We start from the raw sequence: 288,358 nt of genomic DNA, 5'->3' as shown, positions 1-288,358 counted from the left end.
ACCTCTTTCTTCTTTTCAAATTATATCTGATAAACTAAAAATTGATGTAAGAAAACACATGTGAAACATATTAGAATTAGGTGGTGGAAGTCACAAGTAATAACATGAAAGAATACTTATGAAGGACAAAAACCCCCACTCAGTTACTAAAAATGTAGCAAAACAGAAAAAAAATCTGAGTATCAAAATTATAAACAAGAACACGGCTAGGACCTGATAAATTTCCATCTTCACTAAACACAGAGAGAATCCATAGTACTTAATGGAAAAGTGATATTACTTTCCAAATTTGAGGAACGCAACACAACGTAGAGAGGAACGCTCTTAAGATGTTCCAATAGAAAAAACGACAAATCTAACAGGCTATTGCCATTCAGCTCAAGAGGTACTATTATAATTCATTTCTCATAGGCTTCTTATAGGTCTTCAAACAGATTTAATCCATAAACAAGATATCTGATAGTATGCCTTCACATCTTGCCACAGACATTCATCAGCAGAACATAGTTTATACAAAGTTTTGCATTAATAAGTACATTGTTTCCATCTGTCTCTTCCTTGTTCCAGCTTCTCTCTCACCCCTTCGAGTCTTCCATTGCTCGTCTTTCCTAGCCATACCTTTTTGCAATAAATTTGCACATATTTTAAAGAAAAAACCCTTTTCCTCCTAGGTTCCGCATTTGTACTTCATATTAGTTCTTGTCAAATATATTTCTAAAGCTTGTGCCTGCCTAATACGCTGTACAAATATTGTCATTTTATCCAAATAAAGACCTACTCTGCATCAAGAAAATAGCTGTTTTATGCCTTTTATACAGCAGGTCCAAGGCTCTCTTGCGAATAGTCTGCCTACAATAATTTCCAACTGACCTAGGTGCATATATCTGACTAAAGTACTTCCTAATTTATCTGCCAGCACACTGCCAAAAATCCCTCCACCACCTTTCGTTCATTAAATAGATCTATATCATAAGCAGTTAGTCAAGCTCTCTCCTTTTTGGCTATTATAAAAATTCTTCCTTCCTTCCCAGAGAGGAGGTCTCCTCCCTAAATGATCATAACAGATAAATCTGTCAATGCTAGTAGTTCAAATTCCTTTCAGTGTCCTGTAAAATGAGGATACAGGGATACCAAGGTATTCTACCTTATTTATCTTAAGATCCTTTCACAAGCATCCAGCAGTACTCTATGATGTAACTAAGAAATTTTTCTTGCATTTGTCAATGAGTGGACAGATACTTAAGGTACTTTCATTATTTTAACCATTGTTTTGGTTTCTGTATATCTCTGGAGCACATAATTCATAAACGTCTGCAAAATTATGTTACCTCTTATGAAATAATTACTAGCTGTCTTGCTAGAAATTTTTTATCAATAATTTCTGTCTTAAAATTTCTTGCTAGAAGTCTGTCTGTACTAATATACTACTATAACTTTGTATATTTTTAGTCAATGTATAAGCTCTATTACATGCATTTACTATTTACCCATTTACATCAATGCTTATGTCGTATTTGCATTGAAGTTCTCAGTTACATATACAACCCTTCAAAAGGCACTTTGTCGGCGCACATACACATAACTTTTCAGATAAACAGTAGTTTTTTCTGCATTACCATTTTGGAAAGCGATAGTTTTAATTTCTTTTTAAAAAGAAAAAGAAAGAAGAGAAAAAGAAAAAGAAACTCTGCTTACTTTTTAATTCCTGGAATGATAGGGCATACAAGATAAGCCACCTGCAGTTTTTAGAGGGTTTTTAATTTGTTCTGGTTTTGTCCTTTTATGAGGGGAAGCATCACCAATAAAATTACCTATAATTACAGTCTGCCGATACTCCACAGGGTATCTTTCCCTGAGATAAAATGGTAACAGTCAAATTGGTAGTCACAATATTCTACTCAGTCCTTGGGGGTATTGCTGGGTTGCCCTAGTCCCATATCCTATAGTCCCAAACCCTGAATGTGTCCTGGTTTTATGTCTCTCAACCTTTTCTGCTTTCCCCAAATATATGCATATATGTATATATAATTGAGTATAAGCTCACCTCCACCCTGCTTGGTGCTATCGCCTTTGCCCGATGAGCCCCTTAGGGCTGCCCCTAAAAAAGCCAGGCAACTGCACTGCCGCTGCAATATCCCATAGACCAGGCTCTCGAGCGACACACAAAGACTCTCCCCCACATCGTTTCCTATCCCATCCCCTCCCCACACACTTTATTCCTTCTCTTAACTTCTATAAACTCCTTCCTGCTTCCTTCAGAATGCCATCATCATTATCATCACATCAAGTAACATTTTATCTTCCTCTCGTAATTCTCTTCATTTTTCTTCCTTGCATATTACAGTTCAGAGCAGCACAAATCTTTAATAACTTTAATATTGATATTTTTCTTATCTCCCGTCTCCCTTGTCTTTTGGATCGTTCTGCTCTTAACAGTTTAACAATCTGTACCTCAGTGTGTTCACACTTTCTCTGTTGAAGGAAAACTGAATCTTTCATACTCTTCCACTAGACGCAATTTCTCAAGGATTTAATCCTGCCTTCCCTATTCCTTATGATATACTGCTGTTCTTGATGTGTTTAAAAGGAAAAGAAATCCTACTTTATATTTTCTGTTTCAAGACAGGCCGTAATCTTCCTCAGGTCTTTATTCCTCAGTGCAGCTTGTGACAGGTTTTGAAACCCCAGTACCGTATGTTCTCCTAGTGTAAGATCAGAAAGCTCTCTAGCTTGGTTTTGTTTGTTTTTTGCTTTTAAAGACTCTTCTTTCCACTCAAAATGGTGCAGTGTTAAAATTGTATTACCATATTACCTGAATTGAGAATAAGAAGAGCGGTAAAGATCAAGAACTCTATGCCCCCCTCTATGAGACTTGCAATTATTTGTTATTTCAGAAAGGCACGAGTCTTGCCTTAATATTTAGCACACATTCCTCCTCCCGAAAAAAATCCTCAAATATGTATTTTTTCCAGTTTTCTACAGCCTTTTCAAAGTCTTTTCCTTTCTTTGTAGTAATATTGACTTATTTTGTAAAGCTATTATATTTACAGATCTTTATTCATATTTATCTTACAGATAAATATTTTATTTTTGCCTCCAATTTTTAACCTCCTGTTCATTCCTCTCAAACTTCACCTGCTACAAACTTGAGAGCTTTGACAAAAACGGACCCCTCAAAACCCTGTCCAGCAGCAGGGACTATTCTGTCTGTCTTCTCAGCACCCACCACTCCCTCCTGCAGCGGACATTTTTGAGCTCCATGGAAGTTTCTTGAGTAACAATCCCCAGATACAAGCATCCATTAGTTCCATAAACAAAGATGGACTTTTCAGAGGTTTAGCATTTAAAAAAAAAAAAAAAAAAAAAAAAAAAAAGAGAGAGAGAGAGAGAAAAGGCATTTGGATTGTCCCATTGTCCAGCATTCCATCCTCTTTTCCTCTGTCTCAGAGCACCAAGACCAAATCACCATGAGCGGTGACAAGCCTGCCCAGCTACCCTAGATCTGCACGGGTTTAGGACCCAACTAGGGTTTAGTGTAATAGGTGCTCAGGGACAACAGTAGAAAAAAAAGCAAAAACACGTAAAAGAGTTGGCCTTAGGGTCAGCATAAAGACTTCTTATTCCATCTCTCATTTTGCATGTACTGTGTTTTCAGAAACCTATTAACATTAACTCCTCCATACTAGTAGGCGTGATATGCTTATACATTACATGCATTAACAAGGACATATTCATGTTAGCAGTAGTAATTCACTGCCTATCCCGAGTACCAGACGCTTAACATACACAGCTCTGGACTCTAAGCGGCTAAGCACAAATGGGGAAGATCCTTCACACATCCCAGCAGAAGGCTGCCTCTCCAATTCTTGCCCGGATTTGACTAGCTGCACTCCTTGAACCTAAGTTTATCAGTACTTCAACATACTTCACAGATGGTAATTTGGAAAAGTTCAGTGACTGGGTCTCTTCAGGAATAAAACATCACGGGCTTTACCAAGCTTATGAAAAAACTATCTTCATAATGACAAATTAAAATCTCTGATTTTCAATTTGCTGTAAAAGCTTTAACCCTGCATTAAATTTAGCACAGAATTTTATTTGCTCTGCTAATAGACCTGAAGCCATTCAGAATAAGATCTTTTCTTATTAAAAGCTAGAAGGAAAGTTCAGACCGTTCACCTTTAATTAGAGAGACCTATAAAGTACTTTCGCTGCTGTCTTAACTGACAGATGTTCTTCCCTGAACACCACCTGGGATCAAAACCATCCTGTTCTCCCAGGGACTGCTGTACTGATACACATGACAGTTTGGCAAAGCACAGGCAGATGTCAAACCTGTGAAGACGTACATAATGTCAAACTTCTGCAGCTACATTTGGCTCCCCTTCGACATCGCCAGGCTTCGCACCAGTCCACTTTGTGCACATCTCACCGAAAGATCAGTGCGAGCTGAGCGAGTATAGATACACCGAGCTCCTGCAAGGGAGAACAACATGGAAACACCAGACCTGGCACAAACCTGTGTCAGGGCTGGGTGGTCCATGAAACCTCTGCAGAGCACAAGTCAGTGCTCAAGCTGCCGGCTCAGGTGCAGAAGCACGGTCGGCAGCCCACGCTGCTGTCGGTGGCAGCCAACTACCCTGCATGTGTGCTGCCGGCATCACCCACGACAGTATTGCCACGGTGGGGAAAAGCACAGGCAGAGCCACCTTGCATCCAGCACAGGCTGAAAAGTAGAAAGGAACTAGAAACAGATCCTGATTGGAGATACTGCGGGATGAAGAGAGTGGGGTAGAGCGGTGGATGAGCAATAATGCTTGAAAAACTAAGGGCAAAACTTGCCATCCTTTTTGAAACTCAGTAACCGCCTTTATCCCTTTTCTCTCAGTTCCTTACTCTCCTCCAGCAAAGTTCTTGCAAATATAAAGAGTTCTGTCCATTTTGTCTCAAAGAAAATACCACAGCCCTTTAAACATGAGAGCAACATAACCAGCCATCAGCCAAGGCACCTCATGAACTCCCATGAATTGCAGTCTTGGAGAACCTGGGAAAGAAAATGGGTTCCTCCTTCCCAGCTCTGAGCTCAACACAAATGTCATGTTTGGCAAAACGACACCTTCAGCCCCTTCAGATAAATCACTTCGGCTTTACAGTGTCTCCTTGGTATTTCAGGATCCCAGACTCCCTATTACTGTAACACATTTGCAGGCTGTGGCAATAGAAAAGGGTATTTGTAACCCCAACACAGACAGCATTTTGGTAACATTTAGTGCCACCACAATGAAAAATAATTGTTCACCACTAGCTATAAATTAAGTATGTTTATTTTGCCAAGGGCAACATTTACTAGAAATAGTAAATAGCAAGCAAGTCAGAAATCACGTAAATCATGATCCTAGCTAATTAAATTCTGCATCTAATGAACTAAAATTTATTGACAGCTCAACTAAAATGAATTAAGAAATGCAGTAACTGCATTTGTTGAAAGTAATAAAGTGTGGTTGGGGTTTTATTTGGTTTGTTTCTAGGGGGGTGTCAGGGTTGGTTTTTTTGCAGGCACTTAGAAGGTTATTATAAAATTGCTCTGGGCCACACCGTTAACATACCGCAGCCAATTACTGTTCTTTAATGAGAGAAGACATTCCTATTTATTGGAAAATAACTTACTTTGGCTATTGTTTCCAATTTTTATTCCTGCTTAAGAAATTGGACACTTACTGAATATTGAAATCTAGGAAGGCAATAGAAAGATGTTAGTAAGGCTCATGTGCCAGCTTACTTTCTAATAACTTTCTTCAGTCATTTCAGTATTTCCATCCTGTAATTTGGAATGACTTAATGCAAACATCTTTGTTATTCAACTAACTAACAGTCTTCACAGTGGGAGAATGCATGTGTTCAGACCTGTGCTGAGATTTGCCATATGGTTGGCTGATCATATTTTATCTTTATCTGCAACACACACTAACTTCTGACCAACCCATTCATTGACTGGTTTAAGTGTTAAGCCCTGGAACAGAAACCACAGAAAATAGATATTCTGGCAACCAAAGGAATATAAAGGAGAAGCCTGAAGGAGACGGCACATTAATGAAATCAGAAGAAGAAATTCCACTGTTCTGTGGTGAAGGATAACAATGCAGGCAAGGATTAAATAGCAAATGGAAAAAAACATAAAAAGACGGTTAAGGGAAGAAAAATGTGTATCTGACTCAACAGGGCAACATGTTATTGACTGCTATATTGGGACAACAACATTGGTATTTTATGGCACACACAAAAGAGCATTATTAAAATAGCTAGGATGCTAAATGCAGGAACTGGAAATAACTAGATGTGTAACAATGGAGAGCATATGAGGGGGGAAAAGCAGCTGGAAATTCCCAAGGAAACAAGAAGATGTTTCTGAGGTTAACAACAAGTGAAGAAAAATGAGATCTATCACTAGTATCCGTGCTAATTAGTAAGCTGAGGGTATGTATAGAGCTTTCAGAGATGGCCTCCACCTCAACCGCAAAATAGCCAACAGACTAATAGCTAATTATCTGAATAGACTTTTATATTAACAGTGATGGTCAGCACAGGAATTGTGTATATAGACCTTTAACAAAGCTATACCATTGTATAACAGCCTGCCCCTCAGTCTCACACATTTCCTGCACAGTAGGATAGTAAATTCGCTGGAAATGTTTTTTTACTGTGTGTGCCTGCAAATGCTGAGCATGACTGATTTCTTTGCTCAGCTGTATTTTTTTATTTCAGCACACTTGCCTCCATTTGATATGATTTTTAGATCACATTTAAACTGCTTGGTACTTTTCTGTAAAAGCGATCATCAGACAGTTTAATTCATTGACAGTGTTTATCTTCATTAGTCCAAATTGAGGGTATAAGTCTAAGACATTGCCTTTAACAGCGTATGATGCCACACTTCTCTTTCTGGTCTGCCTCCTAAATGTTGAGCTCCACCGGAAAAATGTTTTATATTTCATTATTCTTGCATGCATTCATAGCCACTTCTTTACTAAATTACTTCTTTAATGAAGATGTTTCTCTGATAACATCTCAAATGAGTATGCCTCCAGTCCTGAAAGCAGAAACACTTCATGTCACCTTAAAGCTCTTCCCTGAGAACCCTTTTCCAATACTCGGCAAGGAGAAACACCAAGGGTGGAAGAGGAAGCCGAGAGCTGGGCTCCACGGAACCCAGCAGCAGAGACTGTGGCCTCAGCCCAGAGCTGTGTGACAGCCAGCAGGCACCTCACTACCAGAGCACACATCTGCAGTCACCAGCCACTATCACTTACAGACATGAACAAAAAAACCCACAAAAACACCAACCCCCCCCAAAAAAGTATAATAAAACATTTATGATTCCTAAGTCCCCCAGTGCCTTTTTTCTGTTCATATTCTGTTATCCCACCAAACATCAGCAGAAAAATGCAATTCAGTTGACAAAAAGCTTCCCAATGACTACTTTAACCTATTACATGGTTCTTTTGACAAAAACAAAGGAGAATCCTAAAGAAACCTATGGGTTAAGCAACATAGCCATTCTCTTCAGACCCCCAACAAGTGAGAAAACAGTTACAGTATTTGGGACACTGAAAGTCCGGCTTTAAATCATTGTTGATCAAATCAGAGAAACTGAACTTCAACTCCTTTCTTGAACACTCCTGCACTGCAAGTAGGCTTGAGCAGCTGGCTTGTGGATGAAGTATAACTGCTTTTAATTCTCCTGCTTGAGACAGACCAAATGAAAGTATTGACCTAACTACAGCAAAAGGGTTTTTTTTAACTGCAACATATTAAAAAGTTAACACTGCAGCCTGACAAAAACAGTAAGGGGTGTCATCTCACTCTACACTGATTATCAGAGCCAGTATCGCACACCTTAACTATCCATCTTCCACACCAATTATATACTTCGTAAAGTAATGTCAGTATTCAAGAACCATACAAAATCTTAAGTAAATTTAAGATAAAGACATTTAGATCATTGATGTTTCTTTTAAAAGCCATACATAACATGTAAAAATTAGGGAAGTTGCTTACCAAACTAGATTTTCTAGGAAATCATTTGCATTTTAGATGAATGTACTGAATCTGCAGTGCCCTGCTTCAGAGTGCAGAGAGCAGTGCCTAGGGAATGCACAGAAGCTTTTTTGGATGGTGTTCTAGAGGTTTCTTAAACACCTTCTTCAAGCAAACTTACCCTTCTATCACTCCATGAGAAGGAAAAAAAAAAAAAAAAAAAAAACCAACCAGAAAGTGAATGAAAGAGATTGAGAGAACACACAATCTTTAACTCATTCTTGTAATTCCCAATGAAACCATCATATACACAATACTGAAGTATACAGCAGGAGCTATAACATGCGTTTTGATTTGTAAATATTAGAAATTTGACTAAGGAAGCACTGGAGAAAAAAAGCCAGTTAAGTGTAACACAAATTCACTTCTTTCTGTAATAATTTATCACTTAATCTTTCATTCATACATAACAAATTTTCTCCCAGCTATAGGTCCTGCGTGGATATATACTACATATAAAACCAGAATCACAAGCTGTTCTATATAGGAATACACTGCATGCAAGCAAAAAAATTAATTCAAAACATGCACACATTGAAAATTGAGACTTTTACAGCTTGGATTAGAGAAGCTGCAACTTTTACTATCAAATACCATCTATAAGGATGCTTTATCTCCACTTACAGATATTGGGTAAGACACAGCTGCCGCACATGTTCTTTCACCCTGATGCAGCAGCATGACAAGGCATTTGGCAAGCCACAAGCAGAGGACAGCAGTGGCTAAGTGCAGGTGGCAAAGGGCTACAAAGTCTGACAGATAATGTGTCATGCAGGTGGCAATAGCAACAGCAGATGAACAAACTCAACATGGTTAGAAAATAGCTACAAATGCTTAACTATTTATAGGCTGGAAATATCCATACACACCACCACAGGACATAAGCAAGACCCAGGGAATAAATACACACACACACACACACACTGTATAGATGTGATGATTTTTAAATAGAAAAATCTGTAATTCCAAACCCTAGATCCCAGAAGAATTACACAGCTCTAGGTCATTTTCAGCTTCCTCAACATTTCAAGGGGAAAAAAAAAAAAAAAAAGTCGTCGTAAAGTTCAAGGGGGAACAGGTAGAGAAACTGGAGAACATATTTTACTTACTGGTACCACAGTTGATAGTTAAGTCAAACATGGCCAAATGGATCAGCTTGAAATTCTGAATCATTCAAAATCCTCAGCCTGTAGAGGACTTTTCTTGGAGAAAAATCAGAAAGAAATCAGATTAACTTATCAAATTCTTAAAAACACATGCATTTCCTTTGACCTATTTAACTCCAGAAAAGGCCTGGCACTTCATACAATGCCTTAGGCAAGATCTTCTCTTTCAAAATTAAAAATAAGACATTCTTCTCTTATTAGTTATTATTATAAATGTATCATGCATTACCCAGATAAAGAGTGTTTTTTGTTCACACTGGTTAACTAAGCAGATGCTAACACATTATTCTCAAAAGCATACACAAAGATTGGAAATTTGCAAAGATACTGAATTACTCAGATGCTCAAATCCCACTCCATTAAATGGGAGTTTTGCACCCAGTTCCTCTAGAATGTTTTGAAAAGTCTATGTTGAACAACTCCTAATAATAAAGATAAGATCTATTTTTAAAACAAGTGGTACAGAAGCATTTTATAAACAGAAGAGAATTTAGACGGGTTCATCTCAAACAATTCCACAACCTCAACTCTGCACACCCTATAAATAAAAGACAAGATCAGACTTTTCAAATGCCTTAACATATGGTATACCTTTCCTTGACAAATCAAAGAGATCAATTTTCTAAGCCCTTGTATCTTTGCTGTACAGCATAGTCCCCTGGGTTACAGAAACTTCTGTCACCGAGTTTTCCATCATTTACATATTTAGCAAGATACAAGTTATCCTAGCCATTACAGCTTTCAAAAAAAATTATGATTACTCTAACTGAATTCTATGTTTGCAAATAATAAAAGAAACTTTAAGGCAATACTTAGAGAAGACAGGTGAATTTGATTTTTTAATTTCTGAACTTTGTCTCTGAAAGGATGTTGTTTAAAATATTCAGAGAGCTTCACAGTAATTTCCAGTCCCCACAGAAACAAGAATTCTTAGTGGAGCCTTCAATTCATTTTTCATGCAAAGCTGTTTGATTTTATTATCAAAATATAAAAAATTAAAGACATTAAGAACATCTGATTTAAATAATCATTTGGCATATATGATTGATCTTCTAGATTTAATTTCAAAATTATTTCATACAGCAACATGCAAAACAGATTAAAATGATGGGATATGTCACTTAAAAAGATATTAGTAACCATTTATAATGCCAGAGGTTTCCTCCATACTGCTGTCAAACATTAAAGGTGGTTAAATCCTTTTTTAGTAAGCTGAACATAGTAGGAAGCTTCCCTGCAAGACCCCCGCACGCTTACCCTGCAAAACCATGGACAGAAACACTCTGCTCCTGCAGCTGGATCCCAAAGGCACTCCAGACTCATCTGTGGCCAACTCAAACATCAACTTCCGTGAAACTGGGGAAGGAATGCCCATCACGGACATGGAGCAACAGCAGGGGAGGAATAGGAGCTTCACGGGATTACTGGACTACAGCAGGGACCTCGGTCTCAGATCTTACCTACTATTCACACCTTTGTAAGGAGACTCTAAAATACCATCAATAGATTTCACTGGCATGTAAAAATCCACTTTATGCAGTTGTGACTACCACCCAGCAGAAGTCTTGGGAGCTGTTAAACTATGATTTTTAAACTTCTAATTATTATTCCACAGCAATCTTAATAAAAAATTTATAACAACTCTCACATTACATTATTTGCAATTTAAAACAGTTTCTATGCATTATCACCTGAAAAGTAACACTGAAAGTAGGTAAAAGAACTACAGGGGAACTTTTTGCCTAAGCAGGTACAACAGTCACTGTTTTGGGCTTACAATTATTTGATGGCACGCCTGCAGCTCATATCCCTGTGCTGGTTTTGACATTCTGCACTTCTGGGCAGATGTTCCATGCTGCAGGGAGCGGCCAGCAGCCAGCAGCAGCTAGAACTGACTGTATACACACACAAGATCCCCAGCAGAGTACTGGACCACAATGGACTGTGCTTTCTGATCATAGAGGCTCCCCAGAAGGTTTAGCACATCTGGTTGGTCCACGAGCTCATGGATGGCGTGAGCAGCTGGAACATTGCTGATACTGCTCTAGCAAAACAACCTCCAAACAATATTGTTTTATGCCGGCACTTTGAGATAGATTAGCGAGCAAAACTGCAAGCCTCTCAGGTAGAATTGATTTCTTTTACGTAAAATATACCTAATTATATTTGATAATATCTATCGTCTAGAAGCCACTACCTAGCTGGTAATAGTACACAAAGGTTGGGGTAATCCTTATAGCTTCATTTAAGGGGTTATTACACATTTTCCATCGGTATCTGGCACATTAAAGTAGAGCTCTGCTGTTCGGTTTTCTTCTACCTTGCCGCTCACTCTTTCACTTACACTTCTAGCAGTCCTAGGACAGAGACCAAGCCTTCATCAGAAACATGCAATTAGTCTTCTGCAGCCTAATCACCCTGCCTCAAACTCCAGTTAGTTTTCACATTGCTAAATATTGTAGCAAACATGCTGTAAAATACAGCCCAGACAAACAGCTCCAGTAAAAGAAGTTCCGAGGGAACAGGCAGAATTTAGGAGCTTGACCAACTGATGAATGACACAATATCCCCAATTGAAAAGACCTCCACAACAGCCTATCAGAAAAAATAAAATAAAAAAAAAAACCACCAAAAAACCACCACAAAAAAGACTATCACAGTGATAAGCTTTTTACATCTCACACAAGCAAGTTTGCAAAGAATTAAATAAGCTGAAGGACCACCAAAGAAACAGTGTGTGAGGTTTTACATTTTACCGAAAACACCTAAAATCAGTCTTGTCATGATTCACTATGTTCTCAGGCACGCAATACTTTCTCCAGCGGCAATGTACTGCTAACAGAGTCATCATCAAACCACCTTTTAGTACACTTCTCTGACCCTCTGAGGGAGGAGAGAAGTATCTTTACCTGGCACTCAAATATTCCAAGTTATGTCAAACTGTTATCAGTTCTGCCCATGCAAGTAGAATCATTTTCCTTAGAAGCTATCAACCTCAGGTTCAGGTCCTTTTTGGATTTTGAGCTGCACAGTTGTACACTAGCTCAATAAAAACAGCTGAAAAAAAATAACAATTCCTGTCACTTCTAAAATTATAAAAAATACAACCACCCACTATTGCAATTCTGTTTGCCCTCTTTAAAACGTAAGTATAAATAGCAGCAGAAAGGGGGAATGCTCAGTTGCTCCAAAGTTAGAGGATGGGGTAGAAAGCAATTCACAGACTTCTGAGAAAACCCAAAATTCTTCCCACATGCCATCCTGTTCAATGAATTTGAACAGGCAGATCACTGTCACTCCGCAGGCAATACAGTCTCAACTTTCCACAAAAACATGTTCCCCAGACCTGGCTTTCATCTTCTCTCTGCATTTTTGTGTGCAAAGGAGATGCTGTCAAAGCTACTAACTACATCTTTCAGTCCTCATTTCCTAAATGCAGAACCTTCTCCACTCGGAATGAGATCCCCAAACGGTCAATACTATGAAGCGGTCAGGATCTCCTTTATTTCTTCTTCCTCCTGGGAACAAAAAGGAGCATGGTTCAGACTTTGAAAGGATGGGAACATCTGTTCCCATCTGAACCACCATGGTGCAGCTATTTGTTCTCCGAGATCAGAGAACAAGAAGTACTTTTTAAAACTTCAACCAGTAGTTCTCTGGAGAGAACAGACTGCTTTCTGAAGAATAAATTAAGCATTCAATTAAACTCTACAACAGGTAAGTACTTTCTTATCCTTTGGGGGAAATATGTTCAATGCTATTATTACAATTCCTGCAAATAACTCCAGTAAGTGACATCGAACCGAGAAGTTCTCTTCCCAGCTCAAGCAAAATGTTCAATATAAATAACAAAGATTTAAGAAGTGAGGAAAAGGGAAAAAAAAAAAAAAAAAAACCACAAACAAGTACTTCAGTTATTTTGCAGAATATTAAGAGATGAAAAATATCGGCACTATACCAGACCTTGTTCCACAACTGCAGGACTAGATCAGCGGACACTTCCATTTCCTTCAAGATTCACATCAGGGCTTCCCATCCCATTTCTGATGCTCAACTTCTCAGAATTACAGATGCATATATATGAATACTGAGGTGTTTCTAAACACAAATTAATGCTATAGAAATATGGCATTAAAGAATTGATTTGTCTCCATTGATGGAGCATCTCATTTAGGTTGAATGACTATGTTTATGAAAAAGCTTCAGGATTTATTGTTTTTAGCATGATAACTCATCAACTACAGTTTAGCTTGCAGGAATTTAAGAAGAGAAGTTAATTAACAATAATTTTCCAAGTACCAAAAGCTGTTTTAGGTTCAGTAAGTATTCTATATACATACGATCACGATGTAAATAAATAAATAAAAAGATATTCTTTCCAGACCACTGAGCATATTACTAAAATTGAGCAATATTGGCATGGATATTTTAATCATATGGAATAGTTAAAAGCAACTGTAGCCTCTGAAGATACAAATATTCCTTTTATTCTCTATTAAAACACTGACCACAGTGATTAAATTAAGCAGCACATGCATCTCTAGCTTCAATGCATTTTAAGTAAATATTACGCTGGACAGAAGCTAACACATTGAAAGGAGTTCTCCAAGCTTGACAAGGTAAAACCAAATGAACTGAAACAATGAACCAATTTTTAAGGTTTTAACCTTATTTATAGTAAAACTGTATTTGGACAACCTACTAAGGATGGAAGAAAAAGAAAAAACAGCAAAAAATGTATCTGAGCATAATTCAGAAAAAATATTTCATATATTAATAGGGAAAAAAGTTTATCACGATACCATGAAATAAACTTTCAACTCGTTAGCAACAATGGCTGTAAGTTTTCACCGATCATTTACTTTTTAATCGCTGTGTATTTCAGACTATTTTTCTTTGCTTCTAAACCTAAATATGCTGTGGCCCTTAACACTATAAATCACCTTACTAGGTTCCAAGCCCTCTTGAACTGTAACGCTCTTTTAATAAGATCTTATGAAACATTTTCACGCAAGCAAATCATTATTACAGGCACGATCCTTTCTCATACTAAGACCCTTTTCACTGGTAAAGACTTGCCATGAAGAACAGATGCAGAGTAACCAACAAATAATTTAAAGTCAGTTACTTTGAATGAAAGCAAACATCATTTCAGAATAGCAAGCAAACAACAAACAAGAAAGTGTAGCCGCTTGGGCAGGGTTCTCGGAGTAAGTAAACACTACTTGTGCAAGCATTACAAGACTGTATCTATAATGCACATTTATTATCAGTCTATATTTAACAGGGCAGACGTGATGGAAAGAAAAAGATGCGTGCGTGTATATGTATAATGTACACTTAATGAGTATACAACACACGTGTTTTTTATAGATAGAGCCCCTGCTTTCTTGACCTACCAGTGTGCTATGATCAATCTAACAGGAGAGTGCACTGCTGAAACAGTATCTTAAATCACAATCACAGCATTATTTTCCTAGTTGCAGCTACCAGCATCTTCGAAATGTGAAAAAAACCTGCAAAACAAAGACATGCAATAGCAGGTGAGAACAGCTTCCAGCTTAGCAGAGCTCTTGAAGCAGTGCTACCAGATTTGCCGATGGGATGTTGGTAATTGGTTGATCCTGCAGGAGCCTCTCCGAGTTGTTCTCTGTTGGAAATCACTTACATCCAGTACCAGGATGGGAAGTATTGCTAATTGGCTAGGTCTATTCAGACAATCTAAGCTGGAGGTGGCAGCCAGAGTAACTGGCAACAATAATATTGTTAGCTTCAACACTTCATAAGCTTTCTGTCCAGGAAACATTACAGAAGAAGGTATGTGAGTATAATTTCAGGATTATCAGAACACGTTTTTTACTTCCACAGCCAGCGAAAAAGATGTCATGCCAGTTTTCCACAAGCCATTTGGCATCACCAGAGTTTCTTGTGGTTTCTTCCAGTGTAAATCCATCCCTCGGACCTTTTTTTTCTGCAAACAATAAGCTGAAGGACAAGCTGTGACATCCCTTGGCTAAGTTTTTTGCCCTTCGAGTGCCTAAAGCTCCGTTGCCCGACGGGTGCACAGGAAACCTCGGCTCGTACTTCTGCACAGAGCTGTGTGCCTGCACAGGTGGCTGCAGCGCCCGCAGCCCGAGCCAGACAGACATGGTGCAGAAGCCACATCCCTACAGATTGCTGCAGAAGCCACAACCCTTCTCAGCAGACTTAGCTTGGGCGCCCTGTCTTGGTAAAGACCCCTGCACAGTTTCTGGAACTTTTTCTTTTTTTCCTGGAGGAAACGCACATGTATATGAACCCACTCACATGACTGTAACTTAGGGTGGAGAAGGAGTGACAAATGGTTACAAAATGAGAAGGATGTGATCAGGAAGAAAGCGCTTTCTTGAGATACAGGTTCTCAGGCAGAACTGCTGAGGCAGAATAGAAGGTATGAATAATTTTAAACTATCTTTGCCTCCCAGGAGGCTGGGTTTATGCAGCAGATATGCCTGTGGTACAAAGGTGTGACTGCCACAGCTGAAGTGCTTCACTTAATATAGTTAACTCAGACACCAAAACCTCTGAATCCACATCAGCTTGGAGTTCAGCGCAGACCAGTGCATGTATGAAAGAGCTGTAGAGCCATGCAAGGACCCCATAACTGCCGCTTCTCTGGGCTGGGAAATGCAGTACAAACACAGTTTAAGGCCAAAGCAGAATTGTGAGGTTTGCTTTAAATTATACCCAGCCACAAGAGCATCCTGACCTCCATTGTGCACATCCCCAGCACCCTACCTGCTCCCCTGGCCAGTTCTCTGTCCCTGGACAGCTGCAGCCACTTGCCACCACCAAAAGTCATGCAAAAGCTTGATTAGCAGCAAGAACCTGACCACAGAAGCTGCATTTAAGATGTCAAGATTAAGGTGATTTCCGTGGGAGCCTACTGAAATAGTGAATTTAATCACAACGATTAAGCCAGTAAAATTACATGTCAGTAGGTGTAATAAATGCTGGGGGGGGGAAGCATAGATAAAAATTACAGGTTGTGTGTTCTGCTACAATAATAAAAATACGTGGAACGGAACTGAGAAATAAGCTCCAAAGATGACCTGGGTGAAGAGAAATGTATACATAAAACAAAGTAATTCCATGTGACTTCAAGACCTGGCAGCTTCTTTTCAAGGATCAATAAATTACCTTGAGCAATATTTTTGGTTTTAGTTTGTTGGTATTTTGGGTGGGGGGGTTTTAATTCTTATTAAGAAGTAATATTGCGGTAGTGGTTAGTAACTCACAAGATTCTTCCACATTTACATAGAAAGTACTCCAGTTATACTTCAGCCTTTCAGTGTGAAGCTTCTTAGATAAGTACAGCCAGATAAACAGGTTGCGGGCATCTGCCCAGTTCATACTTGTAATGCTACAGCACATATTCATTTAGAAAGTGTCCTTCAGATGTAAGGTACATTGACACAGGCTGCAATGTTTGAAAGCAAGCTATTCAGAAGACCTTTTATATGGTCACGGATGTTTAGAAAGGGATAAACATTTAAAAATATAAATACATATATTGGATTCACAGACGGCACAATAGCCTCTTTGGATCAGAAAAAAAAATAATCAGCATTGGTAATGGGCATTGCAACTCCTTTCATGCTGTGCAAGCCTTCAAAGTTCCTACACACCCAACACACCCACATCTTTAGAAACAGTCTCAATCTTCTGAATGCTGGAGCATAGCTGAAAGCTCTATATGGAGAAGCCTTTGTATGTGTGTGAGATTACATAAAGATGATAAACAGTTAGAAGAAAAAAAGAATGCCAATGTGAAAAGCAGGTATACAAAATAAAAAGATAAAACACTTTCTGGTGTTTGCCATATTCAAAAATGAACAGAAACCAAAAATTCATGTCCTATGCCTATATTGCTTAACCTGTGAAAACAAGAGCAAGTTAGATAGCCAGACTTATTTATTTATTTATTTTTAAAACTTGGGGGTGGGTGCGTGTGTGTGTGTTCGGGTTTGGTTTGGGTTTTTGCGGCTTTGGATTTTTTTCCCCCAACTACAGAGGCAAATGCCTAGGTCCATTCTGCTTGCTTATTGTTTCTGTGATTCCTGCATTTGTTGCTATATAGACACATACTCGGGGCTAAACCTGGATGCAGAAAACAGTTGAAACATCGTGACCAAAAGTATAAACTTTCCAAGTAGCCTAACTGCTAGCTTCTTTGTCAAAGGGCACTAGAAGTATAAGTAGTTATAGTCTTTTTTTTTTTTTTTCCCCATTCTAAAAAAAATAATTAAAAACCAGGCTCAAACTCTAATCCAGAGAAAAACCTAATTCAAACCCCCAGGCTCACAGAGGACACAGGGTTTAAGGCTGCACTCTACACCTCACATTTAGGCAGCTTATAATTCAGGGCAGAGTTTTTGCATTACCACACAATTGCACCCAACGAAGCACTCATGTTCTGCTCCTGGAAACACTGCCAAAACCAAGACACTCTCCAGAAATTTAACCCAGTCACATAAATATTGGCACGTTACTTTATAAGAGAGGAAATGAGGCACCCCAGGTAATTGCTAGTATATCACACATCTATAGGCCTGCCAGTAAAAAAACCAGACAGCACCAACCTTTTGCTTCATGTTTGATAGCTAATCTCTTTTGCTGGTTGGAATTATGAAAGTCAAAAAATATTTCTGTGGTTAATACTTGAACCTCTTATTCAAGTTTCTGCCCTGGCAGGGGGCTGCAGCCTGCCGATACCCAAGGACGTGGAACCACAGGTATCCCATCAGCTGCCTCGCTACAGTGCGAGATCGTCTGTCCCTGCACAATCCCGCTACAAGGACAAACGAGTTCACTAAAACAGCTCCAGCTCTTATTCTAAGCTCAAACAGAAACCTTCCAGCAGGCAACTGTTTTACCCACTTGGGGGCAGGAGGCGGAGAAAGGGTTCAGACCTCTCTTCCACTTCACTCACAACTTTCTATCAGACATGCCATCAAGAAGACTTGTCCAATCGACAGAAAATCCCAGAAAAATCAAATATTTCAAGTGTCTATTATTTTTGTTGCAGTTCATACCTCCCAACCATAACTGCACAAAATGTAAATCGCTATTTCATGTATCCACAGCTGCTCTTGTATGTCATGATCAGCCCAATGATCCTCTATAATAACACTTGCTAACTCTAAACAGTCTGGGAGAAAAACAAAAGAGGGTGTAGCAATGCATTTTACCCAATGCCACTATGCAGACACTTGGATCCTCCCATCCCTCAATTAAATGACATGGGCTACTTCCAAGTAAAGACACTTGATTTAGCCTAGAGTCAAAAACCTTGATGTGTACCTGTATCTTTAAAATCCAGAAAGGAGTTGTTTTTTTATAAAAGAAAAAAAAAAAAAAAAGAGACCATAATAGTGCTGATTAATTTCCTAATCGTTATTAGAGAATGACAGTTGTAAAAGGTGCCACAAGGACTGCTGATCTGAAGAAACGAAAACAAGAGGCTGTGGAAGATGGGGAAAGAGGGAAAGGCAGATAAAAGTGAGTTCCAGCAGGAGAAAAAAAAAAAAAAAAAATGAAGGGTGGGCAGAAGAAAAATGAGAAAAGCTGCAAACAGGATGCATTGGTAGAGGAGGGATGATGAGAAGGATATGCATTTGGGCAAGGGTCTGCAACGTACGTGCTCTTATGCGGCAACTGCCATAGCATCCCAGACAAGTGATCTTCAGGTTTGTTTGCTTTTAGTAAAAGTGAATTAAAAACATCAGCAACATGCTTGTATTATTTAAGAGGTTCTTTCAGCTCCTTCTTGCCTTGTTCCCTAAAGTCCAAATATGGGATAAATTAAATCTTCTGAAGAATATTTCAGTTCTCAAGCATGCTGTCATCTGTTCCCTGGTGGGAATTAGACTTCATTAGCAGACCTGGAGGGCATGCTGTAAGGCACTTCCATTTTTACAGCCTGTTACACAGAGTGGGGATTTGATCAAGGTGAGACCAGCATATGGGAAAACAGGTTAATGTTGCTGAATGGTTGAGTTCTGTCTCTCCCTGTAATTTGTTTCAGCAATAATGAAGCTCTGGAAAACAGTTCTGTATAAGTGAATCACAGACACTTATCCTGCTGAAACATCTCTGTAGATCTGAAGAGGACATTTTGTGCAAGCTTCAAAAAACTGCTGGAATGTACAAGCCATGGATCAGGCTTTATATGAAAGTATAGAACTATGGACAGATGAAAAAATGGAAATATGAAGTCCAGCAAATTAACAAATTATCTTATTTTTTACCTGTGAGATCAATGCCCAGAGAGCAAGACACAACTTTAGCATGACTTATCAGGATGACATTAGCTACTGAATAGTTGTTCATCAGCTGTTGGCATGAAGAGTTTTCTTTTTTAGTAAACTATCAAAGTTCAGCAAAACTTTACACTCAAAAGCAACCAATCTGCGTTGCTCAGAACAACAGTTATTACTATGCTATTACATTCAAAATGGGATTTAAAAGCAGAAGCATCACTGGTATCATATGGTGTGCATAGCTTGCTTGCATCCACTTTGCTTTCCTAAAACTAAACAAAACTAGAAGGAGAACACCCAGTTTATCCCACCAGCATGAGAAGAGGCAAGCATTCAAAGACAAAGCACTAGCGTGAGCATGCACACATACTCAAGTTTGGGCTTGAAAATGGAAGGTCACAGCCTTCACCTACAGAGGGGTTTATTAATACATTGGCCCCATTTCTAGTTTTAAATTTCTTGCTTCATGTGTGTCATTTCCAGGACCACCATGCCCCAGGCTTAAGAATCGATCAATTACATGTTTGCACCTTCACAAAGATAGCAAGAAGCTGGAAGAAGTTTTGGTTCTTTCCTCCTTACACACCTTTATAAATCTGGATACCCAAGTATTAGTTTCTCAAAGCAGCTCCCATTTGTATTATGTAGAGAACTACGTCCAGCAAGCTAACCAAATCCTGCCCAAAGAAACAGGTGTGATTATTCACAACAGTAAAAAGATTTGACTTGGACTTTTAAGAATTTCACACACACACGCACTTGACCTAGGCTTAAAATGCATTGGGAACACTTTCATTCTAATTCTAATGCTTGCTACGAACCTGCAACTCATTCTCCTCCAGGGAGTACTTACAGAATCCACCAAATCATGTACCTTATATCCAAAGCTATGATACTGAGCAGTCATCCTCAACCGCTGGCCAATTGCAAACATGCCTACATTTCTCAAATTGTGTCTTAAATTCTCCAGGTGTCTAAAACTCCATTCATTCAAATGTCCAGAGCTGTCAGAGATGGGGCAGTACCGTACAGCCTAACATCTTTTTTGATGTTGCTTTTAAATTATTTAGACCTTGTCCCGGTTTCAGATAGAGTTATTTTTCTTCCTAGTAGCTGGTACAGTGCTGTGCCTTGGATTTAGTAGGAGTATAATGTCGATAACACACCGATGGTTTAGTTGTTGCTAAGCAGTGCTTACCCTAAGGCCAGGGCTTGCCCGTTTCCCATGCTGTGCCAGCGAGGAGGGGCACAAGAAGCCGGGAGGGAGCAGAGCCAGGACAGCCGACCCGAACTAGCCAAAGGGATATTCCATACCAGAGAGTACCGTGCTCGGTATATAGACTGGGGGAAGTTGGCTGGGGGCTGCTGATCACTCCTGGGGTTCTGGCTGGACATCAGCCAGCGGCTGGTGAGCAACTGTCCTGTGCATCACTTGTCAGGTTTTTGTTTTTCCTTCGGTTTTATTCCTCTCTCCCCCTCTACCTCTTCATTACGATTATTATTACTGTTGTTGTTGTTATTATTGTCAATTATTAAACTGTTCTTATCTGAACCCACAGGTTTTACCTTTTTCTGATTCTCCTCCCCATCCTTCTGGGGAGGAGTAGGAAGGGGGGAAGAGCAAGCAAGCAGCAGTATGATGCTTAGTTGCTGGCTGGGGTTAAACCATGACACCTCTTAATGTAGCAGAGCACTGGCAGTAAGTTTCTGACAACCAGATTTTAAAAAAATGCCCCTATTCACTGGCCAAAACATGTGCAACATTAAAAATATATTTGATAGAAATGAACCAATGAGAACTTTTTGCTAATATTTTGTTTTACAGAACATTTTACTCATTTTTCATTTAATTTGTACCTGCTCAGGGGGTTTAATCAGCTGAAGAGCCATAACCAGGCAAAATGAAAATGTAAGATTCATGTTTAAACTTCAATTTCTAGAGAAAAGATAAGTATGTCTTCAACAGTTTCTATCATTTAGAGAGAAGACTGTGCAACCAGACCAGACCAGACAAAAACAGAAATGTTATCACAGAAAAAAAGGAAGTTTAAGTGAAAAAAGGTTTAGGAAAAAACACAATCACATTTTTAAAAGCCGTGCTTCTATCCTGAAAATGAACAGAAGAACACCACAGAGATACATTGTTTATTGTGTCTAATAAAGCAGCTTGAAGTTTAAGAACAGCACAACCTGACAGTCCCACAAAATGCCCCTGGATTCCAGAAGTCAAAATATCTTTGATCTAGTTGGTGTTTCATCACCACCACCGAGCCCGACACAGTCCATTTCCATGGCTATATGGTGCTCCCTAGGTCCTTCTGGGTTTTGTGTTGTTTATTAAGACTGAATGTTTTATTAAGCCACCAAACAGTAAGCAATTAGCCAGAGACAATATGAATAGAACAGAAGAAAAAACCTCTTTTATACGTCAACGCTTCAAGTAGACATATTATGGCTCTTGGGACATTGCTTTGAAAAATTTAATTATCATAAGTCTAGATTCACATGTTTCTTTCTAGAATAGAGATCATTCAAAGGTCACTTGTAAAATCATGATGGAGCATATATCTCATTGCAGTCTGTGACACAAGTTGTACTTTCCCAGTAAACCTGGGGAAAAGAAAATATACCCCAAAGAACTGCAAGGTAATAAAATCTGACAGTCCGACAATAAGAGAAAATTTATCATAAAAAAAAAATCTAATAATGCCTCCTAGCACTTTTTAATCACAGACACTGAAGTGTTGCATCCTGAGGAACATGGCTTGTTTTAATTATTTATTGGGAGTTGATGGTTTATTTGGAAGAAAGTGCAATTATATCCTGACACTTTAATCACTATCAGTTTGGTTTGTTCACCTGCTACCGCTAAGAGGAAGGTTACCTTCCTATGGAAATTCTGACATTTCTGTAATTGGTTTTGCAACTCTTCCAAAACACTGAAAGTATTCATATTATTAAATTTGTGCAAAAATTGTGGAGTTAAAATATTATTAAGATTGATGGCAAACACCACCAATAAACTAAGCCTCAAATACATTAAATTTCTTTTCTCACTTTGTTAGACATGTTATATATAGTCTTTGGGAAGTAAACTCTCCACTGACATCAAAGATGGAAATCAAGCACAGACCCTCAAAGATCAATTCACATAGCTCCAATATTCAGAAAAAATATTTTAAAAAAAAATAAAAAAAAAATATCAAAGACTAGCAAATCAAAGGCTCATAGGATGGATAAAGACTCTGTTCCACTGAAGTCAAAGGGAATTTTGCAAAATTTAGCCTTCAAGTTAGAGGTTGGATCTTACCAATTGATCAAAACCGGGAAAAATAAATGACATGCTCAAAAATGCTGTGGAAAGCTTTGGCTACTTTCAGTATTCAGAGTACTTCAGAACATCCAGTAAAATATTCACACAGCTGTAAGCAGCTGAATTAAATGTTTAGCTTCAGGATCAAGTTAACTCATTCACAGCAGAGATTCTAATGTTGTTTATATGTGCCCGTGTGATGAACCTGCTAACGGAGCACTAGACAGGTCGCTGTACACACAGAAGGGCAGAGGAAAAGGCAAGCACCATAAGCAGCAGGAGCAGATCATAACAATATCATTTAGGCTGACTTCAGCATCCCTGCAACGGCACTTTCATCCTTCTATTGTACTGTCCAGGGACTTCTAGTGCACACTAAATTATTCTCCAAATTAAAGGCAGTCCTGGTTATCAGGTCACTTCTAAGCGACCTGAACATGGCTTGGCCATCACCGAGCCCAAGCTTCACGCCACAATTTTCAGCAGGACTGATGCTCTGGCTTTGTGCCGAGCGAGTGGTTACACAGCTCCCGGCCAGCACGGGACAAGCTCAGGCCTCTCCAGTCCTGGAGAGGTCCTTTCCATGCTCTCCGAAGAGCACAAAAAACTTGCAGGGGCAAGCAAAGCAGCTATCAAGTGCCAGGCACTTAGACACCACACCTAACATCCGGGACATACATTTATTTATTTTCCCCGCGGAGTCTCACCCCATCATTGCATAGTTGAAGTAAACATGAAAGCACCTAACCGCTTATCTCTACCAAACCCATGCTCTGTAGCCTTAAAGGCTTACCTATGTCAACCAACAAGGTAAAGAGTAATCCGGGGTAAGCAGGAGATTGGATGGTCCAGATGCTCAAACAAAGCCTAGCTTCCTAAAAGCAGACAGTGTTTGGACAGTCAATAGTTATGTCAAATCTAGCAAAATGGAAAGTGATTTTAAGTTCCCTATGTAGGATTTGGAGATAACAGAGGAAAACACATGCTGGTGAATCTGTCGACTAGAGAGCCCCCCACGCCAACCCAAACAGTGTGAACCATTCAAAGAGAACTGATTTAAAACACACTTATCTAGTATTAAAGCAGCAATAGGTAATTTGAAGAGAAAGATATACTTGTTCAAATTATCCCCCATGGCTCATAACTACCTCACATTGTGCCCTTGGAGTTTATCAGTGTTGTAGAAAATATTTATTGACTTTTATTTTCCCCTCTATTGCCAAAGCACACCAGGTTTAATGCAGTTACTCAGCACCTCTGATGTAGCCAGGAGAACATTTGACTTTAACACACACACACTTGAACAAAGCAAGTATCAAATTGCTTAAGGAAACAGTGACTGGAATTGTTTTCAAAGCGGCACAGTCAGTAAATGACAGTGACAACTCTGCTCTTTACTTCCTGTAAGGGCAAACTCAGACAAGGAGCTGAGCATCTGTAGAATCCAAATAAGCTCAGTCACAGGATTAGACAATACCCCACAAAAAGCCGTCAAAAAGTTGCTGAAGCGGGATCTCACCAAGTTGATAAATAGTGATTAATGGGTCCTTTTATTGAGAAAAAGCCCTCCTCGGCTTGCCATGTGAAGTCCTTCAACAATTTTTCTTTTTTCTCTGGGTCACATTTGAGATCTGAACCAGAGGGACCTTTGCATTCCGTCCCTACGCTGCATGAGACTGGGGAAGAACAAGAAAAAGAATCCAAACCACCAACCAAAAAACCCAAATCAAGATTAAAAAAAATAAACAACAAAAAACACCAAACAAAAAACCCACTACACAAAGGAAAGCAATTCCTTTAACCAAACCTGGCACCTTTTTCAATATTATTTGTACCATATGCCTAATTTAGGAAGTCAATCCCCACTTCACAGTCCAGAAAGCATGCACACTTTCCCACAAGAGGATCTCATGCACTGACATACACTTGTCTGTCTGCCACCCGAGACCTGATTCACTTGCACACAGCTTTTTCAGGTGAATTAGAGGATTCCAGTCACTAATTTTCTAGTCTTCATGCAAATAAAATGCATCAGGTTTTCTTAACACACGCACTATGAACATTGTAAACATGAACAACTGTAAACTTCATTAATTACAAAGTTATTCTTAAAAACTAAATTAGCCAAGGGGTAGATGGCTTTCCTCCAAAGTTTAACAGTTGACTCTTGTGAGTGAAAAAAAAAAAAAAAAAAAAAAAGAGAGAGTAGAAAAAAAACACCAAAAAACCCCACTTCTTCAGTACAAATCACAGTCACTCCTTGCACTTGAAAACATGATGTTGGAATATATGTGAAATATACTACAGGTCTTCATGGAAAACCCAGGTAAAGGGAGCAGGAAATCCAGTTGTGATCTGTTCTGGTTTATCGCACTTACTCAGTCACATAAATCTTGTGCCATCCGACTTATGTAAATCCATTATAAGACTTGCTTTATCTTTTACACTCATTTTTTTTCATTCCAGCTTTTCATTTTTGAAAATAACTCTATAATCTACTTTATTACTGCTCTTATTAGACAAGAAGATTGTATTCCTGGGTGCAGGCAATTTCTTACAATCTGCTTTTAGTACTTCCAGGCCACCAGTTCCTCGTGCAATACAGTCAGCTCAGCAAACAGACATAGAATGTAGTTAAACAAAATTGCCTGACATTGCAAAGACACATTTTCTAACCTATATATTGTCATGGTACTACGCCTAGTGTAAACCACTTCAGATAACTCCAGCCAATACTGATACATATCCATTTGCCAGATTTAAATGAAATATTCTCATAGAATCTTATTCCCTTTGTTTGCTAATGCACTAAAACACAAAAAATATTTAAGCTCATTCCCACCTGAAGAATGTGGAATATCTAAGTCATTCACCTGCATGTTATTCCTTAATTATCTAGCTCTTGGTGCTCCTGCTGAAAGAATACATTCCATTATGAACCAAGAAGTGAACTGCTACGGTAGCATACACTGATGAACTCCAGCAAAAAGGTTTTCCAATCCAATTCAAGCTTTAATTTAAAAGTGAGATCAGAGTAACAGAGGTCAACACAGGATGGGCCAAATCTATATTCTACAATATGACACTATTTACAGATGGTGACATGTAGTCTCAGTCTAAATACTCTCATACTATAAAGTATGCCATTAAGTTATGACTTTCACCAATGATTTTTTATATGTAGTACCTTTGAATACCTAATTAGCATAGATGAACATAATTACAGTACAAAATGATCAAATGGTTACTGAATGCAAAGTGTAAGAGAAGAAGCTAAACAAAGGGTACATAAACAGCGAACTGACAAGAAGGTGTTTATTTGTACAACTCTAAGTATTTTAGATGTCTACTACACCACCACCAAGCTTCTATGAACCGATCTGTTCCAAAACCTCAGAAGCTCAGATGAGAAAAAAATTCCCACTCAAGCCTTTTTGCATCCATTTTTTTTTAACATGACACCACTCACATCTGTGAAGCCATACTATCGTATAATAAGCAAAAGAATAATCAAGATACTAATTACTACCAGAAATGGAACACAGTCAGAAACTTAAATCCTGCCATTAATCTCCTGAAATGTGAAGTTTGCTCCTGAACTCTTTGATCCCAAGCTGTTCCTGAAACATTTTTGGTGCAGTTCAAAGTCAAAGAAGAATAAGACCTATTTTCTAGATGTACTTCAAAGTTAGCCCAGGCTGGTTGAAATCTCAAGAGATCAGTGCTTCTTTTCCTTTTCCCTTTTTAATCAGTATGATAATTTTAGTCCCTCATGTTTAACAGATTATTTCACTCCAGTTCTCAGCCACTTTTTTTTTTTAAAAAAAAAAAAAAAAAAAAGTCTCCTCACATGGAGCAAACCTTTGTTTTACCTTCCTTGAATTCAACAGGTCCAGAACATTTAAAGTGCACATGTGTTTTCACCTTGAATTTGCCTTCATATTAACACATCTGTATTTTGCAGTATTAAACACCTCAGACAACTACAGATAGCCATTCAAAAATGTGGTAGTCCATATGGCAGAGCAAATGCCAGGAAAAAAAATAATCCCATTACTGCCATTTATTTTCACTTGTAGTTAAGTGAGAAAATAGCAAAAGGTGTTTCTATAGCCAGCAGCCTGACTTGCTGACATTGGGTAGCTCCAAGCCAGAAAACGCAAGAACAGCCATCTTCTTGGCCTAATCACCTTATATTGATAAAGGGCAACAAAAATATTATTCTGTTGAAAGATAGGATGCACAACCGAGCCCAGTAATTACTATTACAAGCCATATTTTTTAAAGACACTAAAATCTAAACTACAAAATATACTTAACAAAAGACAACTACCATTAGGCCTGTATTACACAAGGACAAGCATGCACAGGTCTGAAATAAACCTTATGTATTTTACAGTGAACACATTATTTAAATCTCAGGGGGCAGTAAGCAAGGGTGGGAGCACAGGTCTTCCCACTTGCAAATAAGCATCCTTACAACCAGCCACGTTTCCTCCTAGGCTGGGGCATTCTTTACTTATAACAGTCAATTCTGCTCCGAGAATACATTTCACCTCGGTAAAAATCTTACTTGCACTACATGAGCATCACATGGTTTAATTGATATACCAAAGCAAACATCCCCGTTATCACTATTTACTTAACTCAGTGAAGTAGTAGGTTACACTGAAAGAATATAACACTGAATTGCCTTTATTTTTAATTCATAATTATTCGGAGGCACTATATTTAACCCAACGTGCACAAAAATCAGTTTTGTTCACAACTGTAAGTTACAGGTACATAGTATATTATATCACTGTAACGTCCTACGTACAGACTAGAGAAAAACATTTTACTGAGAGTGGTAATCGAGAGACAGGTAAGCAGCTCATAGACACTAGACTTCTCCATTGTGAGATTTGCTACGTAAAAGTTACAGCTACAACAGATCTGGCTAAATTCTCTGGGTAAGGAGACATGGTGAGAAAGTATCAGACAGCCCTGAACAAAGAGCTACATAACGCACACCACCATAGGAACTCCCGTGCTCAGAAACATCCTCAAGGCGTAATTCTGTCACTAGTCCCTTTATGAGAGGGGATTAAGAAGAAGCTGCTGATATACCTTGGTTCAAGACGACTATCTTTTCCGAGCTAGTTTCCCTACAGTGCTCAGAGCAGGGACAGGGAACCAGGGGGAATCACATCACGAGATGGAACTTTCCCCTGCTCAGAAAGACCCAATGGCAAATACATAGGAGTCACCTGAGCTCTAGATAGTTCCCTGTAGGTCATGAACAAAGGAGAAGGGCAAAGGCAGGTTCCCCTACTACAATCATGGCAATCAAATTCCCATTTCAACTTAAAATAGCAAGAATTTAGTGTCTCTTTATTGACTGTCAAGACCTGACTAGACAGCGAAGTTTCATCTCGATCTCCCCTCAAGTTTGACTGTGACTTGCTGTAAATATTTTCCTGCATCAGGCAAGTACTGGTAAAAAAATACAATGCTACTACTCAGCTACTACACTTCTCACAGTATGCTTCTAAGAGATATTTGTGCCATTGGCATAGCTTCATTCCTCACTAGAGGCAACTGCACACATTATCTAATGGAAGCAAAAGTTTTAATGTTTATGGTATTTTATGCAAGACATTTGATAGGTTGCAAGAATGCAATCAGTAGGCTTTCCTTAAAAGGCTTTATAAACATTGTATATGCCTCAGCAGAAATCATGCTTTATCTCGTGTCACGTTTTTATGTAACATTACGGCAACAACTGTTTAATAGCCCTGGGGGGAAAAAAAAAAAAAAGCCAAACCCCCGAATATCTTCAAGAACTGCCAAACACCTAAATATCTTTAAGCACTATTTAAAAGTTAACTCTTCCAATACTAAGGAAGAAATGTTTGGTTCTTGAACTGTACAGATAAAAAAGTAGCTGATTTTTCAGCAGATTCCCCAAATGACATTTTGAACAAGATGAAAGCATAAATCTTCATTGGATTACTTCTATCACTGACCTTTCAACCTTCCCACACTACTTTGTGGGTTTATTAAAGGAGGGGTTTTTTTCCCCAGCTTCAACTACAGACTTAACAAGGTGTGGCTTTAATTGAAATTCTGGTGTGCAGCCTCCAGCTAGCCACCTTACCGATTCGTTTATCAGTCTCACCCTCCTGCTGAACCCAAGCAAGCCCACCCATTCAGAACTATCGGTGGGGCATAGGAAATCAAAGCAAAGTCGGGAACAAATCCTCTTTCTTTGAACAAGTGTTCAAGGAAAAAAGCTCCACGTGCTGAGTCAGTACCAGTGCTTTGCTTCAGGAAGGCAGCGGCTGATCTATAGAAGGTTTCCATCACCAGGAGCTACAGATCTGCTCCCAGCTGCATTTTGCTTTCACTTTTTCAAATTGCCCCCTCTGCGTCTCACCTCTCTCACAGGCTTACCAAGGCACGACCGACCAAGCTCATCCTTCCTAAGAACCCCATTAGAGACCTATGACAGACAGGCCCGGGTTCATCTGCCCAAAATCAGAAGATAACTGAAAGCAAATCTGGAACCACAAGCAACTAGAAGGCCCTGCACCGTGATAAGGGGCTGCCATCGATGGGCAGTGCCGAGTCCAGAGCATCGTTCATAAGGCAATGGGGCCAGCTGAAAATCAGCTCTGTTTCCTCACAATTTAAGTCAGGTCATCCTCAAGCAAGCAGCCTGAAAGTCATGGTAGGTGCCTAATCAAGCCAGAAATTGCTTCCCTGGTGTCAGCTCAGATGGAAAAAGGAACCTGCATGTCATCGCCCCAAATAGCTAGCTGGAGTTATATTTCTGCACAACGGCAACTTTAAAGTATTACACAAACAGAACAGCATGGGTCCAAAAATTTTACCCTGTAGGATTTCTCAGAGGACTTTGACTACACTAGGAGAAAATCCCATCCGTAAAATTATGTTTACTGCATGAAATAAAGTTAGTATGAGATACTTCATGCATCCTCCAGATACCAAAAAGCGCACTGACAACAACTTTGCTGAAGAAATAAAAGAAAACCAATTGTAGTGAAGGAGATGTTATACACTAGCATTTACACGTGAATCATTAACACATTAAAGACACACTGAGCTCTGGAACGTCTGAATCCCAAATGAAACACTTTTGAAACTATTGTAATACTGTTCAATGTACTGTAACGGTAAAAAAAGTAACACATTGCTATTTTACATAAGAAAGGGAACAGGATAAGGTGAAAGATAGTATAAAGTCATCGCAGAAATCAAATTTATACTCAAGTGGTATATTTTGTTCACTTCAAGATTCTTCTTTTCCAAAGGAACAGGTGATAGCTGATTAATTCAGACAGCTGATAGATGTGATTAGTAGTGCTAAGACTCTATACCCAAGTGATAGGGCAAGGAAGAGATTCTCGAAGAAAAACAATAAGCTGACAGAATATATCATTTATTATTTTCTGTTCATCTTTTCTTGCAAGAGACGACCACTCCGACAAGTAAAAAAAGGAAAATTCAAAACTCCTATTTATCACCCCTTCTTCCCTACACAGGGCAATTCATCTGTGGAATTCGCTGCAGCTACAAGGTTTTGACCTAAATGACAACAGCAGAATATGTAAATGTTTAAAGTAAATTTCTGTAATCAGTCAGGAATAATGACAAACAGAAACGAACCAGTGACTAGCTAGGTCAGCCTTGCCAGTTCATGAGTGCAGGGAAAAAGAGTTTCTTCCATCTTCTGGAGGAATGGGTTTGAGCCCTCTCTTCTATTTAATTTTTGGTTTTCTTTCTCTCTCTTTTTTAAGCCAGTATTCGAGAGGACATACTCAAAACACACAGCTTTCAGTTAAGCAGCCCAATAAAGGTTGCTCTTAAGTTTACTGTCTTCCCAGACACTTTTTTTAACACATATACACACACGCTGGATTTAATTATGAGACTTACCACCAGATTTCACCAGTATAAAGTTTATGGGGAGGAGGCAGGATATCTTCTTACAGAGATCATTTCATTTACCACACAATTATAATTTTACAGTGGGCACTGCATGTAAGGGAGAAGATTTTATTTTGTGATGAGGCATACCTTACTATAAACACACGCTTTTTGCGCATACCTCCTTTCCCCCAGGGATAATAATTTCTTTAAGCATCACTTTAAAGCAGAGATCCATCCCTGGATAGAAGCCATTCTGTTATGAAATGGCATCTAGGAAACAGAGCAATGAAACTGAAATTTTTAAGAGAAGAGAAACTGAAGAAAAGATTTCATTCACACCTATTCAGCTGTTTAGTCTTGAACACATCTTGCTCTCTCTTCAGAGAAGCATGCTCCACTTCATCTCACTACAACGTATTATCAAATTATCCATCTTTTTTCAGTTCAACTGTTCTTCAATTGGAAGTGATTATCTACATTTCCCTTCATTTTGATTTTTTTTTTTTTTTCTTCTTCTTCTTCTTCTTCCCTGGATGGTTCATTATTCCCATAGCTTGCATATGAAATCAGTCTTCCTTTTAAACTGGGAATTATCTCTACTTCCCAGAGAGGACAGAGTGCTCAGCCTGTAATGAACTTCATCAAAACTACACAGAATAAGACCATACAATATGGAGCAGCAGGCTTTAAAACATAAATATATCTACATACATTACTGGAGGTCAAAAGCAACAGAAGTATTAACAACTGTGACGTGAAACTGAATAATCTTCTGCTAAGAAAACAGCCAATCTGACAGCACAAACACGTTTGGATTATGCTGATCACATCGAAGTATCTTCTGAAAGTTCTGGAAGTTAGCAGGGTGGGTGAGCAATTCACTGGTGCTCCTGCCTGCCTGTTTTTTCCACTAGGCTACTCTGCTGCCCAGCAGTGAGCAGAACAAAACAAAAGCCACAAAGCAAGCCTCAAAGCAGTGTTTTCACACACACCTTAAAATGTCACAACCCTGTAGTTGTCCCTCCCAACCTAAAAGCAGAATTGGTCAAGATGAAGCAGGTACTGCCAGAGTTGAACATCGTGCGTTGCCTGCATAAAACCAAGAAGGTAACTGGACACCTTGTTTCCCCATTTAACTTCTAAATACACTGGGTAGCAAAGGTTATGTCTTTGGGCACACTCAAAACCAGCAAGATCTAACCAGCTTCTGTGGAAGATAGATTAAAACCTAAAGACGAGGCAGAGGAAGTTCAGTGCCTGCCCTCTGGATGCACAGCGCACACCTAAAGGATGGCGCCCACCAGATCGCAGCAAGGCTGCGCCCTGCCCTCAGCACCCACAGCAGCCAGACCAGCCGCAGGGCACAGATGATGGACTGCCACTTCTAGAGCGACAAGACCCAAGCATGATGTATTTCAGCTCAGGGCTATGGGTGGAGGCCACTAGGGACCTGACACCCATTTCAGAGAGCCATGCCTTCCTCTACACCTGCATTACACTTCCCTTTCTCCACAGCAGCAGGTCCTCAAGAACCAGCTTGCACCCGGGACAGCCCTCCTTGAGAACTGCCTCACCCTATCCACGCACCCTTCCCCACCAGCACCCAGCGCTCTGTGCCCGGCTGGGGCAGTGCAGGATGCCACGGTCGGGTGCAGGGAAATGCTGTCATGTGCCGAAAGGGCTATGGTGATCACCACTGAATAAACAAAATCAAAGAACACACGCAAGCCTACCTAGAACAAACTAGAACCTGAGACACATTTTCTCAGCTTTCCTACCTGCAAGGCTATGGACTTGGGCTTCTTCTTGACTATGACCGAACGACACTATAGCAGATCGGGGCAGGTAGGCAGACTCTGCTCACTGTACCATCAAGGCGACTTTTTAGTTGCTACCAAGTCCAACCAAAAAAATATGACTATCATTTGTTATGTCCAAATACACCACTTTGCTTACGATCAACATGACCAAGTACTTCTGTTTTCCCTCCCTCTCCCAAAGATGTACCATTGCCTTGGTTATTTTTGTTTACAGACTTTCTCCACTAGTTAATTTCTTTTTCTTCCACTTCATTGGTATGATTTCTGATCTCCAAGTACATTTTGAGCCCTATCTATTACTATCTTCCATCCATTTAACAGACACTAGCTGACTGCACATTTGCTTATTTTCTTAGCTGAAATGCCAGATGGTGGCAAGTCAAATGCTCTAAATACTTCCATTGCATTAATAACACTACAGTTACAAACCAAACATGTTATCTCGTCAGAAGAGATAAAGTGAGTTTAAGAAAATCTATTGTCTATAAATGCATGCCAATAGGCATTATCTTATAACTTCTCTTAATTTTGTATTAATTGAGTCTTGTATCAGGCTCTTCATTATCTTGCCTGGAATAATATGGGTCTGACAAGCCTATAATTATCTTGGTCGCTGACTTTACACGTATTAAATACAGCACAGTATTATCTTATTTGCAATCCTCTGGAACCTACCTAATATTCTGAGACTTCTTGAAAATCAAAATTCTATTTATTTCTCCCTCATGTATTCTGGTAGGTATTAACCATTCAACTTGTAAGTCATTAATTCTTTGTTCTAATAGATATAAGTATTTATAAAACCCCACACACACCTTAAATATTTATTCCAGCAAGATGCTGTGTGTCATCTGCCCACCCACCACACACACCACCCCACGACCCCACATTTTAATAGTTTCTAGTTTCATTTTCTCTATTATTTTCATTGTTCTCACATAAATGTTTAACTTACTACTTTGGTCACTTCTTTTCAATGAAGATCACATGCTACTGTCTTTATCTGTTTTTATCATAAAATAGCAAAACCCTTCAGTTTACACACTGTTTCAATCACATAATGCAAGAAATCATTCATTTTCTTTTCAAGAACTTTAAGTATATTTCAAGTGAAAAAAAAAAAAAAAATCAGTTCTTTAGTTATAAACTTGTTTCCTTGAAACTAATCACATGTAATGGGGTTTTGGTATATCAAGAAGTTTCACCTGCCATCTGTACAAAAAAACTGTAAGAAAAAAAAAAAGGGCCAAAACATTTCCTTTCAAATTCTCACAGAAACTTTTTTGGCACTCCTTCTCAACAAGAGATAAAGGTCTTTCATTAGCCAGATCGGATCAAGAACTGCTTAAAGTGTTTGTTGAAATTCAGATATAAAACTGAATACGTCTCCTAATTGCTTTGACTGTAAGTGTTAACAAATAACCATATTCCATTCTTCAGCAGAAGAAAAAAAAATAAATAAAAAAAAAGGAAATTGTTTAAGAAATACTCCAACATTATCCTACAGGTTTTCAAGCTAGCTACAGTCAGGAACCAAGATTTTTGTCTAGTTTAAGCTCAGTTAGGAATCGATCTGAATTATCAGGATAGTAACCTAATTACATCAGCAAGCATTTACTAAAAGACATCTTTCTGCCTTTGCAATCAAAGTTACAAATAACAAAGAGAACTCGTTTTGAGAGAAGAGAACAAAGCAGCGAAAAACTTCTGGATTTTTCCCAATTAAAACATGAACTTTACTGCCAAATGCATCAAATTCATGAACTGGAAACCAAAGGCTAGTACATCTTTAAATACAGTTTCCCATTTACCTAGTATAAACAATTCCACACGTTGCAGCATAAACCCTAGATCTCTGTTTTATGGTACTTTGTCTTCCTTTCTCTGACCTCCATTTGATATGGCAGAGTTCACTTATTTAGGAGGCAGTTCACATTTCTTCTGTTCTTGCTACGTCCTCTTTATAGGGTCGCTTAGAGACTGACTGTTGTCTAACAATAACTCTTCTCAATACCCCAGAAGCCCAGGCTCTCCGCTGCAAAACACTGTTTACAAAATATTTTTGGCACTCTGAAAGAATTAGAGGTTCTCATTTAAATTTTATGACACAGAAGCCAGAAGCAGCATTAAAATTCTTAGGTCTAGAAGGGACATCCAAATGCCATCACAAATTCTAATCATATGCTGCTGGGACATCTAGTCTTGTAAGCGTAAGTGTCTTTGGGCAAGGAGAAAATCCTCTGAGTAAACATCACAACCTTGTTTTCACAACTGGCATTTCCAATTGGAGGGTCACATTTCAGCTCCTCTTACTTTCTTGCTTACCTCTACTTAAGTACTGTAAAAAATGTGGATACACCTTTGCCTCCTGACCACGCAACAGAACACTGAGAACAAAAACACAAATACAGGCCGATCAGAGATGACATCCATATTTTTAGCCAGCTCGGATAATTTTAATATGAAGCGCACACCAGATGGAACTTAAAAGTTACCTCTGCATCCTGGTGTAGGGAAGCACGTAAGCAAATGCTTAACACCAGCCTCATCTCAGAACACTTTTATTTCAGCCTCGTGGTAACACGTCCAAACCTCACAGCAGCACACCCCACCATACACACCTCACTGCCCAGTCATCTAGCAAAACAAATTTAAATTCAGCACGTGGGCTAACACTTCCAATACGATTAGACACGTGCACATTACCCAAGCAATCAACAGGCATCTGCATCTTCAGGACCTCCCAGCTCAGGTGCAGGTTTCTGCTGGTGCATTTCCCTTGTGTGTCAGAATTAGAGGACCAGGAGCACCATTCAACACCCAGGTCAAGGACCAGCGCTTTAGTACTACCACTAAGTCCCTTCTGGACTTCCTTCCCTTGCAAAGAGTTTTTCAATGCTGTTCAGCTAGCATCACCAACGTACAACAAACAAGTATTCATATTTCACTGCTACTTGTAGCTGAAATGAGATCAGCCTTCAGCTTCAAGTGTTTAAAAAAAAAAAAAAGTCAAGTCATCTGAACAACATGGAAAGGTTTTCTTCTCCAACATGAATCAGAGCCAATATTAGCCGTCATCATTTCCTTCAGTATCCTGAACTCGTTTCTTCCTGGGTTTTAACTTAACACTTGCATTAAAAACTTCTGCCAGTTTTCTGCTAATATTAAAATGCTCATCGTATATTTCTCGAGTATGGCAAGAATCAAACATGCATTTTGCTTATTTCTCTGAAGCTCTTACAATAGCAACTATTCCAAGTACTCCCTGTAAGACAAAAAACAAACCCTAAATGCAGCATTGTTAACACTCTTTTTTTTTAATCCCACACCTTAGTCTCCTATGTTTTTGTCAAATCCTCAGGTCCTAACCTCATGTGATTACACAAATTCAAGCTAATTGCCTTTTTTCAAATATATTTACTGTTCTGTGAATGCTGAAAAAAGTTTTCAAAATTCAGTTCAGATGCTTCCAAACACTCAACTATGCACATACAACCTTTCAAATTATCCGTTTCAATCACCTGAAAAATATTGGAGTGAATTTCACAACAGAAGAACCTTGAAAGAAAGAACAGGAGTTTGTCTAGCTGTAATTCCTTAAGCACAGCAACAAGACCCAAAGTTTGATTTCATCTAGTCAAGGACAGTAGATATACACACAGTGACTCAATGTTTAAGAGGAACCAAGAGCTGATCACCTTTTAAACACTGAACTTAAATATTTGGGTTTGCCTGCTGGTAACAGGCTGCAGAACAGAAGCTATTACACAGCTCCACGTGTGACACGGATATCTTCCACAGCATTGCACTGTGAAAGGCAGGCAGGATTTCACCTTTCTGCCCAATGTGTTTATGGTCTTCTCAGAAGAAAGAAAGAAAGAAAAAGGAAGGTGTTTTCTCCTTCTTTCAGGAATAAAATGATAATAAAATAACCAGGTGCAAGAAAAATGTATACATATTCCAATTCTTGGTTAATATATACTATAACTTCATTTCACAATGTATTTACAGAGTTCCTCCTATCCAAAAATTGCTTTTCTTCCTGTAGTTGATGTCAGATTCATTGCAGCTAATTTTGTTACACATTCCAGTGATTAAAGCTGGAGTCACAAGGTGCTGCTTCAATTTCATTAATGCCAAAGTGCCTCAGGGTTTTGTTCAGCACCAGTACTACTAGATTTGCCAGGAGCTTAATGGTCAAAAACATTTTCCAGGATAGGCCAGGGACCTCATATCAAGAATACTCCATGAGGTGAACTCGTTCTTGGTTCTCATTTAGGTCTAGCAGCAATTATAAAGCCATAAAACTAGAATGTCTTTTTTTTTTTTTTTCCCCTAATATTTAAGTGACTGGGAAAAAGAAGAGAGGAGTGTAAAAACATGAAGGAAAACAAAATCCTTGTTTGATTTTCTTGCATTACCTGTTTTGGTATGCAGGGAAGTCCCTCAGCATGCATCTCTGAAAATATTAACTATACCTTCAAAAAAATACAGTTCCCCTAAACAGAATTTTGAGGGAAGAAGGTTAAGTGGCTTAACATCCACTTAGCTTGGGTACAGCTCTCAGCACAGCAAGCATTCCACCTTAAAAAGAAGCATGCAGGGAGAGAAGTAAAACAGCATGACCAAGAGTGCATATTTTGTTGCTTGAATAATGGTGGGGAGCCTCATTAATAAAAAGAAATATGTGCAATTAAGAAGAAAGATACCAGTATTGCTTCTAGGTTAAGTGATATTGCCACAAAGCCTTCTGAAATAGATGTTAAAGCTTTCACTAGGGTGAAGGTAGCTCATATTTTTGCTGAAATGTGAGCCTGCACAAAGAAAAGGAAATTGAAGATATTCATTGAAAATGCACTTGAAAAAAATATTACTGAGAATCACAGTGCTATAAAGCCATTTTTTCATCAAGTGCTACATTTACTTGAGCACATTTTGAAACCACACAGAAAGCTATTGTGTGGAAAGCTTTGGTTTCCGCAGCAAGCATGGGGACAATGCCTAAACATAATATAAAACACTTGATAATTTGACCGCCCTGATGGATGACGGTGCTTCCATCACCCCACCTATAAAAAAAATTCTGCCATAAGCACACACCATCTTGACAGAGTCACACTAGACCCAGTGTGTTCTCATATGCACAAAGATACACCATGACTTTAAAACTGCTGTGCACGATCAGTGGCATGGTGAGTGACCTGCATACGCAGATATCAAAAGTGTGACTGTGCCTCAAAGCTTGTTAGCCTGCTGATTTGTACGAGTGTAGCTCTACAGTCAACAGAGCACTGCCAACTGACAAAAGCTGGAGAACGAGCCCCAAATCTGCAGTCTTCCTTGCCCCTTCACAGCAACCTGCAGCCTTTATTTCTGTAAGCAGTAATGACAACTGGAGGCATTCAATCCCACGTCATTTTGAGACCATTTATTCCAAGTCTACTAGCCTGCTGTATCTGCCAAATCAAAACTGAAATGAGTTTTAAAAAAAGAGTTTAATTTAGGTACATTCGTGTGAAAGAAAAAAAAACCTCAACTGTATTGGGTGAAATATATACATATATACACACACAACAGTATTTTAAAAGTACCAAGAGAAGTAGAATTAAATTTAGAGCTAGGGCCATAAGGATTAAAGCCCAGTTTACAGCAGGCAAAGTGTTTGTTGCAGAAGCGTTCCTTACGGAACAGTAGTCTGAGCACAAAGACACGGACACCACTGACCTTGACTATTAGCTTCAGTAGCACATTTCTGTAACAGGTGGGGGTTTTGCAGTATACAGAAAATATGGTCAGTCTATATACGCAAGAGTGAAGTGACAGCCTTCAGCACAGTGTGCTAAGTTACTGTCAAGCTTAGCAGCACAGAAGGATAATACATTGAGTTTCAATCTTTCGGTGACATTTGATCATTCTTTACTAATTATTTGCTTGGTACTAAAATAATTTCAAGGAGAAATAAGAAACACGGATGGAGAAACAGAGTACGTGACTTGTATATCTTTTCCACCTCCCTTATTATCTCTCCCCCATTTTTCCCCTTTTTGAAACAAAAGAAAAAGGGCTCCTCTTATACTGAATTAGAATGAAACCGACATCAAAAAGTCCCCATTCTGGCTCATTAGGTCTTAGTACTGCAAGTATTTTTCATATGATTATAGTGGGTCGATTAAGAGTTTTCAGTCAACATCCATACCAACAGGACCAGGGAAGTGCAAATCACAAAACTTCCCAGAGCCATATATTTTTACTATTAAAAAAAAAAAGCTGCCAATAGACACATTGGTTTCAACATTTTGGTCTTTGAATCAGTTGGGGAAAGATTTGCAGGAATATGCTTTATTTATGGACTTTTCTCCACAGAAACCACTTTGGGCACATGCTATTTAATCTGGCCAACAAATACATAATGAGCGACTTCAAACCTCAGCTTGCAAGAGGGTGCATTGGTGCTAGTGTGAATCTTCACTGAAACAGCTACTTACTGGCTGTTTCTGAAACTCAAAAAAAAAAAAGCGCCAGTATTTTCATACAAAAATTCTATTAGTTATAGTTGTTTAAGAATGAGTCTCTGACATGACCGGGAGATGGATTTTCTGTTATTGTCTGCAATAGGAGCTCAGACCAAGAACAGAAATCCTAGTACTTCCACACACTTTCTCCCTGCACCTTCAACGCAGATTGAGTTAGGGAGGTTGTTGATTTTACTCCAAGTAGAAAAGCTGTTCCAGAATTCAGCTGATTTCAGCCTTTTCTCTGCAGATTGCACCTGGGGAGCTGGCACAGATTAAACAATTTGCCAATGTCTTGAAAGGAAAAGAGGATCCCATCCAGGCCAGGCAACTGTGCCAGATCTCTCCAGACCTACTTCAGTACCCATCTTGCCAGGCAAGCTTTTTCTACCCAATCAATAAAGCCAGTCACATAACCCATAGAAGGAAAACGTTCACTGAAAGGAGCGTGCTGAAGCGAGACAGACATGCAGTTCCTTCATGTAATTGGTAAGGACCAGAGCCCCCAGCATGGACCACTTACAGGAGCAATCTGGGAGGACTGACAGATTGGCTCAGGTACAGCCCTGACAGATATTTTGCATCCCTGCAGACCGCATTTGCTGTAACGTCTCAGCCCAAAGTCAGACCTTTCCTCTACTGATTGCTGCTGGAAAGCCTTGCCTTCCGTTTCACGTACCCAGCTCTGAAAGAGTTGCTCAAACTCAGATCTCTAGAAATGTTTACATTAGACTAAACACACTAATGTGATCAGCCAGACCTCCTGTTCAGTCCTACTGAAGAATTAACCGCTCTTGATATGTGCCACCAAGTCATTTAGACCAGAATTAATAGAAAGATCCACCACATCTAATATTGATCTGCATAGTTCCTAAGTGACCTGTCATTTATGCCCCCTATGAATCAATAACTTTTATCCTTCTGCTTTCTATCCTTAAAGCACTTGAGCCGTTCCAACATTCTTTTGCTCGTATCAAATGTCAAAACGAATAGTGATTTAGTTCAAAGACTTTTCCAAACTTTGTAGGCTCGCTCTTCTTCTTTGTGACCTTTCACTCCTTTTTTCACTCCTATTTCTTCCCAATACATGTAAAATTAACATCAATAATTTCCCTGCAGTACAGATAATCTCCTGCTTTCTTACTCAGTATGCCCATTGCTCCCTCTCTCTATATAAAAATCTGAAAAAATATTTATATAATATATATTGACAGACTTTTAAACATGGGCTTGAAATTGTATGTAATAGGTAATAGTTAATGTATACTGCCATGCATATAGAAAAAATCATATATACCTATATTATAGCCCATCCATAGATTAGAACCTACTTTATACTTCAAGCTATTACAACTGCTGTTCAGTACCTAGTGCTCTGAAATATTACCCGTTCTGTAACTATCACCATCCCCCAAAACCTATTCTATTTCCTTTAGTACCTCACTATTTAAGGAACACGAGCCGCTTAAAACATTAGGTCAGAAAACCTACTCCAACAGCACGTGTATTAAAACATCTTTAAAAAATACACAACAAAATAACCCTATTATTTGCCTGTATCAGCCAGTTTGGTCCCCAAAATGCTGAATTACAATCTCTAAATTCCATACTGAGTCAGAGAACACGTTCAGAACCACTGCAGTGTTCTCTTTTTGCAGTCCTTGTACACCGAACTTCTTCAGCATTCCTCTCTCATGCATGTGGTTGTGTTTAAAACGTAGGGGAAATTGCAGATTAGTATCACCCTAGTTAGTTATGACTCAATAGACTCAACTAGGGCGTTAGACGCTGCGGAGAGGAACGGCTCCCAGAGAGCACGCCCTGGGTTTGCACGCAGGGACAGGCTCACCAGCCACCGACAGCCGTCGGAAACACCTTTGACAACAAAGCGCAGCAATGAATTGAACACAGTGCCCCAGAGGGGCAGGAGGAACAGAGCTGTGAGAAAGCCAGGAGAGCCTCCTGCCAGGGGACAGGTAAGTTTTTAAACCAAAGTCAATCGCTTTCAGGTCAGTTAAATTGTATGTGTTTGGGTCCTTTGGATAAGGAGTGTCAACAGCACCAGCCTTCACCACCAAATTCTCCACACAAAGGAAACAACCTGGAACGAGCATGAATATCACAAATTTCTCAGACTGATTAATGTTATAGGACGTAAGACAGCTGAAAACCACATTTGCTTTCAGATTCTTCCCTCATCCACGTTTCCACACACAAACTATGAAATAAAGCTAATGTTTCTAAGACCAAATTGAACAGATCAAGTACATTACTTTGATTCCGACATATATTAGACAACTTAAGTCTTATAAACAGTCTGAGAGCTGATCATACAATGAAGTCACAAAAGCAAAACTGGGTCCTTCACCTGAAGTACTAACGGTGGGGGATCAATACACACAAAATACCTACAGAAGTATAGGTACAAATGTTTCACACCTATTTAAATGAGAATAAAAATATAAGGTACGAATATTTAAAAATATTTCCAGAGAAGTTAATGAGCTGTAGTATTTACTCTTTTCTTATTGAAGATACCAATTGGTTTTGTAAGCCCAAGTGATTAGTTTGAAGCAAATGGCACGATCAATTTAAACAGTCTTTACAGTAAGAACTCTCTGACACATTTTTTTCCCCCCTTCGAGGTAAGAAAAAGAATAAACCTCCAAGCTGTCTGTAGGTCTTTAAGGAGTTTGCATGCTTAAACCTTTAGCAAGAGTATCCTAAGAAAGACGTCACCATATTTCAAAATAAGAATGCTTTAGTGGCAGTTTTGTAGCAAAGGTATTATATCAAGGCAGTTATCAAAAAATAGAATATGGACAGAAACTCGTCCTGAAGCAAAGCATCCTTTTCTCCAACTGAAACCACACTAACAGGGTAAATCAAGTCTCTTTTTCCACGAAGGACCCCAGTAACACAGAGCTGGCATAGCCTGGGCTTACAGCAGGCGCAGCTGTAACACACCACAGCCCAGGAACCCTTACCTTGTGGATCCACCACCATTAGCAGCTACACTCAATTATGCTGATGGCTCGTGGGCTGCAGGCATCTCGTTTCCTACTCAGCCTCAGGTAGGGATAGCTCTTTCACATTCACCGATATAAAAATAATTGATTGCTTTGTAAACAGTAGGTTAACAAAATGCACGATTTACAATAGCCAAAAGAAGTTTTAAGCACCCAGATCTTGACATAAAGTATTTTGAGAAATTCATGCAGGTTCAGAGCTGAAAGCAACCAAAAAAAAAAAAAAAAAAGACTAGATCACTTCATAAACAAAGGTAGACCTTTCAGAAAGATTCATTGTTGTTTCTGAACAAAAATCCTATTTTAAAATGATTTTTCAAAACTACAGTTTCTCAAAAAAAGTAATATAGGACAACTTAGAAATGGCTTTAGGAGAAGGCTTGAAACTTAACAGCATTTTCAATAAATCCAGATGCAATTTCCTGATCAAATATTTTCTAACCAGACGATTGCAATTTTATCAAATCCTACATCTACTTAGCATATAATAATGAAGTGTAAGTGACTAGTTTGCTAACGACAAATCAAAGTGTCAAAGGATAGGGGGTCCTGAAAGTTAAGAACATTGTTCAACGTTATTTTCAAATCATCACGTTGTCTTCTGTTCAGGTTAACATTCTTCAGCTCCTACTCGAAGCATGAAGTTCTCACATGAGAAATTAACATTTAAATTAATCAGCTATTGGGATTTACCTCTTAAAAAGGAGAGGGTTGTGACATACATTGGCAAAGCTCACCAATTTTGACTACAAAAGTGATATATACTAGATATTACCATAATATATACCACGTATAGGGTCATGCTATCAAAGCAGTTAATAAAAAAAGAAGTCATTTTGAAGTGTTTCTTCCTGGCAGAAAACCAAGTTACCCATTGAAGCCCAAGAATTCATACAAATCAAAATAATTCACATGAAGAATTGACCTTAGGCAACAAAGCACAGTTAATTAATACATTGCTGGATTAGTGCTTATTGGTGATAATCAATTATTCATTTTAAAGTAATTAACACACTCTTTCTTGTGAAGTTAAAAATTATGGGAAAAAGCTACTGCTCGTCTTCTGGGAGTTCTTTTTGAGTGGTGGCGCTGAGGGGAGGCGCTTTGGGTTTGGTTTGGTTTGGTTGGGGGGGGGGGGTATTTAATCTTAGCTGACGGTGCCCATTCTTCCTTCAGATGCTGCTACGAGACCCTGCAAGTGAGAGGCAGTGCAGCTTGCTTTCTTTAAACTGTAGGAGCAAGCAAACTTTGCGCGAAACAAGCAAGTTACATGATCCCTTGATCTGCTTTTCAATGCTACGCAATTCTCCAACTACTCAAATATACCCAATCTATAGGGAGCAAAAGTTTTCTTTTACACAGGAAGTGACATGAACATCGCAGTCTGCAAACAGAACAAGCGGGAGGTCTGGTGCTACTACAAATAAATCAGTATTAACAGTAACCACTATTCCTATAGTCCCAAGGACAAAGAAAAGAGAAAAAGGAAGAAGAGAGAGAGAGAGACCGAGCTTTTCAAAATGATTTACATTAAACTCAGGGAATCAACCCTCTGGGCAGCTTTGCAAAGTGAAGCCTAAAAATTCTTTTTATCTTAATCTTTCTTTAAAATTCTAGCCAGAGGAGGAAATTCAAGGGTACCTTTTCTGTGGAATAATGCCATCATTTATCATCCAGGCTGATACGCAAAGTGACTTAGGATATGGAAAAATGTCTTTAGAAAATATTGGGGTAAAATCCTGGACTCCTTGAAGTTTCTAACAAAATTTGCATGACCATTCATTGGACAAAGTCTTATTTCTGAACACCATGATTACAACCCTTTAGTTTGCAAGGAAGTCTGCTAAAATATGAATGTGTAATTCTTGCAGCTGTTTTTACATGTATTCTTTCTAAGAATCAATTTCTAGAGCACAGATTTTATTATTATCACTTATCCCTCCAATTGAAATAGTCAAGATTTATATTTTTCAGCACGCACACATCTTCTAATGTTAGACTGACATAGTCGGTAATTATAAAGCTAAGTTTGGTCAGGTGAAAATAGAATCAGTGGTGTATAGTACTGTAAAAATTATAATGGTAACGATGAACCGAGTAGATCTTTGATCAAATTCCAAAAGCAAATGAGAAGTGCACTCCTAGTGCAGACAGGACAAGACAGATACGCATAGGGAACAACCTGGGAGAAGGACAATGAAGTCTTACAAGAACTCCTAAAAAAAAGACACAGAAGATAAGTGACTTGTCAAAAGAGGATTTAGAAAGAGAAACTGAGAGCTTAATTATCGTATCATAGGAATAGGCTACTCATGCAAGATAAATAGAGGTAAGATGGATGATAAGAAAGATTTCAGCCTGGAACGTTAGATGCAGGGCTGAGCCTCAGAGACCATTAGTTCTAAGTGGATGTACCAAGCTGGCCAGAGATGCATATGAAGTACAGCATGACAAAGTTGGCAGAGCTGTGCTCTGCTTGCTTTGTAAAGAATGATCTACAGGCAGTACTACCATCTGCCAAAGTTGGAGAACATAAGAGGAAAGTTTCATAATATTTTTACACTTTTTATTCTTCACGAATCATACACTATAAAACTGGTTAGAGTATGACAAAATATTTCACTAGATATATAAGAAAGGATTTCATTAGATGGGAATTGAAAAAATCTTGTCCATAAAAAAACATGTACGTAATAGCAATTTTTTTCCCCTCATGCTTTAGGATGTCATGATGATGACCTAATTACAGAACTATGAAAGACAGTAGTTGGCCAACACCAAAAATTTAGTTCTTTCCCCAAAAACTCCAGTAGGCATCTCCCAAGTACTGATTTCGGTGACAGCATTCTGAATTCACCCAATTACTGTCCCACATGGCTGCAACGCCAGCGAAGTAGTTCCCAGATTGTCAGATCCCACGTGAAAGAAACAAGAGTTCATCAACTACGAAACCACTTATCAAAACACTTGTCGAGACAGTCCATTATTTCGCAAAACATAATTTTCTGGCTCTACAGTTAGAGCTTTGGGATCAGTACTGTTCAATAGCTTTACTAATGACACCGTGGGATCAGGTGCACCCTCAGCACGTTGGCAGATGACACCGAGCCGAGGGGTGCAGTTGATAGCTAGAGGGAAGGGATGGCATCCAGAGGGGCCTCGACAGGCTTAAGGAGTGGATCTGTGCAAGCCTCAGGTAGTCCAGCAAGGCCAAGTGCAAGGGCCTGCACCTGGGTCAGAGCAATCCTCTGTATTGATGCAGACCGGGGGGATGAACGGATTGAGAGCAGCCCTGCAGAGAAGGGCATGGGGGTACAGCTGGATGGAAAATTGGACACTAGTCAGCAATGTGCACCTGCAGCCCAAAAAGCAAATCGTATCCTGGACTGCATAAAAAGAAGCGTGGCCAGCAGATCAAGGGAGGCAAGTTTGGGTACATGATAAGCAAAATATTACTTTGTACATGGTAGAGCATGATCTGAGTTAATCCCATTTTTTGAGTGAAATTCCCTGAAGAATGCCACCATTCTAGGCATCCTTGAGCAGCTGCAGGATCTGAGCAGGACTTCCCTGCATTTTGAATCTTCTGGGCTGCCGTGGGCCACAAGGTCTCTCTGAGACGGCCCTTCTCATGAAGATAACAGCAGAACAGAGGAATCAGTCCAATGAGACAAGACCTAAACATTAACCACAGGAGTGCATGAATAGAATGGAATAAGAGAATAAAATGCAGCAAATGGAAGTTAATAAATTAAACAAAACAAGGACTGACTTAGCAAAGAGACTGAAGCTCAAAGCAGTTGGCAGTAGCCACGGGAAACAGGGACCTGCCTGCCCAGAAGACTAAGTCAGTAGTCAAAAAGGGAGGTGGGACAGGTTACTAGCATCTACGTGATGAAAAAACTGACATGCACCAGCTTGGAGGGCATGGATACTTCATTTGAGACATATGATAGTGTTTTTTATTACTAGAAATTTATATGGTGATAAGTATAGTCAAAAGAAAAAACAACGAGCATATGACTGATCAGTCTGGTGGAGGAAGAAAGTTCTTGAATTTCAACGGTAAATAATGCTTCACAGACACAGATATTCCTGTGAAATATGTATTATATGAAATAATCTAATATGAAATCAATAGCTCTATTGTGAATAAAGGCTTTCATTTTACCGGGAGAAAGAAAACATGCCAAACAGATAAAGCCATATGACTATTTACAACGCACATCCAGCCCAACTCAGCATTTAGACAGCAATCAAAACACCTCAAGTCTGCACTGAAATCATGGCAGAGAATGCTAGAAGCTGCTAGCTGAAAATAGCAATACAAATTCTTTCCTCCTTTCACTCTTCTCTTTAGCAGTGTGGCACTCATGAAACTGCCATTTGCTCCATTAGGATTCATTATTATGTACACAGAGCCTCCCACACAACGCTATTGCTATTTGCCACCTCAAAGTAAGCTAATAGCATTTTCAAAATGCAATTAGAACCTTTCAGGAGAAAGCTCAAGCTGTGTTTGGATAATATGAAGTTAACTCTCTACTACATTTCACAAATAGGCACACCAAAGCTAATAAATTCTTCTCATGTCTTCAGATTATTAACACACCTACTGGCAATGTCAAGATGTTAGTTTAAAGAATTTCAAATATGAAACAGTTCAATAATCTGGTTTACGACAGCTGACTGACAAAGCTAATTAACTGCCTGGAGAAGATTCTTTATAAATGAAGCAACTTCTGTCTGAACAAATTTCCAAGAAAAACAAAATGTTCATTTAGTCTTTCTCTTCTCCCTCATACGCTTTCCCTTCTAGCCTTCTCCATCCCATCTAACCTTTGATAAAAGGTTTCTTGATGGCATTTATATATTGCTCTTCCTTTAAGTTGGTGGCTTCTTATTTTCTGTGCCCTTCGTAGCTTCCTGCTGGACGTTTCTCCTCTCCTCCAGATCTTTTTGTTAAAACTATCTTTTCAGGCACTCTACACAGAGCGCTTTCACATTTCCCCTTGTATCCTGAAGGAATTTCGTGTTTGACTACCTACAAGCCTTCCCCAGCTGCGAGGTTGCCGTTTCACAACATCCACCTGCTTCAGTTATTTGTCTCATTTACAGACCTTCCACCACACATCACCTCCAAAAAAGAAGGGTTTCTGCCTGCATCCAATTCTAGTTACGCAGAAAGAAAACAGCACTTCTGTGAGTCAAGTGGGGGAAAAACCCCTGAATGTTACAATTTGGGGGGAAATTTTACGCTGAGGAAGCCGACGCTGATAGCTGTAGTTATTACTAGCCTTTATTGTAAGCAGACATTATGCAAGCACAGTATGTAAGCTCTGCCAACATATCTCAGTCTTGGCCTGAAAGACATCATTAGATGGTCTCTCCTTAGTGAGAGCCACCTATTATACCAGATAATATACCAGTTTTATGAAAAGGACATACAGTAGAGCCAAAGAAATTACCTATTGCATAATATTAGTTACAAATTAAGGGCACTGACAGTACCGACATTAGAAAATACCTGCAAAATCCAGATAAAACCACCTGCAACAAGAGGAAGAGTTGGTTTATGAAGATGAACAACATCAGACTTTTATTCCCATCAGAACCCAACTCTGAATGCTACATTTGAGCATTACAGGCAGAGTAATAGCAGCAGGACTGGAAATGCTTATTTTTAGGCTGATGCTAAATGGTGCCTGTGACACAGGCCAGCAGCAGATTAATTTTATCTGCAATTTTACTTTTGTCATCGCAAGTTCATGAAAAACTATAGATATTCTTCATACAAAGCAATTTATTGCCCTAGTATTTTTCTGACACAAACAGAGCACCCTGAAGATACTAGCGCGCATCATCGTAAACACCAAAACAATGAGATACAAGAAGATTACCTGCAAGACTTGCGGAAGCATTTGCGCAAATTCTAGTTTCAGGTGTCTGATCCTGCTCAATCCTCTCAAAACAGGGGAAACCCAGCCAGAGTCAATGGAGAGAAGATGTCTGTCCTTTGACTGCCACATCATTTGCACCCTGCCCTTTCTCTTTCTGATCCTACATTCAGAAAAAGTCTCAACTTTTCACCCTGAATCCCCACTTCAGACAAATGAGTGGCATTATGCCAACATTGCATAACATCTTTGAGGAAGAGTGGTGTGACCGTCCCTTGCCCATTCTCCTCTCATCTTGATCATTTCTCTGTAAGAGGAATAACAGTTGATCCTTCCTAGCTTTGTTCTGGAAAACGTATTTGCCATCTTCAAAATGCCTACAATTCCCACCATTCAAAATAGAGGAGGAACAAATATTAGTAATTTATGGGAAGCTAAACGAGACATGGAAGCAGACTTGTACTGCTGCAAAACTGAAATCTGAGTGATTACCGTTGTCCTTCCCCATTCCGTACTCTCCAAAAGTCAGAGGTATTCACATTTGAAGCCCTGCTTAGACTCAAAACTGAAGTTCATGGAATGTTATCAATTAGAAGAATCAAACATTTTGCACAGTTTTAATCAAACTTGCCTTTCTGTTGTCACATAAATCAGACCTCAGGACACTTTGTAACAGACCAGCTGGGCACTAGATTTTGGGGAAATAAAACACATGAACATGTGTTTAAGTATGCATATATTATTAAAGGATAATTGGTAAATAATCTTTACTAATGAGTACATCAGGCTTGAGTCAGAAAGTCCAGCCACAGATGAGTCATTTTTTCCCATCTCTCTTTAAAACTCACTGATTGTGCTTTGCTTTTAAAGGTCTACGTAAGCTAATTAGGGAATTTCAGTAATCTATTTTTAATATGTATCATCTTCTGTACTTTTTAGTGCAGCCTTAAGATAGACTTTTATCTTTACTGCTGTGCACAGATCATCTGAAAATATAAGTTCTCTACTACATGACAACTCATAATGAGCCTTAATGAAGCTTGGGAACAGCTGTTAAAAACTCCAGTTGAATAGGTTTGCCCAAGCAGCAGTAGCTTAGGATGCTTTTTCTCTTATAGCACTGTTGAGTCATCTGCTCACCACACATATAATGAGAAAAATCAAAAATGAAACACTAAAGCAGCTTAATCCTTTTTCCTTAGACATTTTATTTTAATCAGAGCTTTAATAAGTACATTATGAACCATCATCTTTTAAGCCTTTCACCTTTTTAATTATATTCCTGCTCTCAACATCGACAAAAGCAAATGTTATTATGCAAATTTTGCTCCGAATTCGTGTCCTTACCAAAAGCATGAGAAAGAGTTCGAACTCCATTTTTAATTATACTACAGATAAATGAGCAGCAAATTATTAGAAATTACAATAAGCTCTCACAATTTTACATGTTACCTAAGCTAAAAGTCAAAAGATTATGTATTTTTGGTAGGATAAAGGACTTCAAGAACTATGAAGGTTAAACATGATTGAAACAAACAAATTCCATTACTTCATATTGTTTGTCTTCTCTTAGTGACCTTTCATTGCTTAGACACTAAGCTATATGGGACACTCAGGGACTTTGTACTGCTTTTCTGATTACAAGGATGTATAGGTTCCCTCCAGCCCTCCAATTATTTTTTTTTAACATAATTTGCCAATCATTCAATCAGAACACATGGGAGCAGTTTGATACGCTTTCATGTATCAACTTTCACATGATACACTTTCATGTATCAACTGCAAAACACTTCATGGAACATCAGAATTTTTTTTCTCCAGTATCCACACTATCTGGTTTTGTTCCAGTAACACCTATAGGTCTAATTCCCACTCCACTAAGCACAGTACAGCTGCAGCAAAGAGATAGTATAGTTCAAAAGCACATAGCTTAAGTCTAGAGCCAATGGATGAAGAACTCAGATGACAGGAGATAGGAGAACGAGATAGATGATCGCACTGAAGCCGATAAGCAGAATCCACAGAACATCTGATAAACTTTTTCTCTTCTCCTTCCCTCAATCAATGTTTCCCAATAAAACTTTCCAAAAGTCAACACTGCTTGCTATTGCCAACATTTTCAATGATTTACATCAACCTAATCGAGCCAAAACCTACCCATAGGCATTGGGCTTCAGATCTTTAGTTAATTTAATGTTTTGGAGCTTTGAATGTTTCATTATGAAATTTTTCAGTTGTTCTGTAGGGAAATGCCAAGAAATAAAAGATCCTTAATAGATCTGTGTATGCTGAGCAACAGGAAGTCTGCCAGTGCCCTGGTCCAGTGAAGTTTTACCATCAACTGCAATGGCACCGGAATTAATTCTTTTCTTCCCCAATTTTGAACTCCAGTATGATTTGACTGCCTTGCACAAAGACTTGGAACTGCTTGCTTGCGAAAGACTGTTATTTGCTGAGTTTTTCGAAGTTCCAGTCTCATGGTTCATTATGTTAATGACACCAACACTTCATTTTCATCACTGTTTGCTTTGGAGGATACCACACAATTGCCACACCACCACTGACAAATAACAAATATGTAACTGGAGAAATGGATCTGCACAACTTAGACCTGGAGTTGGCAGCTTATACACCGGCTTCCTTTCTAAATTGTGACTGTCCTAGCAACACTGCTATTCTAAGGTCACTGAAAACAAATAAAACAATGCACCGTATTATATCAGCGAGAGCAGCCCTGAGGAGAAAGACTTGGGGGTGTTGGTGGATAAAAGTTCAACACGGCCCGGCAATGTGCTCTTACAGCGCAGAAAGGCAGTTGAATCCTGGGCTGCATCAAAAGCAGTGTGGTCAGCAGGTCAAAGGAGGTGATTCTCCCCCTCTACTCTACTCTCTTGATGCCTCACCTGGAGTCCTGTATCCAGCTCTGGGGCCCCCAACATAAGGACACGGAACTGTTGGAGCGAGTCCAGAGGAGGCCACAAAGACGACCAGAGGGCTGAAGCACCTCTCTGATGAACACAGGCTGAGAGCTGGGGTTGTTCAGCCTGGAGAAGAGAAGGCTCTGCAGAGACCTTATTGTGGCTTTCCAATACCTAAAGGGGGCTTACAAGAAGGCTGGGGAGAGACTTCTGACAAAGGCACGTAGCAATAGGACTAGGGTCAATGGTTTTAAACTAAAAGAGGGTAGATTTAGATATTAGGAAGAAATTTTTTGCCGTGAGAGTGGTGAGACACTGGCACAGGTTGCCCAGAGCAGCTGTGGGTGCCCCATCCCTGGCAGTGTTCCAGGCCAGGCTGGATGGAGCTTGGAGCAACCTGGTCTGTTGGAGGTGTCCCTGTCCATAGTGAGAGGGATTGAAACTAGATGATCTTTAAGGCCCCTTCCAGCCCAAACCATTCTATGATTCTCTATCTAATAACTCTCAAACAGAAAAATAGAGACCAAGTCCATGGTTCTTGGTTACAGGGACCTTATCTGAAATAGTTGCACTGAAAAGTGTAAAGCACCCTAGCAAGAATCCGATTCAACACATTTGCAAGTTTCTGTAGTGTACAGTGTCAAATACAGAGTCTTCTACATAAAGCAGAAATCTAAAGCTGCTTGAACTCCTTTATTTTCAGAAGGGAAGAGTAAAAATAGACTAAGGGTGTGAATTTTGAAGCAGCCACTTTCTCTGAAGCGGCCTTCCTAGCTGACATTATCTGCATTTGGTTAGTGAATTCACTCACAAGGGTCACAGAATAAAGGGAGGATGAGGGCAATGCTGTATAATTCAAAAAGTTCTAATAGGTAAAATTAGCAAACGTTGTAAGTAGTAATGGAAACTATACATGTGAAAAATAGCACAGTGACAGTGAAATTTCAGAACAGCGAAAAGAAGGGACATAAAGTCCCAGAGTCATTGACCAATAGGTCTTTCCATGCATGAAAAATGCCTATGAAAAATACTCTGCACAATTTGGAGAAAAATCTTTACATACTATAACAGGACAGGAGTCCCCCCAGAAATGGAATTAAGTGTCCAGAAGCTGTTTCAGGAAAAAGGAAAACCAAACTTCCCAATCTGACCTGGAAATATACTTAGTCTCAAAGCAAGGTGGTTTTATCAGGTCTGTCAGGCCACTAATCTAAGATGACACTTGGTGACTTTAAGCATTATTGCCTAAGAAAATATTCAGTCACTCTAAAGAAAATTCACCCTTTTACATCAACATAATAATTTAAAAAAACAAAAAACACACACACAACAGAGCAGAAACCTACTGGTTCACAGTCTATTTTGCACAACTGCTCTCTTTTTCCTTGACATATGTAGGAAAGAGTTTGGATATCCTGATATACACATCGGTTATTGGGGAGGAAAGGAAGGTGGGGAAGGCTGGAAGAGAACAAGGGAGCCAAGAAACAATTTTTCTGTCAGATTAGACATCGCCTTACCTGGAGGGCAGGGGGAGACCATCTTCCAATAGTTCAGGGACAACTCCTTACACAAAACTGCAGAAGTTGTATTCTGGCAGATTCCCAGACAAACTGACCATTCAGCACAGTCAAGTTCATGACTCAAGAGGAAACATCTCCTCTAAGAAAGATGTTAAATAAATAGCCCTCTTCCCTCTTCCTGTAGCTTACTTATTTTAGAAGAGAAGGCAAAGGGATCTCAGCACAACACGGGTAGGATGACATAAACAGCATCCTAGAGCCAGTCTTCATGTATACAGATTACCACACTGACAACATACAGTAGAAAAGCTAATGAAATTGCATCAGAGCTGCAGCCCATTCCTGAAATCCTGCCTCTGTGTAGTGCCCGGCCAAGGTGCTATTTATGCTAAAAAAACTGAAGCAATAAGCAACTGCAGATACATAAGATATTTTTTCCCCACAAACACATAGCTCTTCATCTTCTTTCTCAAGGGGTTTAAATTCTCAGCTATCGTAGACATAAAATGCCATGAAACGTGAAGTCAAACAGGGAGAACGGAAGCGTCTAGTTCTAGCAATTGAGGCTCCCTAATGAAATTACTGTGTGAAAAAACACTCTCAGGGATGCGCGTTCCTTTTTTTTTTTTTCCTCCTTTAAACATGAATAGCCAAGTTCAGCCTTCAGAGCAGACAAAACACAATTTAGCAAAGGAAGGTAGAAGCTGTCTTTTGAAAAAAATAATCAAAACTCAGTGGCAGGCAATCATTTGCTGAAAGAGATCCTTTCCACTTGCCAATAGTTTTATTAAAGTAGATTTTAAGCCTGGTCTTTTGCAGGAAGCAAAGGTAGCATGCTATCCCAATTGTCAACAAGTTCAGAACCTGTAAGTTAAATCTGGCTGAAATATGGAAACAGGGTAATAGTCCCAGGCATAGAATACTCCATGCTACATGAAAGTCAGTTGCTGAACCAAGAACAGATTCCCCAGTTACCACCTCCGCTAAGGGTACTGTGTCTTTCATAGGCAGCAGCCAACCAGCCAGTGTCCAGCTGGTCAACTCGGCACATGGACAGCTTCCAACCAGCAAGCTTCGGCAACAGCACCCACCTCAGCCACGTCAGTAAGGGACACAGAAGGGAGAACTGGCATAGCTAACCAGAGAGAGATAGTATTATTGAAGACAGAGGCATGCATTTAGGGGCTCAGAAGACACAAAGCAAATTACAATCGATAGAAAACTATTTTGTTACTGGTCAAATTGTTTTAAGTTAAACTTTTCATTCAAAACTGTTCTACAAGCAGTTAAATCCAGTCTGAGTAGTTTAGGGGAGACTGGTGTTATAACAGACGGAGAAGAGTCAAAAATGGTTTAGGTATGCTGCACACCCTTCTCGATCAGATGTCTATACTAGCACTGGTCACAAATATTCACCTACATTCACCTTTGTGCCACTAGCTGGTTTAGTCATACAGAATGGCTTCAACTAAATGGCTCAATAGAATTCAGATAAACAGAAACAATGCAGAGAACATCTCAGAAAGTCTCAAAGCACTTAAAGGGCTTTAATGATCTACCTTGTTACCACAAATGGGTCATCAGGGTTGAAGGACCTTCTTAGAAATTTAATACCATATTTAGATGACTTTGGGTACATCTACATGGTCAGATAAGTTAGCTATGTAGTTAACGCTCAAATCCCCTGATGGTCTCTGTAATATGCATGTTATTTCAGACCTGGGCTCCCTTCTGGTGTGAACCACTCCTCCACAAAAACAAACAAAGCCAAAGCTTGATCATGGTTCTACAGATCATTTGCTCCAGGAATGGCTCTTGTAAGTCAACACAGGTGAAACCACATTAGGCTTGGCTTTCTGCACTCAACCAGGCCTCCAACACGATCCCAGCTCGCACTGTGCTCTCACATTTCCCCCAGATGTTCGTGTCACACACCGCCACTCTGGTAGACTGCAATGTATTGTTTCACATACTTTAAAATTGAGGAGAAAAAAAAAAAGCGCACATGTATTTTATGACCCAGAACAGACCTGGGTAAAAGCTATGCACTGTGGATAGAAGCAGTCCACCCTGCACCACTTCAGAATCAGAGATCAGTCCTGCAGCAGCAGCTTTAGGAGTGCAACAAGCCTGCTTGACTACACAGAGAACCGCAAACATCCACGTCCCTGCTCCACATACACTGAAGACTCCAAACAGCAAAGCACCGACACACTTGTAGCTTGCACAAAGAGAGAAAGCGTTACCATAAATTAAAGCTTTGCACTTCTATTCTAGATCCGTAAAAGACAAAATTTAGAAAGACATCCTGTACACCAGAGGTAACATCCTGCCCCAGGAAGTCCATGGAAGTTTTGCCGTTAATTTCCCAGGGGACAGGGCTTCTCTCACTCTTTTATCCAGTTTTTTATCAATGATCATTAATAGTGCATTTAAACAGGTTACTCCAAGGAAAGCAGGAACACATTTCGGAGAAACATAACTCATTTTTCTAGTCCTTGATCAGGAAGCAAGCGACAATAACTGGCTACTAAATCAAACCTTAGACTTACAGAAAAAGAGCAAGGATAAAGTATAAGTTTACAGCAAACAGGAAAATTTAGTGTTTAAGTGGTAATATAAAAGTAATCATGTAATTCTTCAGTACATCACCTGATCCAATCCATGAACAGCTTTGCAGCTTGTGTCAGATAATGTTGGGCAAGAGTTACCCATCCTTAAAAATGCAATGATGACTGCCAAATGGAAATAGGCTCTAAGTATCAGTCATCTAATCGAAAGTCTCCTCCAGCCCCCCAAACATGACAGTCTTGCTTGAAAAACTGTAAACTTGAGCTACTGCACCAAGGAATAATACAATCTTCTTTTTCATTATGTATATCAGTTCACACTGAGGACAGGGAAAATGAATATTATAGGCAAGTACTTGGCCTACTCAGATTCCTATTTCTTTGGTCTAAACTGTACCTAATGAAATCTAACTGGTCTAAAAATTTAGCACTGATATTCCATTAGTATCAGAAAAACATAGTTATCGCACTTCTAGCCATCACAAAAGCAGAAATTGCTTGAATCTTAATGAAGGTATAGAAGATTAAAAAAAAAAGAAATAAAATATTTTTAATGGTAATAAAAAACTAAAGTGTACTGGTAAGGCCGTGAAGCATCAAAACTAAACAGTACCAGTTTTCACAACAGCAGTATGCTTTAGTGAATCCCTGGAGCTACTGTTTCAACTGTTAGTAGTTTTTTGTGGTTTTTTTATGATAACTACTTAAATGGGGCTATACTTCTAGCACTTTTTTTTTCTATTATACCTAGGTTTTGCTAAGCATAACCAATTCATTCCAGCATTCCACTGATGTTCTATAAATGACATAGATTCAACTAACATATTAAAACCAGTAGAGAAAATGACTAGCACCTCCTCTTCCCATTCACACTTTCTTCACTTCTGCATATACTTGACTTGCACGTTTCTACTTCTTTCCTGTTCCTCCCAATCTCCTCTAGAATTAAAAGCAAAAACTTGTGTTTTCAAAACTACCATCTTTGTTTCATAAATTCCTCCTACTGTACTAGGTTCTCTAATCAATGTTCTTCCAAGTCAGAATATTTAGAAATATATAATAATATACATTCTAATAAAACAATGGGATTATATTAACCAATAGTTTTTTTCTTTTCATTTCCTTTCTCATTAAGCTATTCTTATTTATACGCTTAGCTATTCTAAAACCTTCTCTCTTCCCACCCCCAACACGCACTAAAGGGCATTTCCTTATTTTCTCTAATTGGATGCCCTAACATCATTTAATGTTTTGCTGTTGTTGTTGGGTTTGGGGTTTTGGTTTTTTTGTTGTTTTGTTTTCCTCATGATTCTAATGGCTTGCTTTATGGATGATTTCAACTGGCTGCATAACAGACTACAGCAGGAGATCAGTGCACGTAATGACATTCTCCACAATATCTGCTTATTAACAAAGCAAGCCTTATAAATTCATTTATGTCAGACTAAGAAAACTTTATAAACACACCTAGTAATGCTGACATCCAAATGCTAGTTTCTACAATAATTTTTATGCCTTCATGAGTCCTAGCAGCATAATCAAGGCAGCTACAGCATCAAATTATAGAGGCCATAACCCTGACACCAGCCATAGAGGGAAGCAGGGTACCACTAGACACATTCAACAGCAAAAATTCTGAACTAGTAGGACTGCCTTTAGTCTGAGCTGGTATGATTTTGTGCGCCTGCAACTAGTAAAACAAGTACTGCTTTCAGACTGTGGCAACAGCAACTACCAAAAAACACTGCTAACAAGATACATGTAGTTGATATCATGGTTAAATTTTCAGAGACAGAGCACAGAAGTCTGAAGACATATTATTTCCACTCCTTTGCTAGCACTGCTTTTATGGATGTTAGACAAGTCTGCAGCACAGCCCTTGAAGAGTGTTCTGAAGTGACATTGAAGGGATGAGACGCCAGCACATCAGCAGCAAAATCAAGCACAGTACTGTTTTCACATATACTAGAGTAATTAAAGGAAAGAAAGGTATCTGAAACAGACGCGTCCACAAATATCTGGAAACTCTGCTGTTATCACCCATCACTTCCCTAGAGATTGCCACAAAACATGTTAGCATCCTGCTAACTGCCCTTGAAAATTCAGAATATTTTTCAAAATCTGAATTTTCAGTTGACAGTCACACTGGCAACACGAAGAACAAAAACGTTTTCAAGACCTTCTAACAATTCTTCCTAGTGGAACATATATAGTACTACAAGTTTTCACAGCCTGTATTTTACATCTGCTCATCATTTGTAAATATTACAAGCATTTTATCCACATAAAACAATTAAAAGGTTTTATATTTCTTTAATATCTTTGCTACCTATTTAGTAAGCCATTTCAGCATGCCTATAGACACTGTAGAACTAGCTTTGCATCATAGGCGCTTTTCAAACAGGAACAGTGTCATAGCAAACACTGCTATTACTTTTGCAGTGCTTCTACAAAAGTTATTCTATATCCTGTGGTCAGTGAAATCCTAGCAACAAGATAGTATAGCCATGTTAAATCTCCATAATGGTTAGTTATAAAATAATCCATTAATAGGGAATGTTTCCTAAATTTGTCACTACTAATTTAGAAAGAGAAGGACGGAAGCATATGTTTTACAGCAGAAATTATCTTAAAAACCTTAATATCCTGGAATTTTGTGTCAACTACATATGTTGTCTCCTGCTTAGGTTTTTTTATTTATTTGGGTTTTTTTCCTTTTCCTCTTCACAGATCAACAGTAAGCATTTGATATTGCCAACCTAGACCCTGATGTGGAAAAATGCCTACTGCTGCTTTTCATACTGAAAAATGTACCATGCATTCCTTCTCTGATGATGTTTTGTAGTTTTTTCAATATACAAAAAGATCTTGTCTTGCACAGTACGATGAGTTATCTAAACAGCCACTTAGAAATGAATTGCCAAAATCCTTCTACAAGTACAAAAAAATATAATGAACATCCACTGCTGAATATTTATCAATGTATCCAAAGACAGATGAAAGAGATAGTATTTTGCTTAAGAAATTTACTAGGTTTACTTTATCATCTTCTTTTATGGAGGGTTGTTCTGTTGGGGTTTGGGGGGGGGGGGGGAGGGGTTAGACATTTTTCTTTATAGGAGACTACTTCCTCTTAATGTATTCTCAGTGCCTTTTTTTAAAAAAAATATTAAAAAATTAACAATCTGTCCTTCCTGCAGCTTGAAAACTGAACCGAATGACAGGTTAAGTATCTAGCAGACTGGCCAATTCATACCCGTGTTCCCGTACAGCTTTTGGATGCTTAGCATCTGTGCAAGCTGACCTAAGTGCTCCATAACGTACTGATCCTGGAGGATGTAGTGCTCACCTTAGCACCTGGGAAAAGCCCAGTGGGGCCACATGCAAATAAACAAGCATAGGCTACCTTATCAGCATATGTCTGAAGATCTAAGGAAATAGAAATAGCTAGTACTTCAAAATAAAAATGTATTTGCAACATATTTCTTTCAGAGTGAGATAAATATGTCCCTAAAGAAACAGACACTGACTGCGTTTTTCATCTCAACATATCCCTGTACTATATCCATTCACCTTCCAGAATCACTGACCACAGTTTTGCGGGTTACACACCCATAGTTAAAAATAATTGGGTTATTTACAGCCGTTAACATCTTCAGCTACTTCTCACAGCTATGTATGAGTACTGACACAAATTCCAAAAGAAAGAAAAAAATCTCATTACAGGAGATACAGGTCTACATCTTCTTTAAGAATCAAGACTTTAGGAAAGAAAACTGAAATTACTGCAGGAGTAACCTTATTGCTCCTATTGATGGTCAGCTATCTATTGGAAGGGTACGAAGAAGGTGGAGGTAAGACTTTCCTCAGAGGCATGCAGTGAAAGGAAAAGAGGCAATGGGAAAAGTTTCAACAAGGAAAATTTTGACGGCAGAAAAAGAATGTCTAGCAGAAGAGTAATGAAAAACCGGAGCAGGTTGTCCAGAGAAGCTGTGGAGAGCCCCACAGATATTCAAAGGCCAACCTCTTCTCAGTTGACCCTGGGGGGTGGGGGGCAGGAGGGGCATGCCTGTGTTAGAGCAAATAACCTCCAGATATTGCTTTAAAGGCAAATTACAGAGATTCAGATTGTAATGCAAGAATTCTGCATACAGGTAAGCCCACACACAGGCTTGCTATCCCTGCTTTCCAGACCTTTTCTTAGCTTTTCAGCAGGTATGGGCAAACACACAAACATCTCAGCCTTTTGTAATGTCTCTGCTGTAGGGTTGCACAATTTCAGGATTACAAAAAACCTGAAAATACATGAGTGACAGTTTTATTGTTCTACCTACACACATCAGAATCACACACACACACAAAAACTTCACAGAAAGAACTATTGTTTTTCAGTGTGAAATAAAGCTTCCCCTCCCTCCTCCACATTAGCATCGGTGAGACTTGTTTTTAACACATATACTATATTTTTGTAAAGTCTGAGGTGCTTTACAGAGGAGTAAAACATCGTTTGCAGCTAACCCCCTGCCTGCACTTTCTGGTTTTGAAGGGAATGGCTTTGAACCCAGAACTGCCCACTGTTCTGTGGTTGCAACCTAGCAAAATTTAACCTGAACGTAAATTAGAAAAAAAAAAAAACAAAAAACCAAACCACACTGTTGAAAATTAGAATATATATAATTTTTTGTTATTTTCATGGTGAATATCTGAGAAGTAGAATAGAGTCTGGAGCATTCAAAGGTTTCCTCTACAGGTGGGGATTTTTATTATTTTTATTTTTATTTTTTTTTTAGATTTGGAGGGGGTTTAGTGGGTTGGGTGGGTTTTCGGATTGTGGGTGTTAGGTTTTTTTGTTTGGGTTTGTTGATATTTTGGAGTTTAAGTAATTTAGGAAACTATTGTTAGTATATTCTTGGGCTGACATCACTCCTTTCTTATAATACTTAACAAAAGAGCATTATTATTAGAACTAGTACTATCAACCAAAACACTGTATGGAAACATCTCCCTTTACTGAACAAATTGTCTAAACATGGATATGGTCATTTTTCTCTCTTAACTCAGGAGATGTCAATGAAATAATCAGAGCTAGCCCCCTGCAAGTTCCTTTTATTAATGTATTATATGCAATTACCAGAAAAACAGCTATTTTAATCTACCATCTTTTACAAAACGTGTCTTTCATACCATCAAATCACATAAATACTGAAGTCACAAACAGCCATTAATAAAGGAAAGATGATTAGGAGTCAATTAAACATGTACTCCCAAGACCTCAGCACACTATATGTAGGCATCCCCTATCTTCCTATAAATGCTTAGTTAGGGTGCACACTTGCAGTGGCTTCTCAGACAATTGCAGTGTCATTAAACACCATTTCGTTGTTATTATTTCTTTATTTTTCAGTTCTGTTCACATAAGGCAAGGACCATTAGCCACAGACAGAATTTATTTCAATTGAGAGTGTAACTCATGAAATGTCCCAGCACAAGTCAGCAGAATACTTGCAGAGTGACAAACAGTTCTTTTTCCTCACCCATCACCACAGTGGTATAGAAGAAATTTTAAAAGTTACCATTACTCATTTCTCGATGCAATTCGATCCGATTTCAAAACAGTTTAACAAAAAAACAAACAAACAACAAAATCACCTCTCTCAAACCATGTCTACCTGTAACGTGGTTTTGGTGGCCCTGATAAAAATAATGGCAATGCTCTAAAATATGGTTGTTCAAGGAACATATTATTTAAGGCGACCAAGACAGTTATATTGTCATTTAATACAAAACAACTTGGAATTATTTAATCATACTGGGAATTAGCACCGAAGAACTAATACAGTATCCATCTCATTTTATATAATGGTATTACTTACTTTGAACCTAAATGTGTTTACATGAAACGGGTTACAGTCAAAGAAGCCAAAGCCTATTGACACCACGCTCTTAATCACCTTGCAGCCTGACAAGGTACCATAAAACACAGGCTATGGTTACCAAACACATCTATATCCTTTCCCACTGTTCTGGTTTCAGCTAGGATAGAGTTAAATTTCTTCCTAGTAGCTGGTACAGTGTTGTGTTTTGGATTTAGTTATGAGAATAATGTTGAGAACTGATGGTTTAGCTGTTGCTAAATCAAGGACTTTTCATTTTCTCATGCTCTGCCAGTGAGGAGGGGCACAAGAAGCTGGGGGGAGCAGAGCCAGGACAGCCGACCCGAACTAGCCAAAGGGATAATCCATACCATAGACCAGCATGCTCAGTATATAAACTGGGATGAGTTGGCTGGGAGCCACCATTTGCTGCTGTGGGACTGGCTGGGCATCAGTAGCAAGTCGTGAGCAATTTTATTGTGCATCACTTGGTTTTTTGGGTTTTATTTCTTTCTCTCTCTTTTTGTCGTCTCCCTTTTCATTACTATTACTATATTTCATTGTATTTTAATTATTAAACTGTTCTTAACTCAATTAATGGGTTTTGCCCTCTTTCTGATTCTACTGCCCATCCGACGGGGCGGGGCAGAGACGTTGAACAAGTGGTTCCATGGCACTTAATTGTAAACCACCACACACACAAAGAACAGTTTAATTTTAGGAACGGTATCAAAGGCTGAGACACCTCTCAAAACTAACAGGATATTGATAAAAATCAATCTGAACACTGTTGGGGTGCCCAGGATTTCCTCAAATAAAACAGTTTGGCTTTAAACTTCCAACACATTTAACAAGTTTTCCCCAGGGGAATAATAAAAAAAAGAAAAAAAAAAGTCTTGGCAACTGAACCCGGTGCTATGTCATTCATTAACTGTGGGGTTGCATGCCCCAAAACCCTAATGATGCCCTCAATGCAAATAATGCAGTTTTGCCTTAAAATAATGAGCCAACTTAAATCTGGGTGCACTTCCAGGGAAACAATTACAGCTAAGCCAATGCTATAATATGACCCACTGTACACCACTGACTTAAAACATGCTATTTTTTGTGCAATAGCTGCTGATTTTATGCTGATGCTTTGCCAAGCAATCAACTTGGCAAAAATTGAAATGGTCTTTAATCACAGTTTCAGTTAAATTACATTCCATAGTCATGACAAACAATAAACTGACAGACACTAGCCTCACAAATTCAAGGTACAGCTACTCAAACACAGCCATTACCAAATAAGTAAACTAATCTGAATAAAAAAATATGGCCCAATAATGAACCCTTTCCTTGAGTGGATGCATGCTGCCATATGCAGACATAAGATATAAAGTTACATCACTTTTTTAGAACAAGTCTTTTCTTCCAACCATAAAGAAATTGAATTTAACAGAATGCATTTTATAACTAAGTTTCAGAAATTTGTATTGTGAAGGAGAACATTCAGTCAAAAATTCCCAACTAATTCTCTTTGCAAGCTGTTAAGTCTTAAAGTACTATTAAAAGCAACAGTATGGGGATAAGGAGATCAGCAGAGATCAAAAAACTGATCTCACTTTATTACTTTAAGTAAAAGAGATACTAAAAAGGGATGAAAAAGAGCTGATACTTTGGGCCTGTGCCACCAAAGGATACTAGAAAACACTTGCTTAATTATATCACTAGCTTAGTAGAGATCAACAGGATTGCACAAGTGCTGAAAGCTAAGTATCCACGGAGTGACTTTATGATAGGTGTTTATAAGCACATTCCAATGGTCTTTTAAATATAATTTTTCTTTCAATCATATTAATGAATGACTCTAGTCATGGATATGTTAAGCACAGAAATCCAAATATTTTCACTTTGCCATGTCAACTTTCAGAAACTTTACAAGAAGCAAAAACTTTTCACTTTTACTCACCTGTTAACCAGCAGATACAAGGTAGGTCTCTGAAGCGTGATTACAACTTAATTTCTCCAGGTAGCACACACTTAATAAGAACAATATCTGCTTAAAGAAATCCTATTCAAGGGACAGAGAATCAATCCTATTCAAGGGACAGAGAATCCTATCTTTGAGCAGCGACATGGAATATCCACTTTTTAAAAAAGAAAGTTGTCTTGCAGCTGGACGCTTTACTTTGTCAGCATTCATTTCTAAGGCTTCAGTTGTCAGGCATCCTTCTATTCCTCAAATTCTTAAGACACTATGAGGTAAAATTTCCAAAATAACAGGTAGAGAATAAGGCCTTAAATTCTGGTAGCAGTAATGAGACCAAGGCAAGACATTCCCTACTGTACTGCTGTGAAAGCATGTTTCAATAAGTTGCTGCATGTTGTTATTAGAGCTCTCCTAATAAATGTCATCAGTAGAGATACAAAAGTGGTAAGTTATTTGATTTAAAATTCTCTTTCAGGTCATTTATTTTATTCGTTGTTATTGGCTTTTATCTATAACAGTGACAGACAAAATAGCCATTTATGTGATTTAGACACCTAGCCATCTCATTTTCGCAATACGTGCTCCAAGAAAAGGCAAAGAATTACATGCAACGTTGACAATTTATACGCAGCAGAGCCACTGTGTGACATCTCAATCTTTTGAGATATATCATACAATTACCACTGTAGGCCACTTTAAAATTATCCTACTTTCTTCCATAACACCACGTAGGGAGGGAGACATGCTGGCTTCTTTTGAAGTTCTTGCACCTCCTCGCTCTAAAGCCCTCTGCTGAGTAAAAATACCTGTCAGTCTGCAGATTTCATTGTCATCTGCTTTCAGCATACTGATTTCCCCAGAGATATAATTGATTATTTTTTTAAGCTACCTTATACTTTGAGATGCTAAAGTAGCAGCAAAACTGAACACTTTCAACCTGCTATCTATCAATCATATGTAAAACTTTCTACATAGTTCTGTTTCCTTCATGCGAACTGAACAGGCTTCTCTCTTTTTCCAAAAGAGTCTTTAACACATTAGACTATACCTTTCTTCGGAATGTGTTACAGTAAGTTGATGGAAACCAAAGACTGACCTTAGATAACCAGACCTGTCAACCAGACTTGTAGTAGAATGGCTGATTTTTCCTAACATTAAAAACTGGCTGTGAATATTCTTCAGTTTCCCAAAATTTTCTTCCCTTTTAATTTAACACACACAATCAACTATCAACTAGGCAATATTAAGGTAACTCGAGTAACATGCCATTCACTCAGAAATTAAGGGGCATCTTTCTTAGTCCATCATGGTTACCTTATGTCCTCTTAACACACCCAGAATTAAAGTAAGACCTCAACATACAGTTTTTAAAGTGAAAAAATTAAGTCTTGTAGAAAAAGGTAATTTTAGAAAAAAAAAAAACATAGATCAATATACTAGTCTATTTCAAGGAAATGCTGTGAGGTTTTGAAGTTTCATAAGCAGATACAAATGAACAATTAGCAGAATTATAAGGGGAAGTTTTTAGCTACTTACCTCCCTTTATAATTCTGCTAACTGTTCTTTTTTTTTTAGCTTTTTTTTTTTTTTTTAGCTTCCTTTTGGTGTGTTTGTTAATAAATGCTTTGAGTTCAGGAAATCAAAACAAAAGGGGAACTGTATTTTTAAAAAATACATATATTCAGATTAAAATTTGGCAGGAAAAAACCTTGACCAACCACCACATTTTCATATTCTGATGAATTAGTTTGTGACTCCACTAGAAACACATGAAAGATCATACTTAGTTTGACGGTACCTTCCAGAGCAAGACATGTTAACCCATCTTGGGATTATGACTTCACTAGTAGAAGTTTTGAAAACACTATTAAGCACTATCAAACATCCCTAAGCGAAAGAGAGTTGACAGAAGACAGCATGGGCATGTGTTAACCATATTCTCAGTATTCAAAAGCTGGCTGATTTCTAACATTTCTGTAGGAATACAGCTGGGCACTGAGGGCCTCAATACTACTTAAGGAGTCAAGTAGCCAAGAGCTGTCAGATTGCCAAAAAAGTGTCATTTTGGGCAGCAGCTGCCAACAAGTACTTTCACACAATACAGTTAACTAATGGCAAGGATATTTTTTGGCTTTGTTATTAACAGATTACTGCAGGGGATGTATGAATGGGAGCACATTCTTCTAGGACAACTGGAAGAGAAAAGCATGACAATAATTAAAAAGTAAAGTTAGGTAATATACTTCGTGCTATTGAAAAGCCACTGTGCTGCAAAACAGATATTCAGAATCCAGTTTCTACATTGCAGAAAGAAATCAGTTAATAGCATAGTTTTACAATTGGGGATTATTAAAAGATCAATATGTACAGTACAATTTACTATCAGCACAACTGTTCATCTTTTCAGTCACAAAAGACTGTTAGGTAGCATTGAAGTAAATACATCATTTACAATTCAGTAGACAGCTACAGCGATAGAAGTCCAGGACAATAGATTGTAGCACCAAGAATTCACCAACAGTTACTGACCCTTCCTCATTTACTATTTGCATGATCTGAAATTCACAAACCCTTAACAACTGTTTTAACTACTGATCACAATATTTTATCTCCAGAAAGTTACTATGGCATGTGTAGAAATGAGATTCATAAGAATCCTTACTCTCTTGGCAGAGAAATTAATTTAGTGATTGTACTGCATATTTAAAAAAAAAAAAGAACATCTAAACAAAGCATAGTTAAAATTTCAAGGAAGTGGATCGATACAAGTAATCATCATCCATATTCAGAACAGCATGAAAGACTTTTTCCTGAAGATAAAAGAAAGTTCCATGAATGCATTTGCAGCCTGCCATACATATTCATTTTGGCATATTGCACCACAAATTATTCCTTTATAATCTCTACTAAGATCATTTGTCACTCATTTACGTCTCAAGCCTTCTGAAAGTGAGTTGTTTAAGCTGTTTTATATCTACACCACAAAGCAAGAAGATTGCTTCACTGAGTAAGTTGTTAAATTTGGGTTCATGTTTCAAATATTTCCCAGTCTTCTTGTCTTCACTCAAGACATCATTAACTACTAACATCATGATTTGAATCTAGTCTTCCATAACATCATAAACCAACAAAGAACAGATATCTTCAAGTAGTTACACACACATATCTGAGTTCACAAAATCAGCTCACTCCTCAGTATAAAATATGGAAAGCATTAAGACTTCCTATGAGATATTTTGAGTCATAAAAATAACATCCTTGCCCAAAAATCTCTCTTCATTTACTTGACTTATCTATATGACAGCCACAATAGTCATGGCTAACTCCTGATTTCACTCAAAGTCTTCACAGGTAGTGGAGTCTTTCCTGGAAGCCAGGAGAGTCAGAGAACCTGCACACATTCACCCCATTAGAAGTTCAACGGCACACAGCACTGTGACAGGGAAATACTAGAAAGCTGAAGTCCTAGTAAGTTCCCAGACCAACATCTTAAGCAAGCTTTAGATACACTATCAAAGACACTAGATCCTCATTCAGCAAGCAATTGCTACATTACCAGTTCTGTTCTACTATGGGAAACCTCACAGCCATCATCACTGAAATCTTAAAGAAAAGAGAAGCAGGAGAAAAAAAGAAAAGGACTAAAATTGGTCTGTGAAGCAACACTGTTTTAATGGAATAACAATTAGTACTTACGCTTCACGAATTTTAAGACAGTTGTCTGTTGCATTACAGTGACTAAAAGGCTCTCAATGTTAAAAAAAAAAAAGATTTAGGATTTTTTCTTACTGAATCAACCCCTACATAAGTAAATGACAAAAGTTTTTGAAGTATTTTAAAGTAAGCAGCGCACTAAACAATTCAAGCAGAAGAGGGCAACACTTTCCAGTAACAAGCTTGTTTAGAAGACTGGTCATTTTTAAGGAAAAAAATATATATTATTTACAGTACTATGAGACTGTCTCCACTAGCAATACTCAGCTAGTCATCACAGCATTATTTTGGACACTGCACAATTGCCAAAGACTGGAAATTCAAGTTGCTCACCACACCACTTCTTAAGCAAGACTGGGAAATCTCTAAATCAACAGTGATAAGAGGAACCAGCACTAACATTTACTGTCCCGTAGGCAGCTGCCCAGCTCCACACCCAGAGAAAATGTAGCTTCACCATCAGATGGTCTAGGGCTCAACAAGTCCTGCAGCATTTTTCCATGTGAGAACTACTAAAAGAGCTCCCTTGCCCAGAACGCCCTTCTGTCTCTGCAAGAACAAACATACCTCCTTCCTCCAGAGACAAAAACAAAACCTCCAGGCACAGAAGAGGAAAGAAGAAAACAAAAGAAACTTCCAACCTTTCTTCCTCATATACAATCATTGATAGCACCTGGCAGTCCCTCTTTTTATCAGAAACACTCATTAGTTTCACCTGAAGGCTATTTCTGTCCCACCAGAGCACTAAGCTATTAATTGCTGGGCGAAACAAGTCATTTGCTTGAAACTAGGATGTAGCCTATTCTTTTCTTGCTAAGTTTAGTGTGTAGAATATGTTTCTACCAAAGACAAACACTTAAAGGCTGCATTTATCTCATAAGATAATGTTCAAAGTATGAAAAAGAATGGTGGTTTTCTGGTTAATAAAAATAAAAGCATTGTTAACTATGTAGTGCAGGTTCTCAGGAAGCTCTTTCCCTTACTTATTTCTTTCCGTATCAGGCAAGCATACGACTGCTGCACGGTATTTAATGTTACTGAGCTGGGATTGTTACCTGCTGTAGCCAATAGCATTTCTTGGAATAACAGCCTTTCTTATTCCATGTGAAGTACACAAGCCAAGTGCCTCGGTCTCCTTTCAGCATTATTCATTAGACTTAAATGAAAAATGCATATGATAGCCTCCAAGATCTTTCCCCTTTTTATATTTGTTATGTTCTTTCCTTCTTTTAGGAGTCACAGTACCCAAGCATGTACCCTTTTTCCTGCTGCTGTCATTAAACTTTACATCTTAGTCCCTGAATGCAGCAAAGCTGTAAGCATGCCCCGCACTCGCTTTAGGCAAACAATGTAATCAATGAGGTATTATAGCACTGCTAACCAGCGTACCACAGGAGTAAGTATCCCATAATATGCTCCGCATAAACAGAAGCTCACCCTCAACTGCCATGATTTCATCTGAAAGAAATTATTTGGCAAATTTTCTAAGATTTAAACTTGAAGCACACCTATATGGTTTATTCAGTGTTCCATCATGATGATGCCCGTAGACTACATCGTGACATACCAAGCTTGCTTTAAACAGCAATCAACAGAGTAAAACACATAGATGAACTCCTGACCAAAGTCCTAACATTAATATTACTGTGATTTTAACTGTGCAACCCTCATACTGCGTTAAAAGATTATGGCGATTGCCTTTGCCGTTTCCCCCTTCTTCGGGCAAGCACCAGTGCACGTTTCAAAGAGCCCACAGTAAGCTGAATGAACCTTCCAAATAGATGTATCTAGAGACTGTCGGTTTTAACAGCTTCCATAAGGCTTTCGACAGCCCAGTCAGCACATACAGGGGAACGCATGATGGCTGAGCCCTCACTCTCCCAAGGAAATACCATCTCACAAGTATGAGGGCAGCTCGCTTGTCTGATTGATAAGTATACAATGCCCAGAGAACTGATAAACTCCAAACGGATTATTTAATTGCAAGCAGTAGTGAAGACACCAGTGCGGAATACTTCTGCTAGAGTAAGCAGACATTCTGCAACTCATTTTGCTGTTATCCTCAGGGACATCTCCAAAAAAAGCCATTAAAACAATCCACTCTGAAAACAGTGAATTGACATGGAAGAGTTCCGAGAAAGCTACCTTCTTTTTTGCATTTTCCTTTCTCTCACGCTTTACCAGCATTTTATAAGTCCTTAAAGAAGTCCCTAGAACTTTATTAAACAGAACTCTGCGGATTTAATCCATTACGTATTGCGCAGGACTTCTTTCACAGAGGTGAAGCTGAAAATTGAGGCACTTAGACCTAGCTTTACAAAGAGCTCCCTGCAGAGTGACTCCTGCAGTCACCCAGGAGCCCTCATAGAAGAGAACTCTAATTAAGGGCCTAACTACATGGTTAGATATCTAACCTGAGACATATGCTTCGAAAAAGACCATCCCCCTAAGAGCTTGGTTTGGAAACCTGCTCAGAGAAATCTGCTTTAAATTTGTCCTTAAAAAACACATCCAGCCTCTTCTGTAGTGGGAAAGAGGTCACTAAGAAGGACTGTTATTAATCATTCTCCTCCACGAGACACTGCCAACATCACTAATGCTATTCATTTGCTCAGAAATTTCACACTCATTACAGAACTTTTAGATTTTTATTCTTCAGTATAGCTAGGAAAGAGATGATTCTGCCCAAGATCAGTGTAATTACTGAGGACCTGGAAGGTACGGTATCCACAGTCATTAGCCTCAAGTTGGACAATCATGATTTGGCAATGTAATATCGGCAAAACTCACCTTTACACTGGCCTGGTAGAGCTCCTGCAACTGGGCACTTACCAGATTGCTGAGTTTGCGCACTCCAACAACTAGCCTAATTTCTGCAGGCTACAGTGCCAGCTCTTTCCTTGGCTTGCCCAGTACACTTCTCGCGCACAAGCCACCTCTGCCTGCCATCTGTTTGTGTAAATGAGATTTTGCAGCACAACCCCCCCAACGCTGCATGTTCAGACCTGATCTTCCAGACTCATTAACAAGGACATCCTCTTCTGGTGCTGTGCTTTGGGTCATCAATTAATCATTTCAAAGACACATGACAGCTGAATCAAACAGTACACAAACCTTGTAATGGTTTCCAAAAAAAATACAGCGTGCTTTAGATAATACAAGATACAAATAAGCAAAGCAATAAAACACTTCCACACATCTCTTATTTAATATGTGCTGGTAACTAATGTGAAATCTAACAGTAACACATCCAGAAGGCATTTAGCTACCTACCTCCCAGGATTTAGGTACATACAGATTTAGGTACATATGTGAATTTGAGATAGCAAACTTATACTAAGGCATCTATTTTTTTTTTTTTTTTCAAATTGACTTTAAGTCACCTAAAAAATGGGACTTAGGTACATTGGACAATATATGCAGTGAAACCTGTAAGGAAAGTTAAGTCAAACCTACAAAGGCATTTTTAGGCACCTGATTCCCACTGAGCCGATGAGAGTTAGGAGCCTATATGGTTTAGCACGTGAGAACCTAAGAATATTTTAAATACATGCTTTTTTGGAAGTTATTAAATAGAAATTTGCCATTTGAGGAGCTTTGACAGTTCATTAGAATAAATTATATCTGAGAGCCTTGATGCAACAGGAAATGCCCAATTTGTTTCATGGCAGTGCAGACTCACCTTTAGGTGTTACAAAAGAAAGCAAGCAAGACTGTGATGCATCTCATTAAGTATCTTACACTGTGTGTTTTGTCTGGAGTTTTTGCAGCTCAAGACATTAGTTGTACTGAGAGCCTGAATATGTAAAGCATACCGGTTAGACTAATATTAAAAAAAAACTGTTTTAAAAGCTTAAAAACTCACCTTCACCATTTTACAGAAGTTGAAAGCCACAGTATTATCTGCACTTTGGAAATTGTTTCAGTAATTCTTAAGATTACTGGAAATGAGAATTTGAAAGGTGTAAGAATTGTGCACCATTCTGTAGAATACATGAAGATGAAAATTGTTGCAACACAGGGTAGCGCTTTCATCAGAAAGTTGTATTTAATGGACTCACATCTGAAATATTGAAATCATATCAGATATCCTACTTTCATATTATTTCATGGCATCAGACCTAATCACTTCCTTTGACTTGATGAATCTTATAGAATTACTGTCAAGCTATATTTGGCTGAGATCTGTTTATACGAAGCTGATTCATAGTTTTGCTGCTAAGTGAAAAGATAAATCCATCTGCTGTCTTTCATCTCACCTTTTTATGAAAGCCTGCAAGATGAAGCCTGTAGCAATTTTTTTTTCAAAATCTTTCTTTGGCTGTTCCATTTTCAAATATCAAACGAGGATTTTTCAGCACAACTCACTGAAGCTTCTTTCCACTGAGGTTATAAAACATCACTAATTCTTAGCTCTAAAACCTACACATGCAAGATGGTCACATATTCAAATGTTCATCAGCCTCCTGCTTCAAACAAAGGTTGAGGTGTGAGAAATGTCATGAGCAGGTCCCTGCCATACTAAGTGAGTTACTTTAACTTCACTCCAAAAAGCCTATTACTTAGAGCCAAAGTAGAAAAGCAGGATATTTCATTTCCTTAACACTCAATATTTTGAGTCTGTTTAATATTTAGGGGCCTGGCTTCCTCTGTTGACACACTATTTATAAATTCTAGATTGGCAAACCTTCAAGGTTAAACACATTCCACCGTAAGCAGTGCCCGTGTTGTTTTTGTACAGCACAGAGCCACCTGTGGGAAAATGAAAAGGGGCTCTAATGAAATGCTTAAAGTCATCCTCCTCTGCAGCAGCTCATGGTTTCTTAAAAAACAGTTTCACATTAAGGACTAAAATAAAACTAAACCTGAAACATCCATCTGAGTAGAGGACAACACCCTTGCCTGGCACAGGAACAGGCACACTGAAGCTGCTCAGAACCCAGCTCTGCTAAGTACTTGGTTGCTCCATCTTACAAAAGTCTAGCTAGCATTTATGGATCAACAAAACATCATTGCTCACGGATGCTCCATCTTCCCATACCAATCATCTAGTGCCACCTGTGCAGACAACACTAACTAGAAATTCCACCTTTGCTGTTCATGAAGAAGACACTAGCACTGACACAGTGACAGATTTTTTGTGAAATTTGGCTTTACATCACAGGATCAAATTTACAATAATATCTGGCAATAGGTTGTAGTTTAGAATTTACATTTCACTCAGAGATGTACAGACAATTTGGGCACGAAGCCATAAATTCAGAACAGTCCTAAATAGTGTCACTAAATACTAAATTTTGGAGTAAAAAAATGCACATCTTGCGTGATAAAGTGAAAGATTGCAACAGTAAAGCACGAGTCATCACCTGTTGACATTTAACAGAACAAGAATGCTTATAATGCTGAAAGCTGATATCAAAGGAACAGAGAATTTGAAAATTTATTCAGACAAAGATACAGTCAAACAGGAAAAAAAATAATTATGGTGAGTCCAGTGCAAAGAAGTGACAGCATACAACTACGACAGTACTCAATAATATATTAGAAGGGATGTATCAACAGGGCTACTCCACTAATTCACAACTTTGTGCCTGTGGTGGGCTGACCCTGGCCGGACACCAGGTGCCCACCGGAGCCGCCTGTCCCTGCCCTCCTCAGCCGGGCAGAGGGGACACAGAGCGGAACGCTCGTGGGTCGGGGTAAGGGCAGGGAGAGCGCCCACCAGTTACCGCACGGGCAGAACCGACTCCGCTTGGGGAAATTAGCGTAATGGATTGCCAGCCAAATCAGAGGAGGGTAATGAGAAAATAGAAACAAATCTAAGAACACCTCCACCCTCACCCTCCCTTCTTCCCAGGCTCAGCTTCACTGCCGATGTCCCTCCCGCCTCCCCCGCACAGCGCAGGGGACAGGGATGGGGGGTCAGTCCCGCACACGCGGCCTCTGCCGCTCCTGCCCCCTCACCCCTGCCCTGCCCCAGCCTGTGGCCCCCCCACGGGAGACAGTTCCCCAGGAACTTCTCTGACGTGCACCCTTCCCAGGAGCTGCAGCCTTGACCAGTGGTGGGCCCATCTCGCAGCTGGCTGGCATTGGCTTTCTTGGACGGGGGGGAGGCTTCTGGCATCTTATCACAGAAGCCACCCCTGTAGCCCCCCCCTACCAAAACCTTGCCATGCAAACTCATTACAGTGAGCCAAGACACATGCTGTCTGGGGAGGGACAGGCAGCCCTTTTGGCCTCTAGAAGTAAAGGGGATAGAAGTCACTGTTCTGCCCAAAAAGGCCTTGGAGAGGCAACATTCTGAGGCTGGACAGAACAGTTGCCATAAATCCCCTTCACTTCTGGAGGCAGTTGGTTAAGACACCGTACTGTCTCAATACAAAGACTAGCCCTCTCTGACAACAACAAGGCAGATCTCCAGTGACACATGAAACCTGGAAGTCCTAGTGACCTCAGAAGGCACTTAAAAAGTGACATTTTGCAAATTTGCTTCAGTCTGGTTAAAACGTGCTCATAATGCTATGCCCTATACATGTTGGCTGTTTCTTGTTATGTTGGTTAACATTAACTTGGAAGGGAGGTGTAGAAAATGTACCATGAAGAAGCATGCTTTGTGACACTGAAAAGCATCTTATAAAACACAAAACACATAACTAAAACAGAAACAATGAATGAAACACATCTTTGCCAAGCATCTCACCTTGGAGAGATTTCTTAAAATTATAGAGAAGACTCAAAATTCATATTTTTTTTCTCACTCCTCTGAATGGATGACAGGTGTTGAAGCAGCAGTTCCTTCACAGAATATCCTTAATGCATTTCTTTTTCTGTTTATTGATCATAAAATATTCAGCAAGACCACAGTGCCACCTGAAAAGAGGGAAAGCAGGCTATGGATCTCCCTACTATAAAATTCAAGAGGCAGAAATTTTTAAACAGAGGGGAGGGGCTAAAGAAGGAGTCTTTTGTGATGATCCTAAAGTACTACAGAAACATATTTTAGAGAGAACCAGGAGATCATGCATTCACAGACCATTCCTAAGATGTTCCTCCATTCATAGCTTCTAGCTGCAGTTACAGGGTGTACACCACTTGGGAGTGGAACAGGAGATAAGACTTATGTGCTTCAAGTACTTCCAAATGCAGCAACCAGACTGTTAACACGGGGGATGCTCAGTTATCATTTCAGTTTTCTTGTTGGTAAACTGACTTGCAGACAAATAAAAGCCTCTATGTAAAATGTAGATGTTGAGCTTTATAATTCTCAAGGACTGTATCCCTGACTATTTTCAAGCTTTTGCTCCTATCATGAACAGCTGCTTCTGAGATTTCTGTAATTTGTAAAAGCAATGAGACTGTCACGGGGCAAGTTAAGTTCACTAGTCTAGAAACTGCTGGTTCCTCACTTTAGGAAGTAACTTTTTTCCTCAAGCACAAAATAATGATCAAAAACCTTTCACATTTCAGAAGAAAAAAAAAAAAATGGAAATCATTCCTCCCACTCCTTTTGCCAGAATCTTCACAGTGCACAATTTCTAAACAAAAAAAGTTCTATGCAGTTCTTCAGGATAACACAGCTACAGTATAACCAGATAGATGACTGAAGTGCTTACAATAAAAAAGGCAACCAGAAGATTGCATGGGCTCTTATCTTGACCTCTGCTAAACTGAGCAGGGCCTCGACTGGACACATTACCTCCAAGATGCTTACTCCCATTATTTTCCACTCTGCATTTCCAATTGTAGCTAAAATAATCAATTCTTGACAAGGATCACTGGCAATATGGATTACGGTACTAAGAAGGACCATGGTGAATATACCAAAGACTGAAACTACATCATCTGTCAATCTAGAACTGTACTACAACGCACATACTTGTCCATGGACTACAAGAGCACTATTAATGTCTTGTCGGTCTCCAGCATAGTGAAAATTATATTTGCCATTCCAATCTCTTTCCTAAAATAAACCAGGACATCTGATGCTCTCTTACACAATATAGTTCTGGGCTTTTTTGACTTACTAGCTCAACAGATTGGTCTTTACATGTGATGCTCTCATTTGATCCTTCCCTTGTCTGTATGGCACGATTTATACAGAACCTACATTAAGAACCACATTTACTTGTGTTCATTCCTTGGTTTTCCAAGTGATAGGTTTATTGGCCATGTTAGTGATGTCACAGATTTTCTTTGTATTTCAGTCATCTGGAGTGGCATTTGGAAAGGGCATTTTCCACCTAAAATCAATAGCTTCTCTAGCTGCTGCGATATTTCTTCTTACTTAGAAATATTACTCAGAATATAAAAGCAATTGATTGCAGGCAGAAAATATACTTGCCAGTTACTGACAGAGAGGGAAAGAATACAAAGTGCCCTCTAGCTTAAATAGTTCCAGCTGGTGACACACCAGTACTAATCAGCACGTGTTCCAGAGGCACCAGAGCCTTCTCAAGCAAATGCCTGGTTTTCCTTCTTATCCTTCTTACAAGTTAAAATCCAAAGTGTGTTTTTTCCCCAATGAAAACATGAACCCAGATTTCTAATCCTGGACTTCTCAGAGACCTACTTTCACCGTAACTGAATTAGAATATCCTGTTCTTGAATTAAGGTGGTGAAAGTGTGAGTTAACTTTGATTATTTTTTATGTAAGCCTTCCAGTAACCTTAAGAGAATCTGAACAGATGAAGAGATCATTGGAACAAAATTAAAATATCGGCAATTTGTCCTTTCTTCTTTGGACTGAAGCTAAAGTAAATAGTAAGTTACATACTTGATTATGACAGGTTCTGATTACCTAAGAACGGTGATACTAATTTCTATACAGTAGAACATCAGCATAGCTTTGGTTTGGCACACTGCCAGAAAAATTTCTGGTTCTACAGTCCAGCCTGATAGCCACAGCTTTGAAAGTGGAACAGACACATACACACTGGCCTCATTTCATAACTTGCGTTACAGACAATTGCACCCAACAAATTGCTTCAAACACCACAGTTCTTCCCTGTTGTCTTACCTCCAAACCTGCTGCAGTCACTGCAGCACGCATTTTTCTCCGTTGTAACTGGCTGCAAGGAAGTCTCACAGATCTATTTAGTACCTCTGGCCACACACTGCTTGTTCTCATGTTCCCCAGCCATGCACAGCATATGCATCAGATGTTAACAGTAAAGCTGGAAGAAAAAAGGCCGAAAAAGAAGTTACACAGTTTCAACAAGCTTAACATAAGCAACAGCCAAATGGCCAAATCCATGAAGATGTTGGTTTGAGCAAGTTTTCTCAATGAAATTCTGATATCTCACTTGTTTATGTCCATGTCAAAGAATGTTTGTAAGAGCTATTTTAAAGGTCATATTTTCACATGTACCTTGGTGAGACTGAAGTACAAGTTCTGGTGACGCTGGATCGGAGCACCTAACTCCAACTTTCTGAAAGAACAGATACGAGCACTTGTTAGCACAAAATCAGTTTGACTGTTGTTTTCCATGCAGTTTTCAGAGAGAGATTAATGCAAGTATACTTTTCTGGGCAAGTGATGCCATTAGACCCTGCTGTAGAGTGAATTCTGGATTCATCATCCAGAAATGCTACCTTTAACATATTTCTCCAAGACATGAAATTCAGATACCAGTGCAACACCTAATTAAGGTGTGAATCTTCTGTTTCTTACATATGTCAAATAAACCCTTTCATTAGAAGTAAGCCCTGACTTTCATAGGTGTCCCAATAGCATCTGTAAGTTAAATCACCTAGTAATAAATATGATAATTTCAAAAATTATATCCTTCTATACTTACACCGTTTAGTTATTTCAGGATCTAAACCAAATCCTTTGATAAATGTGAGTCCTCCTTGATATATGTTGAGACCTAGAACCCAATTTTAAGTCTCTTCTGTATGGGGTTTTTTCCTTCTGAATTTCTATATGCTACCACTTTATATACATCCCATTTACTTAAACTGGGTCTCAAAACGTGCTTTAGTTGTTTCTAGTATCAGCAAAAAGATTCTGAAAAAAATATTTTATTCAGGAACTATTGTAAGCCACAGATAAGAGATGACATGATTTGTTAAAGCAAAAAAACCTCTAAAACCAGGAAATGCTTTGGCCAGCTTCTCTTCACAACTAATTCCCTCTTCCTTGCCCTGATGTATATGGTCATTAAAGAAGGCAAAGCTTTCAGTTAGCACATTTAGTAGGTTACTTCCATTTTAAAAGGATGTTTTGGAACATGCTCAATTCCAAGCAAGCATTACACAAAATTGGGCATAAATGAACTCCATTTGACATGCTGCTTCAACAAACACCAATGCTTCATACAAAGAATGACAACTAGGTCAAAAGAGAATATGTTAACAAAGAGCCTACAGCTTCATACTTCCAAAACATTTTCTGCTATCAGAGTAAGTTTTTAACCCTTCACATGCACTGCTAAAGTGATAAAGAAACAAGGAAAACCAATAAAATACCCCACCTCACCCCCCCAAGAAAGCAAACAAACAAAAAAAAACCCAAAAAAACCCAAACAACCAAAAAAAACCCCAAACAACCAAGCCCTGCTTGAAGCACAAAATTTTAGTTTCAAAACTACGTGCATATGAATCTAAGTATTACTGTATCAGACAGACTAATAGACCTCTAAATGACAAATTTCCAGGACGTGTTTTTGGTTCAGGATGATTTTTAGTATGATTAAGCTTGAAATATCGAGCTTCCCCTTCATTGGGAAATTTAATGGTGTTTCAGTTTGGCTGTTAAGAAGTAAGTTAAAAGACGTAATGCTGCTCACATCCAACTGACCCATGAAAATAACAATGAGTTGTGTTCAAAATTTATCATCCACTCAGGGATAAACCTGCTCTTGTCTAACTTTTTAAGCAGAATGAGAAGAACTTATCTGTTCCCTGTATTAACTGGTTTCTCAAAACCTTATGCAATTCTAAATAAATCTAAATATTAAAATATATGCTACGACATAATAGACTTCTAACATGGCAAATGTTGTGCATAGAGAGAAGAAAGAGCTAGGAAGAGCACACAGATTCATTTGGGCAGGTGGAAAATGAAGAGAACATTGTCATGGAAAGGCTCAATCAGTCACTTCACACTTCACCAATTTTTAGGTAGGTCTACTTTACTCATATGGCAACCTACCAAAACGTGGTTTGCCCAAAACTCATTTTACACCACTTTGGTCTGTTGCCCGGCAAAGAACTTAATAAACCTTATCAAAGTGAAGAATTAAATGGACTGCCACCTTTAGGCATCCCTTGTATCTCAGTCTCTTTCTCTCAGTCATCACACTTACCTGCTCTGCAGTGCATAACCACTGGTCCAACTAGATAAGTGCTGTGATCAGCAGCTTTGCACTTGATCCAGTTTGAATCTACCATACTGTTGCAGTTGAAAAGTCACCGTCATTTCTGCTCAGCCCAATATAAAATATTCGTTGTTGTTTCTGTTCTGATATGCTTTTGTTCTGACTCCTAGCCATACCCAGAAGTGTAAGCAGAAAAACTGATTGTTCCACAGTTTCCTTGTCTGAGTTATGTGGAAAGAGGAACTATCAGTAACCCTTGAATAATTCTCACTTCCAAAATTTCACCTTTATTTTTGAGAATCAAGTGCTTTAATGATTTGAGGATTCACATAAAGCCAGCTGATTTTGCACAAGCTCAATGTATTCAAAAGGTGAAGATCATCCTCAGGGACAGCACTTGTGCTGCTAGTTAGGATTTCTTCTGACACACCACTTACTCAAAAGAATTTTCCATGCTGTCATTGCCCTAAAGATTCTTTTCACGGTTTCAGTAACAGTGGCATCTGCAGAGGGGAGCTCCAGCCACTTGAAACTCATTAAAACATACTTGAGATTGACAATGAGTTGAAAACATCTGTCAGACTTGGCCAAGATTTCAATCAAGTGTGATGTTGCCGTGTTACTCTGCTACATTGACTTAATAAATGACTTGGCTGCTGTCAATGCAAGGAAAGTTGGGTTCTAATTACTAGCCTGATTTTTTTTCTGTATCTGAAATGTACTTCACTTAAAAGTTCATACTCTACGTGACATGCATGAAAATTAATATGCTGAATCTAGAAGCTGAGATGAAGTAATACAGACTTGTTTTCTAACATGCTATATTAGGCATCAGCTGATGTGTAACATGGCATACATATAGAGTCTCCAATCAAAATTAAATCATATGCTTCTCCCAAACAGCCTAAGAGCAGCAAACGAGTGACTACCTGATACTTTCAGCCTCTTTTTTTTTTTTTTTTTAATTAACATCAACAAGTTCCAAACAACTCTTAAGCAAAAAGCTTCTAAGAACCTAGTGTTGTTTTTAAGAATAATGTCCAGGAAAACCTCTGAGTTACACAAGTCATTTTTCAAAGAAGCTAAAAAATTGTCAAAGAGTGTCTACCTAACTGAAGCTATGCCAAAGTAAAAAAATCAAAGAGCTGTATTACTATTTCAAATGGAATGGGAAAGAAGTAGTACACAGTTAATTCTTACCTCAAAAAAAGACGTTTTCTTTGAGAGGTAAGTGAAGGGAATCCAGTCTCGGGACGGATGCATTTCATCTTCTCTCTCTACTTTTTTTCAGTATCCATTCATTATCCATTTCATCCAAAAATGAAGTGATTTCTTGAGCTCTCCCTTCTTGGGAACGGTCCCATAAACAGGATAGTTTAGAAAAACAAACAGTTTTAAACAAAGTAAGGCCCTTAAGGCTCTCAACGACATCAACAGCTTGGACTTTAGAAAGCTGTTATAATATGATTTAGATTATAGGAAACTATTACATGGGATGAGTATGCTACATAGTAAACCTGTAGATGCAGGCAGACCGTGTCAATGAAACGTTACTATTGATATAACGCTGCACCACTTTTATTTTACCATTCTGATATGTGCAAAGTATTCTGGTAACTATATTGCTATAGGGATTATTTTAGAAAAATTGACTTCCAATAAGCAGGTTTATTTTATTTGGCCAGATTTCAGCTTTTTTTGTTTAAATGTAAAATGAGAGAGCAAGTGTAAAAAGTAGTCAGACTTACTAAGTGTTCTGGGAAGCTTCTGCTTCCACTAAATCCACTGTAAAGATCTGCCTGAAACCACCAGACCACATGATGGCCAATAAAAAGTGCTTTAAAATATCCTACCAATTTGAAAGTCTTAATTCAAGGTTACATGTGTGGCTAGAAAGAATGAAAAGTTAACACAGTTCCTGTTCTTCAGGAGTTAATCTGTCATTCCTTCTTGCAAGTACTGACATGTTCAGATCGCGTGCGCACCAAAACTGCCGCTCCAAAGAGTACCTTCTTTGTTTGCTTGTTGCTGGTTGTTTTTTTCTGAAACTACTCCAGTTCTCTGAAATGATGGCTATTACCTGAGGAAACAACAGAGGTTTTATTATCTATTATTTTACGTATAAATTATTCCCAAGTGGAATAAAGATAATTTAGATAAATATAATGAAAATCTTAAGTTTTGAACAGATGTGAAATTTCATATATTCATAGAAAAGCTCTTTTCCTTTGCTTGCTGTGCAGGAGTTTTAAGAAAGTAGAAAAATATTAATCTTTGGGTTATCACCTGTGGCCAAATCAAGACATCCTTTTCCCTAACTGTAGTTTGAAATTACACATAAATGCAAAAAAAACCAAACATTTTTTTCAAAAGATGGAATAGTTTGTTGTCTTATGTTTTGTTTTACAGTATGGAGCCCTGTCACATGCATGGTTCCTCTGCGAGAGATTGGCAGACAGTCTAATAGACTGTCTTCTTAGGCAGCTGTATTCTTATTTTTTAAAATAAAATTCTTTATGCAGTCAAAAAGTGCCTTTCCTAAAAAAATTTTGTGTCAGAGGTCCACCTCTACTTACACTAAGATATTACAACACAGAATAATATAATACACTCACATATTCTTTACATGCATATTGAGCATTTTAAGTAATCTTTTGAAATACACAGTATTATTGCAATGATTTCTCTTTTTTCCTTGGCTTAATGACCACAATAGATGTGTCCACAACATGCTACTTTGACAATGCAAGGTGCTTTGCTTCAGAAATTTGCACTTCTTTTTCTTTATGATCTAAAGCTAGATGAAAAACTGCAATTTCTTGGGCAGGGGGAAGGGGTGAGGGTCAAGGGCCAAGCTCAGACTATAGTAATAAGGTATGTTTAACCTAAGGGCTACTACGCGTACTTCAGAGACTCTCACTCTGTGAGCAAACTAAGAAATCAAAAGATTACACACAGAGTAAGGTGAAATCCAGTTCAGGTAAAGATGACAAAAACCTAATCTTCATAAAACTGTAACAAGGTTCTTTGAGGCTTTTTGGTCCCTAGGATTTAATAATAATATCCATTGACAGCTTAGTCATTGAAGTCCTTGGTGGTATACCAGGCACTTCAACAGTCATCCAGAGAATACGTCTGTTTCTGCCAATTCATAAATGCAAATTCATTTTAGACAAGGCATGGAAAACCCACTCATTCATCCTCAAGCACAATCAGATGAAAATATAAGCGTTGACCAACCAGCTATATGTTATTATTTGTTATGGATCTGTTATATCTTTCATCCATTTCTACCCCTTTTCAGAAGAGGGACAGACAATGTGATTAAATAGGCAGTGTAAATCTTGAGATTACAGTCAGGAAACATAGCTTCATTGCAAGAAGTTCTCTAGAAGCCCCTATAAACACATACGGTCTCATGGACTCTAACAACATGTTATTGATGTTCACTTCTCAAAAACTGCCACTTGAAAATACAAGGTTAGGTTGTGATTTCTAGCTGATCTGCCGTCTTTCTCATATCAATACAAGAGAACTCAGTGGGTGAAATAGAACAGAAAGTCATTCTTACACCTCCAGCCTCCAGGCTAGTAGAGACTATCAATGGTATGCTTCTATTATAATGAACATTCACTAAACCTTTTGTTGAACCAGTTTCTGTAATTTCCTTATCTGGGCCTGAAATAATATGCTTAACTCTGTTTTCTTAATAACACTGTATTGACACTTGCAAATCTATTTGCTCTATACTCTATGTTCAGCATGCTGCAAAATGCAGCTCTGCTGTAAATCTGTAGCCTCACAAATGAAATGTGTTATACATTACTAGTTACCATATTCCAGCTGTGCTTTTGCATCATTTTTAATAAAGTTTACATCAATATGTAATTTTGCATAATTTTTATTAAATATCTAAAGCAAGAAAATTAGTCTAACATTCGTTTAGCAGCAACATATATGTACCAAAGCATATAGTTGCAATAAAAATAAGTACATCTTCACAGGCAGCTAAAGACTGCAGCAAATTTTGTCCCTTTTCAAAGCTAACTTCAGGAAAGCCAACTCAGTCCTGGCTTAGAGATATCAAAACGACAATGTCCTTGAGCTAACAGCACCCTTTTTTAAGAATTCACACTATCTTCCCTATCTTCTCATATCATGCCTTGTCTTTTATTGACAAAATGTTCATCTCCTAGAAACTACACCATTTTATATCACCTAGCAATGACTCCTCTGAAAAAAACAAGTGATCCTAACAGGTATAGGAGAAATCCAACCCTGTCCTTTAGAGAAGTTAAAAAAAAAACAAAACAAAAAACACCAAAAAAAAAAAACCAACCACCAGCATGATGTACAATTTTTAGAAAGAAAAAAATACAGGAACGTTGGAAAAACACTGCAAAAAATAGTTCATTATTTAGGAATACCTGTTGTATTTTAATAAGTATGAGTAATGCACATTGCCACATCACCTCAAAAAATGAGATAAAGAGTCCCAAAATTATGTCTGTACAGGATGAAGCTCTCCTAAACGAATACAGACCTCCTAGTTTAATGACTATCAAGTTTTAAATTTATAAAAGAACCACAAACTATAGAACTCCTTGTGTCTGCTCTAGAATTATTTTTACTTATTAAAAAAACTTCATGAACACTTCAAAATCATCCCTTGTACTTGTTTTAATCTCAAAAATGAAAGATTTTTCTTTTGGAAATCAAAGTCTTTCTGCATGGCCTGTTTGTGCTTCAGTACCTCTTACCACTGCTGTGTAACTAGCACCCTTAGTCTCACACAGAAATAAATTTAGCATCCTACGGCATTCCTATGAATAAAAGGAACATCACAGTATGAGCCAGTGAATCACTTTCAAGGCAAACACAAGCCCATTTTCATGTCGTTGTATTCTATTGAAGTTTGTCAATGTCAAGTCAACCCTCCCTAAAGACAACACATCTTCAATTAGAGATGTAAAAAACAGTTTGCATGCAATTTAAATCCTGGAAACTGGCAATCTTCTCATGAAAATCACAATTATTTCCTTTCTCATGCATCAGTACTTCTAATTTACCATCATTTTTCTGTTACTTGAATTGATCCTTATTTTCCAAGACAGGGAAAAAGGCAGCATTTTTGACGAGAGTTAGTGATTTGCCATTTAGTCACTGCATAGTCAAGCTTACGCTGCCAGCAGTTTAAGCTACATGATCAAATAATATTCTTCTCTGCTAAATTCTTAAGGTACCTCATGGATTCCCACTCCATCCTCATCAAGAAAAGTTGGTCTGTTCTCATCTTCCCCACTGAAACAATATAAAACTGGCTTATCAGCGCTTGAAGCTTGCAAGCTTTGTTGTGCTGAATGCCCATCAAGTATGTTACTGTACAGCAGTTACTGGAGGTATGTATTTTAAACCATTAGAATACCAGAAAAGGCACTGAATTTTGATTTAAATATAGAAGGTTGTGCTCGTGTGAGGCCAGACCTTCAGCTGGTTAAATCATTACATCTCCTCTGCCTTCAGGGAAACTACACCTGATCAGATCCCAAATCCGCCCAGCACTGCAGTCCCTCTAAGTCAGTCGGTCTATATGCAAAGTTCAACAGCAGCGTAAGGACACAGTTAATACCAGCGGACTGTGGGCTCACAGTTTTATTGTGATCAGAATATTAACCTTGCCTTTTAGGTTACCAAAAGAGTGAGTGCTCAGAGACACACCCAAAACTGAAAACGAATGAATGGGGAAATGTCACAATTCAAAAGGAGCTGACACCTGTCAATGTGCTTTTAAAAAAGAAATTGTCTTTTTAGCAAAACTGGTAGAATACTGATCTGTTCTGATGAGTACTCATTCAAAATTAGGACTCTATTCATTAAAACATCTCTTGCCTTTATTTTTTTTTTTTTGGTGGAAAATTGGAACTTTTTCAGTTCCATTTTACAAACAACATTTTTACAACAACAACAAAATGTTCCATTTTAAAAAACAGTACTTGCAAAACAGTCCAAAAAGGTAGCATTTTAATTTGCCATATCTTCGGTTTAGGTCTCAGAACACGTAACTCCCCTTTCCCACTCTCAACCCTATTGCATTTTGATTGATTTTACTCTCCCACTTTTGTTTAAGACCTCAGCTTTTTTTAATGTAATTTCACTATCCCCTTTTCCTGCAGGATTCTCTCATTTTTGAGTCTCCAGAGCCCTGGAAGTCTGAAGTTTTTTGGAAGATATTGAAGTTGCTCTGTGGTTTGCAGTGTATGCTGTGACTGACTGGAAGTGGAGAAAGCATGTACGGAACCATCTTCCGCCACTATTATTGTACTCAGCACACCAGCTGGCCTTAAAGCCCTGTGTGCCCCTGTTTATGGGGTATTAAGCACATGCTCCCAGACATTAAGTTGATTTCTAACATAAAACGTGTAAGCAAAATGCAATTTCAATTCATTTACTTTTAGAATATTTTGTTTTAAATTCAAAATGGCAAATTTCTGTGAAACATGTTGATTTAGATGAAAGTGCCATTTGCAGAAGGAAAATACCATAATAGTGAGCATTTGGAGGCAAGTCTGCTTTGGAGAAAAAAAAAAATAGTTCCTTATTATTTTACTTTTTTTAAAAATATCTTTCTTTTAGACAGACAAGTGAACTAGCTTCACAACAAGCAGATTTCTTCATGGGAAATACTTCCAAAAGGGAAATTTTCAAAGCATGACATACCCCCTCATCGCCCTGTGCTGCTTGGTGTGGGTAGAGAAAGTGAAGAAGTGAGGGCAAGCTTGGGAGAGGGTGGCAGGACAGGCATTGGTTTAATGTTTGTCTTTGGGTTTCACTACTCTTATCTATTTTAATTGATAATAAATTAGTCTTCCTCAAGTTGAGTCTGTTTAGCCTGCAACAGCAACTTCTAAGTGGCCTCCCTGTCTTCAGTTTAACCCAGAAGCTTTCCCACCCTATTTGTTTTCTCCCCCCATCCTGCTGAGGAGGAGTAGTGAGAGAGCGGCTGGGTGGGTGTTAGCCTTAGCCAAGGTTAACTCACCTCACTGCATTGGACTAGATTTTTCACAGAGGACTGGGAACTTGCAACTCCATTGAACAACTTCAGAAATCCTAGCAATGACTCTGCTTCTGCAACTCTTTGTGTCCACAAAAAGACACAGGCCTGCGCAGAGCCCTGTTGATTTCAATGTACCTGCCTGCAAGTGCAACTTCAATATGCAGAAGACCTAGCTGGAGTCAGCGAGGCTCCACCAGAGCACAAAGCTCCACCTGCCTCAACTCAACTGCATGATCAAGACCATGAATTTCTCAAAACCTGAACCTGAAGCAAACACAACTTTCAAAGGCATATGAACCAAACCCAGAAAATTTCTTCACAGTTACCCTGCAACCACCTAGCTATATGGTCATCAAAATACTAAAGAAAAAACTTGTTGCCAATATAGTCAGGGCTCTCTTAATTTCATGCACTGTGACTTCAACAATTTCTTCGTTTCTCATTTTATTTCTCTAAAAGTGGCTTCATTTAAAAGCAGGGAAACCACATTTCATGCTCTTCAGTTTCATTAAAGATATACAAAAGCCCTTACCAAAAGAAGACTACTCTAATTAAACCATTGTAGCAGAAGAAAATATTGAAATGATGAATCTGGAAGGATTCTGACACACTCTATATCCTCTTGTACATCATTCCTTATGGTATTAAAGAACAAAAACAAAAACAAAAAAATACCTCCTCCCTTAAAAAAAAAAGGTTTAGAATCGCGTGATAAAACATGTAACAGTCAACACAAAGTAACACAAATGGACTATCTCACAGATTTTCTAAAGTGTGTCAAGAAAGAAGATCACTGATCACTTCTTCAGCAGTGTGAGAACATAATGTTACACTCTCAGAAAATCAAACTGTATCTGCTTGACAAGGAAGGTATCACTAAATCCCCTGCTTAAAACTCATTCCAGAGGAAATGTGATAGAAATACCATAGGAATTACACAGGAGTAATTCAGCATCATTCAATATGTGCTGCTTAATTGGCATTTGAATTAAACCATTGCTGAAAATAAAAAAGTAAAACCAGAGTATTACTCCTTCCCTCAGGAATGGCAAAATAAGATATTTTTTTTTTAATTATATCTTTCCAGGAGCAAGAAGAATGGCAATGACTGTTCTGAGTCTGGCACTAGGAACAGAATGAGGTGGGCTTTTATTTCACTTTTGAAGCACACGAAACTAGGGCTATGTTAAAAGGTTAGCTCACAGAGTATTCAATTTTGTGATTAATTAATCTATTGCTCCAAATTCCAACAGTATTTTAGGGATCTCTTGTTATAGGATGAATACATGCATCAAGAGTTTGTATCCACATGGGTAAGCAACCATTTCTGGGGCTGGCTTGAACCAAAGCAGCAGCTTATATGTATTCAAATCCTATTTTATACCGGATAAGGATCTTGAGCACCCCTTTAGCATTCAAATCCTGTACAGATAAGCATTGTCTGTTGGCTGTTGCATCAGATGAGTCTGACAAACTATTTCATTTAAATTCCCCATTGGTGAAGATCTCTATCACAGCCTTTCCCCCTCTCCTTTTCAGGTTGGTCTGCAAAACAGCTTAAAAAGAAAAGTGGGGGGTGGGGGGGAAGCCTCTCCTTCCTTTCTTGTAGGTCTATCCAAGGAAAAGAGGCTACCCTGAGCTTTCTAGCAGGGAGCCTCCTCCACAAACACACCTGCCACCTTCAATTCATGCTGTTCTCTACCTCCTCCCTCAAAGCTGTACTGCTCAGACTCTGGTAGCTACAGCTTCCTGAGGAACCATCCTTCAGGGTCTTTCTACATGAAAAGCAAAGCAAAGACTGGAAATGTCTATGAATATTCCCAGCCCTGACAAAGCCTGTGCAGCCCATAACATATGCTTCCGTGTGGTTTCTGATACTGTAAGACTTCCTTCTAGCTCCAAGATGACAGAGAAATAGCATTGAGACAGGCAATTAGACTTCCTTATCCTCATGCCATGGTTTTGTCATTGCAGAAACACCTTCACAGACCTTTTGAATTATCACCTTAGCTACACAAAAGATGAGTGAAACAGATATTAATTCTGTGCTTTTTTTTTTTTTTTTTTTTTTTAATTCCTGTTGACCTTGTAACATTAGCCCAGGGTCTAACAAAAAGACCTGGAAAAATCTGTTCCAATAATCCAAACCCTATTTATAACAGGCAAGAGGCACAAAAGAGCAGATTCCCAGGAAGTTAAGAAACCAAAATGTTGTTTCTTTCATAGCCTAAATGAAAATGAAAGACATGTCTTCCAGCCAGAAGAGCAGATGAATTCACGAGCCTTGTCAATCTCACAAAAAAACTCCCTATCAAATTAAGGGCCATGAAATATTAATTCTGTTAATTTAACTTCACTTTGGTTACTCTCCTTACAATCCACTGGAAATACTGAAATACTAGAAATACTTGGTAAACACACATTCATAGCTCTGGCACTACTATCAACAGCAATCAAAGCAGTGAAGAGTGCAAATGCATTACCGACTGACTCTTGGGAGACTTTAATCTTTTCTCATAAATCACTCCTCTCTAGCTACCTGATCATTTGGATTTCAGAATAAAATGCATGTTTTCTGAAAGGTTCTGACTGATCTGAGTGGCTCACAAGTAGGACCATGAGGAGTCTTAAATGGCAATGGCCACATGCCATCCTGTTTTTTACCCATCTCTTCAGGTAGATTGTCTGAAATGAACCATGATATCAGCTCATGAGGAAAGGTTTCATTTTTTCAAAGAAACTTGCAGAGAACTATAACTAATCTATATTTTTTTTCTAGCTTGTAAGGTTTACATGAAGATGTATTGAAAATATATTTCAAAAATATTTGCTAAATCCATACACTAAAGCCAAAAAATTTAAAAGCTTGCAGTATATCTATTTCTCACTTGCTTACTCCATGTAAAACAGTGGATTGCACACTATATATGCTGGTGGGAGAGTGGGTTCCCTAAAACATAACACAGCGGAAAACTGTGGTCTAACATACCTTGCCAATTTTGCCTAAAGCAGTTTCCATCAACAACAAAGAAAGGGAGGTATCATTGATTTCAACGGATGCTGGCTCAGATGCAAAGACATTATACACAAACAAAGCTTTAGGGACTGGTTTTGATCACCCAGGGTTTTTTTTTATTGTTGCTCATCTCTGCATTTCCTGATTTTGCTGAAATAAAGAACAGCTGTTCTCACAAGCTTACCAATTCAAAGCTGTGAAGACAAAAGTTGCATCCAAATTTCCTTTTTCTTTAATAGCATAGTATAGATCTTATCTCATTCAGTGGTGAACAAAATAAGTCCAAAAAAAGGGAGGGAGGGGAGTTAGTCCCACAATTCTGCCAGTTGTAGGAAAATGTATCTCCCTGCATGTGTATCTACAGACATGCTGCTGGAATTTCTTGCTCCCCAACACGTGGCCAACAGAACAGATACCGTGGTGATATGTTTGACATCCTGACGACTGTTCCCCAAAATTCCTGTAGGGTCATTACAGTGACAAACCTGAGACAACCTCAGCAGAGCTGGTATTTTTCCTGGACAAAGAGATACATGCATATTCTTCACCACAGACAACCCTTGCACTGACTTATGATACATATACAGTACAACTGATGTGAATGCGCTCAGTGGTTCTGGCTTTCTGAATATTCGGCACTCCAAAAGAATCCTGAACCCTTGTTTTCTTCCTCAACAAAATCTTTTGCAAAATAAGTGGATACAGCCAGAGGAACGTGATCATAAGAGTAAGATGTAAGCTAGGCATGATCCTACACCAGTATGTAGCTTAACACGTGCTATAAAACCTGCCAAGGAAGTTGGTCAAATGTTTTGCCACAGCAGGCACACCACAGAAATAGCCCTACATGCTACAATTAGCTGGAAAGATACCGTAGCTACCTACAGTAGCTTTCCGACAGCATGAATCAAGTCCAGGGAAAACACTGCACCCACACAACTGCCATGTTTTCAAGCGAAACATCTCACTTTGGATTGGACCGCGCAAAGCAAATGTACCTGCAGCCACTGTACTCTAGTTAGCCCAAGCATCACCACACTACAGTCACCGCCGTAACAAAAATTTATATATATCCTTAAAGTGGGACGCAGTCTGTACCTGAAGAACTGGAGCTCCACATGTGGTCTTCACTCCCTTTGTAAACTCAAGGAAACAGACTAGGCATTGTGCCAGTGTGCCTGCTGCTCGAGAGCCCGGCCACTGTGCTTTTCAAACCAAAAGGACAAAGATTGCTGGCTGCGCGTAGGCAGGGGCAGACAATTAGTGCCCTACACGTGCACACTCGTGGCTAGAAGGAGGTCTGGCTCTCTGGCACAGCAGCAAACAAGAGACCATGACTTCCAGGTCCAACACTTTTTTCTTCCCTTCCCTGCTGTGAAATGAGGCAGGGATGACAGCTATCAGATAAGTTGCTACCTACCTGCAAGTCAAGTGCCACACACTAGTTTCCCACTAGCAGTATAGTTTCCCACACACATTAAGGGCCCATTCAGAATCCCAAATAATAATTTACCTCACAAGAGGTTGCTCATTATGTGCTTTGCCTGGCCCTTGTGCTCTTGTAAAACCCTCTTTGAGCAGGTAGGCATGAAATAATCTCCTGCTGCCTGTAGCACTGCCCTTTTTTTTTTCTTTTCATGTGATTGCAAACAGAAACTCCTTATTCAAAAACGAAAAGGTTATTAAACTCAGCAGAGTTATTTAAAAAAAAGATAGAAATGAACTGTGACTGCAATCTTAAGTGTGAGTCTTGCCTGGAAAGCTGTTTGACACACAAAAGGTGAGTGGAAAGCACAGATTCAACTCAAAGCTGGCCATTTTCATGTATAGTCACCATTTCATTAGGAATGGTCCTGTCATTTGGGGCTGTTATTATTATTTTTATTAAAAGTTCCTTTAAGCTGTATGTTCTGATGACATGCATCTCCCTTTTCTAAACAAGGCACACGTCTCAAAAGGAATTACGTGTTGCTCATACTTTACACCCGTGAGTTGCCTCACTGATGTCAAGAGTGACTCACATGCATAACGTGAAGGCCGATAAATCTAAGCAGCACTGGACCCCTGTCTGATTAAATCTTCATATCCATAACAGTTTCACCTGTAAAAAAGCATCATGGTCATGACATGAAAAGTCATCAGCTGGTGAGCCAACGACTCAACGACATATACCTCCAAAGGCCAAGTTTTAACTTATCTGCTTGTTTTAAATAGGATGATGAATGATGGCAAAAATGGGACTCGCTCTTCACATCTTTCATTCCCTTGTTTGTTTAATGGTTGGACTGCCCAGCTACAATATTTCTTTTACACGTAAAGCTTATTAAGTGCACTTCAAACCTGAAGTTTTAATGCTCTTCTCCACGTTAACATTTGTCTGGTACATAAACTGCCACAACAATCTCGCAGCTACTGTGGAGTCGGTACAATGCCTTGAAACAACAGTTTCAGGCTGGTCAGAATTATTATTAGCACCAGTCACACTTGATTGAAAATAAAACAGATAAGCTGTATTAAACCATCTTATTGGTAACTATCAAGAAATGAAATGAGCTAATTACTACTTCCTTTCTTTTCCCAGGGATCTGCAATCCCTGGATGAATGCTGTGTAAACCAGAAAGGTTTTTGTGGCCATCCTTTAGTAATTGACCTTTAGCTCTCCCCATTTCATTTGCCCTAAGTGTTAATTGACTTTGAAAAAGCAGTATATTATCCTTTTAGAAAAAAAAAAAAAAAAAAAAAAAAGTCTGATTTGTGCTCACCAACGTCTTACAGCATCAAAGCCCTGTTAAATCATAGTGGCAGTACAGCTGGAAATGAGTCTCCAAAAGAAATGGAAAGGGGGTGGGGGAAGGAAGCAGACCCGTCACTGAAAGAGCTCCACTGCCATCTAGAGAGAATTTGCACTAGCCACTTTTCTGAAAGGCAGGATCAGGTTGTTAGTCAAAATATTTCCATTCTGATGTTGTTTGGGAGGAAGGCAGGGACTCCATTCAGGTTCGCTGCATTTATACATTTTTTTAAACCAACTTTGTAGTAATTTGCACTAAAAGTAACACATCCTGGAATACAATCTACCATAAATTGTACAGAAATCATGGGAGATAGTTTTAAAGGCTCACGCATAGGCTGTCCTACAATGAGGTATAATATCTGTACAGTTTTGTTTCAAAGATGCTCCTTTGAAGATGTAGGTGCTCTATCTTTGCAGAAGGGTGCTTCAGTCACAAACAATTTACGTTTTGACAGACACGCTGTGTTCCTGGCAGCTGCCTTTACGATATTGCTTGTCAGTTAGAAAGAAAGAACGTGCTATTCCAGGCTATGATTTTTTTTTCTCTTTCAAATACATAAAATTGTCTTTTCTGAGTGTTTTATAGGCAGCAGCCTCACAGAGATCAAGTCAGACAGAGAGCAGGAGCCAGCCATGAAATGCATTACTAGTAACAGTCTACTTTAATCTGACCAATTTAATATACTCTGCCTCTGACCAAAAAGCAACTGAACTCCATTTAGTATATGTGATGGGTCAGCTGCTATGAAAACTGGAGAGGCGTTCCTCACCACCAGCACCTAATCCAGTTACATTCTCAAGACAGCTGACACATGGGTACATGGCTAACTGCATCTGGAACAAAAGAAATTAATTTGTAGCTTAGGGTACAGTCAGTGAGTAATGAAACTGCATCGCTAATGCACCTCAAAAGGGAGAGTTCATTACTGCTGTCTCACAAAACCGCTGTGAATTGCGGCCCTCTTGGTCTCCATCACTGTTATTTACTTGCTAATTAAAGAGCAATGTGGGACTTGTAACAGCTTATAGGAACTCACAGGTTCCTCTGTCTACCGACCCCCTGAAAATTTCAAGACCAAAATCTCTTTGAGGACTAAGGACTGCTAGTATGAACCTAGCTGCAACCATTAAAAAACTGCCTGGGTGTTTTTCATATGACTGCAATTTGTGTTTGCTTTGTCTGTGAAACCCTATTGGGCCGAAATATCTCGAGATCAACAAAACTTGTACATTAGTTTGTGGCTGACTCCTTTAGCCAGCTGGTGAGGTGCTCTGTAGTTGTGCAAGGTACTTGCCTGCTGTGGCAGCAGTGGTGAATTAACACTGCACTGAACAAGATGACGGTGGTTGTATTCTAGTTAAGAATATGCAAAACAAGCTGCATTATACAATTATGAAGGGTAGTATCTGAATTATCTATACTCTTCATTCCTGACTAACACAGGCACCTCAAAACAGGATTATCAAGGAAATTATACCCAGGAAAAGCATTCTTCATTTTCACTGAAATACACTGGAATCAGAAACATTCAATTCCACACTGCCCTGCACTCCTTGACATTTATCCTGACCGGATGCTAAATCAGACCATTCTGAACACTCATTTTATATGGGCATGCGTGGCTACTCAAGGTGAAAGCAATGGAGAATCAAGCCTACAGAACCTATTATGCAAACCATAAGGTTCACTAAGCCAAGAACTGGTCTCAGTGAGGTGGCTGGCTGTCTCCTTTCTATTAATGGTAACACTGATGACTCCTGGATGGAAGAACATCGTAATTTTGAATAAGGGGTTTCTGAAGAGAGAGAATCCACTCTTTGATGGAGTATTAGGAAACACAGAATACAGAAGAATGAAGTGGATGACTGACTAGCTAGATCTTCCAGTCCAAATGTCTTGCAAAATGCAGGAGGCATTGCCTCCATTCATTACAGCCAACAGGCTTGTCAGGAGCAAAAAAGCCCAATGGACCTTTAAAACACAATTTGTCCTTTTTGCTGACAAACACAATTAAACTGTGCAATTCAGGGATAGAACAGTAGGTATAAGAATAGTTATTGTGAAAGGACAAACATTTAAACATGCCCAGACTGAGCTCTTTGCTGTTACCCTGCTTCTTACCTTGTCCAGAGACCTTGAAGACAGTCCTGAAATAATGATAAAGAAGAGCTCACCTTAATAACAATAAAGCATTAAAACTGAATCAGGTAAACGTCAAAAGCCAGAGAGTTGTAGACAGGGTACTGCTGCTGGTGAAGCAAAGATTAGACTTTCTTCTTTTTTAAAGGCAAATAAATTCAGTCCATAATGCTTGCAACATGCAGACCAGCCCTTCATTCACTGTATTTTACACCAGAAGTTGTTTTAGGCATTACTGCCAACAGACAGTCCTGTTAACACCAGACACAAGTACATCAACCAGAAATAGAAAGGAAGATAACATTCATATTGTGGAAATGAAAGGATAGCATCTCTTTTTTGTCTGGAATTTATTGTGGAGTCAAAGGGCACTGAAGAAATTCTGTTTGATTTGTACATGCCACTGAATATAATAGGATGGGCTTCATGAAGATATGAATCAGCTTTTTTTGAAGGCTCGCTTAAAATGTATTATTTTTCAAGGGATATAAATAAAACTCCTTTAAAGGCACTTACTTACAGTGTGACTGTAATCAGTTTATTTCATGTCTTGATGTTTCCCTCCTCTCGCTTCCAGACCATCTTGTTTATTAAAACTGTATTTCCAAGGGTAGACTGTCCCTCGACATTATTTTTTGTGCGTGTGAAATGACTGGTACTATGAGACCACATGCCCCATCTGAAGGTAACTGTCATGTCAGGGTCCAGTTCTTGTTCAGAATGAAATTCCCTAGAACATATTCATTCATGCTAGCTGTTTTCATTCATTTTACAGAAATGAAAGGCACGCACAGATCTTCCTACTTTTTTCACAAGCTCTTCATAGTTTCATTGACTAACAAACCTCATTCCAGATGGAGGTTCATGCCTCAGCTTCTCATTAAATACCAGGTTAAAAATTACATAGGTGGCATTGCTGTAATGTAATATTTTGACTTTTTAAGACATGTTTATTTTCATATTGATTGTAAAGATTTTGGAGAATAGGCTGGGCCTGCTCCAGAAAAAGCAAAAAAAAGGCAGTTTGATAATGTTTGTCTAGTTTCTTCAGCGATCAAAGCAAGGAGTTACAACAGTCTACTACTCATTTGAAGTTAACAGTTGCCCTTGAACAAATGTCAGGGACTGGCCTTCTTGATATAGAGCATCTTGAGTTTGATCATGATGGAAGATCATCATGCAGGCATATAACCATGACACTTGATATCAAAAGCACAAAACCATATTCAGGGATAGCAAATATCATCATGGCAGGGCACTGATGTCATTCATCACTTGAGCAGCCAGAGCCAGATGCTAATCAAGCATAAATCACCATAACACCATAGAGACTAGTCAAGCTTCACCAATTTTCACCAGCGAAAAAACTGTTCTGTCATACAGCGATATACAGAAGAGCCTCATAACACAGACACAAGAATGAACAAAGAGGCAGCAGATAAGAGTGCTCCTCTGTTCTTTATAGGTAACCTATAGGGATAACCTCTCCGGATTTGTTTGCTTTTTAAAGAGCTTGCACAACTTTTTGGTTAGCCTGTTTCAGACCTGACCAGAACAAGCGTTCAACTTCTAAGGAAGAATGCTGTAAGATATTGTTGCATATTCATTGTAGTATGTGAGATACAGGAGATGAGGTGCTTGAGTGGATGAAAACTAGCTAGCATACTAGAGCCAGAAGGTACTTGTGACTAGAAAACGGAAGGAGTTGACTTGTGGAATACCATAACATTAGTATTGATTTTGTTTACTTTATAAAACTGAAAGGAGGAAAATGCAGTAAAGTGATGAAATCGGTGATGATATGAAATAGGTGAATCAACACGTACACAATAGGGAAGCAATAAAATTCACAGGGGCTTGGCTAGACTAGAATCATGGGCAGATAAGTGGTTTATGCAATTCAATTTCAAAAAAGGTAAGATAATGAATCTACAGACAAAATAAAAAGAAAAGGGAACTCTATCTTCAATGGACTGAGAGGTGACTGCTGAAAAGGTCTGCATTTTAACATTCCAGTGCAGAAAATGGTACACTGCAAACTCAGGTTTCTCTAAAAAACCTTCCTTTCTGCCAGCCCTGTTTTTTTTTACAGCAGTTGCTGCTGTATGGGAAAAGGCACTAGCTCAAAAAGAGGATTGGAAAGAATATATGAAATTCTTCAACTTTTGGCCAATTGACTCGATATATAAAAAAGGGACAGGAAACAATGTTTACGCACAGAGAAATTAAAGGAGATTACTCTAATACTGGGCTAGATTAGGTATTATGAAAGTGACATTTATAATACATATATCACTGATTAATAAAATGAAACGGGATTAGAAAAGTAGGATGTGAAAAAGACAACAAGGAGAAAAAATATATAGGCTACTACTAAATACTTACTTAGGAAGTCTGAGAAACGGGGTATATGTTTGGAAAGCAGTGAAGAAGATTAACCACATCATTCTTACCGGCTTTACAGAAGCACAAATCCCAGGATATTGTTGTGAAACCCGTAAACATACTGTTAAAAGGAAAAAGGAAAAAATAAAAACCAAACCCTGACATCTGAGACAGGATTTACTAAGGAATACAAAATCCCAGATCTGTCAGGATTATCCCAGTAACTTTTGTACTATTGAGAGCTCCCAAGCATCGGTAACATGGCTTTGACCCCAAAGTTCTGTGCCATGCCGTTAATACTAAGAAACCATTATTGTTGAATATTTTACTCTTCAGTAGTACATTTTAGCTGCCACAAAACTGATTTCTGCTTAACTTTCCTTTGTGGTTTTGGATGAAAAACTGTTCTGAAGAGATGTTAGGGAGGGTTAAGAAATGGAGGTATGAAAATGTCACAAAGCCAAGGAAAACGTAGTGAGAGTTGGAACTTCCCTTTCTTTCACAATATCCCCTCAGGCAGTAAACTGACCTGCAGTGTGCAGTTTACATCTGGATCCCACTCCAGGCTTGACAGGGAAGGAAGTTTTGCACCCTCCTCTCCCACTCTGCAGGAGGCCATCCTAAATGCTCTATTGCCTGGTACTCTCTGATGAACTTCTGTTGGCCTTTTCTGCGGGAATATTTCTACTTTGCACATAACACCTGAGTGTTTGTTGAGGCAGAGACAAGACCTCAAGTATTTTGTCCGTACCGTAACACACCTCAGGAGAAAAACACTCACTTCCCCGCCACTATATTGCAGCAGGCACTTCACAAGACTGAGATACTAGCAAAAAAACGTACATCTGCCTCCTCATCCATCCCCTCTTCCATTCAATTCAGAAATATTAAAAAGGCAAAAAAACCCCACCCTTCCAGAATTCCCCAAGAGCAAGAGAACCAACATTTCTATGGTCAACATACCAGTTCTCTACTTCACCCAAGCAGCTACAGCAGTGAGTATCCACAAAATGTAACAAGTACCAGCACATGGTTCCCCTCTCACACATGCCCTTGTCACTGGAAGGCACAGCCCACACAGCCAGGTACTGAAAGCTCAATAATGCAATGAAACTGACTTTTAATACACAATAAATTACTAATAACAAATAAAAGACCCCAGTAAGGTTTCAAACAGGGAAATATTTGGGGAAGAAAGAACTAATGAAAGCTTAGGTCACCTCTGCAGTTATTCTGGGGAAAAGAATAACATTTTGTCCTTCAAAGACTCCTAGGTCAAATACACTTTGCATGCTAAGACAGGCTCTGTTTTAATTTGCCACAATGTAAAGTTTTTCTGGACCAAAGAGACTGTGCAATGTCTTTCCATTTAATATCTAAATATTAGCAGTAATGGTTTGCTGTTTGGTTTTCCCAAGCCATTACAGTCAAACGGATCCTACAGTCCATGACGCTCTTGTAAGATCTTCAGTATCATCTGACCAGCCACAAACCTGACTGATCCGACCAGTGAAACCTGGCCAGCAATGCTACTCATAGAACGGGAAGAACAAAATCCTGTTCGCTGGTGAGCACTATACTTGCAACTGAATTTTTCAAGTCTGAATTCCTGCTCCTAAAAAAAAATAATTAAAACAATCAAAAGATGGGACAACACAGAGATTGAAGTTTATATGACAGGAAAGACTGCGTTTTCTTGCTGACAAGACACAGGCTCAGTTTCAACGGTGGCCCCCCGGCCTTCACAGGAGCCACCCAACTGTCTACTAGTGCCTGAAAAGAAAAGCATTGCTCAGCTACCTTCAGATTATAGATATTTGTTTTGACATGCAAAAACAAATCACAGCAATAGACAACCAACAGAAGAAAAACAACCAGCCATTCAAATTCCATGATTTCCATTGTGACAGTTACCATCCTTTATGCTCCTTTCAGACATTTGAAACATGTACATGATATCCCAAGTCTCTCATTTATTCTATCATGACAGTGTCAGAAATGGTGACATGTATTACTCCCCCACGTTAAAGAGGCCAAGCGTGACAAATACTGCAGGTGGCATGTAGAAATTTCACACATTTGTGAAATATCTCTACTTCAGAATTACTTGGATGATTACATCTCATTTGTTTCACACAACCACAGGGGGAAAAGGTAGGCATTACACACACAGAGTATTGCAAATTTTTTAATATTTTGTGGATAATTACAACTATTGCTAGAGGCTGAATACTAATTGCCTGAAATCAAAGTAAAATAAAAAGCAACCCTCATAGCTGCTAATTTGACAGCTGGTCATTTCTTGAAGTCTGATAGAGAATTCTTGGGCTGAGACAGCTTTTAGAACCGCACAAGGCACATTCCTGTAGGAGGCAACATAGCAGCAGGGCTTCAAGGAGGGAAAGTGATCTTTATTTAATAGACTGACAGCTACAAGAGAGAACTCCAGCACATTTGCAAATGTGCCTGTAGCTAATGAGTGCATGTGCAGCTCAGAAGGGTTACAGATCTCCACATAAAACTCTGACCTAAAGCTAACACTCAATTTAGAATCAAATTATAGGGGGAAAAAATTGTGTAAATAATTCATAAGAACTTTAATTGACATTTCTTTTCAGTGGCAACAAGCCCATTAGCATTATGGGCGATTACCTGTTTTTTAATCACTTTTTGTGTTATAGTTGTGCATTATACAAACTACCCAGTCCTGATACGCTAGTACAATCTAATGACTAATTCTGCAATAGTACTTGCAGTCATAAAGGCAGTCCTATTTTCTTCAGTGGAATTATACCAGAAAAGGCAACTTACCGTCGAGAATGTATTGCACCATACCTTAATTCTGAGACAAATCACACCAACATTTCATGCACTATGAAGTCCAGCTGGTTTCCGCACCACTAAATGCAGGGTTAGATATTATTTAATTCAGGGGCAGCTGATCTTAGTTCTTTTTCAGATAAGACCGGTGTCACAGCAAGAGTGAAGGAACGGTACTGCGCAGTACATCTACACGTATTCTCATCCACCCCAGCTTTTTATAACAGTACTTTACTAGTATTATTAAGCCTACTCTCTAAGCATCATCCCATGGAGATATTATAACATATCAATCTCTTTTTCTTAGCCTATGTTTAGCTTTTTTTTTTTCACTTCTAGAAAACACAGTGGTAGTAGCTTAATTCTAAGGATTCCATGTCAAAGCAGCTTGGGGAAAGGGAAAGCCACACAAGCAGTAAAACCTCGGCCTTGAGATGAGATTGTATCCATTCATCAGGTAAGCTTATTCACTGGTCACTAGCATTGACCATCTCGTTTCAGAGCAGCACATCTCTGTAAATAAAGTTACACTCAGAGTATATCATTAATGCACGTCACCAACTTTGCCTCCAGTGTGCAGTCATGTCTAGACAGAATGGGAAGTGATATTAGAAAAATGTTTAATATATTATTATTTCTTTTCCCAAATGCAATCATGTGTGTTGATAGATTCAAGCTCCTTCTGGAAACCTCTGCCAACGCTCTAGCACATTCCCTTCCGCTGCTCTGCACAACCCTGCACTGGGAAAAGCTGGTGAAAATGACAGCCCAGGAGATACGAGGTAATTATTCAACTCAGCCATAGCTTCCAGAATCCCCTGAGTTCCCAAATGCTCTCTCTCATCAAGAAAAGTCACACCCCTAAAAAGACAAGGTCCATGCTGTTGTATTGGAAGATGTTTTTACAGTGGGTATTACGTATGCACCAAAAGAAGCAGCATGAGAAACATTTATGAGAACACATAAATAATAAACAAAAGCAAGAATAAAATGAACAGTGCAAGATTAAGAGATGAGAAGTGTCATTCTCTTCGAGGACTCTTAACCTGGCGGCTACAATGAGCCAGAATGTTTCACTGGAAAATATCCTACCTCAACTGTCATTAATACAGCTCTTCGTATCCAACGTGATTGGAGTACGCTGACCAGTTCCACATGTTGATTTACAAGCAATGCCCCAATTCCACCCAGTGCCCTAGTAAGTGTATAGATAGCTAAATCCATGAGCAGCTCCAGCTGCCAAGAAAACAACTCAGATGCCTGAAGTCGTGCATGAGCTTAAGCGTTTGCAAGAGCTGGGCCTAAATTACAAATTGCATTCCTTATGCCTCTGTGATTGAGCATGGCAGCTGTTCTAGCCTCATACAGCAACACGACACAGCCACTGAGGCAAGAGAGTATCTGACCTCACGACACTAGAGGGAGAATTGCAGGTAGGGTGATTAAAATTACCCAGATGGAATGAGTCTTTAAATATGAAGCTTATGAATTATATAGTCCTGGGGACAGACTAGACAGCACCTTCCATACACCTACTCTCAGATTCACACAACTACAGTTTGGAGATAAAGGCTGAACCCTGGTATCACGCAGAAGAAAAGGCAGAGGGGCAGACTTCCCGAGCAGAGACTTGGTAAAGAGGGGAGAGAAGGAAAAAAAAACAACATTGGAACAATGAAGCTAAAAGCATTTCTTTTAGCAACAACTGTATCAAAATTAAAACTACACTTTTGTAATCAGACCACCAGCAGACTCGAAGCAAAGAACCGGACTGCCATCTTCTGGTACTGCCACATAACGAAAGCATGGCAACATCATTTTTCGAAAGTTCCTACAGGACTTGGCTCTTGGGAGTATCTGCCAGGGGTACTGTGCCAAAATAACTGTGCTGGGTCACGCTGCCAAAGCATGTGCTGCCTACAGCATGTTTAATATGATGCATATTAAATGCATCAAGAAATAGAGAGACTATGATGGTTTCTGACATGTGCTGCAAGATGTAATAGGGACCAACATAAAGTAAACCAAAAGCAAAGGGAAACTGCAGAGACAGAGCAAATGTCTGCTCGCATCTGCAAACCTGCAAGCAGGTTCTACCCCAGCTAGCACACAAATTCAATACTAGATGAAACTCCAGCAAAACAGAAAAATATTAATCAGCCTGAAGGCTATTTTTGTCCAATGAAAACGAGTGGCTTTTGACGTACACCCATGCTGCGTATTCTCATGCCATACATTTCCACATAAGAAGTTGACTGGAGCCTTCAACTCGCTGGGTTTTTTTGTGAAACTAAGGCTAGCATCTAGTGTATGTTAACTTACTCCTACTGTAAATTCACAAGCTATTTTGATTCAAAAAAGTTACATACCAAGAAAATCAATAGATACATTTTCTTCTATTATTCCCTAGGGTCTTCCCTTAACTATAAAACCATTTATGGCTAAAATTAAGCTGCCCAATTGTTCCATTACTCCCTCATTGTCATTATGTACTAAAACATCCATTCAGCATTTTTTTTCCTCTACTAATGTAACAGAAACTCATCTGCTCAACGAGATTTATTGCTTGCTTTTTTTCCTGTGTTCACAAGAGATTGTTGTGCATTTTGCAGTAGGTCTTTATTATCTAGTAATGATGGCTTGCAAATTAAATTAGTTTTTAATGGCACAGTTAAATTCTAATTTATGTTTCGGAGCTTTGTTTAATTCATTTAGTTGTAATGTAATCGCTTTCTCACTATTATCTTACATTACATACGAAGAACAAAAGAAGAGCGACTCCTCTCCTCATATTCAGTTGTTTTGCTTTTATTAAATCTTGTTACTAATTGCATTTCCCTGATAAACTTTTTAAACTACCACAGGCTTATCTGAAGGGAGGGGGCAGGGGGGCGAACTACACGGTCATGTGGGATTCAGAGCCTTGAAGGAGTCGGATCGAACATTTACTGCAACTCACTGGGGTCTGACTATGCACACTGCTCGTGCACACATCCTCTTTAGAAGGAGGACTCATTACTGCCCTACAGATTTTTAAGAATATATGTGAAAACAGGGCAGTAAAGAAAAAGTAAGAGCTCTTTACCTTTTCCAGCTGTGAAGATCTGGCCCCAAACCAGTCTGTTACTAGCAAGCTATTTTGGAGGACTGGAATGAGGCTGGAGGAGTGATTGTATCTCCAGGTCTGCCTCCGAGTGATTTTCCTCCCTGTATTCCCATCAGGTCATGTTCCGCCCTCTAAATCTTCGCTTTTGTGAGAACGGTTTCTTACAGGCATCCCACCTGTTCAGCAGGAGGTTAAAAGGAAAGTACTTATTCGGTACATCATGTAAGATATAGTTAGTATAAGTGTAAGGAGTTTGGAGGGCACTGTGTGCTACAGATGATTTCATCCAGGAATTAATGTAGCCCTACAACATAACTTGGAAAAGACAATTTATTGGGTGGGGAAACTAAAACACAGAGGCTAAATGACTTCTGAAAGCTTATACACTAAATAGCCAGTAAGAAATAGATTCTACACTTCCAGCAGATTAGTTTTGAGTCAATAAAGTCGATTTTGTCCACCAAAATTCATAAACTACTTAACCTTGCAGTCAATCGCATGTGTTTTTAAAGGTCTTCACCTCTGCCTTTCCATAATCTGTGTTTTCAAATTGAAATAAATAAATGTAAACCAGTTTTAGTTTAGCAGTTTAAAACAACACACACAAGTATATGCAAAACTAAAAATTCTGTCTTCTCTAATCTGTGTGCCACAGCACTGTAAGCTGTTCAGCTCTGAAGAGCAAACATGTTCAGAGACTAGAAGTGATCATGAGCAAGGACTTCAGAGATCTGTTGCCTGCTAAGGTGACAACTCCCTGAATAACCCAACAGAGGACAGATCCCTTTTCAGTACTCGGCTTTCTAGCCCGTAACATGGTAACAACAGCTTTTACCCTTCGCTCTGTTCAGAAAGATAGCTAATTTTTTTACAAACCAATGATTAAATCCATTTAAGTAAAATCAAAAGGGCTACAGACATTTAAACTATCACTACTACAAAATTGGAATGAGTTGCATATAAATGGTACTGCTTAACTACAAAAAGAGTAGCACCTCTCTGGATTGATATGTTTTGGTATACTTTAATTTCAGCTTCAATGTCTTCTGACACGCCATTTCTAGAAGTGACCCTGGAGAGCCTATCAAACTGAATTTACCCTCTGCAGTCTGCTGCTACTCATAAGCCAATAAAAGCTGTTTCTGAATGTTTGTGGTATAAGAAGAGGCCCTGAAATTAATTGCAGAACTACATGCAGCCTAGGGACAGCTGTGTTATACATGTGCAATGTTTTCTGATGTTACAAAGCTCCAGAGAATAGCTTTTGTGGTTTATGATTCACAGGTATAAATTCAGTTTTGTATGACCTTGTACACCAAATGTCATTAATGTGGCACTCTGAAAAAAACAACAAACAAATGATAATTTTTAGTATTGACATGCAGTACAGAAAACTTAAGTTTTATCCTACTCTTGAACAAATATGATCAAAGCTGTTCTCATGGGAAGAATCTGCAGTTTTTTAACTACTTATCAACATTCATCTTTAAAAATGTATAGATCCCTACGTCACTGTTTGCCTTTAACGATACTATCAACAGATGAATAATTATCAATAATAATTTGGTGACATTATTTTAAAAGTTAAAATTCTCTCACAAGTAAGAGAATCTGAAGTACTGCTATGAACATATTTTTGATTAACGTTTCATAAGGGTGAAATACTTTTTCCTCAACGTATTTTTTAATATCTAGGAGACAGCATTCATTTGGTTGGTTTTGACAGCTTTAACTTAATTCTAATAGGCACAGTAATTTTCTAGTTCTACACTATGCTTAAAAGTTTTTCAAAATTAACAAAACTATCCAAGACGAATCTTCTGAAAAAAGACTCTCTTCCGCACAAAAGTTGTAATTTATGTATTCAGCCCAAAATATTTCTCACCTGTTTGCTGCTGAATACAACAGCTAAAGATTGCCTGCTACAAGACAGGCACATAATTAGTATGACAGACCACTACAGATTTCAATTACGATATCATGATCAGTGCCCAGAATAAAGAGGGAAATTTTGTAGAAGAAATCTATAGGAAATAAACCGGACTGACAACTGACTAGAATTCAATTTTGCTGAAGTGATATTGAAATACGGAGAAGTAGCAGTACATTGATTAAGTTTCAAACTGCTGCATTACTAATACTGTCTCATGAACCTGTATACTGTGTTATCACCATGGCAACATGATCATCAGAGCAATCCAGAGAGCATGCAACACTACAGACTGTTCATTTACATTTGTGATAGACACTGAAAAGGCTTGGGATTTAATAAGCCCGAATTTCTTCTAGTACATGAAGGAAAATGAAGCTCAGAACCATAACTGAAGTTCATAAATAAAACTTACAGGAAAGCAAAGGGGGAAATGTTCTCAGTATTTTAAATACATAGATTTAATCTGGATTCTATAATAAGAATTTCCACCCTCCAAAATTCTCATGACCTGGTATGTCATTGGGAACAGTATACTGCTGATGTCTTGTGCTGCATCCAAACAGAAATGCTTTATTTCAATCTTAGTCACATCTACTCTGCAGCTGAAGTGGTCTTCAGATTCTGGACTTCAATCTTCACCTTTAAAATGCCTCAAAAAAATCAGATTTAGACTTCATACTAGACTTCAAATAGTCCCTGATTTGTGGATATTTATAACTCTGGTATCACAATGTACATGTAATAAAAGCCTACAAAGATCTTTAAAAACATCAGAATTTATGTCTCCAGGCTCATAAATCCAAGCAAAGTGTAAGACAGGTCTGCATCAATCCCCTGGACACTACCTGCATTCACACTCTAAGCATGTACAAAGTTGCAGCCAACATCATCCTTCTGTGAGAGGAGGACGCTCAAACGGTGATCCAGTTTACAGCGTGGTTCCACATACAGCTGTTCCAGTACAAGTCACAGGGCTGCAAATTAATCTAAAGTAGGAATAAGCAGCTAAGAATAGGTACATAGGAATTATAGCTTACGCCAGAAAGCCTATATACTAACAGACTTAGATGTACAGTATTACAATATGCAAAAAGCTGTTATACTGGTGGCATCTTCAGATTTATGAGTAAGAAATACTTCACTTTGAGTAACAACGGAAAAGGGATTCAGGCAGACACAAGTGAACTTATTTTCAAAAGCTCATCTTGACAGAAGAAGTCTAGGAATTTATTTACAAATATCACTTTGAAATTGTGGGGGTTTCTAAACAAAAGCTTCCCAGAGTAGGGTGGTGAGCTGGGCTGAAAGTGTTGTCCAAATGACATGACTTCACAGGACATTACTCTCTGAACACTACAAAAGAAAAAAAGGAAAAAAAAAAAAAAAAAAAGAGCTACATTTTCGCTGCTCTTCCTATAAATCATCTATTTGAGATATTTATAGTCATGGTACTACAAAAACTGGCTTTATGGAACAAATTTGAGAAAAAGAACAAATAACTTCAAAACTTGAGAATAAGAATGTTTTAATAACATATATTATATCTATTAACCTGCATTCTATACTTAACTATTACAAATTGAAAACTACAGAGAGACTTCTCCCTTGGTCACTAGCGAAAACTCAGTTATTACACATACACTAACCAACTGCATGTATTCAGCCCATAGCAGCACGGACTTCTCCAGTTATAGAGTATCCAGCAAAATATGAAGTTCTCTGTTATGGCTGGAGTAGGGGTCCACATGGGGGAGGAGGAGGAGGAACACCATAAGAGAAAGTGTTTCCCTCTGGGTTTTTGGGGTTTTTTTTTCATTTGAGTTTTGGGGGTTTTTTATGGCAGTTGGTCACAATGCCTCATGAAATTGAAATGCCACTATACGTCCTGGAGAGAGAGATTAGAAGGCATAGAGCAAGTGAAGAGGTCAGGGGCACAAGATATCAAATCCATTTCAGCTCCACATACATGGTATATAAACAGAGATGGGTTTATATGGCATGTATATGTACACGACAGCACTCAGAGACAATTTAGCATTTTATATGTTAAATGGGATTTGAAGCCAGGACAATTAAGAGATGCTGACATTATGAAATCCATCAAATTGAACCCAAGCAAACACTCAAAAATAATAAAAGTAATAAGACTGGATTAAACAGTATTAAACAGCAAACACTTAAATGTAATTCAGAGCCATTAGAAGGTACTTCTTGTCTACAGTTATCTGTTCTTTTGAACAACAAGGAAAAGTAAAATGCCATCATTTTCCAAATGTATAATTACAGCAGTTCACAAAGATAATTAAAAATTAGTATCACCAGCTCCAGTTCCCTACAATGTAGAAACTTCATGAACAAGAATGCAATTAATAGAATTTGCCATGTTCCCGTGTGATCAGCAGCACTACTGCCACAACACGTGTTGCAGAGTGCCTGCAAGAAACAGACCTGGAGCCCAGCTACTACACTAAAGGAGATCGTTCCTAGCACAAGCTGAGAGCACAAGCCGTGGGAATATATATGCTAGAGGAAACCCAGCATGTAAACATCCAATAAGAAGCAGGAAAAAAGTGAAATTATATTGACACCAGCCCCAGGCTGTAGCTGCAGTTTCTTTTCAAACTAAAAAAGGGCACATTTCTTGACTTCTATCAAAACGTTGTGAATGGCTTTTGTGTTATTTCAACCAAAAAAACAGGAAAGCATGACAACAGGAAATGATATAATAAAATCAAATGAAAGGTTGGCCACCTCACATAGTTTTCAGGTTGGCCTAGAAGATAAATGTGAACCTTAAGCCCCAAATCTTGTTTCTATGACTCATATTTACTGAAGTCTCTCTCTCCCCTTCTCTCTCTCTCTCCCTCCTCCCATTTTTTCCCACAAATGCTAAAAACCAAGGAAAATCTGCCTCCTTACTGAGATTTTGTAAGCATCAAATATTACGGTGATATTATTATATGGTTTTTAATAATGTTGTAGATAGTGTCTAAGCCTCTGTGTATAATATAATAATAGATAAAAGTCACCACCATTTTATTTATTCACATTTCCTGCTACAGCAACCAAAATGCTTTCCACTTTAGAGAAAAGAGCCCAAACCACATGCCTGTCTGATGACACTCAAGGATTTTTCAAAAACTGAATTATCCCTAGTAAAAATAATTTTTAAAAAAGGAATCATTTTGCAAATGTATGCTATGAGTCTTCTGAAACATGTTAACTTGTGTCAAGGGCCTGCTGTAACTTAGTACCAAAAAAGCATTAAATGCAATTGCCTTTGACTAATAGGTATTTTATGTTAAAGGATAAACTCTAATTCTGCTCCAAGAAGTACATACCTGCCCTTCACTGCAGATATTAGGAATTACGATTAAGATATATGAATGGAAGTCATTCGGGGGGAGAGGGGCAGGGGGGGGAAGCCCATATAAACTTAAATGAATCAACAATGGACATTGGAAAGAAAATTATGAAGTTTAAGGAATAATCAGCAGAACTTGGATCCAAAGGAAAAAGAATTTTAAAAACTACTAGATTTGTATCTCAGTAAGACAAAGCATTTATAGGGGCATATCCATGCCATTTATCACCACATAAAACAAATCCTAGGAAGGAGTCATGAAGAATTTTCACAAAATAATATTCTAGTTTGTTAAACACAGTTCAGCATGACCCCATTCTCATCTAACTCAGTAAAAAATGGATTCTAGTAGCAGTGGGAGCTACATTTATCTCTATGAGATGCCCAGCTTCCCTATGAGACTCGGTATCACAAAGGACTGGCATCGTACACACTTCAAAAGGGCAAAGCCCAGCTCCTTTATTTCCGTGTTCCCCCAGCCTCTGCAGTTCTTCAAGTCTTATAAATGAGTGCCTGAAAAGACAGTATTTCGCTAAGGGACACAGATTTTTCTTCAGCTCGAGTGTGGTCACTGAGATTAAATAGGCCAGGTCTTGAAAACATGGCTTTGAAAAAACATTATAAATAAGTAAGGGTGCAGTCAGAAGCCATGTCTCACGAAGAGTACATACTGAAACTTCATCCCAGTCACACCCCAGACAAAATCTGCCTGTGCACTATCCCCTTTCCATTCCCCGCTCCCTACTTCCCCAAGGGGAGCTAACCAAAGCCTGACCCTAGGCCCAGGGACATGGCCAGGCAGGGCACCATGGAGATCCAGCTGCTCGCCCCCCAGCAGCAGTGCCAGCACCTCTGCTCCTAATGAAAACCACTCAGAACAGCACTCTTTCCCCACCCCGAGCATTCCCTCCGATTACCCCCTGTTGTCATCATTCCTCGTTGTTTTTAAGTGTTATTTTGTTTCAGAGCCCAGCTCCACGAAAGGGAGCCTTGAGGACTTTGCCATGGTAAGGAGCCAGCAGGACGGTGAGCACAGGGCTGCAGCTCTGGTCAGGGTCAGGGGGCCATGGGCAGGCATGGGCCAGCCTTCCCCTGAGACCAGAAGTGCAAAGAGCTCTAAAAAGTGGAAGACAAGTTATATATGAACAAAAAATGGCAAGCTTTCAAATGGCAAAAGGCCACCTCCTAAGGACGCAGCAGGGCTGGCAGGCCCACCCCTCTCCCATCCCGCCCCCAGCCCCGCAGTCAGGCCAGCAGGGGCAGGAGTTCCGGGGGTGACTCTGTGCTTTCCAGTCATTCCCCTCCCCGAATCCCAAGGAAAAACATCTTTCTTCCCTTGCACTCATCCCAGGCTGCCCACTGGCCTCTGTAGTCAGCTCCCTGACTGCTGGTGGCTACAGCTAGCCCCTTGTGGGGCTGGCTGGCTAATTGCAGCTGGCTATAATTAGCCCTTTACGGATTGGCAGGCTGCAATTTGATCATGTAAAGGCAGGTCTTTTTAAAAAAAGTTTCTTGGCATCCGTATACTAAGCCCCTGTGGAGGCAAAGAGCATACATATAGGAATGGTTATTCCATGGGAAGTAAGCAATCACTCACTGGGATTTATTTTAATGCCTCTTCATGTTAACACGGCATAATGAAAGAAATTAACCACAAGTTTTCTAAAATGGAAGTACACACGGCTGAATGCAAAATCACAGCACTGTCTAAGCAAAAGACAGGGAACAAAATAGTTTTTATCTTGAACTATTCATTACTAGACCAATGATAAATTATTTTGCAAAGGAAGCAGGCAGTGTACAGCAAAGGTGTAGCTTTCTGCATGTACAAATGTTTGGGGATATCACAAAGCCTGTATCAGTTTGAAGATAGCAAAGCAACAGGTTTCTCTACTGCTTATATTCCCAGACAACATCAAAAAGGGCAGGCGGTCATCTTCTTCGTTCTAAATACAGCAGGCAGTAATTGCACATTCAAGACATTTATGCAGTACCCAGTAATTTCATATATACTAGTTTTATTTTATTTTTGGCAACTGTGCCATGCATTTATTACACTACAAGTGTAAAGGATAAAAAGCAAGGTGAATCCATGTTTGCATTTCTAGGGGAAGGTTTCAAATACACAATCTATGATGAGAAACACTGTTGTTATGAAACTGCTGCCTCTTTGTGTGCTTGTCACTCTGCATGTTTGCCATTTCCTACAAATATATAAGGCTTGGTCTTAATTCTCAATATGCAGATATCCCATCAGTTTCAATGGGAGTCTTAAATACGCAGGATCACTCACAGTTATGTCCTTATGACTCTCTCCTGAGATGTCAATTATTTCCTTGAGAAATATATTCAAACATAATTCAGAGAGGAAAAATCTGTAAGCAAAGGAAGAACTGGTATATACCGCTTTAAAACTGAATGCAGTAAAAACTGAGAAAATAACCTTTCAAGGCAGAATTCTATGTATACTTGACACCTTTTATTTTAAATATAAGATCACTGACTAATAATCCAATGCTTAAAAAGAGGGGAGTGTTTTTCCAAAAATAGTCCCCCTAAAGAAATCCACCCCTCTTTCCAAAGCCTTAAGTGCACAGTAAGATCCATTTTAGGAGAAAGGTAATTACAGCAATTTGAGGGCAAAATATGGACAGGAAGGAGGAAAGAGTCACTCCCTTCCATTCTCCTTCCATCTTGTGATGCAGTAGTTCACACACAGTTTGGAGTAGTAAAGGGAACTCAAAGCAGGGAACGGTTATTCTGAGCCCTCACCTCAGGGCAAAAAAAGACTTCCAGCTCAACAGTCTACCTGGCAATTACTGGCAACAACAACAGTTGCAATTCTACCCCTTCATCCAGCCAGGCTTCAGTGGGAAAAGTGCCAAACAGCTGTGTGGTCACACTCATCTTCCTCCAGCAATCTTTCTCCTGCCTGCACATGTCCCAGAATCCACGTAGATCCTCTGTTTACTTGCACATTTCAAGTTGTAACAGCTGGTTCATTTTGCCCTACACCTTATAACTACCAGTCGTTCCAGAGCAATATTTGCAAATGAGAATTCAACAGTTCTCAAACCATACCGCTGAAAATCCTACATGTGATGTCACATAATTTAAATTGAAAGAGATGTTCTGTAATAGCTCCAAGTTTTGATTTGCACTGTACCAAAAAAATGCATTTTTCCATACTGAGCTCTGTTCCTCTACTGTTAAAGTAAGCCCAGACTTCTTACATTGGAAACTGAAGGGTTTTCAAATGCTTAAGTAGTTTTTACAGACTGGTTTATTTTTTTAGGGTGCTTTTTTACCCCCAAAACATAGCTTTATCCATGTAGGGTGTGACCTGAATTTCAGCAGTCAGCAGGTTGATTCTTGCTGATTTCAGCAGTCATTTATGGAGCAAAACTAAACCAAGTTAGCATTACTTAGAACCTGAAACAAAAGCGCATTGTCTGATGAAAATTATTTACAGAACAGAACATGTGAAATAATTACCAGCAAAATAGCTGACATTTGATACTACTTTACAATCAGTTGAGTAGGCAGACCAAGAAATGCCAAACCTGTCTGATGCTATTTAGGTAGCTACTGGACTGACAACTATTGACCCAGAACTGCTGGCTTTTTTCCCTTGTGTTCTGTCTCTTATATCTATGTATTCCTTCTCACCTTGCAAAATTTTTGAGAGGCTGCCTTTTTTGTTTGGTTTTTGTTTTGTTTTGTTTTTTAAGAAAGTTTTACTGTGGTCTTCGCCTGCAAGAGTTACTACAATACAAACAAAAAAGAAATTAAACACCAATTTTTGAAGTGCATATGGGAAAAAATAGCTGTTCCAGCTGATTCTGAACTAATTTATTCTGCTTGTTGTTGAGACCCAGCCTTGAGGGATAGTCCTGGTAAAATGAGAGGGACAAGCAACCGATCTTCTATATCTTCCATCAGATTTCACAGGATTTTCAAAGCCAGCATCATCTCTAAACAAGAAACTTATTTAGAATTTACTTTGATTATTATGCACTATTCTAGTAATTTCTAAAGTGATTTAAAGGGAGATTTCTTTCCCTGACCAACACTCCAAGTATACTCAGCTCAGCTCAAGGAAATAGCAGCAGTATATATATGCCCTCCACAACACAAAACAGATCTCAATATTAGCTTTAATGACGACGTGACCACAGATGCTGGTGCCAGTACTCCAGCACAAACCTACACTATTAAACATCCTGCTTCAGCCTGAGCCATGAGCTTTACACCCAGAAGCTTTATGCTGACAAACAGGAAGTTAAATAAAAACGGAGTCCTGTCTCAGCAATTAGTTTTAACAAAATAGATATCACACAGAGAAATCAATCCTCAGCATCTTACCCCCTCTCAGCAACTTACTCTTTTCACAGCTTTGCATTTCTCAATAATAAGCCTTTGAGGAACGGACATTACCATTTTTCCTCCTTTGTCTATAAAGGACAATATAATTCCTGGTGTTACAAAAACAGTAGTAATGTTCTGCTTGCATTAGTTTGCCACTATTCACCTTGAACAGAATGAGCCCCTCAAAAAAACGGGTTTTTATTTTTTTAGGACTGAAGGAATACAGTGAGTTCTAACCACATTTGATATTGGTCTGTATGATCCATAACATCATTGCAGAAAACTCTGGATTCAATTTGGACTGAAGCTATGCTCCCACAGTTGAAGTTTCTTTTTCATAACTCAGATTTTCTTGGGTTTCAGATTTACAAATAAAAAGTTTCTTCCACGTATAAATGGTATAGCAATCACTGCTCCCTCAAAGTCTATTCTTCCCTTTTTCCTTATGAAAGGCAAGAATTATTTTAAACCCAGTTGTCCTTCATGCTTCACACCAACCACTGTTTTCCAGTTTTGTAAAGTAGTACGCTTCTCATGGTATAAATTTGAGTAATACATTATGGTCCTGTAATTCTTTACCCAGATTTCTAAGAAATCAGTTTAATATTCAAGTAAAAAATATTAAAAATAAGACTTTGTTATTTTATTAAAGATAAAGATGTCGTTTCCTAGAGGATTCATGTTTCCAGCACAGTAAACCTAAGCAACATTTCCAAATGGAAGTGTTTACTTGCACATGATATTGATTGCACATAAGATATCAAGTTCTTTTACATTGCTTCAACATTCTAAAGGAATCCACCAGTTCTCTCAACAAGGTTAATTTATAAAAGTTATCTTGAAATTTCCTGTAAAGAAAGTCATGCAGCCTCGTACATTGTTGCTTCCAGTAAATGCTTCTTTAAATGCATAGATCATTGACTGGTGGTTCATTTTCCCCGAGTTCCAGCAAAGAACCCAGGACACAAGAAGCGCACAGTATAGCAACAGCTTATCTATCTGTAATAGATAGATCTGTTTACTCCAGCTGTACAATGATGAAACTCGACTGAAATCACAGGAATTCTGTGAAACTCGACTGAAATCACGGGAATTCTGCCACTGGAGTATAAAACGTTATCAGTCAGGCAGGTATCTTAAATGTCTGATGGTTGGAGCTTCCCTGTGTTTCCACTCTTGTTCCCTCCACTTTGAAGTGTTCTGTTCCAGTTGTGAAATAATTAGGGGATAAAGCAGTTGTTAGCAGGGCACAGGACTAGGTGCCAGGAGATATACGTTCAGTTCCTTCACTTTGCAGCTCTTAAGTCCACAGTAATGAAATCATTCTACAGAGTATGGAAAAATTAAAATACAGCAAAACAAAACAAAGACTTCTATTTAAACTCCGGTATTATGTCCCAGAGTCAATCTCAGCACGTCTTTTCTTATTCAGGTCGCATCTTGCCTGGATATGTGGAAGGCACTGCACTACATCCATCAGACAAGAGAAAAAAAATTTCCAAAATAAAATAATTTTCAAAAATATCAGAAGACTGGGGAGAGTGGTAACTCCAGTGTTTACTCATGGTGATAAACCTTTTGGGTAAAGCATATCAACCCGCCTATTACACTCTATTTAATAGTAGTAGCTCCAATAATGGCCAGTAAACAACTCTTTTAATGCAAATACCGGTTTTTGAAGCAAAAAACATTAAGCTCTAACTTCAATGCTCTACTCGGACAACTAGCAGAGTGAAGTTGTTGCTAGGCTCTGGACTACAAGGCGTTGTGTTTGGTGTAGAGTGACAGTTTTCAGATGACTGGTGCGTTTAGGTTTTGTAACTTACTGTAATATGCACTTCACTGTGAGCCCCCCATTGCAACATCAGTAACAGACAGGCACAGAACTGCTTATTCAACGATTCCAGTGAGCAGCTCATTGTCATCTCCATCACAGATGCAAAACATATGCTACAAAGCTAAAACACCTTACTGCTTCTGTCTGCTGGATTTTACATTTGTTAATGACTGGTGCAGAAACAGGTGCTGCTGTAAAGTCACGGGAAAGCACTGAGTTAGCCATATGACTATGGCAGTAATGCAAAGTTCTCCACAAGAGGGGAAGACTGAAAATTAAAACATGTGTAATTCATTTCCTTTGCAGAATATTCTCTGGTGACATTTGTACAGACCTCCATGTGTTAGCAATCTATTTGTGATGTTTTGCAATTGGTTTGAAAGCAGTTTTTGCTCTGTGGAGTGACAGCAGCAGCAGTGATTAAATGAAGTTGGAATGCAAGGTCCTGCCGAGCTTACCCTGCCGGGAAGCAGCCAAGCCACTGTACTTGGGAACTTTAGGGAGCTTTTGCGGGGTTTTTTTTCCTGTTTTCCTTGCCAATTTGTGATTTGTTGTGTTTGATTTACTTCCCCTTTCCTTAAGACTGTCACTATCTATGACAACCTAATTATGATATATTCATTTCTGAATACTTTTAGAGAGATGTCCCAGAATGTCAAATAATGTTGTAATAGAGATGAGGAGAAAACAGCAGGTGCTTGACATCTAATTTAGTTAGATCTGCCAGCCTCAAATAAGAGAAGAAATGAACATACAACATGTACTATGCATATATTTATTAAATCTCTATATACCTGCATAGCAGAGAACTGAAATTAACCTAGCCAACAGATTTCATTGTTGTTCTGTATCTCTTTTCTACTACACATATACAGAAAAGGAGGAATGCAGTTTGGAACATCCATCTTCTCCACAACTATTAACCTGCAGAGATTCATCACAAGTGGAACTCTCAATCAAAATATCAATACCAGGATATTCCCATCGCATTCCATAACAGCTGAAGCTGTTCCACATCTCACAGGAGAAGTACCACACCTTTCAAGGTTGGCAGTTAGATGAGTATCAGTCAGAGAAAATGTTCATAAATATTATCGACACAACCTTGAACAGTCCTGCCTGTCCTGTCTAGGAAGTCATGACCTTATAAGAGTGAGTCATTCTTAATAAAAACATGAATTAAAATGCAAGTTCACCCAGATTTTCTCTGACCCCTAGGTCTCAAGTACTTTTTTGCGAAAATCCTTCTCTGTTCACCAAATCATAAGCTCACAAGACAGTAGCAACATTAGCGGGATTCAGGGAGATAAAGGAAACTGTAATAGGAAAGGGTTTAGGCAGCAAAAGATGCATCTTCTTATCATTTACATTTGTTTTACCTATCATCTAGGTAATCATCACCTGCAATATTTTGTCATTTTATGTTTTCTTACCCCAGCTGTAGCACTATGACTATACACAGGTCACCATACTGCCTTTCCCTCTAGACAGCTGTGCAAAAGAGAAATGTAAGTTATAAAACCCTCTCAAAGGGTTTTGACTCTCAAAGCAAGTTTCTGTCTTGGCTCTTGGCTTTCTTTGAAGCTGATGGGACTTCAGAGAGGTCCAAACAATCTCACTGGAACTTGGTGGAAAGTCCTCCCCAGAAACTTGGCTAGACATTAAGCATCAGGCCATACCAATTGTCTGTTAAGAGGATTCCTTCTTTCAGACATTGTTTTCCACATGTATCCTTGGTTCATTGCAGTTTAGATTTTTTTAATGTGTGTTTCCACTGGAAGAAGTAGTTTAGAAGGGCTTGGATTTATTTCACTAGCTTATTTCCTCTGGTAGATATTAACTTTGTAGGCTATTATATACCTACGCATTATACATATTCTTGCAATGCTTGGGATGCCCTGCTTTCCTACTTGGACACCGAGAGCAAGACTTACTGAGAACCCTAATCTTGGAGCCTGTTACTCTAAGCTGCATGTAACATTAACAGCTAGAGGCAGAGGAGCTGAAGCATCATCTAGCTATGACTCTGTTGTCTCTCTCCATCCACTTCATAGGAGTTCAGAAGCTCTAGTCAAGCATCTGTAAAATTACGTGGCTAAGCGATACTAGCTATGCAGGGTGAGTACAGCGGAAATCTGCAAGACATTGAGAAAATAGTATGAGTAGATATTAACCGTGCCTCACTACAGTTACTCTTTCTGTCTTTGTGGACTGTTTTATACACTAGCAGGCAGTGTTAGGCATTCGGAGTTCAGACTGGGTATCTCAAAATAGGTTTAAGAGCAACCAGTCTAAGGCCAGGATTCTTCTTCAGTAACCACTTTTGACATCTGCCCAATATGCCTGATTTTCTACGACTGCAAAAAGAATACAATTATTCTGACAAGGAAAAAAAGTGCAATCAAGTTTGATACTCTTTTCAGCTCCTTATTGTGAAAGGTGCAATCCACAGCTACTGCCTTCCATGTGTGCAGGGACTCCTTAATGCTCAGGAGACAGAGGACTGCATAGCTCCACAGACCTCCTGAGAGAGCTGCAAGCTAACTCTTGAGATGGCAGGCAGCTTTGTATTAGGAGCCTTCAAAGCCAATAAGGCTGTTGGAGAAAAAAAATCATGTCACCATTCTTGAACCAGAACTGACCCATGACAGAAATCTGCATTCTTTTCCATTGAAGTTTCTTCCATCCCATGGTTGCTCCAGGACAAACCCAAAACCATGCTGTCCTATTCACAAGCCATTCACTGTGGAGTCCTGTTTAGGTAGAAATTTACTTAAACTCTCCTGTGAAACAGTACTTTATTTCTATGCCATTCAGCTATTCTAAGGTTTGCCAAGGATAGTAAGATGACCTGCAGGCAAGAATGAAGTACTGTGCTCCTCTGTACATTAGGGGAGAGAGTCTTTGGCTTTTTTCTATTAGCTCTCAAGATTCACTAATAGCAGTAATAAACTTCAGTATTAAAAATATCATGGTCTGTTTCACACAGATATATATATATAAATAATAGGGTCTTATTAACAAAACGAAGTTTTCTTTGGGTGCTCTGCCATCTCTTAAGTATGCAAGCATACAAGGAGTGGGGAAAAGAAGACATTAATTATTGAACTGCAAATGGAGGAACATAGTCCTCATGAGATTCAAAAGACCCCTGGGAAACTGCACTTCCTTGCAAAGCACTTCTGAGACTGATGTGCTCATAGATCAAGTGCTTTTGCTTTCTTTAAAGCAGCTGAATGGATACCAAAGAAGTCCTACATACAACAGTACTCTCTGCAAGACCTCAAAAATGACAACTTTATTCACCACTGTAAATTGCTAGCTCAGTGACTCTAATCTTCAGGTATGGTACTCACTTGTCTGCAGCACAAAAAGCACACCTCTCTTAGCATTTATGAAACTGAATCCATAAACGTCTCAAATTCAAGCATATGCCCTGCACTGCCCTTCAACAGACCTGCATCGTTTGGATTTTCACATTTGAGTGATTTAAACCTGGAAAGAGTTGAGTATACCTCTAGATTTTTCAAAGTGCTGTGCACAACTAATGAAAGAAAGATACCTTGTAACAAAGAACCTAGTCTAACACAAAGATTAAGTATTTCCAACAGTATAATGGCCAAACCCTACATTTTTATAGCTGGCATTACATATTCTTTATAACCCTAGCAATACCTGTAGTAAACTGCACTTATTAACCAGAAGCCTAGGGCTAGCATGGTCACCTCAATAAATTAATGCTGCATACAGAACTCAAGTCAAAATGCAAAGCTGGGCTAATGTAAAATGTGCAAAGCCCTTTCTGCAATAAGCAGTACATTTTAACGGACAGCTGTGACACTAGTGTGCCATGATCCAGGTGGGCTCTGCTGGTGTCCAAATCATAGATCCGAAACTTTAAAGCTATGGGGTCTAATTTCTCTGTTAAAACGGGTACCCTGTAGGGTTAATCAGTCTGGACAGAGGATTAGAAAAACATCACAACATTTCTGTTGGAAACCAAGGTAGCTATCAGTATAAGTGTGCCTATGGTGTAAAAACACTCCAAGTGTAGCATCTTAGCTTCCAGGTAAGATGCTCTTAGCAAGGATGCCAGTGCCACTATCTAAATGGTAGATGTAGAAGCACCAAGTTTTCCAGGCTGGAGAGATACCCTGGCTGCAACCACTGCAATGAAACTTGTGCCTTGATCTTTGCAGGATGGAAGCCCGAGAATGTGTGCTGGAAGACGTAAGAGTAGCACTCCAGGTCCTTCACTAGGCATTTCAGGGTCAGGACCCTAGGACACACTGAAGAATGCACCTGTCCCTCACTGTAAATGCAGTATTAAAAAAGATGCGTGTTTTGCTTTCTGCAAGACTAACTCAGCAGAATTTTCCTCTTTCTTTCAGAGTAACTGTTAAAAGAGTTATCAATCATGTTCATTTTCAGATGGAGGGCAGTTTTATACTTGCCTTCCTCTGCATGAGTGAACTCAAAACTAACTAAACATCCCAAAAGAGCCAAGCTCACTGTTATCTTAAATAAGACTATTTTCTAACCATCTGTCTTCTTCTTATTCCTCTTGCTTATATATATTAAACAATGAAGTGTGATTCAAAACTGCTCTGGTTGTCCTTGCGGTTTCTGGAAATTATCCTCTCTGAAAGAACTCTTCTCTGTCCTCCCTCTCAAGGTGTTTGTGTAGTTCAATTTGCTTCTCATACAGTGTGCTGTTCTGTAATCAGAGCCAACTGAGAATCAGGCAGAGACCTGCTTCCTTCAGTGACTGTGTAAAAGGTCTGAGCTGCTTAATAGAGCACAACAGAATAACCCAGCCTCAACCATCACCTGCAAGAGAATCTTTTAAAGGCATAAAAGTTATTTCAAACCAAGGATAGACCAAGTTCTTAAACAAATGCTGCCCACAACCCTCCCTGCTAAGTTCTAGAGACTTCATAAACACATCTATGGCAAAGTCTTTGGAAGATACATGCCACTGAGAAATCAGGGAAATTAAATTTTAACACTTTTAGGAAATTATGGAACCTTTTGCTGAGGGGCTCTCAAATTATCAGCCTGTAAATTCCTCCAGTCCCTTATGTTCTAGAGGATTTTGTTACAGATATTTCATGAAGTCATTGCACCTGCAAGGTGATTGTCTCAACAAAAATTTAAAAGCAGCAGTCCTTAAGCCAATCTGAAAATTACATGCAAAGAAATCATAAACAGGATTTCATAGCAAACCCTCAGACGTGCCTTAGAACACAGACAAAATAGTTCTACAGTTGCTTACAAATTCCCCCCTGCAACTGGCACAAGTGACCAGATAGGAACATTAACCTGATACACTCATGGTAAGTCAGCGAAAATACTCTTTCAGACTAGACCTAACTGTGGATCCAGCCCAAAATCCAGAAGGTGGACAACAAAAAAAAAACCAACAACAACAACAAAAAAAAAAACCAACCAAAACAACATCCCCCCTCCAAAAAAAAAAAAAAAAAAAAAAAAAGGTAACAAAACCAGCCATATCATTGAAATCCTTATTCATAGGGCTATGGGTGGAAAACAGCAGCAAACCCAATGTACTTTCTTACAGTACAAATCACTCAAAGAACATATCCCAAGCTTGGATGACAAAACAAATTTAAATGACAGAATAACCAAAGGAAGATTCAACAGTCTGCTCTGCAACTTTACTAAATGTATTGCACTGTCAAAAGAAAGTTTTATAATGAAAGTGTTCAGCAACCTTGGCAGCTTTCACTAAGTGCTTGCTATACCCTTCCTTGATCTCGTGCCATCTCACTTCTCTGATACAACCTAACATGCAATCTGCCTATTTTACTGTAACTGTTTGATGGGATCATGCTTCCAACAAGTGCTTCCACAATAATCCCCAACTCTTCTTCTTGATCATTGTGCTGGATGATTGTTCCACTTAGCAGGTTTTCCCCAGATTATTTAGTTCCTTCAACTTTAATTATCTTACATTTCTCTACGCTGAACTCTATTTGCCATCTGCTGGCCTAGTATCAAGTGAAACAATTCCTTCTAATTTGGATTGCATTACTCTGCATTATTTGCTCTGCTTCTAATCCTGGTATATGCAATCTTAGATGATTTGTTTTCAATATTCTTTTTCAAGTCAGCTTGATAGGTGTCAAGAGAAATGACCCAGCCAGTTCAGAAAAGAAATAAATGCTTTAGGAAAAAAATCTTTGCTTCTATATGAATTTAAGTGTTCCTCAGTAACTAAAAAAAAATAAAGCTTGTGTTTCATATAACACAGGAAATATAAATTACATATTGTCACAAATAACCTGTGAGCTGTATCCTTCTCTACCAAGGAAAGATCTAAAAGTCAAAGGCTTGGAATAAAATTTTTTGCCTTTCTGAAGCCTTCTCTAAGCTTGTGAAAACTATTGATTCTTAAAATTCAGCTTAAACTGACCTGTGAATTAGGGGATGATTTCAGCTCCCTATTGCAGGTTTTGCTGACTTTATTGGCAACAGCTGTATTTTGCACATAAAGCAACCAACCCGAAGTCTGCTGCACCTAGTTTTCCCATTGGCTCCAGTAGGCTTTGCCTCAGGCTTTTCTAGTGTTTTCCACCCAAAGAAGCTAGCTAGCTTAATTACAGACAGAACGATAACTTGCTAATATTTACCTTGTACAGAAAATAATGTTGAGTCCCAGAGGTTAACTAAGTTTTTGAGATCAGCAGTAGGTTTTGGCTGTGGCTTTTAAAAACTTTGCTGAAGGAAAGTTAATGGTAGCATAGGACAAGAATCTGCATTACAAATCATTAGACTAACCAGATTACCCTTAGCTTTATTCCACATTGAAGCATATTTCAGCATATCCTTGGAAGCAGAATTTATCTGTAGATAAATCTGAAGACTGTGAGGTTAACCCACACTCAGATTAAAAGTCATTAACTTTCTACCTCAGGAATTTGGTAAATGAGTGATTTTTTTTTTCTACCGCCAGAAAAAGAATCAAAATATAGCAAACTTTTTTTTTTTCAGCTGCCAAGCAGCGGGGTTTGATTTTCTCTGCTACTGTAATGATATCCTTTAAGAAGGGTGAAGAATCATGTTTTCTAAAGATCAGAGATTCTGATGACAACTGCAGGTAGGAACACTGCACCTTGAATTCAGGTCTCACTAAGGAAGGGTGGTTTTTTTTCCTCAGTATTTCTAAATGTTTTTCCTCTGCTTCAAATATATATATTCAAGTTTGACGAGAGCAACCTGCTTTAGCTGGACCTGCTTTGAGGTCCCTTCCAACCTGGGTTCTATGATTCTAAAGCCAGGGAAATGGATCCACTTCCATTTACACACACCAACGCAACAAATCCTGGAGGCGACTGGCGCACAAGACATTTTTATATCTGAATTCTAGAAGATGCATTTGCGCCTTACTAAGATTTCTCATTAACATCACTTCATAAGGATATTGTGAGAGCTTTAAACTACTAGGAATTCAAGATGTTTGTACAATATTTATACCGAAGGAAAGAGCGCTAACTTAAGCAGAGCAGTTTGCTTTCAGAACCAAAATTTTTGCGCTCTCACACCCTTCCCTTCTGAGGGGGACTGCTCCATCTGAAGGGTTAGGTTTGGAAAGCATCTACATATGTGGTCTAATAGACTGAACTCTCTCCTTAAAATAACAACCTGGTCTACTGATCAGGATTGAGCAACTCAACTCTTAGGTTACGCTTAGGGGCTGAACCCTTTCTATTCGATTTCCTGCTATGATGAAGCAGTTGCCCTTGTCTGATTTCTGAAGGGCTTTCTTTAGCTCAGTGAAAGCACTGATTATGTATAAAATTATTATCTATATTATTGTTTATAAAGTGGCAACATCTTCACATGTATTTACAGCAAACTCTCTCTACGGCTGTTCTGTTTCCTTCCACAAAATGAGTACCTTTACTCAAACGCTGCCTTTTGAAAAACATCAGAGGAATCGGTTATACACAAACTCATTTTAACTAGGTTTCCTTTGTAAAAGCCACAGGAGTGTTTATGCTCTACCAGCCCTCTTAGCAGGAGCTTACATTACAAACAGGAACCTCTGCCCTCACAGCACAAAGGAGTTGGCACAGAAGTATGTCAGTCTCCTACTGATCTCCCTTATCCCTCAGCCACCACTGGCACGGTTTTCCCATGGAGGAGAGCAAGTGAGGGCAGTCAGGGCTATTTCTAAAGCAGCTTTAATTTTCCATCAGCTTTCTGCCAAGAAATCTGCAAGGTCAACAAGGTACATTGTTAGGGAGTCACAATACTTGTTGCTTGGGGTTTAAGCTTTATTGCAGCTTGAGCTTTGTTAAACATTTAGAATACCTGAAGAAATCCACTGTAAGCACTGATAAGGGACATCTGCGCCATTCAGAATATTCCTCTAAATCCACTAATAATGGATCCAGTCACACCTTCAAGAGGCACGTCCTTGCACTTGCTAAGAGGTGCAGCTAATACAAGTCTTGGTGATTTATTCTTCTTCTCAAAGAATTCCCTACCTTTCTAGTTCCAGATTATTATTTGCTTTGATTCTTGTGAAATCTTACTTCATCACTTCTTTCATCTAGCAGCCTGGTACCAACCCTCCATACTCTGAGTCTTATTAGCCAAATTAGGGGATTCTTCCACTTTTCAGTGAACTGTACATTAATTTAAATTTATAAATATATAATTGAGGCACTGCCTTCATCATGCTCTGGGAATCTTAGAAGCCAATAACTTCAATATCTTCTTCAGCATCACTTAACATCTTTCTAGTCATCGTGGCTATAGCTATGCCATGATAACTTGGATGCATAAGGGCATCCATGGTCTCAAGTGTCAAGAGCAAAACATTCAGCCTTCCATTGTATCCTATTATTTGTCTCTTCAGAAAGTAAATGTCATACCTATCTAAATCAGTATTTTAATCTCAGTGGTACGCATATACACAGTTTCAAATACAAGATCCGTAATGGCTTCCTTCAAATGCTTCCAGAGTATAGGATCTTTACTAGATTGGTATACAATCTTTACTGGATTTACTGCAAAATTAAACCACACCTCAAAGCTACTCTGCAAAATCTCCTAGCCTCTCCAACAAGCTATGGTAAATACTACAGATTTTCACTGATTTTCAGATTACATTTGGAGAAGGGACTGTTGTTCAGTGTGAATCCTACAGCACTGAGGTTCAGATTCACCACACTTAACCAAGGTACCAAAGGTAGATGAGCAATAACCATAAGCTCCAATAACCATCAGCTCCCTCTGTAATCATCAGAGACAGACACTTTCAGAAAGCAAATCAGATTTTCAAAGGAATGAATGGCTTTTGGAGAGTGCTTACCTCCTTTAAGTGAACAGAGAGGGAGCCTGAGACAACAGTGTTCTCAGTTTAGGTATGTCTGCCTAGTGCTAAAAGTTAGGTGGTTGGAAGGTCCAAGCTGTTTCTGACTATCAGATACCATCACACTAGATAAAAATAACATGGGTGCACAAGTTTCTCTCTCAGAATCAAACACTGAACAGAATTAAGGGACCCAATGTAAGGGGACCTTACCTAGTTGATCAACATCATTTGCACGTAACAGAGCTACGAACTGTACAAGAGCCACCAAGTGTTCATCCTAACCTCATTTAGAGATCCCGTATCCTTTCTAGAGCTCTTCGTAACAGTGCCCATGTATACAATCATTCTTAACTTCATTTCAACAGATGCATCTGGATTTAAAAGCCCAACAGTAAAATGGCCCCTTATTCTTCCTTTAAAACTTTTGCCTGTAAGACTTGCATGTAAAAATAGTAATGACTTGCCCAAGTGTTTCCTCAGAACGTGCTGAACAAGATCAAATTTAGTTAATTGTAATAAAATCATTACAGGTTATAATGCCACTTGATGTTCATAGTAAAGTGAACTCATTAAGAAGAACAAGTGGTGGTGTGTATACTCCCTTGTAAGGGAAGAGAATTATTGTTATAAGTCAGCCAAGCTTCATTAGCAAAACAGCAGCATTGGTGAGTCAGAGCAGCACTAGCAGACAGCAGGCTAGCCTATTTCATCCATTTTTAAATCCATTTCTATTAGCCCTCAACTACTATTTTCAACAGTACAATGTTTAAACTGCTTACCGTAACACACAATCACCTTCCTCAATGTATAATTGAAGCATTCAATAAACAAAGTATTCTGGCAAGTAATGAAAAACAGGGCACTATATACAACAGTAAATATTTGACTGGCTCTTCAAAAGAAAATTGCGGCATTTCAATATTTACTTTCACTCACAAGTGTTGATGATTTCCCTGCTGAGCAATAAAAAAGGAAAATTAAAAGTGCCTTCATAATCACTTGATCTTCTTTCCAAAAAATAATATTTGCCAAAATATTCTCTGTATTCCTATTGTTTGTGAATTAGAAAATGTAAATTGCAAATACATTTGGAAGTGCTACTGTTTCAAAATAGCATCTCAAACTTTGATTCTCCTATCTGCTCTCTCCCCTAAAGCAAAGAGCAATTTCTCACTATGACAAGATGGATCTGGCATCCTCAAGCTCTATCAGCATGAACTATCATCAGCACTTGCTGAGCATCTATCTCATATTACATACAGTTCCTAACACATTTATGCTACAATGGCAATTATAAGTGTAACTTTGGCTGCCTGTAGATGGTTATTTGATCCATAACAAAAATGAGTCCTCTTATTGTTTATTATCACTGGTATAAAATCCATCCTGTCTGAGTAGAAGACAGAAAACAGATATCTTATCTCGTCAACTATGTAGTCTCTTGAGAGCAAATCATCAGTTATACATGGTGATAAGGATGCCCCAAAATGTCACTTCAATTTTGATCGTTCAAAACATTCGGAATAAATCTCATCTAAAGCAGTAACAATAGCCTGCCTGCCCACACCTGTCTTCAGAATTAAATGTCTATTTAAAACAAGTAGGTATGATTCACAAAATATAAAGTCACCTGATTTTCTGGCTCCCACCTAGCAGGCATACACCTGGTACCGGTTTATGAATCTCATCTGTATCTTCACCAGGCAAAATAATGGAATCAGGTAGTGTGCTGTTCCTAGGACTGGTAGGATGATATAATTTATTTTCTTTTAAAGATTCAATGTGACACTTATTTTTAAATACTTACTCTACGAATCAAGGGCCAAATCCTTAGTTATGCCTGAAAACATCCCTTCAGTACTAACATTTTTCCACCCCAAACCGTGAGTTTTTCATGACAAAAAGTAAACAGAAAGGTCTGATTTTTCGTACATTGACTACCTGAAGTCATACCAATAGGCTAAGCAAGCCTTCTAGGCTATCCTTAGAGTCAATAGTGAGAAACAGGCATCTCCAGAGGGCAATTCATTCCATCCCAAAACAAATGTTATGATACAGAATTGCTGTTACCTCTCTGTTCACCACTGAATAAATTGGATACCTGCTTTCTTAGGTACCTAAAGATGAGAAAGTCCTCTCTGAGCCTGTCTTTGTCCAAAGTAAAACACACCCAGTAAAACCAAACCAGAACCAGGCTTCATGTAGTAGTGGCTACAGCTAACCAGTAATCCCTGGCCTAATTGTAGGACAATGGCAACAGTGTTTTAGAGAAGAGCAAAGCATATGTTATGATTATTTAAAATTATGCTTCAGAGAATTACGTTCTGGTATAAATAAAATGCTACATAGAAGTAACAGAGTATTTTTTCTCTGTTACCAGAACACTCCTTAAGAAGCCTTTTTCAAAGAACGCATAGCTGAAAAACATTAGCCCATCACTCACCTGAGGAGACTGGATTTTATGGATAACGATGAAATGAGGAAAACGTTGTCAAGCTTAATTTTATATTTTCTGCTTTTGTCAGCTCGTGTGAGTAACTTCCATCCCCTTTTGCACAGCTCTTAATGTATTAAAAATAATGAATAAAGGAGACTAACGGGAGAAGTCAAATATGACAATATAATTAAATTACTCAGCATCCAGAAATCTCTTGCTTTTCAGATCTACAAGTTAAATATATGCTGATTCAATTTCCTTAAACACTTGACAGGACCTATTTTCTATGAGATTTCTTGCTAACAGGCTTTCAGTCACATTAAGTGCTCACAAAGTGCACAGAAGTTGTATTTTACTGCACAGTCCTAATTGAGCTGTCTGGGCTAAAGTAGCTGAATGTTACAGAAATGTTTATTATACAAGCCCACTTACCCTCAAACTAGAAAATAACATTCCTGTACATTTGAGCGTAATTTATCCTAGAAAAAAGAAAGCAAAAGGTCTTTTATCACGCTCTCGTTTCAGTGAATTATGCTTAGAGAGTTCTTTCAAACTCAAAATCTGGTTTCACTCCAAACTGCGAAAGAACAAAGTCTCAAATACCTTTCAGCTGGCTCTCATTACATTTGATGTCTCTTTCTGACCAAGAAGTATAACTTAATTCCTTGTAGTATTCAGTAGCTATCTCCTATTTTATAACTCATAAGTGTTCATAACTCAGCAGCACTCTATGAATGGGGAGATGATATATTTTTGTTTTCAGTAACCATCTTGTTGTGCATGTTTGCCTTTTTCCTGTAATTTCATTTAGTACTTGTTTCTCCATTTCTTTTGAGCATCTATCATAAAATCATAGAATAATTTAAGTTGGAAAAGACCTTTTAGATCATCAAGTCCCAGCCAGTCTAAGTTAAAAGTCATGTTTAAAGACACATAAAATACAAAAGACGACAGATGTAAAAAATCCTAATACCTGCACATGAAATGCAACTGCGGCTGAAATGTCCCACACCCCCAAAATCCCTACCTATCCCATACACCTTCCTCATGGAGGTAAAGGATGGAAATCAACTTCTCTACAGCAGGAGACTAAAATCCAGCTCTGTGACAGACTAGGGATGTGTTGTGGCAACCAGTTCATTGGATAAAAGCTGTAGCAAAGCTATTTTAGTGGTAAAGCAAGATGACATCAACATAAAACCTGGTATTGGCACTTGCCCAACAGGAGCCACTAGCTCACCTGACCCTCTCTTGAACAGCTCCCTGTACCTCTGCAGCATGGCTCCAAGAGCTCCCAACTGTCAGTACAGGGCAAAGTCACCTGATCTGACCCCACAACTTGGGCCAGAACACATCCGCAGAATCGATTCATTTGATCTGTGGGTCACACAGCTGCAACTGTGCTAGTGGCTCAGCGACTCAGTACATGCCTTGGAGAAGAACAGCGATCTAAATGAGAACCTTAAATACTAGACTTGACCTGTTTTCCTTTATTTCTGAATATCTGTGTAGTTTCTTTAGACAAATAAATAAATAAATGAGGGAAAAAATTAAAAACAACAACAACAAAAACCAAACCAATCCTAACACACAAAACCCACACATCAGCCTAGTGAGCCAGGCTACAGAAAACTTTGGTTTAAATCCAGTTTTTGCCTCAGTCTGGCCCCACTTACGCAAGCTTATTATAAAAAAAAAAAAAAACACAACCCAAGATACTCCAGCCCAAGAAGACAAAGGACAGAAGACTAATGAAGAGCAGAGACTGAAAAATGTGTTCATTTGTTTGTAACCAAGAAGTCCCCAAAATAAAGCAATAAAAAAAACATTCTCTCAGTAGGCTCCCTTCCCAACATACAATCAGTGTAATTACAGGCAGGGATATTAGATCACAAGATGGAAAGCAGCTTGCACACAGGGCCATAAAAATAAAGTCTCTGCTCTCCTGTCAAATCTTCTTTTCCCCTTGTGTATTATCTCTGCTTTTCCAACTAATTCATTTTATTTTATTTCATTTACTTTTCTCAAGTGTCCTCTCATTATAATTCAGTGTCTACACTTGACCTATGCCATGACTGACTGATTTTTTTCCCCCCTTTATGTCCGTGCTTGGCAAGCATTTAATAGTAATTAAAGATTTCTCCAGTCTATTCAAAGGGTACACAGATAATCAACAGGCAGTGACTTTGATTGATAGTGACTGTCATGAAAACTGGAGGATGAAACCTTTGAGTAAATTTCCTTGAAGAAAAACTCTGCAGATAATATGTTCCAAACTACGACCTGAGATATATTTTTACCACTTGCCAGTGTTGCTTAGAAAGATGGTATAGACTACCAGAGACCGGCACAATGAAAAAGATTTGCTGCAGCCATCTGAATTGCTCAGTGATTTCATTTGCCCTGGGGTATCTCGTCTTCTTAATATTACTTTAGATTCCTTAGCCGTACGACATATCAACAGAAAATCAATAGCAATAAAACTACAGTGAAGCAACCTTCAACGCTGAGAAATTAAGTCAGAAAGTGAGTCTCATGGATTTCAAAATAATTATGAGACATGACAAAAAACAACACCAATGGTAAAAGGGCAAGAACAGGCAAAGGGTCTCAATTGGTCATCACTACAAAACATTATTTCTGTATACATGCACTAGATTTAGTGCCCATTATATGAGGTCTATAGTACCACAAAAGGTAACACATTGCCTTCGATGACAGCCTTAGCACCTGTGTTTCATCAAACAGCAGGAAGCCTTGTAAATCACCTAGAGAAGCAACAGCTGACCATACCGCATGCCTGTGAGAATCTTGCAAGTCCTATTTCAGCACGCTGATTAGGTTAATTTCGTTTTCTATATTATTAAAGCCCACATAAACACTTTATAGTACACTTATCCTTTTTCCCTGATTACTGTTTTAGGATCAAGTTATCACTTTTGCTTCTTGTGCTAGCAGAGATGCATTATTTCTCATTTTTGAAGTAGTGCCAGCATGTCTTTGATAACAGTCTGGAACATTTACTAATTGAAAAGAAAAAGTAATGGCTAGAGAGTGATGTTATAGAAGACCCTAGGCACTTGTATTTGAGGATAGATGGATTGTTTATTTATATCAAAGTGACTGGAAACCTTCAGAAGCATTTGACTTGATACTGATAGTCTTTGGGTTTTCTTTTTCTTCACTTAAATTGCACCAAATATTTTTTCACATCAACGAAATTTACTTAGAGTTGTATACAAGCAGTAGATGATGAGTCAGCATCAAGGAGAGAAATCACACTGACGCAACTAGACCTTTGTTTATATCAGCAGGGAACAGTGTCACAGAATGTTGATAATACGCAGATGAATATGAAAAAGTAACTTCATGCACTGCATCTCTAATTCCAGCCTGGATTTACAGTAATTCTGAGATTTGTTGTTGCCAGCAAATGAAGTGATTTTACGCAGGTTTAAAGAAGTTTCAAAAGGGTGAAAACATGAAAGAAGTCTGCTTCAAATATTAAGGGATGTGAGTTAATTCAGTGGATTTCAAAGTATTTGAAGTTAAAATCTACCGTTAATCCCACCTTTAAACAAATGAAAAAACTGACCTCATGCAGAGGATACATGAATGGCCACTAGTAACAAAGAGAAAAGCTGCACCAAAATTCCTGGTGTGTTGAACACTTATTTCTGAGTTTTGTTTATTAATACATTACACAGCATGAATCTACATCTCTGACAAATTTGGTTGTTTTCTCCTTCCCTCTTTTGAAGGCAGGACAAGAATTACTTTACACACTTTTGCCATGAGAGATCTCGCAGTGGAAGAGAGCTGGAAAAACTCTTTTTTGATAAAAGAAGGCAAAGTTCAAAGAAATGTGACTATCCACAGGGAAAGGCAGAAGTCACATGCAATTCATTCCACAATCTTCAGCCACCACTGCAGAAACTGCCTCCCTTAAAGGCAGTCTCTACCTTTACTAAACACCAGCAGTGTTCTTCATCCCAAAGGTTTAAGCACTCAGTTATTCTCAATTCATGCCATGGAACCCACTAAAGATAAGAAACAAGACTTTTATTTCAATCAAAAACTCTGCAGAAAGGCACTGGAGAACAGAGTTCAATGCTTGTATTGCTGAAATCTGCTGCAATGTTTTTTTAACCAGGTAGAATCCCTTAAATACTGAATATATATCCATATCCATATAGCACTGGTCTGGATCAGGTAAGGAGCAACAGAAAAAACCAAGAACATGGTTGAAAGCTCCTGCTACACGATAGCAAGCTATAGCCCAGATTTATTAACTGTAGCTATCATCTTCTGCCAAGGAGGTCACACCAAATCTGCAAATGTCCCAAAATACTGTCCTGTGCCCATCAGTATTACTTGATTCTTAGTTTCATCTACAGTTGATTTACATCCATGAATGTGCTTCATCCAACCCCCGGCAATCTTCATAGCGGTAGCATTTTGGAGAAGGTAAAGTATAACTAAAAATACGTAACACACCTTCAATATGCAGATGTGAGTGCTTCACATTTTGGTAAATTACTTAAGTAGTCACAACCTAGTTCCTCAAACAGGCTAGAAAGCCATGAGACAGGGAAATTACCCAGGCTAAGCACCAGACCAGAACAGGGCTCTGCCATGAGCCACTATACTGGCCAGAAGCTTCACCTAAAGGCTACTCTTCCCAGCTGCAGACTGGGAATACAAGCACGTCTTCTTAAAGCGTACCTCTCAGCAACACAGATTTGATCAGATTCTTCCTACTCACAGATACTGATGACAGCCACAATCAGTAGAGATTCAATACAAGAAGAAAAAACGTGAATGCACGTCTTATAAAAAACATACAAACGGGTTTCATCAGCTGGAGTACACCAACAGGAGGTCATTATCTGAGGAGTATCATGACAGAATTATAGCCTTAAGACCGTAATGAGAACAACTTGTAAAAAATGGTATAAAGATTGTCCATTCACATTTTGGTCTTAATTTCTAAAAAAATTTTCAGTAAGTTTTTTATTTTCCTTTAAGATGGTTCCATATGTCACAGGACCAAGGTTTAGAATATTAATGCTTCAAAGTCTCCTAGAACTGCGAATAAATTGCAAAGAATTTTCAACCCTCATTTCAGCCTGTATTAGCAACCTGCCACTCTACTTGCGTAATTGATAAGCCATTCAATTTGCTTCTCAGCTTTCTGCTAAATTCTAGCTTCACTAAATTGTCATTCACAAGTGAAATAAATACCCATACAAAACAGAGAAGACCATAACTGATACAGCTTAACGTTGTCTTAGCTCACTATACCAGCTCTAACAGTCCTGCTAACCTCTAACAATCATTCTTTCTACAAAGTGTCTGATTCACTCACAGTGAGGAAACCAGGTACAGAAGAAATAGAGTAGTCAAGCCCAAAGAATTAAGTAAATATGCAGTTATTATTTGCTACTACTATATAATAAGGAATATGAGCAGCTCAATGCAGTAAGGAGGTCTAATACAAAGGAAAAATAAGGTATATGATTCCATCAGTCATGAATTCAGAGATCATACAGACAGCTATATCCCTAGCTTAATGAGTTACTGATCAACTGAGAAGCAGTCACAGTGTATCTGCATGATTTTGGCCGGCTACGCGTGAAAACTGTTAGCTCAGACAACAAAGACATTTAGGTTTGCACTGGTATCACACAGAAAATGTGCAGGAAGCCAGTTAATATAGCTGAGCAGATGCAAAGTTAAGTTAAATGTCTGAGTTCCTTCTCAATAAGGAACAAGGCATAAAACTAGGTCCACAAAGGAGAGCAAGAGCATTTAACAGCGTAAGAGCAGAAAAAACACCCATCTGACCTTACATAGCTAGCAGTGGAGATATTTTGTTTTGCAGGACACACAACATGTGTCATGGTTATAAACATGTTTACAAAATAAAGACTGTACCAATGGTCCTTTTACAAGCAACTAGCCTAGTCAAACGCTGTTATTTGAAGTCATGGCTGAAAGACTTGACTTAATCTGTTCACTATAAATTTATATATTGGCATCCTCTTGTTGATTTTAGGATGAAATTATTTAACAGTTATGGGGTGCATTTCAAATCAAAATTCTTCAACCACCTTCAACACTATTTTTCTTTACAGAAAACTAGCAATAAAGGACAGAACTGTTTACTTGTTTTGAATCTAATTTTTAACACCCCTTTTTAATAAAATGTCTGTTACATCTTTGGATTCTTGCTAGTCACTTAGAGATCTCTTTAAGAGTAAAAAGATTTCCCAAACATTCCATGTGCACCCAGGGCACATCTGGCTTAGGGAACAGATCAGAGAGATGGCTTACTGCTGGAAAGAATTCTAGGTCCGTCTGATTAGCAAAGGGAAAAAGGAACACACAAAACCAAGACATTGTAGTGGTCTATATTCATCTGCTCAAATTAAATAACTACACTCACTTTTTATAAATATTTGGCCTATTAGTAAAGCCTAGTAGATTATTCCAGTTTCACTGGCACACATTGGGAGTTCAGGAAGCGAACATCTTACCCTTCCCCTTCAAAGAACTGACATGCTGCAAGGCAGATTGTAATATCAGCATTCAGATCAAATATTTTGTACTGTGTGTAGGCCCACAACAGCCAACAGGACCACTTACAAGATACAACTCATTTTGACAAACAGATCCAATGACTGAAGAGCGGGAGCTGAAAATATGTTATTGAAGAGGGGTTTTTTTCTTTTTCTTTTTTAACAGTAAAGGTAATTATCACTTGGGACAACAGTCAGTTGGTCCAATTGGTTTCCCATCACTGAATGTCTGAGTCAAAGTGTAGATTTCTTTCTAAAACATACATTTTAACTCAGAAATTTGTTATAATAAAAGAATTTAGGGTCAGAATCCTGTTATCTACGACCACGTCTTTGGTAAAATGTTGTCTGGGATTAACCTGAATCTTATTTCAAAGTGGTTTAAGCAAAAGTGGCATGAAACACTGAGTATACAAGTTCTAGGTGATCTTAAACTTCACATGAGCTAAACTAAAAGGTTATTAAAAAAAACAGTTTTAAGGACTTCAGGAGAGGTCTTCCTGAAATGAACAACTTGGTTTAAATTCATCTTTCAGGATAAATCCATTTAATTTTTGTTTGTTTTTTTAAACACAGATTAACACTTTATTGTGAAGAAGATAGAATAATAAAAAGGTCCCTTTACAGACTTAAAATCTATCAGAATGTTATCATTCATCCCTATATCTGGGAACAAGCCACAGTCAATCAATGCAAAAAGCAGCTGTCAGCAATGGCTTTTAAGCAATTCACCTGAACAATAAAGATTAAAATAGTCTAAAAAATCTAACATATTTTTCTAATGGCTTAATTATTTTAAAACATAGGGGTCTCATTCTGCTCATGCTATAATATAGTTAGGTGTTTAGTATGATAGTTTTGCTATCACACTGCTATATTTAGAAACAGTATCAGTGGCATTTTTGACTCCTTTATTTGGCAAAAAGCCACAGATGAAACTGTGGTTAGATAAAATAGCAAACCATTCAAGAACTCCTAGATAGAGAAGGAGTAGCAGACAGATACTACTTCAGTCATATCTGCCACGAAAGGGGCAATCTAGAACCACACCATCACTGTTGCTGCCACAGAGAGTGGCAAGCCGAGAGAGCAGACAAATGATTCGACTGTACTGCAAGTTCTTTAACTCAGCAGGAAAGAAACACTGCCTTCCCAAAGCCTCTGCATGTGCTCAGCCTTTCCCTTATACATTAATCTCAGAAAGCTGTCCGGCTTCCTGCTTCCTAAAGGGATGAGGAAAAGAACATTGCATCCCTACATTGCCAAGAATGAACTCTGCTTTCTGGCTGCCTTGCAGGCTGAAGCTCCAGCAAAAGATGTCACAGCTGTAGGGTGCAGAGCCTTTTTTTCTTACTCGTACCTGTGCCAGCCCTGCTAGTACCGCTTCCATGCAGTTGATAGCTATGGCTGCTCCTCACTCTCGCCACTGAAGCCAAAGGAGGGAAACAAGACCTCAAAGCTTGTTCTCTCATGTTAGCCAGATGCAACCCTCCTTCCCTCTTCCAGTAACCGCTTCATACAAAGCTTTAGTGTGCATACTGTGTCACAGAGCCCAAATATCAAACTTCTCTTGAACATGACATCTCTTGATCCCCTGAAGCCTTTCACACCAGCTGGGATTTAGGAACACAGTTAAAAGTGGGAACAGAGAAATTTTTCCTTTACCGTCTCCATTGTGCCAGCAAATAAATGGCTCCATGCTCCAGGCCTTCTCTTTTAACCCACAAAGCCAGCTATGCATTTGCAAAAGGTTACATTATATTCTTTACCAAAAGAAATCCCATTTAGATCAATCTAAAATGAACTTCCCTGCATCAGACCGCTAACCTGTAGAACATTCTGGCTGCAGCTTTTATGGATTCTACCCAATAGTATTTTGACAAACAAGTTCAACATTGAAACCAACAGTTGCAATTTGGCAGCCAGGAGTTTTCTCTCTTTCATTTTAATAATGCTTCTGCCAGCACTCACTGTTCTTGTTATTCAAGGTAGAGCAGCCATAACTCATGTCGCTAGGGCATTATTGTATGTATACTTTAGAGTAAAGAGGGCTCTTAGGATGTCTAATATGATGTCCTTTGCAATCTGTTATTCGAGTATGAATCACCTTGCCACTTAATCATACCATTATGAATGCTGAAGCCACGAAAACCAAGAGGGATTGAAATGCGTATATTTCCAGATTAAGAAAAGCTATTTGAGAAATACAGGCAGACTAGCAAAGATAGGTTTTGAACTGCGTTGGATTGGTGCGCAAAACTGAAAAAATTTTAATCAAAAGGGCTTTTTTTTGCCTTAGTTGCTTGTAATGATGCTGGAAAAGAAAGGGAAAGAACACGCAAACTTCCATCTCCTGCTAAAAATGGAGAGGTAAAAGAAGAATTCAGTGCATTTGGATGAAACCCAATATAATTAAAAAATAATAGATAAATACATCAACCCTCTATTTACCTGCATTGTCATTTTAAGCTAGAAGAGGCTGATGCATTTAGTCAGAGTCATCATCAGTACTGCACAGCGTCATTAATCTCTTGCTTGTTTATGCATTAGTGTTCATTTTACTTTCCTTGCATGTACTTTGCTGCCACCTCCAGGATACTGTGGCTATAAAACTGGAAGTTTAAAACCCCTGTAATCAACTGAAAGTTTACTTTGCTCTGAGGTGCAACATTTCAAACTGTAAGCATGGCTTTAGCTTCATTTTTAAAAATCATCAGCAAAATATGTTTGCACACCATTCACAAGCATGGGTGTCATGATGGCTTACAGATGCAAAACCTGCAAGCTGCTTGTTAGAAAAGTAAAATGGTGCTTTAAAATAATAGCCTATTTAGCATCATACTAAATTACAGAGGAAACCCTATAAAAAGATATTTATGGCACACATTCATTCCAAAGTTTTTTGTTATTGTTATTCCACTAATTCCAGGGAAAAAAAAAAAAAAAAAAAAGAAAGAGTAAAACACAGTTCTTAAATGGAAGTATTTTACAGGGTTAGGAGTTTTTATTTTCATTTTTTTTAAACGGTGTTAAGTCATTCCAGGCACACTGCTAGCCCCTTAGAAGCACGCAATAATCACAGTGAAAAAAAGGTTCAAAATCCTCTAGAATGAGAAGGTAGTAATGGTATCTTTCTTCCTCCTTTATTAATCAGAGGATCAAGTTCAAGTGGATGGAATATCAGGTATCATTAAGGAATCCATTTTAACAAAACTGTAATGAGGTGTTACGTCTCAGAGTGCACAGCTGTACACAATGGACTACAGAAAATTTGTCCTAAAATTAAGACTAACGTTAGACTAGAGCAAAAATTTTTAAGATGCTATACAATTAGTAATTTCTACTTAATATAAGCCACGCACAACAGTAAATTTTTTCCCTCATATATAAATATTTTCATCCCTCTCACCATTTCTGTTACCTTCCTTTGGATAGTTCCTGACATTATACCAATGTATTAATTCTGTACCGTACTTCACTCTCTTAACTGCATACCATGCACATTCCCTTGGTCACAATTCCAAAGCTACACTCACACCGATAAATACACTGCTAAAAGTTCTTTACCTTTCTATCTGAACATAAAGCATTTCCAAAACATACCACTTGCCTTTTCTACATTCACTTTCAATGGCCCCTTGTTTGCCTAACCACCTTTTGAGCCGTTCATACAATACTGTAGCCTTCATTAGCTAAATGAATTTGACCTGTGCCAAGCCAGTGTCCTAACTGGCTATGACATAATGCTTATTAAATTCTGATATGTCTCATTATCATCTTTTTAAAAGGAGTCAGAACTTGCTAAGACTAACAGTACGTCTGATTATAGACATACTATATACTTTGTTTTGGTATTTCCAAAACCATAAGAACTTGGAAGTCATAATTTATAACAGTGAAGGAAAACTCACCAAGGAGACACTACCAGAATTATTTTTTATTAAAAAATAAGATTCAGTGAAAACTAGGTCATACCCTACTAGCACTCTCATTTTTATTATGAATCTTCCTATATCAAAAGTATAGAATGCAGCCTAGTTCCATTGTCTAGAATCTACACTCCAGATTTTTCAGTCCCTGATTAACGGTAACAACAGGAAAACGAACGTATCGCATACCATGGCAGAAATGGTCTGTACCACTGGATTAGGCAATGCCACACTCTCTCTCTCTGTAGAAAAGACCAGCATAGGTACTATATATCACAGAAGCCACAAAACAAGTTTAGTGACATTTAAGCAAGGTCTTTAATCTGTTGGACTTTTGCAGAGTTTGTCTTGCTGGCAAGCATTGCTGTATAAATCCTGCTTTTCCCTGGCTTTTATAGACGGCAAGCTACAATGCAAACACACAAACATCTTTCCATGTTCTAGCTGAAATGTTTTGCCAAAAATCATTCAAAATTATGTATACTGGGTAAGTTATTTGGCTCTATTTTTATTCTTGCAGTTATTTAAATAAAGACAGGTTGGTAAAGATGAGGTGTGTGTTCACTGGGTTCTTCTAAAGTCGCTTGGCAATAATCTTGCCAGAAAAAGTGGAAAGCATAATAATGTGACTTTCATTGATTTCCTGCACTAAGATCATTACACTTGTCTCACGGCCATAAAAATGCATAGAATAGGTACTCACTGTGTTTACAATAATGCTGAACTATACTTACCTTTTGGAATTCAACAGGCTCAATTACTTTTCCTCTATTTTAGATGGAATTCACCTGATTTCCAATCTGAACAGAACCTGACGTAGCTATTAATTTGTACACAGTAAATGTAGTATTTCTTTACAGTCGAAGGGAGTAATTTGAGAGAAAAGACAAACATGTCAGTGGAATTTTTGTATGTAACCTCATAAAATGTGGCCTGAAATCCAGAAAAAAAAGAGTCAATATGTCAATATTTCAGAACTACTAAAGAAATTATACCAAAATAAAAGCATTGCACACAGAGTAAGGACTTAGCTGAATGGAATATTCATCCACATTAGTCTGGACTGGAATAGTCAACTACTCTGGGACTTTGGACTAAGATGATAATTTCCTGAAAATCCCTTTGACACAGACCCTCTTTTTGGCGTTACCCATCCTTAAGAACTAAAATATAACATGAATTTGTTCAAAAGAGAAATCTGTGGTAATTCACAGCATATCAGCACCTCATCAACACGGTGTATTTGTGGTTACTATTTGGACAAGAGTATAAGTATCTGCTAAAAGAAATTCAATCACTCAAGCAGTAATAAGGATATTTTTTATTGTTTTCCTCTGGTTTTGGGGGGTTTTTGGTTTTTTTTTTGCTTTCTAAATGCTCTGTAAATCCTACAATTTGCATTAAAAATGTCTGTAACCCAAGGAAAGCTAGAAATTAAAATGAAAATTGTAAATAAACTGAGAATTCCTGAGAAGAGGTAATTTTCTGTTACTCCCATCAACTTCTTTCTTATATAGAACAGAAATGAAAGGCTCATATAGCAAGTCTGAAATTAAGTTTTAAAACATGTTTCTAGAACACATTATTAAGTCCATTACTGTTACAGGTTTTTTCTCGCTATTGTTAACTTGGCATAGTTCTATGTAAACATAATCCCAGCTAGATGTTCATCACATACAGACTTCTGCTGTCAATATTCAGTATGGTTCTTCACCAGAAGCCATCAATATGACCTACACACTGTATTTTCTAACTGACAGGTCATGCATCAGCTGCATGCTGTTTATTTGTTAGCTTCATTGATTTAAATGCTTTCTTATGCTTTCATTTGCACATCCAGGAGGGGGATGACATTAGCAGAGGCCTCACAACACAGATGCAATGAACTACTCAGAGAGAACACGCCATGAGATGAGTGTCCATGACTTGAAGAGCAAGAGAAAATTAAATACTGTAAGTATATCAAGCTGCTTTTGCCATCTTGATTAAAGGGTAACAAGCTTTCAGGCATACATGTCCCTAACAGAGTTTTTACACCCCACTTACCATGCAGAATCATCAATGACTTTTTTTTTTTTTTTAGCTAAGCACTGTCTCAATTTTTAAAATACAAAAAAGCAAACTTCTTTTTATAGTTTACACTGCTTGTTGTGACAGCTGATATAGACAGGAGAAAGAGTTCAAGTCTGCAGTGTGGAGAATGAATCACAATTTCTGACACCTTTAAACCAGACAGAATTAAGCCTCTTCATCACATGAGGTTGAGTGGGAACAGCATTCATGCTAAAAGGAGGATTTAATGCTCCCGTAGCCTTGCTTTATAAATAGACTTCATGAGATTACAACAACTACAAAAAAACCCAAGCAGGTGTAATTTATAATTTCACCCACCAGCAAAGGGGTTAGATTCTCTACATTCTTTCAACATAGGCAGAAAATTCATTACATCCAAGAACATGGGAAAAAATCCTCATCAAGACAAGCCACAAAGGAAAAAATTAAATTAGAGATCACTGTGGGCATAGTGCAACTCCTATTTTGGGCTAAATCTTATTGAGATGAGAGTCTCAAGACAGTCCCATTTAAACTAATTTAGCATAAAATACCATTCAATATAATGGTGAAAATGCCTAGTCTCAACTGTCTCCTGCAATTTACTTTTAATCTATAACGTTCCCTACCTTCTGTACAATTTCATGGCAGAAAAATAATACTTATAAAGGCTACTTTATAAGTATTGGGTTTGGTTACAGACCATTAGTTGTAAAGACATTGAAGCACCCTGGCGCTTCTATTCAAATGTAAATATTTGGAAGTTCTAACATCTTACTATTCAAACCAGAACAAGCTATTCGTTTACCACGTTTTCTTTATTCAGAACACTTTGAATTATATTTACAGTCAACATTTTATTTTTTCATGGAAACTTTTTTTTCCTTACTTCAATAATCATTGTCTTTCAAATGTCGCTATCACTACTGCTACTAAATACCATGGCATCTTTTCCAGAAATTATAACAACTGCCGGAAAAAGGTAAAATATTTCAATTACAAAAGCACACTGTAAATAATAAATCGGGCAGTTCATAAGTGCTGTGCCTCAGGAGGAGCGGAAAGCAGGATCTTTGAAATAAGTATACTTATTTCCTTGCTACCTTTTATCTCAAGACCCTTATCAGCAATAGGTTAGTTATTCCAAATTCTCACCCCCTCCCCATGCCCACCCTCCCCAATATGAGTTAGATAGGCCGGCACAGCAAAAGCTAAAATACAGGTGCTGTCCATTCCCCATTTCTCCCAACTCACCTCGTTCAAGCAGAAGCAACAGACAGAACAGACAGCAGGAAAAGGGCAGCAGAGAAAAATAATCATGCAGAAGACTGCACTGAAGATCACTTACCCACTTACTCCCAGGCATTCTAGCCCTTAGCAACCATGGAAGTCAATGCTGAATATTCCAGTAAGATTGTACTGTTTGAGTAAACAATTGTGTATAACCTTTACTTTAGCTGATAGAAAATGATGCAGTATTCCATTATCTACACTGACAAGTGATTTATTGGTATACTTTTTATTCCTCAAAACTGTTTTAGGTATTACACTTCTCCACAACTGTACTGAATGTCTAACTCTCTGTGCAATTCTATGTCTGAACAGCAGTGCTAGAGAATCTTAATTGTTAAACATACATTAGAGTAGTCCATTTTTTTTCCAATACCTGCTTCCTTAGGAATATGTTTACAGCTATTTTATTACAATGCTTGAAGGCTGACCTCAGTCCTGAAATTTGTTTTTCTTAGCAGATGTTTTACTTGTGTCTCATCCTCTCTCCAAGATTAGACACAATCAAATGAGACAGGAATACTTCTCTATCAATAATTTGTTTCGCTACCACGCAGCTTAGCATATTTTACACCAAAGCATTTCAGATGGCCTCTAGGTTGCTAGCTAGATGAGTACAAGTAACCAGCTTTAGAGATCCAAGATCATTCCAACCTATTGCCCACTCATTTTTGAAAGGACTAACGAGGCTGCATTTTACAAAAGTTATCAGCAATTCTCCCATAATATTCCAGAAAGTCTAAAGACTTGCACAGAAATAACTAGTGAAGGGGCAAATGTTTTAAATCTGAAATGTAAATATTAAATATGATTAATGCACTGGACAAGCTGCCCTGCCTAGAATCATTCTGTTCTCACAGATACTGCAGACATCTTTTCTACCTTAACTAAAATTAAATGATCTGATACATAATAAGAACTTTATTACAAGGCAGAATTCAAGAACTGAACTGCTTTCATTAGAAGTTTCAAATATTAACAAGAGAAAAAATTTGAAAATGCAAATTAATGTAAATTGTTTTCCCTCAAAAGCTATTTAGAATATATACAAAAGATCTAAGTATTTGTGCTTCATATTCACATCTAGGTAGTCACGAATGGAATATAAATGGCCTGAGCACCAGCCTCTCAGGAAATCAGCTACTACTGACTCTGAGTAGAAATATTAAAATTCAAAATTGACTGTTTTAACAGTACTTATAGACAATATCCTCAAGCTTCCAGTAGTAACCTGAAGTGCAAAGTTACGAAAGTCACTTCTGTAGTATTTAAGAACCTCCTTCTTTGGTACTACTTGCATGACTATTAGCACAGTTGCCTCTTCAGAAAAGACATGCCTAAGTAATGCTGCTCAATGCCAACTATTAAAAAGGGTAATCCTAAATATAATTGCTGGATTAATGCAGTGTCTCTTTCATTGCATTCAATATACATGTCCTGGTCTATGTTCAGATTTGCCTGTACCTGTTTGATCACAATACTTCTCACTCTGTAAGATGATTTGTAGGGACTTTATTCGACTTCCCTAACAGGCAGCATGCTCTCCTTTTGTCAACTCTGAGCTCAGGCTATTCTCAGTCTGGAAAAAACTCTAGTGTAGGTAAATGATGCAGTGTCTGGAGAAAAAAAAAAAAAAGAAAAAAAAAAAGAAGAAGAAAAAAAAAAAATGTCCACCAAAGCCCCATTACCATCATTGTTACCCCTTATGCCCCTGTCTTCTAAGTCTTTTCTGTTTCCTTCCCTCTTACTTCAGGGGAAAGTAACGGACATTTGACGACATCCTTTTGCAGTCCAGCCTCCTGTGCATGAGCCATCAAATTCAGGTTGCTCCCAGAAATGGGAACACACAGTAAACAATACCCTGCTTTCAGAGTCAAAACTCCCTCTTGAGCTCTAGGGCAGAGTATCTGCCCACTACCTCTTGCAGGTATCTCATTCAAAAAAGTATTAAAGCTGGAGATGTATGAGGGGGGAAACACTGGGGATTTTTAGAGAATGCCAGGTTACACCGAAAAGTTAAGTAACCTTATATTTACATAAATAAAGCACAATTCCCTTTTCACTGCATTATATACCTTAAAAAAGGTAACATCACAAGAATTTTTAAAGGGAAATTTTGGTATTTTAGAATACTTCAGTTATTGAGGGATGCTGTTAAAGGAAACTGAAGTTTCATTTTATTTAAGTAAGCTTTCAAACATTTCTGAAAAGCAAATAAACCTATAAAGAAAAGTGAAGCTTTCAAATCTCCAGTCCACCAAAAATACCAAAACATCATGCAACTCTGGGAAACAAGCTCTCCATAAACTAAAAATCCCATTTCTTGCTTGGCTTTGCTCAGTGATTCCATATGAACTCCGTTTTTCTGCATTGCCGGAGTTAGCTAGTGTTCCAACTCCTGAGCATTACCTGACTGCACCTAGAGGTCTCTATTTCTTCTTACAGACCCAGACTAAAACCTGTGGAACATTCCATCAGAGCTTCTGAACCAGCGTTCACCTTGGCCTGATCATCCACATGACTGCATCACGTGACTTTCGTGAAGACTGTTCTGTGTGAACAGGTTACTAAGTTCTTAAGCCCTATTCTCTGTCCACTCAGTTTAACCGAGGAGTTTTCCAAGTCTATCCCTCTCTTTCTGGATCTGGGAATAGGCATATCCACAAACATACCGCCTACAGAAAAACAACATGGCACAAGCTTCTCCTTTCTGTTATAATGGATCTGCTCTGCCTTAGAGAAGAACCAGCGAAGTACCTGAGTTCTTGTGAATTTTTCATTAAACAAGGTATGTAGCCTTTGCTTTTTGTGAACTCTTTCTAGAACCTAATTACAGCCAGCTTGTTCACATAGCCTTCAGAAAATTCAAGGTATAAGACAAGTCACATAATTTTCTTTAAAGATAAAACATGAGAAGGAATAATTAATTAAATAGAATAAATAGCTCAAAAAGTTTTGATTTCATGTTCTAAAATGTTCTATTATTTTTTAAACAAAATGTATATTCAGCGTGATTAATTTTCAAAGAAGGGGCATGATCTAAATTTGTTGATGGTACAGTGATAGTTATGTATGAACCAGCTTTCAGCCAGAAAAAAGTTATAGGTGCATTTATACTTAAAAGCAATGCAGCAGATTACTTTTGGGCAATCATCCTCACAAGTTTCACAAAACTACCTCATACATTGTTTCAAACTTAGTGGGAAGCTCATGAGATCTCAACTTTTCTGTGTTCTAATCTAATAGAAGGCAAAGATATGAAATTCAGAGACAGCTTGATGATACCCAAGGTGCCCCTAAGGAAAAGCAAGTTGTTTTGTTGCTTAGGTCCACAGCAGCATGCCAAACAGTGTTTATGAACTTGGATACCCTTCTTAAAATTGCAGGTTTGCAGTTAATGAGCCATTGATACACACACTTCAGAGATGCATAAAATTAGGAATGAGGTAGCCTGCTGATCTAATAACCTTTTCATTAGAACTTTTTCAGGTATCATTTTTACCAAAGTCATAACGAAACCAAGACCTAGGGAAGGCCCATTGATTTCAAGGAACAGTCCCACTCCGTTCCATAGTGACCCCCTGACTTTAGCAGGATAATTGATGCTACCAAAGCATGAATTCATACTCCGCACTCAACAACAGCCTGAGCAGGCATTGAGATAGAATCACTGTTTCACCCTCTGCAGCCAGGGTTACAGCACGTTCCCCAGGAACACAAGGGAATTGGCAATAAAGTTGCTCTTTATACAAAAGACAGGTGCAGTAAAACACTGACCTTGGATTACTAGATATTTGCAAGGATATTATGCTGGCATTTTTCATGAGCACTAAATTCAGTGAAATGGAATGGGGTTTATTAGAGTAATTGGCAATTATTAAATTAGCAGTGAAATGATGATAGTACCTGAGAGTCTTAACTTCAAGACCCTATCTAAGCAGCAATAGTTTAACTAGAATATAGTTTAGTGCACACTTGCAAGCAAAATATGTTTACTGATAATAAAATAAGCCCAAAGCTTTATTTTCTTATCAAATATACTTGCAGGACTTCCTGGGAATTGACAATTTCAGCGCTATTTCAAAGTGTTATAAATTGGTTGCACTACACTAGTTGAAAATAAAACCCGAGTGATACCCTGTAATAGCTGTCAATATTGATGGGATATTCATGCAAGAAAGAATAATCAATGGACTTAAATGGCCACTCACTGTTGTGCCAGAAAAGCAAGATTCTCTCTCCCATACCCCTCCACTTTTTAAAGCAAGAAAGAGGACATTATGTAGAGGAGCACTAAGATGAAAATTAAGTCTTTTGGTGAATTAAAACTTAAAAACAACTAAACACTGCTTCCAACAAATACCCTTTTTGATCTATTTCACCAGCACAGGTGAAACTGCTTGATGGAACAAACCTACCAAGCAACTACTGAGTTGGTCTACGAGTTTAAAATGTACCGTTTTATTTTCTCACTTGAGAATGACCAACACTGAATCAAATTCCTTGATTTTGAGTAATTATAAAAACATTTCATTCCTTTGTAAAAGAATCATCATTATTTATCATGACCCAATGAATACAGTAAATCACTAAGAACAATGTCATCTATTTTGTTCTGATATTTCTGGGAAATAAGCAAGAAATGTACATCCCTACTAAGGGAGATGTCTCATATCAAAGTACATGCAACAGCTCTGCACACCTGAAACCTCAGAAGAGTACAAATGAATTCTGAGAGGTTTGGAAGCCTATGAAGCCTTGACTCTATTTTAGTACCTTCTGTGCTACTCAGGTTCAACTCATTTAAATAACTCAACAGCTTAAAGCTTAAACTTTTTAAGAAAGGACATGTAGTAAGAAAAGACGTATTAAAAGTAAAAGCCATATTCAGATGTAGCCACGTTAAAAAAATAGAAAAATTGTAATGAGCCCTATGCTTAGGAGAGAGCATTGTGCAGTTAATGTAAGTAATGAACCTTTCATGTGAAATGATGTAGTGTCACAACTCATTTGCATCCCACTTAAAGTGTAATTAAGTTTCCCTGACAGCATGGCTTATGGCTGAAAGAACAGACCTGGCTGCTAAATTAATCCAGAATCCCTCTAGTTAATAACACTCTGAAAAGAAAACTTAACACACTTCCATTTAAAGTTCCTAAACTTACATTTAAAGTGGCACTATAAGGAATTTCAGAGAATGTTTTTAAAGACTCCAAGCCATACTCAACTGTATAGCTGACTTGAAGATAGGTGTATGCAATCCAAGATAAGGTTTGACTCAAATGATAGTATGCAACATAACGCAGCAACATGTCCAAACATGCTTCCATTTTTTGTTACCATTGAAAAACTGACATATGCATTGCAGGAACTCCATCACCAGGGGAATGTTCTCAACTGCAGAGAGAGGTAAAAGGTCACAGTGAAAAGGTGCTCCTAACTAAAGGAAAACAGATGATCATCAGCTGGTTCGATACTTGTAATGATACCAATGTCTGCTTTTTTGATAGAACAATAACATTCAGCAATGCTCAGTAATTGGCAACAGTTGATTTGTTTTTAATTGAAAGAAGCCCTATTATTAACCATTCTTTTCAGCTACCTATAAAATCCATGCTTTAAAAAGGAGTTACTGAAAACATTATAGGATTGTCTGTATAAAGCAATCATGCTTTTATTTTTTGAGGTAACATTTTGTTTTATGAATCAAGTTTATTCTTGACTGAGTTTCATCTTAAAGGTTCCATTTAGAGCAAAGAAAGGTGAAAGACTCCAGAATACATGAATCTTGTAAAATCCACAGGGATCTAAGAAAAGTTAACTCATTACCATGAGACGTAATTTATGGACTATGTAGAATAAACTGTTCATAAACACTGTCATTTTATTTACCATTATATTCCTGTATGTACATTACAATTAGTGAGGAACCTACACAGTCTCTCCATTATTCTGAAAACCTCATTAGAAAAAATTCCATTTCTGCTACTGGAAAGAGTCCAATTTTAGCAGCTCCGCAAGATCATTCCCAAGAGTCACTCTGAAATACATTACACGAAAAATCTGCAAAGTCAGAATCTGGATCCAAAAGGAACAGGTACACAGCAGCTATAATTAAACTGCAGCTGTTACAAAGAGCTTATTCCTTCCCTACAAGAGGATTAGTTATAACAGCTTTTGTGACTATCAAGTATGACTAACTCAAAACCAAAAATCATGTTTTGCAAAATGTTTTGATGTTCTGGAAAACAATTTTACTCTACAGCTGAAGAAAATGTAAGCTGGTAGCAGCTATTTTTTATATAAATAAATGTTCCAACTAGTCACAAAACACATGGTTGGTAGTATCATAACGCAAATCAACCAAGTCTCTCTGAACTGGAGAGATTAAGCTATAGCTTTATAATATGAGTGCCATCACTACTTAGAAAACTGGTCAAAATTATTTCAAATGTTGTCTCTTAAGGGGATGGATTTGGAAAGCACAACGAAGAGAAGTTTAAAGCACCAGTTATCCCTCCACAATATCATTTATAACAACCAATACAAAACCTAAGAAATATATTAAGTGTATTATAGATTATAAACTTGCTCATTTGCCTGAATGTGGCTTTCAGCATCAAACAACACAGTTTTAGAGACCCAGACCAGATGTTTGTTTTCAAGGGGTTTTAGCCATTACTTGACAGTAGGAACTGATGTATCTATATCCATAATAGTAAGGCAGTTGGTTCCGAGATCTCTCCAAGATTCCATTTTTGACTTAATGTTTGGAAATACACCAAATAGTAGCCAATGGAGAAAATAAGGAGCAGAAAAACAGTATGCAAGTAAATGTTATGCATTCCACTAATAATTTACACTTAAAAATTAAATTACCTTAGATGCAATAAAACTAGAATTCATAGTCTATGGCTTTCATATGGAGCCACTTGCAAGTCTAACATGTTACTCAAGTCCACATATGTATCTCATCACACACAACTGTGTCTTGGCCACACATTTCAGGGCAGCAAAATTCAATTTTGCTTTAAATGCAGTGAGGTTTTCAGTTGCTTTTTCAAGTAATTAACAAGAGTTTATTGCCATTAACTGAATTAGTATTGTATAATAGCAATTGTATTGTAATACTGTATAATACCAATTAGGTAGGTAGATAGCAAAACACTAAAGTTTTTAAAGTGGCAAATAAATATGCTTTTTTGGCAGCGACAGAGCAATTTCCAACTTTGCTGCAATAGTGAATAGGAAAAAATGCCCTAACCGAGGTAACCAGAGACCACCCAGAGTCCTTAAGGCCACCAGAAAATTCCGAGGTACTACAGAAACACCAAGCCTGAAATGAAGGAAAAGCTTCTACAGCAGGTTTTTCTCTGCCAACATCCTGCTTAAGTTCTGAAATCAGGGCCGCTGGAGCCTACCATGAGCCCTGGAGCTTTGAAATCGATGTGTTACCACATGGAAGGAATATAGCTGAATATATTCTCTGCAACTTGTTTGCATATAGCTGCTACATTTCATCTAGAACATTCATTCTCTGTAATTGTATGCAAATTAGCAACTTACACAGGATGCTCCATATTCTCATTAGCTGAAAAGTCTCATTGCAGATGACAGTCCAGATGACATCCCATTCTGGATTTAATCTAAACCCCTTTAAAGTCAAAGGAAAAAGACGTATTTCCAGACTTCGGTGGCCTCAGAGCCCAATCTTGCTTTACAGGCAAAAAAAAAAAAAAGTGTTCATACTCACAAATCAGGCTCCTGACCCAGTTCAATCTCTTCTTCAAGTATTGGATAATATACTCATATATTCTTCCAATTATATATCCATGGATAACATGGAATTCATTATTCTCAGGTGGCAAATACTTTCAACAAATAAATGATGCACCATACCAACTGCTCCAGCTTATATCCACTTTTTAAAGCAGACCAATCCCTTTGCAGGGCATTTAAAATGAAGTCACTGAAATGTCAACCTCATCGGTGATGTGATATTGGCAAAGTACTTTGAACTAAAGCATTTTCAAATACTCAAAAATATTTTTTTTATCTGCATTGATCAGACAAGGATCTCCAAGTTTCTCTACTATTTCATGATTATTCATGAAACATGAAACTCCAACAAAAGTTTCAACATATAAACTTAAAAAATGCAGAAGATAACGTTCAATAATTCTTTTCCATAGGAAATCACTGCAAGCATTAAAATGTGCGTTGAAATATAGACAGATTTTGATTACTTAGCGGTTTTTAATAGTATTCTTTCTTTAAACTACCATACTAATAGTACCCTTAGAGATATGTAAGATTTTAGTTCAAGAGATCAAACTCCACTAAATTAAATGAGTAGTTATTTCTGCTGGATACAACAGATTGTTCGGAACATCTTCCAGATTAGGGCCATTCCTATACGCCTCCTCCTCCTCTCGCATTTGTGATTGCACATGCAGGAACTTTTCTCATGCTTTGTATTAAAAAAGTTGTGGCAACTTCAATAATTCCTTAACTAAGAGAATTATCATTAAAGTAATTTTTAGCTGTCTTAATACAACTGGGCAATGGAAAATGAAACAGCAGTTCAGACTACACCTCCAGCTCAATCACCATAGGCTGAAAAGTTTAGAACACAGTAAGAATCACCTTTTGACAGAAACAGATTTACAAGCGCTATTAAATGGAGTACCATACTATCTTACAAGTTACAGTGAAATTAATTTCTAAACAGTTCTGTTACTTGTATGTACCAGTAGCAAGTACCTCATAAAGTCTACATATACAGTGGAGAGTGTAAAGAGTGCAAAGAGTGCAGGCCTTCTACCAAAGTGCTCAGTGGTGCCATCAGTTTTTCCATTTTTAATTTAAATTTGAAATTTTCTATTTGAAAACAATTTTTCAATTCAGCACTGATGTAAGGTTATAACTTAGTTTATATGTATTAATCTTATAAACCAGTGTATACCGACATTTTGGATTAAGACAGCAACGTCCAAACCACTACCACAGTGAAAAAGAACTGCTTCTCAGTGTTAAATTCACTCTTACCGTGGACAGTACCAATAAAGGTACAACCTTTTCCCTCTACAGCTTTTTCAAAGATTCATTAAAATAAAAGGAAAATCATGAAGTTGTCCAACCATGCTAACTACAGACAAATATAAAAAATTAAGATAAATCAGAAAAATTACTCTTTTTCTTTAGCCTTGGTTACTGTCTGATTAGGTATTACCATACCTGCATCAGCATAGGTGCTACCCATTAGGACAGAAAGTAATGGATGACAAAGGATATTTATGTGCATTTAAGAACAGCAAGCTCCAATTTTATTTATGTTGTATGCTTGCACAGACACAAGATACTGCAGATATGCATGAGTACCTCCACATAAGCTATGGTTGAGGGATATTGAAAAAAGCTTTAGATGAATTCAAACACCAAATTGGAAAAGATAAAGACCATCTGAAGAAGTCCAGAAGTATACTTCTCCCCTCTCACAGATTTTTGTCCCCACTTGCTTCACTATACATTCTGCAGAGAGTAGGTTCTTGGACAAAGCAAGTTTACTTAGTTTATTGTCAGAAATTCTGAGGACTGCTCTTCTGCCACAATACCGTATTTGACTATCAGTTGTGGCTGCATATCTTGTATTCCTAAATTGTGACAATTAAAAAACAAACAAACTAACAAAAAAAACCACCAAAAAACCCCCCACCAAAAAACAGGCCCTTCCATTTCCAAGAAAAACAAAATATCAAAGTCAGCCTAACCGGTGTTTTCAGAAAAATTCTGGTTTGGTCCTGACAAGATGACTGGATATACTACAGCACAAACTCCAATCCCCACTGGTAATTTAGTCCATCATGGAGGGAACTCTTGCTTATCTTCCAAATCAGAACAGAATGGCTAAGTAAGCCTCAGACAAGCCTGAGATGACAAAATGGTAACTAATTCACCTGCCCAAGTGAAGACAAGACCTTTTGTTAGATTGCAAAAGACAGCATCAAGTTAGTAACTCACCTTCAGAGAGCCACCATGCCAAATCCTTACCTCAATACAAATACACTGCCTCTGCTGTTAACAGCAGTGGTATTTAAAAAAAAACCTCAAACAAAAACAAAACAAAAAAAATCCACAAAAACCAAAAACAACCAACCAAACCCAGGAAAGGAGCAACTGCTGCTTAAGTACAAGAAACATTTTGATCACACAGGGTGAAATCCTATGAGTTTTGTCATTTAATTCAACAGGAGCTAGATTACAACCTTAAAAGTATAATGAAAGACTGTGATAAACTTACGTTTCTGCAGGCTTGATGACACACTCTAACCATTCTCACAACTTCTGCCTGAAATTAATACTCTTCATTAAAGTATACAAACATTCTAAAAGCTGCCTGCCAAAGTTTTCACACATTACAGAAATCCTATTATTCTAAAAACACTAACTTAAGCATGCAGTTAACTGAAAGGGTGAGCTATTGAAAAAACGTGTTTGTCTTCTAAACGATATGTTAAAGTGAAGCTGGACTTTTTGATAATTAATAGGGAAAAAACAGCTTTAGTCTTCATAGAGTGTCCATAAATCTTAAGTATAAGCTTGAATATAAAGAGATGTTCACAGAACAGTTTTTTGATTAACTGGATAACCTGAGCCAACTTACAAGGGATACAAAGGTATCCTGTCATTACTCAAAGTGCATTATTTCACCGATTTATTTTAGGACATTAAAATAAATGAAGTAAAATATACAGGTTTTAGTAACCAAAAGGAAAAAAAAAATAAAGAAGATGGTAAAAAGAGCAATGATTGTCAATTTACAAACCTCTGTGTAAATGAAAAACTGGGAAAAACATTAGAAGGTATTAGAGAAGTTGATTTTACCATGATGGTTCTCATCTATTTTTACATCATTAAAAAAATTACTTGTATTTAACCTTAAAGATAATACACTTTAAATGGAAACCTATTAAGCAAAATAGTTTGCAAGCTGTTAATTTATTATTAAAAATCAGAAATATTTTACATACTCCTGGATCTTATGCTATATTGATCTTGAACAAAGTTACTCTTAAAAAAAGCTTGAATAACTCCTTTTCCACTTGAAACAGAGAACCATGTATAAGTAAGCGTTCCTTAAGACTCAGTCTTCTTTTGTCTAGTGTTATTATATATAAAGTAATTCAGAAAAAAATATTTCTATATCCTAGCCTTAGAAAAATCCTCAAGTCTTATTAGACACCTAAATTGACTAACCAAATCTGTTTTTAAAGTGACCTACCAAGGAAAATATTTTAGACCTAATTCTCTTATTCTGGAAATACTTTTTAATGTGAAAAAGTACGTGTGGGTAGAATGGTTAACATACAAATATGAAATCATGTACTTTTATTTCTCCACCATTAACAGTAGCATACTAGAGTATCCTTTCAACCCATATGTATACACCTGTCTATTCACAACTCATTGTTGTGGTATTTTAGTGTCTGGATGAAAACCTATAACCATCAACTTTTTAATTACTGACCGAGAAGCTAGAACAGCTGTTACTAAGAACCACTCTTATCGCTATGGCTAGCAAGGAGAAAGGACAAGGACTCAATTTCCTCCTGTGAATTTACAGCAAGGCGCAATCCAATACCAATACTGACACAAGATTTACAGAGAAATTCTGTACTTCCAGAAATAACTATGAAGTCAGTGACATTGTAGCCAATTAGCTGTGTCAAATTTATTCATAATTGAATTATTGTCCCCTATTAATGGAGGATTTTGTCAGTATTTGGGGAAATTTACAATCTGTTGTCCCGAACAGAACTCTTCACATAGATCTCAATCGTTCCTAAGCACTGAACACCCTCAGAACTCTTTAAGAATTCCTTAATCATTGTTTTCCCCATGTAAACAATGGGGTTTTTTCCACATATATAGTGGGAAGCAGGGAGCATTGTCTGCAGAAAACTTTAATTCAGTAAAAGTTCAAGAATGCAATCTGGTTTTATTGTGTAAATTAAAGGGAAATGCATTTCCTAATTAATGAGGCTATGAAGACATGAAAACAATGTGAATTGTGTCTTTCCAAAAATCTGATCATTCTGAAGTTATTTTCCCTGAAAATTCTCTGATCAAACTGATAAGATGACAAAGAAGAAACTCTTTAACTCTTAGAAAATTAAATAAAAATAATAATGACAAGAGAGGAAACAAGAAAGAATTTCTTTCAGATGGCATTTCTTTATCCTTGCAGGAAGCTGATCTTCTTGATTTTATCCAGAGAGGATTCCTCCATATTCTGTCAAACAAAACCACCTAAACCCAGAGTTTCAATTATAATGTTACAACAAGCTCAGTCACCATTCATTAAATACTGAATTTAACTTCACATTTACCCTCTTCTTCAGGCAGCAGTTTGGCTGATCTAGCCTGACTTTCCATCAATAACAAAAACCACAGGCATATGCAGCCACATAAAAGACAGTGGTCTTTCACCCTCATGCAAATGACTGCAATAGTTACCAGTTCAAATTAAAATGGTATCTGAATTTAAATTATGCACAGACACACAGAGCATTAATCAAAACTTCATCATCTAACTTTTTTTGCTCCACTAGAAGTTAATTACTAAACAGGGAAACACATTTAAGAACCAGATGTTTGTATTCATTTTATTAATTGTTCATCGTAACTTATATAACAGGTAAAGAACTCTATATACAAATTTTAAGTCAATTGAAGTTTCAGCAGTCAACAACCTCACAATCAGTGCAATGGCTATTACAGAAACTAAGCTATAACTTCACTTACTCAAAACTGAAGTGAATGATAGTTTACATAAATTCTTATCTACAAAACTAGTAAAAGCATTTTAATCCCATAGGTTTTGCAATGTTTCTATCTTTTGGCAGCTATATGAACTTTTTTTCTTGTTTTCCAAAAGTGAAACTTACATGGTTGCACTGTATCTGTCCTGTTATAATTCCTTTTGAATACACGGAGCAACCTCATCTAAAATGGGGGGGGGAGAATGCGTTAACAATAAACAAGTTTTACAACTTCTGTAGTGAAAAAGACAGTGAATAGGTAGGAGGTTCAAGTCACTGCTCCCTATGAAGTAAACAGAGGTACTACTTTCAGTCATTTGCATTCTGTTCAAGAAGCAGTTGCTAGCGAATCAGCTGATGCATGTACCCATCAGCCCCAACAGTGTGTGCATAGCTCCAGGAATAAACTATCTTGTGCTTAGGATAGGCATCAGAGGACAGAAAGGCACAGGGAGCACAGAAAAAACCGTCAGAAACTACACTCTGGGAAATTGTAAGAGTATGTTCTAATTATGTGATGAAGGATACTTGGTTCATCATAAAGATCAGTGTATATAACTTGCACGTTTGTGGAGTTTTTTAATAACTGCCAAAGGCTCTGATCCTGTCAGAAAGGAAGCATCCACAATTCCTAGAATACTAGATCGGACTTCTTGGATGAGCTTGCAGATGCTGCTCAGCAAATCTCAGCATTAGGCCCAAATTTGATTCAGAGTACAGATGCTTACATATTTTTAATCAAATCACTATGCAAATCGTTATAGCAAGGCAACTCCGGCAGAGTTTTGGGGGAACAACAGAGCTGATTTAACAAAGCTGAAATGGACATTTGAAGTCTTAACCTCATCATCCACCATGGATTCCCTCCCACGTCCCACATGAACTTTGGTATGAATTTTCTGGTCTCAGTTTTCATATTTACTTGCACTCAAGACTCTCCGATTCCAAACAGGCATTCTGCGCTCTATGGTACTACTCACTGCAACTTATGGCCTGACATATCTAATCATAAATATTAACATTCCAGAGTGCGTTAACAGGTGGCATCAGTTGATTTCTCAGCATAGCTCTTCTGGTGTGCAATGTCTTCTAACACCCAGCCTTTCAGACCCATACATCACTTCAGATTCTGCCAACTTTTACCCATTAGATATAAAAATAACCTTCAATACCAGAGCTAATGGAGCTTTAACAAATGTGAAAACCTTCAGACTATCTTCTGCTTCAAAAAAAACTCTTAAGATGTCAAATGCAAGCTCACAGACCTTACTGAAACCTGATGACATGCATGCAAAGAGTTAACCTTTCCACCAAAAAAGCCCTCAACATATTGCTGTTGTCTCCATTTGTGAGAAGCAGATGACTGATACTCTGCTCAGAGTCTGACAGCAATTACAAGCTCCTTAACTTTCACTCTTCTAACAAGACCTCAGATTCTTAAGTGATTTCTAATGCAGATAGAAGGGCTCAGGGAACATGGAACACAAATCCAATGGAAACTAGGCTTCACAAAACAGCTTGTAATTAGTATGTTCTAATTAGATGCTGAAAGACAACACACAACCATCCACAATTAATTCTATTCGTGATACGGCTTAGGGAACATCACAACTAAGTTAGAAAAGACCACAAGTGCCAAAAAATGTGAAAGCAATGCTAGGTGGCTCCCATTACGTGGCCTACTGAAGAACAACAAACTCATCTTGTATAATAACTGGAATTCATTTTAAACAATCCATGACCATAATTAGTTACATCACAGATGCTGAAAAAACTAGACAATTAGTAGTTCTAATAAACTACCCATTAACTTGTACGTATAAATGCTTGAGTTTAAGAGGAATATATTTAATAGTTTAAAAGAATCATTATCATTGTCAATTAGCACCATCTTCTTTTAATTAAATCATCTTTTCATTAGTGGAGAAAAAAATAATACAGGAGATGTTTCACAAAGTTTAAACAGAGCAGACAATTCGACTAAAATCTGATTTTTAAGGGCTGTAATGGCTATAGTGCTGTTTTGAGCTGTAAACGTTGATGCACAAGCTGAACAGAGAAAGGAGAGCAGCTGCACAGATCTCTGGACAAAGTTGTACTTTAAGAATCTCATTCTGGTCTTGCTAATTAGGAAAAAAGTAGATTTCAGCAGAAAGAAACATACATTGTTGAAAACTATAGAAAGCTTTCAGAATTCAGAATATATTTAAGAATCATGAAGGGGGAAGGTGTTAATAACCAAAGAGAGGAATTCATTATAACACATTACAGTGAACACAGTCAATGCTTGTGATGTAATTCGTGTACTATTTCCCATTTTAAACAGATATATTACATACCTTATAAGCAATGCTATCATGATTATAAGCACTTCAGGCACTGTAGACTCAGGAGGATCAAAATAAAGACTTGGCACTGTGATGCTAACACATGCAGAATGTGATTACTTTTCCCTATATCATTTTCTAAACCTGCTAATTAATCTGGAGAGCCTCACCCAAAGCATCAAATCCACAGATTAACTGAGATGGAAAGCAGTCAATTTAATTCTCTATTAAAACTACCTAACCAGGTGCAGAAATAAAAAAAAAATACATTTCCACTACTCATTAGCTCATATATTCTTTTCCAGTCCTGAATGCTAAATCTCAATAAGTTTTGACACCTCAGAGATGTAACATGTGGAAATGAACTCATGTCTGAAGGAACTTCCAGTATATAAACTGCAGTAGTTAGCCCTTTTTCCTGACCCAGTGTCAGTGTCTATGTTCCTTTCTTTATGTCAATAATCATTCACCTGAATTCTATTTTGGTTTAAGGGTTTTGCAGGTGTCTTGGTGTTGGTTTTCTGCTTTCAGAGAGAGCACCTGGGGTCAGGGTTAGGTAGGGAAGGGGCATATATGCTTCTTTATAGCTGGAGTTGTTGTCTATATTGACTCACCTCGTGGCTGGAGAAAGTACTGCTGTGACCATAGAAGGGATATCAAACCAGAGACACAGGCAAGACAAAGGTGCTCCCTTTTGAGCAGCAGCCTGCACTCAACTTTCAAAACCATCTTTTATCCCAAAGATTTCACTAACAACCATTCATCAGTAGTATCTGTATAGATAACATCACTGTTTCCTACCTGAAGAATAATATTACTATGTGACCTGACACAGTTTGAAGTATGAGGTCCCTTAGAGGAAGATTTGACTCTCTTCCTCTCTGTACAGTGTCAGGACTCAAAAGGAGTCATTTAGGATGACTTCCTTCCCCTTGGAACCAACAAGGAAGCTCGTGATACCCTTATACCCCTGGACTGAACTAAGGTGAAATGACACCAACCAACCAGTGTTATGATTTATTAATACAAAATATAAGACAAATTATTAGATACAATAGCTCAATGGTGATCACTGGGCGGAGAAGCAAGTCCTGTCCCACACATTGTTACTTAGATCTCACCACTATGCCATAAAGAGAGGAGGGGAGAAGGGGGGTGGGCAGAGAGAGAGAAGAGCTATCATCACCACATGGATCCAGCGGCATGCCACTGGTCCTTTTGACCCTGGGTGTCTTGGTTGTGGGGGTCCCACCCGAGCTTTCATCAGTTTGGGTTTTATGCTCTCGAGAGGATGCCTCCTTGTTCACATACAAAGTGAGGGTGGGTGTGGTCTGTGTCTGTGCAAGCTCAACATGCAAGCGGTGGTTGCACGGGGTCCACATAGGTGGACGTGAGGGGTTCTGGCAACCCTTGCTCTGCACATGAGCAGTTGCCTTTTGTTACCACAGAAGTTTGTTTCAGGAAGCACTAGCTAGATCTCACCTCCATGAGACCTAAAGATTCTAAAACAGAATCATCCTGTACCACTTGGAGTTACCAAGTTAGGCAACAGTGGCTCACTTTGCAGCTACAGCTCATTTCAGCTCCTCTCCAATATGAGCAGAATTTTGCACCAGCTCCATTTGAATTTGTGCACTAAGCAACATTTAAGGCAATTATCAATATGTCAGTTCCTTACACACGGATTATACCAATAATTTAAAAATTCAAATAAGATAGCCAGATTCGTTTAATGTAAGGAAAATATGATTAACACTAGTTTGAATAGTGATTTGTGATATACAGACTGGTATCCTTTACCTATTGTCCTCACGGCAAAAGAGTCTGTAGCAGTGACTGAAGGGATCCATCATAAATAATAAAGGAGCATAAAAAGCCACTGTGGCATAAACAACTCTAGTTCAGAAGTGACAAAGTACTCTGCAGCCTTAACTATTTTGTATTTAGTTTCTTGTCTACTATTACATGATCCCACACCACACTGAACTACACACGCCACATGAACTGCCACATGCATTCTGTACTTTCATTTCACACAATGGACAGCGTGCAGGGAATGAATTTGTTACCAGCAAGATTTCTGCATTTGTTGCAGAAGCTGGGAAGAATACCCAGAACAAACAAAACACCAAACCAAACAAATGGGATGACAGTTCAGTAACTTGAATGATATCCTGATAAACAGAATTGTATTTCTGCCTCTGACACACAATTTTTATATATTTGCCAAGTTATTGAAACCTAACTTTTCACAACTGACCACTAACTGTACTCCCATTCTGCCTCACATTCCACCTCTACAACTTTATTCATCAGGTTAAAGTCTCCACTGCTTTAGTAATCAGGTTAAAAGCAATAGCAGTGAAAGGCTAGTTACGTTCTTCATGGTCCACCAGACTACAAAAGACAAATTTAGCACTTGACTTTCATGGTGATCTGCTAACAGCAATAGGATGTGAAAGTACCCTCGGCTCTAAAGAGAACAACATGTAGAGGCCACTGAGCTTTATTCTTTTATTTTTCTCCCCGCCCCCCCCCCCCCCCCCCCAGCCCTATCTCCATTTCCTCTTTTCCCTCAAAGCTCCTTCCCTTGACTCTCCTGAAATTTTTGCCACGCCAAGTATGCTCTCCCCTACCTTGCCTTAGTTCTTCAGCCATGTATCCCCAGACATCCCTTTCTGTCTTCTTGTCCAGCTGCTGTTGCATTTCATATCCTTTTCCCAGAATTAGTCTTCCTTCATAGCTCCGTGTCCCACCCTGCATTTGCCATCCCCTCTTCATTTCACTGTTCACACTCATCCCACAGCAGCTAAGACTGAGCTTCCCCATTTGCAGAATTCTGGCAGCTTTCTTCTTCCACTTCTCATTAACTTGGTTCAGCATGAGATTTTTGATAACAGCAGCAAGAAGAGCTGCTTGGCCCCTCAGTTGTAACACACAGTTCTAGTATAACTTATAACTATGGAGAAACAATTGCAGGGAATTACAACTCCTTCAGCTGGATTTCAAGTACAAGACTAGCTACAGTGTTTCAGACCAAGAATCCATCTAGCACAGTGGCCTTTATCTGTAAGCAGATGCCTGAAGAAGGTTGAGAGCCAGCAGTAAAGAAAGCATATGCCCATCCTACTACACTCCCAACCTCCCATTTTCAGCTGGGGAAATGTCTTTAACCTGATTTTATATACTTCAAAACCTCCACTTTAAGTTTCTTCCAAGTACCTTTCCTAGTCTCCCACTGAGTCCACAGAAACTTCCCAAACACATGGTAACAACAGTGTTATGCTCAGTACCACCTGTCTCTGCTCAGAGCGTAGCGCACACTACCTTCATATGATGGTCCATCCAAGTCATCCCCCATCCAGCTTCTCTTTACAGTTTCACCCATCGAAACTCTATACAGCAATTTGTAGCCTTCTACCACATCCTCAAACCACCCCTTCCAGGCTGAAGACAGCCCTAGCCTATCCAGTAGGTGCGCATAAAAAAATAAAAGTAAGAGCATTCCACACCACATAATCTGTCACTGGGAGGCAGAAAGACCACTCAACGTTGCACAAGTAAGCCTGGCAAATCTACCTGCCAGTGGTGTATTCCTACTCAGAGCAGAATCTTCACAGAATTCACCTGCCAAGCTGCAAAAAACTCTTTGGAAGTTTCTGAAAAGCTGTTTCACAGAGATTACAAAAGACTCCTAACAATAATACGGACGGACCTCTCACCAAGTCTCAAAATTTCATTCTTTAAGTCATAAGAATTTACAGTGATGCGAGACTACATTTCTGTCTTCTGACATCATGAACTACCTTCCTCTGAAACAGCTAAGTATTTTGCTGAAATTAAAAAAGGTTTGTAGCACATACCTGGCTTAAGAGGTTACAGACCACCCTGTTAACATTTAGGAAAGTAATATGCAACTTTAAAACAAGAACCAATTATTTAAAGTGCCAGCACAATTAAATATAGATACCATGGCTTGTTTAAGCTATAAAACACAGAGAAAGTACCAGTTTCCAAAGTGTTTAATTTGCTGATGGAAGCAAACTCAGCAGTAAGAAGAAAGTGAACCAATTACATGCCGTAGAATTAAAGAGATGAATAATTTTATGACAGCTACTACAGGCACCAAGATATAAACTTCACAGCCTGCAGTGACTGAGTTCAAGAGAACGAACTCATTAAATGAAAGACAAGATTAAACTGGCAAAAAATGTGTTCTACAGAGGGAAATTCTGTATTTTAAAAAGGTGACATCTGAAAATTCCTTTTTTTTTTTTTTTCTTCCTCAAGAATCCGTTGCGTATTCCAAGAAAGCCGCTGAACTGGCCTGGCTAGGTTGGTTTTAAAATAGCAGCAAAGGCACAGTAATTTAGATTTTATCTCGGCACTATTTTAACACAATTTAGTTAGTTCTGATTTACCATAGGTGTAAGAATGCATTTGTATTTGCAAAGAAACTACTAACTGGCAAAAGTTATTTACACACATACTCAGTGGCAGTCTATAGCATTATTCCTGAAAATTAATCATGAAGGTATTTTGGTATGTTCATAGCTAGTGCAGATATAAACAGTGCCTCCTGAACCATCACTTAAAACTTTCCCACAGAACCTGAGGCTAAGGCTTTCGCTTGTTTTAAACCAGAATAAAGAAAACAAGCAGTATGCTTGGATAGAACAGGCTCCTAGAATTGAATTCTCCGGATAATACTGATACTAATTTCAACAGATAGACAAGTAGATGGAAAAAGGCATAACTGCAATACAGTTTATGTTAACTGTTGCATTGATCTCACTGGGACTATTTGTATGAGCATGTGTATAGCTGTTTATACAACCAGTGTAAATAAGGGTTCTATAATCAGGTATAAAGCACTTCCTAGTACTTTTGCTGAAGCACTGTTCAGAGACACGAGTTAACCACAGCACTCACTGAAAGCAAACGGAAGGAATCCTCAATAAAATAAATGCAGGTTAACTATCAAACTTGAATAGCATTATTATAAAAGTACCACAATTAAATGCAACGAAGACCACTTTAGAGATGGTTCTGGCACTGTGAAAGAATAGTTTTACATTTTACGTGCTGCAAATTATGCACTGTGCTGTTCGTATTTTGAAAGTATTTCACGTGGTCAGAATTTTCAATACAACAAACGTTCCATGCTGTGCCTTTCAGAGGCACAAACCACCTGAGCCTGGGAAAAAGAAATAGCAAGCAACGTAGTACTTAACATCACATGCATCGGTATTGTATCATCATAGTGCTGGGCAGTATGAATATTAACAGACTTGCATTTCTAATGAGTTAACTAGAACAGATAATACAGTAGCTATGTCAGCCATGGCAAGCACAACACATAATCCAGCACAAAGTTAGTTTACTAGCTCTACCATCTGACCTGGCCTATGAGAGAAAATTATTAAAAACTGTGCAAAGACATCAGCAAAATTTTACTTCCATCCAGATCTTTTGCATTAAAAAGAACCCATTATGCGGTGTTAAGATTTTGTCACCTACCATACCTGACAGCCTAAGTTGCTCCATTTAAGACACAAATCACTTCTGCCAGTAGGACACATTGCCCCACAAGTTTTGTTTGAAGACAACTTTCTTTTTGCATTTTTGTATCGAAGAACAACAACTTTCTGTCCCTCTTAAGCTCCAGTTTTCAGGTTGTTTCACATTATTCTCTAATTTTCACAGAGTTCGTACCACCCAAGCCTCACCCTTTAAGGCAGGGGTCCTCAAACTACGGCCTGTGGGCCAGATACGATCCCCCAGGGCCCTCAATCCGGCCCCCGGTATTTACACACACACACACACCCCGGCAGGGGTTGGGGGGGGAAACCAAGCAGCCACAGATTACTTCCTGCCACTTCATCCACGTGCCGGCCCCCTGTTTAAAAAGTTTGAGGACCCCAGTTTTAAGGGGTGCATCACCTCTTACAAAGCAAGCTGTATTTAAAAGCAGTATTCCTTCAGAATTAAATATAGTGGTTTTGGAAATTTTGCAAGAGAATATCCCAGACATATAGAAAAAAACCCAAAACCCAAGAATATTCAAACCAAAAGAATATTCAGATCATTTGCATATCACAACACTATCTTTTATAGTTCAGACTGACATCTCATAGAATTTATCTTCTGTTAATTTTGTCTCAGAATTATTTATATAAATACTACTGTAGGAAAAGGAAAAAAAATGTAAATACACAGTATGGCATAGTGTTTCTCTTGATAAAGATGTCTCAAAAAAATCTAAATAAGCTACCATCAGCCTGAGTGAAACATCTTTTTTTCTAAAATCAAAAATATAGTAAGAATGAATGGATCTGGTTAAGGATAACTAGGCTGGTAACACCAAGACATAGTTTCGATAACCTTCTTCTTCCACCTAGTGGCAAGAAGCATAAAAAACAAGGTCTTTGGCAGTGCAGTCATAAGATGGTTTCAAGCACCAACTATATAAATATTCACTGACATAAGGAGGATTGACTCATGTAGAATTCTAGTTTTCATGTTGAAGTTCATAAATAATAAACATACTATCAAAAGAAGCTTAGAAATGCACTTACAAGGTTTCTTTCCAAAATTTTAAGTTCTCCTAACAGGTGAATTCTTCATTTAGGAAGCTCAGTATTTTTATTTTCCAGGTTATCTAGTCTGATCATCTTGCAAGATGCTGCAACTATCCAAATGTGCATTCTGCCTCAACTGCTCCAGTATTTACTAAGAAGATTTGAAAAAAAAAAAAAGTTACAGCAAAACAGCTCAGTATTTTATTAAACTTAGTAAATCAAGTATCACATTAGTGTATATTAAGACAGATAATTCTACTGATCTATAAACGGGGGTGGGGGGTGGGTGGGGAAGGGGTGTGGTAGCAGAATATAAAAATAGCTAAAAGCTTCTGCTAAATTATCTGGCCACGTTGGAAAAAAAGCCTATAGGTATTGAGCACCATGTAAGCAATAGAAATATATCCATTACTTCAATTAGAATTTTAATTAAGAGAAGTGTTCTCAAGCTCACATTCTGCTTCTCTTTAGGATCAACATTCTTACAACAGAACCTACTGAATAAGAAAAGGAATTCAACCAGAAGTGTATTTTCAGAAGCAATGACAAATCCTTACGTTTTCAACTAACCCTGGCTTTAAACTTTAAACTTGTGGAAACTCCATCCAATGACTACTCTGTGTGGGATCTTCTCCTGAAAAAAAGAACAGGAACAGGGCAATTATTTCATCAAGTTTCAGAGGAAGGCAAAAAAAGAAAAAAAAAAGGCAGCGCTGAAAACATGATTGGATATTTATTTACATGTTAGCAGCAGGACTAACAAAACATGGCTCCTCATATAATTGTATTTTATACATACACTCTTGCCTCCTAAGCTTCTTACTTCAAGATAACTAGAGCATAGGTTTGTGACAGCACCTCACATCCTTTAAGTTCCACACATTTCCCAATTTCCTAATCAAAGTCTAAAGGTACGTGGCTGTATGTACTACAGCTGAAGTTAAGCATGCAACAACTGCTTCAAGTACTGGGCAGCACAACCACAGCGTAAGGGCTAAAAGATACTCTCTCCTTTTTCTCAGTTTGGGGTGGTATAGTGAGGAACTGCCTGCGGTTGTTCATGTCCACACATTCTGCAAGAAGCCAGTATCTTTTGAGGCTGTCTACTCCTCCTATTAATCTGAAATTGGCCAATGGATTTAAAAATTGTTGTGGAAATGGGGGAAAAGGTGATGACAACATTGCCAGAAAGGCAAGAAGGTAGTGATAAGCCAACAGCCTCATTTCCTTAGGAATTCTAGCTAAATACCATAAAATAATTAACAATTGCCATGACACTGACATTTTCATGTGTGAAAATGTCACACTCAAGGTTATCTGAAACCTTTGCAGGGCTAAAAATAAAAAAATAAATTAAAAAAAAAAATCAAACACACTGCACTCCCCAGTGGGTATTCCTCCATTTCCGAAGTAATAAAATTCCTGCATCTTAGACTCAGTATGTCACATGATATAACAGGCACAAGGGCAAATATTATCCACAGGAATCATTTACAAGACAGGTTGATTATTTTTTTTTATTTTTTTTTTAAGGAAGCAATGGATAAGAAGTGCTCACAGGGTTGAAGTGCTTAAATCCATTTCAAAGTGAAATGGATTTGTGGATAAAGTGCTTTCTATCATGCAGTTCTGCATTTTATTAAATTGATATCCTACATAAAGTATATCCAGTGAGACAATTTAGAGAATTTACTTGTATTATTCTTGATACAAATCTGACATACAATACTGAATGCCTATATATATGTATGCATGTTTATACACACACACACACTGAGCTAGACTGGATTGAATCACATTCCTTCTATACCAGGATTAATAATTAATGAACATGTACTTAAATGGAACTCATGCAGAACAGAGTTTGTCTTTTCCTCATGTCATCAAAAAAGAGGCAATTCAAGAAAGACAGGCTACAACTGTACTCCACAGTGAAAAACAAGGCCTGGTTAAAAGCAGATCAGAGCAAGAGCGCTACAGACTAACTAGCTAGTCATCTTGGCAAACACTGATACCCATCTCTGCAAAGTCCTGGGAGCTCGAAGTGATGCTGGCAAGCATTGAATTGTTCATTGATGAGCCATGAATTCACTACTATCTGCCAAGTCACTGTGCTTCCATCTAACACACACCTTATGTAGAGACTCCCTCCTACAGTAAGTTTCTACTAAGGGATTAATTTAACTTTAAACCTTTAGAAACAAGTCAGTGCACAGGTTCCAACTCTGCACTCCATGAACCCGTACAGAAACCTGATGAAAGCCAGCACTTACATTTCAAACAGACTCTTAAAGCTTAGAAAAGTGAACCAACTGACAGCAGTGTGGAGTAGCATGTGCCTTGAATAAACTCTGTATAATTCCCTTTTTCAGAAGCTTCTAGCATTACATTTTGTACTGCAGAGACAATTACTTTACTTTAAATAGCTTGTTTAGGGAAAGTAATCTATTTCCCTCAAAGTTTATAATTTCCATCCAAAGTCAAATCTTAAGTAGTCAGTTTGAAGGGGGAATGAATACGAGATGAAGCCTGTGAATAAATAATTTGATTTACCATCCTTTACATACAAAATGCCATTCAACACATGAAAACATCCTTTGTAAGAAAAATAGTAAACTCATTTTGGACCTTTGCATGTGCTTTTGTGACAAACTGTTTAAAACAAAATCTGAAAGCTTAGTGAAAGTAGGTTTTTTGCATTTGAAATTTCAAAAGCAGCTTTAAGATGTCAGTATCTAGATGTTTTTAATCAACATTTATTGGATTATTCAGTATTTCAGACAGATGTCATTCTTTAGAAAACTACATGGATTGAAGGTAGAAAGGCGGCAAACAACTGAATGTACAATACTTGTAATTTTCAACAGATGGCACTTTATAGCAAGGAATCCATAGTGTCTAATTAAAAGAGAGCAAAACCAATCGGATGGCTGAGTGCAATGACATGCCAAAGCCTGCATCTGAAAAAAAACTAATATCCTTAAATTTGGAAGTACAGTTCTATAAAACAGAAAGCACAAAGAGTGAACCTAAAGCCAAACAAAACTTCTGAAGTAACAGTCTATCTCTGATACTAATCACACTGAGATGTTCTTCACAAAGGCAGGGTATTCCCAACTTTTCTCCTCAGGCAGAATTTACAAGTAGGGTTAGATTTTAAGATAGTAGAGAAAACATGACCATCAGACTACGGTTATTATTGCGTACAAGCTCAGAAGAGAACAGAGAATTCTTTTAGTAATATGACTTGGAGACCACAGTCTTGTGTAAAACTTTACAAGCACTTTGGTGTCTAAAGCTACACAGAAGATTTTTAGAATCATTTACCAACTAAATAAACAAGAAAGGCCTGGGAGCATTGCTGCCTCTGAGTTACAACCCAAGTTACACTTTTAAGTTGTCTGCCAGTATTATCTGACTGGAAGGTGCTTACTAATGAGATTCATGAAAGGCAAACAGAGAATGACAACATTTAAAGAAATCCACGGGGAGCCAACAGTTACGTTCAGTTACCTAATCGGTAGTTACAGGAAGTCACTCCTCTTGGAGACACACAGCGGAAGGACAAAAGGCAACGGATAGAAGTTGCATCATAGGAAATGGCAATTAGCTAAGTTTTCATAACAGAACTACCTGAGTATTGAAACAGGCTGCCCAGAGCATTTGAAGCTCCATCTTTCGAGTTACTCAAGACTCGACAAAGTCCTGAGCAAACTCATCCAGCTTCAACAACAGCCCTGCTTTGAGCAGGATGTTAGACTACATACAAGACGACCAGTTCGTTCCAGGAACTTGTAGGATTCCAAGCTATTCAGCAGAAAATGCTACACCAAAGGATGAGACCCAACACCAGACGCTCAGGGCATAACTCCTGAAAGATACTCCCTCAGCTATGACTAAGCCGTATTTTCTCAGACTCCCAAAACAATCCTTCTCACAAAACCAGAGAACATGACCAATTTGTACCCTGTGATGATGACATTACAAGAGGATACAGGAAGTGCTCTTTCTAGTAAAGGACTGCGGACCATGTCTTAGTCTGAATCCTCATTCTGAACTAAATCAAAGTTTGCTTTTAAAATCACCTATTTTTCAGACTGGGTAAGCTTCCCATTCTCTAAGTTAATTTATATAGAATCAAATCAGCAGCCACAATCAAGCAGCACTTACTATGCTAGACAAAAAAAGAACATCTCACTTGTAAATTCGGTGAGAGTTTACAGATTAGATGTTACCATTTAACAGTATTCAGTACTGTTAAAAATATTCACGCCCATATGTAGAAAATGTAGGCAACATACAATTAAGACTCTTTCCAACTTTACATGGCATGCAAAAAAAATTCTCATACGTCTGAGATGAATCAAGGTGATGTGACAAGGTCTTGGAACAAACCAGCTTTTGTAGGCACACAACTCTATCAAAAGACTTTATTTAACGTTATTTTTCCCAGAAACTTTTCCTGGAATACATAAAATCTTTTGTCAATTTACCTCCTGTACCTACATATCACTAAAAATTCCACACTGAATTTGAGACAGAGAGGTCTGCTAATAAAGCAACAGAGATTAAGTTCCCCCTTCAGGACTGTGAAAGGGAAAACTTCAAGTATAGGAAGGTATAGGATGAGGTAGTATTATACCTCCACAGCATCTTGTAATGCAAGTACTGGGCCACAAAATGCCATGATAGCTATATTCTTTTCTGTTCTGAAGGAGGCATCCTTTCTCCTGATTGCAATCAAAAACTTCAGGCACATAAGAATCCCATTCAACAGCCAAGAAACAAACAAGCAGCAGTGAAAATACAGCAGAAATTCAGCAACTACAGGAAACTGAAATATCCCAAGCCAGATATTAGCCTTGTCAGGTTTAGAGCTCTCATGAAAACACAGATGTAATTTTAGCACATTTTTTCCCCTTCATTGGTAGGAGCAGATTAGCCCTTGCACACATGAAGAACTCCATACCCACATGAATTGAAACACAAGCCACTGCATACTTCATACATTTAGCATCAATTGGCCCAGATGCTTTACAGTTGATTTTAAGATAGATCAACGATTTTGGTTTCAAGGAAAGCCTTACTAGTCTGATATTTACAAACTCTGCTCAGAATGAAGATTTGTTTCCATACAGCTTCATCCAACCTTAATGATATAAAAATTTATGCCTCAATCCATTTAACTAGTGAGAGACTTCCATATATCTGATTCAGGCTGCTTCCAATCTTCGCCCATCAGTCCTTTCAGGTTCAAATCTTTGAAAAATTCCAGGCGATGACTGCAAAGAGAGGAGAAATAAATAATTTTAAAAAATTGTAAGTTTTGTAATATGTGTCTTAATAAAAGGCAGTGTCCTCAAAAGGTTTAATTACTCTTTATTCTCAAATTCTCCTGGACAGGAATGTAACCAGCATTCCATGTGTTCATTTTCCAAAACTTGAGTTTATAAATAAAAAACACTACTGTGTTTCTAAAAATCTCATACTGGAAAACATGGGGCAAACTCCTCGGCTATGAACAAGTATCACGCAGCACAAAGGGAAGTTAAAATGCTCACTTCTTAAACTCCCTCAAACTTACGTTTTCTGGAACTGTAGTCAGAGCAAGAGCACAGTGATATCTCCTGCTTTATCTGCACTCCAACAGAGTTAAAATTTACAACTCTCAACCAACTGAAAAATCGTATCACAGGAATACCGTTTCCTTACAGAAAAGAGGAAGACTGGATAGGATTATCAAGCTAGCAAATATATTTTTCTGTAAGACTAAAGTCTCATTTTCTTTTCAACATTAAGAATCATTTTTTGCTAAGATTTTCTCTTTTGGGCTACCATTCAGAAACAACAGAAGGAAGACAGTGAAGTTAATTGCTAATAATATTTACATTAAACAACTGCCAAACAGTAGACAGAACATCTGATAACTACACTAATCATTTAAAAAGGTAAATGGAATTCTTAGGAGGAAGTAATTTATAAGAGTAAAGACCAAGCTAAGAGCAATGAAAGTAGTAAGGAGCAACCTCTTCATATAACTGCATCTGCTACCGATGTCTGAAAAAGTCAAGGGTTTTTTTGGAAGAGGTCCTACAGAACAAACAGAAATGTATTTTTCCTGAAAAATATTACAGGCATTCTCCAGTTTACCACAGAAAAATAAAGGTAGCCATTTTTTACAGAACTGATAAAGTTATTAGCAATAGCTTAGATATTTTTTTTTTTAAATAAACAGTTGCAGAAGTTAAGTTTTTCTTAAATACAGGCAAAAGGGGTAACTTATCTAAAATTTACCTTACCTCGCTGTCATTGTATGTTGAGTAATAAGTTTGCGTTACATACTATAGTGTACACTCAAGAGGTAGCTCATTTACACAAAATGCCCAAAATAGCAGTTTTTATCAAATCATCTCAGCCTCACAGTCAAAGAAAATAAACAGGCCCAAAGCACAATCTATAAATCAAGATATTCTAGTTTTCCTGTTGGTACTGGATATCCTTTTATTATACTTCTCAATTTAATCTGCCTTTTCTAATGCTTCCATAATATGGAGTCATATGTAGAGGTGAGGTTGTTTAGAACAGTAGGGGAGAAGCAGAAGAGATTTACTGGAAATGTATTGGTGAAATTAACGCTAAATGGCATTTCAGAAGGTGCTGGAGGCAAGGAAAATGCAGAACAACCTATCTATGATTTAGCTGAGGACGGTGATAAAACAGATGCCAATGGTGTTGAATGCACCTAGGGGATAACATAGAAACCAAGCACTAATTACAGCTATCTGCCATAGTGCTTTATACAAAGTACAATGCCGATGGATCTGGGGCTAAGGAGTATAATTACAATAGTAGTGGCACTCAATCTGAAAACCAGATCAGGTTTCTTTAAGTATTCCAAGAACAGTGAAACTGTATTACAGAAGAGCTAATTTTATGCTTACAAATCTGGTTTCTGTCCTTCCTGTAGTTCATGCTGAGGCACAGGATGAAGAGCTTCATATTTTCTTTCTTCTCCTGAGCCATGAATTGCAAATGCGTTGAATTTGTTAGTGCATGGTGGAAAATAATTCCAAGGAAGGTAAGCTTTACCCTCCCATTTGGTTTTCATTCTGGTCACCTCAAACCTTAAAGGAAGTTCTTCCTGTTAAAGGAGAGGGGGAAAAAAAGGTAACATCTTCCAAGCAGGCAACAGGCACCTAACAATAACTAGGTTTTCTGTATGTTATGATATACTTGACCACTTACTTTCCATACTCTTCTTCTGCCAGAAAGCAGCAGCAACAAGTGTTGTCCATGACTATCAAAAAATCAGAGCACAATTTCCTTAAAATAATAGTACACAATTAGTGTGCTGTTCTGCCACAAATACCTACCTTCTCCACATAGGAACAACTTCTGTACCTAGTCTTCCTCATATATATATATACACTACAAGCATTAGGACTGGAAATGCAAATTAACGTTTGTGACTTTTTCAGAGCTCTGTACTTACGGACAAAGTTCAACTTCTAAATACTGTTCAGTTCTGTCACTCAGGAAAAATGCTTCTACAACTGAAAAAACCAAACAAACCAGGCTGTCAGTATTTTATATTAAATATTGTGCAATATCCTGAGACCTTCATATTCCACTAAAACAATTGTTTTCATGTGCCGTGCCAGGGCTTTACTAGCTGTGTACATGCTGCAGACAGCTTTCTAACCATTCAAAATGCTATGCCATAATTGTAACCTCAAGAGCTTTTATTTTTAGCGCCTATCATCATAAAGAGCTTTATAAAGCATTGTACTAATTTTATTTACAAATTCCAGCTTTGGAAACGCTCACCTCAATGCTGCAGAAAAATATGGCAAGTCTACTAGCTAATCTCAGCTGTCCAAGGAGTAAGAAAAGCATCCGCACACAGCTATTTCATCTAGTATGCTTGCTGTGAACAAAGCTGACCAAGACGGAGTGATCCCAGTCAATCATACTCACAGCAGGCACTCCAGATACAGCACTTGAGTGCAGAAGTCTTGTGTTTACTGGTGGCCTGAGGATTCAGAGCACCAGAGACCAAGGAAAGGAAAAAAAGAAAGAAAAAAAAAAAGAAAAGAGAAACATACACTCACAGTAGAGCACACACCCCATAATTCAGACTGCTAAATCCCAGAAACAGTAAGAAAGCATTTAGCTCTTCAATGTTTTTTTCCTGTATATGGCTGATACTTTGGACAGGGGATTACTGTTCCAGGTGTACCTGAAATCCACATGTAACTGTTGACTCATCTTTCAAAAACACAAAGTAGAATTATAATGGTGTTTCTCACAGCAATGACATTATTAGAAAGCTTTAGTTTGAAGTAATCAATCATATCTCATTATAATTCTTTTTATCTTTACATAAGCCTATTTAGTATAATAATATCAAAGAGGTGCTGTGCTGTTTTAGTAGAGCTGTAATTGCAATAGTTCAATTATCAGGAAGTAGAGAACTGCTGGAAATGTTAAATACTTGCATTATTCAAAGCAACATGTAAAAATTACGGTATTGACAGGAAAAGAGAAACAGCATTACCATAAAAATATTCCCCATTCCACTTGGGTTCAATTTTGAATCATATTTTATGAGCTGCTATTTCTGTTTCACACCTTCCTAATTCTCCAATAGATTTTGGAAATGTGATAAAAATAAACATTATTTTAGCTATTGCTTTCTACTTCTTAAAGCAAAAGTAGAACCTATCTTTAGGATTTCACTTCTATTTACCTGCTGCAAATGCATTTATATATATGTGCCAAATTTTTTTTTTTTATATTCAAATATGTCAGGCCTCTGTTACTGCATCAGTTTTACAAACCAGAAACTAAGTTTGAGTGCCTGTACTGTTGACAGGATCAGGAAGAGTCAACCTCATCATTCTTGAAATCAATTCAGCTCATTGGACTCCATTTCTTTATGGCCACCAAGTAAGATAACATACTTCTTTTCCCAGTCATTTGTATTCTTACACTACTATTAAAACAACCACTCACCGTCAGCAGTGCAAGTGATGAAAATCAATTCACCACCTAGCAAAAGAGCATCATTCTTTATACCGTTTGGGGTAGTTTTCAGCTGAATATAGCATGAGGCTTACAGTTAAGGAGCTGTTTGAGGGCAAGGTAGTGATTACAACTAAATTCTTTCCCAGACTACTCAGGATATAATAGAAAGAAAAATTTTTACTTTACATTTCAGATTTGATCTTTAAAAGCAGTACTGTAACCAAAGAAAACAAATTAGATGTCATACACTCACAACCATTAGATCAGTTTGAAAAATAATCTTCAAAGACTCTTAAGTAAAGACCAGACCTCTTAACTACAGAGGAACATCAGTGTCTACACAAACATATTTGCAGCAGAACAGTTACACTTACCTTCATAGTCCCACAGTCTACTAAAAGGTTTCCCTGGCTCTCCAAGTGGTGCTGCAGGGTCATTAAAGAAGGGAGCATTCACTTCCATTAGCAGTCCTGCACTGTCCGACTTCAGCCCAATTGTTACCGGCTCATGGCTCAAAGGTAAACCATCCCATGTGTGTTTAATTGTAAATTCCATCTTCATATACCATAAAAAAAGAGAAAAAAAGGTTCTGTCAAAGAAGATCTCAGACTCCATTTCAGCACCAGCTATACTGTTTGCTGGGCCAGGAAAAAAGCACGCATTCGTACAAAGTCAATCATCAAATGATGTTTTTAGACATCGGAAGAACTCTAATAGTTTAGCTTTATAAAGCAACTAAATAAATGGTTCCATGAATGCTTTTCATAGGTTTTTATACTTGCATAGCTACAAATCACTCTGAAGTCTTACCAAGCTTAAGGCATTTCAACTATGTACCTCAATAAACACCATCCATAACCATCAGAAGTATTTCTCAAGAGAACAAAACAAAGTCTCTGCTACATGATCTTAGATGATTTGGTAACATGAGAAAAATAGATTGAGAAAAACCTTTCAAATACAAGAAAATGAAACATTTGTCTAAAGCTTTCCTTCACGGCCACTGCAAACCAGCCAAACTAAAGGATTTCAAGGAAAACTGCAGACACATCTTGTTAAATGCATTGAACATTTGCAGAGCAGCAACAGAGAATACTGCACTCCAACAGCTGTTGCTACTTCGAAATAACTGTACAAACCATAAGAATGGCCTTAATCTATCTAATAAGCAAAAAAACCACAGAGGAGCCCAGTTTCCAACAAGTTTATGGCCCTTTATCGCTCCCCTCTTCAATATTATGAGTTCCTTCCCATCTCCACAAAAAATGATCCTTGATTGCTCCCGTCACATCTCCTAGCCATCCAAGAAGGGAACTGGCAATACATAGCCTGACTGAGAATTATGCATATGCGTTAAAGTCCTGTGAGCAGAGAAGTAGTAGCTCAGTAGCCAAGTTGTAACGACATTTCCTTCAGTGAGGAACGCTGAACTGGGTTATTTCACCTCCACTCCAACACCCATTTTCTTGGGACTCACAGGAAGGTAAGCATAACTTGCCACATTCTGCAGGTGTTAATACATGAAACAGAATGTAACCACATGCACCACACTTCCCTATATGCCATAGCCTTGCTTTTATTAACTGTTTAAAACTAATTACACATTAACTGTGTCTCATAGCCTCTGCTACAGTCATACTAGCCAGTTTCCCTTCACTGATATTCATGCTGAAAAGCACCAGACCTCCTCTCTTCGAGTTCAAGTCGGTAAAATAGCTAGAATGATGTTAGGTAAGTAGATATACTCAGGATCAAGGAGATAGTCCTGGGACCAAACAAGTGGGACAGATTTGAGAAAATTTGAAACAACAGATTTAGTAATTAGACACCTTAATTTAAAAAGTCCAGTAAAAAAGGGAAGTCAAATACTGGGCTATCACTTTTGACAAGGTGATTTAAACAAACTGAAAACTAATTAAATTCTTATGTCAGCATTTTACCTGCATGATACACTAGACTAACATCAGGGGTGCTTTATGCAAAAGACTTGGAATAACCCTAGAAACTATAAAATACTCTACCATGATTAATGTTCGCTCCAACTCAAGTGGCAAGTTTCTGGACACAAGATGACGTAAGTTGAAAGAAGTCAGCATACAAAGCATGGGGAGGGAAGACACCCCAGTGTCCTAACAGCATTCTTAAGCCAGCAGAAACTGGCTCATAGTCCAGTATCAGCACTAACTCAGACAGGCAAAGCTATATCATCCACAGTTTAAAACAAAAAGAGAGAACTCGTAAGAAAAGGTACTCTAAGCAAATACAGCCACAGCTCTTCTGCAATAATTACAATATAGGCCACCAAACCAAAGAGCCGTATGTTAAATAACAAGTCCCTTTCACAACACAAACAGCTACTGCAACATATTCAATGGGCTATTTAGCCTTAAACTGATCCAGAAAATATTAATCCACAGGAAATGTAGATGAGTGTTGTGTTTTTAATTTTCTAAGCTGCAAACACTGAGCAGCATAAGCATGAAGTATCCACAGATGGTAAAATCCTTCCTTGTGCTTTTTGAAATTAACAGGAAAATTCCTGGAAATGGAGTGCACAAGTCTTATGCACACTCACTTTCTGAAAAGACAGAATTCCACAAGCTGGACCACTTACCCGAAAGAGTAAAATTTAAGAGTAGATGGGTACATCTAAGAAAGATAATAAAGTTTTATGAACCCATTTTATACTACACTACTAAATTAACATGTACTTACAAGTCAACACATCCTTCTATTATTCTATGTTCAGTTTGTGCCAATATATTGCACCATTTGCATTCACTGGTCAAGGCAAATATCTGAAACACCTATTTAAAAATACTGCCTGACTTCAATAGTGTTTTAAAATAATACAGCCTTCTAATAAAAGAAGCCTGGGAAGATCTTAAAATCCAGGGAGAATTACAGGACTAGCTATTGCAACATCTGACTCAAGTAAGCTATGTGAGGCTTCTCCTTGTGTGAAAGATCTGCTGAAAATCTCAGAGAATCACAACATACCAAGTTACCAAAAAAAAAAAAAAAAAAAAAAAAAAAAAAAAAAGCAGTAAAAGAACACAACCTGCTAAGGTACTTTAGATGCTACTGTAACCACAGCATCTAAAAGGAAGATGAGACACAAGATGCATCACACATTCCTATTTGTACCCATACGAGAGACAGGTACAGGTGACTTCTTTTGGTGAAAACCGTAACTCCCACAGGGGCAGCTTACATTGTACTGAAATGAACGTACTTAAAATTTAGCCCATTGTTGAAAACCAATACTACTCTTGAATAGAACATGCAATTTTTAAAAGAACCATAAAGCAATAAGGACAATTTGCAAAAACATTTGTTAGCTTTTGTTAGAGGTCTACCTAGTGCTAAGAGACTGCTCAATTTACAGGAATTTCAAAGATTTTCCAAATTAATGGCCCTTGGTGCAAGTTTTAAGTTTACCACATTGCATAGATTTAGGTAAGCTGGTTACTAACATGATTTTAAACTATAATAAAACCAGCAACACATAGCAATGACGTAAAAGTAACTTAAAAGAGCAAGAGGAGACCTTTCATTACCTTTTAACGCTACACCTCAGCCAGTTGTTAATACACTGCAAAGAGGTGCAAACGCTAAATTAGTTTTACAGCAAGTACTTTCTCAGCCATTTAAAAGCACACACACTGCATGGCCTCGAGTTACACAGAACGGTCAGCACGTGGCTGATCCGCTCAGACCTCAGCCAGATGAGCCCCACACCTCACCAGCAAGGAGAAAGCTACTACTGCTTGCCGCCATAATTGCCTCTCATCTGTCCTTACAGAGGGGATTCACATCTTCTGTCCCAAAACCTACCGATGTTGGTAACAAGGACAAAACCAAGCAGGAAGTAATTACCCTGGTGTTTTCCTTAATTGCTCCAAGAGGTCTGGGGGAAGTGGTGCCAGGAAAGTTCCAAATAAATGACCTAATAGCCAAAGTGACTATTAAGCAGGTGTTTTGTTTATTCAGCACTGGGTGCGTGGGGGATTGCTCCTCCCAACACGCACACCCACTGAGCAGTTTACTAGGAATTTATAGAGCATAAACATACATATTCATGGCAAGGACATATATAGTTACAGAAGTGGAACATTTCTCAGAACACAGCCACTCCTTCTTGGGCCTGCACACTGTCTCCTGGTGGTCTTCATTGAGGGTCTTGAAGATGAAGGCTCAGAGTCTTCCTCTATACTGAACTATTTTACCTTGTCTCTTGGTGCAGGTGCAGTGTCTTCAAAGCAGTTACCCAAACCCCAAAAACAGTTCTAACCAGTGTACTTAAGATCTTAACCACAGCACTAACTCCTAATAGCTACGTCTGTTTAGGCAAGGACAAGGTCAGCAGGACACATCGGGTCATGAATCCTCTGCTGACTTATCATTTCCGTCTTAACTCTTCGCTTGACTTTTTCAGTATCAGAAGGCTGGAAACCGAGCGAGAGACCAAAGCTTTTACTGCAACTAAGACTTCCACTACCAGACAGACACAAGCTCCCAGCGGGCTCCAAACTGTCCACAATTTCAGTGACACACAGCGCTACTCTCGCACGCACGCACACTCGCGCAGCTACTCTCGCACGCACGCACACTCGCGCAGCTACTCTCGCACGCACGCACACTCGCGCAGCTACTCGCACGCACGCACACTCGCGCAGCTACTCGCACGCACGCACTCGCGCAGCTACTCGCACGCACGCGCACTCGCGCAGCTACTCTCTCACGCGCACTCACGCACTCGCGCAGCTACTCTCTCACGCACACTCACGCACTCGCGCAGCTACTCTCTCACGCACACTCACGCACTCGCGCAGCTACTCTCTCACGCACACTCACACACTCGCGCAGCTACTCTCTCACGCTCACACACACACGCTCGCGCAGCTACTCTCTCACGCTCACACACACACGCTCGCGCAGCTACTCACTCACACACACGCTCGCGCAGCTACTCACTCACACACACGCTCGCGCAGCTACTCACTCACACACACGCTCGCGCAGCTACTCACTCACACACACGCTCGCGCAGCTACTCACTCACACACACGCTCGCGCAGCTACTCACTCACACACACGCTCGCGCAGCTACTCACTCACACACACGCTCGCGCAGCTACTCACTCACACACACGCTCGCGCAGCTACTCACTCACACACACGCTCGCGCAGCTACTCACTCACACACACGCTCGCGCAGCTACTCACTCACACACACGCTCGCGCAGCTACTCACTCACACACACGCTCGCGCAGCTACTCACTCACACACGCTCGCGCAGCTACACACACACACGCTCGCGCAGCTACTCACACACACACGCTCGCGCAGCTACTCACACACACACACGCTCGCGCAGCTACTCACACACACACGCTCACGCAGCTACTCACACACACACACGCTCACGCAGCTACTCACACACACACACGCTCACGCAGCTACTCACACACACACACGCTCACGCAGCTACTCACACCCACACACGCTCACGCAGCTACTCACACCCACACACGCTCACGCAGCTACTCACACCCACGCTCACGCAGCTACTCACACCCACGCTCACGCAGCTACTCACACCCACGCTCACGCAGCTACTCACACCCACGCTCACGCAGCTACTCACACCCACGCTCACGCAGCTACTCACACCCACGCTCACGCAGCTACTCACACCCACACGCTCACGCAGCTACTCACACCCACTCACACAGCTACTCACACCCACTCACACAGCTACTCACACACTCACACTCACACAGCTACTCTCACACACACACACACTCGCACAGCTACTCGCTCACACACACACACTCGCACAGCTACTCGCTCACACACACACACTCGCACAGCTACTCTCCCACACACACAGAGGTTCTCACACACAGCTCCTCCAGCAACTAACAGCAGCAACATTTCCTGTAGTGCCACGCGTAAGCGCCTATCTTTAACCCATAAATTCCTCACAGAAGTTTAACAACGGATTTCTTACAGCTCCAGGCATCCGCTGCGCCCCCGGAAAGCGACCCGCCTCGACAGCAGGCCGCGCGCCTCCCGCCACAGCGCTGCCGCGCGCGCGGGGCGGGCCCGCTGCCACCTGACCCTGGCGCCGCCGGGGGCCGCTGCGGGCGGAGAGGGCGGGGCGGGGGCGGGGCCGCGGGCCCTTCGCGGGGCGCGGCGCCGGGTAACCGCTGCTGAGGCGCGAGGGTGTCGTTAGCGGGGGCCGCCGCTCGGGCCGCGTCCCTCCCTGTCAGGCGGCGGCAGGGTTACCGCGCCGCGCCGAGCTGAGGGGAAGGGGAGGGTGCGATTACAGTCCCCACCCAGCCGCGGCTTTACTTAACAGAGGAAGTGCGAGCTGCTGGGTGAGGGGCTCGTGTTCCTGCCGGCTGCAAGTTCCCGCCTCCGTCTCGTTCCCGAACGGTCTCGTCTTCCCTCGCCAGGCGGGCCCCGCTGGGCGCCGGGGGCGGTGAGCGGCTGTGATAGGCAGGTTTTCCTCGGCTTCTTGTAGACTTTCCTTGAGGGGGAAATCGCGGCGGCGGTGGTGAAGCTCTTCGCTAGAAATATGGCCACGGAGCCCGGCGGTGGGGGAGAGCCAGGTGAGGGCTGTGCTGGGTCGGTTCCCTGGGCTGCCCGCCCGCCGCCGGTGCTGGCCCGGCGCCGTCTGAGGGACGGGGCTGAGGAGCCCGGGTCTGGGTGCTGCCTCTCGGGGCTGGGGCGGGTTTGGGCTGAGGGTAAAAACCCTTTAGCTTACGGTTGTAGCGATTAAGATTTTTTTTCGGCGGCTGTTGCAGTGTTTGGTACAGTAACAGCATCAAAACTATTTTGTTAGTTAACTGAAGCCTAATAATTAAAAGCTGCTAATGAGGGTAATGGCCAGAAACATCGATATTTCTTTGTGACAGTGGTTCTTCTCTGATTACAGATGCTGCTGTATTTCCTGTGTTCTGCTTAGACCTGAAAGGCAGAAAAAGCCTGTTGCTCATGAAATCTACTTTACAGACTAAAATCAATATTTCTATTTATGTGCTTTTTTTTTACAATTTTGATAATTTTAGTGTAAGCCTAATACGACTGAATCAGAGTACACTTTAATTACTTCGATGCAAAATGCTGGCAAAAATTGCTTGTGCACAGTTTGTATTCCTATAAATAGGGAATGGGTTGATGTGTTGGCGCAAGAACTGTGCCTGGCGCTGGTAAGTGTTGTGGGAAAACTTGATAGCACAGCAGGAAGTAGGGCACAATCACAGTGCATCAAGTGCTATGGCAAAATATCAATCGGGACAAAGTTTTGTATGATAATAGCTTTGGGTGGCCAAAGGTGAAAGACCAGCTCTTGGTTCCAGGGACCTTAGTAGCTGAAAAGCCTGTGTCTGAGCCAACAGAGGCAATGTGGTTTCAAAAGCCCCTGCCTTTATTGAGCTTTGCATGAGTGTCTGTTATACTATGATATGAACAAATCATGGATTTTCAAATATTGGTATTTTGCTTTTCTATATGTATTTAATTTGGCTAGGTGTGGCTTCTTACTTGATACAATCTTTAGGCTCTAAATAGAGGTCGGACTAAACTAACTGTGAAGTGATAAGAGTTGCCTTTTCTGTCAATGAGTTGAATTCTCTCTTTAAAAAACTGCATACATTTTGAAAGGGGCCAGGTGACAAATTTGAAGTCTGCTTGCATGCCAGCTGAGACTTATTTGAGGCCTGCTTTGTCTGATACATGGACTGATGTTTCTCTTGCATCATGAGTGTGAAATTGAAATTCTGAAATGCTGTATGTGTTATACACATAAAAAGAGATTCTTTAAGCACTATTATATTTAATGTAGTAGAATAAATATGTGTGTTAAATATGTAGCTGTTTAAGAAGGTTCTCAGGATGAAATACTTGTCCCTGGCACTGATCGGTTAAGTTGAGTTTTACCTAAATGCATTTTGAAGTATCGGCAGCGAGTCCTACAAATGATAAATCCGTTCTATTGAATATTTTTGTGATAAGCTACTAAATATATAGAGCTTTTGCCAGAATGTGTTTAATTCCACCATTACCATTGAATGTACCATTGAAGATGAGTACATCTGTAGGGGGTGTTTAAGATTGTCCCCTTTTGCGCCTATGGCCTTTCATGTTTGTAGACTGCTTTGGCTGGTGAGGGCAGATACTTTCCCCTTCCTGTTCCTTGGCATCCTTTTACTATTACCTCCTTTCTGTCCTCTCTTTTTCCTGTATCCTGCTTTAGAATATTAGAACCAGGAAAAGAACCATGGGGTGTATATCTAGAAAAATAAACAAGAACCTGTTTTAAATCAAAATGTATGCATTACCTTCTTATATTCTTGTTACTTTTTCTTTCTCTTCGCCCATTCCAGTTACAAAGGTGTCACCCAGATTCTTATAAAATAAAATAGAATATTTCAGTTGGAAGGGACCTACGATGACCAACCAGTCCAACTGCCTGACCAGTTGAGGGCTGACCAAAGGTTCAAGTATGTTAAGGGCATTGTCTGTATGTCTTTTAAGCAGTGACAAGCCTGGGGCATTGACCATGTCTCTAGGAAGCCTGTTCCAGTGTTTGACCACCCTCTCATTAAAAAAAAACCTGCATCCTTATGGCCAGTCTAAACCTCCACTGGTGTAGCTTTGAACCATTCCTATGTGTCCTATCACTGATACCAGGGAGAAGAGATCAGCCCCTCACTCTCCCATTCCCCTCCTCGGGAAGCTGCAGAGAGCAATGAGGTCGCCCCTCAGCTGCCTCCTCTCCAAACGAGAAATTCCCAGAGTCCTCAGCCACTCCTCCTAGGACATGCCTCTCAGCCCTGTCACCAGCTTTGTTGCCCTCCTCTGGATGCATTCAAGGACTTTGACATTTTTCTTAAACTGCAGGGCCTAGAGCTGCACACAGTGCTTGAGGTGAGGCTGCGCTGACACTGAATACAGCAGGATCATCGCCTCTTTTGACTGGCTGGTTACGCTCTGATTTTGTTAGATCAAAACCACTCCATGAACAAGTGGAAAGAGTGGTTATTTCTCCCTTCCAACCTTGTGCTGCTGCTTTTGTTTGTAATACAAGTAGTCTCTGAAATTCCAATAGGCAAAGTTAGATGGAGTGATGCCTTAGTTGATGTTCCCAGCTCAGCAGTGTGAAATCTCATTATCCTTTGCTTTTTTTCAGAAAAAGCAGATACTGACAGACTGCGTTTTTTCTTTCTTGTTTGGGTTTCTTCTGAATATACTTGAGTGCTCAGATCCATTTATCAGTGAACCTCTCTTGACCTAAATTTGTTGAAAATGTATTGAGAACTGTAGGTTTGAGTTCCTAATAACAGATTAATTGTCAAACATCCAGCTGACTGAATTGGACACGCAGTGTGATTTGGTGCACTTAAACCTTGCAAATCATTAAGATGTGTGTGTGTTTGTGGGTTTTCTAGGCAGAAACTTCATTTTAAATTTTTATTTAAAAAAAAAAAAGACATATGAAAGACATGGAATACATTATTATTGCACAGACTTTGTAGGCTTTTTCAATTCCTAATTTCATTAAAATAATTGTGCTAAATAGAAGAATTTTATGAAGTGCATTGTGTACCTCCAAAGCACAACATGATTAAACGTATTTCTGACTGCTAGTCAGGTTTATGTAAATAATGGCCTGTGTTGTAACTGTGATTCTCAAACTTTGTATTTTTCAGATCAGAGGCCAAATATGACACATGGACAGCATGAAACAGATGAGATTTCAAGAGCTACTGCTGAGCAGGTAGGTGAACTCATGGATGGAAGTAGTAACAAATTTTGTGATGAGGTTTTTGCAACAAATGTCTTTGCATGCATAGAGTACAGCCAGCTTCAGTGTGGCCTGGCCTTGCTTTGCGTCCTTCACACAACTCTATAGAGTTGCATAATGTTTTTCCAAGGAGCAACAGCAGAATGAAATTGTCATAATGGTGAATTGTGGTATTTTTGGTACACCTTCAAAAGCTTATCATGTGCAGGGGAACACATCCCTGAAAGAATACTAGATTTCTTCTACTTTATTATCCTTTTTCACTTTTTTAGACTAATCTTACTCTAAGAGATTGGTCTTGTGTCCACATAACTTTTTGTGGCGGGTACCATAAGCCTGTCTGAAAGTCTTTGCAGAAGCTAGGGCATCGGCACTTCCTTGATGCTGAGATGTACTGAAATGAACTTAGCACTTAGACAAACTTATGATTGTTCTTTTAAGATTGAGCTGATTCCCCATCAGATGCAATTATGGTTTATATCAGAGCATCTCGGGGGCGGGGGGGGGGGGAGCGGTGTAGATACTTTTTTTTAAATTGGGCCAGCACTCGAGGGTTTTTGAATGTGAATCTGAAAGTGATCATGTGGGATGTTGTGTATGATTACAGAACAGACAGAACAACAGGTAATGATCTAAAACTATATGCATTCACATGCAAATACTGATATGTAAAGTATACCATTACAGAAAAAGACTGCTGGTGGTGACGGTATATCAGGATCCAGGATGATGGACCGAAGGTAACTGATTCCAAGTGATAAGTAGAAATACTACAAACTATCTGAAACAAATAATCTTGCACTTTTTGAAGTGTGAATATCCAGGTAAACCTGGTCCGATGTCACGTGCTTACAGCTCTGAGAACTTACAAGTAGAGGAATGGAGTCTCTAAAAGCGTTCCTGTAGCAGTTGGTTTTAGATAATATTCTGTTTATTCAGTGAATTACATATATGACTCTTCTTCCTCAATCTGTAAAATAAAGGATGAGAGATTAATGGAGGAATTATCTGGTGTAAATTTTAAGGTAGTAAAAGTGCAGGTAAGACTGCAGTGTTACAGGTAAGAACTGTCTGTTGAGGTCAGGTGATGTTTTTAAAATCACTTATTTGACAATCTATAACTGGCAGTTGCCTATTAATTGCTTAATAATCTTTGTTACTCCCTGTTATGAAAATAACCTATATTTTCTTGTTAGCTTTTAAGGCATTATCACTCTAGGCTAATATAGGACTTTCAGAGAATTACTATGAATTACAAAAATACTAGGAAGGAAGAAGTATATAATTAGAAATACATTATTTTATATTGTCTTACAGGCCACTTTACAAATAAGCATTCATATATAGAATCCCAAACGATTAAAGACTCGACTTCTCACTGTTTTCACATACAACAGTCATGTCCCATGTTCTAGTCCTGTTAAACAGGAAATCTACTGTTAGTGATTGTACTTTAGTAATTGGATTTATTCATTTAATTCTGACGAATGTCGATCTCGGAAAGAAACAGTCACTTCTGTTTTCTCCAGATAAGAATTTTTTAATTATCAGAACAATGTTTCAGCATTTACAAAACTTTTTCTAAGCCTGTTTTTCAACTTTAGCTTGTCAACTCTAATCACAGAGTATGATAAACACTTGGAAGAAATGAGGGAACAGCTGCAGCTTTATCAGGTATGGATGTTTCTAACATATCAATACTACAAAATACTAAGAATATAGTCTTGAAATCTAGGCCATTAGTTTTCTCAATAAAGGAAAGTGTGCCTGCATCATGCTTCACAAACTTGCAGGACTGCAGTCTGCCTCAAGTGGATGAATGGAGAGCGTTCGTTCTATGACCAGATTGGGAGATTGTCCAATTTGCACAGAGTACTGTGAGTTTGGAATAGTGTTGTGAAATGAAACACACATGGTTTATTTCTTTAGGTGTTCTGATATGGTTGCAGGTATTTTCCTAGGTGACAATCAGGCGAGGCAGCTGTTTCCCTCTTTCCTCACAGGTCTGATCTTGGCTATGCAGTCCAGCTCACTCCTGTAGGTGCAGATAGCCACAGCGTTTTTCATTCTCAATAATTCTTCAGATTCAAATAAGTCTTTAAATGTGTTTTTTCATGGAGGTGGAGGGGGACTGTTCTCCTTTCAATCGCAGAAAAATGAAACCTGTTAGTGCTTCATATGATCATTAAACCTCAAACTTATATGTTTAATAATAAAAACCTGTGGCGTACAGAAAGCAATTTTTACTTGTGATTTACATGCAAATGTTGTACTCTAGTCTTGGTTTGATGCACCTGATTTGTTTGATCTGTCCCTCATAAAGATTTGGCAAATAAAGTTTTCAAGCTTGGCCGATTTCAGAAGGCAATAGAAGCACTATGGTTTTGTTGCACTGGTTAGTTAACGAACCAGTCTGTCTGACTCATGTAACTGAAGCTTCTCCTCGACTAATTCCTAAACTATTTTCTCAAATGCTTACTGCATAAAAGATGAGTTAACACTGTATCCCTATAATAACTTAATTAAGAATCAACCTGTAAGAGCAATATGAATTCTGAAAAGTTTAATGCTCATAATAACCTCTGAATGCTGAGGTATAACAGGACTTTCATTTAGTGTATTATGCTGCGTTAAATTGTCCATATTTTACAGTATCAGTCAGGATTAAAAGATGAAAGAATTACCAAAGCTTGTGTCGCTTCAATGAGTGCTTACTCTTGCATGTTTTTGTGTTAGGTACAAATGAGTGATATGAGGCTAAAATTTGAACAAGTCACCAAGGAAAATGAAAGGTAAATAATTACACTGCCCTGTCACTGCTGTTTTTTCTTTATTTCTAAACCTTGAAAAGCTTTTTTTCTGGCCCCTTGAAATCTTTTGTATCTACTTAATAGTTGAAGATTTCATAGTCACGAGCTTAATGTTAGTCTTTAAGTGCTTAGTATAGATTACAGTACCAGCTTTAGATTTAACCATATCTCTAAAGGACCTAGATATTAAACTATTTCAAACTCTTGCACTTATACAATATAACTTAATAGATTTAAATACGAATTCAAAGTAAATAGTATGTACAGATTGAAGGTATGGTATACTTCAGTTTTTTAAAAATATCCCTGTTTAATACTTTGCTCAACTTAATCCTTTGAATGTCAGGCTGCATGCAGAGTTGAAAGACGCTTTTGAGAAGCAACTGGAGGCTCTTCCTTTCATGCCTCTGGGAACTGATATTCCTGCAGATGAACGCATAGTGAGAAACCTTCAAGAGCAACTACAACTTACGAATCAAGTATGTGAGATGCAACATTTGTACTGTTTTATTTCTGTTGCTGTGCCTTGTTAGATTAAGGGAAGCTGTTTTACTTCTTCATTCAGAATGCATTTGTTCAGAGTTCCTCGAGACTATTTTGAGTCCCTCTTGACTTTCTGTAGCTAAAGAAACATGTACTTTCAACTTAAAGACCTGAAGGTACTTCTTTCCTAGGTTCATGTAAGAAGGTTTTAATATTATTTTGTGCCTGTAATTTTTCCTAGTTGACTTGATATTTATGTTGAATTCCTGACCAGGAAATCAATGCAATACTTTAATAAAACAAGCTACTACAGAAACTTTGTTCAATTAATCAAAAACATTGTAATATGATATGAGGAAGCAAGTATATGTGTGATATAGAAAATAATATTTAAATCTGAAAAGATAAGCAGATTTGGTTGAGCATATTACAATGATGTATCAATCCTATTGTATATGATTAAGCTGATGTTAATGACAGCTGAATTTTTGTGTTTGAATATTACATATACTGTAGGCCCACAGTAAATAACTGTAAAAGTTTGAGCTGTAAAAAAAAAAAAAAAAAATCTGTTAAACTTCAAGTTCACTTGTAGGTGGAATTTGAACTTTTAAGCATCTCTTTTTCTGCATCTGAATTTGTAGTTTTGTCTGCGTGGTTGTAATGTGTGCAGAGAAAGGTACAGAAAATGGTGTTTCTTCAAAATAAAAGTTAAAACCTCTCTTTTTAGAGAACGAGAGGTGAAGGTAAATGTGCTATGATAAACTGTTTTACACAAGCTTTTATGCTGTTTCTTAGGAAAAAGAACAAGCAATAGAGCTCTGGCAGACTGTATTACAAGAGCGTGATCGACTCCAGCAGCAGTACCAGGAACGCATGACTGAAACGCAGATTCATGTGGCAGAAAGGCAAAAACAGAAAGTAATTTTTGTTTGTTTTTGTTAATTTTGGAATGTCTTTCTATATTATAGAGATGAGATTCTGAGTCTGTGTGTAGTGAAACTGAACTTGGGGGGGGTTCTACCAGTGCTGTTAATTATTTTCCATAGTAGTTATCTAAGGTTGAGTAGTCAGGTGTGGTCACTGATTCATCAGATAAATGCACTGTTATAATTGGAAAAGTTTAAAATATATGGACAGGAACCTGAGGAATGCACTGAATTTGAGTCATCTTAGTGCGATATATATGTATGTGTGTACAACACACGTATATAAACAAATGCGTTTGAATTGCATGGTTGGAAATCTTAAGTAGATTTAAGTCTGGAAAAGTTGCTAGAGATTTCTGAATTATACAGTGGAAGTCTTTCTTGTTTTGTCCTATGTTTTGAATCCTGAATTTTGTGTGTAAGATTACAGTGGGATAGTGGGAAAAGTACTCTCCATTTCCTGTTTTAATTTAGTATAGAGGCATGTATAAACATATGAAAAGTTCACCAGTGTTCTTCTAATGCTAGTTTGCCTGTTTCTCTTCTGCTGTTTCTGGGGAAGGTCCTTCAGGAGGTCCTAGTTCAGAAAAGCTCTTTGGCTCTGTTGAGCTATATAACAATGCTCAGTGTGTGAAGAACTAATAGAAACTTCATGACTGTGTGTACCTCACTACAGATACTTCTAAGTCTGTAAAGAGATGTGATGAATTATTTAACATTTCCATTTTCAAGTACGCTAGACCTGTGGGCACAGTTACAGGTCTCATGGAACAGAATTTTATTTACTGATTTTTGCTCTTTTGTGGTATGAAGTCCACCTCAGCAGTATGCTATCTTCCAAGAAACAAAAATATCTGTATAGCTCTTTTGCTCCGTCAAATTTCATAACTATTTCAAGTTACAGTTATGAAGGCTCTTATATATGTGTAATTCCAGCTTTTTACTCGTGTTCCTTCTGTTTGACAACGTAACACAAGAAATAATTGTTACTGGTGATATACACGTAGTAGAACATACAGAAACATTGGTATCTGTTGGAGGGTTTAGGGTGTCATGAAAGGGTGGTTTCAGTTAAGTCACTTAAAGAATCACCATCAAATATATAAACAAAACAGTTTTAATAGGAATTTGTTGGAGTGCAGTTTCCAAAGTTCAATGGCAAGGTTCACTATTACTTACTATATGGGTAAGTTACACAAAGAAGCATCAAATTAAAATTAAGCTGGAATGATTTACACAGAGATTAAAGACATAAAAGGGTAAGGGAGACCTTCCCATTGAGTCATAAGGTTGAGAGTGGACCCCCTTGCTTTATTAAAATAGTTTATAGAGTTGGGGCATGGCTAGATCCAACCTTAGTGTGGGACTTGGTCAGCAGTTTAGGTCTAAAGGATGTAAGGAATATTCACAGTTTAAGGCTGATCATAGGATTTTGGTGGCACATAATCGTAGACTAATTTATCATTTACAAGGTGAATCAAATAGGATTTACTTATAAAAGTGGCTCAACTATAGATTCAAAAGGGTAATACTTATTATGAAGTTACTAAATCAATTCATACATCCAGGAATAGAAGTAGTTCCCCTCAAGCTCAGTGAAATACTCAAATCAAATGCCTTTGCATTTCTCAGTGGGCAGAGGGTTGAGCCTCAATGCAGGAAAATCAGCCCAGGCAGTGTCATCAGCTTTTGGCGGTGGTCTCCCTAGTACCACAGACTTGGAGTTTGTGACCTCCGAGAGGTGTCCTGCTCAGAGGGGAGGCGATTTCACAGCCCATTTCAGTGCAGGAGGGCCTCACTTAGAACCACTGATCATAGGTTCTGAGATGGTTGGCTTTAGTCATTGGTAATTTTTTTGTCCTGGCTGTGATCAGAGTCAGTAACAAATAGAACTTTTCCAAAATTCCATTGACAGTGGTACCGTACCACTTGGGAGTCATAATAAAGAGTGTTCCTAGGCTTTTTAGGGATGTTGTGGTCTAGATAAGGAATGCTCCAAGGCTAGCAGGTGGTGGTGTTGCTCAAGTAAGGGTTGTTTCTGGTACAGCCAGTGCAGTTTCCCACCTCAGCTGTGCAAGAGTTGCTAGTACAGTCAAGGGAGGCTTAACCACCCAACTCATTACACTGAGGCTAGGGCCTAACAGGGATTCCTGAGGCTGTAAAGTAGCCCAGGGAAGCAGGTCAGATGCACTGCCACATAGTGCTGTCAGATTCCACTTGTCATTGTTACCTAAATTCTTGGTGGTTTTTAATGCCACTGTAACAAGAATGAGGTTGAGCTGCCTTTTAAGCTTAAATGCTACTGGTCTCCCACAGAAAATGGCTTCTCAGTTAAACTCTTGTATTTTAGGTTTTGCTTTTAATGGAGGAGCAGAAAATAGCTATAGGAGGTAAATAGAGCTAGGTAAGGTCAACTAGAATTAGAATTGACAGGATGCAAAGATGAGAGAGGATATCCTTGTAAGGGTTGAAGATAGTAAATAAGGGAGTTGTTAGAGTAGGTTTTTGGCATATGCTTGGCCTTGAGACTGTCGGATAAACACAGTGCAATTAGTAGATATTCCAGCCTAGGGACTTGAGTCTTCTCTGTGCTCTAAAGACACTTGGCATGCTGCAGACGATTTCTCTGTGTTATGCTAGTTTTCCTAGGGTGACAAAGTTCATGTTCAGGGACTCAAGAGTTTAATCAAACAATTACTTGTATGGGCACAAGACATCCTGTGTGGCAAAGAGCAAATTAAATGTGTCCATACAGGCATTTTCTTGAGGGGTACGCATCTGCTGCTGTGCTTAATAGTAGCATCATAGTCTGTGTCACTCTTTAAAGGCAATACTTATGTATGCTTTCATACTTTGACAGTAAGTGTGTATGAGTTTTGGAAGGAGGCAATTTGTAAAGTGCAATTCAGATACATATTTCAGTAGTAAATCTAATCTTCCAGATTGCTAGGTCAACAGCTAATAGCAATCTAATCAAAATCTACAAAAGCATGCTGAATTTCCTGCAATGTGTATAATTTTTTAAAAAAATGTTTCGTTGACTATGAAACTCTCTAATTATATGCTCTTTATGATTACAATGATTATAAGAAGCTCTGAATTCTCTTTTTTAGGATCAACTGACTGGCTTTCAACAGTTGACTCGGCAACTTCATATAGCCAATGAGAAAATAGAGTTGGTAAGTAAAACTTTCTGAACAGTGACCTAGTAAACTTTTTTTTTCCTCTGCTAGAGTCTCAAAGTATGAAAGAAAAGCAAAAAGTCCTTTATACATACCTTTATACATTCTTGAAAAAAATTGTGCCACTCAGATTTGCAAACTTCTCTAGGGACCAGTGAAGAAAAAAGTACTAATAGCTTTTTTTTCCTGAACGGCAAACACCAGGTCAGGGTGGTTTGGAGTTCATATTGTGTGAGCTCTTTCTTCTAGAAGTCAGTGGTAAGCTTACTTACTCAGAATTTTAGTATGTGGTGAGTGTACTTGAGTCACACACTTAAGTAAGTTTTTCTTTTGTGAAGATGGTTTTAAATGATGACCTCTTATGTAGGCTAGCTCTGCCACGCATTTATCAATTCGTAGTTTGGCACTGCTGGCTTCTTTGTCATTGAATTTTTCAAGATTTTTTCTGAGCTCTAATCATCTGCTAGTGCTTCACCCATATCCATAGGTTATAAGACTTATTAGTCTTTAAGCTTTAACCTAGGACATCCAGGATTGACAAACAATTTTAATATCATACAAAAGTCAAGGTGAAGTTTCTGGCTGAGCAGCTGCTTCTCTGAAAGACATGATTCCTGTGTGATCTTTTTAAATTTATTTTAATTTGTTTGTTGGATGCTAGCAGTGCAGAAAGACTCCTAACCTACTCTAGACAGTCCATTTTTTTCTGTCCTCATCACTGGAACTTTTTTCCTCACATCTGACCTCCTGTTAAAATATAAGCCTGTTTATTTTGTGTGAAATGTAGATATGAAGGAAATATTCCTACATTCTGTCACAGTGCCTCTGTTACTGGAAACTTTTATATTGCTATCTTTTCCCTTTTCCTGCTCTTTCTGTTCTGCTCAAAGCAAGTTAAGTCTTCACGTGTTCTTTGACAATGTTTTTAAGATGTGTAATCATTCTTCTTGCTCACCTTCAAATTCTTTTCAATTGTGCTGTCATTCTTGAACTGTGGTGCTGGTAACAGCATAATACTCCAATTGAGCCCTTACCAGTGCTGAGTAGTAGTATATTGCATAATACTACAGAATTGTGTCTTGCAAGCAGTTGTCCTGTTTGCAAGCTATTTAGTTAATATTAATAAAAGCAAAATAATGCACTGAGTACAGGTAGTCGGTGATGGTCTCAAGATTAACTGTTCTCTAAGGACAGATACTTTAGAGTTAGTGGAGGGTTTCTGTCTGAAAAGTCTTGAGCACATACAATGATGAGCTTTTAAAGCAGTTTTGCTGAGGATTTGGCTCTGTTTGATCTGCCATTACAAGCAAATCAGTAGTAGGTACCTTAAAACAAACAGAATCACTGAATGCCTAAAAGCATAAAAGTGGAAAGAAATGGTGTGAAGAGGAGACAGTCAAGTGTGTGAACTCTTTGAAAGAGATGAATTGGATGATGTTAAGATAGAGAGAGATCATTATTTGTTTGCATTATCCAAAAAACGTTTGGCAAGGTCTGTTAACAATGGCATAAAGTTATGGGCTAAAAAAGCATTGCCTTTTCTTGAACTAACAAACTGAAAAATAGGAAGTAAAGAGGCAGAATAATTAGTCAAGATTTTTAATTGTGGCAAAACAGCTGTGCTTCCTAGGTGTGCTCAGGTTAGAGTTGTTCAGCATATTTATAAATGTTCTGGAAATGAGATTCAGTACTGAGGCAACAGTGTTAACTACTTATGTTAAACTATTTAAGGTAGTGAAAACTGAAGTAAATGGCAGAAATTTGTAGAAAGATCTGATTATGTTGAGTATCTGAGTGAATTTTGCTTAACATTTCATTGGTATTAATAAAAGCAAAATCATGCACGTGGGCAAGAGGGAGCTTTTGCTTTGGGTACTCTGTGATGGTCTTGAAATTAACTTGCCACTCAGAATAAGTATTTTAGAAGTAGGAAGTGTCTAAAACAATCCTTTAGCAGCAATCAAAAAAGCAAGAAGAATGTTGGCAATTACTGGGGGTAGAGGTGGGTAAGGAATATATTGTGCATAAATCCATAGTACAGTAGCATCTTGAATGCTGCTTGCAGTTGTGGTCATCTCTACTATTTCAATGTAAGGTATATGTAAGATCTAGAAAAGACTAGTAGGGTGACAAAAATATAAAATGATTCTGAAAGGAGAAGACAGTTGAAGGAGAAAGCCATAGTGCTGGAGGTGTCAGTCATAGTAAAAACGAAGGAGGAGCAATCGCTCCATCTTTTTCTTAGATTTAAACAAACTAATTCTTTCCAGCAGTATGTGGTCTACTGTGGTATTCACTGTCACAAGGTATTCTAGATACCTAAACTACATGGAAATGCAGATGGTAGATCTGAGTTATTACAGTTCTCATCTCAGGAAGTTCTTATACTACCAAAATATGGGGAAAGAGGGGGATAATTAGGTAACATCACTATGCACTTGCCTTTGTAAAATTCTCTACATAAACCTTGGCACTTGGGAGACCAGGCACAGTGTTAAATAGACCTTATTAGCTAATGTATGATATTATATTCTGTAGAAATGCCCAATAAAAATTCTGAATCTGTAACATTTTCAATACAATAAAGAACATGTTCCTAAATATCTCCTTATTTTGCAGAGCAATCAACAGTTTCTGAAAACTGTAACAGAACAGAACGTGGAACTAGAACAGCTACGAAAACAACTGAGGTATAAACCAGGCAATTTAAAAAAATTATTAAATATCTTTTCTATAGCTGTTTTGAACCTGCTGCTGTATCATGGGCCTTGCTTGTACGGGAAACTGACTTGATAGTGGTAGTTATGATGGTTTCAGTAAATTCCGTTTGTTTAGAAGTGTGTGCATCATAAGTGCTAGGGTAGCATATTTCCATTTAGTTTTATTTGGTTCAGCTGTTTCCTGAAATAGTGAACATTTGCCCTTTAATTTAAAAGAAACAAAGTGTTGGTATCACAGCAAGATTGACTCTGAAGATAGATTTCCATTAGAATACAGTTTGCTCAAAATCCAGTTACATAATAACTCATTAGAAAACTTCCATTCACTGTTTCTCAATAAAAAGCTCTAAACCATAGGCTTTTTGAAAGTTAGAGGTCAGGGAAGTGTTAATTATATTCCTGAAGTATATCAAGGAAAATGAGAAAAATACCTGCAACACAACTTCAGATTATTTGTATTTACAGCCAAAGTCTGTTCAATGCCAGTTTACTGATCTGTTAACTCTTTTAATTAGTGATGGCTGAGGTCAAAATAAATTTCATTTCAGTAAACGGTGAATTTGTGAAGTGACAATAAAAAGGAAATGATTATTTTAAAAAGTTTATTTAAAGTTCCAGGTAATGTTATACAAAGAAAAAGTCACTGATTGATAAACTTTCAAGTTTAATAAGCTTAAAATTTGTGATGCACTCTAAATTGTGGTTTCATTATTAAATTTTCCTTTGATTTTTAGTTACTGTAATTTCCTTTGATACCGTGATCAAAATATTTAATATGAACTGCTATGATGTTTTAGTTATTACCTTTTGATTTTCAAGAACATCACCCCAACAGTGGTAAAACCATTTCCATTTTTATGTAAACAGTTTAAGATGGCCCTGGCTCTGTGTGTTTGCATGCACATGTGTTCGTGCACTCAGTTTCATATGCAGCTTTTGCAGGTAACGCTGGTATGTAGAAACCTAGGTGGGCTGAGTGCGTACTGATGCTGATTTTTATCCCTCCAAGAAAGAATGGCTGCATCAGACGTTCCCTCTCCTCTGTCACAGACCCATACAAAATATTACATGAAGAGCCATTGGTAACTGTTTTAATGCAAAGTTTATCACTGTAAAGACCTGGTGTTTCAGATTTCAGCATCTGTGCAGTGACTAGAGTACTAATTGTAGATCTTAAAGTTACTGTGTCGCAATACCCGTAGTAAAAATCTACAGGTTTAGAATGAATGAACAGATTAATTAGCGTTAAGTATTGGTCGTTGTTGAATGTTTGGATACAACCAATTTTAAATTTTTTAATTTTAAATTTTTATATTAAACTTTCTTGCTGTTAGAGCAATAAAAATCAGCTGCTTCTAGTATTAAGCTTTCACCCCCTGCTTGGTACGTCATGGTTTACTTACTAGAAGAATTTTGTTTTAAACAATGTTTATTTTTATGTTTCCTTTGTACAATAAATTTAGGAAAAGAACCTGCTTACAAATGCCAAGTTACCTCAATCATCGAAGATGTGGTTTTGAGGCAGACTTCTTAGCACCTCGCATTTTTATTAGCAAGAATTTTTCCATGGAAAAACTATTTTTTTCAAAATAGTGTGTTTTGGAAGAGGAAAATACTATGGCAAGCAATCAAAGGGCTAAGCTGATATTCAAGTTATTTGCTAAAATAAAGTAATTCCAAACTCAGACATCACTTGGAATTTGGTTGTGCATGCTACTATTCTTTAAAAAGAAAGAACAACATTTTCATATTCCTGCTTCTTTGGAATTTCTTTCCTTCCAGAAGGTATTAGTATTGAGTTACTGTTACCTCATTCATCTATAAATCTTTGGTCTCGAATTGACATGCTTACATTGATTCATGTAATAAGTATGTATGAAGGCAATTAGCATTAACTGAACCTGTGTTAGATATTCAATAAATGCCATCAACATTCAGTTTATTACTGTATTTGTAACACTCAGTGGATTTGACTTTAAAAAACCCAACCAAACAAAAAACACCCACAAAAAAATCCCCTAAGCAAACAAACAAAAAACCCCTTAAAATCATACAGGTTCTGGTTGAGCAGCCAGTTAAGTGCTTTTGTCAAAATTGCAGATGTCATGGTTTCTTCTTTTTTTTTTTTTTCTTCTGTCAAAATTGCAGATGTCATTATTTCTTTTTGTCTCATCTTTATTTCCTTTTTTACAAGGAAGCTCCTTTTTAGGCTTGATCCTTGGAGTTAAATGCAGTTCTTCAGTGATACTGAAGTGATAATTTGATCAAATAATTTAGAATGTGGCATGACAACCAAAATGGTCAGACTCTTTGATTCAGAGCCGTGCCCACGCTGAAGGATCTCTGTAACTCTCTGTATGGCACTGGGTGTGGATAGTAGAAAGGAAGTGCATGTTTTCTGCTTAAACTGCTGCTTCATGAAGAAGGTATATTAAGAGGCTGAAATCCCTGAGACTGACTGAAAGCTAGTGGATCATCTTGCTCTGAACTTTTATTCACACACACTCAAATATCTCTGCATGTTTTTGATTAGGTGCTGTTTTATAAACAGTGAAAGTGTGAGTGAATTTAGACTTCCATCTAAGTATCCACAGGGCTGGAGTAATCCTCTTCTGCTTGGTTCAGAACACTAGATTTCTGATTTTAATATGTTCTATTTGGGGCAAGACTGCTCAACACGTGGTTTAAGTCAATCAAAGCAGAACTGCATGCCATTAATAAATGGACAATCAGTGGCCTATACATTAATGATCAATAGTAATAATATAACAGGTAAATCATGACACTAGGCATTTGCAATATATCACTGAAGAAACATAAATCTCTAAACAGCCTGTTGTAGTTGATGCCGTGAAGTACCGCTCTTGCGCGCTTGCTTGCTCTTACAGAGGTACACACCCCCTCTCTCACAGGAGGCGTGGGTTTAGGGTACGTGCACAACGCACGGATACTCCCTTTTTGGGAAATACATGTTCCCTCATCTACACACCTTTCATGCTGGAGGTGTGGGTCTTCCAGCTTTATGCGTTCTTGTGCCACTCCCTGAAGGCTGCTACTGGTGCCCTGCTGAGAAGGCAGCCCTTGAGTTCCCACGTGCCCACCTGGTGTGTTGGTCCCCGTGTGTCTCACCTGTGGTGCCACCTGGGTGTAGGCCGTTCCTGGGGTCTGCTGGGGCAGCAGCTCTCGGGCTTGGGAAAAGGTGGTAATGCCAGTGGGGTGTCTCCTGGCATGTTGCAGCTTTGCTGCTGGGCTCTCACTCTAAGGTCCGTCACCCACAATTGCAAGTTTTTGTGTTTCCTTTCAAGTTGTTGCTTTTCAGAAGTCTCTGTAGTTGCTTCATCTGACTGGTGTTGATCATGAGCAACCTTTGTCATTGTTGCTCTCCACGTAGCATCTCAGTTTTGGGCAAAGAGGCTCTTGGAGGAATTTCGCATTTCTGATTATGAGCACTGATTATGCTCACTTCTCTTTTAGATTAGCTAAAAGTCCTTGCAACCCCTAAAGCATTACTATATTAAACTTAAAAAGCTAATGATGGCAGTACATATGCTGTACTATTTATATACTATTACACTAGCTATTACAGAGTCATAGTCTGTCATGCATAAAGGCAATGTAGTATTTGATGTATTTCTATACAGAATTTAGGTTTAAACAGATTTCATTTATATGCTAGAATTTTTACTAATTAATAGTGCTTTGGTGTTTCAAAGCTCTGTTGTATACAGTTAATCGTGTAGTCCACTGTATTACTGCTCTCTTGAATTAACTACTAGCGGCTGCCTCTGGAGAGGGTACGCTTAACGGTCGGTGACTGAACGGTCTTCACCAGTGACATGAACTGTTGAGTTCAGCTGCGAGTATTAAAAATGTCTTAATCTATATGCTAATGAAATATTTTTAAAGATCTGTAGATAAAACATATAAACTAAGAAACTTGGTATTGCTAGAGCATTTCAGAATCTTAAGGCTTTTAAACAGATAACGTGCCGGGATTATGTTAAGGATCTATTGCACAGTGAGAATAAAAGCTGCGTCTTTAGAATCAATGTGTTCCCTGTTAAACACACACTTTTGAATTTTATCTGAATTTGGTCATTAAAATTTACTTTTATGACTTAAGCTGTGCTGAGTTTTATGACCACTTCAGATTTATTTTATTTTTCGCTGCTTATGATGGATTTTAAGGTTTGGTTTGGTTTTGGGTTACAGCACGTTTTAAATATTTTTGGGGAAGCAACTGAATGTCTTCATAAATTTGACGGTTTTTCTTTGTAGGAGAAAGTTGTGTGATTCAAATGGAGCAAGATCAAAGTTTTGGACTTGCAATGAGGCCTATGCATCTGGGAATAATGTTTTTATCTTTGTTTTTGCTTTTTAAGGAAATCATAACGAAATTAGCTGTTCTGATTAATTATTTGCTGTAGAGTTGCTAGCATTATGTGTATTTTGCTTAAGATTTTCACACAGGTATATTATGCTTTTGTCTTTTATGGCCATTAAATCAAAATTATTATTTCTATAAGGAGTTTTTCCTTGAAGTTGATTCTTAAAAGTATTAAATATTTCCTAGCTTCTTTCATGACTATTAGTGCTCCAGTTTTCATTAGCTTATGTTTGCTCTTTTTTAACTTCCTGATATATTCAGTCATTAGTCTTTAAATTTAGCCTAATATGCAGCCTGAATAATTGGGTTACACCCCAGGTGAAGGACACTCTATGTCTTTCTGTTCCCAAGTCAGAGGAGTAGGATGGTTGCTCATTTTAATAAGCTTTTCTACTGAAGAGGAACTCTTGATTCATTAACTAGTCCTTTTTTGTTTGTTTGTTTTCCTTTTTCTGTTTCAGCTTATAAAACTTGTTCAGATTACAAAGCACATCAGTTAAATTCCTCAGAAGTGGTTAATGATAGGTTTTTTTTTTAATTCCTAGTCAAATTGCTTTAAAAAGTGAAATCTAATTCTGAAAAAGATTTCTCTAGTAAGTATTTGTGGCCAATTATATTTAAGTTACTGAATCACTTAAATTTTTTTGGTTGCCTAGTCTTCCCAAGTATTTAATCAACACATACACCTTCCTGTTAAGCTATCTTTAAAAAGTCATTTCCACAGGACAGTTTAATGAATTTGGTATTGTTCTCTCGCTCTGCCACATAGTAAGGAGAAGAAGAGGGAAATGTTTTCTGCCCTATAGTAACACTATTATGAAATCTGACTGCCCTTTACAGCTATTTCAACAAAGTTGTAACAGAGCTGGTTTTCCCCCCTTTAATAATTGAAGTCTAATTCATAGACTGTTTTCTTTATACAGGCAAGCCAAAATAGATGCACAGACAGCAAATGCTAAAGTTGATGAAATGACCAGATTGACAGAGAAGCTTCAAAGCCAATTGGAAAGAAAGGTATTTTCGAGAAAGGAATCATTTTCTGTTGCAATTGAATGGCTAGTCAGTTAACTGAATGCTGATGTTAAATTAATCACAAGTTGTTCTCTAACTTGTTTTCTGTTAGTATATCTTTATTTTGTTGAGGGAAGCTCAGATTATGTCTTGGTAATATATATATTCTTTCTAGGAAGAAGATGTGATATCTGCCCAGCAAAGAGAAACAGCGTCTGACAAACGCTTGCAGCAAATGCAGTCTAGTATAAAACAATTAGAAACAAGGTAAAACTAGCTCATTTGGTGTTAATAGCAGGTTACATGCAAGTGAGATAGAATACTACATTCTTTTCAGCCTCTGGGTTTTGTGTTCCTGAGCGGTTCTGTTTTGTCAGATATGCTTGGCTGCTTTCTATGTTCTTTATTCTATTCTGCAGCCTTTCAGAACAGCTTCTGATCTCAGTGTCTTTAAAATGCTAAAACAGTCCACCTGATTTTATTGACTGTAATGGAGAAAAAATGAGGCATATTTTTTCGTTCTAGTGCATAAATTCTAGTAACTCAACTCTTGTTAGCTGTAGGTGGAGTTCTGAAGAAAAACATTCACATGGGAATGTGAAAATGTTTATGTAAGCTAGCTGTTTTTGAGGTGAATACTGTTTTTATCTTTCCATGTTAAATAAGATTTGGAATCAGGTCTTAGTTCCACCATCTTAGTACAAAAAGGTTATTTAATAAAACTGTTAAAGCACATTTCTTAAACAAATGCTAGTTACAAAAGTTTGAATACCTGCCAAGGAGCGGAACTTTAACTCCAGGGCTATCTACTGGAAGATGTAAGACTTGATCGGGTTCTTTTGTCTGGATTTTTTTCCCCCCTTCACTTCCCAAGGGTACGACACCTAGCTGAGCACAGTGATTTTGATTCAAGTGTCACAAACACTTAAATTATTAACGTTAGTCAGACCACCTGATAGCTAAGAAGAATTCGTAAATTTCTTAGTTGTGTGAGTGTTCACCTTCCACTCTTGGTCACAGCCTTGTGAGCGTGATTAGCAGACTCCTCAATAACTCTAGAAACCAAGTAATTACTAGCAACCTAACCTTGTGACTATGTGGTCAAGTACTGCCTCGAGGAGTTGCACAGACTTGTGTGGCTAGCTCTACTTCATTATTTTCACTGCCCTAAGCGTTGTGGAGGGGCTTAAGTGTATTTTAGAATGTCTTAGAAATCAGCTGGTTTCATTATTTTCTATATGAAAATTTCTATAGGCTTTTGGCTCTACAAAAATGGAGTGGTTGTCTGTCTTTGTGTGTTTTATGACAAACATGTCAGAAAGTAAAAAAGCATTGCTGCTTGAAAAGGCAGCCCAAGCGTTGCCAAGGTGCTCACTGTGGATATTTAGAACCATGCACTTCATTGAACCAGCATCACTTGTGGAACTTCCTGAGATTTTTTTTTAAGGATACCCCTGAGGCTCTCTTGCCCTTTCTCATGCCTACCAATATGGACAATCATAATTAAACAACAAGAATTTCTGAGGTGCTGCAAAATTACCAGTGGTTTTCTTGATCTAATGGTATAGCTGCAATTTCATTGCCCACATCCAATTATTCCATTTCCTCCACAGAGGAAAACTTTATTCCTTCTGGGGCTGTTCTATTCTGTTTTAATATAGAGCATTTTCAGTGATATATCCCAGGATAGCAACATTCTTCCAAGGATCTTTTGAGATTATGTATGACTTAACTCCTTTAATTCTGTTTCTTTCTAGGGCGCTGAATATTAAAGACTGTCCAAAAACAAGCAAAGCCAGGGATGCAGTTTTGGCAACTTACAAATAGATACTTCCTATCAGTTTAGTTTGAAAGAAGTGGTGTCTTAATTAAGCATTTTATTGTTAAATGAGTAAAATTATTACTGTCTTGTAGATTACGTGTTACTGTCCAAGACGCCGAAGAGCTGAGAACAGAAAGAACAGCCCTGGAGAAACAAATCGGAGAGCTTCAGACAAAGTACACTAATCTAGAAAGGGAGAAGTATGATGCTGTCGCAAAAGTCCAGGACTGCATACAGCTCTTAGAAGAAGCTAACCTACAAAAAAGTCAGGTAAGGCAGTGGATGAAGATATTTCTTAGCTACTAGAATACTTCCATCACTTACAATTGTGGCCTGATTTTGTGTTCTGACAGGCATATATGCATACACAACCAAGCTTCTTTCATGTCTGTTGTACTAAAATTAGTAATGCATCAATTAGGAAACTGGTATGACCATACATTACTTAGACTTGTCGTACAGTATGAATTTCAAAGAATATGTTGAATGCCAGGATAAAGGTGATCTAAGTGATAATTCTGTACCTGAACTTGAATTTTCAAATATTTTTGGCAGAGTTTCTTACCAAATACTTATAAACAAATTGGGCTGTTGGAATAAAAAGGGAGGTCCTGTTATGAATTTATAACTTATTAATGGTTAGGAGAGAAGAGCTAAAACTAAAGGGACTTTTTTTTAATATGATGGACATAGGTCAGCAAGAGAGTGAGTTCTGTATTCAGATCTTAATTATTCAGATGTAATCTGGAAAAGTGACTGAGTAATGAGTGGCTGAAGTCTGCAGGCAGGCAAAAATTGCAAAGGTGTTTATTAGTGTATTATAAAATGGCAGAAGGAATGCAAATGTGCTGTGCTGGGTGCTGAATTTAGTGTTACCAGGCAAAAAACAGTTTAGGAGATGGTGTGTACACATTCACAAGAATACCTTCACACAGTCCTCAGTGGTGCTCAATACGATGACTAGAATGTTTAGAATATTAACAGAGCTCAGGGTTCTGGTCATTACTGCAGTTAAACTTCTGTGATTCTTCTGTTTTACAAAGGATTATCATCTTGTTACAGTCTTTCCTCCCATATATTTATAGTTATTTAGGAGACCCTTTGGTGGCATCTTTTCCTTCTCATAATTTCCTCGTACCTTTCTGTATCTTACTTGCTTTATAAACTGATCTTCTACAATTCCCTTTACCTGTTAGGCTGTGTTTCAGAAAGGGGTGAAAAAGGAAGTTTTACATCCTCCAGCTCTTGATGACCACTTTTGGACTTGTCAGTTCCTTTTCCTTAGTAAGATATTTTGATCCTTAATGGCATTCCACTACAGCCTGGTAGTAGGGAAAATATGAAGAATGAAAGGTACAAATAAAATAACTTTTTCGAGAGTTTAAAAAACAGAAAACACTCTTTCATTTGAAAATTACCAGTAAGGGATATAAATCACGTTTCCAGTCTGCTAAGTATATCAGAGCAGTGTTAGAACACCATTCTTCACCCAAATGTAGTTCAGCAGATCATTTGATGCTCTGAAGTCATGTGAAGTTGACAGAAGTGGCCCAGTAAAAATTATTGTGATGTAAATTCTGTCTCTAAGACAGTAATTGAACAGTTACAGATAAATAAGTGGCTTGTTATAAGTAACAGTTTAGATTAATGCTGTAGCAAGAATAAGCTGGAATTTGCACGCACTTGTTAATTTGCTGATCTGGCTAAAATATCACCAGTTTTTCAAACTGGGAAGTCTATTAATGAACAGGATAAAAAAAGGCAGCATAATATACGTATCGGTTTACTCTTCACGTCTTAAACTGTCATCACAGAGGTTTCTCCCTGCTCTGCAAGAGATTGAGGGATGGGAGTAACAGGCTGCCATAAAAATGCTGCTTCTGTTAGGTTAACATTATAAAGCACACAAAGCTAAGCTTGCGAAAAGATGACCAGAAGAATTTTAGAAGAGTAGTTTGAGATACAAGATATGAAGTTAAATTGAATGGGAGCAGTAAAAGAGAGTATGACTGATGAAGTGGCATGTTACTGCCTGAAGTGAGTAACCTTCTATAGGCTGAATTTATGTCATCTGTTAGGGATATTTTTATGTCTTTCTCCCTATATGGATCTACATATTCTCTGTGTGCCACCTAGGATTTTTCATCTCACTCATCAAGGATTCTATATTCTCTACGTTTTTCAGACCAGTATCTCCTATTATACTTTAACATCAGCATCTTTCTTGCATCCTCCATGTGAAGGGTTCCTTGCTACACCTTTCTCTGTAATTCTTTCCATCTTTCTGTGCTAAAGGGTTATTTGTTTCATTGTTCCACCATGAAAGGGACTGCACACATCTTCCTTTAATTTTCTGGGAGATGAGTGATTTAGTATATCAACCATAAAAATGCTTAGCTATGTGTAGGACATGTGTGTACATATACAGGTATCCAGTTCTCTAACATAACTTTCCACGCGTCATTGTTGGTACTTTTTTATTATAAATCCTGGCCCCAGATGAGAGCGTTGGAGAGTAGCCTTGCCTTTTGGTCTGAGTCCCTGTGCTTTCTTCTCTATAATTCCATGCCCAGCCAAAATCTGAAAATCCCAATAGAAGAAGGCATCTACTGTCACTAACTTTTTGTGCGGCTCTGATTTGCAAGAATGCTCATTTAGTGTAAAATGTTCTTGCTGTTCTTGTTTTCTCATTGGGTCTCAGTGTCAGCTACTCTGAGTGGTAAAGTAAAAAGGAGAAAAGGTTTTTTGAACACTGACTATGTGTGTTTTTTTCTCTCAGTGCTAGATACTTTGTCACCACTGAAATATTCTCAGTAGTATTTCAAGTTGTTATTTTTTTCTAGGCACTCTTTGGGGAGAAACAAAAGGAGGAGGAAATAAAAAAAATGCAAGATGAAATGTCTCGGCTTGCGGAAGATACTGCTGCAAGAATTAGAAAGGCAGTAAGTTATGATATTTAGAAAGAATGGGAAGATATTTTTTGCTTTTCCCCAGCATGAAAAGCTATGATGGTGCATGGTCGTCATGATCAGTTTTCTTGCAAGCGGTTTGATCGTATAGGTAGCAAGGCAGCATGCTGACAGTACTGTACTCGTCAGCTTTGTTATCTAGACATATATCCTTCTGAACTAAATGGTATTCTTAAATCATTCAGGAGCCAAAAGGGTGATATCTGTGCAGACACTGGTGTAGCGAAGGCTGCACTGGGAAACTGTAAAGAATGGCACTTCAGTTTCAGGGATTCCGTTCAGTAGCATGTCAACAGACTGAGTGTTGTATTGATATCAAGGTTGATGATGCGTAGCCTCATCTCGGACGTTGCTGATGGAGACTTACATACGTGCAGATGAGAGGACCTATTGAAAGTTACACTATCAGGTTTTTGGCATCTCAGTACTTTAGGAATATTTCCCTATTTAGGCAAGTAAAACTCTTCCACCAAGTGCAACTAACAATCAAAAGGCTCAGTATCACACACCAGAATGTAGTAGAGAAATGACTAAAGAAAATGTTGTAGTCTCTTCGTGATTTTTTTTCAGTTGTTATGAGCAGCTGAAACATTGAAGCTTTTCTGATAAAAGTCTAGTCACAAAATTACTTTTCTCCATGTTATGTCCCATCTGCAGTTAACACGCAGGCTAACCTGCCTGGAGGTTCTGAGTGTCAGAGAGGCTTTTATTTTAAGGCAAACTCCAGAGGAAATAAAGATGTGTTACAGGCATGTGTTGGCAATGTCTTTTGTTGCAAGTGGACAACAGTGTAAAGCAATTAGCTCATTTCTAAGTTTTCAGTGGTGTAATCGATTTTGCCTTCTTTCACTTTCTTTACTGTGACACAATCTGCATATGTTCTATATGGGGATGAAGGGATTCTTTTTCTTTCCAATCCTTTCTTTTCAAGAGGTTTCAGGAACATACTGCCTATGTTTTCATAGCCTTTAAAGTGAGGGTAAAGATGGTTTGTGGCTTCTCTTTGGTGGTTGCCTGAAAGAATCACAGAAATTGTGTGGATTACTTAAAACTGTGATATTTAACATCATAAATGGTTTGGAGAAGGTGCAAGAGCTAAAGACCAGCTAGGGTAACTGCTCTAGTTGTGACAATCTAAATTCTAATCAGAACTTAGAAGTTTAGAAATGCCTTATTTCTTACTTTGAGATTATCTCAGTAAAAGTGGATCTATCAAAAGCATAAAAAGTAAATTTCTAAACAAAGAGTTGTCATGTTTCTCCAGGTATTCTCCAATACTTCTTTTGTTACATGATCTAAAAATACCTGTTACACAAATTGCAGATATCTTGCACCTAGTGGACAGCAGCTTTCCTGATAGTCTTATTGTTCTTTTTGTAAGGCTTCCTTGTGATGTCTTCCTTTCTTCTGTTTTTTTGAAACCACCTCATTTAGTGTGGATTGATAATAAACATCTTTCAAAGATTTATAACGTAAGATTTGTTAGTTATTGCAGTCCCAGTTACTTTTGTATTTGTATGTATGCACCACATATACACTATATATATAAAGAAGATGGAAAAATAGGTCATGGGATTAATTTGTTATTTGGTTGGGTTTTTTTGATTGCAGGTAGACTCTGCAAAGAAGCAATATAATGTGCAGATTTCTCGACTAACAGAAGAACTTTCAGCTCTTCAGATGGTATGGTGTTGACCGATGAAAGTATTTTTGATAGAAAAACATTTGAGACTTCTAGGTTTTTTGATCAAGTAAAATACTAAATTCCAGTAAAAGTCAGTCAGCTAAAATATGGTTAATGGGTAATTGTGTAGGACTGTACTTTACTTACATGCATTTCACATCTTGCATGCCTCCAGACATCAGTGCAACATAATGTCTTTCATGTTACTTGACAAAAGCGACTACGTGCAGTGTCTTAAGTCAGTGCAGAGATTCATATTTAGATGTAAAGGATATTTGCTTTGAGTATTCATTTTTAATGTACGTATTTTTCTTGCGTGTACACAATCATATATTCTGACAACTTGCCTGGCTCTGCATGAAATAATACAGTTCTGCCAATCTACCCATTTCTTTGTATAAGTTTGTTCCAAGAGTTACATGTATTCTTATAGTCCACAAGCATCTTGACTATGCTCTAGAAAGTATTTCCCATGTTTTGGCATTTCTTAAGTATCCCTGTTTCTTTCAGGGATAAGTAAAGCATGGAAAGCTGAGTATTGCATGGCTATAGTAGGGTATGTAGAGCTGGAATATATGAAAGTTGATAAAGTATGCTAGGAGAAAGCCTGTGCATCATAATCCTTATATTCTTCCTGTGCATCATAATCCTTATATTCTTGAATGAACCAGAAACTTGTAGCAGATTATGGGGAGACCAAAAGAGCTGTGTGCATATGCACCTATTTATGGATTAAATGTATTTAAAACTTTTCAAATTTAAATCTAAAAATAAATTATTTAAATAAATACATTTATTTAAAACCTTTTTAAATTTCATTTTATGTGTCTTAGTCTATGTAGTGAATGAGACTGATCCCATAGAGAAAATAATGAGCAGGTAAATATAATCAAATGCATACATACCAGCAGCAAGAATTACATTTACGATGGCTGTGTTTTGGCTTTGGCACTTTCTGAATTTTTATTTTGAGTCAACTTTTATTAGATTTATTTTAAAATTACTTTTTAAAATAGGAATGTGGAGAAAAACAGGGTCAAATTGAACGAGCCATTAGAGAAAAGAGAGCAGTGGAAGAAGAACTTGAAAAGGTAAGGGAATTGCATGTATTTTTACATCACATCTAAGATCTCTTTTTAGAAAGAAAAGACATACTGATTTTTTCCATTTCTCATGGGGTTTTTGCCCCTTAATTTTCTGGTTTTATTTTTTCAGTAGATTTTCTTAATTGTAGATTTTCATGTAATTATTTTAAGGGGGGGGGTTAATCCTGAAAGTGTTTTGAAATTATACGAAACTGATAAAGAGGGTTCTTTGGAAGATGTAAAAAGGAGAGGTGTTTGACATCATCTGAAAGAATGTTGGTACATATTCCAGTTAAACTTAAGTTCAGTAGACAGAAAACAAAGTGAAAGCCAGATCTTTGAAAACTTTTTTTCCAAGTAGCAGCAACAATGATAGACATTCTAGAAATTTAGTTTTGTTTCAAATCACTGGAAAACAGGATGCGATGAGAAGTAGCCTCCTTGTCAGTACTACACTGCCAGTCACCAGTGCAAAGATGATCTTACATGTGAGTTTGTTCTTCAGATTTACAGGGAAGACAGAGGACATGAATTTGACAATAGAAAACTAGAGCAATTGCATCAGAAATATTTACTTGCAGAAACTACAAAAGGTGACCTTCAGCTAAGTCTACAGACAACACAAAATAAACTGAAACAACTAGAAATGAAGTAAGTAATGGATGTTACAGGAATTATGGTGGGAAACAATAGAAATTATTTCTGACTATAAATTGATTATTATACGTTAGGATTTTGTTACACCTTTTTAATCAGTAGCAGGAATAGTATTAAGATACCATAACTCTGAAGCAAGGGCAATTATGAATCACTATGAAAGAATTAAAAGGGATAACGTGCTATAGAATGAAAGGTCTTCTTTACGAGATGAGAAGTTTGGCAAAAAAATGAAAATAGGAGTATATTATTTGGAATCTTAATGCATTTTTAAATATGTTTGTAGGAAAAGTTACTTTATGAAATATTCAAGCAGAAATGTATTGATTTATAAATTGGTCTACAGTCTGTATCTCCTGGTACGTGCAGAATGCAATGTTTATATAGCATACTGAATTTCAGGTCTGTGTTCAGAGCTAATAGACATTACTGCAGTTTCAGTAATGCAATGGTAACAAGTACAATATGGTACACATTTTTAGAGCAGGTTGTTGTTTTCAGCATGACAAGTGTAGGATTCTCTAGAAGAAGCTTCAGTCGTTTTTATACTCTGACGGTAGTAAATCCTGACACTTTGCCAGAGCAATCCGCAGTTGGGAAACTGTAAGTGTTATAAAAATGAAAATCTTCTGTTTCACATTGTCATTTTACTGAGATTGCTACACTATTAGATTGGGTTTATGAATTCTGTCATCTTGATGAAATTCCTTGCTGGTTTGTGCATAGTTCTAGCTGTCAAGCCCATTAAACATGCTGAGCTGCTAAAAACTTTCAGGAAGAAACAGGGGAACAGCTGTACTGGGTCAGACTAAAGATCTGTCCCAATATATTACCTTTTTATCTAGTATGGTAGTTGTTCAGCTCTTGAGTACCAACAATACTTTTCATCTCTTTCAGCTCTGAGGAAGAGAAATCTCGTTGCCAGGAAGTTGTCTGTAAATTGCAAAGTATTCTGGATTCAGAAAGAGAAAAGAGTGCATTTGTCAGTGAACAAAGTCTAAAACTTCAGCAAGAGAATGAACAATTGCAAAAAGAAATGGAGGGCTTGAGAAAAGTGGCTATAGAGGCTCAACAGAAAGCTAAAATAAAGGTATGATTTCTATGTTATTTTTATTTTGACGTAAAATATTTGTTAATTAATAAGGCGGCCATTCTAAGAGAAAAGCATTGACATTTTAAATGAAGGATGGAAGTTTCAATGATGCTTCCTCTTTTCTGCTTAGAAGTAATTTTATTGTAGCATTGTGTCCTCAGAAAATCTATTGGCTAACTCAACCTCTGCTAGTTAAATTGTATTTTCATACATAAATAAATTAATTGTATTAAATTTTGCTGGATAAGATCCTAAATGTTCTTTGGGTTTTATAAGATGAATAGAGTAGCTAATAACATATTTTCCTTCGAGTGATTTCACTTATTCCAGTTCCAGATCTTCATTTATCTACTGTCTGTGATGTGTTAGGATGTGTTTTTGTATGACCTTCAGTTCAGCATGTTCCTCTATTTTTACATCCACCATGTTGTGAGAGCAGTGTGTAACTAATAAGTAATTTAAGTGTGGTTGCCAAACGTTGGTTCTGTGTTTACTGGATAATGAACATTTTCCTATATGAATAGTTGGAAACAAGTTAAGTAGCTGAAAGATGGTGGTTCTCTTCTGGACGTGTTCCATTAAATGCACCTGAACAGACTGCAAGTGAGATAATGAATTAATAGTAACCTCAGCAGACTCATGGTACCTTTGGCTTCTGGAAGGAGTAGCAGCTTTGATCCTTCATGTGTTTTCTAACATACAAAGCTGGTACTTTCCCCTCTGCTTTTGACTCCAGAAGTGTAAAGATGTTGAAAAGGGATCTAAGAATCTGCAGCAATGCAGAGGACTTCAGTGAGCAGTTTAACAAGTTATGAACGGGGACCATCTCAAATAAGGTTTCCACTTTGCACCACAAGATAAAGGAAGCAGTCAAATTAAACAGGAAATTTTGTTCCAACTCCAGAACCCTTTGGTCAAATGTAGTTTACAAAGAAAGGATCAGAGTCTTGTAACAGATAGGCAGCAGTTATAAAGCATATACCAGATCTTTGTCTTTCTCATTTTTAATCAGACAGGCTTCCATTATAGTCACAGATAAGATTTATTGCTTGCTTTCATTTTCCTCTGATGTACGAAAGGGTTTAGGTGCAGTTAAGAAACTCCTAACACATTTTAACCAGATGAAAAAGAAAGAATGTGTTTCTGTGGAGAAAACACAAGGGAGAAGGATAAAGATTATTTACAAAAATAAGCATACACAGCTCATTATCCTTTATTGTCAGTTGTACTATTTGCTTAAATTGTCTTTGGGAACATGTATCTCTTTGAGCATATAATTACAAGTTTAATTATTGTATGTAACATGCTTTCAGCAAATGTTTATAAATTTATCTCGTGTTGAGTTAAAAAAAGAACTAAAAAGTGAGAGACCTGATTGTACCAAATGTGTATGTTTTCTAGATAAGCACAATGGAGCATGAGCATGCTGTGAAAGAACGTGGATATGAAGCTCGACTTAAGGAAATGGAAGACACGAGTCAAAAGTCTACTGCTGAACTCAGACGTCTGTTAGTAGCTCAGCAAAAAGCAACAAATCGGTGGAAAGAAGAAACAAAAAATCTTACTGAAACTACAGAAGCCAGGATCAGTAAGCTAAAGTAAGTCCAGTTTTGTTCCTCTTCTGGAAGCCGTTACAGTTTTAGTTGCTTTTTGGTGTATGGCAGTAGACCCGTGGTGGAAAAGCATGGAGAGCAAACCATCCAGACTAGATGATGTGCTTCCAGCAAAACAAGAAGGAATGCTCCAAAGAGAACTTTTGATGCTGTTCGTGAAGTTAGCACTGAAGTAAAAATTTCACCTCTTGTTAACATGTGTGAATTTTGTAATGACAGAAAATAAATGGATTCTATTATTTTTAATTTTTTTCTTCCAAGATACACCATGCTCAATTTAGAGAACTTTATCTTTGGATTATGAAAGTTCTGGATAATGAAAATGAAAAGTTTATAGCTATTCAGAACAGTCACCATAAAATCAGTTGTGCAGTGAGTCTCCAGACTTGTAAAATAAGCTAGAAATAAACCTGCTGGGATGCACATCTAATGTTCCGTTCTGAGCAGCTACTGTCATAAATGAGGATTCAAATGAGTTGTGTGATTCCCCTAAGCAAAAATATGATATAAACTTTACTTTTCTCTTAATTCATACAGGTGTCCAGGTAACTAGTGGATACTTGTATTCTCGGCACAGAATGTAAGAATCTTTTCAGTTGTGAAAGGGCATCTCACGCTACAGACACAGGTATAGATTACATACCAGTCCTACCTGTGGTGCCCGTGAGTCTGTATACACACAGACATCAACAGGTTTAAAGAAGACAGTGACATTCTTGGAAACGAGTGGGTAGAGAAGGTACAGATTGGTACACAGTAACTTCTAAACTAGGAAGCCTGATTTCATAAGCATCATCTCTTTAAAATGGTGAGGTAAGAATATAACAGCGCATATTTTAGGAAGTGCATTCAGTGGTTTTTAGAAGAAAAATTCAGGGTATGCAGCTCAGTTAATTTAAGAAATTTGAAATGACCCTTCAGGTTGGTCACTTAAAGCATGAGGATGCACTCATGTATAGTTCTTTGCTTAGATTGATTTTAGAAGTTGCTTACTATCATGTTAACAAGGAAGCAAAGGCTTTACCCTATTAAAATTGGAAACCTGTGAATTCTAGCTTTTATTTCCTTTGGAGTAATCTTTGGATTTTTCTTGGTTTATTATTATAATGGTTTACATATTCTCAGCTCAAACTGTAAATATTTCCCATATTCTATGCAAGTTTTGGAGTTACAGGTTTTTAAGCATAGCTTGGCATTTCTTAGTTGTCAGAATGCTAATAGCACGCATGGAACTAGAACCCAAGTTTCTAAACACGAGCAAGGAAAATAACTTCCTGAAAATGTTGCCTACAACAAACCTACCCTACCGCTACTCTAACTTGGTTTTCCATCCATAGAGCAGTATGTGGATTTGACCTCCAGTGAACTTCGCAAATAGCAGCCTGGTATGTAGCAGTGCTTCGCTTTGAAACTAGTTTCATTCCTCTTTAAAGTGAAATCATGTCTATCATGACTAGTTGTAGCTATTGTTTGTCCAAATAGAGGAATGCTCTGAGTTCCATCCTGCTTGGAAGACAAGAATGATTGATAAAACGTGAAGTACTACTAGCAGCTTCACTGAGCTGCTTTTCATTTTTTCAAGTGCTCCTTCTCTGAGTGTTTATAACGCTCCGAACGCTATAAGTAGTAGCATTGGGTTGTTACCTGTGATAACTGGATTGGTTTAAATTTTTCAGATAGCTCGAAATCATACTAAATCCAATTAGAGATAACATTTTCGCCCATTTTTCTAGAAAAACAAGTCCTACGTAATCACTTCGGTCATTTCTACCTCTCCAAAGTGAACCGTTTGGGGGTTTTTACCTTATCTGTCCAGATACAGGCTGGCTTTATTTTGCCTTAAAATATACTGCATTTTGCAAAGATAACTAAACAGTTCTTTAAAAAGGGAAAATGTCTCTTTCAGAAGTCATTGCAGTGTTGAGTACGTCTGCAATACACTGGGGGCCATGCTTATTCACTGACAGTTCTAGTGGTATAGCTTCACTGTATGTAATTAGCTGGATCTTACCAATACTTTTTTGGCATCTTTCATAAGTGCAGTAACTAGAGAAGAAAAATATTTTGTAGTGTTTCATGCTAAGCTAAATTTTAGCTGTTAGACTTGCAGTTTATTTTCTGTAGATGAAACTACAAAAACTCTCACATCTAGGTTCATAACTAGATCCTGAATGCAGTTCAGCATCTTCCAATTAAAAGGGAAGAGTTGCGGACTTCCAAAACAATTAAAGTTGTCTGTGAAACAGCTGCCTTCCTTCTTAAAGCTTTGATGTTAAGTGTTATTACAGCAGACCAAAAGCTTTAGACCTTATTTGTCTGCAGCAAAATGCTGACATAGAAAATATAACAGACATGAGAGGAAGCCTGCTTTGTGAATTTGCGTGAAAAATAGGTAGTAAATTTGTGAAAATGACCTTTTATCTGAGAGCCTGCCTATGTGGCATCATCTGGAAAGCTTTGCAATAATGTAACATCCTGTATCAGTGAGCAGAATAGAAAAAATATTCATTGTGTATTAAAAACTGTAAGTCTACACTGAGTCCAAATGATTCTCTGTGACTTCAGTAGATATTTTGGTGCACGTCTAAAAGCAAAGTCAGTTAATTTTTAAGGTGATTTTTAGGTGATGCTTTTACATACTATACAAGCTAGAAGCGGAACTTTTTTATCAAGACATTTGCTCTGCCTAACAAGGAAGCTGGCAATAGAAGCAAGTGTGTTCGCTGCTAGGAGGTTGTAATTTAAACTGACATAAGGAATTTCATAATTAAATCTGTGCAGTGACGCTCTGATATTACAGTGACAAGTGGCTATAACAGAACCTGTAAGTATTATCTAGAAAATTCAAAAGTAGCTTATTTTTCACGTTATATGCATTGCAGATACCTAGCTATATAGCGTAGAATGCAGTTGGTATGAAAATCGGCTCCTGAGTTACTCAGTAGTAGTTACTCAATGCTAACTCTTTACTTACGTTATAAATGAATAATTATCATATTCATTTTAATCTTATCACAATAACATTTTGAGTAAGTATTTTGAGTGCAAGTACAGAACGGCAAATCACTTCTTTCTTTGTTGAGAACAACAATAAAGTTGCTGATTATTTAAAAAGCAAATTAGTTTTGCAGCAAATGCATTTATCATGGAAATACCAGCAAGACCACTAAATAACAGACTGGTAGTGGGTAAGCAGGATCTATTGAATTAAAGGCACCGTTTGAAATTCTTCTTGGGGCTAATGCAGGACAGGGTATCACCAAGCCTTATAGTGAGGTCCAAGTGAAAGGCTGATGTTCACCCAGCTTTTCTATATGCATACTTCTTCAAATTTATGTGGGTTTGGGAGGGTTAGTTAAGCTGTGAGCTTGTAAGGAAAGCTTCTGTCTTCCTTAGACGCTTGGTCTTGTCTTGACGGGGCAGCGAGGCTATGAACTTAGATGAAGATATCAACATACCTTTTGGGGATTTAAATAAAGAGCTCTCCAAGTTTATCATGGTTATTTAGTATATTTTGAGGACAGTCTGAGACATTCCTTGGCACTTCAAGAAATTACTGTTTGATGTATCGGATTCACGTAAATACACGAGCAAATACAGAGATTGTGTTGGTGATGTAGCAGAATTACAGTTTTTAATAAGAATTATTATTCTTACGGCATAGTAATGTGCTTCATAAGTGAATGTTTTTCAGTAAGTTACAAACTTCCTAACAAAGTCGTACCCATGTATACTGGGGAGGTAGTTTACATAAAAGCATTTCATACTGCATTTCACCAGAGGTTTGCTGTTAGCTCTCAAAAGCTTTGAGTCAGTGTCCCATTTGTGAGTGTAGGTGTTTCCCATTCCTTTGCCTTGAATTCATGACCTGTTGCTGGGTTTCAGTTCTATCCTCGTTACTTTCATTTTCCATGTGAAAGTGTCTGAAACATTTTGGCTTCTTTACGAACTTCCCAGCAGCAGCTGCTAACTTTTCCATATTCTGTGCTGCTCATTTGTCATCTTTTCAGTCTGCAGAGTTTTGTTTGTGAGTTGTAATCCATATGCATCAAGGAAGCATTCAATAAATAACTTCTAAGAAATGAAGCAGCATCAGTGAACGTTAGGTGATTTTTAGTTTTTAAAAAATTTAGAAGGAAAAGTGGATTTTGCAACCTTGTAACAGTAGAGCAGAGTGGTGATTTTTTAAATAATATGAGAATCTAGTAGATCAGGGAAAAACTTGTAGATAAAGATGTTGATAAATAAGTGGATACTTTCAGGCTTCACTGAAAATTATTCTTTGCTTTCTTGGATATTTGGGTCTGAGTACAAGTCAAACTTGTAATCGTTGCCTATAAAACAGAACGTGGAATTAAAAAATAGTTCTGAAACAGTACACAATGCATTGAATACTCGTGGATTAAATTCCACCACTTTCTTCATAAAAATACATTACAGATTTCATTTATGAGAAGAGTTTTCTTCTTTTAAGGACCTTAAGATGCTGTACACTTTTAGAAGGATTTATTGGTAATAGACCTCACCTGCGCCTTGCAAGAGGGCAAGGAGCCAGTTTTGCTTCAATGTACTTGTGCCAAAAGTCAGTCTTGAAGGTAACCAAGAAGGTCAGTGCTTTCTTGCAACATAGGTCATCATTCCAAATGAAAACATTGCTGTTGGCAACGTGACTAACAACTCATGACTAGTGTTTATTCTCTTTATTCCTGCAAAATATCTAGTCTGGCAGTCAGTGAAACGAAGCTGTTCTGACTTTTGATTGCATCAATTTTAGATGAACTTTGAGTTCTAGTGACATTTACTGAAGTGAACTTAGAGAGCAAATATTTGCAATTGTAAAATAGTTTGTAAATGAATGATTACTTTTAAAGGTTGTGCAAAAGTGGTGTAGCACTTAACATTTCTTTAAAGATGAGCTGTCCCAAGACTTTTCTGTTGAATTTAGTTTGTTTCTTTCTCTAAGAATGTGTATATATGTAAAAACTTAATCTGTTTCTGTTTATAAGCACATACAAAAAATTTTCACCCCCAGATAAGTTTAGGGAAATTTTATCTTTTAAGTTAAGGTGAATTTAATGCTTCTTAAAGACCTGTACAGGGTTTGTCTGGGATGGAGTTAATTTTCTTTATAGCAGCCTGTGTGGTGCTGTGATTTAGAACTATGACCGAAATAGTGTTGACAACACAGCAGCGTTTTAGCTGTTGCTGAACAGTGCTGATGCGGTGTCAAGGCCGCCTTTTTTTTTCACTCTGCCACCCCAGCAAGTAGGCTGGCAGTAGGCGGAAAGCTGTGAGGGGACCCAAGCAGCACAGTTGTCCCCAGCTGACCAAAGGGATGTCCCGTGCCATATGATGGTGTGTTCATCAGTAAAACTGGGCAGAAGTTCTTCCAAAGTAGCTGTTGTTTGGAAACTGGCAGAGCATTGGTCTGCTGGTGATGAGTGATTGCTTTTGCGTCAATTTTTTTGTTTTCCCTTTCACTTACTAAACTGTCTTTCTCTTGACCCATGGGCTTTTTTCACACCTGTACCCCTCCGGTTCTTCCCCTCTTTTCTGTGGAGAGCAGTGAGCAAGCAGCTGGGTGGGCGGCTTACCTGCCAGTTGGGTCAGTCCACCCCAGGACCAAAGGACTGATGTGGTTTTTGAGACATATTAACACTTAATGATAGTTGAATTGGTTTCAACAGGCTTGCATTTTAACACTTGCATCTCTGCTAGGGTCTGAGATCAAGGCACCGATTCTGTTCTGACCAGGAATAATCAGTAGAATGAAGTGAACGTGTAAGAGGCGAATAATAAAATTAAATACTAATACATAGCATGAGCAAATAGGTAAATTAATAATCTTACCTATCTGCCACTATTGTCTAGTAGTAGGATATAACTTGTGGATGGAAAAAAAAATATTTGTTGTAACATAAACCCATTATATTTGAACCAATATACTAAATGGCTTCATTTTTTTTAATATTTGTTTAAATTAGAATGGTCAGTACTTACAAAAAGGGAATCCTCGCCATACTGTTTTTAAATTGAAATACTTTGCTTAGCTTAAGTCATCTGATCGCAGCTGGTTTGGGTGTCTTTGTTCGAGTTTCTGCTTCTGAAACATTTCTGTGTCATAATTAAGAGTCCCTGACTCATCGGTAGCCACGTGTGTTTTTTGGAATTCTCAGTTTTACCTTTTCTATAACTGAAAAGAATCTGCCTCTGAAGAATGACCTTTTTTGGTGCCTGTGTATGAAGTGTTGCCAGGACTGCCTTCTCCTTCTCCCTACATCCTGTACAGTCCCTCGAGTGAATTGCACAGCATCTTGAGATGAAGAAGTTTCCTCCATTTCTACAACATTATTCTTGGCTGCACTTCTGTAATGTTTGGCAGCCATAGCTGCTTATTTTAAGATGTTCATTAAAGAAAAAAAATTAACAGGATGAGAGACAGCTGCAGGTACTGGCAGTATACAAAATTCATAATTACTAAGAGTAACTGAAGCATATTATAGTATAATTCAACCGAAAAAACAGCTGGCACATGCTGTATTTGTCATATGAGAGCTTTGCAGAACGTACTTGCTACAGCTGGTGGATTTATCACCCGTCTGCCAAACCACTAAAAGCTCACCTTTTGTTTCCTACTCGCTTCACAAAGACAATATGGAGTAGGGATTGATTTGATTATTCAGCATTTGGGGTTACTGCTCAATTTTAGTATTACACTTTCATAATATGTGTTTGAGGGAGGGTTAACAACCAGAATGAATCAACTATCTAGCTCAATAGCCATCACGTTTCCTTAGGCTTACAAAGTTAAACTGTTTTCTTTAAACACACACTCGGTGTGATCTAATTATAAAAATAATTTCTTGATATACAGCAGTATATGAGCATGTAAACTCTGTTTATGGCCTGTGCTGCTAAGAATGCGAATTCCGCGCCTCAGTACAAGTATAGGAGACAGATTGTTTTCAGTAACTAAGAACTTTTATTTTAAAAAGTTAATCTATTTGGATAGTTTTCTAAGATGATGTAACGATAAAGATGGTTTGTCAGAATTTAAGAATTTCCTCATTTTCAAAGCCTCTTTTACTAGCATAGTTAAACTTGAACATAAACAGCGTACACATTCTAAGGAGTAGCGTTTGAATAGTTTTTTAGAGTTTATTTTGAAAAGGTATGTATGAAAAGATACAACAGGAATTGTATAACATTTTCTGTTTTGCTAATAAAACAGTTTATAAAACCTGAACTTCCAAAAAACCAGCTGTTTGTTAGGGCTCTTGTATTGAAAAGGCTTTATCTTGAAGCACCTTGGTTACAGAGGATAAATTGCAGTAACAGTGGTATTAACCTACTGTCTTGATCCTGCAATTTTAATCCATCTTGAATTCTTAATGTTATATAAAAAAATTCACACGGTAACACAGGTATAACCTGTATGTAGTTCTAACTATTTAACATTGTTCAAATATCTGCCTGTGTACTCCCATTTTGACAGCAGCTAGTCAAAAGACGTTGAACTGTGTTTATGATACCTACCTGGGGTTGGTTAAGGGGGTTGGTTGGGAACAAGGCAGTGGGAAGTACCAGCCAGGTATACTCGCAACCTTCTGTTAACCTGATGTATTTCAAGTGCCATATAGCAGTTTTCAGTCAAACCTTTATGAAATAATATGTTTAAAAGTTTCTAAGAGTAAATTACTGTTGAGAACTAAATGCCATCGTTAAAACAGGAGAGGCTTTTAAAGATGAAGATCGGAGGTTAAAGTCTCTCCTACCTTACCTCCACTCCCCCAGCAAGAACAAAGGCTCTAGCTTCCATTACAGCGCCTGGAGTTTCAGCTATAGGCAGAGCGCCTAAAGGTTGGGTATCAGCTTTCTGAGCATTGTCCGTGTGCTACGTATTCACAAAGGTGACTGCATTTCAGCATGCTTTCCACTTGGGAAAGGAAGGTAAGGTGAGAATAGATTTGAAAATTCCTCACAAATAGGTTTGAAATTCAGCGTAGAAGGTGAAACTGGTGGCAAGAATCTTGATCACGCCATTTTTTGTGATGTCTGTGGCTAGTGGAGTAGAGACTGGTCAAAAGTTAGAGCAGCTCTTTTAGCTTTGCATCTTCCTCTGGCTAAAATTAGCAAAGTTCAGAGATTTTCCCATCTTCGGTCATCCCTCTTCTTCAGTGGCTTGTGACGACAGGAGGCAAGAACTGTTTCCTTTGAGCCCCAACTCAGCGATGCCTACCAAAACCCATATATCTTTTGTCTTCAGTGCCGTACAAATTCAGGATCACTGTTCACATATTTGGTGTAAAAGTAAAAAGACCACCTTGAAGACGGTGGCATTTTCCTTTTCTTCATGAAGTGTTACATTGTTCGGCTCACAAGTACAGAATGATTTGGTTTTGGGTACTTAAAAGTGCCTTCAGAAATGTCCACATTGAAGTCTGGTTATGGGACGCTAATTAGAATGTTAATCTAAATATTGAATGCACTGTGCAAATGCAGCTTATATTTATAGCATACTCGATAATGTGCCTGCAAAACAAGAGTCAATAAACAAAAAAACTCCTCTGTAAGATGTCAGATGCTCCTGACAAAGTCCTGTTGGTTCAAACAAATACATCTCATTCCTTTGCCATTATAGTTATGAATATACATCATGAAGAAGTGCTGCCTGTGTAGCGCTTTTGAAATGAGTGTTTTAAGAGCCACACCGTAATTAAAAACACACCATAAGCCCCTACAATGCAAGACAGTACCTATGAAGTTATATTCTGATAACTGACGTGCTACTGTGTGTTAATCAGCATCTTTTCTTCTGATTAATAGAAGTGAGCTGAGTCAACAAAAACTTCGTAGCCAGGAGCTCATTTCTCAGCTGGAAATGGCAAACGACAAGGTAACTGAGGTAAGATAATGACTGATATGACAACTACTTTCAGTTACAACCCCATGCACGTATAGTAGGATCTCAAGAGAAACCTATTTGGATGAGTTATGTTGCCAGTCTAGTTAAAAATGGAGGATTTTTGACAGTCATAACTGGACAACTTCAGTGTTTCTGCTGAGTGCCACATTCAAATGGCAGGAAGACAAATGAACTTTACTCTCAAATTACAAGAAAATGTAAAGGAGAGATAATCTTTCAAGGTTACTAATTAGCAATTCTAGACAATTCAGGCAATGCGTTTGAAGTCGCTTACGGCTGTGTATGCGTGCATACCTCTAAAAAGGAGGCGGCATTGCATTATGGGTAATGTAGCACATGCAGAGGTAGCAAATTCTCAGCATACATGTGTATAGTAGAATTGACACTGTATGTACATATATGCATATAGATAAAAGCATTATCCATTAAAGGTTAAGGGCAGGGTTGTTTTGGAATGTGCATTGCTATCCTGTCAGCCTCATAAATCTGGGATAACGTGCAGTTCTGTTTAGGACAAGTCCTTCTGTGTTGTTTTTTGTAGTGCTGTATTATTTAGAGGAGAAGAACGGGACTGATGTAAGAACAGATTTCCATAAGTAAAGGATAGTTAAGAAAGACTTTATACAGGCCCTTTGATGAACAGAAAGGATCTGTAGCAAGTTTATCATCTCATTTGTATCCTATAGTATATTCTTTTTCCCGTTCGCTATAGCTAAAACATTTACATTGTAGGATTGTGTGAATTAAATTACCTGGATTAAAATGTTAGCTTTTGTGCTTCCCTGAAGATGGTGAAATGAGTTAAAACTTCCTCTGCAGATTACTCTGATTGGAAGAGTCATATGATGTCATATTTGAGCTGGAAATTCTCTATAATGTGTCAGCAGTATGTCTTCAGTCTTATTGTAAGTGGTAAACTGTTCCACTTCTTAAGTTCCTCTTGGTTTAAGCCTTTTTTTGCTAAGTATGTATGGATCCAGTAAAAAGAAATATGCATTTGTAATGAGGTATTTCATTTACACAGGATGAAAAATTAATGATGGAATATCGAGAATACATCAACAGACTTCAAAGAAGACTGAGCCAGGCAGAGCAGAGGGCAGCTACAGCGTCTCAAAAGGTACAAAACTAATAATAAACATGCTATCTAAGCACATTTAAAAAAATCCCATTGAACATTACGAAAATACTCACTTTGTATCGTTCCTGAGGCAGAGGTGATCATTTATGTCCATTATTACTAATATGATTTTAAAAACAAGCTTGTATTTTGCATGCGTTATCACAGAACTGACGCATATTCAGTTGAATGCTACCTTCTGACAGGACGCTTAAGTGACATTATAGATTTGTTTATGGAATCAGATGGGATGCAAATTCAACTTGTTGGGTTCAAAACATGTAAATGAAGGTGTATGATTGTTTCCATCTTTAGAACTGGCAGCAAGTTAACAAAGAGGGGAAAAAAACCTCCTTAAATAACAGCAGCTCCTGCTTACAAACACAAAGTAGGCTTTTTTGGCATTGGTGTAACCTACTGGGGCAGTCACAAACAATGGCTTCACGTGATAAAAGAGCAAATGTTCTGCTGATTCCTACACCTGTCTCTTGGGGAGTCTGATTTAAAACAAAGCATGTCTTGAGTTGATGGCTAGAGAACTGCCTTTATAAAAACTGCTAGGCAGCATAGCTGTTTGGTGGGAATTCTGTGGGGTTTTTCAGCCAAGTAAGTTCCCTGGTCCAATTCATTGCATGGCTGCACGAAGAGCATGGGGAAATGGTGTGAAGTGGTTGCAGGACAGAACTGATAGTGTCGACCTGTTTAGTGTCGATCAGATTGCAACCTTGAGTACCTTCTGCCATGTCATGTGAACTTCCAAAGTTGTTAACTTCTTGTCTGTCCATCTGCATTTTCATTAGCAGTCTCCAGTAGCTGCTGCCCCAAGGACTGCCGCGGTACACCCACGGCGGTTATCGTGGGTGGCGTGCAACAGACACAATAAATCCTGCAGTGTCAGAAGTACTGAAAATGGTGCGGGCAGAACAGGCCATGGAGGAGGGAAGGAAGGGATGCTGTATGCATCCCGCTGCCACAGGGAACATGCCCACTACAGGCTTCAGCGGTGCCGGGGACTTCAGACAGGGTGTGTCTCTTAGAGCCATTTCTATGCCTAAGGCCTCCTTGTGCGCTGTGACCACTTAACGAGCCCAATCCTTGCTGCCTGCTTTTGCCACTCCTCTTACAACTCAGCCCCAGCTTTGAGCAGTACTATTCAGTATGTCTAGAAATGAGGGATCTTAGCAGGAGAGGTTTCCTTCTTTTCAGAGAGAGAAACTTTGGGCTTTAATTATCTAAACCCCGTGCCACCTGCAGTTCTGTATTTTCTCTGCTGGACAGCAGGTGTGGGATTTTTTCCATCCAGTATTCTTTTTTCCATACTATTCAAGCTATACATCTTGAAGCAAACCCCACGGAAGGTTTGTACGCTGGGTTCGTTTGTTTGCCAAGCAAATTTGTAACTCAAGTTGGTCTTTCTGCCTCCTAATTTTTCACGGTGATTTAGGAAACCCATTTGCAGATTACAGCTTTTTAATGTGGGTGATCCTATGTGAGTTGCAGAGAGGAAGTGTTAGGTTGATCTAAATTGTCCGATTAGGACAAATGGCGTTTTTTTCCCCACCAGCAGCGAATGAAGGGCACAGCTCCCAAGCTATCATAACGTAAGCTGTGTTTCCTGGCTGTAAATGCTGTCATGACAGGGCCTACCCAAGCTGGTGAAGATTTGCTCTGGAAGAGTGATTTTTTTTTTTACTTTGTTTGTTTGTTTACCTCCTGTTTGTTATGCAGATCTGTTCAGCTCCAATAGTTCTGAGGTGCTGTCTTCCCTTAAAAACACGGTCTCCCAATCTTTCAAGGGAGTAAATTCCTGGCCTCGGTGCCCAAGTAGAAGGAGGTCTTGCTCTTCCTGTAGACACTGATAATTAACTGTTCCTCACCAGTCTCCCTCTGAAAGGTAACAAAGAGATTTGATAGATGTTCAGCAGCTAAACTGCTGTCCGGGTCTCACTGCCAGTCTTCAGGACCGCCTTGCCCTCTCCAGGCTTGGCACAGGTTCCTGCTGCCAGCTGCCAGGCATGGCTTCGCTGTAGTCACTTCAGAAGTTCTGTCCTGAGCCCCTTCCTCTTCCTCCCCACCACAATAAAAAAGCCGTACCGGCACTGTTCCCGCTGAAGGCTGGAAAAAGAGGTCTCCAGGAGTACTGCTACAAGAATGTCTGCTCTTCTGAGTCCGAAGAAACAAAGTGTTTATTCCTTTCTAGGTCTCAGAAGACTGAATGTGCACGAGTGTGCTTCCTCAGATTCAGAGCGGTAATTCTTCTCTGTATTCTGAATCTGTCGGTTGTGGGCTACTTTCTGACTTACCTGTGTATTCCCGTTACATCATCCATCTTACTTGTAAAATTAAGTCCGGTATAGGCTAGAGCTGGACTACTCGGAAGTTTAGAAATTACATTTTTGTTGTGGTTAGTTCAATGACTACAAATCTTAGCTTATTATTAAATAACAGTAATTCAGTAAGAAACATAAAAAAATACAGGACATTTGCACAGGTTTAAAATGTGTGTTCTAGTAGATGTCTTTAAAGCGTACCCCTGCTACCTAATCTTTCATCAATCTTGAATTCTTTGGGATCTGAAATAAGACAAAAGCAGTAGTCATCTACAGAGTGCATTGTAAATTCAGTTTACCTCAGATTCCCGCTTTCTGTGCTTCTTCCCTGCCCTTCATGACCCCTTCCACACTGAAGTTCTATTGATACTTTGATCTGACAAACAATTACATAAGAAACTATCTGCTCGGTTTTAATTACAGCTCAGCCTAGTAACTACACAGAAGAAAAAAACCACTTCCCTGAAGGATGTGGAAAACACTTAAACGCGTCTTGTTCACTCACACCATGCTGGAGTTAAGATGATCGCTGGAGAAACTTCGTATTGGAGCACTGAAGTCAAACGCATAGCAGGGCTTGTAAAACTTAAACATTTTTTGGTTTACTCAGGTAAGAAAGGAAGCGGATGAAGATACTGTATCTGTGTGCATAGTAAAGATTGGAAGACGACTACAAAATGTTGTCGTTAAAGTCCTTTAATGTAGCAGATGAAACGATCCGATACAGTGCTGTGGCATGTTGATCTTTTTTGGTCTAAGAAACACCAGCTCCAACTATGACAAGACTGTGTACAGGGAGTAGGTACTGTTACATTGAAATGCAGCTTTGCTCGCACACAGTCGATGCCTTTAATTTTTCTTTGTAGTACAGGAACTTGGAAACATTTTGAAGATCTTTTATGAATTGTAGTAAGACACTAATTGCGTGATGAATGTCAAATAGTTGCTGGTTTCATGGTAGGTGTTACAGCCGCAGAATGCCTCCATTGCCTTCCGGTTTTAAGAACTCTGTTCAGTTTGTTCTGTTGTCCCTGGGGAACAGTTAATAAATAAAATGCTGCCACGGCTATTGATACAGCTCATTTGTAAGGAGCACAATCTTTCTTCAGTTGTGCTTTTTCTTCCTAATTACTATTTCACAATTCTTCCTTGCTTTTCTGTTATCTGCTGTCCCGGTTTGTGTGTGGCTGGGAACTTCCCTATTATTTCCATTTGCACAAAGCTGGTGAGGTCACCCAGCTTTCCTGCATTTGAAGCAGTGTGTTTGAATTCTACAGCTGCCAGTATGTGGGAATCCTCTTGCCTACGTGTTTTTCTTTGATAGTTCAGAAACCTCATATATATATCATTGTAAAACTAGAGCCGAACTGTTTTCCTCCTTCAGCGTATATGACAAACATTTGACAGTTGTTAACTGATTCTGAAGTGCTCCTGTCTTGGACTTAAGTGACGTTATTTCTTGTGCTTCCTCTGAAACGTGAGGAGTGTAATTCTGGTTTGTAACTTCAGTTGATGGACGCTTACCCAGCGCTTGATGAAAACTGCTGCTTTGGACTAACCAGCCCGTACGTCTGTCGTGGTGGACCTTCACCGTATGCATTTCAGAGGACAGACCTGGGCTGATCACCACATGCAAGTAAGAGTTCGTGCTGCCTCCTGAAAACCTGGCTGTTCCAGTAGAGCCTGCAGGATGGATGCAACCTCAAGAAAAACTTCTGCCTAGTGCAGAGGAAGTTACTATTTCCTACAGTTGTACACACTTCCTCACCAGTGCCTTCTCAGTTTGATACATTCCTGTATCCATTGCAGTCTCTAATTTTGCTGAAAGACTTCAAAGGCTTTTTCAAAGCAACACGGATACATTGTCCAGAAGCTCCAGACCTCTGTTGGGGTGAGATTTTTCATCAATCAACCAGGCGTATGGTACAGAGGGAGGGAGGTACCAAGCATCTTGGTGTCATTTGCCTAACGCACATCTGAGGTAATGACAGCCCAGCTGGAAGGTTTTGTGTGAGCTGTTCCTCCTGCTCACTCCTTAAAGAGGCTTTGGCTGAGAAGGGCGGGTAACTGCAAGTTTTTGAGCAACAGTTATTTGTGTATTTGCTCCTTGAGGCACAGAAGGGCAGCTGCTTGGTTCCCTTTTGATCAGGGATGGATTAGTTTCAGCTTGTGGTGTAGCTTTTGTATAATGGTTACTTGCCATTATGCAAGATGAGCTGCAATGATGACACAAGCACCCAGGAGTGAAGGGGCAGCACAGCGATTATGGCAGGTCCCACAGGAAAGAAAAAATTTCCCTCCTGTCTGCCTAATCCTCCTGAGCAGCTGAAAACTGACCAAACACCTCTGACCCCCCAAATGGAACGTGGTCAAGTCAAGCTCCTCATCCTGCCACCTTCCCTTCATCCCTTCCCTCCTTGGCACCTAGAGGAGGCTGCTGGCACGTTGCTCGCAAGGTGGACGTTCTGAGCAAAGGCACTTGCTGAGGCAGTTGAAATTCAGGGGCTTGCTGGTTAGCCACGGTTTGCTCTTTCCCTCATACTAGACTGTTCCATGGCACCGAGCAGCAGGCTTTTCAGTCATCCGTCGTGGTTGCTTTATGTTTGTTTCTAGCGGTATTTCCTGTCAGTCTTCTCTGGAAGGGCTTTTGCTCCCCCTCCCTTCCTTTCCTGCCCCAACACCGGTTTTTTGAGCGTTTCAGAGATTCCCTAGTGTGACAGTAATGCTTCCCGTTGAGTAAAACTTTGTTCTTTACCGTGTTACTTAGGAAGGGATTCTAGGTGAATTAGTCACTTCCATCCAACGGGTAAGACAAACCAACTAAGCAGGTACCGCAAGTTTATGCTGGGTCATCCCACGAGCCCTGTACCTTCTGGCACAGGCCCGATCCTGAAAGCTCGCTCTCTGCATACCAGAAGCTTTTTCCCAGTCTAGCGAAGTGGCGAGCAGGCTGGCCTCAGCTCCAGCCCAGTCTGGCTCGGGTAACCCCAGCAGCACAGCGCTCTGCAGAAGGCTGCCGGCAGCAAGATCTATAAAGAAGCTGCACGAACATCTTTCAGACTTTTATCCACCCCCTGAGCAGCTCACACTCGTACCTCTTAGGAGAGGGCCGGCCTTTCATCTTCACTCTTTGCATTACACGTGAGGAGTGCTGCTCACAGTTGCTGCTCACAGTTGCCCACAACGGGGATGCATGTGATGCAAACACAGGTGTGAGCAGCACTGGGTACCCACGGCTGTTTCTCAAGATGTACTGCTGGGCGTTCACCTTCACAGCCTTGCTCTCCTCTTGCTCCGCTCCAAGTCCCTTCCGTGCTTCTGCAGCTGGAGTTTGGAGGAAGCAAGAGCCAAGGACATGCTGCGCTCTTAAAGCCTTGTCTCCTGGAGATGCTGCTGTAGCAGCAATGTTCCCTGCCAGCTTTGCTTGACTACAGGCAGTTCACAGCGTGACACACACGCGGCATACTTATCCTGAAGATTTACAGGTAAGAAACCACGTGTTCCTCTTCCAGTGGAACATGTATGAGGATTATGGACTTTGGAAGGGCATCATTTCTCAACAAATACCAACCAACTGAGGTAAGCAACATCTTGCTGCAGATCTCGAGGGAAACAGCGTACAATTTTCTGTTGCTGGGATAGGGACAGCTGTCAGTAACATGACCCTATACTATTCCTAAAAAAAACCCCAAACAAAAAAACTCTTTCTCTTGCAGCCACAGGCTGCATTTCGGTACCTGTAATAATCCCAATCAGATGCTTATTTTAACCATGACAATTCAGATCCTCGCAGCGAAGTTCCTATGTAAAAACCCAAACAAAGTAACTATTGCAAATGCTAAAACACCGCTGGCAAGGATACTGCAAAAATGTACAGCATTTATTCACATACAGACAAAAAGGCACAATTCTACTGAATATTTTAACAAAAAATACAGCTGTCTTCAACTAGGTCTTTATAAATACTTCAAAAAAGGGAGAAAATAAATACAGGATTGGGCCATGTAATATAAAATATTCATCTCTACATATACTTTTTATTTCTATCTGTTTCTCTTCATGCACCTTTTTTAATTAATTTCAGCTGAATGGACACCAAAGCTAGGCACATTGTGAAAAATCTTCTGTACAAGGTTTAACAAATGTAATGACAGTTTTTTTCAAATTTCTGAAATTAAGATTTATACACAACATGTATAACCCTTCATTTAGATTTGTGTGAGTTCATAACCTAACAAATGGCATTCCAGGCAACTTTACAGAAGTTCAACTAGCCTACAGTTTGACAGAACACACCAACCATAGTCAAAGATCTCTTGGTCAGCCTGCACAAGGAAAGGGAACGCTTAAAAACAGGAATTCAGCAAATGGTTCTAGCCCAATAAAATCCAGGGGTGAGTTCGTATTGTCACTGCTGTACTTACACCACCTCTTCCGCTGAGCGCTAAGCATGGGAGACAAAACTAACCTACAGAGCTGGTCACACGGCGGCCCTCTACAGCTTTTTTTTTTTGGTTTTGGTTCAACTTCACTAGAAATCCTAGAAAGCTTATTAACCTAAACGTCGGGGAGCAAAACAGGTAAGGCATTAATTCTGCACAACGTTAGCATTCGTAATAGTGCAAATTAACAAGGTACCTCTTTCAAACTGGCGTGAGGTTAAATCTTTACTTGGAATCAAAATTTAGATTATTCCATCTATGGCTTGACAAACAATTCCCTATATGGTCGTGAGCTTCTTTCTTACAGAGACAACAGCACCTGTCTGGAAAACGTTGCTGTACATCGAGGAGAACTTAGATTTCGCATTTACGTTTTGTCTGCCTGTTGTTGTTTGATCAAGTAAGTACTCTTCTTCAAACACATCCCAAGAGTGACTACCTAACTTCAGACTCACCGGTGCCCTGTTTGACTTTCACTTAAGTAACAAAGTTAATCTAAGTCTTAACTTCTTGGCACCAGCAATGGTTATTCTAAAAGCACACTATCTTACACAGCACTCCCCTTCCTCCAATGGTTAAAAGACTTCCGAGTTTTAAAACAAACGATAAGGATGCATTCTGTCGAAATTTTTAATTAAGAGGTAACTTGCATAGCAAGACAGGGTATTAATAGTATTTTTTAAAAAAATTTTTTTGATTGAATCCTCTGGAAGACTTACTCTGGAAGAGTTACGGCGGAGTTCTACTGGGATTTTCAGTGTTGCCTGCTCAGGAGGCGAAGGTCTAACGGTAAGAAGTGAGTGGATGTGATAATGGCAGGCCAGGAGTAAAGGGCAGGGGGGAAGGGGGATCTTTATGCCCGTCTTGCTTTAACACATTGCTGCTTCAACTTTTTCACCAGTACAAACACACCTGGCTTACATCTATGCAGAATTCCAAAATTTACAGGCTCCTAACACTCCACTGTTATCTGTGCACTCTACTTGGTACAAAACAGTATCCTAATGTTATCTGTTAATATTATTGCTCAGAGCTTACTAGTTATTGCCATTTGCGATTATTTAAAAAAAAAAAGTACACAATCAGAATATGAGTTCCCTCTTCCATCAAATCTAGTCCAGAATAGAACGAAATATTTTTTTCTTCATTTGACTGTAAAGAGCTAATCACAATTTATTGCCTTTCCATTTTATTCTATTTAAAAATATATATTCATGTCCATTGTAAAGCAACCCTTTAGTGTCATAAGCCTGGCTTTCCCAATACATACCATTAGTGCATCTGTGGTGGGCTTCAGGAAATCCTACCGACTAGTGCCTTAGAAAGATTTTTTTTTTTCATGAATTGTCATCATCCTGCGAGAGGCAGGTGCCTGACTGAAGGTGACGGGTTACTCCACGGGCTGCGGTAACCCACAACCCTGCCCCCTTGCTCAGCACCGAGCCCCTCGAGAGCATCCTCGGTGCTCGGGCCGAGTCACCTTCTCGAGCTGTTGCACTGTCGGGCAGCTGCAGCCCTGACCCGTCCCTTCCTCCTTCTCCAGTACAACACCACGGTTCGATCCGGTCATCTCGTAGGTGTGTGTACATGTAAACTCCGGAGCTTATGGAGGGGTCTGAGCTGCCACCTGTGCTCAAATTGAATGCAACAGAAAACATTCTGCCAAGGGAACGACCTATCACCCCCCAAGGAAAGTGACCATTTGTCATGGGATCGAGCAGTGCACTGTGGTTAAACAACCATCTTGGATTCATTACACGCTAGTTAAATTAAGAGCTTGTGCTTTTCCAGAAGGCAGGGGCAGGGAGTAAAATTTTCAGTGCTTTTTAGCTAGAAGGGATGAATGCAGCCTACTTCGCCCTACCCACCCTAGCCCCTTCTGAAAGGTTTTTGTGAGTGAGTTCATCACAAATCCTGTTTAAGTAGCGACGTCGTTTTTCTCGCTTAGGAAAGCTGCAAATAAAGGAGATTCAGACCTCTCACAGAACTGGGGAAGGGGCAAAAAAACCCAACCTTTAAGTGCATGTAAACATGTTTACACAGCTCAGGAATAACGGGTGATCGATTTGTCAAGTCTGTAAGCCATGTCTAAGAACTCTTCTCTCACACCAATAAATAATGTGGAGCTGGCTTGTAGGCAGTGACTCTACTGACCACGGTGCCGACACCGTGTCCCTGTGTCCAGTCAGGATGCCAGGATGCTTCTCCTAATAATGTCCGTCCTTCTGCTGATGGTGCTGCTTGGACTGAGCCTCTGCTGCCTGCACTTTTTTTCAGCCACTTCAGTCTCCGAGTCGCTCATTTCGGCATCGGGGATGTACCCATCATTCTCGCTGTCAGGCTTTAGCTTGCTTTTTGCCCTGTCCTTCGGTGAAACTCTGCCCATGCCCAGGTAGGGGTAGCTGGAGTTCTGGCGGCAGGGCTCCTCCGGGCTCTCGCCCTGCTGTTGCCTCTCCCCCTTCTTTGGAATTCGGAATCCGCCCCAGTTTTTCACTGGGCTCGTGGGCGTCGTAGGCACTTTAACTACTGTCTGATTAGAGTTTACTTTGACAAGCCCCCCGTTGCATTTAGGCACTATATCCCTCCGCGTGCCAGGTGCCGACCTACCACTGGAGTTCACAGCCCTTTTATTTTCCGATTGCCTCTGAGAGAGTTCTGTGGGTCTCAGTGGTTTGTAGTTGTGTTTAGAAGTCTTTTCTTTTAGCTCTGCCTTGATCACCTCACACTGCGGACGATTGTCTCTTCTCTTTCGGTGCTCTGGTATAACTATGCCATTTTTCTGCTGTGCTGATACAATCCGTGTTTCTGCAAAGGTCTTGTCGAAATTTAAAAAGCCACCCGGAGCTGTACCGCCTTCCCTTTGGCTGGGCTGCCTCAGCATGGATTTGCCGTCACTCCCAGAGCTGTTTCTTACTCTGTCTCTCTTGTGTGGTTTTTTCAAAGAATGGGATAGAGACGTGCCCATTTGTTTCCTGAAGAACGCAGAATGCCATTTCAAATCCTCTATCTTGGGGGCATTGGGGCCCAAAGATGGACTGTTGAACAACACCGGGTTTTCCATCGAGGAGAATGAGGAAGGCACACCTAAACGTAAACAGACCAAGTTAAAGTCAAGCAACTCCGTGTCTCGTAAATACCACTTTTGAATGCACCCGGTTTAACTCTGTTCCTCATGCCTGACGTTCTTCGGCATAAACGGGTATGTGGTTGCCTATCCAGCCCCTTTACATCACGACTATGCGGTTACGTCTCGGTTTCACAACGGCCCGCCGGTGTAGCTGACTTCCCTGCGGCCGTGCTGCACCTAATTACACTTGTAGCAGACACAAATCCTAGCACTAGCATATCCACTCAGAGGCTCCTCAGAGAGGAGAGGAAAAAAGCAACCAGCAAGTGGACCCCATTGATTCTGTCCGACATACGGTTTATTCGTTACTGAATACCTTAGGGATGATCTAGTTAGTGCAGTTAACTTTGAAGGTATTCATCTTTCGGAGAAAGACTACTTTCAAGGAGACCAGGCAGAAATAAACATGTTCCTTTAAAAGCAGAGGGCTGCCTTTTTAAAATTCATTTCTTTAAACTGCCGTCTATGACGCAAAGCAGCACACGCTGAACACTAATAAACCACAGACTTACCAGGTACCATATGGCACTGGAACGTTAAGTCATGGTCTCTCTGTCGTAAGGAGTCACTACAGAACCGCACCAGAAAGGCCCTGAAGCAGCAAGCCCCTCAGCGCCCCGCCCCCAGGAACACGTACCAGTTTCTATAGCGATGTGCCCACCATTAGAGCTAGACACAGCCTCCGTTTTTTTCTTCCTATCTGCTGATGCATGGTGGACTACACAAGATTTTAATGAGAATAAATGAGGTCCTGTTTGTCCTTCAAAATTAGTCACTGGCCTGCTACCAAACCTTTCAGTGCGTGTGCCTGTGGTCTTGCGTGAAAAAGAGAACGCTGAAGCATACCTGAAACTCTTTCTTGTTCCAACTGCTTTGCGTAGACATTAAATATCTGTTCTTGAACTTTGCAAACAGATCTCTTGATTTTTTCCCTTCGGGTCACCATGTAAGTGAGATTACGCACCTAGAAGACATCAAGTCGATGAGTTTTGCAGGCAGTTGCGTTTCTCTGATGTTGTCAATCCGTGCTTTGAACTCATTCTGTTTAAGTACTACACACCATTTACACAAGTTAGTAACGTATTTAAATTTAACCTTCTTCAAAACACTTCTTAGAAAAGAGTCTTCAATAGCACTTAATTGACAGATTCATCCATCAAATCTGGGAGGGCCACACCACAGAAGTAACTTCTATGAACACCTGAATTATGCATATATGTCAGTATAGATTTCTACAGGAAGTCTAGAGAAATGCTGGAAATGCTTAAATATTCTCAGTATTACATAGCCTGGCACCATTTGCTTCTCCCTGTTTGAGACACAACATAAAATTATACTTAATAGCATAAAGACGTGGAGAGCTATTCCACAGTAGCAGCCCTTCTGCTGACCCTGCCGTTGCAGTAAGACTGAAATGAAGGCAGGCCAGGCTGCTCGTGCCCGAGCGCAAGGGAGGTGGTAACAGTAACGGAATTATCAGTTTAACTATCTCAGTGCGTTTTAGAAGAAAACTACATTTCTGTGTTGAAAATGTGACTGTCTAATCTGGCCAGCTGTGTACGTTTCACAGCACCGCTCTCCCAGGGCTCTGAGTTACGTCTTTCCCAGAGGAGGGAAGCTGCTGAGCACTGTATGTGGGTGTTTCCAAGGCCGCTCTGGGTGCAGCGCAGCTGCACGCAGCGTGGTGCCCTGTGCACTACAACCTTGTCAGCTGCTCTCGCAACCATTAAGGAGGAGACATTTAACAAGCCTGGTTTTGCTCCTCTATTTAAAGCTTCCAGTCCCAGGACAGCCAGTCCTTTCCAGTAGCGTCGTTACTCTGTGGATTTGGATTAGAAGGGATTTGTGTAGGTGGCACCCCTTCTGATCCAGTCTGCGTCATGTCCACAGAAGTATCTGTTTCATTAGGTGACCCGGATGATGATTTCAACATCTGTTTCTAGATGGATGACACTGTCACTAACGGCTTTCATCATCAAGTCTACCTGACTTTACCTTGAAGAGGAGAAAAAAAAAAAAACCAACACTTGGGGCCCCGTTTCTTTTTTTCTTTCCCCTCCAAGTTACCTTGGATGTACAACCAGTGGGAACAATGGAGTAGTAAAATATTGAAAATACTACATGGACGAAGTGTCCTGTTTCGACATCACACTTAAAAATGGAAAGGATACATAATGCATAATTTAAGTTCCAGAGAACACAGTGTCAAACTCAACTTATTTAGCTGATCAAAGAGAAGATTAAAAAGTCTTGCGCACACGGAGCAGAAACAGAAGATACCAGGTAACCCAGGTAGGTGTCTCATGGGCTGGAAGTTGAAATTAGAAAAAAAACTGCCAAAGAAAAACTGCAACGATTCAGTAGAAGAGTAGTTAGCCATCAGGATCCTTTACCAGGGATGCAGCAGATGCACGAACACCCACTGTCCTGATGCAAAGACCAGACAGCGTTCTGCAAGAAGGGCCCTAGCTCACCGCCAGGTGAGGCTGAGGTAGGACCTACTGAGCTGGGTTCTGCACAAGGCCTGCACGAGCCATATGCTGTATGGACATGAAAAACTGAAAAATAACTTCAGTACTCCTTCTGGCTCTAGCGTATTGTAAACTCTACTAGTTAACCCCAAAACCACCAAAAAGGAAGGAATTCAGGTTGTTACAGGACTGGACGTACTTGAGATAAAACACCAAACTAAGCGTACCGAACTGCTCTTTAAAAACTCAAAACCTAATTGAGCGGACTATCGTCTGCCTCCCAAGCCTACTACCCAGACAGTCCAGTGACATGCCATCCTACTATGCTGTATCAATGAAAAACGGATCTGCTGGAAATCAAGGTCAGTTTCGTAATCTTTTCCTTCTTGTGCACCAGATAAAAGGAGCAGAGAAAGCCCTTAACAGCTAAAAAAGCTCCAGCTGGGGGTTGCAGTACAGTCCACGGCCATCAGCATTAACCAGTAAAGAAAGCGTAAGTGGAAGCACAGCGATCCAGTTCTAAGGAGATGGGATACTGCAAGCCAGGACCTGCTGGCCCCGTGAACTAACCCTCTATCTGAAAAGGGTAATTGGTGTGCTCTGCAGAAATTTGGTGTTAATGGTCTTTTCTGACAACACAACTTTGAGTTAAGACCCAGCATGGAGCGCCCGCACGCCAGGGCAGGAACAGAGCCCTGCTCGGAGACGCAGCTAACGAAGGCCAGCACGCTAACGAAGCACAGGCAGTGCAGTGGCTTACCCGCTCTAGATCCTGCCGGAGGTGTGTGAAGAGCTGCAGTCTTCTGAACAGAACATCCTGCTCCCGTTTAGCCAGATTGTCCTCTTCATCCTTCTTTGGGGTAATCAAAGGCTTATTGAAGTTGGCTTTTCTCTTCAGCTTCCAGTACTGGTAAAGGAATTCCACTGGCTCCTCGGGCAGCCGCAGCGCTCTAGCCACTTCCAGAGACTCAACAAACGTGTAGAACTCATCCTCCAGCTGCTGGAGCTTCTGCTTGCGGAGGCTGACTCTGTGGGCCTCCTCCTGGTTTTGATCCATGCTGTGGAATGGGTCCATGTGGGCAGGAAGAGAGCTGCTCTGGATCCCAATCCCATTCCCGTTCTCCTGACCTGCACTTTCACTGAAAGTCTCGTCATCGGCTTTCTTGGTGGAGCTGTGCTTGGGACAGTACGACTTAAATTTCACCTCATCGTTCTCTGCCAGTATGGTCTTCATCTCCAAGCCTCGGTCAAATGCACAGGTGACGTGAAAGGCTGTTCTGCAGTTCTTCACTGAACACTACAGAAATTAAATTAAATTTAATCAAATAAAAATTTCAGAAGCCACACTGCCTAAACCGACGCAGGCAGCCAGGACCGCTCTGGAAGAACAACCCTCTTGCTGCGCTCTGCTCCAATGCTGCATGTACTCTCTTGCTCTCTCTTAATTAGCTTTACGATTTAGTGCTCTCAGGCCAGGCAACGATCAAGTGGCCCAGTGGGACAGGAGTGGTTAGCCCCCTCCCTAGCCCAATCACGCTATTCCATAACCCGCAAATCCACTACAGTACTGAAATCTGGTTCTTACCGTCACCAGAGCCACTCGTGTAAGGCAGCGCACGCAAAAGAAAACGTTCCCCCTTTGACTGTGCCAGCAGGAGAGAGGGGGAAAACATCTCGGTGGCCCCAGGCCAGCCTGATACTTTTAATTAAAAGTCCTTCCCAGCACCTGGACCCGTGCTACCCAAAAGGCCTCAGCCAAAGGGCATTTTTCTTTTCCCCTGTTATCCCCGTTTCCTAATGTCAAATACTAAATCGCTGCCAATCACTGCTTCACTGACTACAGTCTTCGCTTCACCTGGGAGATGAGGAGAACGGGAAACTCAGTTTTGTGTCATTCTTCTTCCCTCCCAGTGAACCCGGCAGTCATGGAGTGATGGGCACTCGTTCAGCTGCTTTAGCACTTCATTTCTATTATATGTAACTTCCTCTTGCAAAATGCTGTCATAGCTATCGCCAGCCACAAACTGAAAGGTTTAAATATATATGTGTGCATCTGTCTATGTACGCACACACATACGTACGCGTTTGTATCAGCTCACGCCTCTGCCTCCAGTGAAAAGAATTTGAAGTGGAAATGAACATTAGTGCTATTAACTAGGAGGAAACAGAACTAGGCTTAACCCAAGTCATCTAACCTAAAACAGAAATGCACTGTGCTAGGATGTTTACACAGAACTTCGTAAAAAAGCCAAGTCTCTTTCTCCCCTGGGTTTTCCTGCTCAGGCTGACTCAGCAGCCAGATGGCATATAAAGGTACAACCAAGTTTGAACTGCAGAAGTTTCAAATGAACACTCTTTTAATAACATCAACATATAAATGGAATTAAAGAATACCAAAGCGTCTTTTGCCCTTTCCCCTCTTACTAACATACACAGCAAAAGCAGCCCAACTGGAACACCGAACAGTACAGAAGAGTACTTTAGCCGTGGTTTCCAAGCTGCTACCGTGTAGAAAAATTAGCTCTTAGTGTGGCTAATGTTTTATTGGGAGAAGAGGGGCAAGCATCATCAGAAGGAAATCTGCTGAACCTGGGAGAATATGCAGTCTGGTTTTTCCCAGCTTGCTGCAGCTGCTCTCTGCCCAGACTGACACACACTTCCAGCTGCCAGCTTTTCTAATTGCCGTGCACATCTCATAGCATCCCTGGAGGATCTCGATCTCTCAGCTCCTCTGGTTAATGCTACTTCCTTTCTATTTCAGTGGCTTTCTATAATGTTCTTCTCTGCTGTATAAAGTTTCACAAGACAAATCTAAGTATCTCCCACTGCTAGCTTTAATGACACCAAGATTTACACAACTCTTACAAAACGTCAGGCAAAACTGTCAATTTTTTTTGTCTCTTCCCCCATAATTTCAAGTGTAGAACTGTCTGAAGTGGCAGCCATCATGCCTGCATGTCATCCTGTGTCATTGCTAGAAGGGGAGAGGTGGTATCAGAATATGAAAGGACACACACACCCCCCTCCCCTGCATGCTAACACACATAAACAATCAAGTGCTCAAACTACAAGTTACCCCGCTCAGAATGGGTCTGGAGAACGGACAAAACAGTTCCAACTACGTAAGAGCGGCCAAGAAGAAGGGGACAGCTCTGCAAGGAGGTATTATGGTTGCAAATTTATATGCTGTGGACAGATTTACCTTCTCTACTTAGCATTTACTATTTATACATTCCCTAAATGGAAGCGGACTGATAGGTTTCACTGGAACTACTGCTGCATTGCTGGTTTACAACTTTTTCTGGCAACCTCATCGAATGACTGGGAGCAGAGGGCAAGGAAGGAAATGGATAAAACCTCATTTCCAAGTAGTGTAGAACTTCAGCAATTTTTCTCTCTTAAAACTGGTCTTACCATCATGGATCCTGTAACATTAGACTAGCCACAAAACAGAAAGAGCGCTACTTCTTCAGACCCCCTATGAGACAGCAGTACCCTCCAACCTGTCTCAGGGAGCTTCCTGAGGATCATTTTGCTGAACTATGTGAGGCACTGTCAGGGTGACGAGCATTACCACAATACTAAGCTACATTTTATTGTCTTTTTCTGCACAATCACAGCACTGCCCCAAGTGGGTCACCTGGCCTTTCTCTCATTTGTTCCCAAGTAAGGTAGGGCAAAGTTTTGTCTTGTGCCTCAGGAAACCAAGTATCTCCTCTTTCACAAATCTGGGGCTTGGTGATGCGTTTTCTCAATCTTTCTAGATTTTAAAATTGTCCTTAAAATTATTAACATTTCTGAGTGATTTTTCCACTGTAAAGGACCTGCACGTGCTTTACAGCTAACAACCCAATATAAATACGCATGTGAAACAACACTGCCCAGTCTGAAATGCTCTGGCGCAGACCAGTTCAGATATTTAAGTGACAATTCACAGGCTACGGTGAGAAAGGCTGAATCCAAATCCACCTGCAATGCCAGAGAGAATTTCAGAAGTACACAATGAGACAAACTGGCCCTGGCCCAACAACGTGAGTTGTTGGTATGAAACCAATAGCTTTATGGTTTTAATTATTTATTGTATACGGAAATCATTCTTTTTGGAACTATGGCGACTCGACATTTGTTTTGATTCTTCCCCATCTTGCCAATTCGGGCAGTCATCATCCCTGAGCTCAAGTTACCAGAAGTCAGAACAGTAACGTGGCACTGCTTCTACTGAGGTATGAACTGGGAAACTCAAACCCAGGAGGTTTTTTTCCTCTTGGAAACACCAAGAGCTCCAGCATCTAGCCACAACCAACAGAGGAAATGGGGCTCATTTCCCCAGCTTGTGGCTTGCTCTCATCTCAGGGCAGACCAGTCAAACCACCTACTTTTTCTTCCTACTGCTAAAAAAGCTTAATATTAAATTATCCGATATTCTCCTTAGCAACGTAAAAGTTGGACCAACAACAAGATAGTTACAGCCAAAACAGTCCGATTTTAAGGAGAACCTAAAGTAAGAAATTCAGAGCTACACCTCAGCTTTACCGTCAAAGTGAAGGTGTTCACTTCCACTGACTCACTCCAGCAGTGAGAGCTGGGCATGCTCGGCACCTTAAAAATCCAGGTCGTTGCCAGAAGTAGGCAACTCCCCTTGAAATAGCCAACTTGTCTTAGAAGTCACAAAATAGGCACTAGCAGACAGGTTTCAACATGGAAGTTTTCAGCATTCAAGCTTCGTTTTTGCATGTGGTACCTCACAGAAATACAGGTTTTTTCCTCTACTTGACAACATTTAAGTTTTATTTTAGTGTACTAATAAACGTGTCAGCGTTACCAACAAATTACAAAGTCTTATGGGATGACCTGGTTATTATTAAAATTTTAGTAGAAAGTAAAAGCACACTAACATTCAAAAGCACTTCCGTGTGCAATTAAGTCCATAGTAACAAACAGGAAATCAAAGAAAGTTTACTGCAGATGCACGTTTTGTGTATCTACTAAAAACTGACAAAATAAAACACTCAGCTGTTTGTGCAAGTAAATTACCTGTATAGAAGCTCCAACTTTTTCATTACAAAGGCTGCACACCAGTGCCCACCTGCTGCTGGGAATGTGGGAGACCTTTGTAATGGGCTCCATTTTTTCTGGACTTCCAATGCTCACCTAAAGAGGAAAAAAAGGTTAAAAAACACAAAGTGACTATTACAGTGTTAAGTCAAAAGGGAAACAATTTTATCAAAGAAATCAAATTCCTTGTGTGCATATGCAAAATTAGCATCTTCCAAGTTCCTCAGTTTATAAGGAACTAAACAAACCTAAATTCCTTTTTTTAGACATCAGTTCCTCACTGCATGAGCAAAACAGTTTCAAGGTGAAGACCACCAATTTAAAATTATCATACAGGATGTGTATTTTGATTATGAGAACCCACAGGAATTCTCACAGTCACATCCAGACCTCCCCGACTCACCTTTAATGTTCCGTTTATCAAATTGAAAGGTACTTTGTGTCCTTGTTAAATGAGCTTTGCCAGCAGCAAAGGCCTCATTTTTTGAGGCCTAATTTTGGTTGACAAAGGTAATGTAATTACTTTTCTTTACAGGTGATGCATCATCCCGCCAGACTTTACATCTAACTGAAAATCTTTTACACTGTCTTCCTAAGCAGTGCCGTATCTATGCTACACTCGTCGTAGCAACACGCACTATGTTGAACAGTACTTTTAACAGGTTTCTGCTCTCCCAGAATCACGGCAGCCCTGAACTCCCCGAGGATCGGCACCTACCTCTGGAATCCAGAGAGCACAGCTAACATGGACCCACTTGGTGCCGCTCCGGGTCGGCTTCATGGCACCACCCTTCTTGGGACACAGCAAACACTTGGGCTGAACACCAAGCGCGCAGGTCCTGCACAGCCAGCTGCCTTCTGGCACCTTCAGAATCCCATAACACGCCTGTTTTCCCATGGACAGAAAAGGGAAAGAAAACAGAGGACACAATATGCATTTCTGTTACTCTCTAGCTCTTTACACATAGCCTCTCACAACTCTCAAAACGGTCTTTACGGAATTTCTAACTATAGAAACACTAGCTTGTAGAGGAGGATCTCGGGGTGCTTTCACAAACTTGACCAACCCCATTACCCATTCATTCCCCAAAAAGACCAGGAGCAGAGGTCACGGCGAGCTGTCAGGGAAAACACCCGCTGCCCACTTCAGCTGGGAAAACGAAGAATGTGTTTGCCAGCCCAGAGAGCAAGGGGACTCCTGACAGAACCCTCCAGCAGTGCGCGAGGATGAAGTTCAGTATCACGATGACTACACCTAATGGGAACTGGACTGTATCTAATTCAGAAGGCAAGAACCGCAAATTCGAGAGCTCTCCTGTGCAATACTCAGTTATTCCAAAGCACTGAGTTTTACTTCTTATTCAGAGCGAAAAGTGCAGAACAGCAACTAATTAAGGTCACTTTTTTCAGAAGACTGCATCTTTATGGAGACCTCTGTCCAAATTACTGTCAGTTTTAAGCCTCATAAGTTTCAGATTTGATGTGAACAGAGACTAAGCATCAAAGAACCACTACAGGTCTACAAATGCCCACTTTGAGTATCTTGCAAGATAGCCATTTGTACCTTACAGCTGTCATAGGCCTATTTCTTTATCATTAGTACAAACGCAGTTAAGTAACACATGCCAGAAAATGCCCCTCTTGCTCAGCAGACAACACAGTTTTCCAAACACTGAATGACAAAGCACACTTCTTAAAGCTGGAGGGACAGGCTGACAGGAAGGCATCTGCCACAGCAAGAAGCATCCACAAAAACGAATAGCCTGAAAGCGCATCCGTTCTTTCATGCTAAGAAGACTTCTTAACTGCCACAAAAAGGTGGCACACAATAGTGCTTCATTAGCTCAGCTCAGCAGGTTCTCCATTTAATTAAAATGACTATAATAAATCCTACCTGTGTCCCTACCGACTGCCTCGAAGTTCTCTCTTCCCCTCCCCTGCTGAGCCCTAAGCTGCTGATACTACAGGTGTGTTCACCCCAGACGTGTGCAGAAGAACAGGAGAAGAACATAGCAAAAGCAGCGACCAGGTAAGAATGCGCAACAATACACGCCTATGTTTTGGGGAGGCAATTCCTCCCCTTGTAACTTCCTCCACACATACACAATTCCACCTTTAAGCCTCTTAGCATGACATTTCTAGAATTACATGTAACAATTCTCCTTCACGATTACATAATTTCTGAATTCATCCCACCCTTCAATGGCGAACTCTGCAACAACTTAACAAAGCAATGTCCGTCACTGGAAAAAATCCAAGCTCTTATCTTTAATGGTTTGGAAAAGCTTCTGTCACCACCCTTGCACACCCCCCGCACTGTGCCCCCCCAGCCACCATACCTGGTGCACGCAAATATTGCATTTGTCACAGAACACCATTTCGTTGCCATCTTCTCCATCTGGAGACTGACAGACGTCACAGACAACATCTTCATCATATTCAATCCCAAGTCCTTCTTCCGTCTCGATAGCATGATTCATGTTATCATAGCATCGTTGTTCAAACTCCTCTATGACCCTTTCCATTGTGTACTCATCCAGTTCAGGCATCCCTGGGAAACAGGAGTTGTTACTTATTTAAAGGAAAGAGCCACACTCAACTCCAGCTGCTTTTTTAACAGCTGACTACATCCAGCGCCAGCCCCACACACACACATTTCACTCCTATACAGCCTGCCTATTCCAGCATAAGATAGGGAACATATAAAAAGATAGGGAACATATAAAAAAAAAAAGGTCTTCTTACAACAGTATTAAACTGATAGAAACAGAGTATGCAAACCAATCTTGCAAAATCCTGAAAAACACTTTCACAAACCGATTCTGGCTTCCTGGTCTTGTTCTCATTTTTCCTTCTGGGACAGCACCGTCTATAGCTTTTACTTCAATTTTGCAATCCAGATGTTGACTCTTTGGTGAAAGATTTGAGAGTGTTTTGATGGAGGCAACGAGGGGAAATCAATGACAAAATCTCCCATGATCCTTGTAGTTTACAAATTTGTAGTTTCTAACAACAGTTGCTTGTTTTTTACAAGTTCCAGCCCAACAGGGCCCTAACTGAGGTCTCCATCAGACCCTGCTACATCAATAAATGAGTTTGTTTTAATAAGTGAAAAAAACCAGATGTAATAAATCCACCATCAACTCTGGGACAATGAATAAATGCAACATCTGATCTGGGATTTGGTCTTTTCAAACAGCATCCACCACAAAATTATTCACGACACCACAGCTACAGGCGATTACACTACAGCATTCTAGAATTCAAATTTGTTCATTATATTAAATTACTATTTTAGACCTGAAAAAATAACTATCCTAGAAGCAGCAAGAAAAATATCAAAAAAAGAACATGGTGCTTCCCCCTCTCTGGCTTCCATCTCTCACTTGCCGTGACAACGAGCTGGCTGTGTTGGTACTACACCAACCCTTGCCACAAGATGATGTCCCACAAACACCTGTGAAACCAAGAAAGCTCTACTACTGCAAACAACCATTTTCCTTTTGCAAAGTCAGCTTAGCGCAAGAATTCCCATACACTTAAATCACTACAGCGAAGTGCAGGCTTGATATCCCACTTTTGGTCCAATTCCCAGTACCTCAGGTTTACTGTGACATACAGAAGAGGCAAATTAGTGATGTGTGTTTTAACAAGAAAATCCTCCTTTTGACTCTCCCTGTAAATAACTGAGCCACAAATTCCACAAAACAAAGAAGAAAAAAACCTCTCTAGCTCCCCCAGATCAGAAGGCAAACACTCTACAGAAGTATTTCAAAAGTACTTCCAGTCTCCCTGAGAGGTAAATCCTCTCACGGCAGAGATCAATGCATCCGATACTACCCAAACTGAGCAGCTGGAATGCAGCGAGAGGGAAGAGCCAAAATCCCGCTGATGAAAGAGAGCGAATTTTGCCCTGCAGCCCAGAAACACTGCACCAGCAAAGCAGATGCTGGCAGGTTTTAGACCAGTTTGCAACTGAGTTCTAACCTCACGATTGCTATCACTGCATAAAAAAAGCCTAAGAGAGACGTCATTGACTGTGCATTTATAAGGGTTAAAAAAAGAAAATCAAGGGGCTGTGGCTTCAGTTCAAATGTTTACATTCATTCTTTTAAAGACAGAATATACGTTTTCAGTACCTGAAGTACTGCAATGGGTATCAGAGAAAACATGGAATTCATAGCTGCAGGGATGCCGTGAAGGAAGTGTTACAACTGCAGATCAGGAAATATTTCACTTTTCAGATGGCCATTAATATAGCTGTTGAGCGCAGTGTCTGACAGAGCACCCAGGCGTGTGTTTCAAGACCCACAATGTACTGCCTGGCGCTGACAGGACCATTTCCTTCCCTCTGCCTACAGCAAAAGTGTGTGGATAAAGACTTAAAGCAAACGAACTGCAAGAAACTACAGCAAACCATAACATCAAAGATCAGACCTGTCAAATTCCAGCCGTTCCTTGTTTCATGGGCAACGTGTGCTTTTGAAGGTTATGTTGGTGTAGCAGAACGGCTACCACAGGGCTTCATGCACAGCTACTAACCGGCACAGTGACGAGCCTCCCCTGTGCCCTTTATCACTACTGCTACCCGCACCCCAGCGCTAGCCCTCCTCTGCTTTTGGCAAAAGACAGAGGGGATTATCTACACTAGATAGATGGGCGTCAATTACAAATCCTAAAAAGTATTTTTAATTTTTCTTCGAAGAAAGCTAAAGGGACTTGCTGCTGCTGTTCTCCTGAAGGTAACTGGAAAGGGAACTTAAAATTCTTGAATCATAAACCGTTTTGAAATCGTCTAAGCCCAACGTTCAATTTGAGCAAGCCTGACTTGAGGGCTGGAAAAAAGGCTTGGGTAGCAGACCAGATCAAGGCTGGGTCATCAGTTTCTCCCATATGTGGGTTTAAAAAGGAGAAACTTTTAAACAGTTATAAATGGTCAGTTTGTGATGTACTAGGTCTTGAGCCATGCCACGTATGGGCTACAGCCCGGTGAAACCCATACAACACAACTCAAAGCAGGGAACTTCCACAATGCCAGGACAAAAACTGACAGTGTTCAGCAACACATCCAAACCTCTTCCATCTGGCACAGCACCTTTTCCCTTACCCAAACAGGGTGTTAGAAGTTCTGTGCTGGCTTACATCCTCTACAGTTCCAGTATCTTCTGGATACTGCCTGCCCCTTCCCACACACAAGCCATTCTGTAGAAAAGGGAACAGTTGGCTCCCCTTGTGACAGCTCCTCTTCCCTCATCAGAACTGGAGGACAAGGTCACAGTAAGGTTTGGGAGGTTGCGCCAATAAATCACTGCAGGAATTCCTCACTGCCTCATTCCCCGCGCAGTTCAGCGACACAGGCTCTCTAAACCTCCCAAGACGCCTTGTCTACCTTCTTCACATTGACCACCACCAGCTAAAAAGATGGTATGGATATGCGAAGCACGGAAACATAAATAAACCAAAAAAAGGACTAACTGGAAAAACTACCTGAATGGTCTGTCTGAAGTCCTCTTCAAGGACCTTGATGGCAAAATGGGAACTTTGTGAGAATTCCCTTGTGAAATGGAAAGCAGCAGAGGAAAGAAAAACCATGTGGCCAGATTCTGGCCTGGTCTAAGCAGATACAACTGAGCAGTTAAGAAAGCACGTATCTCAGGGCTTAATCACATCAGCTCTGGTTTCCTGCAGCTACGCCAAATCATTTGATTACTACGTTTTCATACCTCTGTCATCTCTTCCCACATGCTGCCTTCCCTAAACTTATTCTTAAGTTTACCAGCTTTAAAAAAAAACACAAAAGCAACAAAAACACAAGCACTGATTGCTCACCCATTTCTTTGAATTCTTCATTGGCAAGCTGCAACCATGCTACGTCCACATCATTGAGATCGTAGCGACACACGCTGTCTGCTAAGGTTCGAATGTCAACATAGCCCAGCTCTGGAGGCTCCGAACCTGACGAAACAATATACTTCCTGGGACGTGTAAACGTGACAGTTTTTGTCTCGGACACAATCCTAAAACAAACAGACAAGCAGACATCAGGTACGCTGGGTTGCTGAGAGACCTGTTTCTAGTGAATTCAAAATGCCTCATTCTGAGTGACTAATGATCATCAGCAATCATCTAACCATCTAAGCAATCGCCTTGCACCACTGAGATGGGAAGAGAAAACAGTACAGTGCACGTTCATAACAGATTGGCAGTATTATAGGAAATTAACTGGAGTTACCTAGAAATCCAATTCATTACCAGAATTCTAAATAAAATGCAAAGATTGGAGGACAGAGCTGTGCTTTTATCTGAAATTCACACTTGTTTAAAGATAGAGTAGGAACACTGTATGTTATGTAGTGATGGCTGCCACATGCACACGTGTTAAACTGTTTTAAGACTTCTTTTAAATCGATCTGTTTAACTACGATACCAAGAGCAAGACAAATCAAGGGAAAAGTAGTATTTCCTGCTACATTTGAAGCTTGCTTCCTTATGTTTCTTCTGGGTATGTGTGCGCGTGTGTGTGTGTGCGCGTGTGTAGCTAGGGAACTGCCACCTTTGTGAAATTCAGAAGACCTTTCAACAGAAAACCTGAAATTTCCTCTAGCTTCACCTTCACTTTCCCAAGCAGATCCAAGCTCTGGCACCCTGGGTCTGCATTTCCTCTTTCACAATCACTAATGTCATGCTGGACCATGCACAAATATTAATCAGCCACTGCTGAAACTACCTTCTCTCAGGGTTTGGAGGTTCCAGCTGGCCAACAACCAACCATGAAAGTGTATTTTAGCTGCAAGCCAGCTGAAATTTTCTTCAACCACAAGCACTGGTTCAGGAAACAGTAAAGTACCTACAGCACATAACTTGTCCTGGGTCAGATTCCTGCAACGCTGCAACTCTGCAAAGCTGGGAGGTGGGAGCAAAACTGCCCAGTTCACAAAGGCCAGCAGTCATTCCACGTGCAACCTGGTGCCTCCAAACAGCAAGGTAACTCTGGCAGTCCACCTCAGCAGAGGGCACTGCACCTTCCCTTAGCTAACTGCACGCGCTGAAATTCAGTTTGGGTGAAACCCACTTCATGAGGTAAGGCTGGTACCTCCAGAGCGACAGGCCACATGCCGCCGCATGACTGCCTCCTGCAGCACCAGTGCTGATGATTTTTTTGGTGCTGCAAGTGCTACAGGGGAAGGCAGCACCACTCTGTGTAGACACAACTTTCTGCTGGGAACAGCCTAAGCACCACAAGCAGGACATACTCCACCTTATTTTGCCACCACCAGAGGTCCAATGTGAAACTCCACCTCCTGCCAGAAGACTGATCTGCCGCTGTATCTGCACACACAGATCTCAGTAAATCTTCTGCCTACTTCAGTCTGCGGCACAGCCCTACATCTTCCCCTCCTCTACCTTCTTTCAGACAGCAACCTGAGAAACAGTGGACAAGAGCCAAATGCTGAATTTGGGGCTTCTGAGGTGCAGAAGGGGACTGTGGAAGAATACAAATCTGAATGATCTCACCAGCCTAACTGCACTGCCCAAACTGTTCCTCATCATGCTATATAGTATTAAAATACTACAGACTACGACATCTCACAGAGACTTTACTTTAAACTGGGAACTCCTTTCTGAATCTTCTGTACCACAAACTCCTTCCCAAGTACCTTTCCATTCGGAAATCATAACCTCTGGGCAGCACCCTGCACATGCTGTCTAAATACCATTGTAGTGGCTCAGAATAAATAAGCACAGGTGGTTTGGCTTTAAAACAAGCCACTTCCATCTATTTCTGTGATAGGAAGTAGGGTTTTTTTTAGAAAAAAAAAAAGCAACAGTTACTACATACCAAAAAACACATTTAACTGAATGATTCATCTGAACACAAGCCTACGCTGAATCACCACACACACTTGCTCTTTTCCCCACCCCTCTGAGCCTCTTCTTGCTGCCCTGACCAGTCACTACAAGACCAAAACTTTTTATTTGCTATTATGTACCTCAGTAGCAGCAGCTATCCGTACTGTAGTTTGCTTCTGTTCTACACCAGCTACAATATGACTACGACTGATTCAATTTACAAAACATCTCCCTCCCCTCCCAAAGTTAGGCACAAAACAGCTCCAGCACTCCAGCGCCACTTGAGCAGTGCTCTCCAAGTGTTTTATGAGGGAGCAAACAGGATATAAATCAGGGATCCAGAGGGCCACTGACCAGCAGGTGCTCACCAATAGGACCATACAAGATAGCTCAGCAACTAAAAAAAAAAAAAAAAAAAAAAAAAAAGAGTGGTACCTCCCAAGCTGATACCTACAACTGTGGGTACCTTCTTTCCCCATCTCCTTTAAGATTTTAAACTTGGAGCAATGTCTCTGTTGGCCATTGGCAGAGAAAAGCTCTCTCCTAACTGAGTACCTGCATCTGACAGAGCCACCAAACCACCCCCCTGAAAGATACAGCGTGGGGATCCCCTGGAAGGTCTCCCTCTGCTAAAGCCCACAGGTCTCCTGGCCCTCCTGCAGCCTTGCGAGATGCTTGAAAGAGAAAGCAGTGAGGGGAAGACAATGTCAGCACACAAGTACAACGTGCGTGCATTTAAGTAGGGACTGGGTGAAGTTAGCGTGGAGCAGGAAGGCTACGAGCGCTGCGGGGGAACGGTATGCTCTCTCACATTCTAAACTGCACGGCAGAGGGGGAAATGCTGAGTAATCTTGGAGCTTCAGGTCCAATCCTTCAGAAGGAAAAGGAAGGAGAGGATTTACCTGATGCACGGCTAAGTCCCTCATTGTACAGACCTAGTGGGGCTGTGCAGCCATCTGCAGGTTGCTGCACAGAACATAAAAAGTGCAAACACTCCTGTAGTCCCCCTACTCCAAGGTTAAAGCTGGCAGATGCAGACCTAGCAGAAGCAGTGTAGTAGCATCATCCAGATTTACTGTACATCAGAGATCGGGCTGTTCTGGCCCCACCAGCACTCATGGGTCATTCGGTAACACCTTACAGGCCAGCCTGGACTTACTCAAAGAGATCTAGTATGATGAAATGGCAATAATCCTTGTTCTTCTCGCTTTCCCCAACTCCAACCCCAACTAAGCATAGGACAGATTGATGGGCTGCAGCACACACCTGCCCATACTACTGTACTCTTTAATTTGAAACAGAAAATAGTATCCAAGCGTAACAAACAAGGTAGAGAAAATAAGTGTTTCTTGGGTAAGAGCTAGAAAATCTCACATTACTGTATTTAGTTGCATGTACATCTGGATGGTTCCTAAACAGCTGAAATGTTGTACATCAATTTCCTAAGTTAGTAAATGAAACAAGGAAAAAAAAAAAACAACAAAACCAACCAAAAACCAGGTGAAACCAAAATAAATTCTGTATTTTCTCTAGCCTTAAGTTTGGCTTGTCTTAACTGTTCCTTGAAAGGAAGCAGTGGCTTGGAACTAAGCACAAGAAGCATCAGACGAGTGCTCTCCCAGCAATGCTGAGTGAGGTCAAGTCTGCGCTTAAAAACAGAAGCTATTTTTAAGGTTCTGTCATCACACTCCATCCTAATGTAATGCCAAAAGTGATTCTCTGATATTCATATTTCAACGCATTGCCAGAACAGGCCTGACTTGACCTCTCTGACCATTCAAAAAGCTGAGGCAGGTTGCACTTCACCTCTCAGAACCTAGACCTTTCTAGCTAGACACTGTGGAATAAAGCTCAAGAAGCCAAGGCAATGTAGACATAAGCCGCTAGCATAAACGTATGTGTATTTGTTTACATTCCTCCAAACTATACCTGGCTACTGGTTGTGGGATGGTCCCTGGGCTAACTGGCACCTGAACTCCCTTTTCCCACTCCTGCCTCCAGGGGTCTGCCAGCACATAGTATTCATCAGGGTTCAGCTGGAAGGAGTCATGTAACTTCATGGCAGTGATCAGGTCCGTTCTGAACACCTGCAAAGAGAGTGACCAAGAGAGAAAATAGAGACACTGACATTTGATATTTACACTCTACGATTCGCAGCTTCAGGGTAACCATGGAGCACAGCGTGTAACAAGGTCACTGTATCACCAGTGCACTAACCCAGCCCACTGCAGGACAGAAGTTTAGGTTCATTGCAGGGAACAGAGGTGGCTGACGGTGCAAATCCTGATCAAATGACTCCCGCAAACTCCACTACAAGTCCTGGTGCTCCCCCTGCATCAAAGGTAGAACGCTGAAAGGTGCTATCCACTTTACCTCCGACTTGGCTGCAATAAAAGCTGCAGGAGCTCTGAGTTTTAAATCAACAGCACAAGGAAGACTCATTTTTGCTCTAAGGTTTTTGGTAGGGTTTTTGGGTTTGGTTTTTTTTCAATTATTGGAGCTCTGACTAATCCAAAGACATTCTAGAAACTCCCTGTGGTAGAAATCAAGGCGTGACTCTACCATGACCAGCCACAAGAGGAAATTCTAAGGAGATGACTCTTTGTGCAAGTATTTAAAATAATAATGCAAAAGATCAAATAAAGTAAGACCCAAACTGGAATTCTGGTAGCAGCTCCCTGTTCAGTACAGGTTCTTGTTATTCCATCAGCTGCAGACACCTCTGCATGGTAGCTTTAGTTTTACTTTGCCTTTTCAAAGGCATCCACCTCTCAAACAAGCAGGGTGTTTGGCAACTTTTGGGTTAGCAGTCATGAATAAGCGATGCTGTCTTCAGCAAGCTGTAGAATGACAAAAAGGGATCACTCTTGCAGCGGGCATGCTGTGGTACTGTTGTGGCAGCTTCTGCCTGGTTGGCCACTGCCTGTCAGCACTGCAGAAAGTCAAGGCATCAAAACTACAAGCCTGCGCTTGCTGACACCTCTTCCGGCTCTCCCCACCCTGCTCTCCCTGTAAGGCAAGGCTGCTGTAGACTACAGTAACTGCACTCAGTACTCTGCACCTCCAGAACCATAAACTTTTAACTACTCAATGCCACGTTCAAAGGAAAGGGTTAAAAAGCAACCAGGTGACAGAAAATAAGCACCACCAGGACAAGACAAAGATAAGTAACATCTTAAGAAAAGTTCGCCTGCAGACTTCGCAGTTTGTGGTGGGCAGTCCACATCCACCCAGAGCCACGTTGCACAGTTACAAAGGCAAAGACTGATCATCAGGGCAGCGCTCCTAGATTCTCTTACTGAGCTGCTAAGGGGGCAAAGTAACACAACCTCCCAGCCCCAAACCAACAGCCACACTAGTTTACATTAGCTCCAGCCAATTGTTGCGTATGGCTGAGGAAGAACCAGATCTAGACTGAGTGCTAATTAGGCAGGCCTCCCCAGGACAGCAGTGTCTGTCACGCACTATTCACAGACCTGAAATCTCAATAGATTCCCTACGATTTGGGGGGAAGTATTTTAGGGAAACAGTGAACCTGATGGCTATTTATATTTCTTAGAATATTTCACAGTGTGATTTGCCTTACCACACTGCACATCTTGAAGCCTGTTCTCCCTCTCAAAACACACATACTACCCCACTTCCATCTCAGTATGTTCCTGTTTCCACTCTGGTTTTGTCATAAAAATAGCATAAAATCATGACATTTTTCTTAACACTTGTCTTGACATGTTCAGAAAAACTGCCAACATTAAAAAATAATAATACTACCATATGAAGGAAAGGGTGAAGGCAGGTAATGAAATATAATGAAATGTTTTAAGCAATCCAATTGTAAGTCCTGTGAGGCTCCAATTAAGAAATTATAAATAAGCCACAAAGTAAACTGGCTCACAAAACAAACAAGCACAGCGGGCCAGGGGATTCTGCACTTTTAAGAGATCTGAATTAAAGCAATCAAATGTCAAATGAAAAGAAGACTAAAAATATAAAATGGGACACAAAACTTGCTCAATCTGAGAGCCAAAGTAACTCAGGCTCTCAGATAAATTTGTCGCAAAACTCCCCCAGAAGCAAAGCTAATGCAGCACCTGACAGCCAAGAAACTCCTTCCCAGGCCAGTGGCCCTGTGACACCATTCTTTCTGCTCTAATTTCTGATGCAATCAGACTGCCTGGAGCAAAGCAGAGCTTACAGAAGTGCTGGCTCTCAGAAGCACTGAACACTTCAAAACTAAAGGGTGAAACCCTGGCCACGCTGAAGTCGATTGGAATTTTGCCACCAACTTCAATGAGACCAGGATTTCACCCGGGGAGTTTAGCAAGTGTCACTTTTCTGCCAGCACACTTATCATCAGAACAGTGTTGTGGCAAGCAGAGACAATGCAAGTGGAGGGAGGAGGGAGGGAGCGAGGGAAAAGACTGTGAAACAGAGCTGAAGGGAAGTATATGAGAAGTCCATCCAGGCTCAGAAAACAGGAGAGCAGCACAAAACTGCAAAGATTCTGACAACAAATGCAGGAAACTGAGAGGAGAAAACAGAAGAACACAAAAAACCCAAGAGTAAGATTCATAATTATCTCAGATTATTTCCTGATAGCCTTTCATAACGTAGTTCTCAAAACTGGATCTATGAGGCTACTTCTAAGGGATGTAACTAAGGCAAGCAAATCTACTACCAGCAAGAATAAATTCACCAGGAGTCTCTACAGTCACCAAGAAACCCAGAAGGTTTTCAACAGCCAACAATCAAAAAAGAAGACTGGAACTCACCAGTACTAGGTGTAGTTCACACTGAACAATGAATGGGATTCTTGTGAAAACTCTTCTCCAGGACTTAAGTCTACTGTCATTGGGGAGAGGAGTAAAGCACATTTCTTCTCAACATCACTCACTCAATAATGCACCAGAAATAGCTGTATTGCACAAGTATCTTAAATTAAGAAGTTCCATCTCCCAAAGTTAACGCTTTCTTTGCAGCCTCTACAAATTCCGCAGTGTAGTATTTGCCTGCAGATAGGGAGATTCAGCAAGAGTATTTCCAAAGAACTGGATCGCATTTATGTGTTACTAACAGTTGATCCATCCTGGAAAGTTCAAAGACTTCTATCACCCTTGATACAATTTCCTCAAAGCACTATGCAAGACAGAACTGTCAGGAAGCAGATTTCTAGTTTGACAAGCACTTTAACAAAGATCACATACCAAGACCCAATACCAGCTATGAAATAAATGCACCTAATGTAAACTTCCACTGTTCACAAATCAAGCTACAAATAAACCCCGACGCTTAAAATACCAGAAGACAGACTCTGCAGCTACGTCGAATGGGTGTCAGACTATAACAAAATTCGCAGATAGAAACTGGTGCTGGCAGCGGCTGTGCCAACAGCAGAACTCCCTCATCTCCTGGCACATAAAAAAAAAAAAAGAAAAGAAAAAGAAAAAGAAAAAGAAAAAGAAAAAGAAAAAGAAAAAAGGCGGTGGGAGGTGGGGGGCAGATGCCAGCTAAAATGTAGCAAAAAGAAAAGAAAATGTGAATCAGAAGAAATGGATACATTACCAGAATATGTATAGGGCTTTGTATTTGACAGATGTAACAAAATGCAAATCAAATTCCAGAAATACCTCAGAAGGTTTTCGATCTTCATGTCTGGAACACGAAGTCCTCCGATGTCGAGATCTGGAATGCTGGGACCAGGTGGACAGACCTAGGATAGAGAAATGATCACTTGCAGACACCCCTGTCACGTATCAATGAAAGCCTTTGCTCTCTCCGCTCACCCGAGGCAACCAATGGACCTGAGTGGGGCTGTGTGAGTAAGGCAAGCCAGAGTCGGGTTTCTGTGACAAACCTGCAGAAGGCTCTTTCAAAACAAACTAGAAAATAGAAGTTACTCAGTTGTAAACTTGTATGATTATTCTTTTGGTTTTGTTTCATTTGTAATTTTCTACTGATACACACATGTACTGGCTGCACTGCACTTACTGGCCTTCCACCCAGCTCTTGAAGAAAGCTACTTCATAGCATGGTTTCCCCCCGTCCCCAAGCATCAATAAACCACTTTCAGCACATGATTAACTGACCAGGAGGCCCACTGACAGCCTGAGATCTCTTTTGAAGCTAATGTACTGATGTCCCAAATATCTTTATCAGTTACCCAATTTTTACCAGAGCAAGCCTTTTCAAAATGTAGCACACTGCACGTGCACACAGCAAAGCCCACAGAACAAGCTGGTGTCTCTTCTCCTCAGCACATCTCTCACTGTGGTTGCACAATTTTTGTCTGCATAATTATTCATTATATTCCAAACAAATTATAACTTTCTGCCTTGAAACCTTTTGACAGAGTCTCAGCTTTCAGAAATATTGTAACAGGAGAAAAGGAAAAAGAGAAAGAATCTACGCTCCACTGACAAGGTTGTTCTTTGACACCAGAATATATTATACCTGTGCGAATCAACTAATTTTAATTCAGTAAAACTTACAGGTACAGCAGGTATTTTCCACTGCCAACTACACAGCAGTAACAACAACAACAAAAAAATAATAAATTCTTATGGGTTGGAGAGATGAAGAATTTGAAATAGAGGTCGATATGATAGGGAAGCTGAGACCTACACGTTGAACTGAAGGACAAACACACATTTTGCAACTCCGGGCATTAATTGTAGACAAATAAAACGGAACCAATGCAAAGACCTTCCCACACTGCTCATTTCCTCGCTGCCTGCACCTAGATGCTAGGAGTAACAAGCGTAAGGCTACAGTCCGTAAAAGCAACATCGCCTCACACCATCCACCAGACGCCTCCTGGGGATCACAAAGCACTGTTCAAAACCAGATTGCATAGGATGGGATAAGCTCTCTAGTGAAAACAAAAATCATTTTCAAAGTGAAGTGACTGTCCAAGACTTTCACTGGAAAGATACTGACTGAGTGACAAGTTATCAGAAGAATTCATTATATGGTAGTTACGCTTTTCTTTTCAGTTAGTAAAATACATTAAAGAATCTGCCCCAATAAAAACCACTCTGTAACAAAGCAACGAGTAACAGACGTTACACAGAATATGCATAGTGTGGTCAAAACTGACGCAAGGTACACAGCAAACAACTAATAATACTATCTTCTAAGGTAAGAATACAGAAAAGACTATTTTAAGCAAATGTTAGCATTCTAATACAAAAGCTAGTGATTTGAAAGGTTTTCAAAAAGTAATGGGCACTTTTCCTAAGCCCCTCTATTTTACAATCACAACTTCATATTTCTGTGAAAGGAAAAGAAGAAAAAAAAGGGGGCAAAAAGTGACCGACTGCCATTTACTAACGTGTGTGGAAAGCCAGACTCCCAAGATCATTTAACTACCGTTTTACTCTTGAAAACAAAAGAAAAAACAAAAGCAGCAGTATAAACTCCTTCTGAAGGATCCTATCAGCCCATACTCAAAGTTAACCTAAAAGACTCAGAGGGGAGTAAGTGAAAGCACTCAAAAAGTGTCAGATACACAGCTAAAATTCACAACAGAAAAACAGATTTTTCCTGCAGTATAACAATATAAATACTAACATTTTAACATTCAGACATGTGATTTCTTTAAAATCAACAGCCTCACTAGAAGATACAGACCACATATATACCCACACAGTTTAGTATTCAGTTCTCATGGGTTCTGGTATTTTCCACCAGCAAGACATTAACATCTGACCAACTATCTGCCACTGAGGTATTCAGCTAGTCAGACCACCGCACCAGCAAGTCAGACACTTGAAAATTTCTAATTCATTTGTGGAGCTGAGCATTTTGTACGCTGTTGGACCTGGGGGAGACAGCCTGCATATATGAGGATATACGATAAGGAATTAAGAACAACCAGCTGTATTGGCAAAGTGGTGTTCGGCTCTGAAGTTTCTCTGGGAGAAGAGCTGTGAGTCTGGAGGCTTTAATACAGTTGTTCCCAAGTAACGCATGCATCTGCAAAATTAGAGCAGTAGCAATATGATGTACTTCTGGATCTTTACTCATGTGCTTTAATTCAGCTCTGATGGCAGCTTATCACAAACTAAAGACAAGAAAGCAAGCATATGGGCTTTTTTTTTTTCCCCCTTTTTTTTTTTTTTCAGTGTAGGTATTAAAAGGTGGATTTCAAGGTCTCTCTCTTGTCACAGAGACTCTATGAAGGTGGGGAATAAAAAACTTCCTACCCTACCTTCCATCTCCATTTCTTTACTGTGTAACCTGCAGATGCTATACATCAAAACACTGTCTTAAATGTGTACTTCTATTTTAGACACAGACCATGTACACAAGGGTTAGGCCACTGGATTAACTAACTATTCCCCAACATGGAAGGTCAACTCTTGGCACCAAAACTATAGAATCTTCATTTTAAGTTACTTTTTTTAAGTGTTATACAAAAACATACTCTGTAAAATTTCCATGCATAAGGGACAACCTAAACACAGCCAGCCTTCCTCAGGATATGTTATAATGAGTATTTTTCCCATGCCAACGAGCTTCCTACACTGAACAAGGGACAAAATAGTTTCTTACATAGTTCCGTAATAGCTGTTTCCTTGCACATAAAATTGGTGAATGCACACTGAAAACAGGCAATGTTTTTAGTAAGTTACTGAAAAGACTTGTATTTTTCTAAGCAGTGTAAACTGACTGTGCATAATACTAGAGAAAAGGGTGGAAGAATTTCTCATGGGAGTGAGATTTTACTACCCACTAAGATCTGTAACTGCAGCTAACAGATGACCTTTGGCAAGGGCTTCACTTCAATAGGGAAAACATTTACTCACTGAATAAACAAAACCCAAGTATAAGGCATACATTCACAGATTCAAACCACCACTGCCACTTAAGACACAGAAGTGCAAGAAATTGAAGGAGCCAGCCAAATGATAGTAAAATATCCAGCCCGTAACAGTATTAAATTTAACTACTTTTGAAATCTCAAGTAAGAGTTCCAACTCCGCTTCCATTAAAGTTAACGGCAAAATATCACTGTCTTCAACAGTGCCAAGACCGGGTCACTGAATCGCCCAAAGCTGCTTTCATTAATAAGCAATCCACCCACTCTAAGTATACCAATAAAAGCACAGGAGGAAAATGAAGGATGTTATTCGTCTTTCAAGCGTCCTTTCCATATTTTCATACCTAATCCAGAAAAGGGACCTCACTGAAAGAAGAAGTTCACAGGCAATTACAGCTATTTCAGTGATTAATGATCTGATTTTTACGTCTAAATACATGAAGCGAGAACCATTCCTGGATTATACAGAGGAAACAATCTACTGCGGTCAAAACAAACACAGTATTCAAAACAGCTCTTCTGTATTATAAAAGCACATGAACCTAATAGAGTTATTTGAGAAAGATTCCAGACACTCTTCATCAAAATTATCTATCCTCTTGTATTAAGTATCCGAAATGACTATATTCATCAGCAGTTTTCTGAATACTAACCTTAGTGCCAAACTGGATCAGAATCACCAAGACTAGAGAAACAACTAAAGATCAAGACAAAGCCAAACACAGTTTTGGTAAAATAACAAAAAAAAAACCCACACCATAAGGGAAGTCTGAATCACGGGGATTTGGAAGATGTAGAACTTTTCTATGATAACATTATGTACCTCATGGGGAAAATGAGTTCTACAGCAGATGCAAAATTAATGAGATGTTAAGAGAGCCCGTACTACCAAAAGTCACGTGAGTACCAGTGAATGTGAAAAACATGCAACTCCAAAGCATGAAGCTAAACAAACACATCCAAAACATGCATCACTATCATCACTAGAACTTAGAGATAAAAGATGTCTTAAGTGCCTATCCTGTTACATGACTGCAAGTTAAGAATGAACAGAGCAGCCTAGCTAACACTATCACTCCAGGATCTCCTGGACCAAGACCATCCAGATTCTTTTAGTTAGGATCCTTTCAGGTGGCCCATGTGTTTGTATGTTTTAAAAGGTTTTCATCACTAGAGAACAACGGGAGGAGGATCATACTCTTACTACACCTTAGTTCTCCCTTTGCATTTATCCATTTACAGACAAAACGCAAAAAGAAATCCCAAACCACTAATGAGGTGTAATTCACAGCAAGAGAGGCAAAGCTCTAACACACTACTGGTGCTGGAAATGCGACTTCTAAGAGACTAGTAGGCAAATTTTCTGTTCCCCTAGGCTATTATATACACCTTACACTGTAAATACAGTGGGTTTATAATACCACTACAGGGTGTATATAACACGCACACCTTCTGATAATAAAAGAAAGCAATCAAGGAGTGTGACTTCTTTTTCCACATTTTGAAAAAAAAAAACACATTTCCCCAAAAAGGGAAAACATAATCAATTTTAACTGTATCAATTTAATAAATGATCTGTCAAGACTATGTTTTGATTCCAAAGCCGCCCATCAAAACAGAAAATTCCTCGGGTCCAATAAAGGAATTCAAGCCCTCAGGGAATTCTACCCCCCAACTAATATACTACTCAGCATGAGCAGGAAAGGCTCAGCTATTACATATCACACACAAGGCCATTGTGAAGCCACCTGCAAGGCACCCAGCTGTGTCCCTGGGGAACTACCTGCTGCTACAGCCTCTGAACACTTCAAAGCCTCAGATCTACTGGGCATCTGAAAGCACTTCTGCCACGGGAAATACACTCCCACTACACCGTTAACACCAGGCAGCACAACAGAGCAAAACATCCCCGACATGATTGTATGTCTGGCTGTCACTTCTGCTTAACGCTGGCATTTCCAGATGCCTATACTGTTCCTCAGCTCACTCCGACACCAGCTAGGTGCTGCTGCCAACATTCTGTCAGAAAGATCTGCAGCCTGAAGAAAAGACATAGATGCTCAGCCTCCTCATTTAGTGCCTGGCCCACAACTCTTTACAGTAAGGCTTCATGTCACTTAGACAGAACTCCATGCCTAGACCCAAATTCCAGCACAACAACAACAGAAGCAGACTACTCTAAGGGCAGTTTTCCATAATGCTAGGTACAGGAAGAGCTTCCTCGGTAGAAGCCTTCAGGTCTTATCACAGAGAAAGCAGCATGTATGCAAACACAACCTATGGTATGGTCTCACATAGCCAAATTCCCCTTCTCATGTTTCTGTTGCTGGAGGATTTGCCTATCAATCTTCCTTATCTTTGATTCATACTGTATTACTATACAATAATCTCCTTCAAGGTGAAAACAGAAAAAGCAACAGCCTTTTCTTTCGTCAATACCGATGCTATTTAAAATTTAGTGTCATTTGACAACTACCCAATTGCAGCTGCTGAACAATGCATGGATCCATAAGATCTCTGCAGTGCTTTACAACATTGCACAATTGCTCAGTATCTGACACACATAATGAACAGTCTTTGCTGCACCCTGCCACAGCAGTTCAATACAAGTTCCCTCCTAGCATCCCTTTTCCCAGCAGCACACATTTGAGCTTTATAATCTCAAAGAACACACACATAACCATGCATAAGCACGTGTCACGCTTCTAACTGTGAGGAATTCCTAGACCCCATCTTATTTTTTTACCACAAGTCCCAAGTGCCACGCCAGCTACCTAGCCCAAGGCTTCCCGCTGTAGCAACGTTTTACGGTAACTCCATACAAAGTTTTAGCGCAAGTCTGATACAGGTTACCAAAGTCAATTTGAGCGCCTCCCAACCTAGCATTCATAGGCTCATCACCTATGGTGTCAGGCCTTAAAACTTCAGTGAAATTACGTGTACTCAGTATCAGCAGTCTTGGGAAGGAAAATGTGCCTCTCCAAAAATGACGGTGATGGTTACATGTCGTCCCTTCCTCAGATGCGATATCCTATCAGCCCAAGTAAGTCTTTCAAATCACTCTTCCAGAGTGCTCAAGAGCGTAACAACTTCATCGAGTCACCCTGCCCCAGTGAGCCTAACCTCCAAGGAAGAAGCTAGCTCTGACCACTGGTCATCTCTCTAAATGCCACAAGCCTTTTTCAACAGCACAGCAGTGACCGCTACACTCGCTGCTTTGCCCAAATTCTAGCACTGTAACTCCACTACATTCTGTTGTTTAATCACTGTCCCTCACCAACCAGCCAGCTCAACTGAAAATCAAAAAATGTCCTTCGCTTCCTTTTCATAAAACGCTGCTCAGTAATGTGCACTGCTAAGTAATTGCCACGTTTCAGGCCAGCAGCAGCTGCAATTCTGCGGTAAATGACGTATACACCTAAGGTTATGTACTCGGCAACCTTTGTGAAGGCACTCTGGGATCCATCTCAAACACAACGGGAATCCACTGGGATGAAAAGCCCTTTCTAAAACTAAGATCCCCATCATTCAGTCAGAGCAATGGATATTGGCAAAATACATTTAACTTTAAAATAACATTTGTTTAGCAGTGATAGAATAAGGGTCCATCTAAATTACAGAACTATATTCCATAATCCGTAAGTATTAAATCTTTCATTTCTCGGAACTGATGTGAAACCTTGTAAATCTTAGAAGTATTTTTCATCTGCAAGTATCTTCAGTTCTTCTCTCAGACACTCTGCATGTAGGAGTATGATGAATTGATAATCCCTCTGAGAATAAATGAAGAGGCATCGTGGGAACAAGTAAAGCGTGAACAAAATCATGTTCTGAATTCCTTGTTCATGGAAAACAGCGACCAAACTCTCTTTGACATCAAGGAGGGCCTGGATTTCACCCAAGCTCCCTGTAATACAACTGTCTGGGCTTCAGATCTCAACTCAAACACGATCTCTCTACGTGTCCAAGCAATTTGTGCAAAAGGAATGCCCTGAAGCTATAAATGGGAAACTACTCCACCGCACAACTTTATCTCACCAAGAAACAAAGCACGTGGTATATTCAGAACAAATCACCTTTGCAGATTTACAGACCGATGAGGCTAGAAAGTCAAGTCAAACACTGAGCTGGAAAGATAAAACGGCTTCAGTATCTAACATTTAGTTAGAGTAAAACCTGGAATCATAAAGAGGAGGTTTTGCAATGGAGGGGCAAGCGGAAATACAATGTAACAAAAATTGCTTCAAAACTATCAGGCATGCAGATGACAAGGACATAATTGCGTTTGAGGTAAACATTACTGATTTACTTAATGCAGGTTTTGAAGAAGACGGCATGTACATCACGAGGCTTTTATGATGGGCCTGGGTAATATTAACATCTATTATAGCTGCTGTAATACATTATTTGGACAGGGACAGAAACTCACAAGCTGCCAGACGACCAAGAAAAGGATTACTTTCAGGTGTCAATAATTTTAAAAGTCTTCACCAAGCCTCACCTGGTACCATTCCTCAGTATTTAGACAAAAGTTCAAAATGCAGAACTATGCCTGCAGCCTTTTTTTATTCAGTTACATTTCATGGATAAAATGTTCACAAGTGACCTATAATTTCAGAAAATGAATCTCTCAGAACACACTCAGACATCCAGGGACTAACTGCCAAACTGCTGAGCACAACTTCCACTGACACCTCCTGCTCAATGCTTCAAATGTGCTATTCTGGCCCCGTGTCTAAATGAAGGTTTAGTACTCTGATTTTAAGGGGACACAGCTTAACGATTTTCAGTAGTTAGGTTGAAGGACATAACATCAATATTTTGGCGGGCTTGAAGTCTGCAGTTAAGGTTTTGGGAAAGAATGAAGTCAGAGGGCAAAAAAGAAGTGATGAGAAAAAGTCAGGGTTCTGTCTTTAAGCTCCAAGGTTTTAAAGTACTGCAAAAAATATATAACCACCCACACTAAAATATCTTAAGTCAGTAAATACGTGTATGTACTCTCTAGGACTGTGCCATGTTGTTAAACGTTCTGATCCATATTTCACCCCTAAATGAAAATGGTTCTCCCTTTTTTCATCTCACAAAAGGTGAGCACCTCTTGCTTCCTCTGAAGAACTACAGATATGCTTATATCTTTGGTATAACATATTTTCAGTGCCTGGGATACGAGCTTTGTTTTTCTATCACCTTGTGACTACCAAGGAAACTGATTCAGTTCGGTGATCTAATGGACAGCAATCTTTGTATGTTCATTTTTTAGTTTTTTTAAGAGAAATTCCATTATTAGTAGCATCATTATTACTACCTTATAAATATCCATATTCCTGAGTCCAATAAAATCAAATGTATACTTCTTCGTGCCAAACTACTGCCACCTGGAAAATGGTACTAGATGTTGAAGTCTACCCCTGCCAAGCATCATCAGCTTACTCCAGCATTTATCCAGTCACACTCATCATGAATCTGAGATGCCTGATCAGAGCCTACTAAGGCACAGCATGACAACTCAACTACAGAACCGAAGAAACCCAACAGCTGGAGGTCCAATCCTCACCTTGCGAGATGAGGGAGAGCAGTGCTGAGCTCAGAGCTGAAGGACTATCGAGTTCAGCATGATGGGAATGCAAGAAGTGCACTGGAGGGTCAAGAGGTGCCACTGAGTGAAGGGAAGCAGATGTTTGGCAATAGGATTCCAACTAAGTGTTGATTAAATTTTCAACTTTTCAATTAGAAGACGGCTGTTTGAAGTGTTCAGAATAGCCTATTTAATTGTTTTCTGCCTCTGGAAACTCCGAGAAGGAAGCATAGCTAGTGAAAAACTTCAAGCCTTCAACATGTAGCCCAGAAATTCACACAAATTTTTACTTTGTATTTTTTTAGGCAAGAGAATTTGCTTCCCTTCCAACACTAGTATCAGTACAGTGAATCAGAGATACTACTGACAAAGTAATAATACAGAAACTAACATAGCAAGAGTAATCAGTAATTCTAGTACTGACAAGAAAAGATTAAATGAAGGTGAAACCTGTAAGGGGAGACCCTTGACATTCAAACACAATCGCAAGGAACTACTGGTATCCCCTGTAACAGCAAAAGCAGAGAGAAAGGGCCCAAGCGTCACCTTGTTCTCGGGAAACTGTGAACGACAAAAAGCCTTGGAGATGCTGACCCTACGTTAAACGTTATCTCAGCCTCTGATTATTAACCCTTGATCTTTCCGAACGTGTGTACAGTAATAGAATGAACATGCAGGAATCCGTATCTGAATGTGCCCTGTAACTTCACAAGGGGAAAAAATCAAGTCGGGGTGGGGGGTGGGGAAGTGTAATGAAGGGTAAGTGGTATATATTTCAAGCAATACTTGAAAATACTTTAAAATTTCACTGCCTTTTGCCACATAATTTTTTCAACAATTATTCATATTAATTAGACTTTAAAACAGAGAGATCATAAAAGGGCAAAGATTTGGTTTTCTTTTTCTAACTCATTTCCTTAGATCTTGATCTATGGTACAGATGAAAACATTGGAAAACATAATTCAGTAAGTAAACAGCTCTATTCCAGACAGTTATATATCAAATAACATTATAAGCAAGCATTATAATCGGCAACAATTAATTGTATATATTTCAGAACTTCCAATTCCAAGATTATCTGCTTCATGTTTTATTTGGTAACACAAGGGATATGAAGGGATCCAAAAGTAAAACAAACAAACAAACCAACAAACAAAAACAACCCAAAAGCCAAACTGCTAAGAGTGTGAAAATACACACTTATCAAAATGAAACACTACTATATAAAGCTACTAAGTAATGAAAAAAGGGTAAAGCAAAATTCTAATGAAATACATCACATTTGCTGCTACTTGTCTACTTTACAAGTAAAAACACATCTGTGTTTTGGGGATGTACACATCACCTTTGAGGAAATACAGACTTCAATTTTTATAACCCCAAGTAAACTCCTAACCAAGAAAAAACAGGTTTGATTCCGGATTTTTTTCTTCCAAAACCCCCCAACTGCAGGTAGCTTTCCAAAACTCAGCCAAAGCCCACACCTCTTTAACAGATTTTACTCAATCCTTATTTGGACTAACTCCTCATCAGTTTGCTAGTTCTCATCTCCTCCAGTCCTTCTACCACTACTTCACTTCAGCAATATTTTGCCTGTGGTTGTTTTAAGGTGCAGACTGGGCCACAGCCGAGCAGACAGACTCCCCTGCAGCACTGGCACATGTAAGAAATTCATGCAGGTGAAGCAGTCACCTGTGCAGGGCCACAGCACAGCACTGGGCTATGTCCTCAGAGTAAAGCTTTCAAAAGCACCTGGAAAACCTCGCTGATCATTTTCTGTTAACAGTTCAGACTGAAGTCTCACAAAAGACTTCAGATTTGAAGATGTGCACCCAGACAGATCAAATTAAAACCAGGAAAATCTCTCTGACAACTGGCTAAGCTGCACTATTGCCAAGTACAATCAACTTGCTTGTTTGGGCAAATACAACACCTTCGCACATTTCCCACACTGCCATTTTATCTTGCACCCCCCCCCCCCCGCCCCTTTTTTTATTCCTGCTTAAATGAAAAAAAGAGTATCAATCCCTGAAATCCAAACTCAAGAGATACATATACCATACAGAGCTCAGTGTTACTTATGTCAGTACAGAAACAGTTAAAGAAAGTAAAATACATTCTAGATCCAAAAAACTGATTTACTGAATTCAAATTCTTGAAAGTTATTCCTCAAACAAAATAATCTTCCAAGTAAGGAACAACTTTTATGCACCATCAATCTTTTTTGCTTAAATTTGAAGCAATATACCTCTCCATTGCATAGGAGTATGACAACACTGAGGCAAATTTAAAATCCTAATGCAAACTTCTATTCAGTACTAAGCTGTGGGCTGTTAGCAGATGTCTCCATGCAAGTTCTGTCCTTGTAATGACAAATTATGCTGCCTGCAAAGATTTTAAAGATGATGACCAACTTTTCTTGTTTTATCTTATTACCTAACACTGCACAGTCAGTCTGGTGGGGGGGACCCTGAATCTACTGTCCATCTGCTCAGGATGACTGAGTTCAAAACTAGACCCTTACAGTACACGTCTACCAGTCCAACCAATATGCAAAATGCCTGTCACATAAAACACTGCATTAAAACGTGTTTTCAAACTCATAACCTACTGCACTCTACAACAAAGGAGCACTTACTGCCATTGTCGTCAGAATCCTCACTGCTGCTAGGAAGCCGTCGCCGTTTCATGATCTCCACGGGAAACAGCAGGCAGCCTGCAAAGCAATGAGACAGCACTTAACCCAAGATAATAATACAGAGTCATCAAGTTGTGTTTCTGATGGCATGCGAGGATTTACAGCACACAAAGGAAAACAAACAACTTTAAACAGCATCTGAATATGAACTGTGAATATCTCAAGGATGTTTAATTAGGCAGTCATCATACGAGCAGATGAACAAAATTGGAGAGTATCAATGACAACCCCACCAACACTTTCACCCCAAAACAAAAGCGTGTTTTGTTCTCAGAGGTCTTAAAATCACTAAATATCTGCAGTCAATACACTTAGCTTCCCCTGCCCATTCTGACACTAGATTTGCAATACAATAACATTTTTACTGCTTGTGTAAATATTTACTTTGGCTAATATGTTTTTGGAACCATTTTATTCCTGTTTAAAGTGCCAGATTTAAAAATCAAAGATTAAAATCCATTTAAACACACACACACATATATATATAAAGAAACATCAGCATAGCAAGCCAAGTTTTCCCAGATTAACTAAACACACATCATCTCTGCCCTGGAAGGCACCACGCTCTAAAGTAAAAGAGCTACTTCCTCCTGCAGGCACATTTCCAGCGCCATACCTAACACTAACTGTTTTTCAGGCATCAGACCACCAAAGATTACACAGAAGCTCCTCCAAACTGCCAGACTTCTACTAATATTGAGTTCAACTGCACATGAATCAATGATGTAAAGGCAAAAAGTTCCACACCTTTCTAACTGCTATTCACAGGGTATTGGTATTTTTGCATGTATTCTCTGTGGAATGAAACCAGATTCAGAAAATTTAAGGAAGCTGTAAATAGCTTGTCAGCATTCACATGTAAAAAGCTATTAAAAAGTGTAAACTGAAGAGTAGAAAAAACATGACAAGACAAGCGCAGAAAGGCATATCCACTGTAAGTTAAACTGACAAGGACTCTAGATGCACATCAGATCCCCTGAGTCTTTGCTTACTACATATCAATTGCGATATCAACAAGGTCTGGGTGTTCTGCTAGCAGCAAAGCCCTCATACATACCTCTAGGGGGAAGATTTGGAAATCAGACAACAAATACTTTTTTGCTTCTAGTTAGGTGCAGAAAATCTCATCTCCTCATTTTGACCTGAGTTGGGATTTCCTAAAAACCCTTCAACAACACTCTGCAGCATACAGTTAACCACTTCAACTTTGTTCACTGAGAACATGTCTCATTGTAGTAAACTTAATAATGCTTTCAACTTTTATAAGACTAATTCGCAAACCAAGGAAACCCAAAAAGCCTAATGAAAGCTTGATACTACTTCCCCCCCCCCAAAAAAAAAACCACACTAGAATACCTTCTCTTCCATATGTGGTTCATATAAAAAGAAATAAGCATTTTTTTGAGGAACTTCATTTTATCATCACTAGCAAATCACAAGTGACCGAACCCGACGCTCGATTTTATGCTTCCAATGACAATATAGTTGTAAGAGCCTGAGCACTGCAAGATTGTCTCCTTTTCCAGGTTACACATGCAGACAGAGGTCAGGGAAGCCTCCCTCCCACAGAGTGACTTTCCAGAGGGGGATTTAATACCACTGTCTTTGAAAACACCTAACAGTTTTAAGCTGCAACTTTTGCTCACTGAAGGTAGAAAGAAACTGAACCGTTCACTTCACCAAGACCTTTTATCACAGTTTCATAGAGTAAATGTTCACATACAGTGTCTGATGCCAGCGAATAAATAATCATAAATGACAACCTCTTTCCATGCTAGAAGAATTCTCTCCAGAAAAACTGCTTCGAAGCAGACCAGAACTTTGAGTGTATGGCAGACAGAAATGCTGCCAATGAATAAACACACAAACCAGCCTGGATCATCACAATCATCTCAACAGAGATCTGGTATAAATGCAGTAGATCCAGAGCCAGGTTCTGATACAGTCACTTACATAGAAAGAAAGCCAACATTCAGATCCAAAACAAGCTAAGACAGAACTGAAAAATCAATTAGCTGCTATGAAGGCCAAAACCAAGGGGATAAGCATCTAATATGTATGGTACTTTTTCTAGTCGTTCACATAGTTTTCCTGTAATTGGAAGAAATACTAACAAAAGCAATGTAAAAGAACATATTCACTTAGAATGAAAAAATCTCCCATAAACAAAATAAAGAAGATGCAAGAAAAATTAAGTTCTCTCAGAAATGTAACTTCTACATTCCTTGTCAAAACCCTCACTTCTTGGTTGATTCCCACATGGTCTGGAAAGCACTATGCACTGTAAAGCAAAATAACATAGTGTATATACACTGAGACACACTCATGACCTTGCAATGAGCAAGAAAATTCAAAATTCTGCTCACCCACATCTTTTTGGCTAAGTGTATTTTGAGTTCATCTTCTCCTAGCCATAGTTTCTGCAAATTTACAAAATAAGGAAAGACCCAGAAGCTCCTCCTTCCTACCATGTGTCTTTGCAAGAACAAACTAAACGTTATTTTTAAATGAGAGTGGTATTCACACCTCCCAATCCAAGCACTCTCCGCAGTTCTTCAGAAAATAAGAGAAGCCAGAACAGAAGCCACTTCCCTGGACTACAGAGTATTAGATGAGGCAGCTAATTTCCTTTTCCACTCTAGTCAGGTTTCTGAAGTTGGACACCTTGAAAGCCTGTGTTCTCCCAAGTAACTGTCATGGTTTAACCCAGCCAGCAACTAAGTACCACGCAGCCACTCACTCACTCCCCTGCCTCCCCTGGTGGGATGGGGAAGAGAACTGGTGGAAAGGTGAAACTCATGGGTTGAGATAAGAACAATTTATTAATTGAATTGAAATAAAATAACATCATCATCAATTGTAATGAAAAGGGGGGAAAGAGAGGGAGAGGAATAATATCCAAAAGGAAAAAAACACACAAGCAAGCAATGCGCAGTACAACTTTTGCTCACCACCCACTGACGGATGCCCAGCCAGTCGCCCAGAAGTGATCAGCTGGTCCTGGCCATCCTCCCCAGTTTATATACTGAGTGTGACGTTCCATGGTATGGAACATCCCATCCCTTTGGCCAGTTCGGGTCAGCTGTCCTGGCTGTGTCGCCTCCCAACTTCTTGTGCCCCTCCAGCCTTTTCGCTGGCAGGGCCTGAGAAACTGAAAAAGTCCTTGACTTAATATAAACATTACCCAGCAACAACCAAAACCACCAGTGTGTTATCAACATTATTCTCATACTAAAACCAAAATACAGCATTGTACCAGCTACTGAAAAGAAAATTTACTCTCTCACAGCTGAAACCAGGGCAGTAACGTTAAAAGAAACACTCCATTTGAAGAAGCTTCTGTGAGATGCCTTTATAGATGCATGTGAGGAAAAGGAGACTGAAGGAGAAATGGAAGGCAAGAAGAAAAAAAAAAAAGAGAAAAAAAAAAAAGTTAAAATCAACAGTTCTCATTTGCCCATCTTTGAACCTAACCTGAGTTTACAGAGAGCTGAATCACAGATGGAAAAGCAGCATTTGGCTACTTAGGGCAAGTCTCAAACCTCCTAAGATTAACCCCGCAGATTTTTTGTTATTAGAAAAAATAAAACAGATATATTCTGCCTTTAAAATAATTTTAACTGTTCCCACCAGATGTTCACATCCACGGTTCAGAACACACATTCTAGAGGTAACACTAGAACAGCTAATAAGAACTATAACCACACAGACTGAAATGCTGCTGCTCTTCAGGGTATCACAGTGCCTCTGCCTCAAAGACGATCAGTTTCTATCAGGCGATGGGGACCTCAAAGTCACACAACAACTGCATTAAAAATAAACACAGATTATGGATAGTGATGGTGAGGTATGGATTGAAGGTGCAGGCTTTCCCTGTTCAACACACACATACAAATTTTCCTAGCATATTCAGAGAATAATGTGAATTCAAGGAATGCTTTTTTAATCCTCAAAACTGAAGGAGGAAAAAAAGAATAAATAACCCAAACTACAGTAATTGATTCTTCATGGGACATCCTGAACTAAAACTAAGGAGGTATTTTTATACTGAAAAAGGCAGAATGGAAAAACTATCACACTTTTCAGTTAAATTCCTTATCTCATCTCAATCTCTTTCCTAATCTGAGACTTGAGTGCCAGCAATATTACTTTTCTCTGAAATTCTCGGTCTTCAGAGTCATGAAAATGTTGGTATTTTTCACTTGACTTTATTTTGACATACATTTAATATACTCAGGTGCATACACAATGCATCTGATCCAACTCTGATCTCATTAAAACATACTCTGTAACAGAAGCAGGTCTGTTAGTTCCAATGGGTCAGAAGCAAAGGCAGGTTCATCAAGATTTGACTGTACCACAGCTAGCTGCATGGTACAAACTAGCTGTGATCATTATGCCTGTAAGCAAAGAGAAATCACATGTAACCGTAAGAACGGTGAAACATTTAAGCCAAGCTTTGAGACTCATACCAACAATAAGTAAAAACTATACACTCAGCCTGCAACACTTGCAGGACAAGAAGAGACCACCCAGGTTACTGACCTCAATTCCCAACAACTGTATGCAACCACGTAATTGCTGTGTAGTCCAGAAGTTCCCACAAAACATTCACTGCACCCACACATGCCACAGGATAACTTCCCAACCCCCCTTGCAAAATGAATGCTCCTCTGAAGCAAGGAAGCAGCCAACCAAGCATTGCCCTTGAACCTGTATCTTCTATCATAAACACTTCTACTGTTTTTCCCAACTTCTTACACCAGCCCCCAAGGGGCATTTGCCCGTATACTGTTCTCCTGCAGAGTAAGCCCAGCGCTTGAAAAGCTACAATTGAGTCCAGCAGCCCTAACATAACAAGGCTGCTGCATCACCAAGCCAAACATTCCCTGAGTTTCCAGTGACTGGTGCAAATTCCTAATAACCCAAGCAACATTTGAACATTGTTTCAGTTTCATTTCCTTGAGAGATGATTCTTTCTTCATATTAAAACCATCCTTTCAGAAAGCAGACAGACCAACCCACAACGTGCTGATCGGTATTTCTCCCGAGGACTCTACTGTAACACATTTACCCTTTTCTTTTGCAGCAAATGCCAACCTTCAACCAAACACAGTTTTACAAACAGCCATGACTGCCGGCAACGTTACCCCACTTCCAAGGGCTGACAATGTGTCTAAGAGCACTTCATGCAATCACACCACACAATAAATGGCATAGATGGGGCAGAGGGCGTGACTTTTTAGCCACCAAGCCCCCTCAGATGAGATAGCCATACCAAGCCTGTACCGGTGAGGCTGGCACAGCCTGCAACACACTCTGCTGCACTGCATTTTTTTACAGAGACACAGCACCAGTCATTTTTCCGTACTTTTTCACTATGCTAGCTCTGAAAGCTAAGCTCTGGGGGTTTATTCATTGATTAGGTGCACATTTCAAACACAGAAATGTAATTCTAGATTTACCATGGTACAATTACTTAAATTGTTTTTAAAGGCTAGGTTACAACACCTGAAACATTTCTTCTGGTTACTATATTTTGGAAAAAGCATTAAGCCTTTTTCAAAATACTTGTGAAATGTTATGCAAATGAAATTACTAGATGACAATCCAATATACTCAATGTCAGGCCACAAGATAACGCATCCTTGTGGAGGTGAGCAAGAAACATCTAACTCTACACAAATAACTAGATACAGTTAAGAATACAGACATTTCTCCCTACGTCCCAGTACCTGCTGGCAGATACAGTGCATGGGCTAGAATCAGCAACATGACACAACTTCACCACTTGTACCAGTATACATTATCATGCTCCTCTGTTCTTAGCCCTGCAACACACACTGGACAACAATGCCAAGATCTTTCCTTTTTCCCCACCTCCCACACTGAAATCCCAGGAGTTACAACAGGTAAGAGTCAAAAAAACCACCCAACTCTTTTTCCTAGCTTCCTCAGAAAAGAAATCCAGACATTACCCCATAAAACTGGCATGGCAACGTGCACGCACATACACCCCATGTGCAACACACCACAGAACTTTGAATGCTACTACTGTGCAGTTAAGAACACCATATACTTTTTCCACTCAGTTTGACCCCAAGTAGAGAGATGATCAAAGGGAAAGATGTAAAGTGTGTCAGTCTTTGTTATGCAAATAGCTAAATAGAACCAGATTTTTTAAAATAATTTTACATGAAAAAAATCTACATCCTCAGGTCAAAGGTTTTACAAAGCACAATTCCTACCAGTGTATTTTTAAGGTCTGTATAAACCTCTGGGTAAAAAGAGTGTGTAATTCAAACACTGACAGACAATTAACTGTAACCGTGTTAACGGGTGTCACTATAATAAACTGCACCAAACAGCTGCAGAGGCAGAATGGGAAGAAAGCAGAATTATGACAGATGTATACCCTGAAGACAAACTGAAAAACTGGCTTTTCCTCAAAGTAACCCACTAACTGCAATGAAACTAAGACCTAATTATCTCTAGCACACAAGAAATTGCTTCAAAACACTTATTGTACAAAAGGAAGTGTGACGCAGTCTTAACAAAGTGCATAGTAGATTAAGACATTTGAGACATTCGGCTCCTACTACTGTACTCTTTTTAGATAGCTTGTTTATGGCACCATCCCAGTCTTCACCGACCCACACCTGACATAGCAAGAAAAAAAACCCTCATTTTTTCCTTCTATATGCCCAGACACAAAAAAAAAAAAAAAAAAAACCAAAAAAAACCCCACACCACAGAAACCACCTACATCAGAAATAAGTTACACTAAAACTTTCTAATTCCTCTTTACTACCTATGAAAGCTTTGGTAGCAATGTTTTATAGTCACAAAGATACAACAAGAGTTCTTAAATGAAATACTACAGTATCACGTAGCACAGTCCACAGTACAAAAAAGCCACAGAACTTAAATTTGGAGAAACAATCCCCCCAAGCCTCAGGAAACACAGAAGTGCGTTCCAAGGCCAAGAGTGTTCTCCACAAGGAATATTTCTACTGACTTCAGCACAGCTATTCAAAATTTCACAAGGAAAGGCAGAAACACGATTTAGACATAATCCACATGCTCATTTATGCACCTGTGCAAGTCAGCTCATTGTTACCTTATAATATGGGCAGTGGCAGCAAATTCTTCTCAAACTGTGCTGGTGAAACTGACCGCCCAAATCTGGAGCAATGATAAATTGGGCCCCATGAATTAGTTCAACCCACCCTGCACTCATTGCAGTTCATGTCTTCCACCCAGAGAAAGCTGTCAGCTTGGTCAGCTCCAGCTGAAAACAAGAGCACGAAGCAGCAGTACTAACCACATGGAGAAAGCATTTGAGGAAAGACTGGAAGTTGGGGTGGGTTTTTTTAACTATATTCTGTGAACTGGGAATGAAACCAGAGAAGCTGGAAGGGAAATCTGCAGCTGTGAGGGGAAAGGGAAATTTATTATTATTATTTTATTTTAAACATATGTATTAAACATAGCTCAAAAGCAGGGAGTGAGTGGTATCCGAAGCCAAAGGGAAAATCCTGCCACTAAAGCATACAACCCTTGCTGTTTGAACAATATTCCACCGAGTGTGAGAAACCTCTAGAAATAGAATCATAACAAGCATATTTTGGCATAACTTTTATGAAGGTTTTAGGTCTGCAAGTGTGGGCAGCTTTTGACTTACTTAAAAGACAGCGCCTGCTTAAAAAAGAAGTTACTCCAAGTAACACCTAAATCTCTCTCTAAAAGGAAAAAGCAGGGCTAGCATAAAAACACCTTTCTGCTTTCGCGTTAAAATGTCAACTACAAAGTGTTGCTAAATGCTATCGTGATTTCCAGTGCCACCTAACAGCCACCCGAGGAGCAGAATCTATTTTTAACGCTTGCGTGCAGGCACACTAACCAGCCGCTTGTATGTCACGCACGGCCAGCTCTTCCTCAACGCCTGACAGGTCTCCGGATCCCACGGACTTCACCGGCGGGCCAATCTCATAACTTTCTCCGAATAAAGCCGTCAGCCGAAGGGCAGAGACCGAGGAGCAGGGCGCCGGCGTGCGCGGCCGTGTGGAGCCGCCTGGCAGGTGAGCAGCGCCTCAGCCGACCCGAGCGGGCGGCCGCCTCCCGCCGCGCCAACGGCCGCCAGCGCCGGGCCGCCGCGCCACGGGCCGGGAGCCGCCGCCTGAAGAGAATTCAAAAGCGGCGCCTCACGCCCCCCCCGCTCGCCGGCTCCAGGCCGGCCGGCTGTCGCTCGGGGCGGCTCTTCTCCTCCTCCTCCTCCTCCCGCAGCGACCCCACCTCAGCGCCCGGCCCGGGCGGGCAGCGGCTGCCCACGCCCGCCCGCCGGCCGTTAATGCCCACGCCGCGTTAATGCCGGCTCCAGAGCCGCCGAGACACGGCCAGCGGGGGGGAGAGGAGACGGAGCCGCCTCCCCGCCGGGCTGCACCGCCCCGGCGGGCGGGGGTGGCACCTTCCCGGGCAGCGGCACGGCCGCCGGTTTCCATTTGAAACGGCCCGGCTCGCCGCCCCCCCGCCTCCGCCTCCTCCTCCCGGCTCCCGCTCCCGCTCCTCCCCGCCGCCGGCCGCACCAATCCGCTCGGCCCCGGCTGCAAATCAAACTTGGTGCCCCCGGCCCCGCTGCCTCTCCCGCAAGCCCCCGTCACTGCCGAAAACGGCCAAAAGCACCTTCCCCACCCGCCCCCATGCCCTCGCTGCGATGGCGGGGTGGGGACGGGACGGCGGTTTGGCGGATCGAGCAGCAGCAGCACGGAGGAGACTTGAGCTCTTTTTCTGTGTCTGTCTCTCCTCCCACTCCCAGACAGTTCTGGAAACTGTGTATCACCTCTTGTCACAGGAAACCAACCAGCAGGCGGTGCAAACAAACAAACACCCTTTGCCTCCACCCTCCCCAAAATAATGCACACCCCCACCGCCTAGCGTTAATGAACTGGCGGGCGCGAACGGGAAGGGAAAAGCAAAAGGGAAAAAAAAAAATAAAAAAGAAATCATCCTCCGAGCAGGCGGCTACCCGAGCCCGGGGACGGGCAGGGTGGCAGCAGCATCGGGGCGGCTTTGTCTAATTTCAGCAAGTGGAATAATCGCCGGAGCCGCTCTCGCCTCCCGCGGGAGGCCGGGGCCGGACCGTTACACGGGAACGCCGCCGTTCCCCGGCGCACCGCAGCCCAGACCCATCTCGCCTGCCAGGCCCCGGGGGAAGAGCGAAATCGCGCAGCTACCCTGACTGGCGCCCAAGCAACTTCAGGCGTTTGCCGCCGCTCCCCCGCGCTTGTTGTTCTGCTACGTTACGCTCGCGTTTCGACACCGCCGGTGACGTTCCGTTCCCTCGTCAACAAACTCCGGCACGGCCGCACCGATTCCCCCCGGCGCGCCACAGCCGCCCCGGGAGGCCGGCAGAGCGCCGACACACCACACACACCGGGGGGGGGGGAAGGGGGGGTCCCGCTCCACCGCCTCGCCTTGCCCAAGTTTGCACCGCGCCCCCCCACCTCCAGCCCCGGTGTCCGCTCCTGCCAGCGCCCCGCTCCCGCACTTCAGCTCCCCGGTCCGGGCGCTGCGGAGCCGCCGTGCACCTGCCGGCCGCTGCCCAGCGGCAGCGATGCCGCCCCCCCCGCGGCGGGCCCGGGCAGCTCCGCACGCCTCCCCCCGCACACACGCTCTCAAACACGTGCGCTCCAGGGCTCCCGCAAGTTGCTCTCCAGCCGGAGCCACCGTGCGCTCTCCCCGGGGCGGGCGGGATGAGGCCGGGGGAGATCGCAGCGCCCGTGACAGCCCGGCGCTCTCCACCTCCAGCGGAACCCCCCCGGTGCCCCCCGCCCCAGCACACCCTCCTGCGCCCGTCCAGTGCAGACTAACCGGCTGCGGCTCTCCCGCTCCGAAAGGCAACTTCTGCTTAATTTCACCGATGAGCAGGTTTTATGCTTTCCAAGCATTTTTTGTCCGACAAGCGAAAGCCAAGTGCGACTGGGGGTGGGGGGGGTCAATGTAACTACAAAGCTGCTTCTGCACACAAACACCTCCTCCCCCACGCACCCGCTCCCCGCCCCCGGCGAGAGGCGACGGGTCTCGCGGACATGTGGGTGACACGGTGACAGACACCGGCCATGGCTCCCCCCCCCCGCCCCCTTCCAACACGCCCGTACCCGAGCAGGACCTGCACTCTGCCATTGCCATCTGTCTACCAAGTTGCTCCAACGCTTCCCACTTGCCGCGGAGCGGAGGGGGATGCCCGGCGCTGCCCACCCCCACCCCCCACCGGCGCTGCCCGAGGCGCGGGGCCGGCAGCACGGCGCGCCGGCGGCTCCCTCGGCCGCTGCACCTGGAGAGCTGCCGCCGTCCTTTACTTGCCGCGCCGGGAGCCCCGCAGCGGAACAAAAAGCCGCCGGCCGCCGCCGGCACCGGCCCCGCCGCGCCGGGCGGCGGCACAGCCTCCCCTCCCTCCTCCCACCGCCCCGTCCCTCCCGCCCGCCTCAGCCCGGCACAAGTTGCTTGCGGGATAGCGGAGCCGCAACTCGGCCGCCTCCCCTCGCCCCGTACCGAGCCGCACGGCTCTTGGCGCCATGTTAATGACGTACTATCTTATTTCCACTAGGCAGCGACCTTCGGCACGAAACTGCTCTCTCGCCGCCTCCGGAGCGACAAAAAACCCATCAAATATGGCTGTGCTGGCGGCTCCCCCGGCTGGCGCTGCGGCGGCGGCGGGGCGGCGGCGGGCCACGGTTACCTGCTGGCGGCGGCGGCGAGGCGGCGGCGAGGGCGGGCGGCGCGGCCGGGCTCCCCCTGCGCGGAGGGCTCGGGGCCGCCTCATGAGTTCGGCGCGGCGCCGGGGAGCGGGCGCGGAGAGCGGCTCCTGCGCCACACACACACCCCGGCACCCGCGCTCGCTCGCTCGCTCACTCACTCACACACAGAGACTCCCTCTGACTGACGTTTGTACTTGTTATGGAGGAAGGACTCCGTGAATCAAACTCGTTTCTGGGTCACTGCTGCCACAGGGGGGAGCTACTTTAATCCCCTGCCAAAACTGGAAGGCGAAGGAAGGCGGGGGGGGATAGTAATAATAATGCAGCGCCGGGGTGGGGAGGCGGCGGCGGCCCCCGGGGAGCCGCCGTTAACTCCTGGCGGCTGGGGCCGTGTCTCGCCGCCCTCTCCCCCGGCGGCGGCCTCCCGGGGAGCTCCGAGCTCCCCGCTGCACCCACCGGGCCGGAGCCCGGGGGGTGCGCGGCCGCCCGGCTCCTGCCGCCTTCCCCGCCCGTATCCCAGCGGGCTCGGCCGTGGAGACCGGAGGGCGGCGTTGCGGCGGCTGGGAACGCGGATCCCGCCGGTGGCACTGCTGGCGTTACCCCGCAACGACCCGCTCCCCCCCAAAAAATGCCAACCGATTTCACAACCACGCTGCACAGGCTCCCAACGCGTGGCTCGCACCTCGCTGCGCTTCAGGCGGAGAAACTGAGGCACGTAGGAGTTAAACGCAGCGGCCGCAACACAGCGCGTAATTGCGAGGGCAAGAATAACACTGCGGGCGCCCTGTTCTCAGCCCCCAGCGTTATCCCTCCAGCTCCCCAAGTCCCATACTTCTCAAAAAAAACCCCCAAAAAAACAAAAAAAAAAAAAAAAAAAACCTGGAAAAAGCTATCACGTAACTGCGGTTCTATTCACATCTTTCTAGCAGGAAACGAAATTATCTTAAATGGGCACCAAATTACATGCTAAACTTGCCATTATCGAAAGAAAAAAAGTACGTTTGAATGCGGATTTCTTTCTTTCCCGCGTCAATCGCTTTACCTCCCGCTGTGCACCTGTGCTCCCCGACTGCGGGAGAACTCCCCCTTTAGAGCAGAATTCTCGAGCAAATACAGTATGAGGTAATATACACCACAGAGAAGATTCAACATAATCTCAGAGACGGAATTAAGGCGATCTGTGGAAAGTAATCCCCATGGTATGCAAATACAAATTAATGCAGCCTCCACAGCAATATTAGTCTGCCAAAGAATCACACCTTAATTCAACAGAAGAATTGGGTTGTTACTCATCCATGCAAACGGAGTCATTTATCCTGCCATCTCACCCACCTACCTACCTGGTAATGAAAAAGTACTTACATCGCTACACGTCCTGAAAGTTGTACGTTACAACAAAAATAACCTTTCCTTCCCTTCAAGATATTTTTTTGGACTGTGGAAATAAGTGGTGGGTTTAGTCATAGAAAAGCCTGAAGCATCTTCAGATTTTAAAGCCTAAGAGTTTGATTCTCCTTGTTTTCATTTACACGAAAACAAGAAAAACATATGCATTCTCTACATTCTCCCGCACTCTACCTCGGCATTCAGACCTGCGAAGGTACCGAATGGAGCAGCTTCGCGCAAATAAAAGTCTCATCAGAAGTAGCTCCACTGATGCCGTTCATCTTCCCAGGATCCAGGCCGTAGCTTTTTGCCACTCATGGTGCAGCCATCGGGCACCTGCGACCCATCTGTGTGATGCACCGGATTATATTATCTGATAAATAGTCCACTTATCACCAGAATTACATTTATACACCCTTACCCCTGAGCTTCCAGGAACCTAGCCCATGCACTGATTCTCGATACTGCCAAAGGAGTCAGCGACTGGAGGCACTGTTGATCTGAATTATCTGAACGGCATGTGCCCGCTGCGGGGCTATGGTATGAACCCCGCAGCAGACTAGGTCAGAGTGTTTTCACTCAGTGGTCTGTAGGTCTCTTTGAAGCTCAGGGGCTGCTTCTTTTAAGTCCATAAAAAGTAAAAAGCTACTGTCAGTTGGTATTTACTAACTGGAGGTATGCACCTCTACTGGATGAATGTGATTTCTAATTTTTTTTTTTTAAATACTGTCCATTGTAAAAGGCTGAAGAATCACAGGAAGTACTGCTTGTCCCACTTTTCTAGGGTTTTTTTTTCCCCCAAGAAAATTCAGAACTGGTTTCCGAGAAAATCTTAGATGTGAACATGCTCCAGTTTCTAAAGAGGATGATAGAAACTTTCCTGTCTCAAACCCCTTGGATTTGAGGCAATATTTTTGTTTTTCTGCCATTAGCTTTCCTCTGCATATACAGCCAAGTTTAAGTTACATCTTGTGTTTTAGGAAACATTTCTCTTGGAAGCCATGCAAGGCCTACGTGTAAGAACAGAACATGAATGTTTGCAGAATGGTGGGCTGTGTTTTAGAAAGTAGCGACTAAAAATGCTGTCTCAATTACTGCAGAAAATTCACCAAATGTGAGCCCTCTGCACTGTAGCAGCAGCTAGTTCAGTCTTTATGAGGAAGGTAGCACAACAGAAACAAAGCTGCTGTTACGCCTCTGCGTGCAGTGTATCGCCGAGACTGTTTTGCAATAGCGTACTTATGCGTTCTAAAAGGAATACTGAAAAATTGAAGGGCTAGTAGTTGGAAGAAGAATTTTTGAAATTATTGGAAAACATAAAGAAAATGTTACATCCTGTGTTACTTCAATGCTACAGGTATAAAGTTGTATACTAATACAACCAGGCTCAAACCGGGAATAACATAGATGAGCACACCCAAGTAAGCCACTGGCATCGTTAATACGAAACAATGCTAAGGAAAAGGATCTGCATATGAGCTGACTAAAGCAATGAGCTGTTCACTGCAGAATCAGCTTTAGCCGCTTAAGACACCATTACGACTCCTGCCTGAGAACAGCAGCAATGAACATCGTGTGATGGGCTGTAGGAGTGATCCTCGCTGGCTTCTCTAGGAACTCACTGCCCAGCTCAACTTGCCAAAGCAGCCAGGCTGCCTGCAGTGGAACAGAGGAGGATGGTAAAAGCAAGTCACGCAGGGCAAGGAAAGGAAACTTAATCCTGCATTAAACACCTGACCGCGGTCTGACTCTAAAGATTTGGAACCAAAACGGTGAGGGACAGCCTCACAGTAGTGTTCTGCCACCTCCACTGGCTAAATTTCAAGGTGATGGGTAAAATTCTGCTGGAGGTAGAGTTCGTAGAGGTTTTGCAATGGACATCAGTGGGGCCAGAATTTCAGCCTTCATCTCTTAACAGCTATGTACCCCCCTAGCAAATCAGGCATTTTCTTACAATAAATAATGTCACTACACTCTGTCCTGCTCAGTCATCTTTATATTAGTATAAACACTGATTCCAGGAGTACTCAGAGAATATGTATGAGGCTTGGAGTTAGGCTTTGTGCTAACAGACAGAACCTCTGGCCCCTTCTCCAAGTTGTTTCATCAGGTATAGTTGCTCATATATTAAATTTTATTGCAATTTTTTGATCATTTATATAGGTTCTTAATGTCTCCCTTATTACTGCTATTTCTGAGCATCTGCACAAAGCCAAGGAAAGGATATGTGGCTTTTCAGCACTTTTTTCCCAGCCTTTCATGGCAATCTGTTGCTGCAGCAGTGTCTGATACAGTATTTTTACTTCTTTCTCCCCCTCCCCCCCCCCCTTTTCTTTACTCTGATAGTACTATAGTACTCCTTTTAGACTTGGAATCATTTCCACTAATTCTTGCAGTCTCTGCACATGAAGGTGGAGCTAATGAAATTGAGTTTCTCCCCATTGTTAAACTTAGCCCAAGTATCACTCAGAACTTGAAACTCTTCTTCTCTTTTGGCTCCAGTTTTTAGGAACTGCCACTTCAGTTTTCTCCTTTCTTTATTTTGAAAATTAGAAACTTGAGGGGAAGAACACAGTACGGACCCAAACTAGCACTGTCAAGACTTTAGCTTGGACTTAATCTTTCAAAGGGGTTTCGCATCTCCTGTGAGAGATGTATGCATCGCAAAGGGGTAAGACAGATGCACAGCTGGGCCCAACCCTGTTGAGGTCCATTTTGTCTCAGGCTGGTCTGCTCACATAAGCAAGGGAAAAAAAAAAGATTTTGACTCATGCATATGTAAATCTCTACCACTTAAAAATTGCGTAAGAGCAATATTTTTAACTCCTGCAGGAATAAAACTTGCTCACATGGCTTAGGTATGGACCAGAGAGGGACACAGTTACCACAATTTTGTCTAGTCCAAATAAATACTTTTTGGCAACATGGCACCCAACCACTTCAGACAATTAATTGCTGCTCTGGCTTTTTCTTCCTTCTCCTTGTCTACAAGCGCTGAATTTTGGGTTCTCCGCATTGGGGAGGACAAAAAGACCAAGCTCAGGTAGTGTGTTACTTCCTTTTACTCTGAAGCTGCGATTTACAGCTACCAGGATTGCTTGTGGGAGTGATCTGCAGATTCACAGGCCACACTCCAAAGACGTGCTTTGTCCTGTGCTCACAAGCCTCATTCTTCTGGTTTATAGTTCCTTTGTTTTATTGAAACATGGTTGTTGTGAGAGGTCACTAACTGGGTGTATGAGCCAGTATCCCAGTAAGCAGAAGTGTGACATTGAGGGATGAAGATAGAGAGGGATAAAAATGACTTTTACAGCTGAACTTTATATTTAACACGGTATCAAACAGGGTACTTGCAGAAGAGAGACTAGATTAGTCTTTTAGTGACAAAACTTGAGAAGTAGAGATTATAATACTCATTTGATGTGTGGGTAGGCAGGGCCATACAAAGGTTAAATCACTTGCACAAGTCACATGTTAAGTCAGCATTAAAACCAAGAATAGAAACCTAAAGTCATGCCCCAGTCCAAGGTTTCTAATGATTAAACTGTATTCTCTCCTTTGGCCTGGTCTATAGCACATAGCACAGTACAAAGTATACATCCATGGCATTTTGCACATAGATAATCTTAAATTTTTTTGGCAAGTCAAACACAATCACTGTAAGGATATGCAATAGCTAACATTGTATATTCATCTGGAAGCAAAGTGGGAACAGGAATACCCAATAGGTAAAACTTACTAAATTCCAAGATCTAAAAGTACAGCTACTGAAATCAAGTGTTTCCAAATTATTCTAATTGAAAAGCAGAAGCTGACAGGAAACCAGCAGAACAAGAACCTCAAGGGAACGACTAGAGGCAGGCAGTTAACTTGCAGGTCTGCAAGTTAATCGGGATTGAAGCTGATGCATCATCTTTAAGGTAAACAACACAATTTTGCACACGATGAGGGAATTAGCAGCCAAGGTAATGCCCTAAGTACAGGAAGACTGGATTGTGAAAACCTCAGGCAAGTGAGAGTTTAGTAGCAACAGATCAAATCTCAGTCGAAGTATACCCACGTGCCTATCTGGCAGCTCATCAAGCAACATTACACTGGCTAATCTAAATGAACTTCAATATTAAATTGTGTTGGTGCAGGCAGAAATCACATAGTGAAAGAAAGGTGTTGTGACAAGACTTGTAGAAGAGTTCAAAAGAATCTGATTACAGATTTTCTGATTGCCGAGTGCGTCCTGATAACTGGTTGCTAAAAGTAGAGTAGTGGTACCAGTTTACTGGGGAAGCACAACAAAAATCAATTTCTTTTTTCAGTAACAACCTAGTGCCAAAATTACTTAAAAAAAAAAAAAAAAGGGGGGGGGGGGAAGGCAACTTCAGCTCTGGATCTTTTGCAGTCAGAAAAAGATTAAATGTAAAAAAAGATCAGCTGCTGAAATCACTCTGAGCAGTTTGTGGTAACATTTCTGGAAAGAGCAGAAACCTTGGAAGTAACTTCCCATGCGGCCCTTTTTGGGTTCCACTCAGTACTTTACGGAATTGCCCCAGAGTTACTTCTATTTGCGGTTTCTCCTGGGACAGCCTCTTCCAAATGCAATGACTCACAGTTCATTGAATTTAAAGCTGTTTCCAGACCATGAAACTGAGGTCTGCCACAAGGACCAAGAGATCATACACCCTCCATGTCAGAAAACAGACCTAGGACAATTAGACGTATGGTACAATGCAGAGAAGATACTCTGTTTATCCTCAGTAATGATAGCTTCCTCTCCCCAGTTTACCAGCTTATCAGTTTCCATGCTTCAAATCTGCCCTGGGGGACATGTCAATCATCATTTTGACAAAGGGTAAATTTTCTCCCTAAATAGTAAGAGGTCCACTGATGTCACACACAGTTGTCCTGAAACCTACTTCAAATATGAGTAACTTTAGCTCAATAGTACACAGATGTAAGGCAACAAGGGTGTAAAGAAGCCATTGCTTCTAAATAAAGAAAATGCTAGTCAAACAAACAGGCAGTGGTTGTTTACTTCAGCTATTTTACTTTACCAATTATATATTTTAGAAATTGAGTTATTCAGTGTTTAACACATAGGAAAAATGACTGAGCAAAGTAAATGAAATGTCATTTTCTTGTGGCAACATTGATTGCCATGCATTTCTACATATTTCACTGCGTAAGTATCCACAAAAAGCAGTTTATAAAGTTTTAATCAGCATAAATGTGATAAAAACTACCTCACGTACTTCCGTTTCACTGTTAGATATATTCAGAGGTTCGACACTACCAAACAGGACTTGGAACAAGAGGCTCAGAATATCCAGCACAAAAGAACCTTTACACAATAGGGGAAGCTGAGCCCTTCTCTAACCTCCCTCTCTCTCTCACCCCCCAAAAAAGGGGCAGTGTGTTGGGATAAAGAGGGCAGTTGATCCCATACATCAATGGGCCACATAACCTTGCAGCAAATGGCCCTAGCTGACTGTCTCTGTATCTGGCCAGCATTAATACATACCCAAAACAACACAGTCCACACTGTTAGGCTTCCGCTTTGCTAAGAGCTTATCAGAAACACACACCCGGTAAAAAATTCACAAACAAAAGAAAAGCTGCAGTACCCTTATCAGGTACAGAATTATTATCAATTTTGCAAATAAGACATTCAGACATAATAGTAGAGAGATACAAATAAAAACTGCCCCTGGCAAACCAAAGAGACTCAGTCTCATGATTCAGCCCTAACACCTTACAACAGCATAATCCTCCAGTGCTGTTTGAAACATACACAATACAAAAGGTCAACTATCCTTAACACTGCATTTGCACACTGGATGTGTCTAACCCCAAATTTCTCCTTCAGACTCTTATGAGAGAGCAGTGAGAGCTACCAGAGACAGCAAAGGCTTTGCACATGAAGGTGTTCAGAAGGCAGAACCTCAAACAGCTGCATAGTAAATTTTCAGTGCACAGAATGCCATCACTTGCAACGCAAACAGCCCTTGAGTCATTTCATGCTATTTATAACAGTAATTCTGAAGTTACTTTATTTTTTTTTTTAAATGGAGAAAGGAGTTTATTACTTATTTAGAAATTCTGCTTCTTTGCTACTGCTCAAAGCTGAGACTGCCACACATGTATTTAACTAAGCACACAGTGAAGAACGAAGAACACTTGGAAATCGTATCATTACCCCGGCTCCTGTGAACTTTGCTTCACTAAGCAAAAAAACCTGCAAACAAAATAGCCTCTGACCTTCCAGAACAATATTAAAAAAAAAAAAAAAAAAAAGCCTGATCTGCTTATGTGGGCAGATTTTGGCACAGGGTAAACATCTATGTTTGCTCCTCAAATTGCACAAGTCAGAAAAGAATCTCTCTCTCTCTTTTATCCAGGACATGCTTTTAAACCATTGCACATTTCTGTTTCTTTGACAGTCTGAGGCAGGTTACTTTCTTCACATAGAAGTGCCAGTACTGGGGCAAAGTAAATGTGCCAACTGCCTGTAGTCTGGTATCTCCGAAGGAGGAACGGGCACATCCTGCAGTGAGCACACATAGCCTTACGTAACTGCCAAAACCACAGCTCCAGACTACTCGGCTTCTTAAACATTCAGCCGCCCATAGCAGCATCTCTGCCCTTGGCCAAAGCTAAAGGTGAGCCCACAGTGTCTCAGATCTCTTCTGGAAAAGGACCCGACTACTTAAAGGAGCCAGGCAGAGGCTTCAGCCACAGCAAAGGGAGAAAAAAAGTTTTGCAGAAGGTAAGTTCAGGAAAGCCTGAAAGAGCGCCAGACTCACAGCAGACAGTCCCACGCCCGAGTACAACTTGTACTGGCGCTCTGGTGTAGTGCTTTGGATCAATAACATCTGTAATAAAGCACGTATTGACTGATAAGCTGGACAGATGCACAGAGGGAGCAAAGGGATTTTTCCGCTCCCGACACGCTGGTGCTGGAGCCGGAGCCTGGAGCAATGATTTGGCTCTTACCTCTACATGTTTATTTCATGCTTTTCAAACAGCAGCTCCTATGGGTTCTTTGAGGTCCCCCCATTTTTAGGGAAATTAATCATCTTTCATGGCTACCTTAATAACATGTTGCAAGTATTGTGCACCCCGTAGTGCCTGACACATGCTTCAGAATCCTAGTTAGCTTGTTTGAAGAAGTTCGATTTTAATGAAGGAAATCGGTGACAGCAAAAAGGTCCCAAACCTGGGGAAATGTAATGAGAGACCAAGATCACAGATCTGTCATTTTGTGTGAACAGAATGAATGAATAAGTATTGAAAATGTGTACATCTGTCACATACTGTCCCCAGCGAGGGAGCCCCCATTAACTAAGTGAGCTGGTCACCCTTCAGAATACAATTAACATCAGGTGGTTAAATGTTTTAAATCCTTTTAAAGTTGCTGAAGTTAATACTATTACCCTGAATTTTGTATTTTCCCATGAAAAAATAGTCCAGAAAATCAAGCTACAACATACACACAAAATCCTTTTCTACTTACTACATACACACACGCATACTTTGTTTTCCTAACTATCTCAAAGTCAGGAAATCTCCAAGCCCAGCTAAGTGAGGAAGACACCAATACTTGTCTTACAAACTTTAGTGACATGGAAGGAATTTTTAAAGCAAGCAACCACTGAAACCAAAAGCATGAGCTGACATTCTCTTTTCACTGGGAATGAGTGTTTATGCCATTAACTTCCACAGAGCTAGGATTTTTCCTGAGCCTACATTATACAATTACAGAGAATTCCATATAGCCATTGCCATTCAAACTATATGATATTTTTAAACAAATTGATGTATCAAACACAACACATTGTACTCTGATTGAAGCCCACCATCTCAACCTGAACATCAAGCACAGAATTAGACAGAGGGTTTAAAAGCTGCATGTCATTTCCAGCATATGCAGCAAATGAAATCGTACTTAGCAAGGTGTTTGCTACACTAATCCCATTTATGCTTCATAGCACAAAAATAGACACATTTAACCCTGTGAAAATTTAGGCCAGGTCCGACAGCATTAAGCACAAGGAAAGCAAAAAATGTGCTAGGTTACTGAGACTTAGATTCAAAAGATTTTGAGATCCAAGGCTGAAAAAGTAGTTCAGCAAATTCTTGCTCATTCATCTGGCTCTGGAATAGTCTAAACCTACTTAGTACCTCCCTGCATGTTTGCAACATTCCTTGAAGATCTGCAGCCCTTATTTTTTTGGCACGATCTGAACTGCTTCAGTTTGCATAACGAGGTCATGGCTTCAGTCTCAGCCCAATGAAGCCAGATGCGATGGTCTAGGGCTACCTATTAGATGCTTCCACTTTCTCCCAGCGAAGTTTCGCAACACTGTGCTGCAGAGCCAAAGGGCCTGCTTGTTCTCATGACTCATATGTGCTCTGTTGCACAATGCCTCAACTTTGATAAAAGGGATGGAGAACACACCTCGCAGCCCAAGTTTTGGGCTAAATCATTTTATCTCATGTCTTTGTACTTACTAATTTTAGTCTGACTATACTACTTGCTAGAAGCTGCAGGAAAAAACTCCTAATGCTTGACTCATGTTTTTTAAAAACAACACTAATATTTTAGGTCTGAGACGCGCATAATATTTTTGCTAGGTATGCTACAGACATAGGACACCAACTAATATAGCTTAACTTTTTTGCATTTTTAACCTCTATTAATAACACCAGCACAATCTGCTTACATTTCCCTATTGAGAAATCATTTTGTTCCACATACAGGAAAGTCTGTATACATAGGCCACAGCTTGCAAAAATAAACAAATACTACATTTTCTAAGATATTAATTTCCTAAGTATGTTACACTGCTTGACAGTGACAACAAAACACATGAACTTCCTCAAGAAGAAAAAACACCACCCACTCACTTTTGCAAGAAACACGTCAAGTTGCAATTTTTTTTTCTTTGCACTATGGTTACGTCACTTATCTCTTGGGTACAGATGACACTAATAACCATGTGCCTGGACTCCAACTAAATTATCAGTTTCCTTTAAATAGTCTGAGGGAAGAAAAACAGCAAGAATGCTGTATAGGAAAGTAGGTATAGGAAGGCTTGGTCTTGAGCCTAATTTTGAAAATTGTTTCAGTTTAGCCTCTGAATTTTGTTCTACAGGTTTTCATACATAAAAATGTATTATTTGTGCATGCAGATTGAATAACTGCCTATGTAGCTACCCAATCTGCACACAATGTGGGCACAGCAGCTGCGCACACTCCAACTGTCGCTAGAGAAGTTCTAGCTGTTCAGCCCAAGCATATTAAACGATCCCCACCCTTTAGACCACTGGTCATTTGTGTTGAAGATAATTATTTTAACCCTGAAGTCACTGGTCCTCATGAATAACATTATGTTTTTCAGTGACATCACCCAGAGGCGTACATAGCCAAATGTTTGTAAGTCAAGTTCTGAAGAGGACACCTCAATCCCTTGGCTCCCACAAAATGCATCACACTTAAAAAATTCTCATGTATTTGCTGAGTAGAAGTCTTAAGAAATATCAGGAAGATGAGGCTTAAAAAAAAAAAAAAAAAAAAAAAAAAGGAAGGGCAGTTCTGTCAAATTTCAGGTTGCAGAATGCCCTGCACCACTGAATTAACTGCTGTTCTTTCACCTGAATCCTCCCATGCCTCTACAAACACCCTTTAAAGCTAAAAGATTATCTATCCATAACACAGCGTCCTATCCACCAGGATTCAGCTAAACATTCAGGTCCTGTTCATGATCAGAAATTCACAGCCAAATACAGGTAGTACCAAGAGCATTCTAAGATTTCTACAGCAAAATGTAATGACTTCATTTTAATAGGTAAACATGATGAGCTCCACAAACGACTGCTGAGGCATTAGAGATCATTAGTCCCACAGAGAAAGCACTAACATCCCACAATATCAAATTGTTTATCACTAATTTACAGACTGAATCTACAAATACATTTCTATCACTTTGTAGTTGCTTAATTAATTACATATATTACGCAAATTAAACTGAAGGATGCAGCGAGTACTCCCAGGGCAACCAATGGCTATGTCACCAGCAGTTTGCTGCTTTTCCATTCAGGGAAGTCCTCCCAGTTTTCTTTTTCTGTTAGTGGCAAAGAGGATCATAAAAGAATGAAAGCTGTGATCTCACTATCATATCGGAAATCAAGAGAGAATTCTGCTGCATTAATATTAATGAGATAACTCCAAGAGAAGAACTTCATAAACATGTGCAAGAGTAGACAGGCAGCTGAAAATCTGGGGAGTCTTCAGATCGCAATCAGAACATCCTAGTCCAGCTTTTCATTATGGTAAGACCAGAAGCAGCCCACAGACAGCAATAAAGCACATGGGTATTTGTGGATTCGTTCTAAACTTCTTATGTGGAGTCTTCTAGAAAAGTGTGATTTATAAATACTGACATTTAAATAATTGTTTTGATATAGCAGATTAATGCTAATGACTATAATATTTACTGATTTTTTTATCTTTATATAAGATACTGTTAGAGGCAATTGTAAGCTCGTAGTTAATAATGTTTTGGATAAAGCTGTTCTGCTAATTCCTTTTCCTCTATTCTTGTAGAAAATAATGCAAAAGAAAAATCAACACTCAGATCTCAAAAAATAGAATGTTCATTTTCTTGAAACAAAGCAAAAACAATGACATTTTTGTCCAGTATTTTCAATACCACATAGGCTGCTATGGAGAAAGTTAACTGCCTGCCAGGCAGACCCAGTACCTCCACAAACACTGTTTTACACACATTTAGGTCCAGAGGCATCCACTGGACTATCATCATACCTAAAATTAGGCAACTTCATAAGTTTTTGTCAGACTGAGTGTTAATGTGCCCCAGGCAATTAACAGTTTACTTTTTTTAAAGAGAAAGCAATATACTGGTTATTTCAATTTAGATGTTTAGGAGGTAGTTCTCCTTTTGATATTATTCCTTAACATATGTTCAGTCCTAGGACAATGTCATCCCTATTGTGTGTACATACATATTTTCAGTCACACAGACAACATAACCTATACATGAAATATCACCACAGTCAGTTTATTTAAAATGTATACCCATTTCTGTTAATTAAAACAGATTTTTCCTGATAATCTGGTATCATCTTATTAAAATAGTTTCTGATATTTGTGGAGCTCTACTTGGATTTTGAATAAAAAAGGATTATTTGCATTCATTTTTCCTGCACTATAAGAGTACAGGATATTTGAACATCATGTCTTCCTGTCTCACACACACAAAAACCCAATAATAAAAAAAAAACAACTAAAAACCCAAAACAACAACAAAAAAACCATCACCCAAACTAGAAGGAAACCTACATAAAGGACAACTCCACAGCTAACAAAGTGTCCCTTAGTGGATGTACAGAATGTATGACTCAGAGTTTGGAATACCCTTATGTCCTGACACTTTTTCCCTCTTTCCATCTATGTAAGAACTGCTGACTACTAATTTCACAGGGAGAGTTAACCTCATGTGCCAGACTTACGAATGACTAATTCTTCTGTTCTAGTATTACAGTAGCAGTTCTGAAAGTACAAAGATATAAATGTTGAGAGTTAATGCCTCTCCCCATCTTTTTTATCCCAATTTTGGGACATAATTTTCAGAATCTTCCTGGAATATTCTGTGAAATGTTAAAATTGCCCCATGGTAGAAGGTCAAAGCACTTCTTCCATACTCGTTGATACCAGCCTTCATACTTTGAATTAAAGGTCAAATGAATCAAACAACTTAAATCCTACACAATTAAAAAGAAAATCAGAAGTTGATGACCAGAACAGCAGAACATTTGAAGTCTCTCACTCCAGGTCCTCAAGACCCTTGTAGTGGTTTTACTTTGATGTCCAAATCTACGCCACGGTTACACTAAACCTTTCTTGAATGAATAAGAGGTTCTCTGATAAACAGCAAAAACTGCAGATGAACTAAAGAATTTCATTAATACAGACCATTGTAATAAAATATTCGGGAGAAAAGTGCTTGTTAGATATACCAAGCTCCGTCCAAGAAAACAATCTGTGCTTTGGTTTCTTGCTTAAAAGCAGGAGCTGGCTATAAACATTTTCCTGGAAAATGCACTAGTTTGAACGCAAAAATCTGATGAGCCATCCCTTCCTATGAATAGGTAACTAAAGCATAACAGTATTTTACTAACATATTTATAATTTACACGGTCAAAGTAAACAGCACTTTTCAAAGTATCTCTTCACGGGAAATCACAGGCTAGATCTGGCTGGCAAAACACCAATTCTATGTTCCCTCAAAGGTTACTCTGCTTCAACCAATACAAAGTTTCCTCATCAAAATCCTTCCCTTGATTGAGGAGAACCTGTCTTGTGTCCTTTCTTTCATTTTGATGCTTCTTATTTCCCCTTCTCCTGTTCCTCAGGGATATTCTTTCTGTTGTTTCCATTCTTGGCAGCTGTTCCTCCCAGCAGCTGCAACAGCAGCAAGAGACAGGAGTCATTTGGACTCTGTTGGCCATGGAAAAGCATCACACTGGTGGTCCCCTGGTTACTAAATGCAGCATGGTTAGTTGAGCAAAAGCACCTTCATTCTCAAGCAAGTTCTGTGCCAGGAGGCCTTGCTGGTTTTCACAGCGGGTGAGTATCCTGTGATTGAATGAGATTTGGACTTCTCCACCCGACTCAGTGTTATAAACACGTCACAATCTGAAACTGCTCTCTAGACATTCATCAAGCTCCAGAGCTTCAGCCCTCCATATTTAGTCTTCATGTGTCTAGGCTTGCTTGGATTGGACAAGCTTAAGTACTCTCTCTTTCTTTGGTACATTTCCAGAGCACTCACTAGCTCTCTATCAGTCACTCTTTCATGAGGCTTCAAGGCCAACTGCTGTTCTGGATCAACCAATGCTAGCCTTCCCCTAAATATGCCCATTTCTACATTTGTGCCTCAGGACATTCTGATTTTCAGCTCATTTTTTCAGGGGGCACATGGCTACTGAAGCGCACTGATCCTTAACTCTGTGTGCAACATAATATCCACAAATCTCCATTTTAGAAAGCACAAGCAGTTTGTAGATTTAGTTTTTTAAAATGTCTTACATACTAAATACACCCATGTACACACCTACCTGATTCTCTCAATAGTCTAAAAGGTTATCCAAGAGTAAGATTAAAGTCCTCTAAGAAGTGCACAGTTACCCCTTTTCAACACAGAGCTGCTTCTCTGAAATGGAAGGCCCACCAAGCTTAGCTTTTCCTCGCTTCTCAGTTACTCGTTTTCCCCATTCCAAATGTGGCTAGCAGAAGACCTGTAAACCCAGATTTCTTTTCATGTCATTACACAGATAAGCTATAAAGTTCCTTCTTCTGCCAGGTAAGCCATTAATTGCTTAGCTGGCAGAATGGTTAGGGTTTTTTCCTGACTGCTACTTCTAGCATGTTAAATTGTACTCCTAATTCAAATGTCATTGAGTTATAATAGTCCAAGCGCCTAATACATAGTCGTCAATGCAGAGACAGCTGCATCTTTTCTTCTTCCACTCTCGGGAATCATTTTTGTAGGGAAGGCCATACACTGATCTCAAGCAACAAAGCTACATAGGAAAAAAAAAAAAAAAACAGTTGCATAAGACTCGTGGAATACTTCATAGAAATAATGCAGAAGTGGACTTACTCTTTGCATCAAAAAGCTCATGTTTCTCTGAGTGCATTTGCTCAATTATTGTACACTTTGTAAGGATTTAACCTCAGAAAGTAAGTGGAGTTTACTAATTTGTCAGTAAATTGAGGTTTATGCTTTAGGACTACCTTCAGAGTAAAGGCAATCTGCAGAATCAGACCAAAAGCCGCAGGAATCGTTTTTGTATAGTTTCATTTGCTTTAGTAACAAACCTTCAGAACAAAATCACAATGGCAATTTTTTTTGAAAGCATCCGTGCCATCGTTTGAGCTGTGGCAGCAGCTATGCTATCTATACTCTTGCAGTTTAGAAGGAAAGCCACCATGTAAAAACAAACAGCCCAGGACTTTAAACAGGAAAGCTTTTCTCTGGAGTTCTACAGAGCCGATGAGTGAGATTCAGGTCTGCAAGTACGGTTCCATTAAAGTCTCCATCATTAACAGCTTTCCTGCGCTTCAGAATAGTGTTCCCTCAATATAGATAAGAGCCCTTTGCATTTATTTTAGTGGTGAAAATAAGGCCTACTACTTTTGTAATTCAGCAAAGAATATCCGCGAAAGAAGTGAATTCCATTTCGTTCTGGTAACCATCAACAGAATTCCCTACTAAACTTCTGTCACATACATCTGATAACATCAGAATTAAAGAAATGATAAATATTAAGCATCTGCTTTAAAGACTAAGACACCAAACTACTGTGCTGACAACCTGTATTTTTCAGGAGGCATTATTAATGACGGTAAGGTCTAAACTGAGTTTGTAGGCTATCATTTATTAAAATGCTGTTCTGTTGAAAAGAGCACCAAAATGCTAATACTAAAGCCTATTTTTAGGACTCACCCCTCACTTTAAATAACTTTTTTTGAGCTTGAGGAGAATACAGCATAACTGTGGCTACGCTATCATTAGCAAGTTGTACAGCACAATCAGACCAAGTCTGAAGAGCAAAATAGGTGTTGCTGGAATCCAAAAACCCATGCTCCAGGTGTTTCTGGAGGGAAGGGGAAATGCTTTGTACTAGATCTACACCCGTCTCCTGCACTGAATGACCATGACCAGTTAAAGCACTTTAAATACGCTCCTGTAGCCTGCCTTCTATTTTTATCTGAAAGGAACTCCATTTGTTTTCTCCAAGACAATTTGACAACACAAAGCAATGCAAGGAAGGAGGATGGAAAGATTCATGTCACCAGGACATCCCCTCTCTGAACTAACACATTAATATATATGCACCCTGTGTCAATCAGCAAAAATACTGCAGGCAGAAACCATTTAGTATGGAAGAACAGGACAGAGAAGCAGCACTTTTTCCATGAGGGTTCTATTCTCAAAAGCTTTCCCTGATTTAACAACCCAGTATCTTTTCAGTAACGTTACAAAGCCTGCTAACTTTGGAGTAACCATTTAGAGAGGGCAAAAAGGTTACAAGCCAAGATGTCTGTTTAGTATTAAAGTGCTTCAAGTAAACTTAAATGGGACTGTGGTAGGAAAAGTAAAATTAGAAGAAGTTGCACTTCCCAGACATTTTTTTTCTTTGAAAACAAAGCAATTGTCTGTAGCAATATAGACACAGATGTTTTTCAGATACAGAAATAAAATACAGATGCTGGTGACTAAGTGAACTTTGTATCTGTATATGGGTCTAGATTGTCTCAAGAAGAATAAGAATCAGACTCTGTTCTTCATTTCATGTGTGCACCATCACTGAAGCACAAAGGGGTTCTCCGAGCTACGTATTAGTTAGTCACAAATTACGTCTGAGAGCAGGACATCTCCTGGGAAGTCTGACCATTCAATAGTTATCCCCACTAAACTTAAAGGATATAACAAGTCAGTCTAATTAAATGGGAATTCTGGCATATTGAGCCATTGCCATCTCTTCTCTGTAAATTGAACCCAGACCCGTGGCCCAGGAGTTTAGGTTTCTGTGATCTGAGGCTGAGTTCTGCAAAGCACAGACGCATTACCTTGGCTCAGCATTATGGAAATATTACTGTTGAGCTATAAGAACATATGCAAGCTAACACAATGCAAGAGAAGAAGCAAAAGTAGTAAGAAGTAAAACAAGTAAAAACAAAGACTAAAGTGAAATTTTTTAGTTGGAAGTTGTAACTCAAGGACTCGAGACAAATACTGCCATGAAAAGGTATAAACCCCCAAAGAAGTAACAGTCAGGTCAGCAAGACCAATAAATAGTTTGTTCTAAGAAGCAGCAGAGGCCAAAGCTTCTCCACTGACCATCAGAGACTCAGCAGATGTTTGCATTAGGGGTGGTGCACACATTTCTGGTTGGCCTAGTAGGCTGTTGTTCCTACCGATGTGCTAGCCAGTAAGTAATTACTGGGTACACATTGGTTGTATATACTCCCACTTGCAAGCCTCTAGGCATAGCAAAGATATTGATACTATCAACTTTGATACCTGTTTTGATACCAATGGGCATTGCTACTTATTGATTTCAGTATCCACTGGCATCGCTACCCATTGATGTCCATCAATTTCAAAACTTTGATATTGACAGCATTGATACCTATACACATCATTACCTTTTAATATCAATAGACATCAACAGGCATCAATACCTATAGATATCAACACCTTTCAATACTGATAGATATCAATACCTATAATTTTTAATACTGATATCAACATCTATCTAAAAAGCATTGATATCTACCAAAAAGTTTTCAGTACCTCTTGATTTTGAAACCAAGTTTCAATATTAGCATGCATCAAAACCTATTTCAATACCAGTTTTGATAACAAGAGGCATTCAAAGGGTATGGTACCTATTGAAAGGAATCAAACCTTTTAATGACGCTGTCTGTCAATACCAGTGTTGGTATCAGTAGACATCGATAACTATCAATTTCAATATTGATTTTGATATCATTGGGCTTTGATACTTACTAGTATCAATAGGTATCAAAAGGTAGGCATTGATACCTATCAATTTCTATACTGATTTTGAAATAAATAGGCATCAATAGATATTGATAGGCATCAATATTGATGTCAAGAGCTACTGATTTCAATAGTCACCTATAACTGTTGATTTTGATGCTGATTTTAATATCAATAGGCATCTATACCTATTGATACTGATACCTTTCAATAGCTACAGTCTTCAATACCATTTTTAACACCTGTTGATAGGTAGGTAATGATAGGAATTGATAGACTGATCTAAATAACCATTGATACTTAGCAATACCTATCAAAATTGGTACCTTTCTATAGACATAGATATTATGGTAATCATCATCAGACCTCAATACCAATTGATAGGCATCGATACCAACGAATTTTGATATCAATTTTTTTTATACCTATCAATATAAATCAATTTCAATGCCTGGGTATATTAATAGGCATCAATTCATATAGATGTTTACACACTACCGGCCAAAGAGCCATATGAAATTATGGTATATAGGTTAGAGGTGGTATTGTTCGGTATGGAGCTTGTTCACTTCTGCTGTACCTCCTGGAGCAAAATATTGAAGAAACAGCATGTTATCCTATGAAATATTTTACATTCACAGTCAGACATACAAAATCCTGCATTGCAAGGGTCAGTGAGCATGCAAAAATCACAGGCACAGGCACAGAGGTCATTTGTTAATAACTGGTTCTTGATATTTAGACAGAGGACAAAAAAATATAATAGTCTTGTTATGTCATTATTTCCAAGAATTCTGTGTACTTACATATAATTAATTTGGTTTTCTTGGAAGTCAGTTCTCTTTAAAATAGGTAAGTTTCCCTTAAGCAGCTCTCCAGATAGTTCGGTTTCAGCTTCCAGAGATGCACTTCCTTCTTCCAGATTTTGCAGAGTTACTAGTTCTGTTTAGATTTCTCTCTACAGTACTGGGTCCTCTGACATGCCCACAGTTTTATTTCTGAAGGCTGACAATACAGACCACCATATCAGCTTTTTTACTTTCAGCGGCAAACATCATTTCTCAGTCCCACTCCAAGCCCAGCAGGGCGAGACAGACACACTCCCACTCCCACAGTAGCGCTGCCTAAGAAGCTACAGTGCCACATGGCAAGACAGTTGGATTTACTGGCATTGTTTCTCATTTTCAGTATTTTGCCAACTCTGGATTTTGGGTTTAAATTTGTTTATGTGACTAAAGGAAAGCTGATAGCTACAAAAGATACTGCTTGCTCATGTTATCCTAATATGGATCAGTGTTGCAACCAGAGTATCAGCATATGTGGTGTCACTGGCACCTCCCGAAGAAGCGAGTTTTCAAAGTTCACCTCTTGCCTGCTGGAGAAGGCTAGGATCCCCAGACAAATGCTTCTTGCTGATGGTAAATGTCACCATGGTATCGCATTACCACAACTAGTTTAAAAAAGTCTGACATTTACAAGATACCAACTTAGAAATCGCCTCCCAACTACACCACTGATGAAGTACTGAGCAGCAAGGAAAAACCACTCTCTAGCAATTCAGACAACCTCCCTTCAGCGCTTTTGCTTTTTTTGCAAGGGCATTTCCCATGCAAATAGTGACTCTGCCCACATCCCGTTACCTTAAAAACACAAAGATGATCTCAATCTTAAGGAGCATAGCTGATGCCCAGTACTGAATCAGGTAAATCAGGATGGATATAATACATTATAGCAACACCTGCCACACCATACCTGAGAGTGAGAAATAAGACTGATCGC

General features: G+C 39.5%; 3 protein-coding genes across 18 annotated transcripts; 1 reads left to right on the top strand and 2 right to left on the bottom strand.

The window, feature by feature from the left end:
• Nucleotides 1-162,880: 162,880 nt before the first annotated feature.
• C2H4orf33 (chromosome 2 C4orf33 homolog) lies at nt 162,881-175,340 on the bottom strand. 2 transcript variants are annotated; one of them, XM_055797848.1, is made up of 7 exons: nt 175,185-175,258; nt 172,728-172,762; nt 169,542-169,722; nt 167,633-167,693; nt 167,386-167,437; nt 167,082-167,281; nt 162,881-165,422 (listed from the first exon to the last, which is right to left on the bottom strand). In XM_055797848.1, exons 3-7 carry the CDS (start codon nt 169,720-169,722, stop codon nt 165,323-165,325), a joined length of 594 nt encoding a protein of 197 aa, XP_055653823.1. In that variant the 5' UTR covers nt 172,728-172,762; nt 175,185-175,258; the 3' UTR covers nt 162,881-165,322. The 2 variants fall into 2 exon arrangements, with proteins under 2 accessions (XP_055653823.1, XP_027644147.1); XM_027788346.2 differs by lacking the exon at nt 172,728-172,762 and having other exon boundaries at nt 175,185-175,340.
• A 152-nt stretch (nt 175,341-175,492) lies between these two features.
• Nucleotides 175,493-218,883, top strand: SCLT1 (sodium channel and clathrin linker 1). Of its 5 annotated transcripts, none has more exons than XR_008746154.1 (21): nt 175,493-175,788; nt 178,891-178,958; nt 179,673-179,725; nt 180,590-180,659; nt 181,722-181,777; nt 182,142-182,274; nt 183,077-183,199; nt 186,321-186,386; nt 189,009-189,079; nt 194,420-194,510; nt 194,683-194,774; nt 196,422-196,599; nt 199,173-199,271; nt 200,910-200,981; nt 201,999-202,073; nt 202,573-202,718; nt 203,622-203,814; nt 205,219-205,415; nt 214,257-214,335; nt 215,089-215,261; nt 215,381-215,480. XR_008746154.1 is itself a non-coding variant. In XM_027788342.2 (21 exons), exons 1-21 carry the CDS (start codon nt 175,755-175,757, stop codon nt 218,290-218,292), a joined length of 2,055 nt encoding a protein of 684 aa, XP_027644143.2. In that variant the 5' UTR covers nt 175,494-175,754; the 3' UTR covers nt 218,293-218,883. The 5 variants fall into 5 exon arrangements, 3 of the variants coding, with proteins under 3 accessions (XP_027644143.2, XP_027644144.2, XP_027644145.2); XR_008746155.1 differs by lacking the exon at nt 215,089-215,261 and adding an exon at nt 206,768-206,815 and having other exon boundaries at nt 215,381-215,424; XM_027788342.2 differs by lacking the exon at nt 215,089-215,261 and adding an exon at nt 218,230-218,883 and having other exon boundaries at nt 175,494-175,788; nt 215,381-215,476.
• Nucleotides 218,884-221,665: 2,782 nt separating this feature from the next.
• On the bottom strand, nt 221,666-270,336 carry JADE1 (jade family PHD finger 1). 11 transcript variants are annotated; one of them, XM_055797838.1, is made up of 11 exons: nt 270,183-270,336; nt 257,788-257,865; nt 246,380-246,462; nt 242,682-242,839; nt 238,731-238,918; nt 235,241-235,452; nt 233,620-233,787; nt 232,881-232,997; nt 228,607-229,143; nt 226,222-226,339; nt 221,666-225,332 (listed from the first exon to the last, which is right to left on the bottom strand). In XM_055797838.1, exons 1-11 carry the CDS (start codon nt 270,241-270,243, stop codon nt 224,434-224,436), a joined length of 2,619 nt encoding a protein of 872 aa, XP_055653813.1. In that variant the 5' UTR covers nt 270,244-270,336; the 3' UTR covers nt 221,666-224,433. The 11 variants fall into 11 exon arrangements, with proteins under 11 accessions (XP_055653813.1, XP_055653816.1, XP_055653817.1 ...); XM_055797841.1 differs by lacking the exon at nt 270,183-270,336 and adding an exon at nt 268,586-268,847; XM_055797842.1 differs by lacking the exon at nt 270,183-270,336 and adding an exon at nt 268,437-268,570.
• Nucleotides 270,337-288,358: the final 18,022 nt, after the last annotated feature.

The sequence above is a fragment of the Falco peregrinus genome, chromosome 2, assembly GCF_023634155.1.
Source record: "Falco peregrinus isolate bFalPer1 chromosome 2, bFalPer1.pri, whole genome shotgun sequence".
Taxonomy (NCBI): domain Eukaryota; kingdom Metazoa; phylum Chordata; class Aves; order Falconiformes; family Falconidae; genus Falco; species Falco peregrinus.
Note: the sequence above shows the minus strand (reverse complement) of the source record. Positions and strands in the feature narration are given on the sequence as shown.

Bases quoted from the DNA above. Each gene is read 5' to 3' on its own strand.
- C2H4orf33 (XM_027788346.2), bottom strand. The intron at 167,438-167,632 runs GTAAGTACAGAG...ATTTTTTGATAG, and splicing joins TTAGAAGTTGAACTTTGTCC to TCATGGACAACACTTGTTGC. The intron at 167,282-167,385 runs GTAAGTGGTCAA...CTCCTTTAACAG, and splicing joins GCAGAAGAAGAGTATGGAAA to GAAGAACTTCCTTTAAGGTT.
- SCLT1 (XM_027788342.2), top strand. From the start codon at position 175,755: ATGGCCACGGAGCCCGGCGGTGGGGGAGAGCCAG. The intron at 194,511-194,682 runs GTATTTTCGAGA...TATTCTTTCTAG, and splicing joins AAAGCCAATTGGAAAGAAAG to GAAGAAGATGTGATATCTGC. The intron at 214,336-215,380 runs GTAAGATAATGA...TCATTTACACAG, and splicing joins CAAACGACAAGGTAACTGAG to GATGAAAAATTAATGATGGA.
- JADE1 (XM_055797838.1), bottom strand. From the start codon at position 270,243: ATGAGACTTTTATTTGCGCGAAGCTGCTCCATTCGGTACCTTCGCAGG. The intron at 242,840-246,379 runs GTATTTCTGGAA...CTCTCTTTGCAG, and splicing joins AAGATCGAAAACCTTCTGAG to GTGTTCAGAACGGACCTGAT. The intron at 233,788-235,240 runs GTATGGTGGCTG...ATGGGAAAACAG, and splicing joins GCAATATTTGCGTGCACCAG to GCGTGTTATGGGATTCTGAA.